Source organism: Malaclemys terrapin, chromosome 1 (assembly GCF_027887155.1).
Source record: "Malaclemys terrapin pileata isolate rMalTer1 chromosome 1, rMalTer1.hap1, whole genome shotgun sequence".
Lineage (NCBI taxonomy): Eukaryota > Metazoa > Chordata > Testudines > Emydidae > Malaclemys > Malaclemys terrapin.
Genome location: NC_071505.1, coordinates 292,981,060 through 293,193,010, shown reverse-complemented (window position 1 = coordinate 293,193,010; position 211,951 = coordinate 292,981,060). Strand labels below are relative to the sequence as shown.

The window sequence follows — 211,951 nt, the reverse complement described above, 5'->3', positions numbered from 1 at the left end:
GGGCTGCTGGCCGGCCTGATCCAACATAGTTTGGCAAATCCTCAAAGTTGCTTTCCTCAAAGTTGCTTCTCTACTGGATGTAGAGTAGAGGATGATAACCTCAGGGCTGAGGAAGATAATGTAGATTTCTGACCATCTTTAAATTATTATTTTTTAACAACAGGAATATTGTTTTGTCACCTAGAAGTCAACCAGTTTGGGGCACCATTGTGCCTCTATACAATTAGATAGTAAATGACAAATCTGACTTCCCAGACTGATCCTTCTAAGGATGAAAAAGGACAATGGGACTGGCTCTTTTGATACCAGAAAGAAGACTGTCCTTTCCTAAGTGAAGTCTGACTGTGCCCCAGAGACCAAACTGTTCATCTCGCTGCCTGTAACTCTTCTATGGTTCCATTAGTGTTTGAGTGGAAATGCTCAGTCTCCTCAATCTTTTGCAGCTACACCTTGTCCAGAAGACCAGAATTTCATAGCCAAAAGTACATGTAACTGGTGACAGCTGTAGTCAAGGAGTGAACAACCAGGTCCAGTATATCATAGGAAGCCCTTAAGAAGAATCTTGCTATGTCTCAGAAACGCTGACCACTTTTTTCCCCTGACTTTTTGTACCTAACCCAAGAAGACTCCTCTGTCCATAAAGAATTATTGTGTCTCAGAACAACCTGTTATTCTTCCATACCTGAAGTAAAAGCCACTGAGCAATATATCTTCCTCCCAAATATGCCAAAGTTTTTTGGACATATTTGTACAGATTATACCCTGCATTCAAGCTCCTCTCTGCACAGAATGTGAGGCTATGGGGTGAGTTAGAGCAGCCATAGCCATAGCTGCTCTAACTTATGCCAGCTGAGGCATCCCTCACATGCTCTTCCCAACTCACTCCCTATGCGTGCAGGATGGCTGGCACATGAGCTGTTTCTGCCAACTTTGCCCTCCACAGGGGGAATTCTTAGCTCCCTTTGCACAGGGGGAATTTTCAGCAGGCCATGTACAGTTGGAATCTGGTGCATGGGGCACAAAGGGCTGGAGTGTATTTGTGAATCTGGTCCTTTTGTGGCAGGGGTAGATGAAAAATTCTTCCTTGAGCAAGACGGAGCCATCATCATTCCCGTATTGCCAATTCTTTTTCTTTTCAGTGGGGACATTTAAATAGATGTGAGGAACATTCTAACCCTCTAGAGCAGGTCTTCTCCAACTCATTCACAGTACTGGGAACCACGTCTTAATAAAGGGATTGTATCAGGCAGACTCATATCCTCTGTCAGTTGGATGCAGAGGAAGATGCATAACACACACTGAGCATTTATGCATTGTTAACTGTCTTTAGTATAGTAAGTGCAAACAGTTGATCTCAGTGCTCACTTTTGTATTGCATGTCATCTTCCCCTCCTTCTTGTTCTGTGTCTCTCAGATGGAAGCGAGGAAAGGTATGTCTACACTGTAATTAGACACCTGCGGCTGGCCCATGTCAGTGGACTTTGGCTGGTAGGGCTCAGGTTAAGGGGCTGTTTAACTGAGTTATAGACATTGGAGCTTGGGCTGAGGTTTACACTACACCACTATTGAACAGTCCCTAGCCCAAACCCCGCAAGCCCAAGTCAACAGGCTTGGGCCAGCCACAGGTGTCTAACTGTGGAGTAGACATACTCGAAGGAGCCAGCATCATGTTCTGCAAGCATCACCAGTAAGCACCCAGCCCACCATGAGTGATCCAGACTCCATAGACAACAGTTTGGGGGCCTCTATTCTAGAGGTTACCTCAAAGGAGAAAGATCTGAAAAACTCAGAACCTCAGACTTAGGAGCCCTTGAACCTGAGCCTCAAACCATGCCTCCATGATCCTTCCTTCCCTGACAGATCAGATTCCTTGTTTACAGACAAAGGGCTTGTCTTCATTACCAAGTTAACTTGAGTTACAACTTTGGTGCTACCCCTATCTTGAGTCCTGTTCACACATAATATTCCTTAAATTGAGTGTGATGGTGCAATTTGACTGGCCCATTAGAGAATACAAGCTACAGCCTGAGATAGCACAACTCATCAACTAACATGACCACTCTGCAGTGTGGATGCAGCCTAATGTCACTAGTCAGCCAGTGCCTTCTCACCATTCCCCCTGTGTGTCCAGAAGGGATGGACAAATTCTCTCACAATTCACTGAGGAAGAATTCATTGAGAGGCTCAGCTTACTGCAGTGCAAAAAACCCTGGAATGTGCCCCCAAATGTCATAGTGCAACTCACAAGTGAGTGCAGTGCCAGTGTAAACATAGCAGCTCGGGTGTGACAATCTCGATTGAACTAGGCTAACTCGAAAGAAGTAACTTGAGCATATATAACAGTGAAGACATAATCATAGAAAAATTTAAGCACTGATTCTAAGTAACTTGAATCCTGGATATATGCCAGGGGAATGCTCCATTTGCATCTTGGATTCTCCAAAACCTCTTCTTTATTAATGAGTGTGAGTCTCAGACACCTTTCTTTGGTCCTGGATATAAAAGCACAACCATTAGATGAGTAAGTGCCCTTTAACCAAGCACTTTAAGCACTGGGACTGTTAGTCTGAAATGTACATTATAGTGGGATAAGAGGAACACCTATTAAACTTCTTAAATGTATGCTCTCTCTCTCAACCATGTTATGGGCTTGATGCTGGAATCACTTGGTGAAATTCTGTGGCCTATGTTATGCACAAAGTCAGATTAGATGAACATAATGAACTCTAAAAACATAAACACTGTACACCTTAATAATTAAATTAAGGACTATACAACACATTATAAAAGGCAACATATTTTAGCAGAAAAGGCTAAAAACCCAATTAACCTAACCTTAACTGATGCAGGGAGAGATTTGGTTGTGTGGCTACACAGGCTGGCAGAAAGAGAGGAAATGAAGATACTGAGATGCAAAGGCTTTTCACACCCTCATTTCCAGAATGTGGTATCCCAAGGAGATGTGTGCACACACACCATTATCTATTTACAACTTTCAATGTGTTCTGTGGTCACATAGCAGGACAACAGACTCCTATAGTGCGGATCAGGAGAGGCAACATCTTCAGGCAAATGCTTGATTACTGGTGATAATGCACAAGCAGGAACAACCAGAGCCTGACTTTCAGATCCCAGTTTGAGTTTGCAGGGCTGGCAGTTAGGCAAATCATCTTTTTACTACTCATCAACTGAGCAAATTGACTAATGAAGAATGTCAATAAACATGGAACCCCATAGAGTCATTTTTACAATGTCACCTTTCACTTTAAATGATACAGCATGATAGTATCTGATGAGAGATTCACAGACTGAGCCAGCTCTGATATTTAATTGTTTTGAAGAAGGAATGATTATAGGCTACCATTTACATCACAGTTGGCCTGTAGATAACTACAGGCCTTCTGACCCCTCAACTGCACAAATGTTTGTCCCAAACTCCTCTCAGAACAGACAGAATTCATTGTGGTGAATGAAGCATGCGATCATTTCTATTGGCACTAACATTCTATTACTTGTTGCCCTACTGTTTGCTGATAGTTAAGACTGTGTTATTAGTCCTTCATTGAGGCATCAATTTTGTTTCTATTTTTATTGTGGCAGGTTGGGATCTGAAAAGCGTCCTGGTCCTTCAGCAGTTCTAACCTATCCCAGAGCAGTTTTATTTTAAGTACCTTCTAATTATTAGGTTTCAGAGTAGCAGCCGTGTTAGTCTATATCCGCAAAAAGAACAGGAGTACTTGTGGCACCTTAGAGACTAACAAATTTATTAGAGCATAAGCTTTCGTGGGCTACAGCCCACTTCTTCAGATGATAGAATGGAACATATATTGAGGAGATATATATACACACATACAGAGAGCATGAACAGGTAGGAGTTGTCTTACCAACTCTGAGAGGCCAATTAAGTAAGTGAAAAAAACCTTTTGAAGTGATAATCAAGCTAGCCCAGTACAGAGAGTTTGATAAGAAGTGTGAGAATACTTACAAGGGGAGATAAATTCAATGTTTGTAATGGCTCAGTCCTTATTCAATCCTAAATTGATTGTATGTAGTTTGCATATCAATTCCAGCTCAGCAGTCTCTCGTTGGAGTCTGTTTTTGAAGTTTTTCTGTTGTAAGATAGCCACTCGCAGGTCTGTCATTGAATGACCAGACAGGTTAAAGTGTTCTCCCACTGGTTTTTGAGTATTAGGAATCATAATACTCCTGTTCTTTCTAATTATTAGGTCCCCAATCCTAGCTCAGAACAGGTTTCCATTTCTATATTATAATTAGAGATGGATTAACTCTATTGAAGAACCAGCCCCAAATGTTCCCCATTCCCTCAACTTGAACATCTGGCTCATGTTCAAATCTGAGCATAGGTGTCTCTATGACCACATCCACTCCTTGACCCTATGTCCAGTCTCATTTCACCTGCATCCAATCCCTGGCCCACTCCCCAGCTGTCAAGACCCTCTTTGGACCCCCTCCCTAAAATACCAGAGCACCTAGTACAACCCCTTACCAGCTGTAAACAATCTCCTCATTGTTCCATCACAAGCAACTCTGACCCCCAGCCCAAGCCTCTCCCAGTTGCCAACCCAAACTTTTCTAATTTATCTATGAAAAGTACCTCACTGGTCCTCCCTAACAGGCACTCCCAGCCTCCTTTCGTCTCCTAGTGGCTGAAACCCGCTTGATTCAATTGCTCTAAGAAACGGACAGTCTGGTGTCCTCTCAGCTGCAAAAGCCCTTCCCATGCCTAGGGAATGGGTCTCCAGTAATAAGGAAGCCTCAAAGGGCTTTTGTCTACCATGGGAAATGACATTGTGTTATAACATGTGGTAATTAACATGATATTAAACATGTTACCACCCACTGTAGACAAGGACTGATGGATTTAAAATCAGCTAGTAATGGTTAACCCTAGGCTTCACTTTAGAAACAGCTCTTGTCTAGATTGAGTGCTAATATATATTTAACACAATCTCATTTCCCACTGGGCATACTAGTGCAGTGAATTCAAAAGCATGTGGCAATCTGAAAACCTACAAAGTGGCCGTGAGGTATGCTAGGACCTTCTCCTAATTCTTCAAAGGTAGAAAAAAAAGAGCCTTAATAACTGTAACAAAGGGTGTTTGGACATGGATCTGCAAAGGGCGTTGGCAGTACTGGATCGAAAGGGAATGGTTTGTAAAACAGGCACAAAGGATTCTGCAATTTGCTTATGGTTCAGATAATAATTCAAATGCTTAGTTAGACCTCCAGATCTTTTGAAGTTTCTCCATCACTAAACATAATGAAGATATTTTCTGCATTCTACATTTTTTTCCTTTCCAAGGCTCATAAAATCATAGAAGATTAAGGGTTGGAAGAGACATAAGGAGGTCATCTAGTCCAACCCCCTGCTCAAAGCAGAACCAACCCTAACTAAATCATCAGAGCCAGGGATTTGTCAAGCCAAGCCTTAAAAACCTCTAAGGATGGAGATTCCACCATCTCCCTAGGTAGCCCATTCCAGTGCTTCACCACCCTCCTAGTGAAATAGTTTTTTCTAATATCCAACCTAGACCTCCCCCACTGCAACTTGAGACCATTGCTTCTTGTTCTGTCATCTGCCACCACTGAGAACAGCCTAGCTTCATCCTCTTTGGAAACCCCATTCAGATAGCTGAAGGCTGCTATCAAATCCCCCTTCACTCTTCTCTTCTGAAGACTAAATAAGCCCAGTTCCCTCAACCTTTCCTCATAAGTCATGTGTCCCAGCCCCCTAATAATTTTTATTGCCCTCTGCTGGAATCTCTCCAATTTGTCCACATCCTTTCTGAAGTGGGGGCCATAAAACTGGATGCAATACTCCAGATGTGGCCTCACCAGTGTCAAATAAAGGGGAATAATCACTTCCCTTGATCTGCTGGCAATGCTCCTTCTAATGCAGCCCAATATGTCGTTAGCCTTCTTGGCAACAAGAAGTTGAACACTGTTGACTCATATCCAGCTTCTTGTCCACTGTAATCCCCAGGTCCTTTTCTGCAGAACTTCCGGTTAGCCAATGGGTCCCTAGTGTGTAGCAGTGCTTGTGATTCTTCTGTCCTACGTGCAGGACTCTGCACTTGTCCTTGTTGAACCTCATCAGATTTCTTTTGGCCCAATCCTCCAATTTGTCTAGGTCACTCTGACCCTATCCCTACCCTCCAGCGTATCTACCTCTCCCCCCCCCCAGCTTAGTGTCATCCATGAACTTGCTGAGGGTGCAATCCATTCCATCATCCAGATCATTAATGAAGATGTTGAACAAAACCGGCCCCAGAACTGACCCCTAGGGCACTCCGCTTAATACCGGCTGCCAACTAGACATCGAGCCATTGATCACTACCCATTGAGCGCGATGATCTAGCCAGCTTTCTATCCACCTTATAGTCCATTAATCCAATCCATACTTTTTTAACTTGCTGGCAAAAATACTGTGGGAGACCATATCAAAAGCTTTGCTAAAGTCAAGATATATCATGTCCACTGCTTTCCCCATATCCACAGATCCAGTTTTCTCATCATAGAAGGCAATCAGGTTGGTCAGGCATGACTTGTCCTTGGTGAATCCATGTTGACTGTTCCTGATCATCTTCCTCTCCTCCAAGTGCTTCAAAATGGATTCCTTGAGGACCTGCTCCATGTTTTTTCTGGGGACTGAGGTGAGGCTGTAGTTCCCCAGATTCTCCTTCTTCTTTTTTAAAGATGGGCTCTATATTTGTCTTTTTCCAATCATCCAAGACCTCCCCTAATCGCCACAAGTTTTCAAAGATAACAGCCAATGGCTCTGCAATCACATCAACCAACTCCCTCAGCACCCTCGGATGCATTGCATCAGGCCCCATGGAATTGTGCATGTCCAGCTTTTCTAAAGAGTCCTTACCCTGTTCTTTCACCACTGAGGGCTGCTCACCTCCTCCCCATATTGTGCTGCCCAGTACAGCAGTCCAAGCTGACCTTGTCTGGGAAGACCGAGACAAAAAAAGCGTTGAGTACTTCAGTTTTTTCCACATCATCTGTCACTAGGTTGCCTCCCCCATTCAATAAGGGTCCCACACTTTCCCTGACTTTCTTCTTGTTGCTAACATACCTGTAGAAACCCTTCTTGTTACCCTTTACATTCCTTGCTAGCTGCAACTCCAATTGTGCTTTGGCCTTCCTGATTACACCCCTGCATGTTTGAGCAATATTTTTATACTCCTCCCTAGCCATCTGTCCAAGTTTCCACCTCTTGTAAGGTTCCTTTTTGTGTTTAAGCTCACTGAAGATTTTTCTGTTAAGCCAAGCTGGTTGCCTGCCATATTTGCTATTCTTTCTGCACATTGGGATGGTTTGTTCCTGCGCCCTCAATAAGGCTTCTTTAAAATACAGCCAGTTCTCCTGGACTCATCCCCCCCCCCCTCATATTAGCCTCCCAGGGGATCCTGCCCATCAGTTCCCTGAGGGAGTCAAAGTCTGCTTTTCTGAAGTCCAGGGTCCGTATCTGCTGCTCTCCTTTCTTCCTTTTGTCAGGATCCTGAACTTGACCATCTCATGGTCACTGCTGCCCAGATTGCCACCCACTTCTACTTCCCCTACCAATTCTTCCCTGTTTGTGAGCAGCAGGTCAAGAGGAGCACAGCTCCTAATTGGTTCCTCCAGCACTTGCACCAGGAAGTTGTTCCAACACTCTCCAAAAACTTCCTGGATTGTCTGTGCACAGCTGTATTGCTCTCACAGCAGATGTCAGGGTGATTGAAGTCCCCCATGAGAACCAAGGCCTGCGATCTGGAAACTTTTGTTAGTTGTCCGAAGAAAGCCTCATCTACCTCATCCTTCTGGTCTGGTGGTCTATAGCAGATGCCCACCATGACATTACCCTTGTTGCTCTTGCCTCTAAACTTAACCCAAGTGATGCCTTTATTGCTATGGCATAGGAAAATAGTCAGCTAAGGACCTGAATCCTTTTCTCTTTACACTGCCTAAAAATGGGCGTGTTGCCAAAGACTCTTATTTAGCAAAGCACTTAAGCACCTTAAGATATGCTTTATTGATTTCAGTGGCACTTTAATGGGATTTAAGCAGGTGCTTAAGCACTTTGCTGAATAGAGATAGACTTAAGCACATGCTTATAGTTAAGTATGGCCTTAATTGACCCCTGAGTTAGAAGTTCTGGATCAGATCCTGAGGAGAATAAATGACATAGGAAAATATTAGAGATTTATTGTATCTACATGAGTTCTAAGAGGCATCAGGTTTAAAACAAACAAAAGGAAGTATTTCTTCACACAACACACAGTCAACTTGTGGAACTCCTTTCTAGAGGATGTTGTGAAGGCCAAACTATAACAGGGTTCAAAAAAGAACTAGATAAATTCATAGAGGGTAGGTCCATCAATGGCTATTAGCCAGGATGGGCAGGAATGGTGTCCCTAGCTTCTGTTTGCCAGAAGCTGGGAATAGGTGACAGGGGATAGATCACTTGATGATGATTACCTGTTCTGTTCATTCTCTCTGAAGCACCTGGCATTGGCTATTGTCGGAAGACAGGATACTGAGCTAGATGGACCTTTGGTCTGACCTAGTATGGCCTTTCTATGATCTTACATACTGTTTTCTCTCAACCAATGTCTGGAATATGCTTGTATTTGTTCAATTTTCTACTATCATCTTAAAATATTTTGTATTAATCTAATGTATTGTATTGTGAAAAACACTTTTTTCAGGATGCCATGATATTTCAGAAAGAGAATTGCTTAATCTGAACCGGTGTATATAATTTTCTAGAAATCCTCATGATGATGTATTACATGTAAGAGCAGTAATAAACCTTTCTATCTGTATCTGTAAAACATTTCACAATATCTGCCATGAAAAATGGCATTAAACCCTATTTGGTATTCTTTCCGTGTAACACCAGCTTGCGTTGGAGGGTTATTTTTTCGAACAGGGCACTGCATCATGAGATGGTGGGAATGAAATACTACGACAGAAAGAACAATTGCAAGAGTGCACTGGCTGCAGAGTTTGACTTATGGTTCATTGTCCCCCACCTTTAATCTTCCCCTTATTTACGACCAGAATTGGATCTAAGAGAAAAGGGTCACCATCACCACCACAGTAGATACAACCAAACCCCAGGTCCAAACACCCCCAAACTTTGGCTGATCCCTGTTGCTCTCTCTCAGGCTGAACCAAAGCCCCTGGTCCAACACCACATCCCCCACTTTTGGTGGAGGGAATTTCAAATTCCAGATATGGACCTCAGCTTTGCAGCTTGGGCCCTTTGGTAGCTAGATGCTAATTTTGGTTGAGTGTGTGGAAACAAAGAGAAAGGCAATACAATTTCTTAGCATTACAGAGCTTTTCCACATTTGATTATGAAGAAAGAAAAGGAGGCTGGTCATCATGGCTTGCTTGGTGTTCTTTCTGTTTCCCTGGCGCTGACAGGAGAATGCCCCTGGAATAGGCTTCTGGAGCTATCAGATCAGTTGTCAAGAAAACCTTCATGGTTTAATTCTTTAATTTCAGGCTACTGTTAGTTATTTGCAAGATCAGGATTGGGCAGGAGTTCTAATCCTATTGCCTGTCAATTCACTTTAACCTCAATCTTTTTCTTTATTTTCTTATTCCCAGAACCTGTTTCCTGATTTCATGATGCCTGATAGAAATTGCCTTGAATAGCCCTGAATGATCAAAACTGACCGGATGTGCACTGTGAATATTCATGATTTAGTGGCACAGCATCAGCTCACTCTTTAACGCAGGGTCCATACTATAGTCCCAGCCAACACATGAATTGCCAGGTCATTACTACTTAATCCTAATAGAACCTATCTTGGAGATGCACCAAGGGTATTTTACATAATTCAGCAAAACAGAGAAAGAAAATGTAGTTGCTCTGGACTGGAGACACCTTTAATTCGCTCACACACAAACTCATGAAAATGGCACTAAAAGAGCATGAAGGGCCAAATTCCCTCCTTGAACATGTACATGAAGCGCACGCACTGATGTGAGTAACTGCGGATGGAACTGATCGATTGCCATAGAACACAATAAAACACAGGTGCCAATCTTTACGATACTGAGGCTTACTTAGGCAACATGCTGAGAGTTTGATGGCCAGACCTAATTTGTACACATCTATATTTACATACAGGTTTTAAACAAAAATAAACACATGCACAACCATAATGTTTGCTTTGCACTTATATCTTCTTTGGCAGACAAATAGCAATTGTCTGTTGGTTCAATTAATCCATAATTAAACAAAACCAAATAAAACAAAGCTATCACAGAGTATTGGGCTGTGGCCGGTTAGAATCCTTAGACTTCATAGACCATACCTCTATATGCAGGGCTTCTGATTTTTCTTTTAACTAGTAAATAAATTGGTTGTTTAGCCAATAAACATCAGCAAAACACCAGAAAAGGTTACTTATATCTAAGGGCTTGTCTACATGGAGCAGTAATGCAGACTATGTGGGTGTGATTTTTGAAGTTCACTAATGTGTTGTACAATAATTGGTCCACGTAGATCCTGCTGGCCTGCACTAAAGGTTACCTAGTGCGCTTTAACAGAGTGCTGTTTCAAGCAGTACTACGTTAATGTGCACTAGGGAACGTTACAAAGAGATTACTCATTACAGTATATACTACTGTAATGAGTAATAGATATATTATAGATATAATTCATTACTGTATATACAAAGAGACAGCCCTGAAAAAAACTGATTTTTGGACATCTACATAAAAGTCAAAAATTGCTAAGAATACCCCCACCTCCCCCCAATAACATTAATAAACCCTGAAAGACAAAAGCCCTATCTATATTGTAACAAATTAGTGGCTGCCTAGAACTTCACAGGTGTCACTATGCTACACAGCATGGCTATCCAGACTTCAGAGTGATAACAGGGATGGAACTGAGATCCTCCCACTTATATAGCACAGTCTTCTATCACTTCAGATTCTCTGTTAGCTATGGAACCCCCATCATTGGAGGTTTTTAAGAACACGTCAGGCAAACACCTGTTAGGGATGGTCTAGGTTTCCTCGGCCCTGCCTCAGTGCAAGGGGCTGGAGCTGATGACCTCTCAAGGTTCCTTCCAGCCCTACATTTCTGTGATTTCTATGATTAACAGTATAGGGTATATGATGGACAGTTGAGCAGGTCTGCTTCTGTCCAACAGAGGGCAATAGTGCACATACACACTAGGCAGTTTCTGCCCCTATCATCTAAGATACAGCATGATAGAGGGTGGCTGTCGGCTGTGTTATTGGACTCCATGAACCTTTTGGTCTCTGATCCATAAAGCAGGGAGTTAAGAGTTAAACACATGAGCTGCCCTGGTAGATGAATGGGAGCATCATAACTGGAATGGAGGCTAACGTGGGGTGCGTAAAGAAATGTGATGAACCTCAGTTCTCTGATAGGGATGCAAATCTCTAGGAAAAACGAAGCATAAAACTTGAACCCCAAACATATCAGCCATGAAGTTGCTATCTCCTTGTGCCTACACGTGAGTTTCATGCTAAGAGAACTAACCTCTCAGTGAACAAGGGGATTCATGCCTGTAACAGCTGACATTGATGGAGGAGTTACCAGGTGAATCCCTGTGCAGCACTGGTGGGAGTTAATGTAACCTTTGCATTGGGTGGAGGATTTCACATGAAGGCCCTTGCTTTAGGTTTTCCAGCATAACCTTAGGCCCAGTCCAGTGAGGTTGCACCTTGCAGGATTGATCAATCCTGTAATGGCAAGTGGGAGGAATGAATTGATTTTTGTTGGTTGGTTGGCTGGTTTTCCCCCACTTCCCCCTCTAATTAATACACAGATGGCTGTGGAGCAATTGTCAGTTTGCAAATGAAAATGTAGTGCCATAGAACGCCGAGGCAGTACTAAAAATGTACTTTGTGGATTGAAATGCTGCCAGGGGACTAAAAGGCAGCATGCACTTACTATAATACAGTCTCTCCGCATGCACAGTGAGACCATGGGCTAAAAATAACCAGGAATGCTAATGAAAGTAGCTACAAAGGCGCTGTGTGGACCACTTTTAGAACCATCTTTTTTAAAAAATGTGATGGTTTAAAAGGTTGTTTCGTTTTCTTTTTTCTACTGTTTAACGTGTCCAGCAACTTGATGGGTTTTTTTTTGGAAAAAAAAATTGTTAATGGAGGGAGGAAAGTATCTACAAACAGGAAGGTTTTTTATTATAACTACTTTAATGTGATTAGTAGAATCTGGGCCCAGTCTGTTTGCTAATGATACTGGGATAGTACATTATAAATATTAAGGGTGTGATTTCGACACTGCCAAAGACTAGAGCTCTGCACAGCCATTTCTCATTCAAAATGAATGGGAATGAGACGTCCAAATCCCCAGGGCAGTTTTCCCACCCAACTAATCCTCAAAAACCTGTGAGGTAGGTTTTGTTATCTCCATTTTACAGATGTGGATACTGAGCTATGTGTACATTATGGGGGTTCTCCCATTTCTATAGGGTAATCCACTCTTTGACCTAGCACTGTCTATATTGGTGGTGAAGTCAGCATAGCTATGTCTGTCAAGGATGTGGGTTTTTTCACATCCATGAGAGTAGGTAGGCCACTATAAGTTTTCAGCGTAGACAAGCCCTGAGATGTTATGGGCTGACATTTGCAAGCTAGGATTACTAAAGTTAGGGGCTTGTGCAACTGGGCTCAGGCTCTGGCCCACTGTTTTAGCAGATATATAACAAAATAAATAAAAATAAAAATGGTCTTCTTGGCTGAGGTCTTGTAAGGCATATTTCAGCCAGGAGAGAAGTTTGCACCGGATCCCATTTTGGCTTCAGAGGTACAGGATGGGGCCTTTCCAATGACAATGATGAAATGGGTGGGTTCTCCTGGAATAGGATTGGCACAACCTTAGCTATAAATTATAGATGTCAGTGTCTGCAATCAAGATTTTTCTCTCCGCTCTAAACAAAAAGGCTACATTTTGTAGCTTTTCTCCTTTAAAAGAAAGCCAACTACCTGCCTATTAGCAGCCTCTAGCTATGGACCTTAAAGTATAAAGCAAATCAGAAACCATAGTTCTCACACACATACTTGTGTCCTGGAAATACTGCTCAAGGATGTAATGAATCAGGTATTGTCTCCTAATGCTCCCATAAACAGAGCCACACAAATGGTAATTAATGCATCAGATCGTGCCATGACTAAACTGTAAAAAGAAAGCACTACAACAGCAGCAGGAATCAGATTTGTGTTCGCTTTGAGATCCACTTTTTTTGTTTTGTTTTTTTGTTGCCCTAAGAACTGGAGACCAACTATTCCACATTACAAAAGATTTATTTGCCTCCTTTCCTGAGTTTCAGGTCACAATGGAGCTTTGTTATCTTTAATAGATTCATGTAGTCCTTCCCTAGTGCCTTGTCAAATAATAATACATACAAAGCAATAAAAGGGAAAAGAGGAAAAAAACCAAACCAAAATATCTCATAAGTCCAGATTGGAGTGGATGTGTGGAGGGGGAAAGTGTTTATTGCGCTGTCCTGAGCAGAATGAAATAATTTATGTGCCATCTACATGCAAATGCATTTTTCATTTATGTAATAAACTGCATCCTTGTATAATTTAGCCAGACAATGGAGCTGGAAGGACAACACTGCTAATCTTCAAAAATCAACCGTGCCTTTTCAAAAGGGATTTTGTCTTTCTACGAATTGATCAAACTTGACAAGTAATTTCAACCTAATGTTCACGGCCACCCTCCTCCCTCCTAGCCATCTGTAGGTGAGAAATCCCATTTTCTGGTAGTGACAAGGTAATAGGGGAGGCTTCAGACATCTGTAAAAGAGGGAAAAAGTGGTTTTCCCGTAGCTACAGACAAAAACAAAATGTATTCAGAAGGAAATGAGGGGGTTTCTTTTAAACGGAATGATAAATCCCCTCTTCCTGTGTCTGTCCATTTGGTCTCTGACTTTTGAAGCTGTCAGGCTAATGAAAAGTAGTAAGAAATTAAAATGTCTCTGGATTTAAAATACAATGGTGGACTTGCTCCTCCAATGGCATTTCCTTGTTCTCATTAACAAATACAGTAAAGGCCTTCAGAATACATCCATTCTACCAACTTACTGCATCAATGAAAACTGAATTACAGGCAAAGAGACTGAATTTAAACTCAATTTGATTCAAGATTTATTATAAAAACAGCTTTAACTGAATGTGATTCAGTCCTATACCAAACAATGGCAGAGAAATTGGAAAAAGGTGAGTTATCGCCTTTCATCCAGGGTCACAAATATGAGTGAGATTAAGCAAAAGCAATTGCACGGTTGCAAGGCTGTCTAATGAATTCTGTTTTCTTTGAGAAAGTATAATGCTAACATTTTAGGGCCCAGAGACACCCACTGCTCTCAGGCTGCTGTGAATTGTTCTAGTGCTGCAAAGCAGCCAATGAATCTGGTCCCTAACATTCACTGGCTGGGGTTATGCAGTATTCAATGTGTACAATCAATATAAATAAACAAATCCTGAGGTCTTTACGCCCTCTTTACTTGAAACCTCTAAATGTGGATGCTGTGGCCTCTTCCTGGCCCACCCCCACCTCTGCTTTCCAGAGATCTGACACAGGAATTTTTTCCATGGGAAGTAGGGATTGCACAGACAGACTAACAGGACCACTAGAGGTGAATGAATAGTTTAGTCTCCTATGTCCATTCTGTGTATGGAGTGTGGAGGGACTGAAATCTGGGCCGCTGGTCAGGATCCAGGGGGCTGAGAGCTTGCTTATTTGTATAGCTTTGGCCCTTTTTGATTTTGGAATCTCATTACGTATTATTATTGAATATTGTTTAGGCAAAAGGTGCTAATGAATTGCACATCAAGTTGCCTGATGAAATGCATCCTAGAACACTCAAGGAACTGACTGAGGAGATATCTGAGCCATTAGCGATTATCTTTGAAAAGTCATGGAAGATGGGAGAGATTCCACAGGACTGGAAAATGGCAAATATAGGGCCAATCTATAAAAAGGGGAATAAGGACAACCCAGGGAATTACAGATCAGTCAGCTTAATTTCAGTCCCTAGAAAGGTAATGGAGCAAATAATCAGGCAACCAATTTGCAAAAACCTAGAAGATAATAAGGTGATAAGTAACAGTCAGCATGGATTTGTCAAGAACAAATCATGTCAAACCATCCTAATAGGAACCTGCCTGGTTCCAAAATCTGCTACTGCTCAGCAAGTGGGCAACAATGCATATACTACAGTAGCTCCCAGGGGCTATCCTCAGACTAAGTGCCCCACAGTGTTAGGTGCAGTACAAACACATAGGAAAACACAGTCCCTTTGTGTTAGGTCACAGCTTTCAATGTATTTCTACATAACCTCAGGTGTGTATCAGAGATGCATTCTTGCCTTGGCACTATTCTGTCAAGCTATCAACTGGATATTGGGACTTGTCACTCCACACATTGGACTCAAGGTTGGTGAACAAGTGTTTACCAAACAAGACTACACGGATGATGATGTCTTGTTTGTGGAGAAATTAGAGAAATTCAGCCCCACTCTCCAAGGTCTCCAAGACACTGGGGTTGAATGTCTCATGGCAGAAGTCCAAGGTCCAGAACCTCAGAGCTGGGCCACCAGAACGCTCACTGCAAGTGGGGTCATGTACCATGAAGAGCACTGACCATTTCATCTACCTAGGCTGCAAGCACTGTTGAAGTGGCCACAGCAAACCAGACATTCTTCGATGAACAGGTCTCACCACCTCCTGCATGAAGTCCATGTCTTGCTAATGGATGCAAAAAATGTCTTTGTGATGGGACAAAGTTCAGGCTCTATCAAACCTGTGTACTACCTGTATTGCTATAAGGATCAGAAACCTGGACATTCTTATAGGCAAGCTTGGAGCAGCTAGAGACATTCCATATGTGCTGTCAGCACCAAATCCTGAGCACAAAGTGGTTTGACTTTGTAAGATATGTCACAGTCTTGCAGAGATGTGTCTTTCTTTCAGTTGCTCACTGTATTCAAAAACAGCATTGCAGGCTCTTCGGCCATGTTGGACAAGACACACCAACATATTGTGCTCTCAAACCCTGCATCGATGCGTGACGGGATTCATGCCTTGACCCCTACCTCCCACAAGGTCACCCCAGAGATTTGTGGAGTTGAGGGACTGAGCCAGATCTGGGACTTTAACTGCATAATGCCTGTGGCAACACCATAAACCATGATCACTCTTTCTGGTGTAACGGTCCCCAGTAGACCATGCATGTTTGATGATGATGATGATGATGTTCCAAACAACTTATAATCAAAGGCCCTGATTCTCAAATGTACAATATTTGGGTACAGTCTGCACGTGCACAGAGTCTCATCGACATGGGGACTGACCACACCTTTTAAATTGTTGGATCCAGGCCTAAGAAATGAATGGTAAATTAACCTTTTGGGGTTTGATCCTGCGAAGTGGTGAGCATGCACAATTCTCACTGAGATGACTGGGAGTACTCTGTTATAAAGCAAAATAATGGGGCAACAGAAATTACTAGAAATATGTTTCTGCCTTATGATCTACCTCCCTTTCCTCTTTAATCAGAATGGGGCAGGATTGGAGTAGCACATATTTTGTGATGCTCCAGGCTTATGGGGGTTTTATAGCTAGAAATTGGCTTCTGCTGTTATATGAGGACAGTTGGTTTCAGTGGGAACTTGTTCAGGCTTGGAGCTGAGGCCTGGCCCGACATGAGTAATTAACACATGGAGGGAGGCCTCATTTTCTGGAAGACAGAATTAGGGATGTAAATGAATCATCAGGTTGAAAACAGAATGTTTGTGCTAAATAAGATAAGTAAATAGGTCAGTAGGCTAAGAAGACAGAATGTCTGAGCCAACTAAGACAAGAAGGAGAACACACAGGGAACTATTTACTATAAACTAGATAACAAGGAACAAAATATGTTAGAAATGTAGAAATGAGGTAAAGAGGAAGTCGAACCATGGACAGTACGCGGACAGTGCTTGCTGCACGGGATGGGTTCCTGCAAAGTAACCAAGCCAATCCAAAAATGTGTGCTACAATGTATAGTAAAAAGCAATGAGATGTTTAATATAGATAAAGGGAGAGGGCTTCTGTGTAACTTTGGAGCTGTGATGTACCCTGCAGCCATCTCCTCTGCGTTTGAGTCTGATCAACTCAGCATAGCACTGCCATATGCCAAATAAAGATACCTGAGTGACGAAGGCTGGAGTCACACTGAGTTCTTGGGAGGCTGAGTGAAAAGAGGTCTCAGAGGAAATCCCAACAAGACTTTCATCCTTGGATCAGATGGACTGAAATTTCTTTGATACTGTAGTATCTAGGACAAGATCATTCCAAGCCATTTGCTGGTCACTCAAAACCAGGAGTGCAATCTTTATTATTTGGATCAGATTAGACTGGAACAGCCGTCCCAATGGTCCATAGAAAATGTTCCTTAATTAAATCCCCAAATCTTCTGGAAAATTGTGAGGGGAAACTTTATTATGTTCTGAGCTCAGAGACAGCAGCTGAAATTACTACAAATTTTCATAAAGTCATAAAAGCCTGGAGGTATCAGTGAGATGGGATTCAATCAAATGCTCATCATTATTCGGAGGGATAGGGGTACATAGAGTGACCAGAATAATCCAAAATAGATGATGAAATTTCCTTTGGCTCCTCTGATTAAAACTGCAAATCCATAACTCTAACCCTAATCCCTCTGTGCAAAGTGAAGATTAGATGGGGTCTCAGCATAGATAACTCTGTCTTCCTCTTAGGTTACCTGTTAAATTTCCGTCTCCTCCCAGGAGACAGAATACATGGATATTGCTTTTTCCCTCACACTATTTAGAAAGGTATAAGAAAGTAAACATTACTGATTGCATAATAATTTGAATAATAGAGCAGGCTTCCTTTGTGTTCCTGGATTACTGTATTAGTTCACAGGATGCACTACACATCTTGAAAGGATGGATGAATGAGGGTATTTCAAGTCCTCAGGGTCACTATATTTTTCATTATGTTAAGGCAGCGGGTGAAGTCCTGTTTTCATTTATACCAATATAAGTCTCCATGTAACTCCACTGACCACACTAGATTAGCTCCAGATTTACATCAGTGTTGGTGCAAATGGAGTTTGGCTCAATAACTCCCTGCATTTTGCAACATTTCTCCACCCTCCCACCAATCTTTGATCATTGGGAGCATCTTTAAAATGGAATTGCTTCTTTCATGAGCTAAACACGTTGGGCCTGATTCTGATGCTGTTCCAGCCCTGATGTAGCCCTTAAGCATGCGAGAAGCCCCATTGATTTCAGAGTGATTTTCAGAGCCTTGCTTAAAGTTCAGTACATGCTTAAATACTTTGCTTGAGTGGAGCCTTACAGTGGTTTTCCACTGGTGTAACTCCATTAAGCCCCTAATGAAATTACTCCTGGATTGCACTGGACTGAGATCAGAATCAATTAACAAAGGAATATATATATAGGCCTGACTCAGCTTCCACTGATGTCAATGAGTTTTCCCATTGACTTTATCAGGAGTTTGATCATACCCTTTAAGATGTTCTGAGGGTACATTTCCCCTGTTTAACATTTCAAACTGTTTCATTTGCTCTGCGGTACTGGAGGAAGGGGCTGTTATTATGAAGAGAAAGACTGAGTTTCAGAGGGGTAAACTGGGCTTTGGGAGGGAGCCCGCTCATCAAGCGGAGGATTGTATGTCACAGAGTTGATGTAATCAGTATCTAGGGGCAGAGGGTCTTAGCTGCATTGCCCTTGTAGAAACCTCTGCCGACAGGTCTACCAAGCAAGTTCCAAAGAGAGTCATTCGCATGAATGCTTGTCCTACGAGCTGATGAAAGGGTACTGCAATGGGGCAGCTCCCAGTGGAACCGAGAGAAGAGAAAAGAAAACAAAGAAGAGAGAAAGAAATGCCCATTTGACTGCATCCACTTAACACATTTTTTGTCAGCCAGATACTGATTTTGCTCAGTAATAATATTTTAGTGCCATTTTGTTTCTAAACAAATGAGAACTTTGAAAACAGGTCGGAACCCTGCTGATGTCTTTATTGTACGTTCCTGGGAAGAATACAAAGCATAATAATGATTATTTATTTTGCACAGCATAGCTGTGTTTCTAGATTTTTTTCTCATTAAGAGCACAGACATACTAGTGCGTATTTCAGAGCTATTAATATGATGGGTGATGTTAATGGAAATATAATAGAGTGAGATGCTTTTCAAAATACCAGATTTTGCAGAGTCAGAAAAAAGACATTAATGAAATTTTAATGAGAAAGTCAGCTTGCAGGACTTTTACAAGTAATGATTAGTCTCATTCCATATTCAGTCTGAATAACTTTGCCACTAGTAAAAAGAAGAACAGGAGTACTTGTGGCACCTTAGAGACTAACAAATTTATTAGTCTCTAAGGTGCCACAAGTACTCCTGTTCTTCTTTTTGCGGATACAGACTAACACGGCTGTTACTCTGAAATTTGCCACTAGTGTCTTGTGTTTGCCAGGTGTTTATTAATAAGATGAAAAATGCACTAGAGGCTGGACGGTGATTTTTCTGAAAGAGAAACAAAAATTATGGGTTATTAAATGTCTGCTTTGACTAAGATATTACACACACATGCATGCAGGAGCGGCACCAGGGTTTTTGGAGCCCTAGGCGGGGGTCCTTCCGCGCTCCTGGTCGTCATCGGCAATTCTGAGGCGGGGGAGTCCTTCCGCGCTCCCGGTCTTCGGGGCACTTCGGCGGCGGGGCCTGGAGCGAGTGAAGGACCCGCCGCAGAATTGCCGCTGAAGACCCCGAGCACAGAAGGACCCCCCCGCCGCCGAATTGCCACCCTCACCCCAAATCCTGGTGCCCTAGGCCACCGCCTAGGTCGCCTAAATGAAAGCGCCGGCCCTGCATGCATGCATGGGCACACAAATACCAGTACACACATTTCAGAAGGTTCCTAGCTTGCTATCAAATGATCTATACCTTTTCCATTAAATCTCTGGCATGCTGACACAAGCAAGGGGGGTTTTCATAGCTTTTAAAAAGTAAGGGGTTGAACTATAATGATAAAACTTACCTGGAGTTATTTAAGGTGCTTTACAGACATTAACTAACGAATTCTCACAACATCTGAGGTAGGCAAGTATTGTAATGAACCAGCTCTCTGTGTACATATCACTTCTCTCTACTGGACAGCTGGACAGAGCTGGCAAGCTCTCCTTTAACTCAACTGATAAAGGGATATGGTTTTAGAGTAGGACGATCTGAGTTTTATCCCTACAGCTGCTGTGAAGTTCTCAGTGTCCAGGCCATACAGTGTAATGAAAAGCTAAATGATTTGCTACCATATTATTACCCCTACGTTATACGGAGGAAACTGAGGCAAAGAGGTTTCACTGACCCAAGGCAAAAGAGGGAGCCAGTGTCACTGTGTGGAATTTCAGTTCAAAAGGTCTTGTCTGCCAGTCCTCTGTCAGACCCAGGGCCGGATCCAGGCACCAGCCGATCAAGCACGTGCTTGGGGCGGCACCTTGGGGCAGGGCGGCGCTCGATTTTTTTTTTTTTTATTCGGCGGCGTGGTGCTCGGAGGGGGGGTGGGGCTTCGGGCGGCGTGGCGCTTGGAGGGGCGGGGCTTCAGGCGGCGCGGTGCTCGGAGGGGGCGGGGCTTTGGGCGGGGCTCGGGGTGGGGCTTCGGGCGGCGTGGTGCTCGGGGGCGGGGCTTCAGGTGGCATGGTGCTTGGGCGGGCAGGGCTTCGGGCAGTGTGGTGCTTGGGGGGGTGGGGTCTTAGGGGGGCAGGGGCTGGCGAGGTGAGGCGCTTGGAGGGGAGGCGGGGGTTTTGGGTGGTGCGGCGCTTGGAGAGGGGCGGGACTTTGGGCGGCGCGGCGCTTCAGGTGGCATGGTGCTGGGGGGTGGAGATTTCGGCGGCGCTCGCCGGGGGGGGGGGTACGGCAGGGCGGCGCTCTTCTTTTTTGCTTGGGGCGGCAAAAAAGTTTGAGTCGGCCCTGGTCAGACCACACCTCCCTCTAGCCCACTATACTACTTTTTAAATCGATTGGTCAAAAAAGTGCATTACAATAGTTAATAGTAGTGAAAACAATGGAAATCTTATAAGTCAGCTTGAAAAGAAACAGATTTCTAGATATTTCTTGAGCACAATGCCCAGAAGATCTTCCCACATGGCCCCAATCCTGCAGCCCTTATACCAATGTAATTTCTACTGAAGTCAATAAGGGCCAGATTCTCTGGTCTGCTAAGGATAGTTTGCACCACTGGAGAAGGCCAGTAGAGAATTCCCCCTGTGTGGGAGAACTCTCTGCTGACATTAAGCCTCCTGCACCAGCCACCCCGTCACCCCTGTATCGGATTAATACATTAGTAAATTTTAAGGCCAGAAGGGACTAGAATAATCATCTAGTCTGAGCTCCTGCGGGGGAAAAGAGCCATGCAATTTCACCCAGTAATTCTTGCATCAAGCCCCAAATTTGTTGCTGAGCTGGAGCATATCTTTCAGACAGACATCCAATCACTCAGAGTTTTGCCGGCGAGACGATGAAGTACTCAGGTGTGGTGTTGCTATGGGGATCTGCTTTCGGCATAGGTCATTCTTGCTAGTATTCATAAGCGCTGTCAAACTTTAATGTGTTCATTTCATGCTCAGTATTCTTTCACGTTGTTACTGTTTATTCAGAGAAATGATACAGGTTTAGGTATATTTTGCTTGTGTACTTAGCAGGCCAGAGCCCAGACAATATGCTTACATTTTACATCTGTTATTACTTGACTTTTTCTTTTTTATGTTTTTCCATTTTGGATTTCAAAGGGTTAATGTGAAAATTGGAAGCCAGCCTTCATGCCTAAACTGCAATGACTATAATACACCAAGATAGGTCTGGCCACACATTGAGACTGTAACACACACGAAATCAAGTGGACACCTCTGACGTGTGGAAGTCGGGACAGTGGCTATCTGTCATTTTATTCCCCACCCCCGATTTATTTAGGCATTTGTTTTTGTTTGTTTTCCAACATACTGTGAAATTTAAAATTAAAGTTCCATTCTGAGGGGAAAGGGAGAGATGCTATAATGTAGCCAAGCTTCTGGGGCAGCAGGGAAACCCATAGCAAGGATATTGTTTGGCATCTGCCCTTTAAACTAGACTATATTATTCCAAAAGGTGTACAGTATTGTAAGTAACCTCTAGTGCCATTTGCAATATTGCTTCAGGCTTGGTTGCTTGCAGCTTAATTTCACCAGCTAACTTCTAGCATATTAGGAAATAACACTGCAGACATGGATCACAAAGAAAATATTTTCCTTGTCAGCTGTAGCCTCATACATGAAAGTTGATTAAAATTGTGGGGTCCTGACGGGCCCCTACTTTTCAGTGCATGCAGAATCAAAAGCTGATTAAACACACATCATTGAAACACAATGATGTTCATGCTGTTTTCCTGTTAGAGTTTTGTTTTTTACTAAATCTCACAGGATTTCATTTTAGCCAAATAATATCATTCTCTTAGGTAACATAGATGGATTAATTTAAATCCTCATTACATTACATTACATTTCCCTAGCTGAGTTCTCTGTGGTGCTTAGATTGGTTTGCTTCCGGCCCCGATTCAGCAAAGCACTCAAATATTTGCTCAGTAGATTTGGAAAAGTAGTATGGGCTGAGCATAAAACATGAAGCCAGGAACACGTGTATGCTTATATCAGCTGTTACCTGTAACAGTTTTCAACACTGATTCTAAGATATTTTCAAGATAGGGCATATTTTGCTGATGTAAAGCCAATTACTCTTTCTGCAGTCTTCTGCAAGGCATAGAACTAGTGATGACTGGAAATTTTCTGACAATTTTTTAAAGGAAGATTGGGGTTTTCAACTAAAAACAAAAGTCCAGGAAGTGTCCGCTCTCCTCAAATATTTTCAGTTTTTGAAAAACTTAAAATTTTCAGCCAAAACCCAAAATGTTTTCATTTTTTTAAATTAAAAATCAAAATTTTCCTCAAATTCAAAAAACAAACCAACTATTTTCTGACCAGCTCTATACACAACCTCATTGCTTCTGTACTCACCTGAAAAATGAGGATAATAATACTAACTTGGCTATTTCACAGGATTAATTAGTGTTTGTAACATGCTGTGCACATGAAAAGTTCGGTGTCAGTATTATTAAGCACAATTTTTAAAAGTCTGTTCTTCATCAGAAGCTTAATGGCTGCACTTTGGCTAAAAGCAATCACATAAATGAGTCATGGTATATTTCTGTCTTGAGAACCTCCATGAAAATTGCTCTTTAGGAAGGCATACATTGATCACTCCAAGAGACCTTAAACAAGGAGTTTCACGCTGGAATAAACTTGGGGAAAGTTAAGCAAGAGCAATTAACTTGAGTATTAACAAAAAGAAGAACAGGAGTACTTGTGGCACCTTAGAGACTAACAAATTTATTAGAGCATAAGCTTTCGTGGACTACAGCCCACTTCTTCGGATGCATATAGAATGGAACATATAATGAGGAGATATATATACACACATACAGAGAGCATAAACAGGTGGGAGTTGTCTTACCAACTCGGAGAGGCCAATTAATTAAGAGAAAAAAAACTTTTGAAGTGATAATCAAGCTAGCCGAGTACAGACAGTGTGATAAGAAGTGTGAGAATACTTACAAGGGGAGATAGAGTCAATGTTTGTAATGGCTCAGCCATTCCCAGTCCTTATTCAAACCGGAGTTGATTGTGTCTAGTTTGCATATCAATTCTAGCTCTGCAGTCTCTCTTTGGAGTCTGTTTTTGAAGTTTTTCTGTTGTAATATAGCCACCCGCAGGTCTGTCACTGAATGACCAGACAGGTTAAAGTGTTCTCCCACTGGTTTTTGAGTATTTTGATTCCTGATGTCATATTTGTGTCCATTAATTCTTTTGCGTAGAGACTGTCCGGTTTGGCCAATGTACATGGCAGAGGGGCATTGCTGGCACATGATGGCATATATCACATTGGTAGATGTGCAGGTGAACGAGCCCCTGATGGTATGGCTGATGTGATAACCGCATTTGCTCCAATCCCTCGGATAGAGACAAGCACCTACAAGATCTCTATCAAGCATTCTTAAAACTACAAAACCCACCTGCTGAAGTGAAAAAACAGATTGACAGAGCCAGACGAGTACCCAGAAGTCACCTCCTACAAGACAGGCCCAACAAAGAAAATAACAGAACACCACTAGCTGTCACCTTCAGCCCCCAACTAAAACCTCTCCAGCGCATCATCAGAGATCTACAACCTATCCTGAAAGATGATCCTTTACTCTCACAGATCTTGGGAGACAGACCTGTCCTCGCTTACAGACAACCCCCCAACCTAAAGCAAATACTCACCAGCAACCACACATCACTGAACAAAACCACTAACCCAGGAACCTATCCTTGTAACAAACCCCGATGCCAACTCTGTCCACATATCTATTCAAGTGACATCATCATAGGACCTAATCACATCAGCCATACCATCAGGGGCTCGTTCACCTGCACATCTACCAATGTGATATATGCCATCATGTGCCAGCAATGCCCCTCTGCCATGTACATTGGCCAAACCGGACAGTCTCTACGCAAAAGAATTAATGGACACAAATATGACATCAGGAATCAAAATACTCAAAAACCAGTGGGAGAACACTTTAACCTGTCTGGTCATTCAGTGACAGACCTGCGGGTGGCTATATTACAACAGAAAAACTTCAAAAACAGACTCCAAAGAGAGACTGCAGAGCTAGAATTGATATGCAAACTAGACACAATCAACTCCGGTTTGAATAAGGACTGGGAATGGCTGAGCCATTACAAACATTGACTCTATCTCCCCTTGTAAGTACTCTCACACTTCTTATCACACTGTCTGTACTCGGCTAGCTTGATTATCACTTCAAAAGTTTTTTTTCTCTTAATTAATTGGCCTCTCCGAGTTGGTAAGACAACTCCCACCTGTTTATGCTCTCTGTATGTGTGTATATATATCTCCTCATTATATGTTCCATTCTATATGCATCCGAAGAAGTGGGCTGTAGTCCACGAAAGCTTATGCTCTAATAAATTTGTTAGTCTCTAAGGTGCCACAAGTACTCCTGTTCTTCTTTTTGCGGATACAGACTAACACGGCTGTTACTCTGAAACTTGAGTATTAATTGTCCCTCTTCCCCTTCCTATTACTTCAGATATCTGTGTTTGAATAAGAACATTTTCATGTACAATTTCTCCACCCTGATCCAACAGGGAAGAAATAAATCCATGTTTGTGGAATTACAATCTGTTACCATGTAAGTGATTTTGATGTCACAAAAGTTAGCATTAAATTCATTGTCAGGGCCGGGAGGAAAGGGACAACCCCTGATTTTAATCAAATATATGTGTATTGTCATCATATGGTGATCTTGGAAGGGATATGTTAGTGGCCTAAGCATCAGCTGGCTGATCTGTAATGTATGAATACTGTGTGTGACCTGGTTATTGGGCTAGTTACTGTATGGTTATATTGTGTTAGGGTGACCAGACAGCAAATGTGAAAAATCGGGACGGGGGTGGGGGGTAATAGGAACCTATATAAGAAAAAGACCCAAAAATCGGGACTGTCCCTATAAAATCGGGACATCTGGTCACCCTATATTGTGTTATTGGAATGTTTACTGCATACACATGTTGATTTACTTATTAGCAGGACTGTTAGGAAACTAGTAGGAAGGCAACACAATAATTCCAGATAAGCAACCTCCCAGTAAACATGGCGGGGGGAGAGGGTCACATAGTCCCTGAACTATTAACTGGGAGGATGATACTTCCAGGCTCCCGCGTAAGTTACAGGACTTATTTTACCAAAGCTGTGAGCCAGATGCTCAAAAGGATACTAATCAGTGAAAAAGCTACTCTCTAGAGAGGGGAGAAGCAGTCACCAGGAAGCTGTTTGCAGAGAACAGTCTGAAGAGAGACAGACACCGCCAGTCTGTCTAAATGCATCTGTTGTCTCTTGTCATGCACTTCAGTTGTAAGCTCTTTTGGCAGGGACCATCTTTTTGTTCTGTGTTTGTATGGCACCTAGTAGAGTGTGGGTCCTGGTCCATGAACTGGGTCCCCTAGGTGCTATGGTACTAATAATTCTTTGCATTGGTTTTACTGCAGAGGACGTGAGGGATTGTACCACACTGGAGCCATTCTGTTTAGGTGACTAAGGTGAGGAACTGTCCCCAATTGAGGTGTCAATAGAGGAGGTTTAGGAACAAACTGATAAATTCAACAATAAGAAGTCACCTGGATGAGATGCTATTCCAGAACGTTCTGAAAGAACTCAAATATGAAATTGTAGAACTACTAACTGTCTATGTAACCTATTGCTTAAATCAGCCTCTGTACCAGGTGACTGGTTGTCAGGGTTCCCTCCCCACTCTGAACTCTGGGATACAGATGTGGGGACCCACATGAAAGTCCCCCTAAGCTTATTTCTACCAGCTTAGGTTAAAAACTTCCCCAAGGCACAAATCCTTCCTTGCCCTTGGATGAGTACTGCTGCCACCACCAAGTGAGTTAGGCTAGGTCTACACTGGGGGGGGGGGGGGCGGGGGAGGGGGCGACCTAAGATATGCAACTTCAGCTATGCGAATAGTGTAGCTGAAGTCAGCGTATCTTAGGTCGATTTACCTGGCCGTGAGGATGGCAGCGAGTCGACCGCTGCTGCTCCCCCGTCAACTCCACTTCCGTCTCTCGCCGCAGTGGAGTTCTGGAGTCGACGGCAGAGCGATCGGGGATCGATTTTATCACATCTACACTAGACGCGATAAATCGATCCCCGATAGATCGATCACTGGCCAATCTGGCGGGTAGTGTAGACGTACCCTTAGACAAAGATTCAGGAAAAGGACCACTTGGAGTTCCTGTTTCCCCAAAATATCCCCCCAAGCCCCTTCACCCCCTTTCCTGGGGAGGATTGAAAATAATCTACCCACCAGATAGGTAAACAAGGTGAGCACAGACCAGACCCTTGGGTTTTTAGGACACTAAAAACCAATCAGATTCTTAAAAAACAGAACTTTATTATAAAGGGGGAAAAAAGTAAAAGAAGCACCTCTATAAAATCAGGATGGAAGGTAATTTTACAAGGTAATAAGATTTAAAACACAGAGGGTTCCCCTCTAGGCAAAACTTCAAAGTTACAAAAACAGGGATAAACCTCCCGCTTAGCACAGGGAAAATTCACAAGCTAAAACAAAAGATAATCTAACACATTTCCTTGCTATTTCTGTAATATTAGATGTATCATTTCAGTAGGAGCTGGATTACTTGCTTGGTCTCTCTCTTTGTCTCCGAGAGAGCACCCACACACAGCATGAAGCAAAAACCTTCCCCCTTAGATTTGAAAGTATCTTCTCCCCTTATTGGTCCTTTTGGTCAGGTGCCAACCAGGTTATTTGAGCTTCTTAACCCCTTACAGGTAAAGGAGGGATTTTATGCTACCCTTAGCTGTATGTTCATGACACTGGTGTATACCTAAGGTGATTCCAATTTTTGAAAAAGGCTCCACGGGTGATCCAAAAGTTATAGGCTGGTAAGCCTGACTTCAGTACTGAGTGAATTGGTTGAAACTATACGAAAGAACAGAATTATCAGACACATAGATGAACACGATATGTTGGGCAAGAGTTAACACAGCTTTTGTAAAGGGAAATCATGCCTCACCTGTTCTTTGAGAGGGTCAACAAACATGTGGACAAGAGTGATCCAGTGGATATAGTGTACTTAGACTTTCAGAAAATCTTTGACAAAGTCACTCTCCAAAGACTTTTAAGCAAAGTAGGCAGTTATGGGATGAGGGAAGGTCCTCTCATGAATCAGTAACTGGACATAAGGATAGGAATAAACGGTCAGTTTTCACAGTGGAGAGAGGTAAATAGCGGGGTCCTCCAAGGATCTGTACAGGGAGCAGCACTATACAAAATATTCATAAATGATCTGGAAAAGGGGATAAACAGGGAGGTGTCATAGTTTGCAGACAATACAAAATTACTCAAAATAGTTAAGTCCAAAGCTGATTGCAAAGAGTTACAAAGGGATCTCACAGATGAAATTCAATGTTCATAAATGCAAAGTAAGGCACATTGTAAGCCATAATCCCAACTATACATACAAAATGATATCTAAATTAGCTATTAGAACTCATGAAAGATCTTGGAGTCATTGTGGATAGTTCTCTGAAAACATTCCCTCAACATGCAGCAGCAGTCAAACAGGCTAATTGAATGTTAGGAACAATTAGGAAAGGGATAGATAATAAGATAGAAAATATCATAATATCACTGTATAAATCCATGGTATGTCCACTCCTTGAACATTGCGTGCAGTTCTGGTTGCCCCATCTCAAAAAAGATACATTAGAATTGGAAAAAGTACAGAGCAACAAAAATTATTAGGGGTATAGAACAGCTTCAATATGAGGAGAGATTAAAAGACTGTTCACCTTGGAAAAGAAACAAATAAGGCGGAATATGATAGCAGTCAATCATAAATGGCGTGCAGAAAGTGAATGAGGAAGTGTTATTTACCCTTTCACAAAACAAATGAACCGGAGGTCACCCAATTAAATTAATAGGCGGCAGGGTTAAAAGCAAACATAAGGAAGTACTTCTTCACACAATGCAGTTAACCTGTGGAACTGATTGCCAGGGGATGTTGTGAAGGCCAAGAGTATAACAGGGTTCAAAAAACTGTTAAATAAGTTCATGTTCATGAAGGATATTAGCCAAGATGGTCATGGATGCAACCCCATGCTCTGGATGTCCTAAAACTCTGACTGCAAGAAGCTGAGAATGGACAACAAGGGATGGATCACTTGACAATTGCCCTGTTCTATTATTTCCCTCTGAACCATCTGGCAGTGGCAACTGTCAGAAGGTCCAGTATGGCTATTCTTATGTTCTTAAGAGGGGACAAAGATACAGCTAGCCCTATTACGGTGACATTGACATCCTTGAAACCATCGCTTCTCATCATAATTGGATTAACTCAGAAGTTCCTTCTGAAGAAATAGATAACATGGGTATTGTGTATGAGCCTTCTGTATGTGACCTTAACAAGGGCCTGTCTGCACAACGTGTGATTTCAACAATAGGGGCTCTCACCATGTCCTTGACCAACACTTTTCCTCCCTGTGACTTGGTTGTTGTTTTTCACTTGAGAGATAGCTGCAGGCCAGTGGTTCCCAATCTTGCTTTCCTTGAGGTCAACAGTTAATCTCGTATAGAACTCAAAAGGTGTAGGATCAGAGTCATGGCACTCTTAGCATTCAGAATGAAAGGCACTTTATGTTATATGAAGGATTTATGTTTAAGTGTGATATACTTCAAGGGTTTCCCTATATGAAATTCTTCCTTAAATAGAAAAGTAAGTCTACTATATGTTACAATAGCAAAAATCAAGGGTTAAAATTTGTAAAGGGCTTAGCTCTGGCCTCTCTTTTTGCAAGTGTAATTTATGCCTGCAAAATTTGCACATTCAAAATGAACTGTGGGCGCATATCTCAATATTTGCACCTCGAACTATGTGATTTACTCTTGCAACTAGTTAGAGGCTTCATTGCTCTGATTTGTGCCCGCAATTCAATTCCAGATGCAAAGTGTGCGTGCAAAATGAGAGGCTGACCTTCTGAATATTAGGCCCGAAATTACTCCCAGCTTCTCTTGCATTTAATTTCACATTTATGATAAAATAGATATGGAACTCTGCTCATTACTATAATATATAATCATGGATAACTCACCACTTTAGATCTCTGAATGAGCTGACATATAGTCTTTCTGCACTCCAACATAATGGCATCTCCATCATAATACAAGGAGAGGAAGGGAGAGATGAGTGGAGTAGCCAACCAAATCAGGAAAAGCAAGCTGCTAAATTGAGTGCTTTCTAATCTAATGCATTTAAGTCATACTCAATAAAGCTTGCCAACGATCCCTGTCCTTTGTGCTGAAAGACCACAGCAGCATCTGACTAGAATAATGTGCATCTCCCAAAATCCTATTTGAGAAAGATGTTCATTCTAAACAACCGGGATCATGTTATGGCTTCTGAAAGGTGCCGCGGGATATCACTGGCCTCACAACTGCCCAGGGGGTGTCTCAGAAAATAATCTGCCAGTCTGGAAAACTTACCGAAGTGGCACAGGGCAAAAAAACAAAAAACAAAAACAAAAAAACCCCACCCTGATAATTCCTTTATTTCACTTTATTTTTGAGACATTTTGGAAGCAATCTTTGACTGTGAAACCTCAATGATATGTTGTAAAGAAGGCCCAACTCCTGCAACACATACTCCGATGTGTAATCCTTACTCACACTAGTAGTTCTACTTGCCTCAACAAGGCTGTTTGCCTGAGTAAGTATGAACCACTGACTGCAGGTGTTAAATTGTATTTATTTCCAAGAAGAACCTGGATTTCTTACCGACTTTAGTAGCTAGTGTCGGTGTCAGCTAGCAATATTCTGTATTTATAGCTTGGGCAGAGCTAAAATTGCAGAAGCTGTCTGGCAAGATTGCGTGAGTGGCTTAGTCCTTTGTTCTCTTTCCCCATGGCTCATCAACTCCACTAATAGGGCAAATGAGGTGAGTGGAATCCAGAATAGGGGTTTTGCTCATGTGTTGTATTTTACATATGGTGTGTCATGCTGCTAGAAAGGCCAAGAAACTCAGATCCTTTCAGTCTATGGGAGAAAGTGAGTTCTGGAGTCTAGGGCCCTCCTTTGAACAGACTCCGCCCACAGCTCCAGACCTGGAAATCTAGGGACAGTCAGCTCAGGCACCCCAGTTGACAATAACTGCTGAGCACAGACTTCTTTACAGGAGTGTTGTATTAATTTTAATGGATTAAATGGGTCCCAGAGAATCAAAGGTGTTAACATGACCCTGTCACTGCACAACATTAACAGTTTTAAACCAGATTTTGGATTTGAAGTGCAGACACTCAGCCTGCTTAGTACTATAGCAAGCACCTTTAAAAATCCTTTAAACCAGAAAGAGAAGGAAAACCAGTTAAAACATTTGAAATGTAAAGTATTAACTCAGGCTTCCATTTTAACAATATCTCTTGCCTTTAGCTGCACAGCGTTTTTAGAAGCTACATGCCCTTTTGACAGGCGTTTAGATGGTATTAAAGATGGTAATAACTCTCCTTTTGCGGTGGGGGCAGAAGAGAAAAAGTTAGTTGAGCTGGGCTGGAGCTGCTGTTGTTGAAGTCTGAGCTCATTTTCCTTAAAGACAAAACAACACACACACAAAAGCGAAGACAAAAAGAACAGCAAAGAGAGAAAATGCAGTTTCTGTCTCTGGTGTTAACTCGGTCTACACTGCAGAGTTAGGTCAATGTAAGACAGCTTATGTTGGCCTAACTCTGTAAGTGTCTACATTACAACGTTGCTCCCGCCAATGTAATTTGGCCACTACACCGACCTAATAACTCCACCTTCGCAAGAGGCGTAGCAATTAAGTCGATGTAGTTAGGGCGATCCACTGTCTGTGTAGACACTGTGTTACTCACATTGCCTGTTGGCTGTCAGCCCCCGCACGTGGCAGGGCTGACAGCTCAGGGCAAGGGGTTCCAACTATGAGCTGTGAGGGGATGACAGCTCAGGGGTGGGGCGGCTCCAGATGTGAGCCCCTCCCCCCATGCATGGCTGACAGTTCCAACTGTCAGCCCCAGGGCAGGGGTAGGTCCCAGCTGTGAGCCCTGTGTGTGACTGACAGCTTGGGCTGTCAGCCCCCCCCTTAAGTCGGTGCAAGCGCTCGTGGTGTGGACACACACTACCAGCAGAAGGAGAGTCGTGTGGACATGAACAGTGGTTGTAGGTTGACCTAACTTAGGGTGACTCAATTTTGTACTGTAGACAAGGCCTTACTTGTAGCCTCCCTGCTGGAGAAATGCAGGGACAGCACACAATCTTATCAGCCATGCCAAGGCCTGTCAGACTTGTAACAGCATCAGGCTGTTTAGGGCATTGCTTTGTGCTACCTTTCTGGTCACAGGTTTACAGCAGTGTTGCAAAATATATAGTCTTGGCTGGCTAGACCAGAGTCTGATTAGACAGAAGGCAAAAGGAGAAGAAAGAGAAGTGATAAGGTGGGGAAAGATAAGGGGACACATGGGGATGATGGTGACAGAAACCAAAGTCTCACATCCCAGGTGATGTTCAGGATTCAGCAGAGGACAGTGGAGAATTTTTATGTAGTCAAAACTGTTTTTTGTTTAGAAAATGTCAAAACAACTATTTGACTTTTCATTTCAAAGCAATATTTCATTTTGAAATGTAACTAGATATGTTTACCAAAAAAATTTAACAGGGTTAAAAAAAAAACCACACAAAAACATTAAAAAAACAAATCAAACCAATTGTTTTGTTAAAAATTATTTTTCTTAAAATGTGTGTGTGTGTGGAAACTGAAAAGCGACAGTTTTGGTTTGACTCAAAAAAAAAGTTTTTTTTTCAGTTCAACCTGTGAACCAAAACCCCCGTTATTTGCTCAGTTCTAATCCTGAATTCTAACTCAATTATGAAAATGACTTTTGTGTGTCCTGGGGCAAATCATTTAATCTCTTTATGCCTCAGTTTCCTTATCTGCAAAATCGGGACGATATTTGTTAGGAATAGTTAGTTAATGTTTTCAAAGCAATGTACAAACAGTAGGGGCTAAATACACCATCTAGATTTACTCTATAATTACTTGGGATCAGAATCTAAAAAAACAGTATGACATACACTTTTATTGGACCAACAATTATACCTTATAATGCACACACTTAGTCCTGAAACTGGCCTATTTCAAGTGGTGCTGGTTTGCACAAAGGGCACATATTTCAAAAAGGGCATGTTCACTATGATTTAAGAGGTTTATAGCAGAGCATGGCAAAGTTGTAAGAAAGTCTGATGGTAGCTGACAGAGCTGACAGCTGAAAGAGTCAAATTCCTTTCCTGGATTTCTACATCACAGCTATGCATTGCCTTTCAGGCCTTGTCTATACTACAGAGTTTTGTCAACAAAAGGCAACTTTTGTCAACAACACTGTGGATGCGTACAAACTAAATTTATAAATTTGTAAATTAATGGAGATATCCCATCTCCTAGAACTGGAAGGGACCTTGAAAGGTCATTGAGTCCAGCCTCCTGCCTTCACTAGCAGGATCACGATGTTACTTTTGGTGACAAAATAAAACCACCCCGATGAGAGACATAAGGCATTTTGAGCAAAACTTTGGTCGACAAAGTACCAGTGTAGACACCGCGCTTGATTTTATTGCTTTAATTGGCCTCCCAGAGGTGTCCCAATATGCCCATCCTGACTGCTCTGGTCAGCAGTTTGAATTCCACTACCCTGCAGCCAGATAAACAACCATCCACCCCTCCCGTTTTAAAGCCCCAGGAATTTTAAAAATTCCATTTCCTGTTTGCTCGGTGTGGAGAGGTCTCATCACATCTTCCCAGGTGACCTCACACTTGGACCATTGCAGATCTGCTAGATCTGCTCAGTATTGGGGAGAGGAGGCAGTGCAGTCCCAGCTGCGCTTGAACCATAGGAATTTTGATACCTACGGGCAGATTTCTCGAGACTTGTGTGAAAAGGGCTGTCAAGGCTGTATCCCCACTTTGAACTTTAGGGTACAAATGTAGGGGCCTGCATGAAAACTTCTAAGCTTAACTACCAGCTTAGCTCTGGTCCCGCTGCCACCATTCCCTCCCTGGGAAGCCTAGAGAAACCTTTCACCAATTCCCTGGTGAATCAAGATCCAAACCCCTTGGATCTTAAAACAAGGAAAAATCAATCAGGTTCTTAAAAAGAAAGCTTTTAATTAAAGAAAAAGGTAAAAATCATCTCTGTAAAATCAGTATGGAAAATAACTTTACAGGGTAATCAAACTTAAAGAGCTCAGAGGACTCTCCTCTAGTCTTAGGTTCAAAGTACAGCAAACAAAGATAAACACTCTAGTAAAAGGTACATTTACAAGTTGAGAAAACAAAGGAAAACGAACACGCCTTGCCTGGCTATTTACTTACAAGTTTGAAATAGGAGAGACTTGTTTAGAAAGATGTGGAGAACCTGGATTGATGTCTGGTCCCTCTCAGTCCCGAGAGCGAACACACTCCCAAACAAAAGAACACAAACAAAAGCCTTTCCCCCCACCCCAAGATTTGAAAGTATCTTGTCCCCTTATTGGTCCTTTAGGTCAGATGCCAGCCAGGTTACCTGAGCTTCTGAACCCTTTACAGGGAAAAGGATTTTGGAGTCTCTGGCCAGGAGGGATTTTATAGTACTGTACACAGGACAGCTGTTACCCTTCCCTTTATAGTTATGACAAGGGCTATGATTGGGACACGCTGTAGTGCAGAGCGAAGATAAAGGAGCTGAAGAAGGCATACCATAAGGCAAGGGAGGCAAACCAGTGCTCTGGTGCTGCACCCAAGACCTGCCAGTTCTATAAGAAGCTGGACACTATCCTTAGTGGTGACCCCACCTCCACTGCCAAGAGCCCTGTGGATACTTCGGTGGTCCTTGAAGCAGCAGAAAGACAACCTAACCTGGAGGACAAAGTCATTGATGAAGAGGTGGAGTTAGATGACGATGTGGAGCCCACAGCTGGGTCGCCCAGTGGGGTAGGCAGCCAGAAACTGTTCACCACTCCAAAGGTATCTAGCCAGTCTCAGCAGTTGCTCTCCAGTGAGCAAAAAGTAGTAGAGGGGACACCTGGTCTGTGGCTGTGGTCTGTGTAGTGCAGAGGTGGATTCAGGGTATAGAAATGTATAGGGCTGGCTGTGTTTCTGTGTATCAGACATTTCTCTGTGCAGTTAATTAGTACGTCGGAACAGTGTGTTGATGCACGCCGAGATCGCACGGGAATCCTCCAGAGAGATCTCTAGGAAACGTTCCTGGAAACGTTCCTCTGCCGAAGGTTCCTTAGCAGAAATGCTTTGTTCCTCCCACCATTGTAGGAAACTTTCCCACGCCATTCAGCAATCACTTGTGTAGGGACCAAAGCAGCATACAGGCGAGCAGCATAGGGACCAGAGAGGAATGCACAAGTGTGTAGTAGATGTGCCCTTGCTTCCCTGCTTACCCTCAGCAGTGAGATATCTGCTGCAATGACCCCGGCTGTGGAAAAATGTGGGAAAATTTTAGAATTTTTTCCCTAGTCAGTTGTACTGCAACCCTTGCAGCATGCTCTTTTCCCCATGTAGAGAGCCCCCCCAGCCAACACTCACTATGCTTTGGGTGTTCACCAAGATGTGCGCTTCCCAAGGGACAGTGAGAAAGTGATGTTATGCTACCAGAGGTGTATTTTACTGAAATGTTTCAATGCTGTGCGTGAACTTAACAATCATGCTTCTGTGCATTGTTTCTTGTGCTTCTGCAGATGTGATCTTGAGGGATACCCCACATACACTGGAAGAGTGTTTCTGTCAGATAAAAAAGTGCCCAAGCAAAGAAGGCATGTTCCAGGAGGTAATGGAGTTCTCCAATGCAGAGAAAAGGGAACGCAGGGAGTGGAGAGAAGCCGAAAGGCAGGACAGAAAAGAAAATCAGGAGTTCATTAAGGATGCTACTGTGCGGATGATTAAAGTAATGGAGGAGCAAACGCAGATGCTGAAGTCCTTAATAATGCTGCAGACTGAGCAGATGCACATCCGCCCTCCCCTGCAGCACATTCAGAACTCTTTTCCGTGCCCCCTCCCTCAAACTCCAAATGTGCATACCTTTCAGCTTTCCGGAAGTTCTCGGTTTCCCGTTCACGCCACCCCTCTTGGACAACTTTCAAAATGATAGCTGGACCTACACACAGCTGTGAAAGTCTGCTCTTCCCTGGTATCTCCTTTCCCACCAAGCGTGTGTGTGTGTGTGTGTGTGTGTTGTTTTTTCTGAAATAAAAGCAAAGTTTTTGAACAATAACTAAGCTTTATTTGTGTCCTACAAATTGAAATAGCAGGCACTACCAAGACACACACAGGCAGTTTAATCATTTGCTAATAGGAATTTAAGGCCCCAAATGTCACCATTACTTCCCAGGAAAACTACATGTACTGTAACATTGCAGCACCAATCACAGAGATATACATTACCGGTTCTCATTTTCAAAGTGTTGCCTCAAAGCCTCTCTGATTCAAATTGTCTCCCTCTGGGCAGGGGCGTAGCCAGGTTCTAACATCAGGGGGAACGAACACATTAAAAAAAGGCACCACCTGACATATCAAATTACTAATTACATACTTTTAAATTCATTATACATAGTTATTTTGTACTTAAAATAAAAACACAAGAATGATATTGTTTTATAAGTACGTGTGTTATTTTGCATTTTAAAAAGTGCCAACAAAAGGGCGAAGACAAAATGTTTAAAAAAATGTGGGCCTCTTGGCTCTTGCAAGGGATTCACATGTTACAAGACTGACTAATGCTGTAGTGGTAAGTGTTACAAGTGTACAGATGACATTTCTACCACATTTGATTATGTGATGGAAGCTACTGCCGGATACCAGGGGCTTTCCTCCCCCCACACACCATACCCCCCACAATGCCAGATTTGCTGTGTCACAAGCCCAAGGCTGGGTCCAAGTGGGGGGGGTGCCCCCCCCACTCCGCAAACCTTTCTGCCAGCTCGGGAGAGGCACCAGAGCTAAGCACTGTGAAGCTGGCCCAGCCCCTGCAGCCCCCACTCCCTGGCCCGTGCACACACTGTAGCAAAGGGATCAGCTGAGACCAGCCGGGGTGTGTGTGGGGGTGACACCACCAGGGGTCTGTCTCTCCAAAGCCCCAGCCTCAAATTGCAACCTCCTGGCAGGTGAGTGCTGTAAAGGGAAAGCCTCCAAAGTGGGGCAGGCAGCCTCTGAGGCGGGGGGGAGCAAACTGGGAGCTTACCCCCACGTGAAAAAAAGACTCCGTATTGTCTGGAGCCACCAGAGTAGAGGAGTAGAGGGTGACGGCTCTGGCTGAGACTGGGGATAAGGTGTTTGGGGTGCTGGAAGGGCTCAGGGCTCGGGCAGAGGGTCAGGGTGTGGGGGGATGAGGGCTCTGGCTGGGACTGGGGATAAAGCGTTTGGGGTGCTGGAGGGACTCAGGGCTAGGGTTGAGGGTGTGATGTGGTGGTGAAAGCTCTGACTGGGGATGTGGGCTCTGGGGTGGGGCAGAGCTGGGGATGAGTTTGGGGTGCAGGCAGGCTGCTCCAGGACAGGGGCCAGAGAGGAGGACTCCCGCCAGCCCTTTCCCTGCTGGTAGCAGCAAGTTCTGGGGGAGGAGCCCCCCTTTCCTATCCCCCCAGCAGCACACTCACCCCCACCACTGTCACTGCATGTGTTCCTAGGGCCCCCCCCAGGTCCAGGAATCTCCCTCGCCTCCCCCATGGTGGGTGCCGGGGGCTGCTGCTGCACCTCCTCCCCTGCTGTTGCCCCTGACTGTAGCCTCACTGGGGGTGAGGGATGGGGCTGCCTCCTTGCCCAGCATGGGGCAGGAGCAGTGATTGCGGGTGGGAGGGGCCCCTGTGCTGCTGGAGGGTCCTGCCGGAAAATGAAAGGGTCTGAGAGGGGAAGGGCAGGCTCAGAGTCAATCTGCCCTGGCAGTGGAGATGGGGGGCAGAGGCAACATGAAGCTGCACACCAAAGAGACAGGGACACTCTGCTCCGGGGGCTGTGAAAGGCGAGCGGGGGGCGGGAGCAGCAAGTCGGGGCCAAGGGACACTCGGGGAAGGCGTGGGGGGGCTGCAGGTGGGGCCGGGGGGCGTACACCCGGCCCCAAATATTGCTGGAGCTGGGCCCCCACCTATCCTCCTCCCAGGAGCGGCCAGCTTGCTGGACCTCAGCTCTTCCCCCTCCCCTCCCTGCCGCCGATCAGCTGGAAGACAGCTGATCGGCAGCAGGGAGGGGCGGGGCAGGTACACAGCACGCTGGGAGAAGAAGCTTGGCTGCTGCTGGCAAAGCCTGCCTTGCTGCAGGAGCCCAGCGCCGGCAGCACCAAGCTTAAGAGCGGAACGTGGGCCCCGCTGGCGCCATTGGCGCCATGTTAATCCCGAAGGCGCCACTTTTTGACAACATGCTTAGTGGGGTAGCAGCCACTACCTCTGCTCCCCCCCTAGCTACGCTACAGCCTCTGGACTCCTGTGGTATCCCTGGTATCTGGCTGCTCAAAAGGAACAGCCAGATGTTCTACCTCAGCACTCCACCCCTGAGCAAACCTTTCACCCTTAGCTTCACAAAGATTATGCAACATACAACATGCAGCTATGGCCATGGTTTTATAACCCTCATTGAGGTCTAACCTGCCATAAAGGCATCACCAGAGCGCCTTTAATCTTCCAAAGGCACATTCCATGGTTGTTGAACCACTACTTACTGCTGTCCAGGTGTCCCGTGTAAGGTTTCATGAGCCATGGTTGTAAGGGGCATGCCGGGACTCCCAGGATCACTATGGGAATTTCAACATCCCTCACTGTAATCTTCTGGTCTGGAAAGAAAGTCCCTGCTTGCAACTTTCTATACAGACCGGTGTTCCTGAAGATGCATGCGTCATGCACCTTCCCGGACCACTCCACGTTGATGTCAGTGAAACACCCACAGTGATCCACAAGCGCCTGCAACACAATGGAGAAGTACCCCTTCCTACTGATGTACTCCATTGCAAGGTGGTCTGGTGCCAAAATTGGAATATATGTGCCATCTATCACCCCTCCACAGTTAGAGAAACCCAATTCTGCAAAGGCATCCAATATTTCACACACATTTCCCAGTCATGGTCCTTCATCGCAGGATGCGATTAATTGCCCTGCACATTTGTACTAATGCAGCCCCAATGGTCGACTTCCTGACTCAAAACTGATTTATAACCGACCAGTAGCAGTCTGGAGTCGCAAGCTTCCACACTGCGATTGCCACACACTTCTCTCCCGATAGAGCAGTTCTCATTCTGTTGTCCTTGAGCCGCAGTGCTGGGGCGAGCTCCACACACTGTTCCAGGAAGGCGGCTTTCCGCATCCGAAAGTTCTGTAGCCACTCCTAGTCATCCCAAACCTGCATGACAATGCAATCCCATCATTTAGTGCTTGTTTCCTGAGCCCAAAAGCGACGGGTCCACCTTGTGCAGCTGTTCAGTGAATGCCAAAAGCAATCTAAAGTTGCTCCTATCCATATCACACACCAGGTCAGGCACGTTCATTTAGGAACGTGATTAACTGCACTGCCATTCGCGATGTGTTAATGAGAGTTATCAGAGCACAGGAGAGCAGTGCGGGATCCATCCCTTCAGATGCCGGGATGCACAGCAAACAAGGGCCGTTGAAATATGCTGCAAAAGAAAGACAGAAGCCCATGGAATGCTGGGAAGGAAAACAATGCATCATGGGTCATTGAGCCTGGTCTCAAGATGCGCTGTGATCCACTCCACCTTCCCACAACACCTAGCGGCAGAAGATGTCAAACTGCACTGTGGGATAGGTACCCACAGTGCATTGCTCACAGTCGATGATAGTGCCCCAACTGTGAACGCGCTCTGCCGACAGAGGGAGCGAGTGTGAACATGCAATACCAATTTTTATTATAGCGCTTTTTGAGTGTCAACATAACTTTTGTCAACAAAACTCTCCTAGTGCAGACAAGGCCTTACTGTGGGCTAGGAGGAATGTCCCAATGTAGGGATGTAGCCCTTGGTAATATCCCTTCTACATTGTATAGGGAACTAAAATAGTACCACTAGATCTTCCCTCATAACATTAAAGTAAATTTAAGAGCCTGTTTCTGATGTAAATTCAGAGTAACTCCACTAAATCAGCGTAAATGAAATCCAGTCTAGCCCAGATGAGCTCCTTTGTCAAATGCTCACTTGTGGTGCCCATGAACTACTTTGTTATTTAAAATTAAGACAAGAATAGCTTCAGGTTATGAGTACTTGAACCTTTTTTCTTCTCCAAGAGTAGTTTAGGGAACACAATATGTTTTCATCATTTTATTCCTGATCTCTGTAATCTTTTACAATTTTGGCAGTGGAAAGCCAAATAAACCAGAAAAAGATTACTATTCAGAAATAAGCTGTTGAAATAAAATGCCATTAAACAAAAAAGCTTGCAGATAATTTAGTGCTGACCTCCTCATCAGCTGAGGTATTTTTTTTATTTTGAAGTGAATTCATGAACTATAATTATTGATCTGTGCCAGCAATCAGAGACAGCATTTTGTGCTATACAAACAACAAGGCCACAAATGGAATCATTGCCTGTCTTAAAAAATCAGAAAGCTTTTTGTTCAAAATAAATGTTATAGCCTTCTTGCTATTTTAAGAATTTGCTCCATGCTTTGTACTTTGACAATCTAACACCACCTCCCTTTCACTATCTGTGGTACATTCACATCTGCCACAACAATGTAGTTTTTGAAAATGTCTTACCTGACTTTTAACAGATGGATGTTAATGGGATATTTATTTACAGAATAAAATTAAATCAAAGCTGAATCTTAATGTGTAATTTACATAATCAGCTTTGTTCTGAGCTGATGAGCTGTTTTCCCCAACACTTGGGACCCTTCAGTCACAGCTGCATCAAAGAAACAGCCACTGAGAATGGAGATTAAACAATTTCCTAAAGCCAGAAGTCTTGATGAGAATCTATTATTCCATATTAGAATCCCATAATTTCTCCAGACACTGCCACAGGATCAAAGATGTATGTTAGAGCTCTGGCATAGCCCAGGATCAAAAGAAAGAGATGTTCAATTTGCATTTTGAAAACATTTCTGTCATTTATAATTTTCTAAAAATAGATAGTTCTGAGTGCCCCAACACCAACACCAACACCTCCACCCCCTATTAACCCAGAGGCACAGAAGCTTTAAAAGAGCAAATATGAATATGTTTGCAATTTTGACAGATTTGGTTATGCTATTTAGACACATACAAACTTGCAGCCCAATCTGTTCCCATTGAAGTCAGAGAGAATTTTGTGATTGCTTTCAATGGGAGCAGGATCAGACCAATAGGTCTGAATATGGAATGGGTTTCAACAAGGCATATCTATAATCCCACAGATATAGTGGGAGAAATGAGTATAGGCAACTTCTATAAACGTTTAGAACCAGATTCTTATCTAAATGTGTGGTAACTTCATTAGCTACAGTACGGTTATTCTGAATTTGCACTCGAGTATCTCATATCAGAATCATCAGCCTGTCTGAGGCACACAGAATGCTCAAAGTTCTGGTAAGTTATCTACTAGGGTGGGAAGGATGGTCTGGTGGGGAGGGCCTTGGCCTAATCACCACTGATGAGTCTCAATTCCTCATCTGTAAAAGGAGGTTAGCACTCCCCTTCTTCGCAAGGGTTTTGAGAGGCTAAATATTTTAAAGATTGTCAGGTTCTCAAATGCTATGATAATGGGGCACACATAAGTAGATAGATATCTGTTTAAAATAGTCTCTCTATGTAAATTTTTATACAAATAATTTATAGTTAAGAATTCCTGACTCACCTTCTCTGCATTTCTCTGGACATTACCTGTGTATGAGAATAGTATCATGAATACCATGGAATAGGGAAGTCTGCTTTAGAACCAGAATGTCGCAGACAGAGGAAAGTTACTAGTTACACCCCCCAGTTCAGCAAGGTACTTACGCACATGCATAGCTTTAAGAACATGAATAGTTCCACTGAACTCAATGGGACTATTCACGTGCTTAAGTATCTTGTGGAATCAGGGCCTTTATTAGGAGCATTGAAATGGGTGGCTCAGAATCTGAGAGACCCTACAATGGAAGGAGATGGTGGATTGTCTCTAGTGACCTGACAACAGAATTTATTTCATATGGCCTGATCCTGCTCCCATTGAAATCAATGACAAAACTCTCATTTACTTAAATGGCAGCAGAAGCAGGCCGGTCAAAAGGGAGAGCCAAAGAGCCTTGAACATACTTTAGCTGTCATTTCCCCTCTGCTTTGAGGTAGCTGGAAAGAAGATGTATGTGTGTTTTCAGAGAGATGCGTAAAAAGACGACTTGAGTAACATCTGAATGAAGAATCCATGGCAGACCATCCAATAAGAACATGAAAGTCAGGACTCATTCCTAGCCCTACTATTGTCAATAATCTAGTTTACAAAAAGTTGACATTACAAACAGCTAAGAGAGTGATGGTGACCTACTGTATCCTGGCTTTCCAAAAGTGTTACACAAGATGAACAGTGGGAAAAATAAGGTGCTAATCAACTACAATATGAACAGGCAAACAGATATATTTTCTCTCTACAAAGGGTAAATTGCATAGGTAAATATCCTATCAGCACACTTCAGAAAAGGACAGCTATTATATCAGCTTCCAGGAACATTCAAATCAATAAGCAACTTAGGCACCATTAAAAAAAAAAAAATTACCCACAATTTTCCCTAAGCCTGCCTTAGTCTTATCAATGAGCAGTTCCTACAAATATCTGTCTCTACGGGGACCATTGCACCATTCTTCCATTCACATGATTAGCAAACTAAAGGCACTGCAGCTCCTGCATTCTCCTCAATCCTCCCTACCTTATGGTAAACAAGAGGGGAGACAAGATGGAGTCCTGCAGAACACGTTAGCGCCAACAGATGAAGAACAATTGTTCAGCATCACTAGCTGTGAACATTCACCATGGCAGGAATGGGTGCCATCCAAGAGTTGCCTTACCCACTCCTGTTGAAGTAAATCACCAAAACCACACAATTAACAAAATTGACAGCAGCTGCTAGACTTACTTGCATGAACACTGATCTTTGTCCATCAACAGGAAGAGACACTCCGTTAAATGCCACCAGGGCTGTCTCTGTCCAGGTTTGTACCTTGATAGCTGAGGATCAAAAGGTCTTGAGACATCTTGGTACTTGGGGAGCTAGTGCACCACAAACTTCTCTGTAATCTTAACCAAAGAGAGAAGAATAGTCACTGAACAATAGTTATCCCAACTGTCAGCAGCAAGCACTGGTTCCAAGAGCAAAGGCTGGACAACAGCTTCCTTAAAACAAGCTGCCCTCTCTCCTCCCCCGAGTCCCGTTCTCCCCCGCTGCATCCCTCTACAAAATACACCAGTGATTTCCACCAGCAATGGACACAGTCGTTCCCTACAGGCCTTCATCAGCCAAGCAGGACTCAGAGCCAAAGAACTGGTCATGGGATGAAAGGATCTCAACACCTCTAATACCTCCATGTAATGGACCAAGGTATAAGCAGTCTAGCCTAGCAGTCACAGCTGGGCTCGTGCCCACAAGTCAAGGAGGGCCTTGAAGCTGTAGCCAGTAAGCAGGAATCGGAGTAATCACTAGAGCCAGGATCACTAAGCAAGAGTCAGACTCAGGTCAAGGTCAGAGATCAGAGAGCAGAAGTAGTTACCAGGGTATAATCAGAAGTCAGGGTCAGAGTTAGGCTGAAGCTGGAGGCCACAGATCAGAAATAGTTACCAGGCTGGAATCAGGAGGCAAGGGTCAGAGTCAGACTGGGGTCACAGACTGGAGATCAGAAAGCAAGGTGCAGTCTGGAGTCACAGCAGGCCAGAAATCTGTGTTGTTGACAAGACAACTTCCTGGGGTAGCTGCCTGGGTGAAATAATGTGGTGGGCCAATCAGAGGGCCTCAGAGTGGTATCACGCTCGATCCTTCGGGTGGTACTTCCTGCAGTGCCTAATCTCCTTAGATACAACTCTGCATGGGCTCAGACTGGTGATGTGGGAATGTCAGTTGTCGCAGGTTCTAGTCCCATGGATCCTTACACTCTGAGAGCATTGCCAACCTAAACTACCCTTTTTCCCTCCTGGTCCTGCCCTGCATCCATGAATACTGACATCCCTGCCTGAATCCACTGTAAAGCAAAGGAATAACCTTTGCTCACAATGGAGGGACTTGAATCAGCCACTGAATGAAGTTAGATTAGATCAACCAAGCTGTTCACCACACAAAACAAATCCACTGACTGAGATTTATTGCGTAAGGTAACAAGCTGACCTGCAATCTCCCGCTCCTTGTGTTAAGTTTCCTTGCATTTCAGAATCTGATAAAGAGATCCTTCCATTCAAGTCTTTCCATGGACTTACCAAACTAAAAATCTTATGGATATCTGAACTTCAGCATTTTCTTTTCCTTCTGTTTGTTCTGTCTCAGAATGAGTCGGCTTCTGACACCCTGGTGTGACACACATGTCATAAGAAACTGGTAGAGAATCACAGAAAGAGTCAATTTTTTTCTAACACTGAACAAAGAACTTTATAAAAATAGGAAAAACAATATTAACTTTAAAACTTCTCTGTCTCTGCTTCACTCTAGAGCTTCTGCCTTCAACCTTCCCCAGCCCCCGCTGTGACCTGGCTTCCTGCTAGAGTATTAAGAAACACTATTCAGACTCAGAGCCACCAAAATATAAATAAAGAAATAATGAGAGAGAGAGAAAGAGAGAGAGAATGAGCAAACAGAGAGTGAGTGTCTCTGAGGAGACATAGACATAAACATGATCCTCAGCCTGCAAATGAGGTGTTTAGCTACATGCTCCCCTTTTTAGCTATGCTACTGTCACTAGGCAGGAGCAACCTGGTGGCTCATCCTCATTAAAATAGGATGATTTCCCAGTCCCTCCCCTCACTTTTTACTTTGCAATTATATATGTAATACTGCATACCTGAATTCTGCAGAACTAAATCCTGTATCTTCAACCATGAGGTAATTTTCCTCTCAACATTTAGATGTCCTAAAAGTAAAAGCTGATGCTCTATCCTTAGTACTTTGTAATAAACAGTTATTACTGGTATTTGGCCAGATGTTATCTGAGCGAAATACGAGGTGAAAGATAATTCATCCTTTCAGTAATTTGATGGTTATTCATTTAGAGACTTATAAACTGTAGTGACAAGATGCTTCTCAGGCCGCCCTGCAAGATGTAACTCTCACTGTGACCTTTCCTTTTCTCTATAATGATGCTACCTTCAATTACATTGCAGAAACCTTCTTGCTGCTGTCTTGTTAGATTATCTAAAGGTTTCAATGTTCTGTCTGAAAGATTTTGCCAAATTGCTCTGCATCACAGGAGTCCAAGACAGAGAGAAAGAGAAATACATTTCCAGGTTTTCTAGTCATACCAGTTGTGAGACTAGGTCCAGTTTTCAAACATGGAGGTTTTGTTAGGATGCCCAAATCCTGTATGTGGATAACTCAAATTGGCAATTGGATACATAAAATGGGCATTTACACACCTAAATGCTAGTTTGAGATGTGGGATTTGAAATCCAGCTAAACATCTTCTCGAGACTTGGGGTGAAGGAGCTCACACTCCTTGTGGCTGTTCTAGGGATCAGCTCTTGCCAGGTCTGGCACTCTCTTCCATCAGTTACTCAAGCTGTGACCCCTCTCTCTCTCTTTTCATAATTCAGGGTGTTCCTTCTTTGTGACTCAACCAAACTGTCAGTTCACTCTATAGTCCTCCCCTTCAGGGGTTACAAAGTCTCTCCAGACCACTCTCTGGTAGGCATCTCCAACGCTCCTGTGCCATTTCCCAGTGGCTGGCAGGGGAACCCAGGCCTGTCCTCTACACCAGGTTCTAGCCCAGGGACCCTATAACCAGGGCCGCCCAGAGGGGGAGGCAAGTGGGGCAATTTGCCCCAGGCCCCGGGCCCCACAGGGACCCCCACGAGAGTTTTACGGGGCCCCTGGATCGGGGTCCTTCACTCACTCTGGGAGCCCCAGAAAACTCTCGCGGGACCCGGGCCCCCGGAGCTTCTTCCGCTCCGGTTCTTCGGCAGCAGTTCGGTGGCGGGGGGTCCTTCCGCTCCGGGATCCGCCGCCAAAGTGCCGGGTCTTCGGCGGCAATTCGGCGGCGGGAGCCCCCTGCCGCCGAAGACCCCAGGCCCCCTGAATCCTCTGGGTGGCCCTGCCTATAACAAACAGCCAAGGTCTGCACAGTCCTACCCCTTGCTGCTGTTTCCTTGGGCTTCTTCCTATCTAGCCCTCTCAGGCTTCCTTTCCCCACAACTCCTCTGGGGTTGACCCTTCTTCCAGGGCTAGAATCCCAGGACTTATTCTCCCTCTTAGGTTTTCTCCTCCCGTCCTCTCTGGTCTCAGAGAGTGACTACAGACACGCTCCCTGCAGCCCCTTTCTGCGGCAAACTTCCTGGCTTTATAATCTAGCCTACTCCTGCCCAGCTGGGCTTCTTGTTCAGTTAGGCCTGGCTCTCACTCCATGTGTAGCCAGGTACCCTAATTTGCCCCTCAGGCTCACATTAATCTCGGTGTGTAGGTACACACCCCATTACACTTGGTTACTTGGTTACTTCTTTGAAAGAAAAAGTTTATTAATCAGTAAGCTTATTTGTAGTATGCTGTATACTTACTATGGGCTAGCTAGTGACTTGGACTACTTGCCCATGCAAGGGAGCTAGAGGGGGCAAAAGCTCCCTTAATGCCCTAAAAAGGCTATCTGGTCCTTATGTCTGGGCACACAGAGTATAGTGAGCACAATGTGTCTCCCTCTACACTCAGGCAGGTCTCTCTGACTCTCATAGGCTACTCCTAGGGTATGTCTACACTACGGGATTAATCCGAATTTACAGAATACGAATTTTGGAAACAGATTGTATAAAGTCAAATGTATGCGGACACACTATGCATATTAATTCGGCGGTGTGCGTCCATGTACCGGGGCTAGCGTCCATTTCCAGAGCGTTGCACTGTGGGTAGCCATCCCATAGTTCCCACAGTCTCCTCCACCCATTGGAATTCTGGGTGAGATCCCAATGCCTGATGGGGCCAAAAACATTGTCGCGGGTGGTTCTGGGTACATCCTCCCCCCTCTCCAGGGAAGCAACGGCAGACAACCGTTTCGCGCCTTTTTCCTGGGTGAACAGTGCAGATGCCATACCACAGCAAGCATGGAGCCCGCTCAGCTCAAGACAGCAGTCATGAACATTGTAAACACCTCATGCTTTATCGTGCAGTTTATGCGGAACCAGAACCTGCAAAACCAGGCAGCGAGGAGTAGGCTACAGCAGCGCGACGGCGAGAGTGATGAGGACATGGACATGGAATTCTATCAAACCGCGGGACCCGGTGCTTTGGAGATCATGCTGTTAACGGGGCAAGTTATAGCCGTGGAATGCTGATTCTGGGCCCAGGAAACAAGCACAGACTGGTGGGACCACATAGTGTTGCACGTGGGGATGATTCCCAGTGGCTGCGAAACTTTCGCATGCGTAAGGGCACTTTCATGGAACTTTGTGACTTGCTTTCCCCTGCCCTGAAGTGCCAGAATATCAAGATGAGAGCAGCCCTCACAGTTGAGAAGCGAGTGGCGATAGCCCTGTGGAAGCTTGCAACGCCAGACAGCTACCGGTCAGTCGGGAATCAATTTGGAGTGGGCAAATCTACTGTGGGGGCTGCTGTGATGCAAGTAGCCAAAGCAATCACTGAGCTGCTGCTACAAAAGGTAGTGACTCTGGGAAATGTGCAGGTCATAGTGGATGGCTTTGCCGCAATGGGATTCCCTAACTGTGGTGGGGCGATAGATGGAACCCATATCTCTATCTTGGCACCGGAGCACCAGGGTACCCAGTACATAAACCGCAAGGGTACTTTTCAATGGTGCTGCAAGCACTTGTGGATCACAAGGGACGTTTCACCAACATCAATGTGGGCTGGCCGGGAAGGGTTCATGACGCTCGCGTCTTCAGGGACACTACTCTGTTTAAATGGCTGCAGGAAGGGACTTACTTCCCAGACCAGAAAATAACCACTGGGGATGTTGAAATGCCTATAGTTATCCTTGGGGACCCAGCCTACCCCTTAATGCCATGGCTCATGAAGCCATACACAGGCAGCCTGGACAGGAGTCAGGAGCTGTTCAACTACAGGCTGAGCAAGTGCAGAATGGTGGTAGAATGTGCATTTGGACGTTTAAAAGGTCGCTGGCGCTCGTTACTGACTCAGTCAAACCTCAGCCAAACCAATATCCCCATTGTTATTGCTGCTTGCTCTGTGCTCCACAATCTCTGTGAGACTAAGGGGGAGACCTTTATGGCGGGGTGGGAGGCTGAGGCAAATCGCCTGGCTGCTGATTATGCACAGCCAGACACCAGGGCGATTAGAAGATCACACCAGGAAGCACTGCGCATCAGAAAAGCTTTGAAAACGAGTTTCATGACTGGCCAGGCTACGGTGTGAAAGTTCTGTTTGTTGAAAACCCGCCCCCTTGATTGACTCATTCCCTGTAAGCAGACCACCCTCCCCCCTTAAATCACAGCTTGCTTTTAAAGGAAATAAAGTCACTATCATTTAAAAATCATGTATTCTTTATTGATTATAAACATAGGGAGAGAACCGACAAGGTAACCCGGGTAGGGTTTGGGAGGAGGATAGGAGGGAAGTTAAAGGCCACTGAAAAAATGTAATATAATGACAGCCTTTTGGTTGGGCTGTCCACTGGGGTGGAGTGGGAGGGTGCACGGAGCCTTTCCCCCTCCCCCCCCCCGCGTTCTTACACGTCTGGGTGAGGAGGCTATGGAACATGGTGAGGGGGGAGGGAGGTTATACAGCAGCTGCAGTGGCACTCTGTTATCCTGCTGCCGTTCCTGAAGCTCCACCAGACGCTGGAGCATGTCCATTTGATCATGCAGCAGCCCCAGCATTGCAGCCTGCCACCTCTCATCTCGAGCATCCCTCATGACCTCACGTTCACTGGCATCTTTCCTGTACTTAGATACCGTGTCCTTCCACTCATTCAAATGAGCTCTTTCATTGCGGGTGCATTCCATTATTTCTGAGAACATCTTGTCTCGCGTCCTCTTTCTCCGCCGCCTTATCTGAGATAGCCTTCGGGACGGAGGAGGGAGGCTTGAAAAATGCTGGAGGGATGGAAAAAAGGAGAGAAGTTTTTAAAAAGATACATTTTACAGAACAATGCTTATACTCTTTCACGGTGAACAACACTATTCACATTACATAGCACATGTGATTTCAGTACAAGGTCGCATTTTCCATCTTAATATTGAGTGTCTGTGGCTTTGGTGTTAGAGATCACAAATGCAGGTCCGGGCAACAGAATTCGGCTTGCATGCGGCCATGGTAAGCCATTGTCTTTCGGCTTCTGCGCCCTCTTTTCCCACATACCAAGCAAAGCCCATTGACTGCTGTGGTTTTCCTGTTAACCTTCAGCAGCAGAAAACAAACTAACCCCCCCCCCCATCCAATTCTCTGGGATGATCGCTTTATCCCTCCCCCAACCGCGTGGCTGGTATCAGGGAAGATCCCTGCAGAAACCAAACTAACCCCCCGCCATGAATTATCTGGGATGATCGCTGTACCCCTCCCCACACCGCGTGGCTGGTATCAGGGAAGATCCCTGCTAGCCAAAGGCGAAACGCTCAGCACCAATTCCGCCCCTCCCTGCGCTTGGCTAACTGCAGGGAAGGATTTCTTTTCAGCCACAGGCAAACAGCCCAGTAGGAACAGCCACCTCTGTCCCCTTAATTAAATTCCCGTATTTCAACCAGGTTATCATGAGCGATATCACTCTCCTGAGGATTACACAGCGAGATAAAGAACGGATGTTGCTTGAATGCCAGCAAACACTGGGACCATATGCTGCCAGGCTTTGTCATGCAATGATACCAGATTACTTGCTACTAGCATGGCGTGGTCAAGTGTCCTACCATGGAGGACGGAATAAGGCTGCACTGCCCAGAAACCTTCTGCAAAGGCTTTTGGAGTACCTCCAGGAGAGTTTCATGGAGATGTCCCTGGAGGATTTCCGCTTCATCCCCAGACACGTTAACAGATTTTTCCAGTAGCTGTACTGGCCATGAATGCATCCCAAGTCCTCAGGGCAAATTAATCATTAAAAAATGCTTGCTTTTAAACCATGTTTTATATTTTAAAAGGTAAACTCACCTGAGGTCCCTTCCATGGGGTCATGGTCTTGGGTACTGGCTTGGGAGGCTTGGGAGGGTACTTCAGTCAGGCTGAGAAAAAGATCCTGGCTGTTGGGGAGAAAGGAGTGCCGTGTGCTCTCCGCAAGCTCATCCTCCTCCTCCTCCTCCTCTTCCCCGTCCGCAGAATCCTCATGTGTGGCTGATGAAATTACCCCCACCTCGGAATCCATGGTCAGAGGTGGGGTAGTGGTGGCACACACACCCCCCCTAGAATTGCAAGCAGCTCAGCATAGAAGCGGCATGTCTGTGGCTCTGACCCGGAGCAACCGTTTGCCTCCTTTGTTTTCTAATAGGCTTGTCTGAGCTTCTTGACTTTCATGCGGCACTGCTCTGAGTCCCTATTGTGGCCTCTCTCCATCATGCCCTTGGAGATTTTTTCAAAAGTTTTGGCATTTTGTTTTTTCGAACGAAGTTCTGCTAGCACTGAATCCTCTCCCCATATAGCGATCAGATCCAGTACCTCCCGTACGGTCCATGCTGGTGCTTTTTTTCGATTATCGGCCTGCATGGTTACCTGTGCTGATGAGCTCTTTGTGGTCACCTGTGCTCTCCTGTGCTGGGCAAACAGGAAATGAAATTCAAATGTTCGCAGGGCTTTTCCTGTCTACCTGGCCAGTGCATCCGAGTTCAGATTGCTGTCCAGAGTGGTCACAATGGTGCACTGTGGGATAGCTCCCGGAGGCCAATATGAATTGCGGCCACACTAACCCTAATTCGAAATGACAATATCGATTTTGGCACTACTCCGCTCATCGGGGAGGAGTCCAGAAATCAATTTTAAGAGCCCTTTATTTCGAAATAAATGGCTTCGTTGTGTGGACGGGTGCAGGGTTAATTCGATTTAACGCTGCTAAATTCGAATTAAACTCATAGTGTAGACCAGGCCCTAGAGAGTCACATCTTATACACCACAATCTAGCCCCAAACCAATAACCCAATTGACTTCAGGATCTAGCCCATTGTGAATATTTATATGGTTCTATAAATATGCATGGTCCTTTGCAGACAAATAAAAGATAATGTACTTGTCTCAAAGATATCCCAATGAGGGCCTGATCCAAAGCCCACTGAAGTCAATAGGAGTCTTTCTATTGGCTCCAATGGGCTTTAGAGCAGACCCTAAGAGTCCAGGCTGCTTAATATTGGATGTACAGTTAACTATAGGGTAGTAGTCTCCCTTGGAATCAATGGGATTTCTCATGCTAATGAACACTGCACTCAGTAGTATGTGCAGGATAAGGCCCAATACGATATGTTGAGAGATGTTAATAAATATTGGGGGCAGGAGGAGACATGATGTTCTGGTTGGTAATATACATCTTTGCGAGTTCAGTAATATTTTATGATACTGTTGCTATGTGGGAAGAAATGGGTTTATAGACCTCTTTGAGGGAGTGTTTTAAACAGGGGCTAGAGGCAATGGAAAAAGACAAAAATATGCGAGAGGAGAAGAAAACAAAGAGATTGTTCTAGCAGGTCCATTTTCAGTAGGGAAGAGCCCATATCCTTGGCCACTGTAAGGCAGTTTGAACATTTTCTATCTAAATTGTTTTTCAACAGAAAACTGGGTTTTTGACAAAACGTAGTTTTTCATGAAGTGTCTGCTTGCTGTGGAAATTTTTGAGTTTTCATCCAAAAAAAAAAGGAAAACCAAAACACTTTGATTTAGATATTCTGCTGCAGTGCCTCATAGGAGCTGTAGTTTGGTTGTCTCATGTCCCCATTCTCCTCTCTGGGTCAGGCTCCCTGGCTAGACTACATGTCTCATGATGCACCATAGCCAGGAACTCACATGCTGCACCATCTTCCTTCTTCAAGAAGGTAAACTCTGGTGCACTATGGGAGATGTAGAACAACCAGGAAACCTGGTCCGTAGAAGAGAATGGGAGCATGAGGCAACTGAACTACAACTCCTATCAGGCACTGTGTCAGCATTTCTGAATTGAAACATTGGGGGCAGGAGGTTAGTCAAAATATTTTTGTTTTCAAGTTTTTGCTGGAAAACTGACATTTTCCATAGAAATATTAGACAAAGGATGATTTTATTTTTATTTTTTAATTTTATTTATTTATTTGTATGCATTTTCATGAAAACTTTCTGCATGGAAAAAAATCCATTTTCTGACCTGCTCCAGTTGTAAGATTAGTCAGTGTCTATCTCATGCTGTGATATGATTAGCTCTTAGATGATAAGCTGATTTAGACTATGTAAGTACTTAGATCTCCCAAGTAAAACCCAGGGGCTGGTGATTCAGTGAGTAGCACTCGTATCCCCAAGTTAGAACAAACACTTCCATATGGGATTGTAGAGGAGGGTGATGATGAGTAAGGCTGCGAGTCTGTCACGGAGGTCACGGATTCTGTGACTTTCTGGGCCCCCGGGGACTTCTGCAGCTGGCAGGTGTGACTAACCCCAGGGCTGCCTGAGCTTGGGCGGCCCCGGGGCCAGCTGCGTCCCCCTCACCAGCTGTGGTGGGAGTCCCGGGCCACCCCCCACCAGCAGCAGCGGGGCAGTCCCAGGCTGCCCCCTGCCAGCAGCAGCTGCCGCAATCCAAGGCTGATGGGGCTGCTCCCTGCCAGCAGCAGCTGCATCTGATGCGGTCCTGGGCTGGCAGGGCAGTCCCCTGTCAGCAGCGATGGCGGCTGTCTCATGCCACACCCCCCCCATCCCCTTCCCAGCACCAGCCAGTGCCCCAGAGCCTTGAGCACCAATGAGCATCCTGGAGCCCCCATCCTGATCACCAGCAGGCACCTTGGAGCTCCCCCAGTACCAGCGGGTGCCCCGGAGCCCCCCCCCAGTACCAGCAGGTGCCCCAGAGCTTCCCCTCCAGAGCAGCAGCTGCATCCCCGAAGTCTCCCAGAACACCAAAGACTTAGTCAGGGGTATATACTACAAGTCATGGACAGGTCACAGGGCCGTGAATTTTTGTTTATTGCCTGTGACCTGTCCATGATTTTTACTAAAAATATGCATGACTAAATCTTAGCCTTAATGATAAGAGGTAGAAATGGCATCTTTGTCATTACAACTGTAATGGCACTTTTCACAAGAAAAGGAATATTAGGTGTGAAGGCCGATTATATTCTGAATACACCTCTACCCCAATATAACGCTGTCCTCAGGAGCCAAAAAATCTTACAACATTATAGGTGAAACCGCATTATATTGAACTTGCTTTGATCCGCTGGAGCGCGCAGCCCCCCTCCCCCCCGAGCGCTGCTTTACCACATTATATCCGAATTTGTGTTATATTGGGTCGCGTTATATCGGGGTAGAGGTGTACCTAGATCTCTCTTGTCTCTTTGTTTGCGTATGGGAAGAATGACTGAAACTTTTCTGCAAACATTTAATTGAATTCTAAATAATTTTTGACTTTATGCATTTGCCAGCCTTTTCTTCTCTTTTCCACAAACATGTGTGAGTTTCTGATTTTTGTTGTTGTTGCATAGTTTGCTTAAATGTGATGGCTAGCTTGTACACAATGAACAGCTCAATCAGCTTTAGATATAGATCTTCTTCACTTCTGGTCCTGAACTATTAGGATAGTTTGAAAGCCCTTCTCCTCTAGCTCCTCACAGAAGATTGCATCAGAGAGAAGGTTCATTTACCATATCAATTCTTATAAAACTTTTTCCTCTAAAGAATCATAACATCCTGATATACTTGGGATATAGCACTGCTAGTCATTCAGGAACAGAATTATCCATTATCTGTACCTGCTGATTTTAAAATGTCTAACTTTAGTAGCTGCTGTTTAACATCCTCCCAAGATACTAATGGACTGAAAAGAGTGTTATCATCATTATATATTAAGACTACATCATCTGTTTTTTCCTAAAAACAGAACAGAAATATTTATTGAATATTTGTGCCTTTTCTGCATTATTATCGATAATTCTGTCATTTCCATGAAGTAATGAACCAATATCACTGTCGGGATTCTTTTTGTTCCTAATACACTTTAAAAATGCCTTCTGATTGTCCTTAAATCTGCTTGCCACTGATTTCTCCTAGTGTCCCTTTGCTTCTCTTATCAATATTTTATAATTCCTAGAGTCTGATATATATTCATTACTGTCAACTTCCCTTTCTTTCATTTTTTTTAGCTGCCTTTACTTCCCCTCTAAACCAGATCTTTTTTTTTTTTTTTTTTTTTACCAGTACAACCTACTTCCTTGATTATGAGATTGTGGCTTTTGGGGTATCTAGTAAAGTGTTGTTAAACAATTCTCAATTATAATTCACATTTTTCTGATTAATTTTTTCCTCCCAGCTGATTTGGCTCATAATTGTTTTCAGTTTTGTGAAAATGGCCCCTTTAGAGCATTCAGTGTGTGTGTGTATATATATATATTTTTTTTTTTTACTGGTTTTGACTTTATTCTGGTAGAACGTTATAAATGTGATCAAGTCATGATCACTTCTACCTATGTTACCATTAATTTTTAGTTCTGTGATCCATTCTTCATCGATCAAGACGAGGTCTTAGATAGAATTCCCTTGTGTTGGATGGAACACTTGAGTTAGGAAATGATCACCTATAATATATAGAAATTCTTGGAAGGGCCCTGATTTTCAGAAAGTGTTGAGCAGCCATCCTCTATAAAACAAGGCCCTTTAAGGCATCTCATGTTAGACACCCAGAATCACAAGCCACATTTAGGCCTTATTATTTATCCTTAGAATTACAGTTTTAAAAAAAAATCATTTGGTTGGTAATCCCATGATCTCCTAAGAGTTAAAATATATCAATCCCGAGCAGATGAAATTTTTGCTTATGTGAGGCTAGGAAATATGGCTGACCCAGCAACTTCATGACACACACCAATATGCATGTTATCAGAGGAGGAAACAAGAAGATAAAGATAGAGCAATACTTGCAAGTCTCAGAATAAAGCAATATTCCCCCATCTGTTTTTTCTGACTCTCCACCAGGACTTTATTAGAAACACGGAGAGAGCTTTTTCATCAAATGTGATCTAGCAGGACTTTAGCGCCAAGCTGCACATTTCTGCTTGTGGATACTCATTTACCAGCCCCTGTCTGGCTTCCTCATCTCATTACACTGCACAAGAGAAAGGGCATTAAGCTCCTTTTGCAGTATTTCCATCCGGGCCATAATCTCTGACATTGTTCCTTTCACTACAGTTAGCTGCAGCTTCATCGTATTGTTTTCTTCCCAGAAGACTTTGTTCTCTTCCTGAAGAACCTGGATTGCCTTTTTCTCTTCCAGAAGAGTCTGGTTCTCTTTTAGCAGGGCCTGGAGGGTTTGGTTTAGCTTCTGGACAGCCTGTAGAGCCACATTTTCCTCCTGGATGCCTGGGGAAGCCTTGTTCTCCTCCTGAACTGGGACAACTTTGCTTTCTTCCCAGATGTCCTGGACAGAATTACTCTTTTTCTGGAGGGCTGAGCCAGCCTTGCTCTCATCTTGGATTGGGTTGGCTTTGCTGTCCTCCTGGAAGGCAGGGACATCATCCTTGCTCTCCTCCTCGATTGGGGTGGCTTTGGTCTCCTTCGGGAAGACTGGGACAGCTTGGGTCTCCTTCTGGAAGACTGGGACAGCTTGGGTCTCCTCCCGGAGTACCTGTAAAGCCATATTCTTTTCCCGAACAACCTGAAGGGCCTTGTTCTCTTGTCTGACCTGGAAGCCTATGTTCCTTTCTCGGAAGATTGGGAAGGGCTTGTTCTCCTTCTGGAGAACCTGCTGGAGGGTCTCATCATAAATAACCTGGATGGCTTTGTTCTGTGTCCGGAGGCACTGGAGAGTTTTGTTCTCCTCCCGGAGGGCCTTGTTTTCAATCCGGAGGGCCTTGTTCTCTTCCCAGAGTGCTTTGTTCTCCTCCCAGAGAGTCCAGTCATTCTGCATCTTCTTGTTGTAATGTTTTTGTTGGGAAGCAAAAGGTGGCTGATTATAGGTCTCACTCACCCATTTGCCATCTACAAAAACAAATGTTTCATCACTTAGCTTGACCCGTGGGGGAATGTAATCCATATCTGGTTCTGCCCGTTGCATCTGGTGATTCATCAGATCAAAAGTAAATGTGGGCTGACTTAGCGAAGTGAAGAAGTCTGTGTGAAAAGATTTTCTTCAGTAATTATATAGTAGACTGTTTTTCTTAGCAAGGAGTAGATAGAAAGGGGTCTGTGGAGAAGCTCAGTCAGGACTGCTGGAATATGGAATACAAATAAACAGGATTAGTTATGAAGTTCAAAGACAGAACTGAACTCAGTTGACAAGGAATAAGTGAATTCTCAAAGTCTGTTCGTTGCTCAGCCTCTGTCAGAATGGTTGTGTTGGCTGAAAACAATTTTTCAGACACTGGCAAAACTAATACTACTATATCTACCAGCTTTTTTGTGCACAATACAGCTTCATCCTGACCATAGTTAAGGGGCTAAAAGACAGGACTCTAGCTCCTTATGCTATTTCATCCCCAGTCTATTCACAAGCAAATGTGTTATCAAATGTTATAGGTTTAGGCCCAATTTTCAAAAGTACCTTAGCAGGTTAGATGTCTGACTCCTATTGATATCAGTGGGAGTCAGGCACCTAACTTGCTTAGTGGGATTTTCAAAAGCACCTGTCTGCATTTTTATGCACCTAAATACCTTTGAAAATTCAGTCCTTGGTGCAGAAATTACTGGGTGAATTTCTGTGGCCTGTATTATGCAGGAGGTGAGACTGAATCAAAAAATGTATAAATCTCTGAAGAGGTAGAGCACAGAATGGTGCAACATGCACACATAAAATGACAAAAAACAGAACAAAAAAAAACACAGCACTGAACCACAGCACTGGCCTCTGGTTTTTCATAGATGATCCTCTTGCATGTTCTGCCACCATCTCAAGAATAGTCATTCTAAAAAAGAATTCCTTATGTTTCCTTCTGATCCCTCTTCATTCTGTTCCTTTGTTTGGATCCATTGGCAGTTCTACCTGTCTTCCTGTCCCCCAGACTTACAGTTTCGGTATTATATTTGACTCTTTAGTTTCCCCTCTCCCCAGATCTTGTTTCTTGCTAATAAGTCCTATTGCTTCTTTCTTTTTCTCATAACCAAAACTATGTTTCCTTACTACTCCCACTGCTTGACCACAATTTAAGCACAGAAACTTGAGACAATTCGCTCCTCCTTTTACTTTTCCTCCTTCACTTGGACCAAATTTTGCTGCTCATGTCACCTTCCTCTCGCAACTCTCCTTGTATCCACCAGCTGGCTTCCTGTCACTTACTGCATCCAATTCGGTCTATTCTGCTGGTGTGCAGGAGGAGAGCTTTTTTTTTCCTTTGCTTTGTCAGGCGGGAGTCCGAGCGGCTTTTTTGGGGGGGGGCGCTTTGGCAAAAATGGTAGAGCTGGTGCGGCAGGGGGTGCATATTCAAAAATTTTTTACTGATAGGGGTACGCGATCAAAAAAGTTTGGAGACCACTGTTCTAGCAGGTTGTCTCATGCGTTGCCAGACAGCCTCTCTTGATTCCTTCAAATTCCTCTGTGAAACCCACTTCTTCCAGGGATACTCCCTACCTTCTTCTAGTCTCCAAAACTTGGCACCTCCTCCTGATGAACTTTTTGTCTTATCTTATAAGCCATTTGGAGCAGGGAACATATCTCTGTGTATGTTTGTAAGTCACATATGGAGGACTCACTCAGTCTGGCTTAAGGCCCATCCAGTGCATCAGTTTACCTTCCATTTCACAAGTGGAGCTCTGTATTGACACAGATTTCACAAAGAATTCTGGCCAAGATTTTCAAAAGTGAGAGCCTAGAATTAGGTGCTTAACTCCATGTTGAGGCATCAGATATATAAATGGCCTCATTTTCAGAATTGTTCTACTCTCACAAATGCCACCAAAGTCAGTAGGAGCTAGGGCTGCTCGGCACCTCTGAAAACCTGTCCCATTTCTATTTTGGTGCCTGCATGTGGATTTAGGAACCTAATGTTAAGCATCCAAGTTTGAAAATGTTGGCCCTGGTTGTGTCCCTTTCCAGGAAGTTTCTAAAAATCACACATACCAACTGAGTTCTCTTTGCAATCAAGAAAAAGAAAATATGCTCATTTTTAGCTTTTCAGTGGTCCATACCGCTGCTTCCAGTGGGAATTGAGATCAGCAAAATTACCTTCTCCAAACTTGTCTTAATTTTTGAGAAAGAGCCCAAAGCGTGTGACCCTGGTCAAACCTGGGCTGTGGGACTAGTCATGTCTGGGTATTGCCAAGAAAATTCCCAGCACAAACTTTCATCATTTTGACTTAAGTCTGGGGAGAGTGAGTTAAACCACTTTTTAGGGAGAGGTGTTATTGTAGGCTTTAAAAACTTTACCTCAGCTAATTCTGACATAATTCTCTAGGCTTTACATTGTTGTTAACTGAAGCAATATAGTCAACTGCTCGTGATGCTGTCTGGGAATCAAAAGATCCTAATAATTTAGCTTCGTTCACATAATCTCTGTTATCTCCTTTTTCCCCTCCATTGGTTTCTCCTTCACTAAGACTATCCACAATTACTTCATAAATGACTGGAGTTTCTTTGACTTCTGAGGCTGCACCCTCTTTTTTCTAATAAGCGCTGGAATCTATTACTAATTCATATCTTTTCGATATATTATTTAATTTTCTTAACTTTGTACACTCCTCAATTTTCTTACTTAACCTCTTGTGTGCCTCAGCTAAGAGTTGAGTCTCTGCTTTTTGTCTAACTGATCATTTAGTAAGAATGCAGTGATCTCAATATCAGAGAGCAAAGATGGGGTCATTGATTCATGGCTAATTATTTATAGTGTAGCATAAACACATTTCTAAATTTCAGGGTGGATTCTCCTTCTCTGACAATTTTTAATTCAAGATCAGATATTTTTCTAAAAGATCTGCTCTATGAATTATTTGGGGGAAATTCTATGGCCTGTGTTATACAGGAGGGCACCTTAGATTATCACACTGGTCCATTCTGGCCTTGGAATCTAAAAATCTATGAATCTACTATATATTCTAAGCCTCCAAGTCAAATTCACTGCTATTCTTTCTGTCTCTCTCTCTGTGTCATTGATTGTCAATCCCTTTTACCCTGATTTCCAATCAGTAACTCCATGGAAATCAGGGTAAAACTGGAGTAACACAGTGATAAATCGGTCCCATGTAAAATGAGATTTGAAAAGAGATTGACAGAAAAGAGATTGACCAGAGAAATGAGTAATGACCAAAAAAGAGATTGACCAGAGTAATGTCATGTGGTGAACTATCTTTTCTCCCTTGCAGAGGCCTTTTAATTTCTCTTAATCTCAGTTATTATTTTCATTTAGCTCTGGATTAAACAATCCTATAAGCAGTTTGAGGGTACAGTTTGCATGAGCAAAGCTATCTAAAATCAAGTTGAATAGTATTCTTCAGTAGTAGCAGGTGCATCTGCTCACCTCTGTTTAAAAGATAAGTCTAGCAATGTCCTGTTTCTTTTCTCTTTATCTTCTCCAAACACGCAGTTGGTTTATAACTATAGGGCATCCAATGCTGAGGCCCAATGCCAGAAGCTGCCTCAGCCTCTTCCTCCTCAAAACTGATTTTCAACATGGCCCGAGACAGGACCATGGTTTTCAAACTGAGGCATGTAACAAGAAGGAAATGTGTCAGCCCCATTATGACACATCCAGAGTAACTGCACAATTGATGTAGGTGAAAAGCATCTGCTCCCCAGGCCTGTTAGACTTCAGCAGGATCTCAAGTGTTTCCCATCAAAAGTTTCCCAATACTGTACTGTATTCTCACTTAATCTCCATTGTTCCCACTACAATCTCTGAAGAATATCTGTTTTTTTTCCAGATCCATATGTGGGTTTTTTTAAATAGAAGATACCTCTTCTTCCTTATAACAAGTAGCTTATTCTCAAGCTCCTTCCTGAATCAAGTCCTTCTGTCTCCTTCTCACGTATAATCTTAGAAGCAGTTCAAATGAATTCTTTTTCCAGTATTTTGTTTTTAGAGAACACGATTTGTTCCATCCCAGAAATTCAAATTAGGTTCACTGCTGAATTGATACTGAAATTAACAAAACACCTTCCTCTTATCTGGTATGAGGCCTGGAGTAATTTTCCAAAATTAACATTGAGGTTGGTGGGGTTTTGTTTTTGTTTTTACTACAAATTAAAAGAGCTAGGATAAATCCTGTTAATAAGAAAATAGACTGCAGCGAGTATCCAGGCATTAAAGTTAATGACATTATCCAAAGCAGCTATTCGCACTTTCACATCTTTCCATTTTTAATGATTTCTTCCTGTTTCTTAATTGCTGCATCTTTAAAAGTAGAATTAAGTTTTTTCTAATTCGAGTGTTCCTAAATCACAAACACTAAAGTTAATTTCTTCTCAGGTGAAAATACTAAACTTAGCCTTAGCCCTAAGGTAATTGTGATTCTTTTGGAAAGTTCGAGGTAAATCCATTCAGCTATTTTTGAGTTATGCAAAGATGATAAACCTAGGTATACAACTTCTCACTGTAATTTCCCACACACACACTTCTATTTAATCTGAGACAACACTAAAGCATCACTAGTCACTATGGCAACTTCCTGGAGAGCATTCTGTTTACTTTCTAATTCAAGTATTCTACAGTGGAGAGCAGGAAAATCAGTTTCTTGCAGGGAGTTTGTCCTCGGATAGAAGGGGATTGAAGTTTGCTTACTGGTTGCAGGGAGCTTTAAGAAAGGTGATTGTTGAACTGGTGATCCTCCTCAACTCCTGGAAAACCAAGGGGGGTGCAATATACTAAAGCAGACCTTGGTAGAAAAGCTTAATGGCTCAGTAACTTACTAGAGCCAAAGTTAGTGAAGATCAGAACAATCCAGTAATAAGTACTAATCCAATGAGAAAAATCCGATTCTTCTGAATTAGTAATTACTGCTAGGAGTAAAGTTTGTGGTTTATGTTTTTCTTTTCTTAATTTTTCAAAATTAATCGCAGTTTTGATTGCACAGTTAGTACTAAATGTTGTTACCTTTTCTTGAATATTCCATTCTTTCTAGGGTTACCATACATCCTCTTTTTCCCGGACATGTCCGGCTTTTCAGCAGTCAAATCCCCGTCCGGGGGGAATTGCCAAAAAGCCGAACATGTCCGGGAAAATGGCGGCTCTGCTCCTCCCCGACTCTTCGGCTCTGTTTAAGAGCCGGGCTGCCCAAGCACTACCGGCTTCAGGCAGCCCCCGTGCCTCCAGACCCTGCGCCCCCAGCCGGGCACTTCCCCTCCCGGGCTCCGGCGGTGCAGGGTCCCACTGAAGCATTTATCCCACTGAAGTATTTATAGAGAACAATCATACCCTCGCCCCAGTCTTCATTTTTTTAGGCTAAACAAGCCAAGATCTTTCTGTCTCCTCCTGTAAGACAGTTTCTCCATTTCTCTGATCATCCTTCCAGCCCTTCTCTAACCTGTTCGGATTTCAAATCATCTTTGTTAAACATGGCAGATCAGAATTGCTCCCAGTATTCCAGATGAGGTGTGCTAATAACACTTCCCCATTTCTACTAGAAGTACCATGGCTAATGCATCCAAAGAGTCAATTAGAGTTTTTCACAGCTTTATCACATTGGCAGCTCATAGTCATCAACTAATACACCCAGGTCTCACTCCAGCTATGTCAATTACAACAGAGAACTTCCTAGGACTTTTCACTTTACACTAGCACTGTTAATTAAAGATTAATTCGGAGCACAATCGATGGGTTCTTTTTTAAATGAGCTAATCCCACTAGAAAAACGCAAGAACCTGGAATCCTGAACCCAAAAGCTCTCCAGCTGGCAGAAAAGCAAGAAACCCAACGACAGAGTTATATAGGTTTTATTTTAAGTGCAGATATGTTAAAAAAAAAACCCTCATTTGTAAGTAAAGAGCTGTTTGAAAGGGAAGCTTGGTCTCTGGGAAGTGAAGTTAGGTGAGATGTCTGTTAAGGCAAAGCTCTTTCAACTAGGAAGAGAAGGGAAAGCCAGCTCCTTGTACTTCTGTGGAAGGGCCTGGGCAAGAGGTGACCCCAGCTCTCACAGCACACCCAAGCGGGACAATGCCACAGTGCCTCTCAGATGGGCCAGCCAGGTCTCCCGTCAGGCTCGAAAGAAGAGGAATCTCACAACAGGCCTCAGCGCTACTGGCAAGCACACAGTCTTTGACTGACACTTCTTCTCCAGTGTCCAGGGCCAGCCTTTCAGCTGACGAGGTGGCCGAGAGGTTAAGGCGATGGACTGGTAATCCATTGTGCTCTCCACGTGTGGGTTCAAATCCCACCTTCTTCGTTGGCCTGGCCTTCCCTTCCCATTTTGGCTATGGGGTCCAACCTCTGCCCGTTGCTGCCCAAGCCACTCCTAGAATGAACACGAGAAGCCCACCTGCCAGGAAAGTGGATCCTTGGGCCCCTAAGAGCGTCCCAGTGCCAGAAGGAGTAGGGGCTCGCTGGCCTGAGGAAACAAGTTCCAGACCAATTCAGACGCACTATGCTTTCAATCTGCATCTTAATGGTGTCCCGGAATGTTTCCTTGAAAAACCGAGAACTCCCTGATTCTTGCCCACTGCTGTACACCCCCGGTGTGTATGAAGAGTTCTGGCTAGAGGCTGGAACGATGACTGCAATGTCTTGAAGCCAGGCATGTCATGGGGAGTTGGGAAAAGAGGTCTGCCCTAGGCAAAGGAAACCGTTTGCTTCTCTGAGCAGCCCACTCGTCAGGCAGAGAGAATCAAGGGTCACTGACGTAGGAGGTAGAGAAAGCTCTCAAGCTAACAAGCAGAAGAGGAGAAGAGAGCACGGCGTCTCCACCCAGCAGGAGAGAGAAGCTTGGTCTGGGTTTTACTTTACATTGCCAAGGCTGGATGGTCTAGAAAGACGGGGGTGTGAACTTCAAGTCATAAAGAATTGACTCAACTGATTGTATCAAATAGGACTGTAGTCTGAAAGGGTATTGAGCAAGGTCTTTTCTGGAAGCCTCTCCACACTGCTGATGAATATCCTGGTGAAATGGAGGTCTTAAGACTAGCTGAGGAATTAGGAAGACTCCCTGATCTTCTGCTTTACAGTCTGGGAGCAAAGCAAGGGAGACGCAGGCTTTCCCCCCCCCCCACCCCAAACACGAGGGGAGGCAGCTAGCTCCCTGTCTCCAAAGAAATGGAGTAAGGGGGGAGCAAAAGCAAGGGAAGCCTCGTTTCCATAGAAATCAGCAGGGGGTTGGGAAGCGCATAGGAAGGGAAGAAGAGCAGAAGGTCATCTGCCCCTTGAAAGAAGGTCCTGGAACTTTGGAGGAGAGAAGCCATCTTTGGCATCCATCACTAGACAGCCACAAGGCTCCAGAGCGCTTGCAAGCTGAGCCCTTCCAGCAAGGGCCTGGGCAAGAGGTGACTCCAGCTCTCACAGCACTCCCAAGCGGGACAATGCCACAGTGCCTCTCGGACGGGCCAGACGGGTCTCCCGTCAGGCTCGAAAGAAGAGGAATCTCACAACAGGCCTCAACGCTACTGGCAAGCGCAGAGGCTTTGACTGACACTTCTTCTCCAGCTGGCTTGGGTGCCTGGCTTTGGCTGCCAAAGGACGGCAGACTTCGACGTCCTGCTTGGCTGAATGGTAAAACCCTAGGACCGCTCCTCCGACAGACCGCTTAGAAGGGAACCTTGGTCTCGAACCTTCCCTTCTTTCTTATGGGCTTTGGAGGGTCAGATTACGGAGTTACTGCTCTGGGCCTTTTCTCCCTCTCCCGAGGACGCTTCGAGGCACCAAAGCAAGAGAAAGACCTTACACAGCCGTGGGCCCAGCAGGTTTGCGCCAGCTGGGACGCGAATCCGGCTCGCAGGAATGGGAATCCTGCATGATGCCTCTACACCACCGGCGCGCTGGCAGCCTACCCTTCCTAAGGCGTCTCATTCTGTGTCGGGCGGCCAGCGTCGGCCAATCCAAGGAGAGCCAGTGTCCAGGGCCTGCCTTTCAGCTGACGAGGTGGCCGAGAGGTTAAGGCGATGGACTGCTAATCCATTGTGCTCTGCACGCGTGGGTTCGAATCCCACCTTCGTCGTTGGCCTGACCTGGCCTTCCCTTCCCTTCCCATTTTGGCTACGGGGTCCTTCCTCCAGGCAACCTCTGCCCGTTGCTGCCCAAGCCACTCCTAGAATGAACACGAGAAGCCCACCTGCCAGGAAAGTGGATCCTTGGGCCCCTAAGAGCGTCCCAGTGCCAGAAGGAGTAGGGGCTCGCTGGCCTGAGGAAACAAGTTCCAGACCAATTCAGACGCACTATGCTTTCAATCTGCATCTTAACGGTGTCCTGGAATGTTTCCTTGAAAAACCGAGAAGTCCCTGATTCTTGTCCGCTGCTGTACGCCCCCGGTGTGTATGAAGAGTTCTGGCTAAAGGCTGGAACGATGACTGCAATGTCTTGAAGCCATGCGTGTCATGGGGAGTTGGGAAAAGAGGTCTGCCCTAGGCAAAGGAAACCGTTTGCTTCTCTGAGCAGCCTGCTCGTCAGGCAGAGAGAATCAAGGATCATTGATGTAGGAGGTAGAGAAAGCTCTCAAGCTAACAAGCAGAAGAGGAGAAGAGAGCACGGCATCTCCACCCAGCAGGAGAGAGAAGCTTGGTCTGGGTTTTACTTTACATTGCCAAGGCTGGATGGTCTAGAAAGACGGGGGTGGGGGGGTGAACTTCAAGTCATAAAGAATTGACTCAACTGATTGTATCAGATAGGACTGTAGTCTGAAAGGGTATTGAGCAAGGTCTTTTCTGCAAGCCTCTCCACACTGCTGATGAATATCCTGGTGAAATGGAGGTCTTAAGACTAGCTGAGGAATTAGGAAGACTCCCTGATCTTCTGCTTTACAGTCTGGGAGCAAAGCAAGGGAGACGCAGGCTTCCCTGCCCCTAAACAGGAGGGGAGGCAGCTAGCTCCCTGTCTCCAAAGAAATGGAGTAAGGAGGGAACAAAAGCAAGGGAAGCCTCATTTCCATAGAAATCGGCAGGGGGTTGGGAAGCGCAGAGGAAGGGAAGAAGAGCAGAAGGTCATCCTGCCCCTTGAAAGAAGGTCCTGGAACTTTGGAGGAGAGAAGCCATCTTTGGCATCCATCACTAGACAGCCACAAGTCGCCAGAGCGCTTGCAAGCTGAGCCCTTCCAGCAAGGGCCTGGGCAAGAGGTGACCCCAGCTCTCACAGCACTCCCAAGCGGGACAATGCCACAGTGCCTCTCGGACGGGCCAGACGGGTCTTCTGTCAGGCTCAAAAGAAGAGGAATCTCACAACAGGCCTCAGCGCTACTGGCAAGCGCACAGGCTTTGACTGACACTTCTTCTCCAGCTGGCTTGGGTGCCTGGCTTTGGCTGCCATAGGAAGGCAGGGACCTCGACGTCCTGCTTGGCTGAATGGTAAAACCCTAGGACCACTCCTCCGACAGGCCGCTTAGAAGTGAACCTTGGTCTCGAGCCTTCCTTCTTTTTTATGGGGGTTGGGGGGTCAGATTACGGAGTTACTGCTCTGGGCCTTTTCTCCCTCTCCCGAGGACGCTTCGAGGCACCAAAGCAAGAGAAAGACCTTACACAGCCGTGGGCCCAGCAGGTTTGCGCCAGCTGGGACGCGAATCCGGCTCGCAGGAATGGGAATCCTGCATGATGCCTCTACACCACCAGCTCGCTGGCAGCCTACCCTTCCTAAGGCATCTCATTCTGTGTCGGGCGGCCAGCGTCGGCCAATCCAGGAGAGCCAGTGTCCAGGGCTTGCCTTTCAGCTGACAAGGTGGCCGAGAGGTTAAGGCGATGGACTGCTAATCCATTGTGCTCTGCACGCGTGGGTTCGATTCCCACCTTCGTCGTTGGCTTGGCCTGGCCTTCCCTTCCCATTTTGGCTACAGGGTCCTTCCTCCGGGCAACCGCTGCCCAAGCCACTCCTAGAATGAACACGAGAAGCCCACCTGCCAGGAAAGTGAATCCTTGGGCTCCTAAGAGAGTGCCAGAAGGAGTAGGGGCTCACTCGCCTGAGGAAACAAGTTCCAGACCAATTCAGATGTACTATGCTTTCAATCTGCATCTTAACGGTGTCCCGGAATGTTTCCTTGAAAAACCAAGAAGTCCTTGATTCTTGCCCGCTGCTGTACGCCCCTGGTGTGTATGAAGAGTTCTGGCTAGAGGCTGGAACAATGACTGCAATGTCTTGAAGCCAGGCATCTCATAGGGAGTTGGGAAAAGAGGTCTGCCCTAGGCAAAGGAAACCGTTTGCTTCTCTGAGCAGCCCGCTTGTCAGGCAGAGAGAATCAAGGGTTATTGACATAGGTGGTAGAGAAAGCTCTCAAGCTAACAAGCAGAAGAGGAGAAGAGAGCACACGTCTCCACCCAGCAGGAGAGAGAAGCTTGGTCTGGGTTATACTTTACATTGCCAAGGCTGGCTGGTCTAGAAAGATGGGGGTGTGAACTTCAAGTCATAAAGAATTGACTCAACTGATTGTATCAGATAAGACTGTAGTCTGAAAGGCTATTGAGCAAGGTCTTTTCTGGAAGCCTCTCCACACTGCTGATGAATATCCTGGTGAAATGGAGGTCTTAAGACTAGCTGAGGAATTAGGAAGACTCCCTGATCTTCTGCTTTACAGTCTGGGAGCAAAGCAAGGGAGACGCAGGCTTTCCCCCCACCCCAAACAGGAGGGGAGGCAGCTAGCTCCCTGTCTCCAAAGAAATGGAGTAAGGGGGGAGCAAAAGCAAGGGAAGCCTCGTTTCCATAGAAATCAGCTGGGGGGTTGGGAAGCGCAGAGGAAGGGAAGAAGAGCAGAAGGTCATCCTGCCCCTTGAAAGAAGGTCCTGGAACTTTGGAGGAGAGAAGACATCTTTGGCATCCATCACTAGACAGCCACAAGGTGCCAGGGCTCTTGCAAGCTGAGCCCTTCCAGCAAGGGCCTGGGCAAGAGGTGACCCCAGCTCTCACAGCACTCCCAAGCGGGACAATGCCACAGTGCCTCTCAGACGGGCCAGATGGGTCTCCCGTCAGGCTCGAAAGAAGAGGAATCTCACAACAGGCCTCAGCGCTACTGGCAAGCGCACAGGCTTTGACTGACACTTCTTCTCCAGCTGGCTTGGGTGCCTGGCTTTGGCTGCCATAGGACGGCAGGGACCTCGACGTCCTGCTTGGCTGAATGGTAAAACCCTAGGACCGCTCCTCCGACAGGCCGCTTAGAAGTGAACCTTGGTCTCGAGCCTTCCCTTCTTTTTTATGGGGGGTGGGGGGGGTCAGATTACGGAGTTACTGCTCTGGGCCTTTTCTCCCTCTCCCGAGGACGCTTCGAGGCACCAAAGCAAGAGAAAAACCTTACACGGCCGAAGGGCCCAGCAGGTTTGCGCCAGCTGGGACGCGAATCCGGCTCGCAGGAATGAGAATCCTGCATGATGCCTCTACACCACCGGCGCGCTGGCAGCCTACCCTTCCTAAGGTGTCTCATTCTGCGTCGGGTGGCCAGCGTTGGCCAATCCAAGGAGAGCCAGTGTCTAGGGCCTGCCTTTCAGCTGATGAGGTGGCTGAGAGGTTAAGGCGATGGACTGCTAATCCATTGTGCTCTGCATGCGTGGGTTTGAATCCCACCTTCGTTGTTGGCCTTCCCTTCCCATTTTGGCTACGGGGTCCTTCCTCCAGGCAACCTCTACCGATTGCTGCCCAAGCCACTCCTAGAATGAACACGAGAAGCCCACCTGCCAGGAAAGTGGATCCTTGGGCTGGAACGATGACTTTGATGTCTTGAAGCCAGGCGTGTCGGGAAGAGAGGTGAGGTCTGCCCTTGGCGAAGGAAACCGTTTACTTCTCTGCACAGTTATCTTTGGCACCACACTTCTGTGCCTATTTCCTCACCTATGCAATGGGTATAATAATACTTACTCATCAGAAGTGTTGTGAAGATTATTTAGTTCACATTTGTAAAGTGCTTCGAAAATGCAAATCACCATGATTGATAAGTGCTACACTCTACTTCTGTTTATCCTCTGTGGTGTGAAATATACTGTGTTCACAAGCTGAGGAAAAATGTTTGATGTCTACTATGGCGTGACCCGTCTTTCAGAGATTTCCCTGTTTGTGCTGTTACATCCCAGATCTTGTACTCATGGCAACAAATTCACTGCTGTGCTATCAGGTGTATATAAATAGGACATGAAAATTAAACTCCTTAGACTTTCTATCTCTTCAGTCTTCAGGTAGGAATGACTTTTAGTTTCTAGCAAGTTGGCCTTGGTTAATATTTCCTTCAGTCACTGATCTTTATTTTAATCAGGAATGGGGGAAATAGATACTAGATTTATGTTTAATATCTTCCTATGCCCTCAGCACATCTTGAGCAGTAACTTGTCTCACTTTCTGCCTGCTCCGCTGCAGCCCCTTTAGAGCACTGGGTGCCCCCAGGAGACTAGAGCTGGAGCAGCCCCTGCACATCCTGAGATAGGGGTTGCAGTTCAGTCTGGACTGCACAGAGGCTGCACAAGGTGCCTGACACTTGAATGCTGTTCTCTGTTAGTTAAATGGGGTCCTCTGGCCAGAACTGTGAAAATTGTGAACAGAAGGAAGTAGCTGAGATTCTCAGAGATCAAGGCAGGCAATGCACATACAGGGTCTAACTGAGACCTGCCTGAACCTCACTGAAGCACACCCACTTACAGCAGGTCTGAATTTGGCCCACATTCTGAATACAGGGATCCTGCCTAAGAAGCAACCAGGGCCGGCGGAACAGGTATCAGTGGGTTGATGAGGAATGTCATCAGTTCCAGTTTTGATTGACATTGAGAAAATTGAGGTTTCAGTTTATTAAGAAACCCCTAATAGTGATTTATGTGAGCCTGTACATTCTAAATTTTAAAATAATCAAATTAGCTCAGTGTGTAATCCTCTCTATTAATTATCCATTAGCTACTTCTTAATTAAAATGGAACACTTATCAAACAACATGTGATGGCCACACAGTACTAATTTAATTCATTATCCAACCAGTTCCAGAAATAATAAGGACCAGGTTTACTAAAATCTAACAATTTAGTTTTATCCAAGCTATAAAACTGACTGAGCTAAAGAGGCCTTAAAATTTAGTCTCACTAGGATTTACTAGACAACATACTGTAAACAGTGCTACTTCTAATAGTGTTAAGCAAAGAAACATGAAGACAAACATTACAAACCTATGAAAGTACTGAAATAGCACAATTAAATGACAACACATGATGGAAACCTCCCAAAAAAGAGACTCCTGTTATTTAGATGAACAGGCACTCTTAATTCTAGTATCTCCTGATTTTTGAGTTTGACTTTGCAACCTTAACATTCTTTTAAAGTAGGGTTTGGTTTGGTTTTTTTTAATGTAATTTCCTACGTATTGGGAAAAGCAAAATGAAAACACAGCTATTCCATCATATTGACACCCACATAGGTTTAGACCCTTGAACCACAGCCAGACCTTTACTACTTCAGGTAACAGGGTAGCTGGTAGCAGCAATAGGCTGTTGTCCTTTATGTGAAATAGCATTATAGAGGAAAGAGATGACAGTTTACCAATGGGTTTCACAGCTATTGGCTAACTGCAGAGGAATGTTCAGACTCAGGAATCAATTGGGTTCAATTCCAAGTTCTGGAAGGGAGTGTTCTCCAGTAGATATAGACCCTGCTGCTCTGTCCCCATGGCCTGTCCCCCTCATCACCCCCCCAGTGCCTATCCTCATTCTCTCCCTCCAGCTTCTGTCCCCTTTGATGCTATCTACTCAGCTTCCATCCCCTCTTCCTGTTCTGTCACCTCACCGCTCTGCTCTTCACCCCTCTATGTTTGAGTCGGGCTACATGGAGTGCCTGGCATGCCCGCTGTGCGGAGGGAGCAGTTAGAACACCAGAGAAACAGCCTCCCTACTCTCAGTTGCAGTGATTGGTACCACAGCTTGAGCATTCAGCCTCCCAGAGGAACAATTGCAGGGGCAATCCTGCTCAGTGCCTGCAGCTCCAGGATGGAGCACGCTTGGTAGCTCTGTGGGGATGGTACATGCCAAATCTAGTCAGTATGTAGGAGCTGTGTGGGGCTGGAGCATCCTCTGTACAGATGGAATCTTCAGAAAATGTCGAGACCAAACTCGAATAAACCTCTACTGAGCATGTGCTATATGAGAGTTTCAAAGGCTTATACCTTGGGCAGATTTCCACACACCTAATAAAAATTACATCTCTGACACTAGGGCAACCCCCCACCAAATTATAAATCCCTGCTCCAGGGTATGGAGATGCTAGAGCAGGGGTCGGCAACGTTTGGCACGCGGCTCGCCAGGGTAAGCACCCTAGCAGGCCGGGCCAATTTATTTACCTGCTGACGCGGCAGGTTCGGCCGATCGCAGCCCCCACTGGCCGCGGTTCGCCGTCCCGGGCCAATGGGGGCGGTGGGAAGCCGCAGCCAGCACATCCCTCGCCTGCGCCCCTTCCCGCCGCTCCCATTGGCCCGGGATGGCGAACCGCGGCCAGTGGGGGCTGGGATCGGCCGAACCTGCCGCGTCAGCAGGTAAATAAACTGGCCCGGCCCACTAGGGTGCTTACCCTGCCGAGCCGCGTGCCAAACGTTGCCGACCCCTGTGCTAGAGCATCTCCATGGAACAGCTGAGAATTTTTTAGCAGGGTCAAAACAACATATTGTTCTCTAACATCATGCTTGGAAATGGCTGAGCTATTTTAGTTGATATGGGGAAAAAAATATCAGCCTGAGGCAGACATCAGGCCTGGTAAATCTCAGCCCAAATGATTAAAGTTTTTGGCAAAGTTTTATGCAACTGAACACAGGGAGTTATGATGGAAATTGTTAGGCAATCTGATCTATAGATGACACTACCAGCTCCACCTACACTGAAATGAATTGACCGTGATTTCAGTTCTCTTTAACTGACATGAGAATATGAACGTATCCCCCTAGTCTCACGTGATGCTTTGGTTTTTGTTCTGTGTCCATCTCCTTGTTGAAATAAATCACCAAAATGGAGGTTTATGAATTTCTTACCGGTATTGTTATTAAAGTATGGAGAGTGATACATGCTCACCAGTGCCTTTTGAAACATGGTGTTTCTTCCATAGTTCACAAGATGCTGGAATATTTCATGGCCATAATCACTTCCAATGTCTGGGGCACTCCATATTATGGGGTATATGTGGAGGAGGGTCCCTCTTTCTCTGTTTTCATCTCCTTCAACCTCTGCCTTAGGATCTGACCTACGTAGGATCTGATTCCTCGTTGCCTCATTTATCACCTTGTTCTTCCCCGACTCCATGTTTCTCTCAATGCTGTCTCATACTCCTCGAATAGCTTATTTATACTGCACAGGCCAAATGCCCACTCTCTTATCCTTCAACAAATTACTGAACAGCCTCTTATTCTGAGACTCATTCATGCTGCAATGGGCACATCCCATTCTGTAATATTCCATTCTGTTTTGTAACGTTCTTGTAACACCATCAATATCATAGTATCTGACAGCCTTCCAGAATTTCCCCATCTGTTTTTCACTATACCTGTGTGGGCCAGATATTTAGAAGACCTCAAGTGCTATATAAGCAGGGAAATCTCTAATAAGTGGTCACAGACAATCCTGACAGTGCCAACAGTGTGTAGTAGAGCAGCAGATGGCATTGCTGCCCCTATAAAATGCTACAGATGCCTAAAGACATGGCAAATGTAGGCTTCCATCAAAAAAACCTGTACCCAACTACAACCTACAGGGGCATGCAGTTGCCTTTACAGAAGTAACTCTGGAAAGGCAGAGAAACCATTTCATCTACATCTGTTGCCCTTCTCATTGCAATTTCTGCACTGAATGTAGCACATGGTTTGCCTGGATGAGAGAGTAGGACTGGAACCACCCACATCTTTCCTACTAATCCAATCACAGTGAAGGTGATTCAGCAATGCAACGTATGTACAGTTGGCCCTGATCCTTAACTGAGGCTGCTAGGTGCTAGTACAATATACATTAATCATTAATAATAAGATTATAGGTCCTTTGGGGCAGATAACAATTGCCTACTGCTAGATGGTATCATGTACGTTTGCAGTGCCAGATACATGAATAATAACACAGTAAAAATGAATATAGAATAACAACAAAAATGTGAGATGACTCCAAACTCTTCAGCTGTCATTGGTTTACCCCCTGACTGCCTTTTTAATGCTTGCATTGGTTTGATGAGGCCAAAGTATACCTTGCTCCAATGAACGCAGTTTTAACACCTGTTCAGCCCATGCTTCAGACTGCTTGGAAATTCTTTCTTGAATCCCATGGTGGTGCTTTTTTAATGGCATGCAGGAAAAATAGAGAGATTTCAACAATAAGAGAATAAACATTTGGGCCCCAGTTACCATTATCAGCAGTTGCACAAGCAATTTTGGAAAGATTATCTAATTCTGAAGAAGGCTTTGCAGCCAGAAAAGCTGCCGTTCTTAGTCATTTCCTTCGATCTTTAACTTATTAAGTTTAACCATTGACGCCTATGGCCCAGATCCCCAAAAGTATATATGCTCCTAACTTCCATTGATTTCATCTTTCATTTACCTTTGAGACTCTTGCCCTATGTAACTAGAGGTTGCAAAAGGAATATTTTATAAATGGAATGTAGTAATTGCAACTCCTACTAAATTACCTATAGAACATCTATACAAAATACCCACCCCACTTGGGTGACACTCAGAAAAACAACTGGAGCTCCAATAACAGGAGGCAAGCTATACAATGAGCTAGAAATAGATTAAATAGTTTTCACATGCAGCAGGAGGAAATCATTAACATTAATGTAGTCATAAAGCAACATCTGCTGGCATAATATAGCGAACCTTCACTTACTACCAATTAACACTCAAATAATAAAAAATTTCCCACTTCCCTCCCCACAAGCAATAACATGTTTTCTGCTAAGCATTATTAATTATAATGGGCCTGATTCTGCTACCCTTTCTCACCTTACTCCATGAGCAGCCTCATCAGTGGGACTTTTTGCATAGTCAGATATATCTCAACATGAGTAAAGGTGGAAGAAGTGACCCCGATAATCTATTGTCCTTGTTGTTTCTTACCCCTCCAATAGAGAAACTGCACATACAACATCTACAAAACCAAAATCTCATTGTGGTAAATAAAAACAATTCACTGAAGAAGTTTCATTATTTTTTCCTTTGATGACTCAGGCCCAATTCCTGACCAGGCAAGCAAAGGTTAAGGTAAAGAGTTTGCATGAGGAAACTATGTGAGGGGGTTGGAAGAGAAAGAATCCTCACTCCCCCAGCTAGTGTGACCAGACAGCAAGTGTGAAAAATTGGGACGGGGGTGGGGGCTAATAGGCATCTATATAAGATAAAGCCCCAAATATCGGGAGTGTCCCTATAAAATCAGGAAATCTGGTTACCCTCCCGCCACTAGCACTGTAACTTCTCTTTCACTTGTCCAGTAATGAAGCTGGGATGTGACCACTACTAAAGTATATGGAATGAGTAGAAGAGCTGACTTGCTGTAGCTCCTAAGCTCTGTGGCCAAATGGATTCATGTTGTGCAGGACCCACTGGCCACCCTTGACATTCCCACATTGTTTCCTCTGCACAAGATATGGAGTCCCATCATAGTGATCTTCTCCGCAGCATGCAAGTGATGCCAAGAGACCCTGTGCAGGGACTTCTGTTGTTTTGGCCCCCTAGTGCAGAAGACCCGTAACTTTGAAGCTCCTTTTAGCCATGGAACTGTGCTCAGGATTTGGACTTTAGCTTTAGTGTGCAATGGAAAGAGACAGCGCTGTGATTGAATGCACCCCTGTATTCACACCCTACACACTATTGTAATAATCTTTGTACAAAATATGCCTTGTGAGGTATCATTTGAAAACTAATATCTTACTCATCAATAATAGCATGATGAAATGTGTGTAGTAACATTATATGTAAAGTTATAAACGTATGCGAAAATTAGGTCTGAAATGTGCTAACCAGACAAGTCTGGATAAACTAGTTTCTCAAAGACAAAGGACAAGTTGATGCCTCTAGCAGGTGACATCAAAGCTGATGGGAAATCACCTCTCAAATGACCATTCTTTTTGGCAAGGAAGGGGAGTAGGAACAGATCTGCATCTTAGCAAAGCATTGTGAGGCGCTCCAGGTTGCAGGGCAAGGGTGACACAGCCCCTCACTGGTCTGGAGTGCACCCCGGAAGCTCTGCCAAGTCCCTCTGTGCAGGGGCCTCCATTGCTTTGGCCCCCTACCAAAACTTTGAAGCTGCTTTTAGCCACATAAGTGTCCTCAGGATTTGGACTTTAGTATGCAATGGAAAGAGACAGTGCTATGTGGATTAGAGTGCTACATGAATTAAAAAAGTGGGCCTTAACTGTCTGGAATATCAAAGCAAAGTGTGTTTGTAGCCTCAACACAGACACTAGCAGATTGTCCACATTAGAAACCATCAGACATTACTTATCAACAAAATTAGTAACCTGTACCAATCAGAACAAGCTGTGATAGAAATAGATCTAATCAGCTTTCACCTGAAAAAAATGCTACTTTATCTCATACAGTTTGTAGGAAGAAGCAAAGCAATAGAAATATATTGTGTCACAGTGGTCATGAAAATAATGTAAATGATCATTCTTATTACTATTTAACATTGATATTGCAATAGTGCCTAGAGGCCAGCCAGGTCAGGGACCCACTGTGGTAGACGTTGTATAAACATATAGTAAATGATAGTTTTTCATGATCCATGTGGAACCTTGCCATTTCCTATCTTTTAAGTGGAAAATTACGTCTGCACAAACATAGATTTTTGTATGAACAGTTTATTATTGATGGACTATTTTTATTGCAGTAGTTCCTGGGAGCCTCTGCATAGACCAGGACCCTATTGTGCTAGATGGTGGATAAACACAGAGAAAAAAGATAGTCCCTGTCCCAGAGAGCTTACAGAGAATAATAATTTAGCATCCAAAGTCACACAGAATGCATTGGTACCAACATTTTTCTTCTGAAAGGATGCACAACTACTTACATGTGTGCATTACTTTCATATTTATAGACATGGTTAAACTGATTCGCAAATAGTGGTTGCCAAAACTTCAGCAGTTACAAAAATTGCTTGGCAAACTTTCTCTAGAAAATAGGAAAGTCCTTTAAGTGTTTGGTCCTTTAAGTGTTATTATTTCTGGGGTTTGCTGCTTTGCCTTTTAACTTTCTCTTTAACTAACAGGAAATCTGGATACTTTTTTCCTGCTTCTAGCTAAGATTTGTACCTGATATTAACAGGTGGTGGAAGGCCAAAACAGAGGAGGTTATTCCAAAAACCCCTGCAGCCTCATATGGAACAAACCAAACCAAGTCCTGTCATAATCTTATAGACCAGGTGCAAGTTGGCAGCTTAAGTTCACTCACCTTTTGCCCCGAAGTTGATTAATTTCTGCAAGTCTCATACCAAGTACTGACGAATGACAGAAAAAGCTATTCCTATAGTTATTGCACTAGTTTTGGCAGGGCACCTTCATCTTTGTTGCCATGCCTGATAGATCAAAAATATCATCATCATCTGTATTGTACAGTCTCATTGTCAGAGTTCAGTATTGCTGACCCCAAGCACTCAAAAATCATGAGTCAGCCTGCCCCAAAATCATGAAATTGTGATAAATTAATTAATTAATTGATTGATTGATTCTTTTTATTTGCCTTCTGGTTTCTGAGTCATATTTTCAAGCTTTTCTTCACAACCATGAAGGCTAGAAACTTACATTTTTTTTTTTAGGGGGGAGGGATAGCTCAGTGGCTTGAGCATTAGCCTGCTAAAGCTAGGGTTGTGAGTTCAATCTTTGAGGGGGCCACTTAAGGAGCTGGGGCAAAATCAGTACTTGGTCCTGCTAGTGAAGGCAGGGGGCTGGACTCAATGACCTTGCAAGGTCCCTTCCAGTTCTAGGAGATAGAATATCTCTATTAATTTAAAAAAAAATTATGATTTTCTTACAATCACATGATTCCAGGATCTGGGGCATCAAATAAATCACCATGAGAGTTGTTGAGAGATAAAGTGGGCTGTAGTCCACGAAAGCTTATGCTCTAATAAATTTGTTAGTCTCTAAGGTGCCACAAGTACTCCTGTTCTTCTTTTTGCGAAAGTCAGAAGAGTTGACAGTACTGAAAGTTGTACTGGAAGGTATGTGAAGATGTAGAAAATGATTGCCTCTGTCTTGCATGTCAGATTTATAATTTCAGTATGAAATGATAAGCCTGTTTTTTGTAATTTCCTTCTAAAATGGTACTTTATAAAGGAGCTAAAAGCCATTGAAATATTAATGGAAAATTCCTTCCAGAAAGAAGGCAAAGTGTTGTCCTGTTTTGAAAGGGACTCTGTAAAAGTGTCACCATGGACTTCCACATTTCCTGTGTCTCAATGAGTCATGTATTAAATTTGCTCTATTTGCAAGTAAAAGAGAATTTTTTTTTTCAATTTTTTTTCTTTTGAAAACCATTTATTTTTATTTTCTCTATTTCATCAGGAATAAAAATATGACTGGTTAAATGACAAGCTTCTGGGAATACAAACAAGCATGTGGGGAGATTTGTAACAGAGGTGAGATACTGGTGAGCAATCGGAATATTGTTAACAATTCTGTTGATGAGCCGGAATGGAATCCAGCTCACTCTTCCAAACTCCACACTCTCAGGAGAAGGGACTGACAGCTGTCTATATGCCAACTCTGTGTATGGGAGATGGGGGCAGACGTGTTCTGGAACAGTGGTAAAGAGTGGCTGGGGAGAACTATCGTGACAAGGCCTGATTGGCAGGTACAAAGTGGTTCACAGTGTCTTTTGACCAGCCCCCAAATTAGAGTCTATTCGGCAAGGTTCTGAGCCCCTTCACCTCCCATTAAAATGAACAGAAGTTGAAGGTGTTCTGCACTTCAAAGGATCAGCCCCCCTGAGTAATTTGCAGACATGAAGGAAAGCAACTCAAGCTGATGTTCAGGGGCATTCATCAAGGAAAAGGATCAGGCCCTTGTAGTGAGGCCTGGAGGACATTTTCCAAGAGGAAATTAATTAATGAAATCTGGCACATTCCAAAACAAACAAATTGCACAAAAGAAAATGCTTCACAAGTATCTTTAAGGCAGATTCTCTTCCTTCTTCTCTTCCTGCCTTGAAAACGCTCATCTCCACCAAAATTCCACATCATTTATCATTCTCCCAAAAGTCCACCTTCCCCTCCTCACAAAATCTTCAGTCGTTCATTCCGCTTTCCCCCAAATCCCACCACTACACCTTTCAGCTCTCAAACGTCACTCACTTTCTCTCTTCCCCAAGAAAGATTTTGCTTGTCCCACCTCCCAGATATCATACACACACATACATTGTAATGTTTCCTTTTTGCTGAATCTTTCATATATATTTGCAAATAAAGCAACAAGCATTTTAAAATATATATATATAAATGTATTGCTAACAGTATACATAATTCCCAGATAACTGTGAATTGCCATGATGAAAATATTGCAGGTTTAATAGCTAAGCTTCCGAACTCCTCGTTCACCATCAATGACGTTGAGAAAGTTTCCTTGCTAAAACTCCTAAACGGATCCCTCACAAAGCTTCCCATTTAAAAACAGCAACATTTTCTGCTTTAGCTCTGCTTAGGAAGTCTGTCTACACAAATATTAAAAATCATGCCTTTCTCACAAGGGCCTGTGTGAGCTGCTGCAATATTATGACATAAGATCAGTGAGCTCCTTTTTTTGAATCTGATTTCTTTCTTTTTCCCTTGTTGACATTTCTGTCATCTGCAGGCTAGTTATTTTGGAGTGAGTTGATCATTTGGGAGTCTGGGACTATAAATATGTCTGAAATGAAATCCAATGGTTCTAGGCTGACGTGTCTAACTTCAGTAACCATTCAAGCAAAGGATCTAGGGTAGAAACAGCTGAGTGCTCTGAGATGGGCTTTTCATCCAGTTTTGCCCAAGTGAGACCGAGTCTGTACCATGTGTAAGTGTAAGTATAAAGTTATTTGTATGACAGGATGTAACGTTAGCATGAGACTGATTATGCTAATATTATGTCCGTGCAAACTAGAGGTCTTAGAAGTCTGAGCATGTTCAGACTGAGCTGGGTGCTTCTGTCATTAATAAAAGTGCTGTGCCTTCTCTCCTAACAAACCTGCCTCCTCCTGAGTGCTTATTAAATCCACTTGATTTGCAAGGAACCATCACAGAAACACAGAGACTGAAGAGACTTTTTTAAAGTGCATGTTGAGAAATTTCTGTGTGGCTGTCCCAGCAGTATCTTAAGTCTATAAGGCTTTTACATGGAGCAGAAGGAAGTTAAAGAGGATTTGGTACAGAAGATAGATCAATTGTAACTGGACTGCAACAACAGAAAAAAATATTACTTACTCAGGAGAGACTTGGGGGTTTTATGTGTAACCAAGGGCAATAGGAATCAATTTATGTCTATCTGACTTAAAACTCAAAAGTGAATTTAGGGTACAACTCCTTAATAAAATAATAGGCAGATAGATGGAATAGGAAATCATAGTATCAGGTGCAAAGCACTGTATGAAGCTGATTTAATTTAAAATGAGCCATAGGCACTGGTGGAGCCGGTGTACTTAGTGCAATGCAGTTTTGATCTTTAAGGGCTAGAGTCAAAGCCCACTGAAATCAGCTGGGTTATTTCCATTGACTTCAGTGAGTGTAGAATCAGGCCCTAAGTGAACCAATACCAAATGAGCATCTATTTCATGTGGCACCATTTCCAAAAGAGAAAATTAGAAATTGGCGAGGCTGACGGCCACCTGTGACTTCTATGACTGAGACTATTAAATTGTGCAAATAGACTCTCTTTTCAGGTACCTGACCCCATCTCCATTTTTCTCTTGCAACTTGTCCTCTCTTGCACCTGCCCCTGTTTTACTCATGTGTACAACACCTAACAAAAGGGGACCCTGGTCCCCAATGGGGGGCCCGTAGGTGCTACTGCAAAGAAGAAGAAGAGGAAATGAAAGAAAACAAAATCATTTCTGACAGGCAGCATTTCCAGTGCAATAAATGTGCTTGAGAAGGTGAGCCAAGAAATTGCTCAGTATTTGGCCAGATGTGCCATTTATAATGCACAGTTGAAGCCAAGAGCGTTCGTGTACTCATTGATCACCAAGGCCGTGATGCAGATCTCTTGGTAGGTACAATGATTGAAATGGAAACTGCTTCCAATTGGAAAATACAAGTAAAAATTAATGGCAAGCAAAATTGTGTCCTTTCAACTCAAAACTTGAATCCAATCTGTTTAAAGAGAAATACTTAATACTGTAGCTAAGGCCACTTACAGTAATCTAAACCAAAGCTTGTTTCATATTCAACATATGTAATATCAGTAAATAGCAAGGGACACAACTTTTTCTTAAAATCAATAGTATCACTAAGGAACTTTCCAAATATTAAAGGCAGATGTGCCACATATGGTTGAACTGAAACCCTGCCTAGCCATGAAGTTTGTCAAAAAGTGCTTTGATGTAAATGCCCATAGTAGCATACAGATATAAAATAACTGGTACATTTCACTATAAAGGCACCTATTCATATGATTTTATGGAAAACATAAATACAACATTGCACAAGTATATCTGGGCAAACTACATTGTGCTAATCGTTTTCACTGGGAAGAAATGAAGCACCTGCAGCATCTCATATTTTATGTCAGAACTTGTGGTAATGCCCACATCAATCAGGTTGTCAAAGCCTTTTATTGCCCTTTCAGGGATATTTCTAACTTGAGACCTCTGTTATCTCAAGGAGAAACAGAATCCTTGATACATAATTTTGTCATTCTCTTTCTCAACTACTGCTCTTTTCTTGTCTTTGATCTTCCCACTAACTCTTTATATCATTTTCAGCTGCTTCAGAATCCCACAGCAGGGCTACTCATTAGAAGTGTCAAGATTACATTATACCTCTTCTGAGAGACTTCCACCGGTTTCCAAATGATCTTTAAAATCTTTAAGGTGTTTCACCTACAAGGTTCCTCTTAGTTAGGCGACTCCAGTATCTTTGTATACCCTACATCAAGCTCCCTACATTTTTGTCTCATTCAGAGAACATGCTAGTCTGATCTTTGCATTTAACGCTTCAACTTTTGAGGAGCCCTCTTTTGCTATTTATGTTCATTGTCTCTTCTGAGTCTCTGGCAACAAGCCTAACATTTATTAATTATTTTTAGGGGGAAGAGGGAGGCACGGGCTGCCATATTACAAGGATTTTTAGTTTTATTTTTGTGACAATAGACAATGGCTAGAGTTTAAAGTTAAACTATATTGCCAGCTCCATATGGCAGGAAGTCACCAGACCAACCTTGAAAAGTCACTACTTGTAGCTATTTAAGCACTCAAAAGGAGTCAAAAATGTCACTAAACAAAATTTCCAGAGAATTCAACAGAGAATTATATATACATATGTTTGCGCGTGCGCCCAGGCGAGTTTAGTCACAAAATCATTCACAAGCAGCTCAATAGTGTTAATAAAATCTTTTCCCTGCTCTTCTTTTTTTTTTATAAGAACTGATATAAAAATTTTATTAAAGCTAATGTTAAAAAAATTATCTAATACGTAGGTTGGGAAAAGAGTGTCTGTACATCTGGGTATACTGCTTAGGAGAGGAAAAGAAGTTCGTGGAGGCTAATTAAATACCTTGCTAAAGCCAGGCGCACTTTGAAGAGAGCAGCACATTAGCCAGGGTTTGTTTTTAGCCAAATGTGTTCTTTCTCGCTGCTCTGTAGTAGGTAGCACACCCTATGATGCAGGGAAAGATGGCTAATGAAGCAGGCAGGGCCGGGGAGGCAGGTTAGCCAGCGAAGAGAGCTGCACGGATGGAAGGTGGGGTGGAATGAGACAGGGCCTAAGAAGCCCTGGAATGTGATTCCTTCCCAAGACATGCTCAGTTGAGACGTAATGACATTGACTTGGTGTGCAAAAGAAAGTAGTAAGAAGAGCATAGAATGGATTTTATTAACACTATCGAGCTGCTTGTGTATGATTTTGTGACTACACATATTGGTGACTTCTTTCTCTGAATGTCACTGTAATTGGCAGTGAAAGTTGCTAGATTTGTCACTGGTCACTTTGACACTTATTTTCTCACTAGGGAAACCAAAAAGTTGCCAAATCTAGTAGCTAAACTGGCAACACACTTTTTAAATGCAACTATAATTTGGATTGGATCGAATAAGGACAGAAGCTGACTGAGAAAGAGAAACTGGTGGAGTCCACTGCCCCCTCAAAAGGTCATTATGTGAGTTCTACAGATGCATTTGAAAGCGATGTGATGGTCTTGTCTACACTGAAATTTGTAAGGAAACCTCCAACCATTTCTTTGAGCAGGATTACATGACTTGAGGACTAAAAAATTAGCAGTCGGTTTAAGCAGTGCCCCTATTACTGCAGTGATGGGAGATGTCCCTAAAAATCTCATCAGTCTAGACAGTGCTGTAGATGATGGAGTGCTGTCAGTACTGACGTAAAGTGAGATCTCAGGCTTTGACATGTTGTGGAATGTTTACTTTTTGTAAGAATTTTATAGAACTTTGAATTATAAAATGCCAGTGGTGTTTGTTTGAAGGACATTATGTACACAACAGACATTGTATAAAGATGTCCATAACCTACTCTAAGGGTACATCTACACTACAGCGGGGAGTCGATTTAAGATACGCAAATTCAGCTACGTGAATAGCGTAGCTGAATTCGACGTATTGCAGCCAACTTACCCCGTTGTGAGGACGGCGGAAAAATCGACTTCTGCCGCTTTTTGTCGGCGGCGCTTACTACCACCTCCGCTGGTGGAGTTAGAGCGCCGATTCGGGGATCGATTGTCGCGTCCCAATGGGACGCGATAAATCGATCCCCGAGAGGTCAATTTCTACCTGCCGATTCAGGCGGGTAGTATAGACCAGACCTAAGTTTAGTTTCAGCAAAAGCTACAAAAAGAGATTCCAATGTCTTCTGAATCTCACTGCAAACAGGCTCCCAGAGCAGTTGTAATGGGACAAAAATTACATGAATTCCAATAGATCCCATTTGTTCAGTCAATGTAGTGCATTTTTGAAATGCCCCATCATTTTTTCCCCTATGCAAACTGCAGGCCTGTCAGTTCTCACACTCTTTACTAATACAAGCCCAGTAATTCTTTATCTGTCCCTCACAATCATCACTAGAGTTTTCTGTTCATACTAGAAAGATTAAAAGGAAAACCACCCAAGAATATAGGAAGGCACTATCAGCTGTGTAATATGATTGGTTAATTGTTACAAAATTAACAGAAAAGAACAGTGCTTTAATCTGTATATGTAGTGTGCTAATAAAAATACTCTAGTTCATTTGTCTCTTTGAATGAATCCAGCTTAAGTTTTTGATTAAAATTCATGTTCTGAATCTGTGGTAGCTAAGTAACATGCAACCCCTGATTTCTTCTTTCCACATATCCATGAGCTGTTTGGTTCTTCTGAATGGTTGAATCACAAATTGTTACTGTTCATTAGAGATGGCCAGATTTTTTTTTTTTAAGGGTTTGACATTTCAGTGAAATATAGAAAGAAATTCTGGAGAATTTTTTCTAGGATTTTTTTGTTTTAACCTTTTTGCAACCAGTTGTACCCACACATATGTGAATGCAAATCAGCTAAATGTGTACACAATTTGCAGTTTTGATTTGCAATTTGAATACTCTTGTTACCAGTAAAAAATGCAGCTCAGTAGCTCAAAGTTTCAGAAAGTTATGAGCAACCGGAGATAAGTTCTTAGGGTAAAATCCTGGCCCCATTGCAGTCAATGACAAAACTCCTATTGACTTCAATGGAGCCAGGATTTCACACACGGAGTGGAAACATTTTGGCAACCTCTACTATAGCTGTTACTATGCATTCAAAGAAATGCAAAGAGGATTTCACTTGTGTGCAGTCTAATGATGAGAGGCAAAATTCTGCTGTCCATTATGCAACAGTGTAAATCCAGAGTAAATCCATAAAGAGCTCCAGTGCAGTTACTCTAGACTTGCCCTGGTGTTCATGAGAACCAAATTTTGCCCAAGAAATTATATTTTATTACATTTTGCAATAAATTCCATCCTGATGTAGAGTCCAATTCTTCACTCAAGCTAAACTCCCTCATGAGTGAGCAATGAAAAGATTTCAGAGGTAATCTGCTGTTCAGTACTTAAGCAACATTATTTTCACCTCTGAGGTTTCAAAAGCCACGAGGGTTATTTTCAGGGCCTCGTATATTAAATTAATGCTAAATCAAAAGTCCTGCCCGCCATGGAACTTGATTGGATTTGGACAAAGAATGTAGCTTTTTGGAGTCATCCAGGCTGTAGATCATTTTTTCCCCATGTAATCATGACTGTGAGGATGTAAATCATGAGAATTACAATAGAGAGACTGATGAATGTGCACCACAGGAACTCACACTTCAATCCACTCTTGGATCATCATGGCAGAAAGTCATTTCCCTTAGTTGTGTTTCCCCCTTTACAGACCCACTGGAGTGTACTGTCTGTGATGAGATGCTAATGTGCCCCATTTTTCTTTGTTTTGTATCAAAAAATGCTTTTTTTTCCTTTTAACTGTAAAATAATGCCTTCTAATTGTCTTCGCTTTAAAGTTTTCCTATCAGTTTTCTATTCACTTAAGATCGTGCTCTTAATAATTGGATGTGAAGCAAGATCTGGTGTGCAAGTGTAAAGTCTACAAGGGCCTGGGAATTCAATTCTCTCAATATTTATGTTTAGCATTAAACATTTCATGCAAAAATAATGACTTTGGCTCCAGGGATTTCCCTCCATTATCTCAAAAACTGCCCTTACATATGCTCCAGGACCTCTATCTAAATATAAAAGGGGATTAGGGTGTAGGTGCAGTAAACTCTGTTTTAGATCAAATAGGAGAAGCTGAGATCTCTTTGATCTCTTTGCCTGCTTACTGAATAGTCTTAAGGTTTCCTCCTCTCAGTTATCACTGGAAGATAAGAACTAACCTTTTTCTAAAGGGAAATTGAAGTCAATTATTCATACTAAAAAAAACCCTACATCAGGGAGCCCTAAATTCTTCTCTCCCTAAAACCACATCTTGAACTGAAATTCCAAGCCCCCTCAACCTTGTTAAAAGTGCATCATAATCTTTTCTAACAATTTTGCTATACATAACTTGATGGTCTAGGAGTTTGACTTTAACAAGTCCTCCATGATGTCAGATTAAAATCTTAAATTGGCATGGGGGAAGAAGTCCCGGTTGCTGGAATAGGTAAAGGGTTGCAAGCTACTCCAGTACTACACTGTCTCCAACTTTCCTCTTATCAATTTTAACTCCTTCAGACTTGCAAAGGTCAAATCCACTGACATTTTGTTCAATTTCTATTGCCATTTCACAAAAAGAAAAGCGAGGATGTGCTGGCAAGCCGAAGGGCACGTAGAGCATGGGGCTTTGCTGGCAACATGGCATTATGGCCATTGACCTTATCACATTTAGTTTTGTTTCAGTTATTGTCATTTTTCTCATTTCAACACTCAGAATAACAGAACATAAGAAAAATTCTTCCTCGTGAATTACTTAAGGTCACCTTATTGGGCCACCCCATAAGAATAATAGCAAAGATGAAAAATATCCTTCTAAATAACATATAGGGCTCAGGACCAATGAAACGGTCTATAAAAGACAAAGCCAGAGCTGCCAGTAGAAAGAAGAACAGGAGTACTTGTGGCACCTTAGAGACTAACAAATTTATTAGAGCATAAGCTTTCGTGGACTACAGCCCACTTCTTCGGATGCATATAGAATGGAACATATAATGAGGAGATATATATACACACATACAGAGAGCATAAACAGGTGGGAGTTGTCTTACCAACTCTGAGAGGCCAATTAATTGCCAGTGAGATTTATGAAGCAAAAGACTCCAAGAAAGTGCAACAGAGTTCTTGGTCACACCTGTCCACATCAGCACTAGACTCTAAAATAGCTGTCTCCTTAAATGCGGTTTTTAGAATCATAGAATATCAGGGTTGGAAGAGACCTCAGGAGGTCATCTACTCCAACCCTCTGCTCAAAGCAGGACCAACCCCAGCTAAATCATCCCAGCCAGGGCTTTGTCAAGCTGGGCCTTAAAAACCTCTAAGGATGGAGATTCCACCACCTCCCTAGGTAACCCATTCCAGTGCTTCACCACCCTCCTAGTGAAATAGTGTTTCCTAATATCCAACCTAGGCCTCCCCCACTTCAACTTAAGACCATTGCTCCTTGTTCTATCTGCCACCACTGAGAACAGCCTAGCTCCATCCTCTTGGGAACCCCCCTTCAGGTAGTTGAAGGCTGCTATCAAATCCTCTATCACTCTTCTCTTCTGCAGACTAAATAAGCCCAGTTCCCTCAGCCTCTCCTCATAAGTCATGTGTCCCAGCCCCCTAATCATTTTCATTGCCTTCCACTGGACTCTCTCCAATTTGTCCACACCCTTTCTGTAGTGTGGGGCCCAAAACTGGATGCAATACTCTAGGTGTGGCCTCACCAGTGACGAATAGAGGGGAATAATCACTTCCCTCGATCTGCTGGCAATGCTCCTACGAATGCAGCCCAATATGCCACTGGCCTTCTTGGCAACAAGGGCACACTGTTAACTCATATCCAGCTTCTTGTCTACTGTGATCCCCAGGTCCTTTTCTGCAGAACTGCCACTTAGTCTGTAGCGGTGCATGGGATTCTTCCATCCTAAGTGCAGGACTCTGCACTTGTCCTTGTTGAACCTCATCAGATTTCTTTTGGCCCAATCCTCCAATTTGTCTAGGTCACTCTGGACCCTATCCCTACCCTCCAGCGTATCTACTTCTCCCCCTAGCTCAGTGTCATCTGCAAACTTGCTGAGGGTGCAATCCCTCCAATCATCCAGATCATTAATGAAGATGTTGAACGAAACTGGCCCCAGGACCAACCCCTGGGGCACTCCGCTTGATACCGGCTTTCAACTATAGCGTCCCTCTTCTTTATGAAAAAACATCTGAGTGATGCACAGAACCAGCCTTTGCCTATTTCCAAGACTTTCCAAACACAGACGCACTGTACACTCAGCTGCTCAGATGCCATGCTAATGGGCAATCGTATAAAAACCTGGGTCGATAAATAGATCTGCAGGAGGGATGTGGCATGTCAAGGATATATGGGAACATATCACTCACCACTGAATTGTAGCACTCTTTTGTGTGTAAACAGAGCTATTGGTTAACAGCGCAGAACAACAAAGCACCCCAGAAATTTTTCATGTGGTACTGTCCACTGCCCCTCTCCCAGCAGGCTCTCCAGTGCGGACATTTACTGCAGCTCCCCATACTTGCAGCAGGTCTTCAGGCTGTTGCTGAGTGAGTCCTGCAGCCTGGGCACAACAAACGGGACAGGGGCTGCTGTCAGCAGGGCAAGGTTAGGCTGGCCCAGGGGGAAGCCCTAGTGCAGGAACCAGCCCCACAGCAGCAGCAAGGAGGAGCAGCATTGTCCACCACACCGCCTACCCAGATTTGGCTCTGCTATCGTGACAACTGGTGGTAGGGCCAAAACTGAGTGAGTGGCACTACAACCTGGTGCATGGGGGTTGCAGTGTTGCTCCCCTCTGTCATGATGAAGGGGGCACAAGGCAAAACTTGCTCCTCCTTACCACTGCTTTTGGGAGTGGCCAACACTGATGAGTTGGTATCCCTGCCATGGGGTATGTACCATGAGTAACGTGTATGGCTGGGGGCGCCACTGCATTGCACAACAATTTAGGACAGAAAGGGAAGCGGGATACCTTGTTCTGGGGGCAGGAAGCCGTACTTAGTTGGAAATGGACCAGGATATAGGCGCTAACATCTTGACTCAGAAGAAAGGTGTCGCTGAACTTTCCTGACCAGAGGACTTTAGCTTTCAGGAACACAGCATCTCCCAAGCCTCCATCCCTCTCCGGTCTATGCCTATTTCAGTCCAGGTAATGTTCCAGTTATATTAAGGAATGAGATTTAAGTCTGTGCCAGGCCATTAGCACAGGATGCCTAAGGAATTTCCCCAGCCAGAAAGCAGATGAGTAAATTGCAAGCAATCCCCCATGCAGGGTATCTGCTCTCTTGGCCGAGCATCCCTCAGGGCAAGGCAGCGGTGCTCGGGTTGCCATGGGAGTAGAAAGCGAAACACACTAACAGCTGTGGGCCGGCTGAGGGCGGGGCAAGCTTAAACTGGGTTCGAGGCGAGCTCTGAGCTAGTTCCGGCGGCTGAGAGAACGTTAGGACAATGGTTTCCGAACGTTGGAGTCGCGAGGATTCGAAAGGAAGGTCTGAGCGTGGGGGCGCGGAATGCTGAGCCGCTGTGATGGCATCCGGGCTAAAAATTGACCAGGAGCGGGACTGGCTGGTCAGGAGAGGTGGGACAGAAGAGAGGAATGAATTGCAGACCGAGTGCATTTCATTTCTCACAAGCACTAATTAAAAAAAAAAAATTAATGGAGATATCCCATCTCCTAGAGCTGGAAGGGACCTTGAAAGTTATTGATGTCACTGAAAGGCAGAACATGTTGCAAAACAAGGGAAGTAAGTTTCCAGGGTGGGAGAGAGAGGGGGGAAATCTGGTTGCGCAGGGAGAGAGGTTTTTTTGGTGTTGGGCTTTTTGTCTGTTTTGTTTTTGAGCTATTGCTAGGTTGACCATATTTCCCAAAGGGAAAATGGGACACCGTGGTGGGCTGGCCCAAGCCCTCCACCCCCCAGGCGGGGCTGGCCCAAATCCCCCTCCTCACGCGGTGGGCAGATAGGACTGGTGAGCAGAGATGCACATGCTAGGCTGACTTTGTTGAGGGGTCTGTGTGTTTGGTACATCTTTGAGGGGTTTGACTCAGGAAGAGGGTGGTTCTCACTCAAATGTTTCTTCAGAAAGAAGAGGTAAAAACTGCACTTTGTTGAGACAGTTCTCTGAGATTTTATTACTGGAAGAGAGGTTTAGGAGAATCTAGCTGTGAATATTAAACACTGTGGCTGCCTTAATATTGCTTAATATTTTATACTTTCTCTAGTTTGTATTGACCTCCAAATTTCCCCTCTGCAATCTGGATTAAAAACAAACAAAACCTTCCCAAAATACTGGCAGTAGGTCTGAAAAAAGATGAGGGCTTCTCCAAGGGCAAACCATTTTGAAGCAGGCATATAGATGGGAACATAGGTAATGGAGTGCTGGGGGTGCTGCCTCATCCTCTGGCTTGAAATAGTTTCCATTTTATACAAGATTTACAGTTTAGTTAAATACAACAAGGAGTCTGGTGGCACCTTAAAGACTAACAGATTTATTTGGGGATAAGCTTTCGTGGGTAAAAACCTCACTTCTTCAGATGCATGGAGTGAAAGTTACAGATGCAGGCATTATATACTGACACATGGAGAGAAGGGAGTTACTTAGCAAGTGGAGAACCAGTGTTGACAAGGCCAATTCAATCAGGGTGGATGTAGTCCACTCCCAATAAAAGATGAGGAGATGAGGCCAGGAGAGGAAAAGCTGCTCTGTAATGAGCCAGCCACTCCCAGTCCCTATATAGTTTAGTTAAATGGCTCTCAGCATTCCACACTATACAAATTGTTCCAGCACTGCTGGATGGAAAACCTAATAAACTTGGTGGAAAGGGATGAGAGGTTTGTATAGAATCTTAGCACCTTGTCCACACCTACGCATTTGCAAGTCAAACTCTAATACATTTCTGTTGCTAAACTGCTAGTTATAATAGCGATTTCTGGACGTGTTCCCCCCCCCCACCCGGAGAGCTACCCATAATGCAAGAATTCTAGGTACTTATTTTGGGGACTAGATGAATAATCAGGTGACTCATTTATTTCAGTGTAAATCTGGAGTAACCATATTTATGTCTTTAGTGTTACTGCAGATTTGCCCATTATAAATGAGACTGGAATCTGGTGTCTTAAATTTGGTCCTTATCCCTGGTATATTTTAGCTTAGTGCCTAACTTACGTCCCAGCACTTTATAAGGGACATGGTGGAAATTTACTTTTAGCCCTGTGTTTAGGGCCATTAGGGCCTATATATGGACCCAAGGGACTAATGTATTATTTGCCATGTGTAAAGGTTACAGAACTGGGCCCTCTTAAAATCCTTTCCCTCTGTAAAGGAAAGGGCCTCGTGCACTGTTACATGGACTTGATTCTTCTCTCACATGGGTGACTCAGGAGTAACTCCACTGAAGTCAATGGAGTTACACTGGTGTGAAACTCACATAAGTGACTAGAGAACCAGGTCCTGTATATAGAAATAGGTCAAAAATATTTCTGCCTGAAACCTTCTGCCGTGTTGGAAATCAAAACTCTACTACTGTTTCTGACTCAAACTAGAAATATTACTTAAAGCTAAATATAATAATTCTTCTATGGTATCATCAGAACAATCATTTCTACTTTCAAAGCACGAAGGAGCCAGTATAACTGGAAATATTATGTTCTGGAAATTTTTTGCATTCAGACTATCTAGCAACACTTTATCTCTGTTCTTTTATGACAAGAATCCATAAATACTCCCCAATAACTGCAATTTATGGACTGACCCATTCTTTTTTATTATGTCGTATAACTGCTTTCCTGTTGAACGATGAAGCTTTTTAGAGAGTATTTCAGAAACGTAAGTTCCTCAACTGTTAATAGAATATGTGCCCAGCCTGCCCTGGGATGCAGTGGTGCAACTTGCCATTTAAATACCAATATGATGGGTGAATTGAAAACACCAAAGACAGAGACTTATGGCCTTATTCTTACTTCCTCTGACCTGGTATAGCCAGTTACATCTGTGCAACGTGAATGCAGAGAAGTAACTAGTCTCATTTACTAGCATTTTACACGTACTTTGCACGGGTGTAAATGACTGCACAAGGTGCCAAGTGATGGAGAATCAGGCCCAGCGACAGAAACTTCCACTGAGCTAAGGTCTTCTTTGAGTAACACTGGTCTTATTTTTGTACAGAGGCCTGTTTCTGATACCTTTACTCATACTGAATGCACCTGATTCCATGTGTGGTGCGTGTCATTGACTTCGGTAGGAATGATCATGAAGTCAGGTGCCACTCAGCATGAGTAGTGCTCTGAGAATCTGGTCCAGAAGGGATCTAGACACTATGGATTAGATGGGCTGCTAAGCAAGGCAGAGTAGCTGACTGGGTGCCTAGACAGGAGTAAACTGCTGCACTAAAGGGAATGAAGGAGTTTATTCCCCCAACCCATAGCATGGGGGAGAGCAGAGAAGGTGTTTTGGTTGAGAGTCATAGTTAGCTCTGCCATCCTAAGAGCAGACCAGAGCACAATGCTGCCCCTTTACACAGAGCCGATTGTAACTTTACAGTCTAGCCCAGTTCTGCCACCCTTTAGTTTACACTGAGGTGCACTACCATGAGTACTGCTATTGACTCCAATAGAGCTATTGGTACTTATCTGAGTAAGTGCTACTCAGCGTCAGTAAGGACATCAGAATTGGACCCTGTGTAGAATTGTGTTACTTGCAATAGTTGATTATTGTACAAACACCTAGAACAGTGCCAAATAGAGCTATTTTAGCTGGTTGCCATAACATCAGCTGTGGTAGGGAAAGCACAGATCTGGGGAGGAATGTGATGGAGGAATTGTGTGGGACTGTTTTGTTTTAAAATGTGTCTGCTCCATTGTGTTACACCACATCTGTATTGCTGTACCTCACTTGATATCAATGAGAGTACACAGGTCTAAAATTAGTGTCACGGAGGGAAGACCTGGCCTACATACATGAATGGTTTAGAATTTCTTATACAGCACTTTTAATTTTTTTCTTTACAAAAGCTTTTCTGGTTACTTCTACCAAGTGTGCCACCCCCATGAGAAGTGTGGGGTCCCTGTCTTTGGGTATTGATGACAAGTGTGTTCATTAGGATAGCAGTGTGAAAGTGCTGAGTTACAGAGAGAGGTTCCCATGGGTTATACTGGCTTCCTGAACTGCTTGACCTCTCAAACAAGAGACAAAAAGGACCAGCTATACATCTGTTGTTGTTGTTGTTTTTTTCCACTCCCCCACCCCTTCTGGCATTTTGTCCTTTGGCAGAAAAATATAGCACTGCATCCTATTCTCAATGGAGAGAGGGAACAAGCTCAATTAAGGATGGGGCCTGAAAGGGAGCAGAATAACATACTGGGATTTGCCCTTGTGACTGAACTCTTAGGGCTTGTCTACACAAGCATTTAGTTTGTGGCAATCTGAGATGTGAATCTACGCTCCACTAACCTGCCACATGCTAACTGTCCACGTGGACCCTGATGATGTGATCTACCCTGCTTTAGAACGGGAGTGGGTTGAAGTGCTCTAACAAACTTAATGCACATAGCAGGGCCCATCCGGACGGTTAGTGCAGGGTAGATTCACACTGCAGATTGCTGTGAATAAAAGTGCTCATGTAGACAAGCCCTTATTCTTCAACTTTCTTTCTTCAAGAAGGCCTTACACACGGGGAAATTTACCAAGAAGCTGAGCAGAAATCAAGTGTGTCCAAACAATTAATGGATTTATTAACTCTTCTTATCAATTTTGTTAATTGTCAAAGATATTAGGGCCTGATTCCCCTCTTGCACCAGTGTAACTTTGCTGTGCTCAACCCTGATGTCATTACTCCAGTGAATCTCAAGAAACTCCATTGAAGTCAGTTCAATTACTCCAGATTTACACCTGAGTAACTGAGATCAGAACCTGGCCTGGTGGAACTCACTTTGATTCATACCGGTGTCCATTAGAGGAGAAGTGGGCCCATTTGCTGTTTGCTCCCTCACAGCAAATCCTGCCTCTCCACCTGTTTTTCAGTAAAATCACAATTCTGCATTTGAGGCCCTTCCTCTGGGTCTCTCAGTGCATTTTGTATTGTCCACCTGTTGTAGTCTGTAAGCCACTCTGAGCAGGGATAGTACCTTCGTGATCAGATCTGTGCCTGTCAGGGCCTTACAAATAGCAATCAAGATTTTATGCATTTCCATAGCAATAGACTATGGAAGCAGAGGATTATGAATACTGTGGGATCAAGCAGTCACTGCTTGGAAGGAAAGATCACCTATGCAAGCACAACTATCTTTAAATATAACAAAGGAAAATGCAGGCTGAGTAAAATTCTTTTGACCGAGTATTATTTCCAGGCTTACTGCTGTGTGAAAAGTCTCCTTTAGTGCCTAAGTTGCTGTATACAAAAGTCTCTTTAGCACTGCATACATATTAGTTCTCTATCTTTTGGGACATGTATAGGGAGTTTACAATTAGAAATAATTTTGCTGGCAGTTCTCAGTTTGATACTTTGTGTTTAACCTCATTTAAGAGGATTACATTTTCCTCCTCCTGCAGCTGGCGTGGGATGTGCAGTAATACAAATAATAAACATCAAATAATAAGATTCCCTCCCCTGTCCTTGGTTAATCCCAGAGGGAGGGAGTCTTCTCTGTGTCCTCACAGCGTGCACTGGATGCTGATGCAGTTTCATTCAGCTCTTATGCCTGCTAGGGATTCTCTCTGAGAAATGCTTCCAAGTGCATTCATTACCCTCAAACGACATGCAAGCTTCCCCAGGGTGGCACCCGGGCTCAACTCACTACAGAGCTTATTGCCAGAGTCTCTGGGCCTGATTATTCTCCTCAACTGGTGTAAATCAGGAATATCTTAGTGAAGGCTCGCCAATATAAGACTGGTGTGAGGGGAGAATCAGGCCCTATCTACAGTCAGGAATAGCTCCGATTCGGCAATCAGTGGCCAACAATCTGTGCAGCTGACCCCTATTTGTAGGAAAAGCAAGCTGGAGTTTTTCAAATGACTTAATCAGGGTTTATCCTGGTTGCACCAAGGGGTAAATTTCAATTAGCTCAGTCAGAGTAAACCCCAGGCATAATGTTGTCTATGGGGTCAGTGCTAGTGCTAGTGCCGAATCAAGGCTATGCCTGAGTATAGACAAGGCCTCGGGGACTCTTCACTTTTCTCCCCATGAAAGCTAAGGTAGAAGGTCATCAGGGAGCGTCCGCACATGTGAGAAAGCCAGGCACTCACCCCATCCCTGAACATAAAGACCCACTTTCAGCCTTCCTCCGTGGATCATTCTCTAAGGCCAATAGCACTTACCCCCACTGTAACCTGAAAGAGTTTCTGATTCTCAAATGATGATTTCCTCCAAGCCCAAATCATGAGGATGCGTGAACTGGAATGAATACAGCTTGATTTTTATGAGCTATGATTGAAGTGCTCAGAGTAAGGGAAATATGTTTTTAAATCGTGAACCAAGCGGATGTGACCGGAATGTATATTAGGTGAACAGTAGGCCATGCTAAGTCACTTGCTTCACCAAGGGGACTCCAAGCTCACTTGAGTGGTCAATTTTATCTGGGCGAGATTGTCAGTGACCAGATGTTTTGTTTTTAATGAGGGAAGGCTGCTCTGACACTCACTTCACTGCCTGAAGGCCCTGGATCAAACAAGGTCCTTCTGCTGCTTCCAGCAAATATGTCAGTTCTGATTGCCATGGAGAATTGAAGTGCACTGGTGGTGAGACAGAAGATGAAACTAAGGAAGAAATAAATGCAAGGGGCAGCTATGCCAGCTAGGCGCTTCCACTTTTATTAAAATGAATATAATCATCTCTTTTCCTATGTCCCCTGATGAATCAAAGGAGATTGCCTCATAAACCTGCAATCTTCAGTCCACTTCAGATGTGTTTATTTCCTTAAGTTTCAAGTGTTCGGACTAGATTTCATCATAGAAGAGCTGCAAGGACTGTGAAGCTGTGTAAAGGAAATAGCAGACAAGCATCACTTTTGCTTACTTTTCTAAATACGACTGTGATGTCTGGGTGCCCTGTCACAGCTTGATTTGGTTCCGCTTAGAGCTTTGCAGGAGAGGAATAGCTGCATGCAAACATTTGTGTATTCTGAACAGGTGATCCCTTGTGACATTTTTAATGGCAATTTAACATTCTGTAGTTTAGTTTATTTTCTAGGCTGTAATTTTAATGCGACTGGATTATAATTTGATATTTTATTTCATGGCTTCCAAGACCATGAGCTCTGTAAGGCAGAGACTGTCTTATGTTTATAGGGAACAACGAGGACTAGATCCTTTATCGGGCGGCCTAGAAACTATTGCAATATAAATTTGTATTAATAGCGAAACTGTCCAGATGCTTGGATCAGGATGACAGCCTCATTATGGCAGATGTTGTACAAACACAGAGGTAGACACAGTCCCCTGCCCTACAGTCTAGGATGTTAGATTTGTACAGAGTTCGTATTTTGCACTTGTGTGGCAGGGGGGAAGATACATTTGAAATGATTCCCACCATTAGTTCTTTATGAAAGTGTGGCTCTGTCCCGCTCTAGTAGTGGGTAAGTCAACTAGAAATTGATAAATCAGCTGCAGCACCAGCTATCAGAGAGGACTGTGTTAGTTCAGGTAATAAAAGCTCCTGTACTAGGTTCCAGATGTGATCTCTGCTGCCAACAACCCACCAAAGGGCGTTGGTGTTACATTTGCACCTGGTTTGTAAGTTGATTTTGACACTTCATTTTAAGAACATCAGGGTATGGAGAGTGGGAGATCAGGCTAAACACACTGTATATTAGGGAGTGGATACTGCCACGAAGCTCTGCTATTGTATAGAGCTAGTCAAAAAAAAAAAAAAAACCTCCGCTTTGTATGAAAATTAAGAACTGTTTCTGTTTTGCAGGGTTCAAAATGGGCCTATTTTCCATTTTTCGCTAACGTTTCTGTGCAATTTTTTTATTTTTGTCATGATTTTTTAACCACAAGCAAACATTCAGTAAAAAATTGATGACAAATATCAGTAAGAATGAAATGTTCAAGAAGAAAAATATTCAATTTTTTTTTTTTTTTTTTTTTTGGTGAAAAGTCCCATAGGTTGAAAAAAAGGCCATTTTTAATCAGAAAAAACACTGACTAGCTCTAGTGTAGTAGCCTTGCTCAGAGCTGCAGAAGGGCAGGGATGGGTTGGTTGGAAGAATCCTCTTCCTCTCCAACAAACGAAAGAAAAGTTATTTGTATTGTGGTAGGCCCCAGCCAAGATTGGGGTCACAGGTGTTGCACCGTGCACGTTACATAAAGTAAGAGACAGTCCCTGCTCTGCAGAGTTTATATTCTAAAGGCTAGATAAGAGCTGTCCAGTGGATCTGCCTGGGCTCGCCCCTGAGCCTGTATAGATCCCACTGGCAGGATCCAGTCCTATTATGAGAAAAGACATAACAGGGTGTAACAAATGGGTGGAAGGGATGAAGGAGGGAGAAAGAAGGGAGAGGAAATGTATGGTTATAAAGGCTAGCCATATACAACGCTTAGATGGTTTTGAGACTTAATCTTTTAAATAAATAATAAAATATGGTATTTTATTTAGTTGCTTATTGATAAGTCCCAACAGACTCTTTGTCTCACTCTTGTCACACACACAAAACTTTTCAACTTCCTCCACAACAACAGGTACTGGGAACTTCTTGAAGAGAAAGTGATCTGGGAACTCCTCTTCTTGGCCCAGCTAGGGGCCGCAGCAGCAGTAGTAAATTTGAGGAGCAGTATGCGCTGGTGGATTGGTACTGAACTGGAAGTCGGAAAGCCTGATTTCTAGTCCCTGTTTGGCCACAGACATATTGTGTGACCCTGGGTAAATCACTTCAGATCGCTGCCTCTGTTTGTCCTCCCACCCTTAGTTTGTCTTGTCTATTTAGATTGTAAGCTCTATGGGGCATGGACAATCTCTCTTACTGTGTATTAGTACAACATCTAGCACAACGGGACACTTTACAAAAGATGTTGCCATAATCATGACTATTAATTTTCCCCTTCTTCCACTTGTTTGTTTATTTTATATTTATTAGATAATATAAATTATCTATATCTATCTAGATAGATAATAAAAAAAGTGGAAGAAGGGGAAAATTAATAGTCATGATTATGAATCAGAAGTTAGGAATTGTAGAAAATTGATAAGGGAAGCAAAGGGATACAAACAGAAATCTATGGCCAGCAGAGTTAAGGACAGTAAAAAAAGAGTTTTAAAATATATTAGGAACAAAAAGAATCCTGACAATTGTATCCGTCTATTACTATATGGAAATGCTAGCATTATCAATAATAAGGCAGAAGTGTTCTATAAATATTTCTGATATGTATTTGGAGATAAGAGATGATATAGTCATCATATGGCAATTCCAGTAGTATCTCTGGAGGATGTTAAACTGAAGCTATGAAAGTTAGATTCTTTAAAATGAGCAGATCCAGATAACTTGCATCCAAGAGTTTTTAAAAAGCAGGCAGAGGAGCTCTCTGGACTTTTAATGTTGATTTTCAATAAGTTTTGGAGTACAGTACTGGGGAAGCTCCAGAAGAAAGCTACTGTTGTACCAATATTTTAAAAGGGTAAATGGTATGATATTGATCCTGGACAATATAATGAAGCGGCTGATATGGGACTCAATTAATAAAGAATTAGGGGAGGGTAATGTAATTAATGAAAATCAACATAGGTTATGAAAAATAGTTTGACAGAATCTAACTTGATATACATATTTTGGATAAATTACAAGTTTGGTTGATAAAGGTAATAGTGTTGATGTAATATACAGAGACTTCTCTAAGGCATTTGATTTGGTACCACATGATATTTTTGTATAAAAAACTAGTGACAAAATTAATATGGCACCTATTAAAGGGATTAAAAACTGGCTAACTGATAGGTCTCAAAATGTAATTGTAAAGGGAGACTCATTGAGCAGGTGTTTTTCTAGTTGGGTCCTGCAAGGATCGGTTCTTGGCCCTATGTTATTTAACATTTTGATCAATGACCTGGAAGAAAACATAAAATCATCACTGAAAAAGTTTGTAGATGACCCAAAAACTGGGGGAGTGGTAAATGATTCAGAGCCATCTGGATTGCTTGGTAATCTGGGTGCATTTTAATATGACTAAATGTAAAATGTAGGAACAAAGAATGTGTGCCATACTTACAGGATGGGGGACTGTCCAGGGAAACAGTGACTGTGAAAAAGATTTTGGGGTTATGGTTCATAATCAGGTGAACAGGTACTCTAAGTGTGCTGCTGTGGCCAAAAAAGCTAATGCAGTCCTAGAGTGCATAAACAGGGGATCTCTGTTAGGAGTAGAGAGGTATTTTACCTCTATATTTGGCACTGGTGTGACCACTGCTGGAATAGTCTATCCAGTTCTGGTGCCCATAACTCAAGAAGGGTGTTAATAAATTGGAGAGAATTGCCACAAGGATGGTTAAAGGGTTATAAAACGCACCTTATAGCGATAGATTGAACCCATTGAGTCTATTTAGCTCAATAAAGAGAAGGTTAATGGATGACTTGATCACGGTGTATAAGTATCTGCATGGCAAACAAATACTTAATAATGTGCTCTTCAATCTAGCAGTGGCAGGTATAACACAATCCAATGGCTGGAGGATGAAGCTAGACAAATTCAGACTGGAAATAAGGTATACATTTTTAACAGTGATGGTAATTAACCACTGGAACAATTAGCCAAGGGTCGTGGTGGATTCTCCATCGCTGACAATTATTTTAAAATCAAGATTGGATGTTTTTACTAAAAGATCTGCTCTAGGAATTACATTGGGGAAGTTCTATGGCCTGTGTTACACAGGAGGTCCACCTCTATCATCATCATGGTAAATGGTCCCTTCTAGCCTTGGAATCTATGGATCAATGAATCTGTTATTAATTAGTAGCCACTACTGGACCAAATTGTGATCAGGCCTCATTTATATTAATAGATTTTAATAATGGACCATAACATTCATCTAATTTAACCTCCAACATAACACAGGCCATAGAATTTCACCAAGTGATTTCCAGAATCACATCCATAAACTTCTTCTAGAGCTACAACATATCTTTTAAAAAGACATTCACTCTTGATTTAAAGCCTTCAAGTGACAGTGTCCATCGCAATCTTAGGTAAGTTGTTCCAATGGTTAAATTCCCTCATTGTTAAGAGTTTGCTCCTTATTTCTAGCATGAATTTGTCAGCTTCCACCCATTGGATCTTGTTGCCTATATCTGCTAGATTAGAGTCCTCTACTATAAAAATTTCTTCCCCTGGAGGTACTTGTAGATGGTGAGCCAAGTAGCCTTTTAACCTTGTCTTGGATAAACTAAATAGACTGCGTTTTTTCGGTGTCAATGCATGGCAGGTTTTCTTGATCTTAAATCATTCTTCTAGCTCATTTCTAAACCCTTTCTAATTTGTCAAGATATATATCTATATATTAATTTTTATAGCTGCCTTCTCTTCCCCTCCAAACCAGTTGTTTTTTTTTAATCAGCACAGATTTCTTCATCAATTGTGGGATTGTGGCTTTTAGGGCATCTAGTAAGGTGTTCTTAGATGACTCCCAATTATCATTCACATTTTTATTAAATTCTTCTTTCCAGTTGATTTAGCTCACAATTGTTTTCAGCTTTTTGAAACTGGCTATATTAAAGCATCAAGTGTATATGTATTATGGGCTTGGACTTTATTCTGTTTTGCACTTTATAAATGTGATCAAGTCATGATCACTTTGTACCTAAGCTATCGTTAATTTTTAGTTGTGCGTTCAGTTCCTCCTTATCCATTAGGACCAGATATAATAAAGAATTCCCCCATGCTGGCTGCAACACTTCTTGGGTTGGGAAAATGTCATCTATGATGTTTTTTTAGAAATTCAAGGATGTTTTAGTATTGACAGCATGTGTCCTCCAGCATATCACTCAAATTGAAGTCCCCCATGATCACTCAGTTTTGTTTTGTTTTTTTTCACATAATAGATAGATGCATAAAGAGGTGGTCATACTGTTCCCTAGTGTGATCTGTAATGGAGACTAACTAATACTACAGTTTGTGCTTTATCTGTTAGGACAGTGACTCATAAGCATTCCAGATAATTTTCTTCAAGTTATCAGTAACTCAGAAACAGGTAATGCTATTTTTGACGGAGTGCTACTCCCTCTCCCCCTTTATGCACTTGATCCTTCCTAAATAGGTTATAACCATTTATTTTAACATTCCAGTTGTGCACATCATCCCACCAGGGTTCAATAACACCAGCTAGATCTAATTTATCCTCCTAAATGAGCAATTCCAATTCCTCTTGTGTGTTACCCTGGCTACTAGCATTGGTGTTAAGGCAATTCAATAATTTTTTCTCCTCATGCCCTTTGGTTCCTTAATTAACTTTGTTCTCCTCATCTTAATTTTGTGCTGAGTGCTCAGATCTTCCCTGTTTTTACACTCCTGTTTTGCTATTGGTTTACCCACTCCTGACTACTCTAGCCAGTCTGTCCCTGGGTAGATTGATCCCCCTTCTTCTGAGGTGGAGGCCATCCAAACTAAACAGCCAGCTCTCCCACAAAAGGTGGATCAGTGTTCCACAAAGCCAAAACTTACACCTCTTACCTAGCCAGTGGTTCACTTCCAGAATCTTCTGCCTTCTGTCTTCCTTCTCTGGTGGGATAGCAAGGATCTCAGAGAAGATTGCTTGAACATTCTTCTTCAGCAAGTTTGAGTTCCCTGAAATAATCTACTATCTGCGAGATATTTGATATTTCATGACTCAGTGCGAATGTGAACCATCCCTGGTGGCTCCTTACCCATCAACTTTAGAATTCTATCCAATCTTGGAGTGAAGTTTCATGTTTTGGCTCTGGGAAGGCAGACAATGTCCTGTTGTCCATCTGTCCCATGCAGAATGTTCTTTCAAGTGTTCTGAGTATTGGATCTCCAACAAGGATTGTCTGTCTTCCTTGGATGGCTGGAGAACTCTTTGAGGGCAAACTTGGTTTTTTGTACAGGTTGGACCAAGCTGCCATCTACATGTGTGTACCATACTGTGACGGTGTTGGGACTCACCACCCCTGGCACCTCCCACTGGTCGCTCCGGGAATTAGCGCAGTCCATGGGGAGCACCCTCTCCTGGTGGCGTCCCGTCCATCTCTCACCCTCCATTGGCACCTGGACCCACATTGCTCTCTTCTGCTCGCGGTGTCCCCTTCAGGACACTACCCTCCAGCAGTGCCCCCTAGTCCAGTCTCACCTCCCTTCCAGGGCAGGCAAACACCAGTCTTTCACTTGCCGCAGTGGCCAGCCACTCCCGAAGTCTAAACCCTTCCCTCAGGGGTATGGTGCAGTCCCATATGGTCACTTCCCATGGCCAGTTGCAATATAAGCAGGAAGGGGGGGACCCAGGTCCACCCAGTACTCTGGGTCCCGACCCAGGGACCCTCTAGCAGCAGCCTCCCTGCCCTCCTTCTCTCTCCTCGCTTGCTGTCCGCTCTCCCTGGGTCACGTCCCCTCTGACCCCTTTGCACCCTTAAGGCCCTTCCCTCAGGGCCTGCAGCCTGGCAGGTAGCAGGTTGGAGTTTCCTTCGGCTCCGCCGTGCCGTGCCGTGCCCTGCGCTCTCCTCTCCTCCCCTCCCAGGTGCTGGTCTCCTGGGTCATGAGACAGACCTTCCCTGTTAGAGGTCTGGAAGAAACCACCTGCTCCTCTCCTAGGCAGCCTTTATATAGGGCTGAGCCTGTCCCTGATTGGCCGCCACTTACTCAGCTCTCATTGGCTCTCCCACAGGCTTTCCCTGATTGGCTGCCTCTCGGCGCAGCTGCTCTGGCCTGCCCTAGCCCAATCTCTCATAGGGGTGGGGCGACCGCCCCACCACACTACATCTCTCTGTCCCCTTAGACCTCCTGGATCTTGAGAGGTATCTTCCAACATTTCCGCATTTAGGACCTGGTATCAGTTTGAAACTTCTATCTATGTAGAATTCCTCCTGGTCCTCTTCTCTGTGATGGGCCCATCCTCATCTGTCTCCAGCTGTGCAGATTGCCTCCATGATTTCTTATAATAATAAGGAAAGCTACCCAGGAAAATGTGGGACCCTCTAATGCCCTTAGATACAGGAAACTGTCCAAAATCCTGTTAGGCAAATGTCCAGTATTAACACACACAATAGCAAACACCCTATGTCTGCTTAGATCAGTAAGAGTCAACCTGGTTCTGCTGAGGCTGAACTGGTGGTAGGCCAGCATAGCCAGGGCCCTAGTGTTTTACCATCAGGTTAATTAAAGTGGTGGTAAAAAACAGCCTTGTCTACAGTAAGGCTCCCATCAGTGAGAATTTTTTGTAAAGAAGGCCCAACTAGGAAAGAGAGTAGGTAAATTCTGCTCCACATGGCCAAGGCGACTATGTTGGAACACACACTTATGACATGGCAGTGTGTCTTAACATGGTGAAATGGCAGAGAATGGCTTTGAAAAATTCTAGAGAAAATACTGCTAATAAAAAGAGACATAAACCTCTCAGTGGAAGAAGAGGGGAAAGAGAAAAAGGAGAAAAGTTTAAAAAAAGATGGGAACTTAAGTAAATTTTAATTTAATCAAAAATTTGACACCAGAATGTCACAATAAAATACTCACACACCTATTTCCAAAAGCTTTTCCAAAATTTGCCTCCAAAGTTTCATTCCACCAGCCCCAATCTCAGAATTCCCTGGAATTATTATTAGGAGGAGGGTATGCTATAAGGAGAGGGTAGGACAGGAAAAGGGGAGCAGTTGTGGGATAGGAAAGGGCAGAAAGAATTTCAGAATAGCTAAATGTTTTGAAATGGCTTTTGCAAGACATTCTTGGAAAGCAACAAAATACATTGTAATAACACCAAACCAATGTACAGCACAGAACTCCTTAAAGAGCCTCAGTTGTTCCTTGCAAGGAATTGCATTTGGTTCCCTCACCAGACTTGAATTTCCTTGCCCTTAATTTGGACAAATATTGCAGAAGGCCCCTTTCAATAAAAAGGAAAGGAAACCACAGAAACATAATGAACAAAACTCTCCAGAACTTGTAGAGATGTAATAGGCCCCCAAAGGAACTATCTGAGAATATAGCAGAGCTACAGCAAGGATAATATTTGGCACCAGTGTGATCACTGCTGCAATACTGTGTCCAGTTCTGGTGTCCACAATTCAAGAAGAATGTAAATACATTTGAGTGGGCTCAGAGAAGAGCCAGGAGAATGATCAAAGGATTAGAAAACATGCTTATAGTACAGACTCCTGGAGCTCAATCTATTTAGCTTAACAAAGAGAAGGTTAAGGGGTGACTTGATCACAGGCTGTAAGTATCTACATGAGGGACAAATATTGGGCTCCTCAATCTAGCAGAGAAAGGTATAACATGATCCAATGGCTGGAAGATGAAGCTAGACAAATTCAGACAGGAAATAACATGTTAATTTTTTTATTAGTGATGGTAATTAACCATTGGAACAATTTGCCATGGCTCATGATCAATGTTCCCTCTAATTTTTTACATCCATGTGTGGAATGAATTTTGTTATGTCTACCAATATGGAGGTGATGTGTGGTGGGGATGAGGCCGGGGGGGTTGGAGTGTGGGAGGGGGCGCAGGGCTGGGGCAAAGGGTTGGGGTGCAGGCTCTGGAATGGGGCCAGGGATGAGGGGTTTAGGGAGTGGGAGCAGGCTCAGGGCTAGGGCAGAGTGTTGAGGTGTGGGGGGGTGAGGGCTTTGGTTGGGGGTGTGGGCTCTGGATGTGGGTGGGGATGAGGGGTTTGGGAGAGGGTTCAGGGCTAGGACAGAGGGTTGAGATGGGGGGGTAAGGGCTCTGGCTGGGGGTCAGGGATGAGGGGTTTGGGGTGTGGGAGGGGGCTCAGGGTTGGGGTGCAGGGGGTTGAGGGCTGTGGCTGGGGGTGCGGGCTCTGGGGTGGGGTCAGGGATGAGGGGTTTGGAATGCAGGCTGCCCCGGGGCTACGGTAGGGAGAAAGGACTCCCCCAGCCCTCTCTCACCGCAGCAGCCCGGGGCTGAGAAAGAGGTGCCTCTCCGCACTGTGTGCCGGTGCAGCCCTTGATAGCCTGCTGTGCGGCCGCACAGCCTGAGCGAGCTTAGATCATGATGGATTCTCCATCACTGACAATTGTAAAATCAGGGCTGGATGTTATACTAAAAGATCTGCTCTAGGAATTATGTTGGGGAAGTTCTATGGCCTGTGTTATAGGTGAGGTCTGACTAGATGATCACAATGGTCCCTTCTGACCTTGGAATCTATGGTAATCAGGTGAGTTTTCCAATCACTGGAAGAAGCCGAATGTTCCTCCAATCTTTAAAAAGGTAAAGGAGAGTCTCAAAACTATTGATCTGATGTTTAACGTAGGTAAAATGAGTGTTAATGACAATATTGGTAAGCAACCAGAGTAGAGGAAAACAATGCATGATTATCCAAGATGGGTTTGTGAAGCACAGGGCCGTCACGCTATCTTTAGTCCACTCCCACTCCCCTTTTCCTTTTTCTTTACATAAAATGGATTGGGTGGATCAGAGGAAGAAGATATCATCAGCCAGATATTCAAAAGAGCAGGGCAAGTCGCTCTGCTTGACTAGTGTATGTTTCACAAAGAGCTGTACAAAACTAAAAATATCAAATCCATACAGGATTTTCAAAGGCTAATATTTTTATTCATTTCAAGTCTTTCTTGGGCTGTCTTGTTTGTCATCTCTTAATTGGCATGTTAAATGGACGACCAGCTGGGCCAGTTAAACAGATTCCTCTCTATATTTGTGTTCTTTGCCAGCATGTAGCATAAAATGCCTAAAATAATTTGTTTGGACGCTGGTAATGAATATAAAGTGCACTTGGATCCAGGCTTCATATGGTAAGTTTCAACCATTCAGTATTTTATAGCCAATGACAAAGCTCCTGGAAAAGTGGGTTAATAATGAAATCACCGGTGCAATCTTTAGTGGGTACCACGGTAACGTTGTGTATTATGAGGCGAGGTATTTGATTCTAGTGTGTTTGGGCCTATGAATATGGAGTTCTCTGAGGTATTTTGGTGTTTCGCTTTTTTAAGCTATTTTAGGGCCCAATTCAGCAAAGCACTTAAGCACACGCTTAACAAAGTCCTGCTGACCTCCATGGGATTTAAGCATATGCTTAATACTAAGGACATGTTTAAGTGCTTTGTTGGATTGGAGCCCTAGTAGACCCTCCTGAAAAGAGAGTGATTTTCAATCTAATAAGGTTATCTCAGTGTGAATATTTTAACTACATAAATCAATGTGCCCAGCAGTAGCAAATGACTAATGGGATTATTCTTTCTTTCTTTGTTACCAGAATGATGAATTGACTTTGCCTGTTGCTGAAGATTTTCATCTCCTTAATGCATTGCAGATATGTTGAAAGGACACAAGCTGTCAGGGGCTGGCAGTAACCAGCCCCAACCGAGAACATCCCCGTCTCCCTCTGGGTGTATTTCATCAGATTCCCAATCTGGTATTTTGCGCCTCACTGTAGAAAATGTTAAAAAGCTAGAAGAAGAGTATTTGACTGCAAAAGGAGTCCTTGGTAACCAATCTGTGGAGGAGTACGTTAAGCAGAGTAATCTCTGTTTGCTGGAGAGAGAAAGGAGTGGGGAAGTCAGCGGAGAGCATGTCCCAGATAAAAAAGATTCAGAAGGCGCCGTCTCCTTCCTTCCAAGAGAGCTGGATAAAAGGTCCAGGGAAACTCACTTGGAAAAGGCTGAAGAAATTTCACACAAAGGCAGCTTATTGGCAGGTATTTTGGCTGAGAGGGGGATTTCTTTTTGTCCTTTTAAAATGTGTTCAGACAAGGAGAACATGGTTATCAAACTTGGGTGCCTAAAATGGGTACTCGGGGAGGGCTTTTCAAAGATGCTCAGTGCTGATCTAAATTCTCCCGATGAAGGCAACAGTAAAACTCCCACTGATTTTGGTGGGAGCAGGGTTAGGCCAATGCTAAGTGCTTTAGAAAATCCCACCCATGGACACCTACATCCAGATTTAGGCACCTCATTTTAGGTACCCAGCTTTGGGAAATGGACCCACAGTTGCTACATAAACAGATGGATTTTTTGCAGCAGATATATTGGGTAGAAAAGGGTGTTGAGCTTTGATGGTGGGGTCAGAACCCAAATCTGAATTTCAAATACAGACCCTCTGGGAGGGATTTTCAATAGTGCTGCACTCTGGCCTAGATACTCCCATTGAAGTCAGTGGGAATTTTACCAATGATGGGAACAGAGTTAGGGCAAGGCTGGGTGCAAATCCCATCCCATCCATACGAGAGGCCAAAACAACACCTTGGAACTTTGAGAGTGCTTGAAATCCAGATGTGAATTTTGTGGCTTATGCCCATCTGGAATTTAACAAGTTATTCTGTTGCATACGACCACCAGCAAATTAATCAAAGACAATGTCAGGTGGTGATATCCTAAATCTGTTTGATTGCAACTCTTTTGCTTTATATCCAGCCTTTAGCAGTATTTTATTCCTTGTCAGGCAATCCAGCCAAACCGTACAAAGCAGAAAACTGAGGGAAGAAGAGTTTGTTAAAGTACCTCTTAAGTCACAAAAATCTTATTTATTTATACTCACTACGGTTTTGCCTCATCACCTATGTCACACTGCTTTCAACACCTTTTATTTCACTGTAGTCTCCAATATTCTGGAGTCACTTAGCTATACATGATTGTCTTTAAAACTGGTAGTAAGAAATACCCAATTCTCCGCTCCCTTGTACCAGTGTAAATCAGAAGCCAAGTCATTGATGTTCCACTGGTGTAAACCCAGGGAGTGAGTGAAAAAACAGGTCCTGTTCTATAAATGCACTAGTTCACATGAAATAATGTCTTATGGATATGGGATTAAAATTCCAAATGTATTTTGCAATGAGTTGCTCACGTGTGGTCAATAGCCACACTTCTATTTAATTACACACACAAAATCTGTTTAAAGAACATGATTAAGATTGCAATGTCAAGCACTCAAAAGTTAGAAAATGTGGCAAAAATAGTATGTGATTGTGTAATTAAAGACTGAATCATAATGCATATGCATAAGGATGCTGAATTAAGGTTTCAGAGGCAACCTTGATTCTGGTATTTTGTAATTTTTGAGAGCTTGATTTTGCAATATTTATAAAGTTCTTTACACACAGGTTTGGGAGAAGGGGTATATAATTTTCTAGGGTTTTTTTGTTTGTTTGTTTTTTAAAGCAATTGAGAAAAATAAATTCCACACTCACATGGGTCAATAGCAGGGTTGGAACTTTCAGATACACTGCACAGACCGCTGCCACTTGCGCTAAGGAAGTAACTGATAACAATAGTAGGTTGTTATCTTCTAAGGGGACCAGCACTAGAGGGGGATGAGAGACCTACTTTGCCAGTGAGTTTCAAAGCTATTTGATGGGAGCAGAGGGATGGTGAGACTTGGGAACTATGGGTTCAATTTCAGGCTCTGGAGGGGAGTGTTCTCTCATGAGCCCAGTGTTTTCTTTCTGTTCCCTTTAAACTTGACCCCTTCTGTCCTATCACCTTCAACCTGTCCATGTTCTGTCCTTTCTTGTCTCTTCTCCACCCTTGGCTCCTCAACCCAGTCAATTCTCTACTAGCCAATCCTAGTCTTTACTCCTCAGGTTGCTCATCCAAGCCCCAGTCTCCTTGCCCAGCCAATCCCAGTTTCTCTCCTGCCCCCAGTCCCAGTCTCACCGGGCTTCTTGTACAAATCCCTCCTTTCCTTCACCCCTGGTCCAGCTTTTGTCCCCTCTGCTTCAGAATCAGATGGCTTCCTCCTCCACACTGTGTGAATACCAGCTAGACAGGTAATTGAGCACTCAGAGGAGACAGGTTCCCTGTTCTGAGTTCCAGTGACCACTCATCCTCTCCTCCTAGCCCACAGCAGCTGAGAGTGGTCACTAGGGGGAAGTCTGGGCTGGAGCATGCTCTGTAGCTGTGTGGGGACTTCACACTAGGAGCTGTGAGCATGCTCAGTGAGGACAAACTTTGGCTTTTAGTTTCTAAGATTGAAGAGGTCTCTACTGAGCATGTAGGAACCATGATTTTCAAAGGCTTTATACCAACAGTGGCCAAATTTACTGACTCTGAGCCACATACAACAATCTTAAGAAGTTTGAAAGCTGAAACCCCAAGACCCCCCTCCCCTGCTGGGCAGAAGCCGGAGGCGACGTGTAGGCGAGGCACGTGGGGTCATGTGTTTTCCCCTCACCCCCAGATTTTTGCAAGGGTGTGCTGACCCCGCTCCATCACCTGATGCCGCAAGGCCCCCTCCCTGCACAGCAGTTGCTGGAGCCAGCAAGCTGGGAGCTGTGGCCATGGGGAGAGGCAGCTGCAAACAGCTGGTCACTGCAGGGACAGCCACTGCTTTTGCAGCTGCTTCTCCCTGCGGAGCTAAAGCTGCAGCATTGTGTCTTCTGGAGATGTGGGGGGGGTGGGGGGGTGTTTTCCCCTCAGCTCTGTATTTTCAGTGCATGCCTTACCCACTTCCTTAGAATTACAATAGTCATCTCTGCTCATATACTAGGCTTATTTTCTAAATGCATAAAAGCCATTTAAAGTCTCTCTTCTGCACAATGAAATCAAATATTCTTAGCATGCACTCGCATGAGCCACATCCTTGCAAGTAAATCCCCTACTGGAATAGGTCAAAGATTTGAAACGATGCTGTCAACTAACTGGAACTGAATGCATATAGTAACCTCAACAAATGCCATTCTGATGAAGGAAGCCTGGAACTAAAATGTTGGATCACAAACTTTTGACTTGCAATTTAAAATGCAAGTAAGATGATATGCTGTCTATGGCTTCTTTGGCATAGAATGGTGCATGGTTGGATGGTAGGTAAAAAATCAAATATGGGTTTGGGGAACTCCTCATTTGGGACCCAGAAAACACAGTCAATAATACAGATGTATACAGACTCTTATCACTACAAAAATTGTCAAAAAGGGGAAATTCCAAATGTAATTTTATCTTCTTTATTCATTGTTCATTAGATTTATTTTTTCTTTTTGAAAAAGTAAAATATTTCTGGGGGGAAAATCTCAAAAGGAAGGGAAAAAGCAGGAAAAACTATGAAAGCTGGTAAAAAAATCTGTAGCAAAAAAAAAAGGAAGAATTTTGACTTATTCTCTTCAGGTGCTGACTGAACAACCTACGGGTTTCTCAATGTTTTTCCAGTTTTTAACATTGTTCGATAAATAATTGTCTCAAATAATTCTTGGTCTGTAGATTGTGAGTAATTTGTGGGAGAATTCGATATTTGAAATTTGAACTGGTGTGGTTAGATTTGATTGGACACGTTGATTACATGGTATGCTATACTGTGATCATGTGGTATGTTTCTGTTCCCTGGTTGGATGAGAGTAACTCTTAAGTCCTGCCTACTTTTCAGAAATTTACAAAAATATTTCCTCCCATTCTAAAGCTGGTTATCCAGTAATATAGACAAAGGGATCCATATTTAAAAGAGGTTTAGTTAAAACCATTTTTCAGCAAGTTAACTGAACCAGATCCATCTTCCAGAGCCTTGTGTGCACTAGCCCTCCAACCGGTCCTAGAACAGGTCTGAATGTCTGTATAATGTCAACCCAACTTTAGAGTCAGGTTTTCAGTGTGAATACTCAATTTACAAACTCCTGTCCATGAACACTTTTGCTTAAAATTTGGTGTTGCCACAAACATTTGTGCCAGTAAACTCACCCACTAAAATATTTACAGAAAGCAAATACAACAAGGGTATGAACATACTTAAAATTCACACATCTTAATTTTTAAATGAATGTCATATAAAGTTTAATGTAGTGGATATATGTGCAGCTCTACAACACATTTTTTAGAATGTCCACTGTGACTTAAAAATATAGGGCCAGAGTTTCATTCGCACTAGGGCCCCTCTACACTACTCTAGAAGTGTAAAGAGGCCTAAAAGTGGGTATAAATTTGCACCAGATAGCCACTTTTAGGCTTCCTCATGCTGCCAGAGCAGCATAAAGGGGTCCCGGTGTGAATGGCCCATGAAGTATGGGCATTAATATGGCATACTGGAAGCTTTGTTTTGATTCTTTCAGCTACCTATCCAGTTACTACCAGCACTTCTCTCATGTGCTTTCTTTTCCCCAGGTGTCTTCTGCATCTTCCCTTTCTTATCCTCAACCTCCTCCCATCACCTTTAGTGTATAAACCTCTCTCTCCATCCCTTTGCTCTCCACGTGTCTCTTTCTTCCCCCAATCCATGATGGTCTCACATGTCTTTCTTCCATCTCCAACTCATTTCTGAACGTCTGTCTTCTTTCCCTCTATTTTTCTCTATATATGAGTTCCTATGTTTGTTTTAGAGCACACCTCTCTGCATTTTTCAGGGATTTTTGCACTGATGCTAGTGTGATGGCCTTGGCCACCATGTTGGTCAACAGCAGGAATTGAACCAAGGATCTTTAAAGCAGAGTGTCTACAGCTTGAGCTAAAGAGCCAGACTCTCTAGCTGAAAGCTGTAACAGACCCATAGTCTCTGTGGAGTGGGAACAGAGGGGGATGTGTAACACACACTGACCTGTGGATTACAGCAGCACCTAATATAGATGTGCTGCACACGTGTAAAAAATGGCTTGCATTGATGCAGCTCACCCTGGTTGCAAACCAGGGTAAACTACACCAGTGTAAGAGGTAGTTTGCACTGGTGCAGCATGTTTACACTAAGGGTTTGCACTGGTGTAAGAGGTAGTCCCAAGTGCAGACAAGCTCTTAGGGTGTGTCTGTAGTGCAGATAAAGATGGGATGGTAGCACAGGGAAGCCTATCCATGCTAGCTTCAATCTAGATCACCTAGGTAACAGCAGTGCAGATATGGTGGCCCCCGTTTCAGCACAGGATAGCAGCCTGAGTACAAGTCCTCCAGGGACCCTGGGCACATATTCAGGTTGCTTGCCCATACTGAATCCCACACTGCTATTGTTACCCATGCTAGCTAGGTTAAAGCTAGCATAGGTATGTGTACCTATGCTAAAATCTCACCTTTCGCTTGCAGCATAGGCATATTCTTGGACTACATCTACACTCCGAGCTAGCATGCTGATTTCTCTGCTCACATATGCATACACAGTAGCTGTCATCCAACTACTGTGAGTGTAAGTACCAGTGTAGCCGTGGTAACATGGGTAGCAGCAGCAGAGGCCTGGCTTAGACGTGCCATGTACCCACCCAGTTTCAGGTGGGTTTGTACTCAGCACAGCTCAGTCATGGCTTGACTGCTGCTGCCCGTGCTACTGTAGCTACACTGCTGTTTATACTCACACTAGCTCTCCCTGAGCAGCATCAGAGGACACTCAATCTTAGCCTCGCTGTGCTCCTCACAATACCACGTGTAACGCCCTTGACAGTCAATTGGTTGTTAGCTAAGGCTGTAGAGCAGACTCATTCTCTCTCTCTCTCTCTCTCTCTCTCTCTTTCTAAGTGGTCTCGGTGCCACTAGATAGCACCAGGAGGTGTGTGGGTTACACACACTCTCAGTCTCAGCACCACTAACAATTATTTTCAACTAGAAATAATTGATTGTGCAATTCTAGTTAGTTTCAGATTAGTCACACCCACACACACACACACGCCCCTGAGAGTACGCTACCATGCAGAAGCACAGGCATGATTAGGTCAAGTGAGAAGTTCACAGGAGTCCACTATTTTGATAAGCGGGCAAAATGTGGGGTTCCTGCCAACCTTCAGCCAATTTAACTCCCTATATACAAGATTTTACATGGCACTTTGGGAGGTTTGGACAAAAGTTTTCAAAACATATTGGTTTATACTGTATGCAAGGAATTCACTTGGCATGCTGTCAGTGGTAGTTTAAAAGGCATATTGCTGTAGGTTGGTGTGTGTGTGTATTGTTGGAATTTACATAACATTGCTAACTGTGTATACATGGCATACTGCTAGGTTTGTAGAGTAATTTACATGGCACACTGTCACGGCTTTATCTCTTTAAAAAATCCTTTGAGTCTTAGGAACAGCATATGGTACAGTCTGCAGAGTATGATGTGATACGGGCAGTTATAATCATAACTGAATAGGAAGGCAAAGTAAATTTGCTTGTAAAACTTATCATTTTCTGAAAATTCTGTCCTCAGACTTCAAGGGCTTTTTTTAATGACTAATTTTAAAGGCTTTCTTCCCCCTTCCTCTCTTTCCCCCCCCCCCATACAATTTATTGTATCATTAAAATACAAAAAGCTTCCCATTAAGGCAGCAACTCTGGCAAAGTGTTGTCTGAAATACAAAATAATGGAACAGCAAGAAAATTCATACTGAAAAGCCCCATTGTTCCACAGGGCAAAACATACGTTTAAAGAAAACTTTTTCTCTCCCCTCCCCTCTAGAATTTCAGGCAGATTCTCTATCAACTCCGCATGCTGGTTCTAAGTCAAAGGAATCAAAGTAAGGAGAGTATTTGGTAACATTTTTCAGTACAATTCAGTTAGGTTACAGTATATTTGTACAATACCTAGGCTAGTACTGTGAACATCTAACAACTGGAGATGTATAGTATGTCTTCGGCATCTACAATCTGGCAGGATCTGCTGTATCTGTGCTATTAATAATCTGGAAGTTACTCCTGTCTAAGTAATTGTCTCATAGCCCGCATCGCTTGCTATATTAAAAAGAACATTGTCAACCTGTCCAGACATCAATATGATTGTTTCTTAAAGGAAAATGCATTCTGCGGAGCAGCTCTGGAAGTTGTGTGTGTATTTATATGATTTTATTTGACAAAATGTTTGTATAGTTTGGGTGAAACAATGGGCCAAATCCTCTGCTGGTGTAAATCAGCGCAGCTCCATTGTTCACTTCATTGACTTCAGTGGAGCTATGCTTATTTACATGATCTGAGGATCCGGCCCATATTGTAGGCCCTCCTCTATAAATGTTGGACCGATTTAATCTCAGAGAGGGGGAAATAACAGGGCTGTTTCAAAAGAAGGTACAATTTTGGCTCAGAACAAATTGGATCAAATTAATCTCTGGTGTACTTTACTTATCACGAAGGGTGAATGTGGCCCACTGACGTTATTCTTTTAACTATTAATATTTGAGCAATATTTTCCTATAGTAAAAAAGATGGGCCTGTACGCCTAAGGGTCTGTGTGCAACACTAGCCAAAATAGCAATAACAGTCTGTTTATAGAAAGAGCGTTTATTATATTGCTACATGTAGACACAGTGAAATGTCTCCTTCTGGGGTATCAGCACAGATTGTAATTTACAACCTGGAAGAACTGAGGCATCATTCATTTCAAAATTCAGAAAAACTGGGAAAACAGTTCACTGTGATGGGTTGCTCCCCTCCCTCCCTTCTGGGGAGCCACCTGATGTACTGGGGTACCACTGAGCCCGCCATTCCACCAGCCTGGGCTTCCTCACCCTGTCCTGCTAAGCCAGGCCCTCAAGCCTCCTCTAACGCACGCACACAGGTAGGGGGACACCCAGCTGCAGAAAGACAGACACTGAGATCAGTATTGCATGGGAAGGCTCTCAGCTAAGGAATTGCACTCAAGGGGAGAGTAAACCCAAAATTGTATTGTCCTACACTGCACAGAGAACTGTACAGTGTAAGCTAATTGAAATTCACCTTCTCCCTCAATGTGGAGAGAGAGATGCACAGCTTTTTGCCCTCCCCGCCTCCAGTTTTGAATTACACAAACTGGGTTTAAAACAAAAACAAGTTTATTAAGTACAAGAGGTAGATCTTAAGTGATTATAAGGGATAGCCAACAGATCAAAGCAGATTACCTTAGTAAATAAACCAAAACTGCAAACTGAGCTTCACACACTAGATAGGTAGGATATAAATTAAAAAATTCTCACAAGTTGCTTTGACTTTTCCAGATTTTCATATACAGGCTAATGGTCCTTCTAGCCTAGGACCATCATTTTCCACAGTTCAATCCTTGCCCCTCAGGTGTTTCCAGGTGTGGTGTTGCACGGAGAGTGAGGACCCCTTATGATGTCATTTCCCCTCTTTTATATCTTCTTCTCACTTGCTGGAAAGCTCTTTTGCTGTGCTCTGGGTCAAACAGTTCCCATTGTGTAGTGCTATCTCTGAGAGGTTTCTACTGTACACAATTCCTGGGGTAATCCTTGTGCTTGTGTGCATTTCCTCAATAAGCCATTAACGTTGTTTGGCCTTTTTACTGTTGTACTTGAAAGGCTGATTGTGGGTGTTTTCAATCTCACAACATGTTTCAGGAGCACATACATAGCCAAACTTCATAACTTCACCTATGACGATAACACATACAATCCAACAAAATATTAATGTCTAGCAGATCAAGACTTTTAGAATGATACCTCACAAGACATACTTTGTACAAAACATATCCTAATTACATGACTGGTGAATAGTGGGATGCTAGGGTGTCACATACCCATCCTGGGGTAAATTCCTCTCTGTGATATGAGGAGAGATTAACTGCACAACTCCCAAGAGACTAATGGGAGTTCACAAGAGTAAGCAAATGGTCTCTGCAAATGCAAGAAAAATCTTATTGGCAACCTAGGAAGTAGAAAAGCATGGAGGGGGAGGCTTTATTCCTTCCCCGGAGGTGGGCAATTCTGGCTTCTAGGTGAAGTAGGATCTAAGCCAGTGATTAGGGCACTAGCCTGGGACTTAGAAGACTTGGGTGCAATTTCCTTCTCTGCAGCAGACTGTGTGTGACCCTAGGCACATTATTTCATTTCTCTGTGCTTCTGTGCCTCCTCTATAAGCTGAGAATGCTAGCACTTCCCTACCTCACAGGATGTTGTGAGGGCAAAAATGTTAAAAGATTATGAGGCGCTCGGATACTACGGTAATGGGGCCATATAAGTAACTTAGATTGGTCATTCCTGTGGGGTTTTCATCAGTTAATATGTAAATTTCAATGTGTACAGTGCCCAGAATCTTTTAAAATTCTTAACCATAAGACACCTAATATGAAGGCAGTGATGTGTAACAGCCTCGATGAATCACTAATGCTATGGGGAAAAAAAATCCACTGGCTTTCTGCAGGTCACATTCAATCAGTCCCTGGTGGCACTTTGCTCAGCCTTGTTTCTCCTACGCAGGAGGATGCTCATAAAGACCTTGAACACCTTTAAATGACCATTTAGGAGGCAAACTAAACTATCTATCTCACAGGGATGTCAGGTAGAGATGGCTGGACGGGAGCCATGTCAGCTCTTTAACACTAGTTCAAAATGATTTCACCGCTTGCCAGTCAATTTTAGGTGAAAAGAAAGTGCAGAAAATGACAGGCCAATCCCTCAAACCTCATTGGTTACTAATCATACTGAGGTCCAAGAGACCCACCTCCTTCTCCTCACCAATACACTCAGCCCCGGTGTCGGACTGTGGCGCACACACAATGCAGAGTGAGTGCTACACTGAGTTGCATGATCAGAAGATGAAATGAGCAGAGCATCAATCACTCCAAATTGAGGTTAGCCTTGAGGAGCACATGCCAGTCATGCTTAGGTTAGAAATCCCCAGGGAACAGCGGTAATGAAAGTGACAAGGCTGGAGGCTTGCTCTTATACACTGATCCCCACTAATATTTTTGGATGCCTGAGGCTGATAGTTGCCCCCATGTTTTCATTCATTTTAAAGTGTGGCTTTCTTCTGAAAAATTCTGTGTGAAGTCAGCTGCCTCTTATGAAACAGATCTGTTCCCTTTGTGAGTCCAAAGTGACTGGTGATTGTGGGTGCCCACCTTGAGACACCTTAAAGGGGTCTGGCTTTCAGAAAGTGCAGCCCCCTTTCTCCCCCCCCCCCACACACACACACATTGAAAATCAGGGACCTTTAAGGTGTCTCAAGTTGGAGGCACCCAAAATCCAGCGGTGGCGAAAGGGGGTGGCTTGCACAGGTAATAGCCACCCCAAACTTTGCCTTGGCCTCCCAGTAGCCACCCTTCCCCGTGCAAAGGCCAAACATTATGCAGAAGTAAGAGTGTCATGGTATGGTATTGCCATCCTTATATCGCTGCTGCTGGCAGCGGCACTGTCTTCGGAGCTGGGCAGCTGGAAAGAGGCAGCTGCTGGCTGGGAGCCCAGCTGTGATGGCAGCACCACCACCAGCAGCAGCGCAGAACTGGAGAAGGCAGGGTGGCGTGTGCCCACAAGATGTATAGTGCAGCCCTGTGCCCCCCCCCCAAAAAAATTTTTTTTCTGTCTAGCCCACCTCAGCCCCGCCACTGGGAAGAGGCTGGCATTGCCCCTGCTGTAATCACTTGTCATTTCTGAAAAATTTGGCTTGTGCGTTACTTCAGTGAACATTTCTGATACTTTTTCCACTCTGGTCACTAGTAGTAATGTAAAAGCCAGTCTGCTGTGGCCTCTTTGCAGAAAGTCTGTTGATGGATCTTCCGCCACTCACAGAAGAGGATGTGAGGTTGAGGATCTGGGGACCCAGACAGAATGGAGTTATTCAGACAAATCCCTGGCATCCATTGAGAATGGTGAGCTCATCAAACAGCAGCACCATATTTAACATCCAAAACACACTGCTTTCCAAAGAGTGCACTTTGGAAAAATGAAACAGTCGATTTGCTTTCAAAAATGGCTTTGTGGCATCAGGTTAAAAAAAATGCACAATTTTTTTCAGCATGAACTTTGATGCATTTGAAGCATTTTGACAGGAGGATAAATCTCTCATTCCTGAGTTGCTAATGTGTGTTGCCCTCCTTTATTCAGTGCAGTGCATCTACATTTGAACAGCTGGTTTTCTGCAGCCAGGTTTGTTTTGCCTTGTATTTTAGTAGGGTTGTATGCAAAGATTGGCTCAAGTAGCAGTGTTCAGATCCCCCTCTAGCTTGGCATTCGACATAGGCTAGAGTTCAGATCTGAGGCTAAATCAGAGCCTGGGTTCCACTTGAGAACTGCTTGTGAGCAGCAGCAGCAGTGCCTTGAGCCATAATGACCCCCTGCATATAAAGTCAAATCCCCATAGGTTCGGAGAGCCTATTTGCAATGGGTCAAGGCCCCAGCACTGAGTAGGGCTCCCTGAGAGACCTCACAGGAGTCAGAAGGCAGGGTTGCAACAGAAGAAAGGCCTTAGTGGGAGTTGATCCTCGGGGTGCGTATGTGCTTAGCCAGACTGCTGTCAGTTTCACTGCCTCTGTTGGCTGATGGCTCCCTCATGTGGCCAGTCTGCAGGGGTGTGTGGAAACCTAGACAAAACCAACGAGGACACTTGGGATATGTCTACACTCCAGTTAAAAACCTGCGGCTGTCCCGGGCCAGCTGCCTCAGGCTCACGGGGCTTGGGCTAAGGGGCTGTTTAATTGAGGTGTAGATGTTCTGGCGTGGGCTGGTGCCTGAGCTCTGGGACCCTCCCGCTTACAGGGACCTAGCGTCTGGGCTGCAGCCTGAGCCCGAACATCTACACTGCAATTAAATAGCCCCAGGAGCCCGAGTCTGCTGGCATGGGCCAGCCCCAGGTGTCTAATTCCAGTGTAGACATACCCTACAGCAGACCTTGCATCTAGAAACATTCTAGTTATGGGGAGCTCCTTTCTGCTCACATTCCCGTCCTATCCCCATGACCATTACAGGTCTCTTCAGGCTAATGGGCCCCTTCTCCCTCACTGATAGCTCCTGCTTCATAATGGAGTTGTTGGCTGGGAAAGTTCACTTCATGTGTGAGTGCCTTAAAACTTCTACCATAATGGACTCTGTCAGCTGGTTCAAAAATGGCCCCACTGTTGTCTTGCAGAAGGAGGTGGTTTCTCCTGGATGCCGAGGAACAGGATAGGTCTCTGTGATGGTGTAAAATCACCTTTAAGGGCCTGCTTGTCCTCTTACACTAGTGTAACTCCAGTAGTTTCAGTGGAGTTACTCTGGGACACTGATGAGAGAGCAAAATCAGGTCCTATGTATCTGCCTTTAAGAGGAATGGCCCCCCTCAAAGGAGGACATTCCCTCTTCTGTTGCAGAGCCTGGGGAAAAAATTCAGACTGCATCGGGCCCCAGCTGAGTGAGGTTGTCTGTCATGCCACTGGGAGCTGATGGTGTAGTATTTTCATGGTTATATGACAGAAAATGCATTACCGCCAACCTATCACAGCCCACCTCTGAATCTATTAAATGCTTAGCAACAAAACAAAGGACATTAACTTATTAAGGGTAGCTTTTGCCAAAGATGTGCAGGTTTTGCTTCGAAAATTTACAGGACCTCAGAACTGGGATTCATAGAATTATTATGCTCATTTCTCATAGTTTATTAATAATTTAAAACCAATCTTGATGTTATTGATCTATCATTGAATCTGAGATTTATTTCATATCTCTAGTCACAGAAGCAGTAAATTTAATTTCCCTCCTACTTCCTAAGCTTACTTCATAACTAAAACATGATCTTTAAGCTATATCAGTAATCAGAGAGGAGAAGAGGAGCAGAGAAGATGTGGATGGCAAGGACAGTCCTGAGCCCATACCAAGTCAAGGTGAGGAGCACTAAGGGTCAGATTCCGATACACTTTCTTATGTTCTGTCTTACTCCACAAATAGCCACAGTAAAGCCAATGTGATCACAGAGAGAGTAAAATGCTACTGAACAGAAGTATCAGAATTAGGGCCTAAGGACCAGACCCTCAAAGGCATTTAAGCACCTAACTCCCATTGATTTTCCTGGGATTTAGGTGTCTAAAGTACTCCTGGGAGCATTCTGTTCCAAAAAATTAAAAATTCTGTACACAATATTTTAAAATTCTGCAAATTTTATTTGTCAAAATAACACTACATAATCACGCCAGTTTCAATTATTTTGGTAATTTATATCAAAATACCTGTCAGCAAGTATGTCTGTAACAATACTGACACACACACAAAATCCCCCCAGGAGTAGAGTGTTAAAGAAACCCCTATGACATCCCAGTTCCTGTTTCTCTGTGCCCTTCCCACCTCCCCAGAGCCCAGATGGGGGGGTCAGACACGCAAAACTCCTCCCCACAGAGCCCAGCCACACACACACACCCCAGCCAATACATCCAAACCCCCTTCTTCCCCCAGAGCCCAGCACAGTGATTTAAGTGAGGCCCAGGAAATCCAAAAGGACAGGTTCCTACAGCAATACTAAGGTGGCCATATTGCACATCCAGTGTATTTACTGTGTACATTTAACAACATAAGCAGCAATGTAATAAGGACTACCTTCAATAATAAACCAGGGATAGACACTGCCACTTAAGAACGGTCATACTGGGTCAGTAGCCAATGCCAGGTGCCCCAAAGGGAATAAACAGAACAGGTAATCATCAAGTGATCCATGTCACCCATTCCCAGCTTCTGGCAAACAGAGGTTAGGGACACTTCAGAGCATGGTTTTGTATCCCTGCCCATCCTGGCTAATAGCCATTGATGGACCTATCCTCCATGAACTTATCTAGTTCTTCTTTTTTTAACACTAATATAGTCTTGGCCTTCACAACATCCTCTGGCAAAGAGTTCCACAGGTTGACTGTGTGTTGTGTGAAGAAATACTTCCTTTTGTTTTAAACCTGCTGCCTATTAATTTCATTTGGTGACCCCTAGTTCTTGTGTTATGAGAAGGAGTAAATAACACTTTCTTATTTACTTTCTCCACAGCAGTCATGATTTTATAGACCTCTATCATATCCCCTCCTTAGTTGTCTCTTTTCCAAGCTGAAAAGTCCCAGTCTTATTCAACTCTCCTCATATGGAGGCTGTTCCATACCCCTAATTATTTTTGTTGCCCTTTTCTGTACCTTTTCCAATTCTAATATATCTTTCTTGAGATGGGGCAATACGTGAGTATTCAAGATGTGGGCATACCATGGATTTATATACAGGCAATATGATATTTCATGTCTCATTAGCTATCCCTTTCCTAATGATTCCCTACATTCTGTTAGCTTTTTTGACTGCCACTGCATGTTGAGTGGATGTTTTCAGAGAACTATCCACAATGACTGCAAGATCTCTTTTTTGAGTGGTAACAACTCATTTAGACCACATCATTTTGTATGTATATTGTAGCTGAGATTGTTTTCCAATGTGCATTATTTTGCATTTATCAACATCGAATTTCATCTGCCATTTCGTTGCCCATACACCCAGTTTTGGGACAGTTCCTCACATTTGTCACATAAAAAGAATGGCTCAGGTTTGGGAATCTGCCTCACATCCTCAGCCATAAAGACCAATACAAAGAATTCATTTAGTTTCTCCACAATGGCCTTCTCTTCCTTGAGTGCTCCTTTAGCATCTCAATCGTCCAGTGGCCCCACTGGTTGTTTAGCAGGCTTTCTGCTTCTGATGTACTTTAAAAAAAAAAAATCTGTTACTTTTTGAGTCTTTGGCTAGCGGTTCTTCAAATTCTTTTTTGGCCTAATTATATTTTTATACATAACTTGCCCGAGTTTATGCTCCTTTCTATTTTCCTCAGTAGGATTTAACTTCCACTTTTTAAAGGATGCTTTTTTGCCTCTCGCTGCTTCTTTTACTTTGTTGTTTAGCCACAGTGGCCCTTTTTTGGTCCTTTAATTTATTTATTTTTAATTTGGGGACATACATTTAAATTGAGCCTCTATTGTGGTGTCTTTAACGAGTTTCCATGCAGCTTGCAGGGATTTCACTTTTGGCACCATACCTTTTAATTTCTGTTTAACTAACGTCCTCATTTTTGTGTAGATCCCCTTTCTGAAATTAAATGCTACCTTGGTGAGCTGCTTTAGTGCTTTCCTGTGCATAGGGATGTTACATTTTGTTATGTTATGGTCACTATTACCAAGCGGTTCAGCTAACACTTAACTGTTTGTACAGTGCCTAGCACCATGGGGTCCTCGTCCAGGACTGAGGCCCTACTTGCTGTGGCAATGCACATAACATGTCTGATGAGGCCAAGTTAACACAGAAATGTCAGCATTTGGGGATGGATTCACCAGCAGGATCCAGCTGCTTTGCATCACCCTAACGCTACAAACTCAGTGTAACCAGCCGATGAAGCTGGGTTTATTACTGCTTTGCCTTTCTAGCGTGGTGTACAGCACTGGAGCATACCAGTGAATTTGGATAGCATGGGAAACATTCTGTGAGGTAACTATAAAAAAACCTGTGAGCTTAGAACTAAAATGTCCAGAAATATAAATTGGTGATTCTTAATAAAATAAACTCTTTAAAAAATTTAATCTGGAACAAACAATGATTAAACACTGACATTCGTTAATCTCTTAGGGCATCAGAAATTTTATAATAATAAAATAATAATGGAGATATCCCATCTCCTAGAACTGGAAGGGACCTTGAAAGGTCATTGAGTCCAGCCCCCTGCCTTCACTAGCAGGACCAAGTACTGATTTTGCCCCAGATCCCCAAGTGGCCCCCTCAAGGATTGAACTCACAACCCTGGGTTTAGCAGGCCAATGCTCAAACCACTGAGCTATCCCTCCCCCCCATTTTAAATAATTAATATTTTAATCAATAACCCATCAGGAGGTAAAGCATGTGACAGGGTGTTGGATGGGCTAGTGGTTGGGGAGGTCCGGGACTAAAAACTAGAGAAATCCTAATTTATAAATCCAGCTCAACAGCGCTCTGGCTGTGGGACACTGATTCATAGATTATTATTTTTTAAGGCCAGAAGGGACCACTATGATCATCTAGTGTGACCTCCTGCAAAACACAGGCCACTAAGTGGTTCCTGCATCAAGTCCATAACGTCTGGCTGATCTGAAACCTGAGAAGGTCAGGTAATGACCAAATTTACCTGAGAGGGAAAACAGTAAATTCCCAGACATTGTAGCTTTCCCGGGTAAATAAATTATACAACAGAGAGTCCCTGGTTCATAGATCGTAGGCAGATGTTCAAAAATAGGTGCCCGTGAAACAGGTGTGCCTGCAAAATGGATGACCACATGCACAAGAACCAGATGCCGTATACAAATGTATTTCTGTATATAATGGACTCAGCTTAGGTGCCTATCTTTGAATATTTGGCCCATAATATTGTGTGACCCAGAGCCCCCCAGAGATAAGTGCCAGATTGAAAAAAGGAAGCCTGTGTAGAGGGAGGGAAGGTTCTTATTAGCTGATCGACAGGCCATAACGAATTCCTGTAACTCTTCATAGAGGGCAGTTCCATCTTATTCCTATGGCAGGTGCGTGCATGGCCCCCATGACCAGCATATCTGAGCACCTCTCACTCTTTAATAGGAGTACTTGTGGCACCTTAGAGACTAACAAATTTATTAGAGCATAAGCTTTCGTGGACTACAGCCCACTTCTTCGGATGCATAGAAGAAGTGGGCTGTAGTCCACGAAAGCTTATGCTCTAATAAATTTGTTAGTCTCTAAGGTGCCACAAGTACTCCTGTTCTTCTTTTTGCAGATACAGACTAACACGGCTGCTACTCTGAAACCTGTCACTCTTTAATGTATTTGTCCTCGCAGCACCCTTGGGAGATAGGGAAGGACTTTTATCTCCCTTTTGAAGATGACGAACTGAGGCACACGGAGACTAAGTGACTTGCCCAAGTTCACACAGGAAGTCTGTGGCAGAGGAGGGAGTTGACCCTAGGTGTCCTGAATCACCCTAACCCCTAGACCATCCTTCCTCTGTAAGTTATGGACAACTGTGACTATGAAGGGATTAGAACCAACCACTTTATGATTTCTGCCCTTTTAATTCTTATACACCTCTTGCTTTCACAAGCTCGTAGGACCCAAACTGCCCCGCCTGCTGACTCTTCCACCTCCAAGGCATAACTCCAGTTTTGATAAGTAACAAAGCAGAGGGACAGGGTTTTTTTTAATACTTTTGTGTCATCCCTATTGGCCTCTGTTTGGAATCGTGTCTTTCTAGCTCTGTGGAATGCTGGACAAAAAGAGTGCGGTCAGGTTGACAGCCAGACTCACTGCCACGGGGCATTCCAGGGCCTATCATCTAGCAAGATAGTATCAATGTGATGCTTCCTGGGTGTACCAAGGTTGTGAGGGGGGCCTTGTCTGTCCCTGCAATGGCTCAGCTCGCCAACCCCACCAGCCATGGGCAATGCAAGCACACCCCTCCAGGCCTATGCATGCCCTGCTCTCACTCTGCAGGTTAGCGATAGGCACACCCCAACTCCCGAGCCCTCTGAGCATCTCCCTGGAGTGCCCAGCCCCTGGTCCACTGGACGGACATTTACAGTATTCACAGATTTACTGCTGCCAAATAAGCAGCACACCCCAGCTTATCAGCTCCACCTCAGATCACCACTCTGCTTATCCCACACCCTATAGACATGTGTATGGTAAAAACCAGTGTGATCTTCTGTAACAAAGCAAAGCAATTCAAGGGCAGCAAGGAGAAGTATTGGAAACAAAGGGTCACGTAGCAAATAATTCATAACACACATTCTAAAACCTAGACTTAATTAACTAGATGCTCTCATGTCTTATAGAGCAAGGCTCACACAAAGTTCTTCTAGCATTTTACAGCCAGGCTTGGCTGTGATCGTCCATTCGTGAGTCAAGATCTAGGGTGTCTATTAGCAGCCCCAGATATATCAGAACAATCCATTGTCCTTTTTCATAAGCAGGACACCCTCCTGCTGGTTGTTTTTTTTCCTGTATACTCCTTACTTAGAGCCACCCCAATTAAGAGATTGGGAAATCTACATGTATTTTGCCGCCCCAAACATGGCAGTCAGCCGGTCCCCCACTTTTGGCGTACCCGCCACCGAAACCGTGGGACCAGCGGACCTCCCGCAGGCATGCCACCGAAGGCAGCCTGACTGCTGTCCTCATGGCAACCAGCAGGCCACCCCCCACGGCTTGCCGCCCCAGGCACGCGTTTGGTGCGCTGGTGCCTGGAGCTGCCCCTGCTCTTAATCAGCGTGTGGCTCAATATGCAAATAGGCCTACATTATTATGAGCACAATACACAATGGCCAAACAGGGAGATAAGCGTCTGTTACCCACTGCCTCAAAAGGGACTGTCTAAGACATGTCACTGCCTGGTTACCTGCCTTAAGAACATAACTTTTAGTATAGAAACATAACTCCTTAAATATTATCTCTACATACATTTTGCAATGATTATGGCAACCAATCATTTATGAGCAACTGGCTCTCAGTAGAGACCTTACTAACTTTGGTGAATTAATATGCACCTATCCAACCCAGGGGATCCCTGTAAAACTCTATGCACCGTCTCTGTCCTCTAACAGTTGGCACCAACAGGTGCCTGGGTCACAGTCCGATTTTATACTAACAAAGCTACGTTTTCCATTTTTATGCTTAGGGACATAAATGATCCCCAGCTGGGATTGGGAAGTAACTTCCACCCCATGGCATCTAATGATTCATGGTTACCCAGGCAGTGGTGCTGGGGGGTGCTGAAAGCCAGCTAACGAAACTGTAAACCACGTGTGTTCAAAAGCAATGTGAAAAAGTGTGATTCCCGCTCACACCACACGGGTTCAGCACAGCTCCGGGATTCTCAAGAATCGCAAAATAATGCCAGCTCCATTCTGATAGCACCAGCAAACTTTTCACAGTGAAACTTGGGGATGCTGCCTGCAGCTCTAATTCCTGAGCCTATGTTACCCAGGTACAAAGTTGGGGATTTTCTCCTTCCCCTGAAGCACCCAATTAAAACATTTTTAGGGTGGGAAACCAAACTAGATGGATCATCATCCTATTCCAATAAAATGTTTCTATGTGGGACAAGAGTTTTGGCCACACACCACATGGCTCTGGTTAAGGATTAGCCTCATTTAGTTCAGCACAGCCAGTGCACTATCAGACCAACTCGGAACACAAATCTGCTTTTATGTTTCAGGTGTTGTGGTGCTCTTTACTAACGTAAGTGAAGAAATTGAGACACAAGAGTCTGAAGAAGGAAGTGAAGAAAATAACCAAACAAAATCCAAAGACGAAGGTAGGGTGCGCTTGTGGAGACTCCATCATTGGCAATTTTTAAATCAAGATTGGACCTTTTTCTAAAAGAGGCTCTAGTTCAAAACAAATTATGTTGGGGAAGTTCTATGGCCTGTGTTATACAGGAGGTCGGACTGGCCTGGGAATCTATGAATAATCCTGGTCACTGTAAATTAAAGTGGGGTTTTCAATGAGAGTTAGGCATCCAACACCCTTAAACTAGTCTCCTTTGAAAATCCCAGCTTTGTTACTTTAGAGGAGAGATAGCTAACGCTCCATAGTAATGGGGGATAAATCACCCTGTCCAGGAATATTGTCGAGAGCAGCAACCAAAGTGAGAGGGGGTTTGGCAACTTAGCAGGAGGGTTCTGGCTCATGGGTGGGGATTTGAATGAGGTAGGTGTTACTTTGGGCTTGCCCATTTGATGATGCAACATTTCGCCCTTTCCCTTCTGACCACACAGCCATCTTTCAGCTTCCCTCATCTCCCATCTGTACCTGTCCCACCAGCCTCTAGACTCCCAGGCCTTTCCCACAATACAACCACAAGAGATGCTCGATGGAATTAAAAGGATAACGTAAAATACTTTTAACTGGAAAGTATAAGGAACCTATGGAATTCACTGCTGCAGAAGGCTATTGAGGCAACTAAAGTAGCAAGAGTCAAAATGTATTAGACCTTCCAGGCAGACCTGTCTCTGTGAGAAGCATCAAGAGGCACTGCATCCCTGCACAGCATGGACCACCTCTCCAGTCTGCTTGAGAGGGTCAGCCCATGGACAGCTGCTGTCCATTCACAGTCTCAGACTGTGGTTTCCATCTGGGCGCTGGATCATGCCACCTCCCCTGATGCTGTTTGAATGTTTGAAGGAGGCAGCCTACCATGCCCTGCCCCAATCTCACCACGAAACACTTAGCAACATGTGGCCTCCCTCCCCAACTTCACCAGTGGGTTCCACATTCCCATCCCATGGGAGGGTGCGGGCCTATTGGAGGAGTAGGATTCTGCAGTTGCCATGAAAGGTGAGCAGAAGCTTGGGCTTGGAGGGGTGGGGGAAAGAAAATTGAAAAGGAGACTGGGGGAGAGTCAGAGAGTGGACAATAAATCTGAGAGAAGGGGGATGAAAGAAAAACAGTGGGAAGGAAAGACTATGTGGAGAGGAAGGAGGAGGCATAGGGCATGGGGGAAAGAGGGAAAGGAGAATGAAAAAAGAGTAAGAGAAAGAGGGGAAAGGTCAGAAGGTGGGAAAGACTTGAAAGGAGGTAAATTAATTAGAGGTAAAATTGAGGAGAAAAGAAACAGGCAACTAGCAAAGCAAACATAGGAAAGCAAAGAACGAGGCAGATGGGCATACCAAGTTAATTTTTCTCATTGTTTCATAGAAAGTTTGGCACCAGAATGTTACATAAAGCCAAATACGGGTATATTTTTATATCTGTAGATCAGGATGACATCTGTCCCTAGCAGAGCAAGACAGGAGGAAGACATGGGGTAGCAGCCTGCTTCCCTGTGTGGGGGTTTTCTTGCTTTTGTTCTGTATTGTGCTGATGCTGGTTTCTATATGTAGCTCTGTGATTGTCAGGTAGGAAACACCTGCGTGAATCTAGGCCCTGGGGTTTTGATGTGCAGCCTTTCTTGGTACTTTAACAGAATGTACTTTGACAGTAGCAAACTATTATAGGATGGAATTCCAGACAAACCCATTCCTGTGTAGCTTCTCTTCCACCACCACCACCCTCCCCGAGACTCCATACACTTTAATAACTGAAATATGTTAGTCTTCAAAGATGGAAGGCTTTGGACTCAAAAATTTTATGGAGGAAGCTCCGTAGAAACCTTGCTTAAATTTTTCCTCTCTCTCACCACAGAGTCCCCACTTTTGCTTGGTTGGCATTTATGTATATAGGATTAACATCTGCAATTGCACTAGCTAGGTTGCAAATTACACAGGCTATCAATCTTGATGCTTCAGGGCATACAATGAATACCATCTGGGGGTGGGGGGTGTCAAAAATTAGTTTCTCCCATGCTATCATATGGTATTGTATGATTGACCAGCTGCATAAAGGAGAAGGAATGGGTTTGCCTTCATCAGGAGTATCAGTTATATGTCACTATCCGAGGCAAAGTGCCTGACTGACTGAACCAATAGCCAGTGCCACTGTCACATTTCCTATGTCTCAGTTCAGTCTCCACAAGTCTAACACTTAAACCACTCCTGAATTTGGCCATATGACATGTAGGTCAGGTGACTACCATTGCCCAAGCAGGTTAGCCACTAAAACACGCCATGCTTGTTCTTTATCTGTAGTTGTGAGAGCTGAAAGTGATGCAGCAGGAGGAGAAGACAGGAAGTCAGATGATGAAGGTATGCCAGGATATGTGGCCATTTGGGCTGTCATGAGACAACTGTCCTCTCTATGCAGTTAAGAGACCAAATCAGACATAAAAACTTGGAGTTCTTCATTACTGCTTTTCTGTAGAGATGTCCCAACCCTGACTAGTTACAGAGGCCAAATAACTGCTTTCTAATATGGCTGAAAGCCACAGGAAAAGTATGGGCCACATCCTGTAAACAGCTGAGTGCCTCTTGCAAGGAACTGAGACTCCTCTTGAGGTCAACGAGAGTTGGGGGCGCCCAGCGCTTTGCAGGAGGCACTGAGCACTTTGCAAGATCAGGCCCTCAGTGGGAGGGGGCTCGTCATGGCTGGGCTGGAGGATACATGGTGGGTTGGGTAATCTGGGGGCTAAGGATGCTTTTCATTGCGAGGGAGACAGAAAGCATTGACAGCTGGGAGGAGGTGGTTTGAGGACAGGTCAGCAGTGGGCAGTGCAATATATTCCAGGGGTACCTCTGATTAAGGAAGGCTCTTGATCCCACAGGAGTTGAAAACAGCAGCCAGGCTGGGCCTGGCAGAGATTTTCAGATCTACTGAGACCTCTGGGGGATCTAGTCTCTATATCCACAAAGGCCCAGGTGCAGACCAGAAGCTGAGATGGAAAAGAGGGGCTTTGATGGGCAGGAAATGGAATGAGTCACTGGATCCAGACAAGAGGTCACAGGCTGATGTCCAGCATGGGGTTGAGGGTGGGGGTGATACTAAAGGACACCTGGCTAGTGGGTACTCACCCATAGTTTTTGACCCTTCCAAATGCTTGTGAATGAGGTCTGAGGTTCAGACAAGTTCTTATTTTCTATGACCAAGTTTGCCTAGCCTCCGTTTTCAGAACATCTTGGCAGCAGATTATCTCAGTAGAATGGAAGTAACAAGCAAAAACTGACAGAACTCCAAAATAAGAAACATAATTAGCAGCAAAACTTTTAATTTGCCATTCTGAACCATCTCTAAATGAGTTAGTGGCTTATTTATCGGACCTGGCTTGACATTTAGACAGTTCCTTTTAATGCTAATGGGCTTGATTACCGGTATGAATCCTACTGCTTTGCAGAAACTGCTGCTCAGTATTCAGAGCTGCCAAATTCTTCCCACACAATAACACCTTCCTTTCTTCACAGTAAATATGTATTATTCAGTGTACCCATATTACAATAAGGTGCTCACCGGTGTGAGGTGTTTGCTGAGATAATTAAAGCAGCAACCACCAGTTTGCTAGAAATCTAAATTGTGGAAAACACTAGGTACCAATTGTACTGCCTCCTGTCATAGAGTTTTCTGGCCCTGGACTTCCCCAGTTTCTTTAAATGGCACCACGCACTTCTCCTGGCCCTTCCCCACTCCTGCTCATCCCTCTGCAACCTTAAGTTCAGCTGGGAGACTGAACCAAAGACCATTAAAATCAGTGGAAACCCTCCCCCCCGCCCATTGAGTTCAGTGGGCTTGGAATCAGATCTTTGCAGGGTTTCACTGCGCTTTCGTTCCTTACGCCTGTTACTATCTTTTATACCATTAGCTCCCCGGGGCAAGGATTATCATTATCATGAGTTTATACAACCCCTATCGCAAAGGGGTCTGACCTCATTGTGACCCTAAGGTGCTATCAGAACAAAAGTGTTGAATAATTAATAATAAAATTCCCCCAGACGGTTAACACTGGTAGGGCTGGTTCAACAAAGGCTCTGATGGTGCATTGGTGACAGCCCATAGGCAGCTAACTGGGCTCTTGCATTGTAAGGTAAAAATTTAGTGTGTGATTTTTTCCCTCCCTCACTTGCCCAAAACTGCTCTGCTTGCCAGGTGGGTGAGGAGTGGGGGAAACAACAGGGCTCGTGTCCAGTACTGGTGTTGAGAGGTTAGGGGACTTCTGGGTGGAAGCTTCTTTCTAGCCTAAAGGAGATAGAAACCCTGTGCTGTGTCTCAGTAAAAGCCAAGGAACCAGGGCAGGGCACGGGACTTGTGTTAGCATCACAGCACTCTCGGTCAGCAGGGAGACGCTGTTACTCCATACCTAGAGTCCTACCAAATTCACGGCCATGAAAAATGCATCACAGACCATAAAAATCTGGTCTCCCTCTGTGCAATCTGGTCTTTTGTGTGCTTGCTATATGAGTTGAGGGGTGAAAACATTATCTACTACCTGATTGCCGTCTATGTCGAGATAACTGGCTCTGTGGATATGGGGAAAGCGGCGGACATGATATATCTTGACTTTAGCAAAGCTTTTGATATGGTCTCCCACAGTATTCTTGCCAGCAAGTTAAGGAAATATAGATTGGATGAATGGACTATAAGGTGGATAGAAAGCTGGCTAGATTGTCGGGTTCAACGGGTAGTGATCAATGGCTTGATGTCTAGTTAAAAGCAACAGAGGGTCCTGTGGCACCTTTAAGCTAACAAAGGCTTGCGTCTGATGAAGTGGGCATTCACCCACGAAAGCTTATGCTCCAATTCTTCTGTTAGTCTTAAAGATGCCACAGTATCCTCTGTTGCTTTTTACAGATTCAGACTAGCACAGCTACCCCCTGATACTTGATGTCTAGTTGGCAGCCGGTATTAAACGGAGTGCCCTAGGGTCAGTTCTGGGGCCGGTTTTGTTCAACATCTTCATTAATGATCTGGATGATGGGATGGATTGCACCGTCAGCAAGTTCGCGGATGACACTAAACTGGGGGGAGAGATAGATATGCTGGAGGGTAGGGATAGGGTCCAGAGTGACCTAGACAAATTGGAGGATTGGGCTAAAAGAAATCTGATGAGGTTCAACAAGGACAAGTCCAGAGTCCATATTAGATTGCATTAGTAGGAGCATTGCCAGCAGACCAAGGGAAGTGATTATTCCCTTCTATTTGACACTGGTGAGGCCACATCTGGAATATTGCATCCAGTTTTGGGCCATCCACTACAGAAAGAATGTGGACAAATTGGAGAGAGTCCAGAGGAAGGCAACAAAAATGATTAGAGGGCTGGGGCACGTGACTTATGAGGAGAGGCTGAGGGAACTGGGCTTATTTAGTCTGCAGAAGAGACAAGTGAGGGGGGATTTGATAGCAGCCTTCAACTACCTGAAGGGGGATTCAAAGAGGATGGAGATAGGCTGTTCTGAGTGGTGGCAGATGACAGAACAAGGAGCAATGGTCTCAAGTTGCAATGTGGGAGGTCTAGGTTGGATATTAGGAAAAACTATTTCACTAGGAGGGTGGTGAAGCACTGGAATGGGTTGCCTAGGGAGGTGGTGGAATCTCCATCCGTAGAGGTTTTTTAAGGCCCGGCTTGACAAAGCCCTGGCTAGGATGATTTAGCTGGAGTTGGTCCTGCTTTGAGCAGGGGGTTTGACTATGACCACCTGTGATCTCTTCCAACCCTAATCTTCTATGATTCTATACAGATTTCAGGGGGAAGACCAACCTTTCTCAAGTTGGGGGTCCTGACCCAAAAGTGAGTTGCAGAGGGGTGACAAGGTTATTTTAAGAGGGTCACAGTATTGCCACCCTTACTTCTGTGCTGCTTTCAGAGCTGGGCAACTGGAGAGCAGCGACTATTGGCCAGGCACCCAGCTCTGAAGGCAGCGTCCTGCCAGCAGCAACTCAGAAGTAAGGGTAGCAGTACCGCAAACCTCCCTGCAATAACCTCGCGACCACCCCACAACTTCTTTTTGGGTCAGGACCCCTACAATTACAACACCATGAACTTTCAGATTTAAATAGCTGAAATCATGAAATTTACAACTTTTAAACTTGTATGGCCATGAAATTGACCAAAATGGACCATAAATTTGGTAGGGCCCTATCCATACTACATGGTGCTGGAGTATGAGGAGTAACCAGACCCTGGTATGTCAGTTTGGCTCTGGTGGGCTGGGAAGGAACCCCCCAAGATTCATCAGTATTATGGATTATTAATTTGACAGTGATGCTTAGGAGCCTTTGTCATAGACCAGGGCCCCATTGTGCTAGGCTCTGTACAAACACAGAACGAAAAAACTGGCCCCTGCCCTAAAGAGCCAATAATCAAGGTTTGTAGGGGGGTTGTTTGACTTTTGTGGGGGGGGGTTATATTGCTTTAATCTTTGTCATCCCTTTCCTCCTTCTCTTTCACACCATATCTGAGTTGTATAGAAGGACAACACATTGGGGCAGCAGAATGGCTGTGGCACCTGGAGAGAGGGAGGGGGAAGGTTTGTAACTAACAAGGCATGTACCCAGCAGCACAGGACATCATCCCAGACACATTGTTTGAACTTTGTAAATTGGTTTTCTCTGTCTTGTCTATTTGCATATAAGGTCTTCAGGAGAGACCCCTCTCTTCCTCTGCGATTATATAGCACCTAGCACACGGGAGACCTGATCTTGATTGGAGCCTTTGGGCTCTTCCATAATAGAAATAATTACTACTAATAATAAAATAATAATAGGTGCAGGAAGGGAAGATCCATTCTGTTTTTCACAAGTCACCACCTGTTTTTTCTCTGTATACGCATTATGCCCTGCAGAGATCCCTTCTTTATGGGATCAATCAGTCTTAGAGTGCCTGATTCTCCTCCTGCATCCATGTTAATCAGCAGTAACTCCAGTGAAGTCAGTTCAGAATGGCACTGGTGCAAATAAGAACAGAATTGGGTCCCGCATTAGTTAAATTATTACATTTTTTTAAGATGAAAAATGATAGATTTTAGGAGATAAACATTGTGTCTGTTTTATAAACGTTGGTGCAAAATGCCAACTGAGGAAGTTCATGGGACCCAGAGAGCCTTATAAACTAGGACAGCCTGGTAAGCATTCTGAATGACAAGGACCTGACAAGCCATGCTGCTTTAACAAGCTTTCCTGATGGCTAACCGACCCCAATGAGATTATCATGATCCGTGGAACATAGATACGTGGGCCCAGTAATTTCCCCAGGGGTGTGATTATCTTGTAATAGCCAGATCCCTGATGCTCATTTTTTATACCATGAAGAAAAGGAGGTCTGAAGTAGGAATGCTAGTTTGTACCATTCAGATTGGCTATGCAGCCAAGACATATGGTTTCAAACCAATTCTACAAAAAGAACACAGGTAAATAAGTACAGGTTCCTCCAATGAAGAAGTTGAGGCTTTGTCCCAAAAGAGGTCCTTGCATGTTGGATGGTTAGAGCCTCTGTGTCCATGTTTGTTTTCATTTACTAGGGGAAAAGCTGCTATGCGTAATACAGGTTCAGATAACCTAGTGAAGCCAATTTTATTTATGTTCTTTCCGCCTCCTACGCCATTATTCATGGTTACATGAATGATGGAGTAGGAGGCGGAAAGAACATAGAACCAGCTCCTAATCAGCTTTTTATTTATCTGAATGCTACTTTGCAATCATAGAATCATAGAATATCAGAGTTGGAAGGGACCTCAAGAGGTCATCTAGTCCAACCCCCTGCTCAAAGCAGGACCAATTCCCAGCTAAATCATCCCAGCCAGGGCTTTGTCAAGCCGGGCCTTAAAAACCTCCAAGGAAGGAGACTCCACCACCTCCCTAGGTAATGCATTCCAGTGTTTCACCACTCTCCTAGTGAAATAGTTTTTCCTGATATCCAACCTGGACCTCCCCCACTGCAACTTGAGACCATTGCTCCTTGTTCTGTCATCTGCCACCACTGAGAACAGCCAAGCTCCATCCTCTTTGGAACCCCCCTTCAGGTAGTTGAAAGCAGCTATCAAATCCCCCCTCATTCTTCTCTTCTGGAGACCAAACAATCCCAGTTCCCTCAGCCTCTCCTCATAAGTCATGTGCTCCAGACCCATAATCATTTTTGTTGCCCTCCGCTGGACTCTTTCCAATTTTTCCACATCCTTCTTGTAGCGTGGGGCCCAAAACTGGACACAGTATTCCAGATGAGGCCTCACCAACAAATGATGGTAAACAGGATGATATAAGCAAGGTTGAGGGCATACAACTTGATTTCCATAAAATGTGCTCGTTCAGAAATACGGGCACTGCCAGGCCATGCATCCAATCCCAAAGGATGTACATATTCAATGTCTGCATGTAGTGTAACGTGTATGCTCCTGGATTACCAGTAGGTGTGTTTCAGAGTTATTTTTCCTCTGATATAGGTATTTAGGGAGGCCACTGTTTCTGAGAGGGGGATTTGGCTTTTATGGATTTCCTCTGATCCCCTAGGTTTGTTTGGATACTGTCTTTTTAATGCATCACTTGCTGAAGCTACAGGGAGCATGCAGAACATACAGGAGTTTGAAACTTTATTCAGAGGAACCAAAGTCTGCTCAGGGGCTCCCATTAATTACCATAGTATAAAAACACCACACTGTTGCCCTCCTCATCTTCAAGGTGTGGTCCCAACTGATTGCAGGGCCCAGTATGAAGTAGTGTACTGTGAGTAAGTGATGCTGTTCTATAGTGGCTGGCCTAGAGTGAAGTTAGGTGACATGTTGCCCATAGCAGTTCCCAGAGTTTTCCTTTGGTAGAGGCCTTTCGGGAGGAGTTAAAGGAAAACCAGTTCTAGTCCCAGCTTCCTTTGTGTCTGTGGGTGGGATGTGTCCATATCATCGTGTCCGATGTCTCTACCTATGGATTCACTGCAATGGAACTCTCCATCTGGATCTGAGAAGCCATATTTCCTTGATCTGGGATGTTGTGTTAAAGATGAAGGTGGTGATAGGCAGTAGAGTAGGGTTTCATGGGCCACACTTGAACTACTCTGCCTTAATGTGGGAAATTATCTGTCTTGAAATTAGCTGAGAATGCATATAAAGTATCCACCCTCTCTCCAGTTTATAAAAACCTGGCAGAGGGGCACTAATGAGTGACATTTGGATGTTATCATAGCTATTTAATAATCTGAGTAAAGTTGCTTCTAACTTATTTTTGTTCTTGACACAGATTTTATAGATCTTATTTTTCTGTGCATCATCATGCTCTTAAAAATTATAATATATAGAAGTTTATAGCCTGCCATAATAAGACATTTGTATTATACTCTAATAACTCATTTTCATCAATTCTTGCAGTCTAGTATACAGTTTATTACTATGAAACACTTTTATAATCCCTCTTCTATACTATACACCGAAATTCAGAAGTGTATATAAATTATTACACCCTCTTTGCAAAGTTTCCTTATATGTTACTCGCCAAGGTCAAAATGTCCACACCTGGGTTCCTAAAATTAGGCTTCTAAATCCGTGTAACAAGTGACATTGTTAAGGTGGGGGAGGGATGATTTTTCAAAGGGAGGGTGTTCTCCGCTTTTTGAAAATCAGGCCCTGTTAACGTGCCTGGAATTGGGTACCACAGCTGAAAACCTAAGCACTTACATTTAGGTGGCTACATATGGATTTAAATGGGCTGAAGCGCCAAGCACCCACAGACTCTATAGAAATCAACAGAAGCTCCTCAGCACCATTGAAAGTTAGTCCGCTTATGTTGAGCTGCCTAAGGATAGATGTGGGAGCCTAACCGTAGGCAGTCAGGTTTGAAATTTTTGATTCCAGCACCTCTGTAGGTGAATTGACAATTGATGCAAATGTCAAAATATTTCTACACAGTGAGCGAAGGCTAATTCACGTCTTTGTCTTGTTCATACAAAAAGCCCCAGGGTCCAATTCAGAAGAGGCGATTTGTGATGACCTGAAAATAACTACCCTGTTCCTAGATGAGGTGAGGCCCATGGAGAAATTAAAATGAATACACCAGTCATTGATAAAGAGGAAGCTGCATGGCTCAAGGGAGTGGTACTGGACAATGGAGCCTTTCGCCTGTAGGTCACTATTCCACACCCAACCTGTGCTGGTAGAGACTCACAGCCAACTGGTGTAAACTGGTGTAAATTGGCGAGTTTTTTTCACTTGGTGGAGCTCTGCCAATTTACATCAGCTGAGGATGGGGCTGTGACAACATTTTCCCCGATGCTGTTTGATGGCCTGTGTGAAGTGGGTGGGTGGATCTCAGTCCAGTCTGTGCTGGATACATGTTCACGTCAAAAAAGCCTCTCTCACTCGGGCAACTTTTTCATCGGTTTCAGCTCAGAGGGGAGCTGACAACTGAATGAGCATTAAAACTGAACGATCCCCTCCCACACAGAAGTTCTGTCCCTTCTGGTTAAGGTTGAGGCATGCTTATTTTTGCTTTCTTTTGTGAGTAGGCTTTGGGGGAAAGGTTTCAGTGTTGTTTGTGGATAAATGGTGTCCTGTGGGGCATCACTTCACCACCTCTGACAAGTACTAAATTCTCTCAGAACAAAGAGAGACAAAGGAAGGCAGCTCCTCAATGAAAATCGGAGGGAAGCTTGTGGAAAGTTCCTTGCCCCTGACACACAGAAACAGAGGGCCAAATTCATCACTGGTATAACTCCATTGATGTCCATAGAGTTACACCAAAAGTGGGTCTAACCTAAGGACTCTTCAGTAACAGAGAGGATTTTAGGCAGGGCTTGTTTTCCCTGACCCTACTAATTCCATGTGGTTATATTTCCAGTCAGGTAGTGTAAGATTTGTCAGGTCTGTGGTGAGATGCCTTTCAGAAAAGACATCTAGTTTCCAGAAAAGGGCTCTCTTGGGATGTTTTGACACTCCTGAAACTGAGAGTAGTGTCCAGGGGAAAGGAAGTTAGCTTTGCTTTCTTGACAATAGACCAAAAATTGCTGAAGAGGCGAATGCTATTCCCTTTAAGAGAGATTTACATTTGACCATCAAAACAACAGGAGTAGTTTGACAAGAAAAGGAAAGAGTAGATGTTACTGACTCAGACAGCAGATGGCTCTCGAGCCATGGCGACCTAATGAAAAACATGTGGGTGTGTGATGTGTCGAATTGTCTTCCTTATCCTTCTGCTGGTTTTGCAGCTTCTCAAAGTGAAGCCAAGTTTAAAAGGTGACCAATGTCAGACCCTCTAGTATTTCAGCCTCTCAAACGCAATCTTATTTTCCTCCTTTGCAGTGTTATATGCTTAGCCATCACCCAGTTTAAAATAGACGAAAAAGAGGGCTAGTTGATTATCTCTCTGTTTCTACTTCCACCAGCATTTCAGTTGGGGCTGGGGGGGGGGAGGGTTGTAATAATAATATATGGAGATATACCTATTTCATAGAACTGGAACGGACCCCAAAAAGTCACTGAGTCCAGCCCCCTGCCTTCACTAGCAGGGCCAAGTACTGATTTTGCCCCAGATCCCTAAGTAGCCCCCTCCAGGATTGAGCTCATAACCCTGGGTTTAGCAGCCCAATCCTCAAGCCACTGAGCTATCCCTCCTCCTTTGATGTTTACATTGCTCTAGTTCAGAGGTGGCCGAGGAGGGAACCCGAGCAGGCCCACACAGTGCAAGGAAGTCTCATCGTTAATATGGAGGTTCTGGTCTCAGCATGCAATGCTCCATCTTAAACAGTAGCCTCTGTGCTATGCAGTTTACTGTAGCTGTGGCCTTCACTCTTCTGTCAGCTTCCCGTTACAACCCTCCATTGGGCAAAGTTGGGCTCCCCTGCTGTAATGATAGTGATTCCTTCCAATTTGTGATATATCAACTCTCTCTTCACCCCTTACATTCAGGAACTTATAGTTCTGACTTGGCTGTTAAAAAGAGCTGTTAGCTTAAAGCTAAACAAAGAAATACGCAGACCAAAAGGGAATGTCCATCTATGATGTGTGTGTATATATGAAAATCATTTTTGAAAGCTGTCTCCTGTTTATGGCAGTAACTTATTTCAACAAATATTTTGAAAAGATTTTATTACATGGATTTTGTTTGCCTGCAGAGCAGACACATTAGCATTATAGACCATAATGGCAATACTCTAATAATAATAATACTTCATTAACATATTCATCTAAATGTCAAGACTTGTATGATAGATGATGATAACTCTTCCAGAGCCCTGTACAGTCTGACTTGTCAGTTCTTTCAAGAAATTAGACTATTCTTTCTAGGAACAAAGAATGTAGACCATACTTACAGGATGGGAGACATGATCTTGGGAAGCAGTGACTCCGAAAAAGATTTGGGCATCGCTGTGGATAATCAGCTGAGCATGAGGTCCTAGTGTGATGCTGTAACTAAAAAGGCTAATGCACTCCTTGGATGTATAAGCAGAGGAATCTCAAGTAGGAATAGAGAGGTTAATTTACCTCTATATTTGGCACTGATGTGTCCACTGCTGGAATACCATGTCCAGTTATGGTGTCCACAATTCAAGAAGGATGTTGATAATTTGAAGAGGGTCAGAGAAGAGCCAGGAGAATGATAAACGGATTAGAAAACAAGTCTGATAGTGACAGATTCAATTAGCTCAATCTATTTAGCTTAACAAATAGAAGGTTAAAGGACTTGATCATAGTTTATAAGTACCTATAAAATATTTTGGGAACACATATTTAATAATGGGCTCTTCAATTTAGCAGAGAAAGGTATAATGTGATCCAATGGCTGTAAGATGAAGCTAGACAAATTCAGACTGGAAATGGGGTGTAAATTTTTAACAATGAAGGTGAGAAACCATTAGAACAATTTACCTAGTGTTGTGGTGGATTCTCCATCACTGACAATTTTTAAACCAAGACTGGATGTTTTTCTAAAAAAATCTGCTCTAGGAATTGTGTTGGGGAAGTTTTCTGGCCTGTGTCATCCAGGAGATCAGACTAGAGGATCACACTGGTCACATCTGGTCTTGGAATCTATGAATCTGTTCTTTGTAGAAATTGCCTTAAAAACTTCAGGAATTTTCTTTTGCTTTTCTTTTTTTTTAAATCTGTTTTTCATTTTTTTTTCATCAAAACCTAAAAAGAAAAAAAGAAACTTTTTTGAAAAAACAAACAATTTTTTTTTCAAAATTTCCCAAAATTTTCAAAATGAAACACAATTAACACTTTTCATCCAGCTTTGATGAAAGAGTAAAGATCAGCAATTCACTTGGGAATACAGATTGTCACACATAACCTAGAACTTCCTGCATAGCCTCATGACATCACCTTATTGATAGTGGTAGTTATGGAGAGGTGCAAACTTGACTCTTCTTAGATAAATGTGATTTTTCTCATGTGAGCAGCTAAGCTTTAAGTACAATTAATTTTTTTTAAAAAAGCTAATGCTCTTCACCATTTTCCTTTGTCCGCTGAGGAAAATCACTTAGCTGAAGTACCTGAAAACTGTGAGTTTTGTAAGGCTGTTGCAAAGCCCATCCCAACAGTAGAAGACCTGGACACAGAACCACTGGAAACTGTGAGTAGCTGTACTACTTAAACAATTAAGCTATCTTTTCCTGGTAATCTTCCAGCAGCAAAGCCAATACATTACCAGGCCCTCGCAGTTCCTGATAACTAGTTCCAAACATACGTGATTAGGCCAGGACTGTGGAGGTGAGGGAACTGCTAGGTCTTTTGTAACATATTCAGGATTATACTTTGGTCAAGTAGTACCATGGAAGGAAGAAAATTTGGCATCCCAACATCCCCAAGAATTCCTGCTGCCATCAGCAGTTGGACACAAGACAGGGTCACCCAAAAATCATTGTGAATTATACCAATGGAGGGAAAATCCACAACAAAAAAGGGGAGCAGTTTGGTCTAGTGACCAGGGTGCAAGGCCTGAGATTCAGGACTCTTGTGATTTGTTCATATTTCTACTATGGACTTGAGGTGTGACCATAAGCAAGTCACCTTTTTAATCTGAGCCTGAGTATCCATAAATGTAGGATGATACGTTATGGAAAGGGGAGGGAGACAAATGAAGAAAGCTCCTGCTATGTGCTGTAGTGATAATTGTTATGTGGGAAGCAGGGCAACGACCAGACATCAGAGTTGGGGAGGAAGGCAGAAGCAGGGCTAAGGGGGCAGTATGGAGAGGGTTGTGAGGAGCTGGATGACAAGCAGTTTGGAGTGGATAGGAAATTGGATTAAGAAGGCAAGGGGGAGAAAAGAGGAGCACCTTTGGGGCATGGGTGTTGAGGGGGGAATGGGAAGAGATCCCTGAAGGAGTGGATGGTCAGAGAAGCAAAGTTGGAGGGAGACCGTCTGGCTTGAGGAAGAGCTGTAGCTTGCGATACAGAAGCGTGGGGTTCTTGAAAATGGAGCAGTGGTGAGTCAACAGATCAGATCCTCAGCTGATGCAATGGTGCTAAGCAGAGAACCTGGTTTACTGGCATTAATAAAGCCATATGAAGTGGGAAAATTCTGCATCACTCATGAGATGATCTTGCCTAATCTCAGACTGCTTGCCTGTTGGGAAGAATGTGAAGTCAAGTGTGGAAAAGGTTACACTTTCTGCCAGTTCCCTGTAGGCTGGTCCCACTGTGTTCCCACGTCTGGTGTATTTTGTAGCTTTTGTGCTGCAGGACGTACAAGGAAGTGTTTGAGTGTGTGATCAAGGAGCTGATGGAAAGCACCTCATTTGATGAAGAGATTGACATTGCTCCTCATCCTCACCTTTCGCAAACAGTGCTAGAGAGTGAAACCAGAAAGAAACTTGAGCAACAGTAAGTGTCTCTGTGAGGGGGTGCATAGACCCCATGCTGATGAGGAAGGTGCCAGAGAGACCCTAGCGACAGGGCTAGCCCGGCCTTGTCAATCATGTATGGTAGGGGAGAAGGCATTTAAAAAGGAGGAAACTGCAGTCAGCTCAGGATGGGGAGGAACAGGAGTGCCCTAAGCAGGAGACTGCTGTGGGGACTCCTGAAGCCACAAAGAGAACCCCCATCTAGGAGATCTTCACCCCGACCCTACAGGGTGCAGCGAACAATCAGGGTAAGCCAGACAGAGTAAGCCCGACTCAGCAGCCCAGCCAGAGAGATTTCTCAAAACCCACTCTGCAGGTGCTGTATTGTTGGCTGCATTGTGGACTTCTCCCCCTCTTCCCTTCCAACCCTGTGAGAGGCGCTAGAAAGGGGGTACTATCGAGTGCATTGGGCTGTTTAACTTTCCTTCTGATCCCCCATTAAAAGGCAGGGCCTCCTTGCAAGAAGTAAGGCACTGGGGTCTATGCTGGAGCCATCCAGTGTAAATAACTGGGCATGGTCAGGTTCTCCTACCATGTGGGAGAAAAACCTCAGGTGACTCCTTTACCCTCTCTCATTATCCAGAACCCTTTGCAGGAATCAGGAATCCCTCTCCACTACGTTTCTTGATGAATACACTAAAGCGTAACTGATGGAGCATTGCATGTAGAATTCCATGTTCTCCTCAGTTTTGTATGTGGTCATATACATAGACAAGCAATAAAGCCTTTTCCTTTGGACCCAGAGACAGTGGCTCCTGGAGGGAGTAGAGGGGTCCCATAGTCCTGCTGGACCCCACCTCAGTGTTGCCTCTCAGAGAAAGCCCTGCTGGGCAGACAACAATGTTGGCATGACTTGGGGTGTTCAGGTGGAGTAATTATTTATATATGTAAATGTGCAGGTAGGACATCATGACCTAATGTCACATGTTTTTCTGAAATTGTTTAAGTTGTCATTAGCCAAAAACAAGCGTGTGATTTTAAAATATATTGTTTGTTGTCCTTAGGTTGCAAGAGAGAGGTTTTGATAAATACAGGGAACTGTATGAGCGGTATATCAAGTTTGGTGCCTGTAAGTACGGTTACCATGGTACTGTTTTAGTCATTGTGTTTGATTTAGAATCATATCAGACAGGGATGGAAGAGACCTATTAAGTCACATGTGATCCATCTGCTGGTCAGTGCAGGATTGTTCCCTACAGAACATTTGATAGCATATTGGCCATTTAGTTTAACTACCCTAAGCAATGGGGTTTTCCTCACTCCCGTTGGGAAACTCTCCCACAGGCTCATGGGGTATGTCTACACTGCACCTGGGAGTGCGTTCATAGACAGACTTGTATTAGCAGGGCTCACCCTGGCATGCTAAACATTGCTGTACAGACACTGCAGCTCAGGCTGGCGCTCAGTCTCTCAGTGCCCGCCCTCCCCCCATGCTTGGAAGCCTGAGGTGCAACGTCTACACAGCTATTTTTAGTGCACTAGCATGAGCTCCACTAGCACAAGTCGGTGGACCTGGTCTGGGAGGCTCACTCCCAGAGGCAGTGTAGACAGACCTATAGAGCTCATTGTCAGGTTTTTCATGATGTCTAGACTAAAGTTTCCTTCCAGTTGGTTTACCCTTAAATAGAAGCTCCACGATATCGATGAGATTAGGGCTAACTCTGAGCTTTGGGAGGCAGAGCTGTACTGAATTCCCTGAACACCTTCATTTTAAAATTGTTTCAGTGACCAAAATTTCATTTAAATTCTCGCAACCCCAAGAAGAGGTCCCAGTTGTTGGTCCAGTGCTGCCTCAGACTTTTGAAGACCTGGGTACAAAGTTCAGAGCAGAGCACTTAAAGGTGTGTGATGATAACCTGATGGCTGTATTGTCTTTTGATGCTAGTACCTATCACTCCACATAGGTAAGTTGTCTGAATGCTCATGAGATTTTGTCTATTCAGCAACATCTCTTGAAAGCGCTGTTATAAGGGCAGCGACACCTGTGACAGAAAATCTCAATGGGACTTAGAAAAGTGGGATGGTGACACGAAACCCTTCACTCGAACGGTGAGAAGAATATGCTGAGCTTCTGCTTTAGAGAGAACACCGCTCTCTGGGAGTTGGCACAACTGTCCAGCCCTCTCACCACTGTGTACTCCACTTTACGTGTCTATTCAGGGGCTTGTCCCAGAGCTGGGCCGTAAGGTGAGTACACTGCAAGTACCTGTGAATCCTGTAACTAGCATACAGAGCCCTCCTACCTGCGGAAAGGACAACCCCAAAAGAGAGATTCAGGAGGATGCAGTCTATTCTATGAACTGCCCAGAGACATGGTTTATCATTATTAATGTATTTGTGCTGTACTAGCCCTGAGCGGTCCCAACAGAAATCAGGCCTCCATTGTGCTAGATACTGTACAAACCCATTAAGAGAGAGTCCCTGCTCTGAAAGACCTTACAGTCAAAATAGACAGACAACAATTGAGAGAAAGGAATTATTATTATCCCCATTTTACAGAGTCACAGCAAAATTATGTAACTTGCCCCGGAGACAAGGTGGGTGAGGTAATATCTTTTATTGGCCAATTTCTGTTGGTGAGAGAGACAAGCTTTCAAGCTACCTATGCAGAGCTCTTCTTCACCTAGACCTGAAGAAGAGCTCTGTCCAGCTCGAAAGCTTTAGAGAGCCAACTTCAAATCCTAGCATCGCTCATCAGTGAGCATGGAACTAATGTCTGATTCTTGTCTCCAGTTCTACCCAGGAGACTATTCACAATGTCACTCCAGTAGTGGTGTCTCTCACTAGCGATCCAGTCAGGGAATAGTATGGATGTTGCATATTAGTACTGAGAAGCACTGGCAGGGATGGGTGGGAGGTGAATCAAAGCAGGCACAGTAGCTGCTTTTAAGCAGTATGCTTGGTTCAGACCAGTGCTCTCATACTCCCTTCTGCATTCTCGAAATAGGTGGGGGAGGAGGGAGGGAACAATTTTCCATGCAAAGTAGCTAATTTTTCAGAGTTACAAAGGACTTTTTATTTTGTCCATCCATGGTAAGAGGCCCATCCATTTTACCAAGAGAGAGACAGGTAACCGAGCTCTTCATCTGGCTGGGACCAAATACGTGACATAGACCTAACGCAAAACCACCACGGCCAAACAGCAGAGGCGGGAGCCAGAGATATGCAGGATCCATCCTTCAGCATCTCTCTGGTTTCTTGTAGACTGTTTCCCCGCTGTTTCACATTGCTGGTGTCAGTAATATAAACAGCGAGATAACAGCAGACCTGTCTGGACAGAGGTGAATTTGAAGCTGAATTGAGTGTGGTGCTTCTGAAGCGGGCACAGCTGAAAGTTATGCAGGGAGCCAGTTCGTTTACACCAGGATGTGCCTCTGGAGTGGGATGTGATTTGCTGGAAGTGTTCAACTGCTTTTATAACAGATGTATACTGTGTAGACATAGATATTAGCAAAGGCCAATGATTTACACTGGACTGGAAACCAGGTTATATACAGGAGGGCAGCAATATGATATGTTGGCTTTACCCTCCTGACTCCACACCTCTGCTCCTTCATTCACTCCCTGAAAGGGTTTCTTCAGATCTATGTCCCTGAACTACAGCCAATAATCTAGGGCCTTGCTGCTCTTGAGTAGCCCCTTATTCTATGAGGAGTTTCAATCCTATTGTCTCCAGTACGTCACACTCCCTGTCAGTACCCAGCCAGAGCTGGGGAAGCTAATGATCCTACCAGTGGACCAAATTTGGTGATGAATCTTGGTCACGTGCCCCCTGAAGCCGATTGCGCATACACGAAGAAGAATGGCAGTACCCAAAGAGTAAGTTACTACTCCATGGGCCTGAGGCTCTCTTGTGTGGTGCCAATCACCTGCAGCTCCCATGGAAGACAATGGGAATAGAAGGCGTTCAGCACCAAACCTGCATTTTGAACAAGGGCTGGGCTGTTATGTTGAAATCTCTCCTGTTTTCCAAAGCAGAAAATGTTACAGTGCCCATACATTTACATGAAAATTACCTTGATTTACATCACAAGCGGTGGGATTTTTTTTACTGTAGATCTAGAAATCCATTACACTACTTTCCCCTGTGAGCTATGTGCGTGACAAAGCCTCCTATCTCGAACCGTCTACTTTTGCGCTTCATAAAAAGTCTTTGAAAAATGGAAGCGAGAGGAACATTTATTTCTCCCTGCCCACCCCCTCACAACCAGGAGATCATTTTTAGCTAGTTTGCAGAGCCAAAATGTACATCCTTGGGTTATAAATTAGGGCTCTTGTTATGGCCAGAATCAGTCACTTCACACAGGAGAAATGCATAAGCCTGGAAGCTACTGAGGTGGACCGCTAATCTCCTGGAGAGAGAGATGGCAGGGAAGGCCTCTTTCTGCATTTCTGAATTAGCTGTTGCTTTAATAATGCTAAAATGCAAGACTGTAAAGTTGCTCCCGCTTCCCCCCCACACACACACACACACAAAGCAAACTGTTCAGCATTCTTCTAGGAGAAGCAAATGGCTCTGCTGTTCATTCCTACAAGGAAGCATGGAACTCAACCTTATGCAGTGCTTGGAGCCAACCCCTAAGTAAAGACATGTTTATATTTTCTCTGCAATCATCTGTCAGTACATTGCAGGGTAAATTAACTTGTGTGTCTGATGGAAAGAAAGCCTCTTGGCAAAATATTATCGGGGAAAGGCTACCAATATAAATTAAAGAGCCGAGCTTTGTATATAAGACGTGTAAAATATAAATATGGCGGGTGCCGTCTCCTGTGAAAGTTAGCAGACTTTTAATTAAAAACAAACAAAACAAACTTCAAGGGTAAAATGGGAGATACAGCAGCTATAGATTTATATTATTGGGCCAAATCCTTTGGTCCCAGTTGGAGATGAGCAAATATTGGAGGCAAAATTGTTCGTGAATATCGTATTTGGAATCTAAGCCTCTCTGTCACATTGTTACGGATTTTTAGTTGGGGTGCATGTGCTGCATACACAATCGCAAAAAATTCCTGATGGGTATTAGGCCTGGAACGCCTCCCCTCGACCCACGCTTTCGCTCTTCACCAAATCATTTTATTTCTACAGAATTGTCATGCTCGTGACCCTGTAAGAAGATATTATCCTGATGGGCAGAAATTCTTTCTTCTTTTTCCAGATGGGACAGGTCAGGTTTTGTATCCCGCAAAGATGTATTCCTTTAAATAGTGGGCCAAATTTCAAAATGATCTAATTGAAGATTTTTCTGGCTATGAGTTTCCTCCTGTATTAACAGATAAACTATGTCTCAACGTTGTGAGCCAAATCCACAGCTGGTGTAAAGCGGATTTCAGTAACTGCAGTGGTGCTACGCTGATTAAAACCAGCCAAGAATCTGATCCTTTGTGTCTCCCGGGGGGGGGGGGGTGTTCCACCGAAATCTGCCTTATTGCAGGTGCTGTGGGGGAGTGTTTGTTTGTTTTTGGGGGGAGGGTTTTCCTTAACTATTTCCCAGTTATCCATCAGGTAACATTGCCATCCTGATCGTGTATGTCAAGGAAGTACAGTTTATATACGTCATCCTAGAGGATCACACATACTCAGGGATTCGAGCATTCTTCACAAACCGCGGCTATGCCACATGCTACCATAGGAATGGGCTCATCTGGTGAGCACAAGTACTGTTAGACAGTCTTCCAGCCAGTACTAATGATTGCAGCCAGGAAGCGGTGAGGATAGCTAAACAGGCAGGAGCGGCTGGAGATTTGGCACACTTCCACCAGCTGCAGTGGTGCCAACTCTCCTAGGGAAGGAGCTGAGCCACTTGCTAGCTGGTCATAGAGGAGGAGCGATGTGCCACTGGGACTTGGGGGAACCCAGCTCTGGGGGTGAACAGGGGGTTACAGAGTGACCTTTGGACTGCTCCCAGTGCATCCAATAGCTAAGAATGTGGAGGGTGAGTGTAGCTACGTTCTAAAACCTATGGGTGCTCATTGGGCCCGTCCAGCCTTGATTGATTATTGAGTATTGCAGCAGCACCTATGAGCCCCAATCACAGACTAGGGCCCTGTGCTAGGTGTTGTACAAACATAGGACAAAAGGTGGCCCCTGTCCTGAGGAGCTTGCAATGTGTGCATATGACAGGAGCCAACAATTCATACAACAAACAGGGGAGCACAAGCTAACTTTGAGCCAAAACCGATCAGCATACTCCACTAAAGAGATAGCGACAGTGGACCAAAGGCAGCCCCCTACCCTCAGACCTAATCCAGAGGTATGGTACTCCATTGTAAGCTGAGGCCAGGGCCGTTCAGCCCAAGACATGCTGGTATTTGTAGCGAGAGTGTCACACCTCTTCTTTAAAGAGGGCAGTAGTTGCTGTCTGCTCCAGTTTATATACATTAATTGTAGACCAAGGTCTTTGGGCCAGTTGCCAGTAATTCTGAGTGGTCAGCAGAGTTTGTTTACCCCAGTTACAAGTCTCAGTCTATTGCTACCCCCTTGCTATCAGTTGGCTTAAACCCAGTTATGCCAACATTCCTGGCTTTTACCTCAGTCTGTTTTGCCCAGGCTCTGTACATTAGTCTATGCATCGGAATGGCAGTTGCAAGGGCCGGTATCATTTGGTTTCATGGCAACCTTGCATTTGGTTTGTTTCTCATATCCAGTGAATGCTCCAGGCCATAAAGAATTACTCAGGTGACTAATTTCTTCCATAGACTAAACCCTAATATCCATAGATAGATTGTTTGCAACAGGAATCCCTGCTTTTTAAGTCATAACATCCTAATTTCCAACTCCCCGCCTCCAGAAAGTTTACCTTAAAAAGCCAGGGAATGAAAGACATCAGTGCAGCATATAAATATCAGTTTTTCATTTTAATCTCTTACACTGAGAAGCAGGCGTGTGCTGATTTAAATTTTACAAGTCCTCCCTGTGTTGAAACTAATTATTGGATACATTAGCTGTCTTACTGGATATTACAAATCATTGCAAATAGCTTTTGTAATAACACGTCCATAAAGGCCACTACACTCCCAGTATTTGCCTCCAGACACATTGCTCTTTCATCCATCATGAAGCAGGATGATTTTTACAACACTCTAACACAGCAATTCCTAGCAGCAGTCAAATACCACTGACCCCCTAGACTTGATCCTCTGTTTTCCACCTCTCTCTCCTGCTGGCTTTCCAATACTCTTCTTTGGCTCTCTGGTCTGGAAATGCCTGTGCACTTGTTTTAAGAACGCAATGGTGGCTCCTCTTGTTTTCAGAAGTATTCCAGCCGTTTGTTTCCCTTGTTTCATTCCTTCTCTCTGTCTACAGTTGTGATCATAGACCATGTTCCCTCATTTTTAATGTTTTCACCAACTGGAGTCAGATCACATCACCTACACTTGTTCGTATTCCGATGGCAATTGGGCCACGGCAGTACTCATGGATCAGAAAGAGAAATATTATAGTGCAGAAGCAAATAGCAAATCCCAGAGAGAAGCAAGCATCGTAGTCACAAGCCTATTTTCACCAGGAGAATGAGTGTATGCACTGCCGCTGGGTAATCTTAAAATTTAAGATTGCTTAACCATGTGCTTCTCATTCCATAATCACAGCTTACAGTGCACTTAGTTGATCTGCCTCTGCCTTTCTTCAATGCTTTGAGTTAACACATAATCACACCAGGTTTCTTTTGGGATTGGTATAAGTTTTGGGGGGGGGGGACATGAGGGCCAAGATCCTGAGCTGGTGTAGATGGTGTAGCTGATTTACACTAGCCAAGGATCTGGTCCTTGATTTATAGCTGTACTGTTGTGAGAGGGGATAGCTTTGCTCGGTACATCATTGTAGAGAGAAATTAAGGGCTATATAGAATAAACTATTATTATGATACATTTTTAAAAAAACCCTTGGTTTCAAAATAAAACTAATCCACTTTCGTGCCATCTAATTTTGACATAGACCAGTTCAAACACGTCTTCAATTTGTGCTCCAGAGCAGCTTAGCTGGGGTGTATTATTATTTTTGCATTTCTTTTAATACTTGACACACAACTTAACGTGGCTGCTGAGCCATTCACCGGCCATTGCTGTTCTGGTCAGTTTTGTGTAGCAGTGAGGTAAGAACCAATTTCTTTATATTTAAACTAGACAAAAATTCAGACTGACATATAGGCTGACTTATAAAAACTATCCGAACTCCTCATTGGGGGGGGGGTCATTTATCAGTTCTCAGAGAGATCTCCCCGATTGTCTCTCTGCCCGTGTTGTATCTTGTGAATTTGTGCTGATTTTCTATTTCATTCAGCTCTCTTTATCCAGCAAGTCAGCTCTCTCTCACACACACACACAAATACAGAGAACATGTAGTAAGTTTTAATTGAAATGCTGCACATGTATAAGGTACAAATACATACTGATTTGTTGTTTGGCAATGAAAGAGAAATGATCATAGAGAGATACAAATATGTAGGTGCTAACTTACATGACTTGATTCTACAGCCACTCAGGTCAATAGCAGTGTTCCCACTGATTTCACTAGCTCAGGATCAGATCCTTTTAACATATGGGCAAAATTGTAATGAAAATATGAGGCTATCAACTGTTGTCATTTACACAGAGGCAACCCTATAGCTGGAAGGGGGTGGGTGTTGCCAGTGGAAATGATGGCAGAGTTTGAGCCACAGCATCAACATTGAGCAAGGGATGTGAGTTACATTAAAGCAAGGAGCATCCGGCGGCACAGCCCCAATTCACATTCATTTCTCCTCGTCCAAGCTGCCGGGATACAGTGTTAGCTCCTCAGAGTGTAATTCTTCAGATATTTAATCTTCTAGGCCAGGGGTTCTCAAACTTCATTGCACTGTGACCCCCTTCTGACAACAAAAATGACTACATGACCCCAGGAGGGGGGACCGAAGCCTGAGCCGGCCCAAGCCCTGCTGCCCTGGGTGGGGCAAAGCCAGGTTTGGGGCCTGTAACCTGAAACCCACTACTCAGAACTGAAACCTTTGGGCTTTGGCTTTGACCCTAGGCAGTGGGGCTTCAGCCCTGGGTCCCAGCAAACCTAATGCCAGCCCTGGTGACCCCATTAAAGTGGGGTCGCGGCCCACAGTTTGAGTACAGCTCTTCTAGTCATAGAGTGAAATCCAATGGACCTTTGGACTCTCACTGTAATAAAAGTGTGTCAGACTGCATGTTATAGACAGCATCAAGGCCTTTTTGGGGGAGCCTGAAAGGGTTTTCTCTTTGATTCCACTATGAGGAGAAATGGCTAGGGCAGGGGTGGCCAACCTGAGCTGGAGAAGGAGCCAGCATTTACCAATGTACATTGCCAAAGAGCCATAGTAATACGTCAGCAGCCCCCCATCAGTTCCCCACCCCCGCTCCCAGTACCTCCTGCTTACCGGCAGCCCTGCCAATCAGCGCCTCCCCCTCCCTCCCCGCACCTCCCCATCAGCTGTTTTGTGGCATGCAGGAGACTCTGGGGGAGGGGGCAGGAAGGCGTGGAGTGGAGGCAGAGCCAGGGGCTGAGCAGTGAGCACCCCCACACACTCACCTTGGAAAGTTGGCACCTGTAGCTCCAGCCCTGGAATCGGTGCCTATATAAGAAGCCGCATATTAACTTCTGAAGAGCCGCATGTGGCTCCGGAGCCACAGGTTGGCCACACCTGGACTAGGGCATGACATCACCATTCAGAATGGAAAACAGGTCACAAAGCACTTTGGGCCCAAAAGAGTTGCACTGCTAGGCCAAACCAGAATATGTGAGCCCCTCCTGCCCGTCCCACACAAGACCTTCTCAGCGTTCCTGCTGAATAAACACAGCAGAATGAAATTCAGTCCTAGGCACAGGATCAGAACTAGGCCGAGATACCACTTACACCCTTAAAATAGGGCTTACGTGGTGCATCAACCTAGTGCGGCTGGCCCTCTGCACTGGGGTGACCATCACCCACCAGGATGTATAATGTAGCAACACAACACACAATAAGTGCCTAGCCACTCACTGTCAAAGTGGCTATACTTAAACGCTCAAGAAAAGCTGCAAAGGGAGTGTTGTTTTGCTCTGTTGGTGGGAATTAGGAAACAAAAAGCATCACAAAATCATTTTCTGGGTGTGTGTCAGCCCACAAAGTAACAAAGGAATTAAGTTCCACTCAGATAGATGAAAAACTACCTAACTATATGTACAGTGTGCTCATCCCCATGCTATGTGAGTGCCTTACACTTATGATCAAAACAGTTGAAAGACCCTCTCAAGGCCTAGTCTAGTTTCTTTTCCTAGAGGCAGCTGGAGTGAGCAATTGTGATGCTACTTTAATAGTTTTTTGTGGAGTAAGTGTGTGAGGTTGCCGCTCAGCTTTGGCATTTGCGATATTCAGTTAAATAATCCCCTTTTGAGGCCATTGAAAATTATACTCAGGAAACAGATGTTGGAGAACAGCAGGTGAGAGATGGCCTTCTGCTTGGAAGTGGTTAATCTTATAGCCAGAAATGCTTCCGAGAGACTACGTAGGGAACATTCTTCTTCCACAGCTAGTCATAAGCACCCATTGGGAGCAGCACACCTGCACCTACCCTGTGCCAACTGCTTTTAGAAGTATTCCAGTTATCTCAGTTGCATTTTGAGTTCAATGGTGAGTGTGTATAGTGGGGGGCAAAGACTGCAGCCCAGCTCCGTGCCACTTTGTAAAAGAAAAGTACCAAAGGGATACGTACCAATGGTGAGAGCTCCCTTAGCTCAGGAATATAGATCAGAGGTGGGAAAACACTTGTATGGTTTTAGCAGCAAATACTTGCTCAGCAGTGGGAGATGCACCACACGCACTGGCTTCCCCTTAGTTTGACAGGCCACACCCATGAAGTGTCTGATGGCTGTAGAATAGCTATTTGCTAGGATGAAGCCAGTATGGTCCAAGTGAATCAAGTGGACATCAGTTAAGTTGGATCAGACGCAATGGGGTCAAAAAAAGCTCATCAGCCACAGTCTGGGGCCGATTTTCAAGAACTCGACTCCCATTCAGGTGGCAGATGAAGAGCCCCGCAGGTTGAGCACTGAATGTTTTTTAAAACCTGGCCATAAGTATCATCACAGGAGCTAGGGGCTTTTGAAACTCTGGCCACAACTGTGGGAGAGCCCTTGAAAATCTGTTTCCTAGAGCCCCCTCCACCTTCCCCACTTTCCCTTCATTATGGAAACTGTGATAAGTAGAGCAGGTCAGGAACATACCAAAACTGTTTGAGGGAATAGGTCATTTTCAACAAATTTCTGGGTTCAACATTTTTTTTGAAAATTTGCTTTGAAATTGTCTAAACATCCCATTTTGACATTTCCAAACAAATGTCCATTGGGTTTTCAATCTGAACCAACCTTTCCTTTAGAAATTGAAGCTAATTATACTAACAATTTTAATAAAAAAGTCAAAGTTGAAACCAAACATCACGATTGACCTGACCAGATTTGATTTATTCTTTTGATTGTCAGTTCACAAGAACTTTTGAGCGTGGCTCTTTTCATCCTGATTGGCACTAGGAACATTTTTTCAAAAAGCTCAAAAATGTTCCTGGGATGAGAAAACCATTTCCTACTCAGCTCTGCTTACAAGTGCATCCATCACTTGATAGGGTGTAAATGAAGCTTTTGTGTTTGGCTGAGTTCACAAACAAAACGTGCTGGGCATGATTCTGATCGCATTCACACTGCAGAACATCAGGAGAAATTACGCTGATGGCAACAATTACACCAGTGAGAGGAGAATGGGTCCTAAGAGGCCAAACGAGCCGTTCTTCATTATTTATATTCCCCAGGCAGTGTGCACTTTGTCTTCTGCGTGCCTTAACTCAGACTCTTTCTCTAGGCTGAATCTGGATCGCCTCACTGGCTCCTACTTTGATAAGAAAGGAAGAAGACAGAAGCACTGGAGTTGGCAGGACTTCAGCCATCATGTTCATGCACCTCCTTTCCAGTCCATCTGCATGAAACTAAACATTTATATCAGGATTAAAATTGTGGCTCAGGAGCAAATTTACTTATCATTTACTAAACAACAAAACTGCATCTATTTCAACATGGGGACTAGGCTAAAGGTAAGTTCTCAAGACTAAGCATCAGCATTACATATCCATTTCCTATTTACCAATTAATAGGACTAAATTGTCCCAATGGACAGGGCATTAACTTCTTCATAGAAATGGTGCGACTGAAATGTGACATTTTCTGGAGTCCTGGTAGTGTCCTTTGTTAAAAATCCTTCCCGACTATTTAGTAAGTTTATTCCACATCTGCAATTGCTGCTGAACAGAGCAAACTGAAAACTGTACACTGGAGCGTTTTTCTGTCAGAAAATGCTGTTTTGGCAAAATTGAAACTTCCTACAGGCCTGATTCTGATGAAATTTCAATTCAGAAAAGAAATAAAAAGCATTTTGATAAGGTTAAAACATTCCATTTTAACATTTTCAGAACAAAAAAAAATCAAAATATTCTGTTTCAAAATTACTTTTCATTTTGAAATGTATTATAGAAAATAAGTCAATTGAAACAAAAGTTTTGATTTTCTCTAAACAAAATGTTTCAATTAACCTGAAACTAATTTCTCCCTCTCCCCCAGAAATCCTGTTTTGCAGGAAACTGTTTTTAAGGAAACTTAAATGGTTTTTGTTCCAATTCAGAACTAATCCAATGAAACGGAAATTCTGGTTCCTGACCAGCTAGCTCTCCTGCTGAACTTAGCTTAATAATAGGGTAGTGAACTTGCAGGCATACATGTGTATATCAGTGCCCTCTGCTGGATGAAAACAGAACTACTCAGCTCTTTACCATTGTTCTTACATTGCTAGCAGCTATGGAAATCTTTTAGCTAAAGTGGCGGGTGTCCCGCGGCTTTGAAGTGGGAAGATCCAAGTTCACACCCATAAACAGAAAGCTGGGGACCAAAAGTCCCAAGACTTTTCTTCAGCTGCTGTACTGATTACTGCACAGCTGAAAGTCCCACTACACCATCCCCCCCACACATCTTTTTAAATATTTAGCTTGTGGGAGAAAGACAAATTGGAGACGGAGGGATTAGTTCCACCTATGTTCACTCAACTTTACTCAGTTCCTGTTTGAAGGACCCAGGGACACTGTTGGTCCTTCCTTAGACTTTTAAATAGGGTTTGCTTGGCTTTGTAGAAATTACTCCAGAATGTGACATCAAATAAAATCAAAATGCATTTCTTGTGCATGCCCTGATAACAGGGGTGTCTCAGAACGACGCATTGTGGGATTATTTTCAGTGAACAAAGGATGCACCAGGAGGATTTCACAGTAAACAGGTGTGAAGAGTTTAATTTACTTTCTGTGGCAAATAACCCCTATCTCACTTGGGCTACTAGAGACACAGCTTCAAGGTGTATAACTATTTTAGGTTTTTCAGTTTACAGGTGAAGATTTAATATGGTTTAAATAAAAGCTCACTGTAAACACATTGCATGAGACTGATAGTGCAGCATTTTCTGATATTCTGCAATGGGACTCTAAGTATTAATCATGTGGCCTTTTCGGTTGGCTCGGAAGATTAAGTTCTCTTTACATTGACTATTTTGCAGTTGAAAGACACAGCCACGCTCCACTTACTTAAACCAACAGAAAGCCAACTGGGACTACTCCTGCACTCCAAAAGCATTCAGATCAACAACCTCCTAGCCAAAATGAAGAAAGTGTTACGAGACCTGCAGCGCACGCCATTAAACAAAATTCAGGGATTGCCTCTTGTTCTAGCACAGCTGCGTAAACTGCTGAAATGGAGACGTAGAAAGATTCTTGCCCAGTAGACACTCTGGGTGTTGCAATGTTAGAGTTCTCTCTAGTCAAGTAAGATTACATGAGCAGTTCATGGTGAAAACAATAAAACTCATTTTCAAGCATGTCATAAGTGTTTAGCTGTATTCCAATGTAGAGCATCTATGGCACTAAACAGCACATTTGAAAATATGCAGTGGATTGTATATTCCTACGGATAGACCAATACATGTGCACTAGTTTGATAGAATGAGAAGGTGGTTCTTATAAGTAGGAGAAAGGACAATGGGGTAACCTTAAGTTTGGTGGGAGCCTATGTCAATCAGTGCCTGTTGCGTGACCCAGTGAGCATGCCTTGCCCAGCATTTCAGCCCAGAAATTCATTGTGGGATGAATAAGCAGCATGTGTATAGTGCAACAAAACACCCCTCTTGGTTACTAAAGGGGAAGGGTATGAATATGAATGAAAGTAAAAGATTGTGGATGAAGAGCCTTGTGTGGTATGAACTCCCTCTAATTCTTATCACAGTGATCATTCCAGGGGGTTAACAATGAAGTAGCCTGAGCGACAAGGGTTGGTGTTGAATAAGCTGGCTGGTGTGTTTTTATTTGAAGCCTCTACCTGTGTCCTTCAGTGAGACAGGGTGAAGAGAACGGGGCTCTGCCACAGAGCGTAACCGAAACTACAAGTTAATCAAAGAAATGGAGCTAAGAATTTTTTTCCTCTGTGAACTGGTTTTCTTAAATGAAACAGTTGGGCACCACTATTATTTCAGTCTGTCCTTGTAAGTCACTCTCTTCAGTCTTCATGATTCTTTTGCTCTTCTCTGAAAGGCCTTCGGTTTGTCTACAATTTTCTTGAAGTGCCCAGACCTGAATGGAGTATATTCTAGGAGTGGTCTGACTGGTACTGAATGAAAAGGGACTATACGTTCACTATTCTCCATAACATATGGTCTCTGTGCATATAGCCTAAGCTTTTTCCCCCCTACCATTTCACAGTACCAGCTCATACCTAATTCACTATTATCAAACTTGGCCTCTTTATGTTACTGCATGCCAGATTTCTCTCCCCTTGAATACCTGGGTTTCATATTTGCCCCAGCTACAGTAGCTTGCATTTTAACAGGTTCAGATTCATTTTATTATTTCCTGACAATATTTTTACCTCTCTAGGTCCCTTTATTAGTCATCACTACTTTCTTTAGTCTTTCAGCTAGCTTTCCATCCACATGGCAGCACTCATAACCAAATCAATTTCAATTAGTTTTTCCCAACTAAAATTTCAAGATGCTATCAAATGATGTACCAGAATTCAGATCTTAGATGTACTTCATTCACTAGTTCAGTAAATGTATTAAAAGGTGATCATGTTCATGTGGCATGACGTTCTTTATAAATTCATTCCGCTTATTCTTTATGGCTGTTTTAATGTTTACATCCAGTGTACCTAGGAAGGCATGACATGTTACAGAATTTTATAAACTTAGAAAAAAAATTACTTATCTAATAAATATTCCTTCCATAAACTGAGTGTGTTTTATGTTGTCCCCACATCATTCCTCCTGTTTGAAACTTCTTGGCTTGGACAAAAAGGGTGCCCCTATGATTTTCACTATTGTATTAGCAATTGGGACGGAGGTGGAAACTGGACCGAGACTCAATACAAATAAATAATAGTGTCCAAAAGACTTCTTTGGGTGCCACTTAGTTATTCACTCAATTTAATTTTGTATGGTATAATTCAAACAGGTGTTAGGACCCTGCCTCTTCATTATGTTTTGTGTGTCCAGGAGAGTGATCAAGAAGCAACTGCTATGAGGCACCACTGCATGACAATTAAACCACTTGAATTCTACAAATTAGATTAGGGAAAACAGGATTCTTTTAAAAATAGTTAATTCAAATGCCACTGTCAAAGCCAAGGGATACATGGGAAGTTTATATTGTATTTACAAGGAAAAAACCACAACAGTCTGGAAGGAACATTCCTACAGGACTGAACACCAGAAGAACAATACATTCAATACGTAATGACAAAGGACAGATAGATGAGCCAGCAAGTAGCTAGGCAACAAGAAAAGCCATCATATAAAACAAGGGCTGAATAATACTTGTGCGTTCTGCCATCAGCTCCCAAGTTTACTCTTAGCAAAAGCCAATTAGTTAAAATATTACAACCTTGGCTTCTTCCCTATAATAAAATTGCAGTGAAGAGACCATTTAGTCACACAAGATCCTTCATGAGTAAAGAAAATACAAATTTACTTTTATTATGACTATAAAGAGATGAATTTAACACAATTAGCTGCACACTCCGTACTCAGTGATACATCTGTCTGTGCCAGATAAAGTCAGTGCTCTTACTGCTAACAACAAAATAGATCTTGTCTTTCTTAATGAAGCATCGTACATGCCTGCAGGATATTTATTGGTTTGCCATTACAGTTATCTTGTCAGACAAGTCTCAAATACACACAAAGCTTTACTCAGGGACCAAAATAAGAAGCAAAATTTTTATTAAAAAAAAAAAACATTAAAAACAGCAAATGTCTAGTCAGATCATATAAAGCACTTTAAATTAATCTTTTGAAATTATTTACACTATTGTATATGTAAATATCTGAAACTGTACATGTTTAAACAAATCTTCATTTACCAAACAGGCTGAATAAACGGATTGCTCTTGTAATCTTTTAAATCAGCTGTGCTAGAGCTCTGAGTATTTTAGAAGTGAAAAGATTCAAAACACAAGATAACATAATATTTTACCCTTCAGACCATTTCTGTACAATTAATTCAGTCATAACTCTGTACAGCAATCATGCACTCTTTTGTAAAACACTATAAAAAGACCAAATGTACATATATTACAAGGCATTGGACAGTATTTTACAGCCTATGTTCTTGAATAGGTAAAGGGAAGGGGTATGTTCTCTTCCTTGTTAGTTCCTTAGTTAATTTCAAAAAGTTACATGAGATCCTGTAAGTACCATTTCCATACCCCAGAGTGTCTGCTATAATGCTGCTCATGGTGGCTTTAAAACTTGCCATTTTAGTATCCAGTCAGCTGATCTGTAACAGCAAAACTGTTAAATCAAGTTACCAAAAATATGTAAAATTTCTACAACGTGCAAGCTAGAGAATAAGTAAAAATCTGCCATTTAAATTGCTATCTTGCCTTCCACATATCTATACAATAAGGGCATTAAAGACACTCTAAAACCATTTTCAGTGTTTCATCCAGTTTATGGACAAGTGTTTAAGCACTTAGCCTTCTGAAAGGGAACATAGCAATGTTGTGTATCAATCATTCATTGCACGCTGACCATAATCAGATGTTACACATATGCATAGTTTACTGATCAGCAGGTACTTCTTTCATGACCCTAACTTACAAAGGTGCTTTTGTATTCACTCATCATCACTTCTCCTTTACACATCTTTACTCCACCGAACCAGTACTCCACAAATTCCATAGTCACAGCTTTGCCACCAGGAGCTGCTCTTTGAGCCCCTTTCCCTGGCCTACAGCATCTTAGCACTCACTTCTGACAATGTGGCTGCACTGCTCAACCTTAAATCAGAAAAAATAAAAACCCTTAACCTGAAACCTTAAGTACCTGAAAACTTTAATGCTAAGCCTTACCTTTGCCATAAAGCCTTTAGTACATGGATAGTTCCCCCTCACAAACATTAATTATATTGCACAGCTTTCCACTGCAAACCCCATATATTCTTTTCATAACATGGTCAGAACTCTAATTTAAAGATTCTTCACTTAGAACTCTCCAGTATATCAAAGTACAGGTGTCCGTGCTCACTGCTATTAATCAATACAGGCACCCAAAATACATGGCATCAAATATTGCAGAACATTCTGAAATTCAAGGGAAACAAGACAGTTTTCACAAATTAATATACTTTGAACTATGTTCATCAAATGTATTGTGGACTAAGAAGATTCTTCAGAGGGTTGAGAAAAATGAGTGTGCCTGTCAAAACGAAGCTGCAGCAACATTTGACACTCAGGTCACCATCCCATTCAAACACAGTGCACACTGACTTTTTTCAACTATGATTTCCTGTCATTTATCTTCAGTGTCCCCCGGGAAATTGCTAGTTCTTTTACTGCACACACATCTTCTCCATACAAGGAAAAGATATAAGGTCTTAAATATATTTAAGTCTTAGCATTTCAATCTGAGACGTGTTTACATCTGATGGCAAGGCAGAAACCGAGCTTGGATAAAAATCTTCAGCGAGTTTGTTCCCTTAAGTTTTAGGAAAGAAAAAACTGCCGTACTTGAAACAACTTGTAGAACTCAATTCTTCTGTAAATCAGTATTAAGCAGCCCGGGGAGTATTAAAGCTGATGCCTTGACGGATCCCAGTGTAAATCCTTTATTTACTTCTGGCAAATGACTTCATGTCCCCTTCGCTGCCTGGCATACCACTGAAATTTACCTCAAATGGCCTGACTGTTGGGCTATTTAGACATTGACAAAAGTAGGTTCACCTGAAAGGCAAAATGAAAGTATATGTTAGCTATTGTGTTGTTACCATCATCCAAGGTCAGGAGCAGACTTATGCTGTTTGAGCATCTAAACAAACATTCTACAAATCTCCAAGGATTTAGAGGAACCAAGAGAACAATTATAAGAATATTGGTCAAAAAGTGCAATCTCCAGTTCTAGCTAACTTACAGACTCCTACTATGCAATCGATGACTTGACAAACTAGCTCTTCCAACTGTTACAATCTATTGTGTCAACACGGCTTCTAATAAATCTGAGGGAGGGATAGCTCAGTGATTTGAGCATTGGCCTGCTAAACCCAGGGTTATGAGCTCAATCCTTGAGGGGGCCATTTAGGGATCTGGGGCAAAAATCTGTCTGGGGATTGGTCCTGCTTTGAGCAGGGGGTTGGACTAGATGACCTCCTGAGGTCCCTTCCAACCCTAATATTCTATGATCTGCATGCAATTTTAAAAGAAAGTTATGTGCAGTAGCCATTTGATAGACAATTAAGTAAATTTAAAATACCCAAGAGGAGTATCTGAATCATTTACATTATTAATAACCCAGAAAACTTTAGCTTACATAAACCAGAAGGGGAGGAATAAAAGAGATCCAAAAGACTGGTGCACCATTGTCCATCACTGAAAAGACAGAAATCTCACTACTGTGGGGAAAAAATCCACCTTATCCCAGTAGATTATTCCTGCTCCATCTTCAGAGGAATTTAATATTCTTCTCCCACTTCATGTTCCCTGTCAAAATACCCTGTGGGGAAATTCCTCCTGTCCACATTTTTGATTAACAGTTTAATACTGTGTGAACAAGAATCACCAGCTGATCCCCTATACCCAAGATACCACTGATGCCCAATACATTTTTGTTTTAAAAAGCTATGGGATCGCTAAGAGAGTGGCTTATGCAGGGCCTCCTGATGCAGAGAGTTCCTTACACTGATTATCTTTGAGGATAAAAACCCTCCTTAAACCTGAAATTCTGTTTAAGTTTCCATGATTAGCCAAATTTTTCCAGTTGTTCTTGAGTTCAAACAGATCCTTGCAATTCCTTCAGAATTTGTACACACCTAGCACATCTGATCACTTCTCCAAAGAGGAAAGGTGCCTGAAGTGGGTGTAGTTCACCAGAACAGTCCTTGCTATGACCTTGTACAATAAAATCCCAACGCTGCATGTCTTAATCACTAATCTCAGTTTTAAAACAGTTTAATAGATATTTGTAAAAACTAAACAATTGCATTTGCTCAAGGTTTAGAGTTCAAATTAATTCTGCATTTTCAAAGAATCAGAAAAGAGGAATATGAATAAAAATTAGGCAAAATGGAAAAGCAGGTCAATTTAAAAATGTGAACTAGTCATGTGAAAATGAGTAATCTGTAAAATAAAGAGCTTCACTTTATACCTGTTCCATTGAAGGACAAGCTATGATCTGGAGATCTTCATTGCTAAATTCTTCCTTTAACAAAGCATGGAGTTTCTGGAACACTTGCTGAATATTATTCTTTATAAAGGAAAGAAAAACATTTAGTGTTGGAATATCACAAGATCTGTCTCAAATATGAAACAAACTGAACATCCTGTGTATCAAACAGCCTCTGAAGTGAATGGAGAAGTGTGTGTGGTAGAACTCTGTGCTCTTAAAAGTGGTTCTCCTCTAAAAATGGCAAAGAGAGGTTTCCTCGTCTATTGTGTGACTACTCCAGATCATATGTGCTCCAGATCAAAGATGGGGGGGGGAGGGTACGGGGGGAGTTCTTAACACTTAACCCTGTACACTTAACCTGGCATCTAAGAACCATGCTGGGTTTTCTAGTGTGTGCACATTCACCAGTAACAGGCCCTCTGTTAAACCTGGGCAACCCTCATTGCCTTTGATCGGTCTGCACAGGTATAACCTGACTGGACTTACCAAAGGTTGGTGATATACAAGAAGAAAGAATCCAGCAACTCTCTCAATATAGTGTTTGCTGTGCTCACTGGGTAGGAGTAAAAGCAATATACACCTCTATCCCAGTATAACGCTGTCCTCGGGAGCCAAAAAATCTTATCGTGTTATAGGTTCGTTATATCGAACTTGTTTTGATCCGCCGGAGTGCGCAGCCCCGTCCACCCAGAGCACTGCTTTACCGCGTTATATCCAAATTCGTGTTATATTGGGTCGTGTTATATTGGGGTAGAGGTGTACATTTATTTTCTTTACTCTGAACACTTACATCAGGTCTGTGAAATAAGGTTCCATTTTTACACAGTCCCTTTTATGATACACTAGACTGCTTACTTATTACATGCATGGTGTCTTTCATATGATTACTGTCTGGATTTCTAATGTACAATAACAAACATAGAAGAGTATGTAATGGACAAGAGCAACAGAAATTCAGAAAATCTTGTCAAAGTTAACAAGAAAAATAAATAATCATCTGATAAAGAAACTTAGAAACAGCTACATTAATTCATTCCTACAAAAAATAAATGAGCTGACAAAGCACACTTTCAGAATCTATTCAACTACGTTAAGGTTGGCCAATCTATGGAAAGTATGCTGATGTACACACTAACAATACTTACCCTAATTGGCTTAAACAAAATGAATTCAGTGTCCTTATTGGCCAAGTATAATGACATGCTTCGTAACATTGATGGCAGCTTTGTTTTTATTGTCTTATAAGTGGAAGACACTAAATCATTGACCTTTGCTGGAAATAAAATTTAAAATTATTAGACACAAATATTTGCTCCTGCTGGTTGAAAGTTTATGTTCCAAATGATCTCCTCTATTTTTTCCCTACTTTATGCACATCACCACCCCACACCCCTCTGAACCCCCAAAGTCACAGTCACCACCCTTCAGTAGTAAAAAGCCTCGACAAGACTCCTCCCTTCGAGGTTCCTTATTTAGTTGGAGATGTGACTGTTGGGCAATACTCAGACCAAGAAAAGAAAATAGTACTTTGCAAGATGTCCTTAAAGCATTCAGGCCTGGTCTTCATGGAGACAGACAGAGCACCTAGCACTAACCATATGCCTGAGATGGCTATGCAGCCTGCCATCACAGGAATGCTGTGCTGGATTGAAACATGCTTTCTATATTGTTGCTACATATTTTTAATGCCATTTTCAAAGGGGCTTGAAAAAAACATGGGGAAATATTCACAAACTTTGGGGGGAAAAGGGTTACAGCCTTTATTTTTTTACTCTTGCAGCTTTTGTATTTTCCTTTCCCTTCTCCAGCCTCCGAGAAATCTGACAGCATGGCAAATAGTATGTAGGACAGTCCCAATGAGCTAAGTGCTTCTTGAAATTTTATTTAAGATAAACAGGTTCTCATTTGCACACATGCTATTCACATTTGCATTTATGTACAGAATCACAAAGCAAAAGACATAAGCTAGAAACTATAGCCAAGAGTTCCAATTAGCAGCAAGATTGTCTGACTTGCAATGAGGCAGCACTGAATTATAAACAAACGTGTCAGGCTTTGCATTTTAGAAACTTAGTGCAACTAAAGGTTCAGATCTATGAAACAAAGATTCAGATTTCTAGATCTACTTTTTGTAAATATCACAAAATATTAACTGCTCAAACCCAACAAAGGTTCCTAGGAAGTGTTCTCATTTGAGCTCTTAATATGAAGGAATTTGTAGTTGGCTTCCCACTTTGCATAGTCTCAAGAGTTGAAAACGTAATGTATTTACAAAACTATAAACAATAAGCCTCAAAGTAATATTCAGTGATCCCTTTGATACAGAAGCAGGAGCTTTACCTTAATCTAATCAAGGTAACTTTCAAGTACACTTTGCATTAAATGGTCATCACATGAAAAGCGCATTTCAACAGTCACATCTTCAACACTGTTTAATGCACCCATGCACTGCACAAATTAAACTCATGTTTTCAAGTTTTTCAGACATTGAAAGTCACCTAGAGGATATGGAAGATGAAGCTCTCTGGTATTAGATACTGAAACTAACACAATTGTTGAAAATACTTTGACCAAGATTTTCAAAAACTAAAGCGACAGAGAGCTGTTGTGTGCTTGGCACTCTGAAAATCAGAAAAGTTCCTAAATATGGATTAAGGAACCTAACATTTTAGGCTAATTTTGAAAGTCATGGCCTAGGATGACAGAAAACAAATTACTTCCTGAAATCGTTTAGCCCAGAATGCATTTTGTATTGCTTTAATGTTCTCAAAAGTCATAACTAGAAAGGTTGTTTGGGTAAGTGGAATAGTTTTCAAAACAAGTTCTAGAAAAGTGGGAACTAATACAAACTGTCCTTCATCAGCCAATATACTATCCCACAAGAGCCTCGATAAGACTATTCTGAATAAAATGAAAAATGTAAAGCAAAGGAATACCTGGTTGTGCCCAAGGCTGCTGTGAAAGATTGTATTTGGGACCTCCCTGACTGGCCATTGCTTTCAATGCGGCAACCTAAAACAATTAGATTGAAAGAATGCGAAAAAATTTTTCCATTGGTATCAAAAAGTGAAATCATATCAAACAAGCCAGTAACATTTAAATAAAAGTCTTAAAATTTCTAGTCTGAGACAGTTTTTTTCCTTTCTTGTATATTTTGATTGAGGATATAAATAGAAGGAAAGTCAAGTCATGACAAATGCAATTCCAAAAACAATAGTGTAAGATTTCTGCTGCATATTTATTTATACAATTAATAGGAGGCTAATTTAATCTTGATAATACTTATGCCTGCCATAAATGAAAAGGGAAGCAAAACGAGATACATTAACTATTTCACAAGAATCTGTAGCTACATAAAAGATAACAGAGTAAGCCCTTAAAAGGAAAAGCGTACCTAGCCAATCTTGGCCAAAAAAAATGCAAATGCAGTAGTCAAACCCATGTAGGCATCTTAACATGCTGATTTGTCAGAATGTCATACTGTACAGTATAAAAACTCTTCTCACAACTGAAATTAGAAATGGGGCCAGATTTACAAATATATTTAGATGCCTATAGATAGGCACTTTTGTATATCCCACTGGGGGCCTAAGTAAGCTGGGTGCATAAAGTCTATTGAAAATCCTAGGAATTACACACCTAACTCACTTAGGCACGTTTGTAACTCTCACTAGGCACCTACCTCCATCTTTAGGCATCTACATATTTCATCTAGTCCATGGACCAAGGTAAGATAGGCACTTTTTTAAAAGTAAATTCAGTCTATAAGTCTATGAGTTGTAATTTTCTGAACCCCCCAAAAGCAAGGAAACAGGATAACTTTGGTGTCACTGCAACCACCAGTCTTGAGGTGTCACGATCCTCATGAAAAACCTGTTTATATGCAGTTATACTAAAGAAGTTACAAATACGAGGACTCATAACAATGCTCAGCATGTCCAGTGCTTTTCCTCTTCAAAGCACTTTACAAACATCATTTCTATTGTATGATCTTTCCACACTGACCTTGCATATAAAAAGATAACTTCAAGAGAACAAACTCAGCATTAATACTGGTTCAGAGATGTACACTGAACAGAAAAGAAGCTTTTCTGCATCCTCCTTCAAACAGACACATTTACTGCTTAAAGTCTACCGTACAGAAAGTGTTACTCTAAAAAAGTGTGACAAAAGTTACCTCCATGGATCTCTTGCCTCCATCTCAACAGTATACATTAGGGTTACCATATTTGAACATTGAAAAAAGAGGACACTCCATGGGGCCCCGGCCCCGCCCCAACTCCGCCCCTTCCCCTCCCCCGGTCCCACCCCTTTCCCCACCCCCGGCCCCGCCCAACTCCGCCCCTTCCCTGTCCCCATTCCAACCCCTTCCCCAAAGTCTCCGCCCCCTCCCCTGAGCACCCCACATTCCCCCTCCTCCCTCCCAGCCACACGAAACAGCTGCACCAATTCTAAAGTCAGGCACTCCACTAGTATAGACTCCCATGACTTTAATGAAGCTGCTCAGTGGAGGATCTGCCCCGGCCCTCAGTTTTTGGGAGCGGTCAGGACACGCAGCTCACACTGTTCTGTTTCCCAGCTCCCCAGATGCCTTGGAGCACCCAGTTCTCCTCCCTGCCCGGTAAAATCCCGGACATTTTGAGCTATTTAATTCTTTAATTCTAAAACGTAATTCTTTATATGTAGTGAACTTTGTATTTTCGTTTTGGCATTGTGTTTGCTCCTAGGATCAGGGGCAGCCAGGGTCTCCACGTGCTTGGCCCGCCACAAGCCAAGCTCAGAGGCTCCCATTGGCTGGGAAAAGCTCCAATGGGAGCTGTCGGAGCCAGCCCCTGCAAGCCCTGCCCCCGCAGCTCTGATTGGGCAGGTATTTCGCAGTGATCCACCACACTGCTGTGTCTCATCACAAATGGGGAGCTGAGTGCCATACAGCACACCCCAGCCCCAGGAGCTCTGATCCACTTGCAGGCAAGGCAGCCCGATGCCCATCGCAGCCAGAGCTCTGATCCCTCTGCACACTCCTGCCTTTCTCACACTGCCCTCCCCTCCTCCCCCACCACAGTCAGTGCTTTTTGGCGACTCCCCGGAGCAGCTCCCCCAGCGCTGCCCCCCACCTGTGCAATCAGCGGCGCATGGTACTCCCAGCTTTGCTGCTCCCTGACTCTTCGGCTCTGTTTAAGAGCCAAGCTGCCCTAGTGCTACCGGCTTCAGGCACTTCTCCTACCTGGGCTCCACCTGAGCTGCTCCTCCCAGCTCAGACTGTAAGAGCCGAGCTGCTGGCTTCTGGCAGCCCTCCCCTACCTCAGGACCCAGAGCTGGCTGGACACGTCCCTTCCCCCGGCTCCAACTGAGCTGCTCGGCTCCGCCCCCTCAGACTTACAGAGCAGAGCTGCAGGAGCCAGCGTTACCGGCTTCAGGCAGCACCCCCCCTGCCTCGGGACCTTGCACCGTGGGAGCAGCTCAGCTGGAGCCGGGTAGGAGAAGTGCCTGGCTGGGGGCTCGGGGTCCGGAGGCGGGGGGGGGGTGCTGCCTGAAGCCAGTAGCGCTTGCTCGGGCAGCTTGGCTCTGTAAATCTGAGAGAGGAGGAGTGGAGCAGAGCCACAGGGGGAGAGGAAGTGCCGGCCATTTTCCCGGACATGTGTGGCTTTTCAGCAATTCCCCCCGGACGGGGGTTTGATTGCTGAAAAGCCGGACATGTCCGGGAAAAAGAGGACGTATGGTAACCCTAGTATACATCAGGAAAAAAAAAACTTATTTAATATAGACTACTTCTATCTGCCAGGATAAGAACACTATTCTTCCATGAAAAATACTGCCCTAAATGCACTGTGTTACAATCTCTCACACTGCAAATAAAGCTCGTATTGCCATTTTAAGCAAGACTATTATGGTTTATTCCCAGGTATGTTTGCTTGGTTGGTTTTAGTTCGTGTTCATAACTTAAAATGTGACACAGTAATTCTGTTTCTAAAGTTTTCAATACCATATTCATAAAAATTGTGCAAAAACTATATTAAGAAAATAAAACTGTTGCAAAGTCAATCATGTAGAAATTAGGAAATTACAAACTATCATAATGCATTTGAACATGCAACCTTAATTCTGGCATTTCCTTAACTTTTCAATGCTTGACTTTATACATAAACTGCTAAATGAACATTATGATGTCTGCAATTTCCTGGGTTTTTAAAAAAGCAAACTGAAAACAAATCCCATCTTGTGGCATCATATTAACACCCACATGGTTCATCAGCAGGGTCGGAACCTTCATATCCACTGCCACTTGAACTAAGAATAACTGGCAGCAATAGTAGATTGTCGTCCTCCAAGTGGACAAACGCTAGAGGGGGATGAGACCTATTTGCTTGTGTACAGTTACTGACAGCAGAAGAATGGCCAAACTCAAGAATCTTGGGTTCCATTCCACGTTAGTGGTTAAAGACCCTTCTGCCCCAGTCTCCCCACCCTACCACCCCGTTCATCCGAATCCTGTCTCTTCCTCTCCTCCTGTGCCAGGAGCAGCACTTGCAAGGAAAAGACTTGGCTCACCCCACACGTTCACGGGCTTGGGCATTCCGAATACTGACAGAGTCTTTCGAGAATGTAACTAATTTAATTAACTGCCACACTCTAAGCCTCTAAGCACATGACATCTGTGATTTTTCAAGAGCTTATACACTCAGTAAAATTTGGCTGGCTTTTCATGAAACAGCAAAACAAAAATCCCCAGCACCATGGGCACCCCCTTCCCCCCCCGGCTAAATTTCAAGTCCCTGCTCCAAAGCACTGAATTATGTCCCTGCTCTGGCCTGGTCTACACTAGGCGTTTATGTCGAAGTTAGCGCCGTTACATCGAATTAACCCTGCACCCGTCCACACCGCGAAGGTATTTAGTTCGATATAGAGGTCTCTTTAATTCGACTTCTGTACTCCTCCCCGACGAGGGGAGTAGCGCTAAATTCGACATGGCCATGTCGAATTAGGCTAGGTGTGGATGGAAATCGACGCTAATAGCTCCGGGAGCTATCCCACAGTGCACCACTCTGTTGACGCTCTGGACAGCAGTACGAGCTCGGATGCTCTGAACAGCCACACAGGAAAAGCCCCGGGAAAATTTGAATTTGAATTCCTTTTCCTGTCTGGCCAGTTTGAATCTCATTTCCTGTCTGGACATTGTGGCGAGCTCAGCAGCACTGGCAATGATGCAGAGCTCTCCAGCAGTGATGGCCGTGCAATCTCAGAATAGAAAGAGGGCCCCAGCATGGACTGATCAGGAAGTCTTGGATCTCATCGCTGTGTGGGGTGATGAGTCCGTGCTTTCCGAGCTGCGCTCCAAGAAACGGAATGCAAAGATCTACGAGAAGATCTCTAAAGACATGTCAGAGAGAGGATACAGCCGGGATGCAACGCAGTGCCGCGTGAAAATCAAGGAGCTGAGACAAGGCTACCAGAAGACCAAAGAGGCAAACGGACGCTCCGGATCCCATCCCCAGACATCCCGTTTCTACGAGGCACTGCATTCCATCCTAGGTGCGGCCGCCACCACTACCCCACCAGTGACCGTGGACTCTGAGGATGGGATATTGTCCACGGCCGGATCCTCGGACATGTTAGCGGACGGGGAAGATGAGGAAGGAGAAGAGGTGGACGAGGCAGTCGACAGCACTCACAACGCTGGTTTCCCCGACAGCCAGGATCTCTTCATCACCCTTACAGAGATCCCCTACCAACCGTCCCCAGCCGTTACCCCGGACACAGAATCTGGGGAAGGATCAGCCAGTAAGTGTTGTAAACATCTAAACATTTATTTTTAACAGAACAGGAATATTAACAATTAAAAAAATGGGTTTCTCATGATTAGTTTGCCCTAGGCGCTTAACGGTTCAGTCATGGGCAGTGCAACTATTGAAAAAAAAATCTAGCAATGTCCAGTTTTGCATGATTGTCCTGCCCAAGCCGCTCTACTGTTTAGTCACTGCTACAGCAGCTAGAGTAAAATGCGGTCTATATGTCCGGGGATGGAGCAGAAATCCTCCTGTGACATCTCAAGGAAGCTCTCCTGGAGGTAATTGGAAATCCGTTGCATTAGGTTCCTGGGGAGAGCGGCCTTATTGGGTCCTCCGTAGTACGACACGTTGCCGCGCCACGAGACAAGCAAGTACTCGGGAATCATTGCTCTGCACAGCAGGGCGGCATACGGCCCTGGTCTTTGGAGGCTTTCCCGGAGCATTCTCTCTTTCTCGCTGTCAGAGATCCTCATGAGGGTGATGTCGCTCATGGTGACCTGCTTTGAATGAGGTAGGGGAATGTTAGTGTTGGGACTGCTTTACTGTTCCTTTACAGAACTGTAACCGCTGGTTTGCAGCCACGCGGTGGAGGCGGGAGAGGGGCAGCCGAAAGGGATCGTTCCCGGGGACAGCCGCGAGGGTGTGGGACAGGAGCAGAGTTCCTGCTTGCCGGATTGCTGGCAGCAGGGACCGACATTGATTTCAATGTGAAATGAGGCCATTGCTAATATTAAAGTTTTAAGCTGCCACGAGTCTACGGCTTACCATGTCTGCCTGCAACAGAAATTCCGTTGTCCTGACACGGTTCTCAAATGTGCTGTGCAAGACCCCAGGCACTGAATGCGAAGGCCGAGAATTCGACCTTGTGCTGAGTGCGCATGTGATAGGTGCTGTGCATGGTCTTGTTCACAGAGAAAGACTATGTTCTTTGTTCACAACTACATTTATCTTTCTGAGGAATTCACTCCCTTTTTCCCATTCCCACAGCCCCATCTGCGACTGTCTCACAACCTAGCCTGGCATCACACTCCCAGAGGCTAGCGAGGATTAGGCATAGGAAGAAGAGGACACGGGAGGACATGTTCTCAGAGCTTATGGCCTGCTCCCGAGCCCAGGCAGCACAGCAGACCCAGTGGCGGGAGAACTTGTCCCAAATGCAGCAAGCAAACATGGATCGGGAGGAGAGGTGGCGGCAGGAAGACCAGCAGGCGACTCAAACCCTGCTTGGACTACTGAGGGAGCAAACGGACACGCTCCGGCGCCTTGTGGATGTTCTGCAGGAGGACAGAGCCCCACTGCAGTCCATCTCTAACCGCCCTCCCCCGCCACCAAGTCCCATACCCCCCTCACCCAAAGTGCACAGAAGGAGAGGCGGCAGAGTCCACGCCAACTCTCACTCCACCCCTGCAGAGAGCTCTAGTAGCAGAAGGCTCTCATTCCCCAAAATTTGACAAGTTCTTTCCTTCCCGCCTGACACAAGCCCCCGTCCAAGTTTCACCTCCCAGTTCCATGTGTAGTTGATAATAAAAAATATGTTTCTGTTAACTAATGTTTCCATCATGTTCTTTTGGAGGAGGGGGGGAAAGGGGGATGGTAATTGGATAGGACAGTCACCTTTGGCAGGGTACATAGGCGGGGGCAGGTACAGCAGCAGGGCACATACACAGTGCAGTGACTAGTTGCCCTGGTCAGTCTGGGAGGTGGTTTTCATGTTCTGTAGTGGGGGGTGGGTTGCTCTGTGACTTTGTGGCGGGGGAGGGCAGTTACAGATCTTAAGCGGCGGTCCTTATGCAGGATCACAGAGCCACACAGCAGGAGATCTGTAACCGTCCTCCCCCTGCCACAAAGTCACATAGCCCCCCCATACACACAGTCCCGATCAGGAGGGGTGACAGGCTCCGTTGAAAGAACCAGCCCACCACAGCGGAGCCTGTCAATCCTTGAGTTTAGAAGCTTTCTTTGCGTCACTACACTACACCCGCTCCGCACCACAATCCGCGTCCCGGTTTTAAAAAATTCCCGCAAAAACAGTAGTAAAGAAAACGGTGTTCATTAACAAAGTAGAACTGATTTTATTTCGAAACGTGTGTTGGAAGGGGGGGAGAAGGGGGTATGTAACTGGAGAGGATAGTCAACATTAACTGGGTAAAGAAACGGGGGCAGGTTCGGCTTCTCTGTACACAAACTTTACAGTCACAGGTTACCCTGCTCACTCAGGAACTTAGCTTTCAAAGCCTCCCGGATGCACAGCGCGTCCCGCTGGTCTCTTCTAATCGCCCGGCTGTCTGGCTGTGCGTAATCAGAAGCCAGGCTATTTTCCTCAACCTCCCACCCCGCCATAAAGGTCTCCCCCTTGCTCTCACAGAGATTGTGGAGCACACAGCAAGCTGCTATAACAATGGGGATATTGGTTTCGCTGAGATCACAGCGAGTCAGCAAGCTTCTCCATCTCCCCTTGAGACGGCCAAAAGCACACTCCACCACCATTCTGCACTTGCTCAGCCGGTAGTTGAAGAGTTCTTTTTCACTGTCCAGGGCGCCAGTATAGGGCTTCATGAGCCAGGGCATTAGCGGGTAGGCTGGGTCCCCGAGGAGGACTATAGGCATCTCCACATCCCCAACAGTTATTTTGTGGTCCGGGAAGTAAATACCTTGCTGCAGCCGTCTAAACAGACCAGAGTTCCTGAAAACACGAGCGTCATGAACCTTGCCCGGCCATCCGACGTAGATGTTTGTAAAACGTCCCCTGTGGTCCACCAGTGCTTGCAGCACCATGGAAAAGTAGCCCTTTCTGTTAATGTACTGGCTGGCCTGGTGGTCCGGTGCCAGGATAGGGATATGAGTTCCATCTATGGCCCCACCGCAGTTTGGGAATCCCATCGCTGCGAAGCCATCTATGATCGCCTCCACGTTTCCCAGGGTCACTACCTTTGGCAGCAGTACATCAACGATTGCCTTGGCTACTTGCATCACAACAACCCCCACAGTAGATTTGCCCACCCCAAACTGGTTCGCGACTGACCGGTAGCTGTCTGGCGTTGCAAGCTTCCAGAGGGCTATGGCCACTCGCTTCTGGACAGTCAGGGCTACTCGCATCCGGGTGTCATTGCGCTTCAGGGCAGGGGACAGCAACTCACAAAGTTCCAGGAAAGTTCCCTTCCGCATGCGAAAGTTTCGCAGCCACTGGGATTCATCCCAGACCTGCAGCACTATGCGGTCCCACCACTCAGTGCTTGTTTCCCGTGCCCAGAATCGCCGTTCCACGGCATCAACATGACCCATTGCGACCGTGATGTCCTCGGCGCTGGGTCCCCTGCTTTCTGAGAGGTCTGTGCTACTCTCAGACTTCAGGCCATCACCGCGGTGACGTAGCCTCCTCGCCTGACTTATCTGCATCTGCCTCAGGGAAAGGTGTATGATAAGCTGCGAGGCGTTGAGAGCGGCCACAACTGCAGCGATGGTCGCAGTGTGCTCCATGCTCGCAGTGCTGTGGCGTCCGCGCTGTCACTGACTAGAAAAGTGCGCGAACTGATTTCCCGCCGGCGCTTTCAGGGAGGGAGGGCGGGAGTGATGGACGGATGACGACAGTTACCCAAAAGCACCCTGGACACATTTTTTTTACCCAGAAGGCATTTGCGGCTCCACCCAGAATTCCAATGGGCAGCGGGGACTCCGGGAACTGTGGGATAGCTGCCCACAGTGCACAGCTTCCAATGTCGACGCTTTCCCTGTTAGTGTGGACTCACAAAGTCGAATTACTGTCCTTAGTGTGGACACACACGTTCGACTTTGCAATATCGATTCCAAAAATTCGATTTAAGTAAAATCGAACTACTCTCGTAGTGTAGACAGGGCCTCTAAAGCACTGAAGCAATGCAGCTTCTCAAAGAAACAGCATGAGAATTATTTTTAACGTGGGCAAAATATGTTTTTCCCTAATCTCATTCTTAGCAATAGCGGAACAATTTCTGCTGAGGTTATAAGCAACTGAAAACGGAGTCTTATCATGGGAAGTGTCAGGCAGCCTTAAGTATAGGCTGCTCTACCAGCGCTGTCTATTATAAAATGAACATTAAACAAATTTAACTACAAATTAATCCTGCCATTTCAGGAAAAAATATTTCAGTCAACACAGCGAATACATAGCCTCTTTGTACCTTTGACATGAACTCCTCCGGCTGCTCTATAAACTGTTTGGTTTGCTGCTGAATAAACTGCTCACAAGCTGATTTCAGGTGGTGGTCTACATCTTTCTTAGAGTCGATATAATGTTCTCTGATCTCTGGAGTACCCTTGAACATAAGACAATTATCTTCTTTTTATTTGCCCAGAAATCACCACACTATTAAACGAAATGAGATTTTTTTCCTACACAGAGTTAACAAAAAGACTCCATATTACCTCCAATAAGAACTGTATCAGTGCGTTGTTGCTGTTTAGCCTAAAAAATCTTGGAACAGTCCTTGGGTTCAGGATTTTAAATGCTGCATCTGTGAAGCAGAAAGTCAACCAGACTGTAAATGTGCAGGATTCAGCCAGAGTAATTTAAACAGAAATACTTCATTTCTTCATTGCAATGGCATGGCATGATTACTACTATTTGTTATTAAAGTAACACCCAAGGACCCAATCAGACGAGCGTCCCTCATACTAGCCCCAATACAACTTCAAAATAAGAGAGTCCACACACTGGGGAGCTTACAATGACCTCACCGCACATTAAGCAGTGGTGCCCTTTGTTTGGTTTGGCAGAGAAGGTGTGTTGCCCCTTTAAGGATTAGACAGCCAACGAGATACATGCTAAGTAGCGGCTGCTCCAGGTCAGCATGGGGATTCAGACCCATTTCCCTCCCCTCCCCAGGTGATCGGAAGAGAAGGGGACTATTTACACCCATATTTGTGCAGTACAAACCCTCTTTTTCACTTGGACCAGGCTGAGCAGCACCCACCCTCCCATCCATGGCAATAGTTGAAATACCAGATTTCATCATGATCTGTGGTGGGCATTACGCTAGTCAAGCCTTTCTTGGGGGGCGGGGAGGGAAGGAATTTTTCCCTCACCTCCAGATTGGCCAAAGAGAGGTGGTTATTTTTACCTTCCCCCAACAAGCTGGGGGCTTAGTAGGATGAACAAATGAAAGGGGGGGGGGTTAGCCTACGATGTCACAACTCATGATTTAAGCTTGGTGCAGATGTCCACTGCAGCTCTTTTGTAGGGAAGGGATACGGTGATCAGATACAATGGATTGGGAAATTATTTAAAGGAGGTATTCTTTAAAGGAGTAGAAATTGGGGGTTTGGGGCTCCAATGACTGGTATGGCAGGGAGTCAACCCCCCTCCTTTATAGCCTCTTTACTCATTCAAGGTGGGAAGGTCTCAGCAGCAGGTTGGCTGAGGACTAAGATAGGAAAGGGGGTGGGCTGCCAGCAGCCCCCTGGGTATATGTAAATGATTATGGAAGTACCTGCACTGTACACTTATCTCTCAGACATTTCGGAATAAAATTGCGAGCTAATTAAACCACATCCAGAGTCTCCTGTCCTCTTTCTGGTATAGCCAGATAACCTAATATTGTGCCAGCAATGTAATAGTGCCAGCAATGTAAACGGTGCTGTACAAGACAAACTCTGTTCTTATGAAGGCACACTTCAAATAGACAAATACTATACACCAAAATGTACTCAGCCATGCAGAGAATGGTGATAGTTTAGGGACCATCCTGCAAACCCCGATTTATGTGTGAGTAGTCCTACCGATGTCAGTGGGATTATTCACAGAACTAGGGAGTTAGTCACCTGAGTAAAGGTTTATAGCATTAGACCCACACAGCATCCCAAACCAGTGACTGATGTGTTAGATGCATGGTGTCTGTTTTTTAATAAGGGGAAGGTGACAAAATTTCAGTACTGACATGGATTTGTATTTATGAGGTTTGTGGAAGTAGTGAGAAGAAAAGTAGTAATACTGATACCTGCAGTAAGTGTACCAACATATAAGTGCCAAAGAAAATGAACCCATTTCCAAAGGGGTGTGAGAGATTAAAGGGATACCATCACCCTGAAATATAGTCAAATTTAAAAAAAATAATTGGAAGTAGTTTCAGGTACTGCCTGTGTCCCAGGGTCCATTTGCCAATTTCTTGTTTTGTATACCCATATCTTCCTTTTATTTTTAAAAAGTGTTTCTCTCCTGTGTTGCTGTAAAAAAGGTCCACACAAACAGGAGAAACTGACTATTGCAAGACTAGCTATCTTGGAAGTGCTGTTAAATGCACAAAATAAACAAAAAATATATTCCCCCCCCATCTCTTTCAGTTATAATAATCTTAGTGTTATAAGTAATACTTATAAGTACCTCTTTTTCAGACTGGAGCATGATTTTTAAGTTGATGATGTCTCAAACTTTAAATCCACATTTGATTTAAGTCAAGTCAATATGCAGAAAGCTTGGTCCAACCGAACCTCTTTTCCTGTTACTTACCACCTTTGTAAGGCACTGGCTGGTACAAAAATTTATTCATTTAAAAAAAAAAAGATACAGAACAAACTTTTATGTCAGCCAGGACAAGACACCATAAGGACATATTTACCCTTTAACCTCCAGCCAACTAGAAACTACTTAATAGGAAGGAGGTCTCATTGATGTTCAAATGCAATAGATGTAATTGTTAGTAACAAGATTCAGTAACTTTAAAGCAAAGGTAACAGTGTATTAGATGACAGAGAAGAAAGGTTATTTCTTCAACTTACTCTTCTGTAATGGAAAGAGATGTTCCAGCTCCTTTTTCTCAGGCTTATCAACAGCACTGAGTCTCTCTCACCCTTCCCTTTTTTCCTTAAGATTTTTTTCCTCTGTGCTTCATAATGCACTCTCAGGAAAACATTAATAATTACTGCCTCTTCTGGATGGCCTCTGCTCTTTATTTTTCCTCCTTACTAGATGTATGTATGCTTCATGAAACAACTCTCACCATGATAAATAGAAAAGTATTGACTAACTTTACAGTATAAGGAATACTTCTCTAGTCAAACTTCTACAGAAAAGACTGGGGCAATTTTAATTTTGGCCTAGACAAGTAAGTTTCATGTTGTTAAAATCAATCTGTTAAGTAGCAGAAACAAGAAACTGCTCTGTGGAGTACAACTAAGGATGAAAGATATTTCAGCACATACAAATGTGAAGTTTATTTAGCAATAGTTTGTTGTTGTTGTTGTTTTAAACAGCATGTATGAATTGGACAGGTCAGTGGCTAAAACACAGATACAGCACTTAATATAAATCAGAAGTAAAGTAGAGTTTGTTAGAAGCATTCTCAGCTGCTGCTCTTAGTAGGTAAAACCTGTATTAGAAAGGATTAGAACAAAGCAAGACAATGTAGCAAGCATGCAGATCATTGCAGGTGAACATAAAATAAACCCACAACCTTTGCTAGCATATCAGGGGAGGGCAAGCCCACCCAGCTCTGTCTGCCAGCACTGTGAAGTACCTCTAGTTTTCTTAAGGTCCAGGGAAATTTCCTTAATGGTGAATTCAGTGTGGAAAGGAGCAATTTGTTCACGAAGAATCAAAAGGTGTTTTATTAAGAAAAGCTGTCCATCAACCTGGGTCTAAATTACAATGAGAAAAAGAATGTCAAAAACTTAAAGAAAAATATTAATATAAGAGCATAATCATAAGTTCTCCCAACTATTTCAGTTACTTGCGTTAACTAATGCTAAAGCCCTAGTTTTGTTTACAAGCCACTCTAGATTCATAGCACCAATAATTATGACCAGTGTCTGACATGCTACATTTCTATATTATTTCTGATAACTCATTCAACAGAAACAGACCATTTGTATGCTCCTTAAAAAACCCTGATTACATGCTTTCCGCACTAGTGTGCAAAGCAAGCATAACTCCCACAATCTGACAAAGGCAGCCCATGCTCTTACATAGAGGATCTTTTGTTTCACATTTTATTATATTCCCAAGACATTGAGTATGTCTACAGCCGTGCAGCTGTAGCGCCATAGGGTAAACACTTCCCACACAAGCAGAAGGGCTTTTTCCGTTGATATAGTTAATCCACCTCTCCAATAGGTGGTAGCTAGGTTGAAGGGAAAATTCTTCCATCGACCTAGCTGCATCTACACTGGGGTTCGGTCAACTTAACTACAGCACTCAAGGCGCAAAACTTTTCATAACCCTGAACAACATAGCTGGCTCGATCTACTTTTTAATTGTAGACCAGGCCTAACATCGTTTAAAAAAATAAGGAAATGCAAAGAGTTAAACACAAATACTACAGTCTGACAGAGCTATTGCTATTCTGTTTTTATTAGGGCTGTCAAAGTGATTAAAAAAATTAACCGTGATTAATCACGCTGTTAAACAATAATAGAATACCATTTATTTAAATATTTTTGGATGTTTTCTACATATTCAAATATATTGATTTCAATTACAATACAATACAAAGTGTACAGTGCTCACTCTATATATTTATTTTTTATTACAAATACTTGCACAGTAAAAAACAAAAGAAGTAGTATTTTTCAATTCACTTAATACAAGTACTGTAGTGCAATCTCTATCATGAAAGTTGAACTTACAAATGTAGAATTATGTACAAAAAATAACTGCATTCAAAAATACAACAATGTAAAACTTTAGAGCCTACAAGTCCACTCAGTCTTCCTTCTTGTTCAGCCAATCGGGAAGACAAATAAATTTGGTTACAATTTGCAGGAGATAATGCTGCCCGCTTCTTGTTTACAATGTCACCTGAAAGTGAGAACAGGCGTTCTCCTGGCACTGTTGTAGGCAGAATCGTAAGACATTTATGTGGCAGATGCACTAAAGATTCATGTGCCCCTTCATGCTTCAACCACGACTCCAGAGGACATGAGTTCACGCTGATGACGGCTTCTGCTTGATAATGATCCAAAGCAGAGTGGACCAACACACGTTCATTTTCATCATCTGAGTCAGATGCCACCAGCAGAAGGTTGATTTTATTTTTTGGTGGTTCGGGTTCTGTAGTTTCCACATTGAAGTGTGGCTATTTTAAGACTTCTGAAAGCATGCTCCACACCTCGTCCCTCTCAGATTTTCAATGGCACTTCAGATTCTTAAAGCTCGAGTGCTGTAGCTATTTTTAGAAACATCACATTGGTACCTTCTTTGCGTTTTGTCAAATCTGAAATGAAAGTGTTCTTAGAAAGAATGAACATGTGCTGTGTCATCATCCGATGATGATTACATGAAATATATGGCAGAATGCGAGTAAAACAGAGCAGGAGACATACAATTCTCCCCCAAGGAGTTCAGTCACAAATTTAATTAATGCATTATTTTTTTAATGAGCATCATCAGCATGGAAGCATGTCCTCTGGAATGGGGGCCGAAGCATGAAGGGGCATACGAATGTTTAACATAACTGACACGTAAATACTTTGCAACACCGGCTACAGAAGTGCCATACGAACACCTGTTCTCACTTTCAGGTGATATATTAAAGGATAAAGCAGGCAGCATTATCTTCCGTAAATGTAAACAAACTTGTTTGTCTTAGCAATTGGCTGAACAAGAAATAGGCCTGAGTAGACTTGTAGGCTCTACAGTTTTACATTGTTGTGTTTTTGAGTTCAGTTACATACCAAAAAAACTCTACATTTCTAAGTTACACTTTCATGATAAAGTGATTGCACTATAGTACTTGTATGAGGTGAATTGAAAAATACTATTTCTTTTATCACTTTTACACTGCAAATATTTGTAATCAAAAACAATATAAAGTGAGCACTGTACACTTTGTATTCTGTGTTGTAATAGAAATCAATATATTTGAAACTGCAGAAAAGCATCAAAAAATATTTAATAAATTTCAATTGGTATTCTATTGTTTAACAGTGTGATTAATCACGATTAATTTTTTTAAGCACGATTAATTTTTTTGAGTTAATCGCATGAGTTAACTGCGATTGACAGCCCTAGTTTTTATCATTACATGTAAAGCTTAGTTAATTTCTAAGCAGTAAAACAAAGATACAGAGAGTACAATGCCAGAGTTCACCATACCATAGGAACCTTAACTCTTGCATTCTTTGTTATTTCAGCTGTGCACTTTTAATGTTGCATATGTTTTTAAATCTTGAAGATCATGCCAAATTAAGGTAAAGGAAATGGGACCCAGATTACACCTCTGCTGTTGCTATTGCTAGGCAGGAGAGATTTTTCACCAAGATTAAGTTAACAAAGCAGCAACATTTGTTTACACTGCAGGCTGTACTTCGGCATTAAAAAAAGAAAATATTTTAAAAGAAGAAACAAACAATGATGAAAACTGGTGAAAAGTAAATCAGATGAACATTTTTAATAAACCAAGACATTAATAACAATACAGTATAGGAATTTGCTTTCTTTTTTTTTTAATTAATGCATGACTTAATCTGACAGTGCTCTAGTGAGTGTTAAATTAGCATGCCCCAGGAGTGATGTGCCTTAAACCCCGGTAGCAGGAAACAGCGTGCCTGCACAGAGCTCACTGCAGGATCAAGGCCTCAGTCTCTACAACACTTTCTATCAAGGCTGATCCAATATTGTCAGAATACCAAATAACTGCAGAACTCTGAACAAGCTGCATATGGAAAAATAATAATTTATAGAAATGTTAAGGAAACTTTTCCCATATCATTTGGATTCCCCTAAATCTATCAATAATTTTCATGAATGATGCTTTTAAAATGACACTCGAAAAAAGGTAGGTGTATTTCAAACCAATTCCTGATCTGTGCAATTACAACCAGCTTGGGTAACTGAAACAAAGGGATTTTTTTTTTTTTTAAATAAATTCTAAATACTTCTGCCATTTATACAATCCACTAAATTATTATAGCCCACAGAATTTTATTTTTGTTTGTAGCAATTTATCTTTCTGGGTTTTATGAATTAGCAACAATGCTCCAATATTTGTGTTCAATAAACTGCAGAGAAACATTTACATTAAAATAATATTTTCAGTGAAATTTAAGAAAAAATGTTCACAAATATTTTTATTATATAGAACACCAACTAAATTGATAGCGTCCCATTAAAAAGGAATGATAGATAAGAGCACCTCCTGTGATCATACAGACTAATATTTGCAAGGAACAGTCTTATCAACTAGCCCACTTGGGAACTTAATACTCAGTATAACACATTCAAGTCCAGTAAACAAGATATAAGAAACACAGAAATATTAGGTGCAGAGATAATTAGAGGAATCCTACTTTAGTCTATTATTTCGCTGAGTCATAGGAGTTACACTAGTCTATAACCTTTATCTCTACGATTTTTAAGTTTAGTTTTTCAGCATGGTTTGTGTATGCATCATTTTCTCTGCTTTACCACATCTTATATCACAATGAAATGCAAGCAATTCTTATGGATCTCTGGGGACAGAGACAGACAATGTATTTTGATGAGATTTCAACAGAATTCTGGACAACTCTTTTAAGGGCCTTCATTATATATGAAAGAATCTTTCCTAATGAACACTACTACATTCTAGAAAGATAACTTTGTCTGACCTTATTTTTGGAAATTGAATCCGCAGCTCCCAGCAGTGAGTGAATACAGGCAGATAAAGCCTCTTGTGATAATCCTTGGAACACTGCCCTCTGGAGGGAGGAAAAAAATGTTTGCCAACCTTCTACGTAGCTTAAAGAACATACAGGACTTCTGATTCTGAAGTCAATGGTTCCGCTCACAGTGCATAAAGTTAAGCACATACATAAGTGTACAGGGTTGGAGCCACATTAGCAGGGAACCCACAAATACAAAGGATTTTCATAACAAACAGATTGGATATGGAGGGTGCATAATTAAGCAACTAAAATAAGGAATATACTACATATACTACAAATTTTAACAGAGTTTGTAACCAGTTAGTGACATGATTGCTCTGAATATGGTTTGTGTCCTTATACACCACATGGTTAAATCTCTATTAGCAACCATGGGACCTAAACAGTGTTTTGCCCCTGCCAGTCACCTAGACTAGAACATGCCTGTCTTCCTGTAACTATTCAGCACACTACTTTTGCAGTGTAGATGTCACCATCTGATTGAGCTGGAAAACCAATTTGGCTAGTCCTCCTTTTTCACAGCTCTCTTGGGTAGTAGGACATCTCATATTGCATTGCTCCACATGCTGCTGGTGCCATTCTGTGTGCATACCTCCATGCACTCTAGCCCCTGCTTAGGTAATATAGGATAGTTACCCAGATTTTCCCAGAATACACTGATACAGAGTAAGGTGTGGACACACAAGACACTCTGTTGTGTCATGGAAAAAAGTTGTGTGAACTTGGCTCCACTGTGTTTGCTGTAAACAGTTAAATGAGTGTGTCACAAAAAGTGGTTACAACAACACTTTTGTAGATGTAGCATACCCAGGGCTTTAGATACTCAACAATAGATGTAAAGCGTCAGATTTTCAAAAGGTTCACTTAAAACTTCAGTCTGTTTCAGTTTTCAGTCTGTATGCTGATCATTGATCCCTGCTTCTTCATACACACACTCCCTTATAATTGGGCTATGTAAATAATTCCAAACTGCATTTTCTTCTTTCAAACAGTGGGCCCCAACCAAAAACATTACTATTTTTACTGAGATTAACATCAAAATGTTAATTACTTTAATTATTATATTTTTCCATATTCTATTTGACACCTCCCACACTTTCACAAGTTATGCCTCTCAAATAAGAATTTCTTCAAAAGTGTTAAGGTAGCCCTTTTGCTGGGTCTCCTATCAACTGAGTAAAAACAAAAATCAACGTACAGCAAAAATGCATGTGTTCCCTGGGTTTCTCAGAGATTTACCAGCCTTTTCGTAATTATGTTAAATGGCAATCTAATTATGGAACTTTCTCTTTAAGAGTAGGTTATATGAATAAGTATTATTTGAATCTCTATGAACAGGGTGTTTATTGTATCTGCTGTTATTAGCTGTGTTTTACACAGATTCATGCTACTGTATACTTTCATATACTTTAAGGCAGGGGTTCTCAGGAAAAAAATTTGGTGGCCGCTCTCACACTTTTTCCTAAAATATTTAATTATTTAGGAAAAACAAATAAATATGCACATAAAACACATCCAAATCATTGTAATTTATTTATTGCTAACTAGTAAGTCTGTTGTGAAAAGTGATATTAACAAAATGTACAAGTATCACTTTTCACAGCAGACTTACTCAGCCCTGCCAAGCCTAGGGACAAATGAAGCCCTGGCTGGGGGATCAGGGGAGGCAGAAGGGAGCTGGAGCCTGAAGCCCCACTGCTGGAACCTGGGCCCTGCCGCTGAGCAGCTACCGCCCAGGGCTGGAGCCCGAAGCCCCCTGCCAGAGCCTGCTGCCCCGCCACTCCAGGGCTGAAGCCCAAAAGCCTGAGACCCACTGCCCCAGGGAAGGTGGGGAATTCACTGGCTGCCTGCTCCTTCAACATTGTACCCCAGGTGTTTCCAGAGGGGGGCAGGGCCCAACCGCTGCTGGCGGCCCCAGCAATCAACACCAAGGCAGTGCATCCAGGAGCAACAGGGAGTCAGAGGGGCTGCTATATTGCGCCCTCCCCCCCCCCCCCCCAATCACAACCCAGGAGGCCGTGGCCATAAGAAAAGCCCCTGGTGGCCGCATTTGAGAAACGCTGCTTAAAGTAATCTTATTTTATGTAAATTTGTCAGTTTCTTGCAGTTGTACTTTTAAAGTTACCAAAAATGTGGTGCAAAGGATTTAAAACATTTTCTATGGTAACTATAGATTATTCAATTTTAAGGCCAGAAGGGACCATTAGGATCATCTAGTCTGACCGTATGCATATCACAGGCCACAGAATCTCACCCCAACATTTCTACATCAATCCCATAACTTCATTGAGCTGGAGCATTTTTTTTTTTTTTGGTCTGTGAGGTATGTGACTTTTTAAACATTACCTGTTGAAAAATCTTAGTAAGATGGCAAATGCAATTTTGGACCTGATTTGGTGCTTCATTTCTAAATTTACATGTGCAAAATCACTTGTCTTTGAACAATCTGCAATTTGCCAATTCACATATTTTATATGAAGAGACCAGCAAAAAAGGCAACAGCTAACAAAAGATAAATATCAATGTTTTCCAGTTATTTTTAGACAAAAATATCTAGCATTTATAGGATATTCTTTTTTTTTCTACTTTAACTTAAAACGGTACAGTAAGATAAAAGAAGAGGTGAAGTTTGTGCATACATCTATACATCTGTACAGTTTAGAGAGACACACTAGAGTCCTTCTGACTGTGGGATACCACATTCCATGTAGATCTGCTGGTGAAATCATAGTCTGCGGTCTGGGATTAAGGGATTCTGCTGTACCTATTTAAAGGTAGAAAACACACATTAAAAAGTTATTACTCTTTCCTTCCATCTGAAAACAATACGTAGTGAGTGTTATTTAATGCTGACCTCCATAGGAATGTTACACATTACAAAATTACTTTGTTTTCAACCTCCTCAGAGGGAAGAAACCTGACTTTCAGTGTATACATGCACAGAGTATGTGGGCGGCTGTGTAGCGTTTGAATTCATCTTGAAAACGTACTGGGTAATCTTGGATTGGTGTATGTACTCTGAAACATGTATTTAAGGAGAGGGCATACGTGGTTCTCAGAAAAACAAAACACTAGCCTGCCCTCCTAAATTAAAAAATTGCTAAAAGACATTTGAAAATAACTTTGCTACCACTCATTCTTCAGGTCATCGGGTCCAGTCAGTGACCCATCCCTGAGACTGCGTATCTTCCTTCGCCCAATGACACCCATCTAATCCTTCACCCCTGGCCGATTTAACATGTACTGACTGCCCAAAGGAGATCTAGTTCATCCTTTGTGAAATGTATTACTTTTATACGCATTTCTCCGGAAGTCACTGTAGTATCCTAGCTGCTATAAGGATGTGATGCATATCTACTGAAGAGAGTTATGGGGGAGAAAAGACAGTGGAGAAAATATAGGAGGGTTGCCCACAGGGCTTTAACAGGAACCCAGAGGCCACCCAGAGGAAGGGGAGAAAAGGAACCATATTGAATGAGTTTACTTTGCTATTCTTTCCTTGCTATACAGCAGATAACCTGAGGAGATTTAGCACAGCTGAAATACAGAATTTAGAACCCATGTTAATATGACAACATTGTCGGCTGTTAGGACAGAGAACAATGATTTTGTCATGTGGATTTTATTAGAAGTCACAGCCCTGTTACAAGAGCACCCTTCATGACAGAGGAGGTGCAAAACCATCTGTGCACATTCAGATTGGATTTTCCTAATAATTGGTGGTGGAGAGCCTCACGGAACTCATCTTTCCCCTAGATTTTGGGGCAACTACTAGTTAACCTCAGTGACAACCATTTAAAAAAATAAAAACTAAAGGAAGTCAACAGAACCAGTCATGGAACAAAAACCTGCAATGTCCTGGTGTGGGGATAGTCTAACAATCTCTTACATTTGTGCAGTTCCTACCATTTGTTCAAGTCTAGACTCGTGTGTTCTAGCTGGTTCTAGTCTAGGTCTTTGGTGTGTCAGCCTGGTATGTCCACAGTAGGAAACCATGATAAATCCATGGAATAGTGAAGACAACTGCTAGAGCTAGAAAGATACAACTGGGAAGCAGAATATTAATAAGTGAGTAAACTGTAGTAAGATGGAGGGGAAAAAAGTCATCCAGGGATTCCAGGCACATTTAAAGGCATGTAAGCAGTACTCAGGTGGCGTTCTGGTGTTAACAAAATCAAATCTCATGGAATTAATTATTTTATAAATGTATAAAAACATGGATCCCAAAATGAGGTTTTAAAATTCATAGACTAATGAATTATTGCCATAACTAGACAACAAGTTATTGAAATCAGTTAAAAAAAAACATTAAAAAGGATGCAATCACTGTCTGATTCTATGTTTTAAACAGGAAAACATTCTTGAACTACAACTTCCAAAGCGCTCACGTAACACACATGCCAGAATCATATAAAACCCATTCTTCTCCTGTGAGCTCAGCTCTTTATTATACTTCATATAAAAAAATGCTATGACCCTTGACAACAGGAGTAAATATTTCACAGAATGAATGCATCTGTAGTACAGACGTGCCACAATCACCATCACAGGATTAAGGCAGGTAATAAACACACTGAATATCCAGTTCCTGAGGTTTTCTGGGAAGACAATTTTTAAAAGTTTAAATAAAAATTCTTGAGTCAAAGCTCCTTTTATGCAAGCTCTTCCCAAAATTCTCCAAATACTTTAAAATATTTTTTATTAAAGTAAATATAATGTTCTCATTATTTGCTTATCTTAATGCCCACTATGTCTATTTTACTACTTCATTTGATAATATAAAATATATTCCCAGGCATACCAGATTTAATTAGGTTGCAGGATTCTGGATCTTCTAGCCGCACATCTGAAAATGAAGCCTCAGAAGGCAACTTCTTCTGTTCATCTTTTAAACTTTGTGCAATTTGCTGCAGGGGAAGATATGTCATGCAATTATTACATTAAACAGATTTTTTTTTGGTAAGAAGAATCTGTAACTTCTGTTTCCATGTAGAAAAAAGTTGTATTAATATGCCCAGCCTACCTGGATTTACATAGCAAAACTAGATAACTGAACAAATGTTGCTTCTGATAAATGGAGCTGGTCAGGAATTTTTTCCACAAAACTTTTTTTTTTTTTTTGGTCAGAAAATGCCAATTCATCAAAACCTTTATTGTTTGTGGGAAAGGGTTGATTCTAAATTTTCCATTTAGAAAAATTTTTGAAAATTCAGAGACGTGCTCAGCAAATGGAGTAACTTTGATTTAACACTATATTATATGAGGACTGCAGGATATTCATTTTTTCTGCTGCTATTTGCTGTGCTGGGTTCAGCTGCAACCCTAAAACAGAGATCATGATTGTCTAAATGTGTCATTTTGACACTTTCCAAATGAAAAAGTTCTTTTGTAAGTCTAAACGATTTTTCATGTCAAAATCTAAGTTAACATCGTAACAAATGTTTTAAAAAAAAAAATTAAAGGTCAAAATCTAACTGAAGTGTTAGATTTTGAGCTAGTGAAAATCTGAGTCTGGCTTTTTGTCTTGATTCAGGATGAGAAAATTTTTCAAAATCTCAAAAATTCTACCACAATGGGAAAACTATTTCCCACCTGGCACATCTGTTCATACAGGAACAGAGAAATGTTTAGTACTGAGATCAGAGTCAGAAACTTTACACCGAATGGTTCTACTAAAAAAAAGTGACTAATAAAGCATAACAATGGGGTTCCAAAGTTTATCTGTCTCAACTCCTGTATGAAAAGATTCTCATAAAAGTCTTGTTACTTATAAGCTGCCTGCCAGACCTACAAACTAAACTTGGACTCAGTCAAGCTGGATTTGTTTCCTCTCACACTCCACCACCAGTAATTAAGGTTCTGTAGGTCAGTTTAGGCCCTCTGTTACACCTGGGGAGCACTAAAGCCTTCTAATATTGGCCCAGTGACCCCTGTGTAATCTTATTGCCGTTAAACGGTTTGCACAAGTGTAAACAATTGAATCCCAAGTAAACAACTCTGCTGATGAGCCAGAAGGAACAGACATTGGGCTCACTTTGTTCGCTGTGTTACCTTTGTTAGGGCTAACAGAAGTAAAAGGCAAAGGTATGTCCCTAAAGTGAATATAATCACATACAAACGCATAACAGATCTATCCAGTAAAGAGGTGCCATTTTGACAGTCACTTGCCACATTTTAAGTCATTTTTCCTTGATTTAAAAAATAGCATCTCCAGCGTGTAAAAAATATTCAAATTAATACCAAAAAGACAGTGGTCAATGTAAAGTGATACATGTTTTAATATGAGGGTGGTTTCATTAAGCAAAGTTACCGTAATTGTTACTGTTGGGCCAAAATACATAAATATATTCATGTAGTGCAAAATAAACATTCTTTATATTTTTAAAATGTGAAAAGCAACACAACAACATGGAGAGTGAAAAATCTATTCATAAATGCGTTGAGCAAATAGAGTAACTCTGACTTAACATTGTATTAAATGAAGATTGTGAGATATACATTTTTTCCACTGCTCTTTACTGTGCTGGGTTCAGGTAGCACCTTAAAATAAAGATTAACATTTACATTTAACAGACTGCAAGTTCTGAGGTGTGGAGAATCTATTTGTTTACATTGTCTGGAAGGTGCCACCGAATCATAGAAATATAGCGCTGAAAGGGACCCCGAGAAGTCATCTAGTCCATCCCCTGGCAGAGACAGGGCCTATTATACCTAGACCTTCCCTGACAGGCTTGTCTAACCTGTTCTTAAAAACCTCCACTGACAGGGATTCTACAACCTCCCTTTGTAACATGTTTCAGTGCTTAACTAGTCTTATAGTTAGAAAGCTTTTCCTAATATCCAACCTAAATCTCCTTTGCTGCAGATTAGGCCAATCACTTCTTGTCCTACCTTCAGTGAACATGGAGAACAATTGATCATGGTCCTCTCTATAACAGTCTAACATATTTGAACACTTATCGGGTACCCCTTAGTCTTTTCTTCTCAAGACTGAACATCCCCAGTTTTTTATCCTTTCGGGTCAGGCTTTCTAAAACTTTTATCATTTTTGTTACTCTACTCTTTACTTCCAATTTGTCCACATCTTTCTTAAAGTGTGCCTAGGGTGACCAGATGTCCCAATTTTATAGGGACAGTCCCGATATTTGGGGCTTTTTCTTATATAGGCTCCTATTATCTCCCACCCCGTCCTGATTTTTCACACTTGCTGTCTGGTCACCCTAAGTGTGCCATCCAAAACTGGACACAATACTCCAGCTGAGGCCTCATCAGTAGAGCAGAACAAATACCTCCAGGTCTTACATATGACACTCCTGTTAATACACTCCAGAATGATATTTGTCTTTTCTTGTAACAGCATCACATTGTTGGCTCATATTCAATTTGTGATCCATCATAACACACACTTACCCCCAATGCTTTTATGCAGTACTACTACCTTCCAGTTACTCCTCACCTTGTATTTGGATATTTGATTTTTTCTTTTTAAGTGTACAACTTTGCACTTGTCTGTACTGAATTTTATCGCATTGATTTCAGACCAAGTCTCTAATTTATCAATTTTGAATTCTCATCTTGTCCTCCAAAGTGCTAGCAAGCCCTCTCAGCTTGGTGTCATGTGCAGATTTTATATGCATACTCTCCATTCCATTATTCAAGTCATTCATGAAAATGTTGACTAGTACTGGAAACGGAACAGACTCCACTAGGACCCCATTACACATACCCTCCCACCGTGATCGTGAACCATTAATAACTACTGAGTATGTTTTTTCAAACAGTTGTGCATGCATTTTATAGTAATTTCATCTAGACCACATGTCCCTACTTTGCTTATGAGAATGTCATATGGACTGTGTCCTTACTGTTTCTTGTAACCCTATTAGCCTGTAGGTGCTTATAAATTAATTGTTTGATGATTTGTTCCAGTATCTTTCCAGGTATCTACACTAGGCTGACTGGTCTATAATTTCCCAGGTTCTCTTTGTTTCTCTTTTTAAAGATAAACACTATACTTGCCCTTCTCAAGTCTTCTGGGACCTCACCATCCTCCATGAGTTCTCGAAAATAATCCCTAATGCCTAATGGTTCCAAGATTGCTTCATCTAGTTCCTTAAGAACCCTAGGGTGAACTTCATGAAGTCCTGCCAACATGAATACAAATAACTTATCTAAATATTCTTTAACCTATTTTGGCTTGTGTTTCTTCACCCCTTCTGTTAAAATTAATTGTGTTAAGCAGAACTCTGGTACTGTAGAAAAATATCATTAATGATATGTCAACTAAAAATGGAGGTTGTGGAGAATGAAGTAAGTGAAACTTTTTTTTATTTAAATCTTCAGATTTGTACGTGGAAAAAGGGCAAAAGTGAGGATAGCAAAGCTTGATTTTTGTTCAGCATTTTTTAACTAAATAAATTTTTTTAAAGTGCTTTGTTTATCAATATTTTAACTGAACACTTTCCAGTTTGCCAATATTCACCCATTACAGAGATTTGGACAATTGGCCCACTTAGGAACCAGCTGTTCAAATTTGACCCATGGAACCTGATTCAACATTTCAATAGATTCCATGCAGATCACAATTTATGGGATGGGTTTGTTCTGCTTTAGTTAAGTTTGGGCACTGCTTTCTGTTTAAAGGTGGACAATTCTCAGTACTCTAAAATCCACATGCTGATTTGGATTGTTTACTCCTATAAATGTTATCAGCGGGTGACATCAGAGAAATCTCTTTAGCTCATTCTTCACAAGAATTCAGCAAAAGACTCTCCAGACTCTGCTTAGCACTTTGAAGTCCTGTTACAGTGCTGCACTTTAGCACTTCAAACTATCTGTCAGACTGGCAGCAGCCACTTGAAAATGGAAAGAGGACATTTGAGCAAAGAGCTTAAAACATGCTCTTTCACTGCGTTACATTTGAATAATTCATTTACTCAGACTTAATCATTGCTCTCCAAATATTCAAAGTTTGAGGTTTAAAAGTGATCAGAATCACAATGACAAACAAATCAGGACATGTAAGAAGTGGAAATTTATACTATCAGTGGAATTAAGTGTAAACCTCTTCTTCTCTATAAATGATCAGCCACGGAATCTTAATTAGCATATTATCAGTAAGACAGACCTTGGCTACACTAGAAAGTTGTACTGTTTTAGTTATACTGCTATAGTTAGGAGTGGTAAAAATAGCCTCCCCGCCAAGCGTAAGGGCAGTTATAGCAATATAAAGGTATTTTATATAGGTATAGCTATCCATGAATAGGAAGAGAAATAACTATACTGGTTTAAAAGTCACCTTTATTCCCGCATACCTTTATAACTGCATCCACTAGGGCTTACAGTATAATAATTTCGGTTAAAAAAAAGACAGCTAACTGAAATCGTTATATCAGTAAAACTTGAGTGTAGATTAGGCTTGAATGGATGCATCACATTTAACAATGTTTTTTTAAAAAGGACATTATACTTTATGGGAAGGCATGATGATACTACATGTATAAGGCCAATATGTTCACAAATACGAATATCGTAACTACTTTTAGACAATCCTGGGCATTTTGTGTTTACTACTTATGCTTGAACAATAATACTGTAAGAAGTTTTATACTGGTGAGAAAACATTCAAGATTATAGGAACACGGATAGGGCATTGAACAGGACACTTCTTATAAAGCTTTGTCAGTTTCAAGGACAGAGTATTACATACAGTTTTAATAAATTTATTTCTCCTGTCCAAGGCAAGCATTTGTACAAATTAAACCTACAGCAACATGCGCCAACCCAGTGATCACAAAAAAATGCCTCTTTGAGGATGTTTCAGTAGCAGTAAGTCTGACGATGCCATCTGTGCTGTTCGGTCAGTTGGAAAATAAAATGGACTAAAAGTTACAATCTTACAAACACAATGGCCAAGTAAGGCAAGGTTCCAGTCAAAGCCTTTAACATTCTGAGCTCTCACTGCCAAATTAGCATCAGCAATCACTCTTTTTACTATGATTTACCCCTTTCATGAAATATCAGTTTTGAATATGCCTTAAATTATGTATTAAGTTCACTGTTTTCTTTATAGCCAAAAGATTTTTTTAAATCCTTCTTTGACAAGATATTGACACTATGAGTCATTTACCTGAGATCTTGTATTAATTATACTAATTTATTTTAAATTATAAGTATAATAATCTTTTTAATTCTTTCCAGCAGGACCAGTGTGAAGAGCATGAACTTATCCTGCAGGGAGCTAGGTACGGCTGTCATGAATAGCTAGAGAAAGTAGCTACTTGAAAGAGAAAGTTATTGGGAACTACTACTGACCTAACAAATTCATCTTTGAAGCTTTTTTTTTTTAAGCCAGTATCTTGACCAGCAACTTTGAAAACAAAGTATCAGCCAACTGTGTTCGTCCATAGAATTTATCCTACAATTCAGTACATTTAACTCCAACTTTCCATTGACAAAAACAAAAATCAAGAACATTAAAATAAACAAACAACAGAAATTGTTTAAAGAGGAGAAAGTTAGAAGCACCACAATGCACACTAACGTGGTGGTGAAAATTGTGACCAGATTCACTTAACTTGATCTAAGATATATTATACTATCTGATTTCAGGGCCAAAGATTAATCAGTGGATGCCACCCTGATGGTGTCAATGCTTTTAAATACACATAAAAACAGAAAAATCCTGTTTGCTGTGCTCTTCATTATATAATTGCATATGATGTATAACTAGGAAAACAAATTAAGCAAACAGATATAACTACTATACCTCCATCATTTCCAATTTATCCGGATATGCAAGATCCCCAGGAGCAGGCTTGTAGCCTATGATGTCTGTCTGAATGTAGATGAATGTCCTGTAGACAAGACGTTCTTGTACATCCTCTAACATCTGCTGGACACCAGCAGCAAATGCACCCAGTTGTTCTGCTGACAAAAGAACATCAATACAATTGCTCATTAATTACATCTAGAAAAGTAATGTTTAAAAAGAACTTTTGAGTTTCATACTTTGTCACAAATTAAATTACTTGCTGCAAAGAAAGCCAGGCCCAAATAACATTTGAAGAGCTGCATGCTGAGTGGTTTGTTACAAACCATGAATTCTTGTGCTCTTAACTACAGCGCTGCCAGTGACTTGTTATCTGGTGTGGGGCCAGTCACTTTCAGCTCTCTCTGCCTAAGATTTCCCCATACGCAAACTAGTAATACGACAGAACATAACATACCATATTATAGTTTAAGTATGCTGTTTTGGGAGATGCTAAAAATATGTCAAAATGAAGTTTTTGCCTATATACTAAGAATTTGCCCTAGATTAGTTTTGTCATATACACAGTAAAGTATTACCACGTGGACTGAAAAGTCATACTGCAGGACAAAGAGCTACATGTAATTTAGCCTACCTACCTCAATAAGACATCTGTATGTACTTAATGATCCAAGTTGAAGCAGCTTAAATCAAAATATCAGCTCTACGTTTAAATGGTAAAACCAGTAAGTAAAAGTTAGCCCAAAGGCTACTCTGCAAAGTTATTGTGTTTTGTTTTTGATAGTGTGAGGGATCAGGGTCACAATAAGGCTCTTAGGAAAGTAAATTAACTTATCTTCACAACCCCAGAGATGGATAGCCACTCTGCTTTATATACCAAGGATCAAAAGGACCAAATCTTTCATGGAGTTATTGCTAGAGACATGAGAGTTACTCTAATGAAAGGTTACATAACACTTTAGAAATGCTTAAGATGTCCTACAAAGGGGGAAGGGGGGGCATTGAACTTGTGCCCTTTTTGCTTGCACATAAGGAAGGCCAGTCAAAAGGCACTTCCCTTTATACTTTTTTTTTTTTTTTTTTTTTAAACATTAGAAATAAAAATATTTCTACCCCGGAAGACACTACGGTGTCTGGAAAATTAGCAAAATTAAGAAAATTCAAGATACGGAAAGCTGACCAATTGAACTAGGAAGGATTTCTCAGTCTGTTTAAACTGTACTTAATTTGTGCTGTGGTGAAAAAAAAATCTTTATTACAGGTTCAACACCTGCCCTTTCAGCATAGGTGAGATAGCTCACAATACACACATCTAAGGTTCCCAAATCAGGAAAAAAACAGATTTGACATTACTGATATTTCTAAGGTAAAACAGTCAGATGAGCAGAAATATCTGCATTTTTTCATATGCAATTATATACTACAAGACAATGGAAATCTGAAAAGGTCCTGAAGGCATATGACTAGATTTCATAAGTTTCACAGTGAGCCACAAATGAATAACTAGTCCCTAACAGGAATGGCTTGATATTTACCAGAGGTGGTTTTTACCAGGTAAAATCATGATTTTTACCACCCCAATTTAAGGCATTTGCTATTCTGAAAACGGTTTCATTATTTCACACCTAAAACAAAGTGTAAGTTACATAAGACAATAGGATTCATAGCTTAATTTAGGATTGTACAAATAAAAAGTAAAACTGCAGTGGGTGTAATACTTATAAATACTGAGCATCAGAATGTCTGTACACATTTTGGGCTCAGTATCTTCTCAAGGAAGCTATACATGTCATGATTCATTTCAGTTTTCAATATTACACAAAAGTCAAAAACATTCCATTATATGAAAACAACAACAATGCAGAGTTCTAGGCTTGACGCATTAAGCAATCACAAGCATGCAGAGTTGCAGACTACCAGTCCAGGTCCATCTGACCTTGCAGCAGCCTACAGCAGAAGACCAACTTTGATGTTGTAGATAGATTGAGCCCATTCCTCAGTTTTGAATGGATATATCCAAAGTTGAAAAGATTCATTCTATGCTTGCTGGACATTGATGCAATTATTTTTCCCAGTTTAAACTGGGTTTAAGTGGAATTTACCAGCACCGTGTCCTAATTTAGCTTTTTTCCCCAGGAAATTGCCAACCCTGGTTCCTACATGAACAAGAAGACTTAAAAAAAAAAAAAAAAAAAAAAAAAAAACAACAAAAAAACTGGAATCCCTGACTAGATATAAAGTATAACGTACACCATTCCTTTCATTGCACTCTATGGCACTAGTCCTGTACCCCACAAGTGCACAAATTCATTGATCTGTGTAATTCCATTAACATCAACATGGTTAGTTGTGAGAGTAAAGTTATACACATGTATAAGCATTTGCAGGATCAAGGCCTGTTAGTAAAATCAAAATGTAGCAAGAATCTCTAGAATAGCCCTTGTATACTCATTTCAATGAAGAAATGTTTTTAAATAAATTGTTTACCATAATGCAACCAAAAAAAGGACAAAGTTCATTTAAAAGAATCATGTGTCACCTTTGACATGTTTAACACATAAGAAACATCTACATCCGGTCTCCTATGAAGTTTAGTAGTTTCTAACACTGATTAACACCACAATCACTCATTTCCACCTATGTATTACCATTGTTCTGTACATGGTCTTCAAGCATCTCATTTTTGAGAATTCCACAGAGTTCAGACAAAGTTTCTAAGTGAATAACATGGATGATCAATGGCCTGAAGACATCATATAATGAGACACACAATTTCTCCAAAAGTTCACTAGAGGAAAGATAAAAATGTATGATATTATAAAAAACATTTCCAGGATACCAAAATACAACACTAAGATCATGTTACAGAAAGGACTAATTCCTGTATCCCAGCACCAATAAACTGTTTTCAGCATAACGTATCCCAATTTTGATCCAACTGAAGTTACCATTCATAACAGAATTATATAAAATCTACATTGAAGACAGCTAATCTCAGACCCAATTTACAAGTCTGACGTCCCTTCTCCTTAGAACTGATGTGTGCTATTGAGAGCACAGTTCTATAATAAAGCCCTACCTAAAGAGTATTGCATTGTAGCAAACTAGGAAATACTAATATTTACACTAAAATAAGTTTACATTGTCATTTTTCGGTGCTCCCTCTCCTATCATAGAAGATTTGTGTTTTAACAAGAGCTGTCGCACTCTCTCAGATGAGCTTCTCCTAGATTTCAGTGAAGTCCCAGTAATGTACTTATGAAAAGCTGAACATTTAAATCATGCCTGCTAATGAATAGAAAATAAATTAAAGAGGATTTAAAGTATTCACTTTCATATCTTTGCAAGTTTACTCCAATATGAAAGTCCTCCTAAACTAGGTAAACCATGTTTTTTGAGGCGGAATTACTGACAATTGTAGTAGGCATCTTGAATTTTTTTCATAAGACTGTGACCAAGAAACTGAATAGCTGATGAAAATGTATTTTTAAAATGTACATATTTTGGAATGGGTGCCTTTAGGCATCCTGTAAGAGCTCTCAAAATATAACACAGCATAATCAGGGCCGCTTGCCAAGGTAAATTAAGACCTGAAACTGAGAAAAGGGGAGAAATTTCAACAGCCCATCACCACACACAAAAAACCTAACAGCAAGAATTCAGGCCAAAAATGTCAAGCCTGGGTGCCTAAAGGAAGGTTTATAAAATCCATATTCAGGCACCAAAATGAGTGACTCTCAGAGAATCAGCATCTTTGGGAAATAGGGCCACTTTTATTAGATGCCCGAATACAGATTGTTGGGCATCTAAAGACTCGAATATTTACCTAAGAATTATACAATTTGTAGGGAACATAGGAACCAGGGAGGAGAGTCTCTTATCACTAATGAGCAATAACTGCCTTTCATCCAGATTCAAAACTACAATTATCAAAAAATGTAATTAGATTTTTGGACTATGTATAGTGTTGGTTTGAGTTTCTGAACTGTAACTTAAGGGCTTGCCTAAATACAGTTTTTTGCACTGAATTAATTATGAACATCCACATTAGAGTTTTTGGTGATTTAACTAAATCAGTTTTTAAACCAGCTTAGTTAAGTCAGTGCAAATCTGTGAGACCACCAGACCTAAGCATTCAACTTAGTGCAAAGTGACCCTCAAACAACTGTCCTTTAAAATGAAAAAGAAAAGAATAAGCATCTTAATTGTAGTGTTCCTAATCTAAATAGTCAATATTTGCATATTCCCAATGATGCCCGGGGTTGAACTGAAGGGCAAATGAGACAGGTGTACTGGTACTCTTCCTGGCTCTGTCCACTCAAAATGTGAAAATTGGGCAATACTCAGCAGATGTTCAAAATAGGATCATTTGTACTCTGCTGGGCTTCATAACTTGGCTCCTCCTTAATGGGGATTAGATATCCCTGGGCCCCTCCTCACTGAAGCATGGATCCCCAATTAGGCTTCAAAGGGCTCCTTGGGTATAGTATCCCGAGTGAGACTCAGATGCGCTGCTGGCCTTTGGGAGCTTGGCTTCCCTTTAATAGGGCTCTGATGCCCTCTGCTTCTCCCCTCTCGCTTTCAGCTTCAAGGGACCGACTGGAAAAAATGAATGGAAGTATTTCTCTCAAGCTCCACCCACCCACAACATGACACTAAAATGATGTCAATCAAAGTAGATTGTGTAGATTTTCATAATATCAATGTCCCTCTTTCACATGTGCTTTGAATATCACTGACTTAGTTAATTTTGACATTTAAATAATTACTGTTACGCATCAGTGTTAACTCCTCAATGAGAGGAATCAGAGACAGTTTATGCCCAAGTGCACAGACACTACAATGATAGGCACAATATAAGAACCTGAAATAAAGTAGAATAATGACTTCCAGAAGGGAACTCTTTCAAATCACATGCATCAGTTCACACTAGGTTCAAGAGTTTAAGACTATCTTCAGAATCATAAGACTTCAAAACAATTAAATTAAAACTTTGATTTTGGAGCACAAAACAGGAACCATCAGGAAAAAGTATTAGTCCATGCAAAGCACCTAAACACTGCCTAATCTGACCTCTGATCATACTTATTGTATAACACTACATTAAGCCTGGTATGCAATTAAACAAGAACCATATGTACGACCTACTCCAATTTTGGTGTTGGTTTTGTGAAAAACTCATTGTAAAGCTGGTGTTCATCCTGGCACACATGGACCATAAAGGCACAGCCACTTCGTACCTGCATTTAATAAATACAAATACTTAATTAACAAATTGTATCTTTCTTGCATTTACATTGAAAGGGATGTTAGTGATTGCTGCTACAGATAAGACTAATTTGGAGTTAACTCTCTCAGTTGGTCAAAATTACACTATGTTGACAAGGAGGTACTAGATCTCTAGCACAGATTTTGCCAAACAAGTGAAAGCTCCTTTGGAAACTTTTTGTTTCTGCATGCACTGAGCAAAGTTTAAAAGAGAATCACTTTTTGTCACTGTCGCTTTGTGAGGAGCAGCACAGATTTTACAAGGGAAAAAACCCCATAAACTTTACTGAAAACTGGACAAAGTTTCATACTAATAAAATTTCTGGAAATCTGTCATTTTAGCCAAGACTGGTTGGATCTGGAAAGGAATTTGAGTGAAATCTGAAAACATACAAAAAAAAGCCACCACTAAGATTCTTACCAGCGCACAATGATCTCTGTTGTTCTGACTGGTTAATTCCGTTACAGTACTAGTAATACTAGGGCCTAGCAAGTGTTCCCGCTGAGCAAGGTAACATTGATGGATTTCATTCAGAAGTTGCTGGTACCTAGCCAAAAACAAAAAACCCAAACAACCGTGTACAAGATATTTAGATTTCCAGATCACCATTGCCACTATTCTAACTTTTCTGCTACATAGTTTCAAAACAAAACGAAGTTATTAGTTGTTTGTTTGTTTTTCCAAAAGCAGTATTTATTTAACTCAATATTTTTAACTGAGGTAAAATATTCCAAGCTTCCAGAATTTCAAACACTTGAAAATATATGTATTACATTATACTCACTCTGGCATCTTCTCAGATCTTTGCTCTATCTGCTCAATAAGAGTCTATATGCAAAAAAAAAGGGGGTGGGAAACCATGAACTCCAAGCATATTAAAGGTGGATAAAAATTATTTTTTAATAAAAAAAATCATTCTTAAATTTAAACATTTTTCTTTTAAAAATACACCTATTTAAAATTACTTTTGAAATTATGACAACCTACATTAAAGCTTAAGATCACTATAACCTATTAAAATCAATTAAAAAAATATTAGAGCAATATGTTTATTGCTGAAGTTTTACAGAAAGTCAAACCACTGAACTGGTGGAAGACACTGGCTAAGCACTTGGAACAAGAGTTTGTTGAAGTGCTAAACCAGCTTTTGACACAGCAGTAGGCTCTTCTGCAGATGGAGTGAGAATATTTTCTTCATTCTGGTTTATTCAACTCATTGGTTTCAATATTTAGTTTGTTCAAAGTTGAGAAAAATTAAGAATTGGAAAAACAAAAACAGGAAAGCTTGTTTCCCTCTCCAAATCTATCGAAAATGAGGTGAGAGGTTGAGATCCACTAATTCTAAAGTCTTGAAAAATGTGGTGACCAGAAACAATCAGATTAATTCACTAGCTACTAATAATATTTCCCTTGTTTAATAATTCAGTTTTAAATGCAAAACATGCTTTGATACTTACACAAGAAAAAAGTATCAGAAAATTAAAAGATTATTTTATTTAACTAATAACAAACAATTTTAAAATGCTGTTGGTATATTTTTAATTTAATTCCAATTTCCATCCAAAACATAGCTTGACACAAATAATGGGTAAAAATTTAATGTTCATCATCTAGTAAATAAGAAATGCATCATTCACCATTTTCTAACATAGGAAGGTAGATCTGAACACTATCCTTAAAACAGAAATAAACTGCAGTCCACATATTAACATTAACAATGAATCTAAAAGTCATTTTATGGCTTCACTATCAGCTATTAATTACCAAGCCACTTACTCTAACTTTGGGAGCAGCAGCTCTGAATTTTACGTAAAATAGTGTGAAGGCATTGTCAGAATTTGGCACAGATGAAGGATCCTGAAAAGAGAAAAAACAAATTGATAAATAAGACTCCTCTATATTTAGCTCATAGTATTAACTGGTTGAGACAGTTAAGCTTTTGAGGAACTGTTTTGTGAAATTTTTGCACTTTTATGACCTTTTTATGCTTTTCTATTCAGTGTGCCAAAGGCTGGCACTCTCTCAAAGCTCAGATAAACCCAGTTGGGAGAACAATATTCAAGACCAGAGCAGCAAGGGTTAGAATATTTATTGCACACTTTCATTTTTACTTCTCTCCCTTCTTCTCCACTAAGAAACAGTCACAATGCCATTTCCTCTGAAACGTGCCAATGCTGTTCCACTGATTAACCAGCAATGATAAATGGAAACCTAACATCTATCCTGGAAAACCTGGAACTGAAAGGTTAACATTCAACTCCCTTCCACCCAAGCCTGAACTGGGCTGCCAGAGTCTCAGGCATTTGCCTTGCCCTCCATGGCTCAGCTCAGTACAGACCAAGAGCTTTTACTGCTCTAGTAATAGACCAGAATGGAGAGCAGAAAAAAGAGCCTGGCACATTTGAATACGTTCTGGATAATTTAGCCACTAGCTCACCTCCCTCTCCTCCTCTCAGGCCACTCCACACGCGTGAAGCAGCATTCAGCCTGTGACATGGAGAGGGCAAAAAGTATCCCCACCTCTAACTCTTCTTTACCCATCCCCTGGAGCACAATGGCTGTGCTCCCACAAATAGAGACCACCACACTGGTTCCATGTCCCTGTCCCATTGGGAGGCAGAGAGAAGACTTTCAGAAGGAAACCAGAAGAGACTACAAATAGCAAGCTAGCCCCAGTGAATTTCTTCTCATAGAAACATATGAATTGCCTTACTGGATTGGACCTGTGGTCCATCTAATCTACTATCCTATCTCAGAAGCCAACACTAGATGTTTCAGAGGAAAGTGCAAAAAAACCCCACTGTAGAAGGATATAGGGTAATCTGCCCTCTCCTCCCCCATGAAGGTCTCATTCATAATCCCCAGTAGCTAGAGATTGGCTTAAACCTTGAAACATGAAGTTGTGCTTCTCTTCCAGTACCCTTTTTGTTAGCATTAACTAGTATAACTCTGAACATTCTTGTTATTCATATAACTGTCCAATCCCTCTTTTAATCTAGCTAAATCCTTAGACTTGCAGGGTCCCAGAGTCTGGGTGCCAGCCCAAGCCTGAACACCTACTCTGCAATTTTACAGCCCTACAGCTCACACAGGCCAGCCATGGGTGCTGTACTGTGGTGTAGATGTATCCTTAGGGTACGTCTATGCTGCAAAAAAAAGGCCCACAGCAGTGAGTCTCAGAGCCCAGGTAAACCAACTCGGGCTCACTGAGCTCATGTTACAGGGCTAAAAACAACAGTGTCGACATTCAGGCTCGGGCTGGAGCCCGGGCTCTGAAACCCAACAAGGGAGGTTGGTCTCAGAGCCTGGGTTGCAGCCTGAGGGCAGGCTCCGAGACCCACACCCCCTGATGGGTTTCAGAGCCCAGGCTCCAGCCCAACCGTCTACACTGCTGTTTTTAGCCCCACAGCACAAACCCAACTCAGTTGACCCGGGCTGTGAGACTCACTGCGTGGGTCTGGGGTTGTTTTTGCATTGTAGACAGATCCTTAGTTTGCAGGGGATATAGGAGGGAGAGACTGCAGAGAGAGATTAGGAAAGCAGTGAGACTGAGGAAGTGGGGAACAAGAGAAATTCTTGGGATGCAGAGACGAGAAAGGAAGAAGCTGGAAAAATTGGGGAAAAAGGGAGATAGAGCAATGCAGCCAAAGAGAGAAAGTGAAAGAAAATGGAGACACTGAAAGGAAGACAACAGAAGGAGATGAAAAAGGAAAGCATGTAAAATAAAAGCAATGGAGACATAGTAAGTTACCTCTGTAAATGTATACAGTGTAACAGAAGTCTGAATGGCAATATATTAGTGTGCACACATTCAAGTTCTGAGAAGGGATATGGACTCATTTCCCCCACCTCTGAATCTTCTGACTCATGCTACAAAACTCTCACAGGAATTATTTATTCCCACCAGATTTCAGCCAAAGATACACAGTCAAATATGTAATCTTCCTACTCAGATTTTATCATCTCTGCAAGCTTTTTAGGGGAGATTTGCATAGGCAAAGGGTAGTTAGATGTTCAACTACCATTGAAAGTCAATGGAAGCTGGTCACCTAATTCCCTTTGTTCCTTTTAAAAATTCATCTTTATAGCCTATTGACAAGATATCGCTTCAATTACTTGCACCTGTCATTGCAGCTCTGCAGCTATCCCAGAGCAGTGTAAACTAATGTGCTCTACAAACTAATCAAAAGAAAGTACACCTCTACCCCGATATAACGTGACCCGATATAACACAAATTCGGATATAACGCGGTAAAGCAGTGCTGGGGGGGGGGGGGGGGGGGGGACTGCGCACTCCAGTGAATCAAAGCAAGTTCAATATAACCGGGTTTCACCTATAACGCGGTAAGATTTTTTTGGCTCCCGAGGACAGCGTTGTATCGAGGTAGAGGTGTATTTAAAACACCAAAAAATGCTTGTCTAATACAACAATGTAATATTAACATCAGTCAAATTAATATTAAAAGAAGTTGCAGGTATTTTTGGTTCTGTCTAGGGCATTGGTTCTCAAACTCTTGCATTGGTGACCCCTTTCACACAGCAAGCCTATGAGTGCGACCCCCTTATAAGTTTAAAAAAAAACACTTTTTTAAATATTTAACACTATTATAAATGCTGGAGGCGAAGCGGGGCTTGGGGTGGAGGCTGCAGTTCTCAACCCTCCCCCCCACCCCTAAGTAATAACTTTGTGACCCCCTGAGGAGTCACGACCCCCAGTTTGAGATCCCCTGGTCTAGGGTTACTACAAATACATCAGACTAATCAAGTCAGTACCTGCTTACCCAACTTACCCTTTTTATCAACTGGCTTGTGAGGTTCTGTAGTGTGTTCACAGTGTACGTTTTCATAAGGTGCATAGCTTTAGAAAGACATTGTTTAAACTTAACCAAATACACGGGATAATCTTTAAAATTAGGCTGCAAAGAACAAAGAAAAGCATTTTAAATGTGGCAGTAATGGTAGACATAAAAACAATACTTTTAAAAGAAAAAGTAAAAAGGTAAAAAGTATCCAATGCAAGCTAACTGTTGTAGGTTTATAAACTTAAGCGTAAGTGGACTAAGTGTATGCAGATGAGATATATTTTAAGGAGCAGAGAGTGTCATCCCTTGCCTTTTTTCCCCCTCTGTAAAAATAAACACATTTATAAAAATCCAAAATAATTAGAATATGTATCTTTAAAGTGTTAAGATTTAATTAAAAAAATACAAAAAATGTTAAGTTACTTACATGTGATGAAATATACGTAATACAATCATCAAGCTTAGCTAGCATAGGTATAAATCCTTCACTGTTCACAGACAACGTGGAGGAATTTAATTTCTTTAAAAAAAACAAAATACATCAATCAGAAGAAAAAACTAATTTTGGTCACAGAACCGAGTTGATTAATATCGTCTGCTTGACTTTCTAACATTATAAGAAATAAAACAACACTTACTGTGTTAATATTTTCTAGTTCGTTAAAATAAGAGAGTTTCTGTTGGATATTTTCAGCCAGGTCAACGAGTTCTGACTGTTCAAACAGAGCACATAAAAGATCGTAAGTAACTTAATGAACAATTTAGGTTTCAAATAAGACATGTTTAAAAAATTAGATCAGATTTTGCTAGCTACATAACAGACCACAGAAAAATTTGCAAAAGGCAGAAATCTGGTCATGTTCTAAACTCTGAATTAAAGAAAGAAATGTTACCACTAAATGCTGTTCTCAAGTGTATTGTCTTTACAGACGCACAAACTAGGGGTCTTGCAGTATTCTGAAGGAGCCCTAGAATCTTTTCAAGTAGTAAAGCTATTATATGCTATTCTTAAGCACTTCAGGATCCCAACATTCTTTAAAAATATACCATGCACACATTCCTATCTTCAGTTCCTTTATCCCTCAAAAGCATCCAAAAAAAGGACTCAGAAGAAGTCATTGTAGATCGACAGAAGCAGTAGATTTGGAGAATATCATTTACTTTTATATAATCTTGCTTCCTTCAATATCAGAATTGTTTACTGATTTCCAAGCAGTTGCACTTGTGCAAAGCCACAGAATGCAATGGGGTGTTTACACAAGGGTCACTGAGGGCATAAATTTGAACAATGGGTGGATGGTGCTCATTGAGAGCAAATTTTGCTCTGCAGAACCCTATTACTGGTGGTGATGTGGGATAAGGAATGAAAGCAGTTTGACTAACATCTCAGACTTAGTTTGCAGTGCTGACAAAAAAAATTGTATGCAGTGTTGTTGCAGCAATGGTGTAGCCATGTTGGCGGGTGAGGTAATATCTTTTATTGGACCAACTTCTGCTGGTGAGACAGATGTTTTTTCAAAGTCTGTGTAAGCTTAAAAGCTTGTCTCTCTCACCAACAGAAGTTAGTCCAATAAAAGATATTACCTGACCGTGTCTCTTTAAATATTATATATGTTTACTCTTATACTGAGCACTTGCTCTTGAAGTCAGCTGGATATCAAACAAACACGAAACCCCTCATAATGCTGTTTATGTAGCATCACTTTTCAGAGTAGTATCAGTTTAGCTATAACAACCTTTGACAATTTTGGTTAATGTTTCATGACCATTTTGTCTGAGAGGAACATGGTGTAAGATGAGAATCAGCTATAACAGCCTACAACTCATTTAATTTTCTGGCTGCTTTCAAACAGAGAAAGTTTAAGCAACATTTCCATAAATGTTCAAACAGTAATTTCATCAGTCTGCAGACAACTAAATTGAAACTTGAATGACTTGTGGGTTTATGAATAAGCGAGAAGAGTTTACGAGACCTTTTAAAAATCTTTTACTAAAGGGGTGCAAAAAAAAGGGGGGGGGCAGCCCCCAGCTGGGACATGGTAGGCAGAAATAGCTGCTAAATAAACCTGTATAAATGACAAACATTAAGCCAAATTTTTCACAGGTAAAACAGTTCAAAAAAGAGGAATGAAAAAAGTATTAGGTCGCTACTGAAGAAAATATTTCCACATTAAAACGTATGACTTTCTAGTGAATGGTTTACTCAACTCCAACATGACCTTTCTAATTTCAGTAAAGTGTTTTCACTAGGGACTCTCGTCTACAACTCCCCAGGATCATAGTGAAGAGACTAGAGAATGCTGCTCCTGTTTTGTTTCTTCCTCTGAACCAAGGACCCCCTGAAAAAGCCCCCCACACTCATTCCCCCCTGCCGAGCCCCATCCCTCACTCCCACACTCCCCTCCGCTGAGCCCTAACCACCTTCAACTGGACCCCTCTGCAGAGTCCCATTGCCCCTACACCCAGAACTGCCCCAACAAGACCCTGTACATCATGATGCCCCCACATCCAGGCCCACCCCTTCCCCTCCTTCTCTTTTCCCCTCCCGCCCCCACTGAGCCACCTGAACCTAGATTGCCCCACACCGAACCCTCTCACCACACACCTGGATCCACCCTCACTAAGCCCCTCCATACTTGGATCCTGCTGGGCTAAGCCTGCCTACCCACACCTGGTGTACCTGGCGTGGAGAGGCAGAGCCCTGATGTGTTTCTGAGGCAGGTCTGACCCTTGTGCTGTGTCAGGGTCGGGTGCAGCCTCACCACCGAGTCTGTGTCCCAGGGTAAGTGGGGGCTGCAGGGTGATCTTCCACCTCCATGCAGCCAGTGGGCTGTGCTCCCCACAGCTATGCTGGAGCCTCTACAATTCCCTCAGGAGTAAATCATGCACTGCCATTACTGCCCACAAGATGCCTGGTCTGTAAACAGAGGACTTTATTTTTTGGTAGGGTACCTTTAAATTTAAAAATCTTCAGTAACTACTGTATCACAAATTACCTGCTCTTTCAAAAGCTGCTCACAGGCTTCGTGCAGTGTTCCTGTCTTGGTGGACACAAAGAGATACTGTTTCTGCAAAGACTCCAAATGTTGAAGAGCACTGTTCACATCATTCAGTATAGCATCACATTGCTCCTGAAATCCAGACAAATAATCCCTCATCTGTCTAGAAAAGAGAACCACAATGAAAAAGGGTAATGCTTTTCTTTATATATTTAAATACATAGCACTATTTACTCCATTTTCCTGAGGACACAGAAACCTCGCTAGAAAAGAGTAGATCACTTGCAGGAAGTAAATGTATAGAACAAAAAACAATGTATAATAAAATCTTAAATCACAAACTGACCTGATATTTAAGCTCACGGGTCATCGATTCTGTTTTAAAACTGATAAAGACATCAATTTTCAAGCACTATTAAGCATAAATTTAAACCATGTTAAGTGTTCAATTTAAATCAAAAAGGAACTTCAAAACTATGACTCTTGGGCCTCAACTACTGTGCTCTATTTTAGCACATATACAACAGTATGTAAAAATCACAAACTCTCCTCAGACTCGTGTAATCCCCAGAATAGTAAGGGCAGAGAACTAATTAACACTCTTCTCTAGACTCCTCCAACTAAAACAGACACAGCATAGCCATCTAATAGACCACTTTTCCATCTGTGAGTTACAAACGCTACTGCCAGGCATCAGAAAAACATCGTAAGAGAGAGAACAGGGGCGCTACTCTCCAACTTTGCGACAGGTTCACAGGGATGGGCTCAGAATAAGCCCAAGCCTTACCATTTTCCGGATACAACACAAAACTCTTCCCACAATAAAGGCCAGAGAACAAGCAGACCAAAAAAACCCAAGAGACAGGGAAACGAGCAGGTTACTTTACAGTAAAATTTAATGCATGCTCTTAATTTTGGATGTGACAACTCAACATTGTGGCACTAGCCACAGTAGAAATATCTAAGACCATTAGCCACTCAGAAGTGTTTCAGACACAACTCCTTATGAATAGTTGATAAACAGCTAAAGTCTGTTGAAAGTAGTCCTTCCTAGACTGAAGAAAGAAAGTCAGTCAGGTGAATACAGATACAAATTAAACATAACTGGGAAAAGTGTCATAGGATGCTGAAAAATTAGATGCATGTATATTAGTGGACAGGATAAAATCTTACATATCATATGCTGCAACATGTCTAAGGGGGAATTAATATATACATAAAAGCAAAATTTCACTTCTAGTTTAAAAGCTGTTGCTGGATGCAGAGACTAAAAATATACAGTGATAAAATTCAATAAATGGAAGAAGGATCATACCTGTACTTAGCACCTTCATCTTGATCCATCTGGGCCTGCAGCTGAGCAAACCATGAGAAGAACTAGAATAAAGATATTTAGATTGTCAACAACCCAGACATTACAAGGAACCAATAAGAGAAACGATCATATCTGCAGTTCCAGAGCAATCAACAGGATACAGATGATGAATTGCATCACAACATGAGCATCTTTCATTATTAAAGGAAAAAAAAACCCTTAAATACTCAACAATGATTCAGATAGTCCAGAATCTAGCAGAGCACAATTCTACCACCTAACTAAAAGAAAAAGGTAGAATGCCATCTCCATGAGTTTCTAGGAGCACAACATTAGCACTATCTATCTCATTGCAAACATTATGGGGTTGACATGCGACATTCTGCAGGCAGCACCACTATTCTTTGGAGATGCTTTAGCCTCTCAATACAGGAAAAAATCTACTATTGTACAACCAAGATGTTAAAGTTTTGTTTTCTTCAATTTTTTTGAATGTCTCTTAAATGCTAACAAAATAATTTTCTAAAAACATAAGAAAGGCACACAGTACTAAAAGCTGCACAAATTCACTGGGAAGAATTTTAGCACTGAAGAGATGCCTCTAGGATTGTAGAGCAATTTGGTGTGATTTACCTGCTGTGCAGTTTCAATTCTTTCATCTTCCATTCCCAAAGCGGTGAAGCCTTTCAAGAGGATATCCTCTGTTGATTCAGGTATTGCTGCAGCCAGCGCGACACTTAGTGACTGTGATGTTAAACTGCATAAATCTTCAATTGGAAGCTGTACATAAAAATCCCATTAGTTTAAATTACTTTTTAAAAATTAATGTTTAATTTTAAATTAATATGCAATAGTGTAAGCAATCTCAGTCAAACCAAACTTATTTCTTAAGTTCCCATTTGTTTAATTTTGAAGGACTAATCAGTGTGGACATTTTATAAATTATTTCAATAATATAATTAAACACCAGAGTATCAATATTCAGAAATATTTAAAATATTCATTTAATTATCACAGGACAAAAAAATTAAATGAATACTTTCTACTAAACAAGAAAAACTGAAAATGAATTAATACAACCCTCTTGGATATGATCTCCTATACCAATGAAAAACTTTACAAATCTCCAGTTTAGCTAGCTAAACAGCAAGACAAATTAATATTTGTGGACTTAATATCAGAAGACATAGGGCAGGACTACACTACGGGGAAAAAAAATCGATCTAAGGTATGCAATTTAAGTTACGTTAGTAGCTCAAGTAACTCAAGTCGACGTAGCTTAGATCTACTTACCGCGGGGTACACATAGCACTGGGTCGACGGGAGAAACTCTCCCATCAACTCCCTTTACTCTTCTCGTTCCGGTAGAGTACCAGAGTCGATAGGAGAGCAATCAGCAGTCGATTTAGCGGGTCTTCACTAGACCCGCTAAATCGACCCCCGGTGGATGGATCGCCACAGCGTCGATCCTACCAGTAGCGGAGACAAGCTCATGATGATTCATATTTCCAAGTGCAAGGCAAAATAACAAAAGGTTTGCAGTATCTGCACAGCACAAAAACCTTTTGATTGGCATACAAGCTAAACAAACTTTCATTAGATTTTTCTGCCATATGACCAAAGGAAATTCCAAACCCAGTATTGCCACAACCTGAAATTCCAATAATTTCAGAATAACGTTTTAAATAATACTTCCAAATAGATACTCCAGATGATTATACAGAAAGATTTCTTTAGAAGATCATTCTTATTTTTCAGAATTTCAGCTTATTAAATATATTTTACTAAACATAAAAAAAAAATCAAAGTAATTTGGAATAATTTAATTTAAGTATTTTTAGACTGGAGACTGCCTTGGAATTAGATGCTGTATGTTATCCTTGAATAAAATTTTACAGCTAATGAGGATGTTCTCACTAACTATTCTAACATAACCTCCTCCTCTTTGACACATTTGCACAATTAAAGCTTACAACCAAGAACATAACAAAAGAGCACTGTACACAATTAAAAAAAATCATATTACAACTCTACACAGAACAAGTTATCTGTGGCAACGAAAGTCACTGTCTGAAAATATTAACCAGGTAAAAAGCCCAGTCTAGGTTTTAAAAGTCTAATAACTAATGAATTCAACAGAACTTCATATCTTTTTGATTTTTGTTAGGGTTTTGGGGGGCTTTTTTTGCAAGAAGCAGTTTTAGTAGTCATAAAAGTAGAGACTGATAATGCCAGATTCCTCAGACAGCTTTGTCAATGCACCTTAATTTTGACATTCAACACCCCTACTATCTAGCGGTCTTAGCAGGACCTGCCCGACCTGCCCAGAGCCCAAGAGGGTTGAGTCATTTTCAGACCTGACCGCAACACTCCCACTCCGAACCTTTGTCAGCACGCCACCGCTTGGGGCTCAGCCTGGTAGGTGCTCCCCATAACCAATGCCCATAATCCATCTCCAGCTACCTCCTACCTGTGGAGTTGGCACAGTGGCAGCTGTATGGCCCGCTCCTGCCGGTTACCACCAGCTGCTGCACTATGGAGTGAAAGGCACTGCAACCCATTGACACAAATACACCTCAGCACATACAGTCCAACAAGGTTGTGGTGGCTGGCAGGAGCAGGGCCCGCAGCTGATGAAGACCCCCACCCCCAAACAAGACACAGTGAACAGGGACAACCCGACCAAACAGGTTCAGGTTTTTTTCTGATCCGACATAAACGTGGCCTTTGTAGTGGGGTCTCGTCGGGATTGGGTCAGGTTTCTGCCACCATTTAATTCTGATCCTTGCTTGGGCAGGGTTTGCCATGCCTGCTAAACAATCTGGTAGTTTTGTAATATGGACAAACTGGATCTAAGGATGGGGAAGCCATTGACTTGAGGTGGAATTTTAACTTAGATTTCCAGAAGTGAAAGGCTAGTGGATAGGACACAGGACTGAGAGCTAAGGGACCTGACTTCTATTCTGACTAGCTGTGTGACCTCAAGCAAGTCAGCTAGAGCCCAATTTTCAGAGATGCTGAAGACCCACAATTCCAATTTATTTCAATGGGAGCTAAGAGTGCTCAGCATCTGTGAAAATCAAGCCCATTACTTCTCTGCTCCTCAGTTTTCCCACCTTCTTTTGTAAGACAAATTTAGATCTATGATAGAACAGCATTATAAAAGTGCTAAGTATTATCATGTGCAGTAACTCTTTCGGCCAGTATGCTGTCCAAGAATGAGCAACCCTTCCATAAACATCTGGACTATTAGTCTGCTGACAGCTTATTGCGTTTCAATTAAATACAACTTAAGGAATAGGGAAGTTGGTCATTCATAAATAAGAATTTGTTGTAAAATTCAGCTACAACATAATGGAGCTAGATGGAAATACTTCAATTAACTCACCTAGCATTTCTGAGTAGCAACATTTTTGTCCCCTTTTTAAATTCACTATTTTCTTCATAGATATGTCCATATAATAGCATTAAAAAAATACTAGGATTTGTAACAGGTACTATAATTCTGTTCAACTATAAAATCTTTTCTCATTCAAAGGGGAAATTTGAAGAGAGTAACAACATGTTTTTCAGTTCCTAGCTACTTCATGTATACCCAAATTGCCCATCTTAAATATATTAAGGAAACTCCACTAGCACATATCTGCTGCTATGTATGTTTTTCCTTCTAGCAAACAAATGAGAAAACTGATTGTGAGACTCCGATTTTCACACAAAGAAATTAAATATACTCAGAGTGTTGAATAAACTGACCTATACTAACAACAGCTATTGACAAGATACAGACAGGCCTGTCTTCTTAGCAGAAATATGTATTCGGAATGCTAACAACACTATTTATCAAAGTAATCTTAACAGCTTCAATTATATGCAACAGGCAGTATTACAATTTGCAGGTAAGACAAACAAGAGTGATATTGTGCAGAGCTACTAAAACGAAAACCAATACTACCCTAATGTGTTATTGACTACCTTCTCGTTAAAATAATTTAATTCCATTGCTTCTTGTTAAAAATCAATAGGGCATAAACTTTTATGAAGGTAAAAAATGGAAATACTTCATTTTTTAACTGATAGGCTCTACACCAGCACATTTGCTGTCTAAATAATGCGTTCATAACTCAAGTATTCTATATTTGTTGCAGTTCACAACTCCTCAGAAATCACATGAGAGCAGAATCAACTTATGTTTTATTAGCGTTTAACATTTTGTGACACTATGAAAGGTTGAGTTCACATAGTTGTATTTTAATGACTATTCTCCCTTTCAGTGCTGATTTTAAATTATGTGGCAACAAAGCATCCTAAAGCCCTTTACAAAATGAGAGCCATACGCAAAGTTTGTATCTGTTTGGATTATTATATTGAAAACATTGGCTTTATTTAGGAGAAAAGAATACTGAGGAGGAACATAATCTTCAAGAACAGAAAAGACTTATCAAGAGGAGGGTGATAAACTGTTCTTATCCACTGAGAAAGGACAAGCAATAATGGGCTTAAATTGCAGCAAGGGTGATTTAGGTTTTTCATGAGGAAAATCTTCTAACTTTAAGGGTAGTTAAGCAGTGGAACAAATTAGCTAGAAGGTTATGGAATGTCCATCGTTAAAGAATTTTAAGAACAGGTTAGACAAACACCTTTCAGGGATGGGCTAGATTCAGTGGTGGCCAAACTTTCAGATCCTCTGAATTGCATATAATAATCTTCAGAAGTTGAGAGTCAGGCACACCTGTCAGTGCTCGGGCCTTCAGCAAGAGCGGGGCTGAAGTCCTGAGTCCCAGCAGGTGTCTCCCATGGGGCAGAAGCCCCTAACCCACCACTCCTCTGCACTGCAGAAGCCCCAAGCTTCCCTCCCTCCCCCACATCTGGTAGGAGGAGAATGGTGGGGCTCCACGAGCCACACTTTAACTGTAAACAGGGCCGGCTCCAGGCACCAGCCCACCAAGCTTGTGCTTGGGGCGGCGCCTGGAGGGGGGCGGCGCGGTGCTCCGGCTCTGGGGAGAGCGGCCCCGGCCGGAGCTTGCCGCCCTCCCCCCCGGCGCTCTGGCCGCCGGGGAGAGAGGAGCCCCAACCGGGACTCGCCGCCGGGGAGAGCGGAGCCCCGACCGGGACTCGCCGCCCCGGCGCTCTGGCCGCCGGGGAGAGCGGAGCCCCGACCGGGACTCACCGCCCCGGCGCTCTGGCCGCCGGGGAGAGCGGAGCCCCGACCGGGACTCGCCGCCCTCCCCCCGGGGCTCCGGCCGCCCTCCCCTGCCACGCTGGGGGGGGGGGGGGCGGGGGGCGGAGGCTTTTTTGCCTGGGGCGGCAAAAAAGCCAGAGCCGGCCCTGACTGTAAAAGAGACGCATGTGGCTCGCGAGCAGCAGTTTGGCCATCCCTAGAAGATAATAGTTAGTCCTGCCTCAGTGCAAGGGACTGGACTAGATGACCTATCGAGGTCCCTATGATTCTAGAATTACTAGAATGGAGCCATTTTTGAGGTGGAACAGCGCCGCTATTAACAGTGCCCTGCATCAGTTTAGTACAGGAAGGGGATAGTGAATCCAGGTAAAACCAGAGCAGCACATTAAGATAGCTGAAATGTAGTTATTTGCATCAAGAATAGGGCAGGTACTGGAGCTCACTCTTAGGGAAGATGTGGTTAAGAGGGCCTCTCTGGCATAACTCCTCAAGACTTCGCTCATTTCATCTCCAGGACAGCACTGCGAGCTAGGCTGCGCTGCCTCACCACTGCCCTGCGGGCCCCCTCCTGTACCACAAGCGAGGTCCCTGCCTGCCAGACCCGGGTCCTCCTCCCACCGGGGGCAGCTCCGCACAGGATCAATGCGCCCCGGGGCAAAGCACCACCCGGACCAAGGACCCGTCCTAGGCAGCAGGAGGTGGCCCGATACACTCCCAGCAGGCCCCAGGTAGCAGCCTCCAGCCAGCCCAGACCAGTGCTGTAACAAGGGTGAGGCAAGTGAGGCACTTGCCTCGGGCGCACAAAGCTGAGGGGCACAGAAAAAGACAAAATAAATTTTTTAATTCTTATTATTTTATGAAAAATTATAATCACATAATATGCACATTGCGTCACGACAAATGTACAATGTAAATGGAAAATAACTAGAATACACCCTACAGTAATTATAAAGCATTGGTTCTCAAACTGAGGGTCGCGACCCGGTTATGTGAGAGGGAGCGAGCCCCGACCCCGGCGCGCGGCTGCAAGTTGCGAGCCCCGACCCCTGCGCCGGGCTGTGAGCCCCGACCGAGATGCATGGCTGCGAGCCCCGACCCGTGTGGAGCTGCAGGACTACGAGCCCCAACCCAGGCGCACGGCTGTGAGCTGCGAGCCCCGACTCCAACCCCTGTGTGGAGCTGCGGGGCTACGAGCCCCGACTGCTGCGCCAGGCTGTGAGCCCCGACCTGGGCATGGGGCTGGCCCCGACCCCAACCCTAGTGTGCAGCTACGAGCCCTGACCCCAGGCTGTGAGCCCCGACCCCGACGTACAGCTACAAGCCCTGACCCCATCATACGGCTGCGAGCCCTGACCCCGGGCTGTGAGCCCTGAGCCCTGACCCCTGCACTGGACTGTGAGCCCCGACCCTTACCCCAGTGTGCGGCTGCGAGGCGAGCCCCGACCCCACCCCCTGCGCCGGGCTGTGAGCCCCGACCCCGACAGTTCATGATGCACTATGATGCACCCCTTATATGCATTAGTTGATTTTGTACGCAGATCTTATGATTAAAATAAATAAACGTTCTATTATCATTATTATTCTTGTTATTTACTTTTTTTTGTACAAAGTAACTACTATACAATTATATGGAGGGGGAGGGCGCAATTTTATATTCTTGCCTCGAGTGCAAAAACAGCTAGTTACGGCTCTGGCCCAGACCAGGATTCCCAGCCTGGCTACGTGGCAGCTGCTCCCGTCCGCCAGACGCCCCGCAACCTCCGGCCCCGGCCGCTCCGCGCCACCTGCTGCCCCTCCCCGCTCACCTCGGCCGGGACGGGCGGGTTCTCGGCCGCCGCTTTGAGCTCCAGCACCGAGTCCGTCTGTCGGTCGGTGAGAGGCGCCATGGGCCGGGGCCTGCGGTCCCACAGGCCGAGCTTGTCCCGGATCTCCCTGTCGCCCAGCTCCGGGGGCGGCTCCGCCATCCTCACGGCCAGCAGCAGCCGGAGCGGGCAGGAGGGGCCACTTCCGGGATCCGGGAGCGTCCGACGCAGCGAGGGGCAGAGAGAGGAGCGGAACCATCTAAACCCGGAAACGCTTCCAGAGGGAACGAGGCACGCGGGAGGGTTCCACGCGCACACAACCAGGGGGAGGAGCTGATCGGGGACAGCAACTTCCGGTGCAGGGAAGGGACTCTTCGAATCCAATAGGGCGGAAGCGCCTTCGCCCCCGTGACGTCATTGCGATGCGTAGCCGGGCACGGGGGCGGGGCCTGCTTGCCCGGCCCGTTATGACCAATGAGCGCAGCAGTCGCAGCTGTTGCCCGTGAGAAAAGCCAGCAGCGGGAGCAGCGCCCCTTGCCGGCTCCAGGCATCGCAGCCCGCTGCTCAGCTGGGCTGGGAGCCCCGAGCTCTAATCCCGCTCTGTAATAACAACACTGCAGCCGGGGTCAGCGGCACTGCTTGGCCAATTGTATTCGTCCCCGCAATCCTCCTGCAGCAAAAGGCCCTGGAAGCTACAACCCAAGCACCCCACTGATTTAAAAATAAAGCTTAGTTCTACCCTGATGACAATTAAAACTAGGGTTACCATATTTCAGCAAGCAAAAAAGAGGACGGGAGGAGCCCCGCCCCTGCCCCTCCCACTTCCCGCCCCCCAGAACCCCCAACCCTCCCCCCGTTCCTTGTCCCCTGACTGCCCCCTCCTGGGACCCTTGCCCCTAACTGCCCCCCAGGACTCCACTCCCTATCTAAGCCTCCCTGCCTCTTGTCCCCTGACTGCCCCAATCCTTATCCACACCCCCACCCCCAGACAGACCCCTGGGACTCCCACGCCCCATCCAACCACTCCCCACCCCCTGACAGCCCCCTCCAGAACTCCCAACCCATCTAAACCCCTCTGCTCCCTGTCCCCTGACTGCTCCGATCCCTCTCCCCACTCCTGCCCCCTGACAGCTCCCCCCCAGAACTCCCAGCCACCCACCCACCCACCCCCGCTCCATGTCCCCTCACTGCCCCCTCCTGGGACCCCTGCTCCTAACTGCCCTCCAGAACCCCACCCCCTACCTAAGACTCCCTGTTCCTTGTCCCCTAACTGCCCCCTCATAAGACCCCCCACAACTGCCCCCCAGGACCCTACCCCCTACCTGTACCCTGACTGCCCAAAACTTTCTCCACTCCCCCCAAAAAGCCCCCTCCTGAACTCCCGACCCCCCCCACCCCCCGTTTCTTGACTGCCCCCTCCAGAACCTCCCTGCCCCTTCTCCTGCCCCCTGGCCCCCTTACCCTGCTGCTCAGAACAGGGTGTTGGGCTCTGTGCGAGCCGGACACGTGGCTGCGCTCCCCAGCACAACAAAACCCGGTCCCTGGCCCTGCACAGTGCTGCTGGAGCCGGGCTGCAGGGGAGAGCTGCCGGCTCAGAATGCAGGGCGGAGCTCCTCTACAGCTGCTCCGGAGTCCAGCCCGTGACTTTCCTGCAGCCCTCCCAGCCGCTCGCTCTGCTCTGCCGGGGGAGGGGGGAAATCCCGGACATTTTGAGTTATTTACAAATTCCCCCCGGACGCTATTTTTAGCACAAAAAGGAGGACATGTCCGGGTAAATCCGGACGAATGGTAACCCTAATTAAAACGATGAAACATGAAGTGAGTGTAACTATGGCCAGGGCATATGCCCGAGTCTTCAGCCAGCCTGGAACAAGAGTGCTGATTGGCCAGAGACTGAGCACTCAGACCCATCTAGTCAGCTTCAAGGGGTATTAACTCTAAAACCAGCTAATGAGGGAAAACGGGGGCCACTGGGTGGGACCTCTCACAGCTATCACCCCTTCAT

At 43.1% G+C, this 211,951-nt stretch overlaps 3 protein-coding genes and 4 non-coding genes across 10 annotated transcripts; 5 read left to right on the top strand and 2 right to left on the bottom strand.

Annotated features, from left to right (window-relative positions):
- Nucleotides 1-55,048: 55,048 nt before the first annotated feature.
- CBY2 (chibby family member 2) lies at nucleotides 55,049-56,044 on the bottom strand. Its single transcript, XM_054038372.1, has one exon. It carries the CDS (start codon nucleotides 56,042-56,044, stop codon nucleotides 55,049-55,051), a length of 996 nt encoding a protein of 331 aa, XP_053894347.1.
- Nucleotides 56,045-62,201: 6,157 nt separating this feature from the next.
- Nucleotides 62,202-62,283, top strand: TRNAT-GGU (transfer RNA threonine (anticodon GGU)). Its single transcript has one exon. It is a non-coding gene; the product is annotated as a tRNA-Thr (tRNA).
- A 1,679-nt stretch (nucleotides 62,284-63,962) lies between these two features.
- Nucleotides 63,963-64,044, top strand: TRNAS-GCU (transfer RNA serine (anticodon GCU)). The gene has a single exon. It is a non-coding gene; the product is annotated as a tRNA-Ser (tRNA).
- A 1,700-nt stretch (nucleotides 64,045-65,744) lies between these two features.
- TRNAS-GCU (transfer RNA serine (anticodon GCU)) lies at nucleotides 65,745-65,826 on the top strand. The gene has a single exon. It is a non-coding gene; the product is annotated as a tRNA-Ser (tRNA).
- A 1,680-nt stretch (nucleotides 65,827-67,506) lies between these two features.
- On the top strand, nucleotides 67,507-67,588 carry TRNAS-GCU (transfer RNA serine (anticodon GCU)). The gene has a single exon. It is a non-coding gene; the product is annotated as a tRNA-Ser (tRNA).
- A 19,788-nt stretch (nucleotides 67,589-87,376) lies between these two features.
- Nucleotides 87,377-152,696, top strand: ERICH6B (glutamate rich 6B). The gene is made up of 16 exons (XM_054014422.1): nucleotides 87,377-87,421; nucleotides 104,219-104,659; nucleotides 111,292-111,349; nucleotides 115,295-115,407; nucleotides 117,313-117,393; nucleotides 123,732-123,830; nucleotides 126,142-126,198; nucleotides 133,809-133,876; nucleotides 137,324-137,425; nucleotides 138,523-138,677; nucleotides 139,702-139,766; nucleotides 140,423-140,538; nucleotides 143,784-143,872; nucleotides 144,190-144,342; nucleotides 150,529-150,757; nucleotides 152,260-152,696. Exons 2-16 carry the CDS (start codon nucleotides 104,278-104,280, stop codon nucleotides 152,482-152,484), a joined length of 1,992 nt encoding a protein of 663 aa, XP_053870397.1. The 5' UTR covers nucleotides 87,377-87,421; nucleotides 104,219-104,277; the 3' UTR covers nucleotides 152,485-152,696.
- A 2,004-nt stretch (nucleotides 152,697-154,700) lies between these two features.
- Nucleotides 154,701-210,196, bottom strand: COG3 (component of oligomeric golgi complex 3). Of its 4 annotated transcripts, none has more exons than XM_054014389.1 (23): nucleotides 209,950-210,194; nucleotides 203,599-203,745; nucleotides 202,966-203,027; nucleotides 201,648-201,813; nucleotides 199,290-199,364; nucleotides 199,079-199,171; nucleotides 198,640-198,765; nucleotides 195,626-195,706; nucleotides 194,634-194,677; nucleotides 194,270-194,396; nucleotides 193,729-193,820; nucleotides 191,229-191,368; nucleotides 188,578-188,735; nucleotides 182,611-182,716; nucleotides 180,449-180,573; nucleotides 177,753-177,842; nucleotides 173,684-173,804; nucleotides 170,598-170,686; nucleotides 170,354-170,488; nucleotides 161,346-161,421; nucleotides 159,555-159,682; nucleotides 158,389-158,487; nucleotides 154,701-156,971 (listed from the first exon to the last, which is right to left on the bottom strand). In XM_054014389.1, the coding sequence occupies exons 1-23, from the start codon at nucleotides 210,106-210,108 to the stop codon at nucleotides 156,942-156,944; spliced, it is 2,469 nt and encodes an 822-aa protein (XP_053870364.1). In that variant the 5' UTR covers nucleotides 210,109-210,194; the 3' UTR covers nucleotides 154,701-156,941. The 4 variants fall into 4 exon arrangements, with proteins under 4 accessions (XP_053870364.1, XP_053870354.1, XP_053870384.1 ...); XM_054014379.1 differs by having other exon boundaries at nucleotides 188,578-188,738; nucleotides 209,950-210,193; XM_054014409.1 differs by lacking the exons at nucleotides 203,599-203,745; nucleotides 209,950-210,194 and having other exon boundaries at nucleotides 188,578-188,738; nucleotides 201,648-201,809; nucleotides 202,966-203,009.
- Between the last annotated feature and the right edge of the window lie 1,755 nt (nucleotides 210,197-211,951).

Coding starts and splice junctions, on each gene's coding strand:
- CBY2 (XM_054038372.1), bottom strand. CDS start 56,044: ATGAATCACCAGATGCAACGGGCAGAACCAGATATGGATTACATTCCC.
- ERICH6B (XM_054014422.1), top strand. CDS start 104,278: ATGTTGAAAGGACACAAGCTGTCAGGGGCTGGCAGTAACCAGCCCCAA. Junction 117,394..123,731: donor TGAGCCCATACCAAGTCAAG/GTGAGGAGCACT, acceptor TTTATGTTTCAG/GTGTTGTGGTGCTCTTTACT. Junction 138,678..139,701: donor AGAAAGAAACTTGAGCAACA/GTAAGTGTCTCT, acceptor TGTTGTCCTTAG/GTTGCAAGAGAGAGGTTTTG.
- COG3 (XM_054014379.1), bottom strand. CDS start 210,108: ATGGCGGAGCCGCCCCCGGAGCTGGGCGACAGGGAGATCCGGGACAAG. Junction 191,369..193,728: donor AAACCAACACCAAAATTGGA/GTAGGTCGTACA, acceptor TCTTTCCTCTAG/TGAACTTTTGGAGAAATTGT. Junction 159,683..161,345: donor GCAGCCTTGGGCACAACCAG/GTATTCCTTTGC, acceptor TTTTATTTCCAG/CAAAGGTCAATGATTTAGTG.